This window comes from Homarus americanus, unplaced genomic scaffold, assembly GCF_018991925.1.
Source record: "Homarus americanus isolate GMGI-L3 unplaced genomic scaffold, GMGI_Hamer_2.0 scaffold45698, whole genome shotgun sequence".
In the NCBI taxonomy this organism is placed as follows: Eukaryota; Metazoa; Arthropoda; class Malacostraca; order Decapoda; family Nephropidae; genus Homarus; species Homarus americanus.
This window is the reverse complement of record NW_024735554.1, coordinates 6,145,561-6,398,249: the sequence shown is the minus strand read 5'-3', so window position 1 is coordinate 6,398,249 and position 252,689 is coordinate 6,145,561. Positions and strand designations below refer to the sequence as shown.

The 252,689-nt window shown below is 42.5% G+C and overlaps 1 protein-coding gene across 5 annotated transcripts; it reads right to left on the bottom strand.

The window, feature by feature from the left end:
- Window positions 1-9,829: 9,829 nt before the first annotated feature.
- Window positions 9,830-231,923, bottom strand: LOC121871466 (flocculation protein FLO11-like). Of its 5 annotated transcripts, XM_042373806.1 has the most exons (11): window positions 231,785-231,923; window positions 176,183-176,649; window positions 166,850-166,993; window positions 163,558-163,654; window positions 158,807-158,971; window positions 61,466-61,608; window positions 59,221-59,439; window positions 56,496-56,625; window positions 23,544-23,671; window positions 13,171-16,219; window positions 9,830-11,885 (listed from the first exon to the last, which is right to left on the bottom strand). In XM_042373806.1, exons 2-11 carry the CDS (start codon window positions 176,333-176,335, stop codon window positions 11,578-11,580), a joined length of 4,536 nt encoding a protein of 1,511 aa, XP_042229740.1. In that variant the 5' UTR covers window positions 176,336-176,649; window positions 231,785-231,923; the 3' UTR covers window positions 9,830-11,577. The 5 variants fall into 5 exon arrangements, with proteins under 5 accessions (XP_042229740.1, XP_042229741.1, XP_042229742.1 ...); XM_042373807.1 differs by lacking the exons at window positions 158,807-158,971; window positions 163,558-163,654; window positions 166,850-166,993; window positions 176,183-176,649; window positions 231,785-231,923 and adding exons at window positions 135,628-135,855; window positions 137,128-137,279; XM_042373808.1 differs by lacking the exons at window positions 158,807-158,971; window positions 163,558-163,654; window positions 166,850-166,993; window positions 176,183-176,649; window positions 231,785-231,923 and adding exons at window positions 135,628-135,855; window positions 136,668-136,685.
- Window positions 231,924-252,689: the final 20,766 nt, after the last annotated feature.

The following is a 252,689-nucleotide window of genomic DNA, read 5'->3' as shown; positions in this document are numbered from 1 at the left end:
CACACACACACACACACACACATATTCTTGAGTGTTTCCCGGCCATTGAATATCTCCAAACTTCCCAACTCTTCGTCTGTTTCTGATTGTTGGACTTTTTTTAGGCATTTTTTTTATCACGGGAGATCCAGTCAAAAACCTCCTTTGTTCTCTCACAATAATATCTGATACTGTAGCCTGGGATCTTACCCCTCGTGATTCTCTTCCTGCCTCTCCGTGCTGTGTTTTGTCTCCGTCTCTCCAGCCAGCTTCTTTGGGTAGCTAGGGGTTTCAGGTATCCTTTTTACGTTACTTCACAAAGTCTCACGTCCAAAGGTTATTACAGGTAACAGTGATCACATGGTACTAGAGGAGGATGAAAGATAACGTTTAATGGCACAGTTATTTATTTATACAAGCAAGAATGAGTAAAGGCTGTAGTGGTGCAGCAACAGGTCTGAGCAATATGGCGTCGTGACTAGTGGTATGGACCAGCCCGAGTGGTGAGGGTGAAGGGGAAAGCTGAGGGTGCCTCTCAAGAGCCACTTGATGCTTGAGGAGTCGAGAGTTTGGGCCCCGTATTCAGGAGCCTCGCAGGTGGCCGCCACCACCATACTTTTTTCTTTTTTTTTTTTTTGCTCCTCCAGTCCTCCAGCCGACACTCCGGCTACCCACGTAACCAAACACTTGTCAGCTTATTTATTTTCTATAATCGTTGATATTTTTTTCAACATCTTGAAACTCATGGACACACCTTAAGGAATTTTAGGGTAATATATGTTACAGCTACCAGGTTTAGAGAAGGAATAAATCAGCGAGGGTACAGGTGGGACCTGGTAACACTGAGGGCTCTCCTTCCCCTCCCGCTAAGTAGCTCACAAGAGCCGGGTCCTTTTTCTCCTTCTGTATGTCTGGGCCGCCGCCATTTGCATCACTTAAACTCACTTTGCCCTCCTGACTTTCATAGCAGTTAACACAAATTACGTCTACATACAATTATGACATCATAGTACATGTATGATTACTTACCCCATAATTCAATTAATTAATGCAACATCGTCAACACGACTCCTTCAATTTTCATTGCTCTAGGTACAATATGTGCCCTGAGTGACGTCACCAAAGGGTTTTACCATATACAGTAGATGATTCAAGATTTTGAAAAGTTAATTTAAAAAAAAATTGAAAAGAAACGATAAATTTTTTCGCTAACAGGTGTGTAAAAACATAGTACCTGGAGAAGGGTTTTATGAATTGTGTGAGGCGGTGTATACTGTGCATGTTTCCAAGATAGGAAATCAAGATGCCAAGGGACAATCACCGATCAAGCTTTGAAAAGCAACTGACGTTTTTTGCCAAATGTGGATAAATTTTCTTTTTATTGCTACAATTTAATGGAAATGAATTCGTATATGGTAAAATTTACTCTGTTTCATTTAAGACGTCGTTTACCATTTCGCAAATATCGGCATCATCTGTATAATAGATATAGGAAAAACGAAACTAAATTTTCGTGAAAATAATCTTCCCATCAGAGGTGGACGACCACGAATAAGGTCTCCAACGTAAATCCAGTTGGACAAAGCAGGAGGCACATTTTTTGGTGGAGGGGGTTCCCACGACTCCTGGCAGAGGGACGGCAAATGGACCCACCAAGTCATAAGACACTCTTGTCCGGGGCCTTTTATCCTGGCTTTACAGACTTCTTAGCCAGGAAACTTGATGCCTTAGGGGAGCAGCCTTGTATGCACTGCAGGTACAGGATACAGATGATAAAGTGAAGACGCGGGATGGGAGACGTCATATTGTTAGAGCGGAATTGATTTACTGCTGTTGTAATATATATATATATATATATATATATATATATATATATATATATATATATATATAAATATATATATATATATATATATATATATATATATATATATATATATATATATATATATATATATATATATATATATTCTATATATATATATATATATATATATATATATATATATATATATATATATATATATGTGTGGGTGCGGTGTCAGGTATATCGAACCACAAGTATATATATATATATATATATATAAGAACTGTGATTCACATAATATACGAGTCACCACCACGAAATGATCCACGAGCTTTCGTGACTGTTCACGACTTCAAGTTGTATAGAGCTCCGATTGTATTTCCTCAAGATTTAAATAATCACTATAGTACTTGGATCTTTTCTTGAGTCTGCTTCCAATTGGTTCCCTGCTCATGTGTGTATGTCTGTATACATGTACTTACACGCGACCTGTCATATAATGGTCAGCATGCTCGCCTCGCAAGTGACCTCATGTATATTGTTATCATTTAGGCAAAGAGCTTATGGCTTAAGTAATGTCACTTGCAAAGCCATGTTTATTCTTCAATTTAATCTTAACGGGAAATACAAGAAAAAGTAATTCATGGTTGACTCCCCAAACACACGCCTCATAAGAAAAACATGACACTCACGTAAGTGTAATAGGTGAGCAACATTGTATTACTGAGTGCTGAAGAAATGAATCCAAATGTGATTTGAAGACGTCTTCATGAGAGCAGTGGGTGGAATGATAATACGCCCTTCAGTAGCGCCCTCCTTTTGCTTGTGACCGGGGAGTATTTTCCCAGCAGCTTAACCCCCCAGCCTCACTTATCACCTCATCTTCACTTCCCTCCCTCACTTTATTTACAACACTTGCCTCTTTATCTTCTCAATGGACAAAAGTTTCCTCAAAGAGCGTGGTCGCCGACCGAGGTGGTTGAGCGGGAGGCTGGGCTTACCCAGGATTATCACCCAGCTTAACCCTGCCAATACGTGAAGGAGATCATTAGTCGTCGTCCTGCTCATCTTTACACCAAAAAGAATATTTAATATATTTGCATCAAACAGACAAGAATTATAACTACCCTAAAAAATTTTATCTGGTGTTTCTGAAATATTCAGAGAAATATACAGTCACTTTCACAAGAAATATAATATCTGGTCGGGAAACGGCGCTCATACAAGCTCCCGTGGTCCCCAGAGTGCGGCAGGCGATATGAGGGAGGGGTAGAAGGGATTAAGGCGCCGATATTAGAGTAATTACTCCTTTGAGACTGCCAAACACGCCGACACTAAGCCACGAGTTGTTCTCAAATCCCGGCTGCCTTCTGAACTTCGTCATCTCTCACGTATTGACCTCAAAATTAAGCCGCTATGGAGGAAGGATTCCAATGGACAAATTTTCCAGTGTGATCACAATCCAGAAGACTGATCTTCAGGTCACCATGGCCTTGTGACCTCGCTATCCAGGTCAACATTCTCGTGTACCTCACCAGTCACCATTCATCTAACCAAGACAACTACGGAAGTTTACCAATGTCTCACGTAACCGCTTAAATCACCAGAAAGTTATTTTCATCATCATGAGCCTTGCGGTTTCCATTAAAGAGTACTTGTTGAATAAAAACAACAGAACATTAGCAGAATAGATTGGATATTGATTTCTTAGAAAGCATTCAGAAAAAGGATAACGGAGTTAATCCAGAGCATTAAGAACCTTCCGTATAGAGACAGATTAAGAAAACTGAATTCACATTCTCTTGAGAGACGTAGAATGAGGGGCGATAGGATCCAAGTGTACAGTATAAATGGAAGGTAGAGTTATCTCGAACACATTAATTTAAACTCGCAAGGAATTTTCATATAAATTATGAAGATTGAACAGATATTAGAGATAATAAGGGTTAGGTGTAAAAAAGGACTGCCTAGCAAAGGCCAATAGGGTTGTTGTAGTTTCCATTATGCATATGTTCACAATTCTCAACATTTTCACTTGCGTACAAATCATACGCTTGGTGGGGGGGGGGGTTAAGTGCCGTAGTACGCTTTTGGAAATGCGAAAAATATCGAAGCCATTTTTTAGAACCGTAGTTTTTGTGATCGTAACTATGCGAACAGTTCTCAAAACATAATTCAGTGTTCCCAAATCTATCATATATGTTATGCTTTTAGCATAATTTCGACCCAATATTACAGTTTAGCGTATTTTTTTAGCATAATTCAACTTGTAGCATAAATCTGGCATAATTTTGATGAATCTGGAATAAATCTGGAATATTACAATGTAGTTAGCCATAGAAGTAACATAGATAGCTTCATTTGGATATCATCAATGCATTAGTGTATATTGTCATTACGTTTCCTTCATTTTAATAGCGCCAAATTCATTTTTGTATGTCTCTAGTTTCTCAATATTATACAATACATTGTTAAGAAATCCAATTCTGAAACAAAATTGTATTTGACTTTTTCAGAACACTTGAGCGTTTTACAGATTATATGCACAATTGTTTTAGTAATGATTAAAACATTTGAATTAAAGTGTTATTCCTTAACATTTCACTGCACTGTACGTACATTCAAAGTACCACTACTTCTTAATGTATTTTTTATATATTTATATGTATGCCTGGGGCGGGAATAAGCGAGGTAGTCAGTAGGCGTGCAAGAACTGATCGTCCAATTTTCTATCGAGTAAAATTAACTGAGTGGAACAATAAAGATTTTAATCAAACGGTAAACATATATGTATAAATGATTGTTATTTATATCTAAAAGTTAATAGTTACAAAACATAGGTGTTAGTCGTCACGGAAGCGAGGTGATGGTCAGGTTCCTGGATGGTGGTGTTTGTACCGCCACCAGTTGTGTAGTGGCAGCGTCCCGTGACTCCTGCTCTCAAGCCTCTTTCCGGAGCTTGAAGGAGTCTTTACCCCATCTCTGACCAGCACCAGGCACTGCTTATGTTTCCTTTGTTGTCCCGTGTATTTTCTCTTCGCAATCTAACTACAGGCGTTGCGCACAGTGGCAACCTTGTCTTCCTTGACAACCCACATGCAGGGTTGTCAAGAAGAGTCAATTTCGCTGTGCATAAGTTTTAAATCCCCTTTGTGTATATTTTCTTAAAAATATAGACTATCTTTACAATATAAATACGTTAGTTTTCAATTTCCCCCCAAAATATTGATTTACGTAAAAAATACGCCAGACATTAATTTTCGGCACGGGGTAAAAAAAATAGATTTTGTTTAAATTTCATACAAAGGTACTACAGTACTTTGCATGGTAATTAAGGATCCTTAAGTGTTCCTCATATCAATTAGCATAATTAATTATCAAAACTTCATAATCTGGGGTACCCTTAAAACAATTAATTATAAAAATTTCAACATTTCGACCACAGATCGTTAATCAACGTGTCGAGGACGACCGATACCGAGATTTTGAACAATGTTAATTTTTCGACCCACAAAAAATTCAAGGATTTCTAAAACTTGGGATAGAAAAGGTTAAATATGCTCAAAATCTCAGTACAGGCGTCCTCGACACGCTGATTAAGGATGGACGGGGAGATAGGGAGATGAAGTAAGAAGGGCGCCCTGGAGATGAGGATAAGTGTGAGTTGGACACCACTTAGCTGCCTTCCTGGGGTCTAGGATGTTATTGTCTGCCTGCTTCCTCTCTCGCACTGTTAAAAACACACTCCTTCACCATTATTATCAGTACTATATTATCATTTATTATTATTATTATTATTATTATTCAAGTTGTCCGTCCAGCCTCCTTTAGGTTCAGGCAAAATTCAGACAATTTTTGGGCAAAATTTTGAAAATTTTTAAGCACAATTTTGAGATGCGGCAGGTGTTTTTCTCGAGCACAAACGGTACAAAGGTCTCGGTGTTCGTAGTGCACTCGAATGGCCTGAAGCTTCATGGAATGGCTCCTACCTTGCTCTATGGTTATGGTGGCTTATTTTAGCATCTCCAGAGTCATATTCACAGATGTTTGAAGGTCTCATTGTTGTTCCAAACATCAGAGGTGGAGGGAGAGTGTTTACGTTGTAGCTGGAGGGAATGTATTTTATTCCTTGATATATATTACGACCATAATGGTGGCAGTATGGAACATGAATTCATCGTAATTGGTTTATATTTTTTCTTTGTAATTTGATTTTTAAATTAATAGGTATAGTAACTTTGTCTGTCTGTATTACTTATCCATGGGAACCAATTTTCTGATAGTTATGATATAAGAAAGTCACTCGCGAGACAATTTCTCAATATTTCACGGTCATTTAGAGACTTAGGTTAAGTTCCCATATTCATATTGTGTACAAGTGGCGAGGCTTAACTGGAATGTTGTTGATCCGCAAAAACAAACCAGGCAGCACAGGGTTACCCAGCTAGTAATTAATATTGTTCAATGTTCATGTTTTTTTCCAGACTTTAGGCCCATTTGACTTCACTACAGTGGAGGGAGGATATGGCAATTGTTATTTTGCAAACTCTTGTTGAATTTTGATCGATCTGCTCAACTGTATATTCACATAAGTGTTGTAATTCTTTAGCTCTTAAGTTACACATTCTTACTTTCTAGTGAGTATGGAGAGGCTTGGCATAATGCTGGACGGTTACTCAACAAGCAGAATGTATTTGATGATTTCCAAGCAGCAGCAGTTCTTAATCAGTGAGATACACATCCAGTAACGGACTCATCATTCAGGGTGGCTCAAACGGTGGACTGCTTGTGGGAGCCTGTATGAACCAACGGACAGAGTTGCTTGGAGCCGTCTTTGCTCAAGTTGGGTAAGTATTATGAAATGACTAAGCATCTTGTGTAGTTTCTCTGTAGAATCATATTATCTCAGAAGCAGCTTAATGCCTTCATTGAATTTTTATTTTAACCCAATAACTGCAACTGCATCATTTGGGAAATCATGGATACCACACAAGCATACACGCAAAAATCATGACATGAATTTTTTTTTCTTTATGAATTTCAATATATAAATTCTAGAAACCACTGAGGACAGGAGGTCTAAGGGGGGGCCAGGGTGATGAGGCATATATTTTTTATTTTATTTTATTTTTTACGGGGATTAACCCACCCGGGCACAGGTCACTGACCCACATCGGGGCCTGGTGGGGCGAAAATGTAATAATAATAATAATAATAATAATAATAATAATAATAATAATAGTAAATAATAGCCATAATAATTCATAATAAATAAAATTTATGATAAAACAAACAAAAATAAAATAATAAAATAATGATGATAATAATACAGTAACTGTAATAATAATATTAATAATAAAGAACTATAACTACAGAAATGAAGTAAAAGATCAAAAGTGAGAAACGATATATGTATGTTGTGTTGTCTATGGTAAGAGAAACAATTGAGACCCTGCAATTGCGTGCAAATGAAGCAGAAAGTCAGATCAGCAACCTGGGACTTGGTCACAATTTTTGTGATGCCATATGGCAGCAGGATCTACCGCTAGACAACACATTATGCTTCCAATATCTTCCCAGGCGGTAGTACCTCCCTGTTTGGTAGCTGCCTACTACCTACTACCTACTATCCAAAATGATAACAAATTTAATTGAGGATCCGCCAGCCTTGCCTCACTCTAAGAGTGTCTACCAATCATCGATTTTCCAATCTTGGTATCATTTTCGGTGCGCCGCTTTAAATTCGTGACAGAAAATGCCAATTGCCTTAGGACAACTATTGCGTGATTTCAGTAAATCAGCCGAAAACTATGATTTCAGTTAAAGGTAGTTGTTAAATCTTACCTTACCACAAAAAGACTTGAAACATATCAGATTACTAACATTGAATTTAACTCGTGATAGTATGTTGGATAGTTATACACCTCACATTTGCTGCACAATACTGAATTACTGCCAACACCATCTCACAGACAGAACATTACTATTGTCCACTTTTCACCAAGGGTCCTTCACCAATGTCATTAATCATCACTTTTGTTTTTGCTATGTTTACTCCCATACTATTTAGCACCATTCCACTTAGTAACTGTCTCCCTAAGTATCCCTCACTAAGGATACTGAGTTTCTGGGTTATGTCAGTTACACCTTGCAATATTTTTGACCAAAATATACTTTTTTCTCAAGAATTGAAATTTAAGGTGTTTAACTAATTAAGTACTTCAGAATAACACAAACCCTAAATCACACCTTGGAAACCCATAGTTGATGAGTAATTAGCATTGAAAAATGTCAGTAAAATCTTTCAAGGGTTATTTTGGCCATTAATTACACTGTGATTTTCAGCAAAATCTAATTTTTGGCCCAAAACCACCAAAAATGCAAGTCTTTACACCAGTGTTGTCAAACTCAAAAGCTTTCGAGGGCCAATTCGTATTTTAGTTACCCTCTTCATGGCCAACATAAGAGCTATATCACATATTTGCAGGATTGAAGTTTACAGCTTCACACATTGCCTTACCTGGCTTACCAGGTATACCTCATTTGGGTTTGTCTGATCTTAAGTATGTAAAATTCGTTTTACTAAATGAACATTTTTTTCACAATTTTACAGGATGATAAATTTTACAGTCATCCCGCATGCCACACCTGACCATCCTAAGGGCCACATTTGGCCCACGGGCCGTAAGTTTGACACCCCTGCTCTGGTACGGTAGGCCAGTGGAAGGCTTGCCCTTCCAATGCGTGTGGCTCTTCCTATGACGTCGATCACGCCATGGTGTGCAAGAAAGGGGGCTTCATAGGCATGATGAAGTAAGGGATCTCACAGCAAATATGCCGTGATGTCATGGTAGAACCAACCCTCCTTCCATTGGACGGCAAAATCTTCCAACATAGGACTTCACACACATCCAACGAATCCCGTGTTGACGTCAGTGCTCGAGGATTCTGGACGCAGGGACTGCAAGCCTTCTTCGACATCAGAATTTTTTATTCCATGGCCGCATGTCACCATAACTTAGCTTTCGATGCTGCACACAGGAGGAACGAGAACGACAAGATATGGGCATACGGGGAGAGAATTCAGAACGTTGATCAAGGCAGCTTCACTCCTCTAGTGTTTACAACCTCTGGTGGGATGGGACCAAGTGCAAGATGCTTCTACGCCAGACTCGCGGAGGTGCTATCCGAACAGTAGCAGCAGCCCAGAAGTTATGTTACAGCCTGGATGAGATGTCGACTGTCCTCTCTCTCTCTTTAGGTCTGCTTTACTCTGCCCCAGGGGAACGAGAGCATCGACCCCAAAGCCAACAACAGTTGCAGATATTGACGACGAGGCAAGTCACTGAATGCCGCATAGATCTGCGGCTCAACTAACTCAACACATCTAGGAGAGCTGCTTATGTATTAAGATATTTAATTTTAAGATAATAAAATGGCAGCAAAGGTGTGGCTGTTGAGGGAGGCTGAAGGCCACATTAAAAATGGAAAAAAGTAATAGGTGGCTGTAATATTAGTAGTAGGTGGTTGTAGTAGCAGTAGTAGGTAGTAGTTGTAGGTGGCAGTAATAATAGTAGTAGGTGGCAGTAATAATAATACAGTAGTAGTAGTAATTGGCTGTAGTAGCAGTATTAGGTGGTGGTAGTTTATTAGATGTGCTTCAGATGGAAATATTAATTTTGAGTACATATTGTAGTACTGTACTGTACAAATACAGGTATGGCATGAAAATATTGTAATACAAATGTGGGAATCGTTCAAGTGGGACAGCAAAAACTGCAAGAAAATACATTCATCCCGTTGGGAATCGTTGAACAAGGATGACAATAATGCAAGCCTGTTTGGGGAGCCGTGAGAGCACAGTTGAATCTGATACTGAAATTTCAAGGCCATGCAGTGTATTCAGTTTTACCAAAAGTTCTAAAGTAGAACTCGTTATTGTTGAAACAAAAACTTATCTATAAAAAAGATGAACAACACAACTGTCCCACATACCTATAAATGTCCAGAGGGATAAAAAAATAATAAAAATAAAAGGACTAATGGAGAGATTTGCCTTTATTTGAATACAATAATCAATACACTTTACAGAGGCTTGTGCGAAACCAATGACATCATTTAATATGACATGAAGCAAACCAACAAAATATACAATCCTCTTATTGGGCAATGCAGAGACTATACCTAATTAGAAACTTTTCATTTGAATCAGTTTTAATAAAAATATGTTTAAAAAAGTTTGAGAAAATTAAATAAATAAATAATGCCTGGGGTCGATAAATTCATGACTCAAGAAATTCCTGGTCATCTTCCAGCAATAATATGGAATGGAGAAGTTTTGGAAAAAGGCACTTTTTAATGTCTGCAGCAACGTTTTTGATGCCTTTTGTCCACACTGATCACATCCATTTTCCCAACCAGTCACAAAGCTTCACACTGGGTATTTAAGATTATATATATATAAATATATATATAAAATGGGTGCCTTTATAGGACTTGTAACTACAAGCCTGGGTGGGTGGGGGATCCAAGTACAAAAGTTCATAAGCAGTGGAAATACCGGAATGCAACACAGGAGAACTAGCACCTCGGGAATATTCTGCCAGCTATTTACAAATTTTATTACTTTCAACTTAAAGCTCTATTTCCTTCTGCAAAACTTTACCATACTATCCAGTTATAATCCTATACAATAATCTGAAAACTTGCTTAAATTGCATCTTACCTAAACACTGTATTAAGGACATCAATGCATATAGGCAGAATAAATCACTGAATCCTCTTTCTACCAACCAAATTAATTTTCGATAGTCTTTTGGCAACCTTTAGGGGAGGATTTGACAAAGTAATAAAATAAAATATATTTCACTCTTTTAACACCCTAAAGTTGATTTTGATGTGCAATTACATTTCACAAATCAGAACAAGAGGAAGATTATTAGTTAACTAATATTGCCTGATTAAGTAATGACCAAATTATACCCAGTAACTACCTGAGAAACGAGTACACAGTATTATCTAGATTGCATTAACAAAAACCCCATATCAATGATATCTGTATATATAGCTAGAGCAGATAAGCAATTAAAAGCTAAAAACCTTTTAACAGCATCATATCAAAACTAACAATTTCAAGTGGGTTGTTTATTGCACAAATTTAAATTGCATTTAAAACTTTGACCTAGAGTATTAAAATATATTTGATATGTGCAATATAAATTTTAAGAGTAAAATCTGAAGAAAGATTACACTGTACAGTGGTTCAGTGATTGCCAAATATCAACATTGCAGCAAATAAGCTCAAATATAATGTATATAAATCAGTTGCAAATAATTAGTGGTTGTAGTTTTAAATAAATTTCCTCTATTCTTTTATATTGTAATCCAATGACAATAATATTCACATAATAATAATAATAATAAAATAAAAAGAATCCTCCCCTTTACCAAGGTGAACATTAAAAACATATTAATGTTGCTCAGTCAGTTTATGAGACGATCCTTACCATCTTTTGTAATCAAGTTCTGTACAATTATTAGTTAAGCAAGATTATCAGTTCCTAATATTAGCAATAAGGTGACTATACACAAGCTAGGATCCAAATATATCCATGCTTTTCCACCGTGAGCCTGACTATTCATTGTCACTGGAAAAATCAGACTAGTACAACTTCAACTAGGTAAAATTGGACACTCTTGGACCCTAAGACTGAAAATGCAAATGTTAAAAGTAGTAACACAAAAAATAACATTTTAAGAGTCTATGCATTTTTTTTTTGGTAACCACCGACTCAGTGATCTCCATTGACTATCACTTCAGTTGTTTCTGTAGATGCAGTCGCCACCACCTGTTCAGATGAAGTCATGGTGAGTGAACTTTCTGTAAAGACCTTCTCTGTTGAGGCTTGCATTATGTCCTCTACCACACATTTTTCAATCACCTCTACACTGGTTTCCTCATCAGCAATCTTGTTTTCTCCATTGACTACAGGTTGAATGGTGTCTATCACTTCTGTTTTATCTGCTTTAACTGCACTTATCTTTCCTCCAGTGGTTGCAGTTTTAGTTTTGCTTACCATTGTCTTCTTTGCTGCAACGCCTGTAAAAATACAAGTTTTTGCTTAATTCCGATTTATGAAAATTAAAATACCATTTTAGGTGAAAAGTGGGTCTCAAACCTGACAGCTCATTTAGGAAAGTGCAAATACAGAACACTACTGTATATACCAGGCATGAGGCTGAAGTCAGCTTCAGCAAGCCATGCTTTTCAGACTGCTTTGGTTTCGTGACATTCCAATGGCTTTTAAGCCAGAGGCTTAGCCTTATTTCCATGCATGCTATATATGGAGCCTACAGTTCAGGGGTCACTGGAAACGTACAGTTGGGTTCAAAGGGTTTGCTCCTTCCCAAAATGAAGCAGCAGATAAAACAGCATAGCCATACCAGACGAAACACAAGGTATTTAAGTTAGGAGATGCGTTCCCATGATTCAAGTTCACCACTGGGAGAGAACTTTTATCCATGACTGTACACATGTATGAAAACCACTTGTTAATAGTGGAGCCCCAGCTCTTTCACTCACTCACTCACTCTCACACACACTAATTAGGTGAATTTTCCTACCCCAAATAGAATAACTTGTGTAACTTATGGGAAAATAGGGTTGTTTCACAATGACAAAAATATCCCCAAAACATGTAGTCAGTTTATATACACACACACACACACACCACAACAACAACAAAAATCACATCTACTGTACAGGACTAATTTACGGACATTAAAAAAAAATAAAAAATACTATCTTGAGTTTATGCAACTAAAATTATCAAGGAAGAGCTAAAACAAAGTTTAACACAGCCACCAGCAGTGCCAACTGCATACATGCTGGCTGCTTCAAGCAAGGCCACGCTTAAGCATCGCTATAGCAACAAGTCTGGCTCCCTCTCCCACTCAAAGAAATGTTTATTCCCTATGTTTTTAACATTGATAAGTATTTCTTTTACTTATTTTTTGCACATATGTAGGTAGGATTGTGTGCATGTAAATGAGTAAAAAAAAAAGTAGCTCGGTCATTTCTAATTTTTAACCCGTTCTGATCGAGGAGGATAATGTACATTAATGTAGAAGGTAACAGCACATCGATCACAGACTGACAACCAACTCCTCATTGCTACCCTTTTTTTCACAGGGCCATGGTCGAGTTGGAAGATACTTGGTTTTCAGGTTTTTACTGGATTTGTGGAATATGATCCATATCACAGCTTGCAGTTCTGGGAACCCTAGGGTGTCAACCTGCTGATGCAGTGCTCTCATCAATTTACCCACTACATTAGTTAAAAAACACCAATACTGAACAGCAATACATTATATAATTATCTTACCAGTAGTTTTAGCTGCAGCCGATTTGGTAGTTGTGGTTGTTCTAGCCTTCGTGGTGGTGGAAGTTCCATTAACTCTAGACTTGGCATCAGTAATTGAGCGTGCTGCTGAAGATGAAGTTTTGCTTACAGTGGACCGAGTTGTTCCTGATGCTGATTTAGTGGAGGTGGAAAGAATGCGGTTTGTGGTGTTTTTGGTCTCCTTCTCTGCAGCTGTCTTAGTTGCTGAAGTCGTTAACCTGCGTGATGTGGTAGATGTGGTTGTACGCGAGGTGGTCGAAGGCCGAGGCGCAGTTTTTCTGACAGTGCCATTAACTTCTTTGCTACTGTCAACTTTGTCTGTAGTTTTGGTAGGAGCAGTAACTGGCCTTCTTGTTGCAGCTGGAGTGGGACGTGCTGCTGCAGGCTTACTTGGAGCTGCACTTGGTTTGCTTAATGAAGCTCTTGGCACTGTCGAGGTTGCAGGTTTGGGAGAATTCTTTTCTGTGGTCTTTGTGGGTGTTGATGCCGAAGCCAAAGGCTTTGATGTGGTGGACCTCGGTGTAGGCTTTGCTGTGGGAGGTTTTGGTGCAGAAGGCTTTGTTGCAGCTGATTTTGGTGCAGATGGTTTTGTTGCAGTGGGTCTTGCTGTAGTAGTCTTTGCTGCAGTAGGTTTTGCTGTCAAAGACCTTGTTGCTGCAGGCTTAGGAGAAGCAGGTTTAGCAGTATTACTTTTCTCAATTGAAGTTCTGCCTGGTGCAGCTTTTGGAGTTAGTTTTGTGGTTGGAGATTTCTTTTCTGTAGCCTTAGTTGCTGGAGTCTTCGCAGATGGTGTCCTTGTTGGAGTAGATTTACCAGGTGTTGCTCGAGTAGGAGTGGACTTTCCAGGAGTAGCTTTAACAGAGGTCTTGCCTGGGGTACTTTTAACAGATTTTGTGTCAGTTTTTGTAGTGGATTTGGCCACCTCTGGCACTGTTGATATCTCTGAATCTACAGAAATCAGATCAGTAACTGCAGTGTTGATGACTTCTGTATCAACTGCAGATACTTTGGAGCCATTCATATTCTCATTAACCTGGGAAATTGACTCTTTTTCGACAGAAACAAGATCCCAAGATTTATTTTCTATATCCAAGTCAATGATGGCTGGCGTGAACTCGGGAGGAGCCTGGGCAAACTCTGAGGGAGATGGGGCAAACTCTGAGGGAGATGGGGCAAACTCCGAGGGAGACGGGGCAAACTCTGCAGGAGACTGGATGAACTCTGCAGGAGCTGAAGTTTGATCTGTAGCAGCAGAGACAGTATCTAACTTTGTGACTGATACTGCTGGTTCATGAATTTCATCCTTCATGGAAATCAATTCATCTGCCTTGGGTTTCACTGTCGAGTAATCGAAGTTAACCTCCATTTCAGTCTCGGAAACAGGGGTATTTCCCTCTATGTAAACAGGAACTGGCACCTCTGCTACAGGTTCAACAGCTGGTTCAGGAACAAATGTAATTTCTGAAGACTGAGTGTAATCTGTGTCCATCTGTGAAGTAGGTATATCCGAGATGTGGTCAGAAATGGTAAACTGCATCTCTGGTTCCTTGTTATCAATGGGAGATGGAGGTGCAACTACCTCAACTGTGGACTGTGCATGAACTATTTCTACTGGAGAGATATCCTCTGGCTGAGATACTTTAATTTCTTCTTCAAGCTGACCATTAGTCACTGCACCGGTTACATTAACAAGATCAATGGATGCCTGAAGAGATGGGTCCAAGCTAGCTGGCTCTGGGGAGGAGCTTACATACACACTAAATGGACCAGATGGCTGGTCCACTGGACCAGCAAGCAAGTCTTGTGTCTGATTAATAGCAAAGTTTGTGCCAAAGTTTTCTTCGGGGGTATTTAGTTCCACAGATGTGACAAAACCTTCCACAGACCTGGGACTGCCAGGAACACGTGGACTAACAGAACCATGGGGACTGGAAGGATCCATGTTCATCATATCAGGAAATTTGTCCATCGAGGTTTCCATCATATTTAGCATTTTCTCTGAACCAATCTCAAAACCTTGAGGTCTCTCCATACTTTTCTGAAGGATATCTGGGGTACTATCCATGACAGGTGGCTGATCAGCCTCCATTGGTGAAGACTGTTCCATGGGTTGGAACTGGAAATTATCAACCAATTGACTGTGACTCAACTCTTCTAGATAACTGCTGTCAAGTTCTTTCAGCTGGTCTTCAGGTTGATCCTTAATGAAGTCTTCAGGCTGATCCTTAATGAAGTCTTCAGGCTGATCCTTAATGAAGTCTTCAGGCTGATCCTTAATTAAGTCTTCAGGCTGATCCTTAATCAAGTCTTCAGGCTGATCCTTAATCAAGTCTTCTGGCTGATCCTTAATCAAGTCTTCTGGCTGATCCTTAATCAAGTCTTCTGGCTGATCCTTAATCAAGTCTTCTGACTGATCCTTAATCAAGTCTTCTGACTGATCCTTAATCAAGTCTTCTGACTGATCCTTAATCAAGTCTTCAGGCTGATCCTTAATTATGTCTTCAGGCTGATCCTTAATTTTGTCTTCAGGCTGATCCTTAATTTTGTCTTCAGGCTGATCCTGAATTATGTCTTCAGGCTGATCCTGAATTATGTCGTCAGGTTGATCCTGAATTATGTCGTCAGGCTGATCCTGAATTATGTCTTCAGGTTGATCCTGAATTATGTCTTTGGGCTGATCCTGAATTATGTCTTCAGGCTGATCCTTAATGATGTCATCAGGCTGATCCTTAATTAAGTCTCCAAATTGATCCGTAGGGAAGTCTTCAAGTTGATCCGAAGGGAAGTCTTCAGGTTGATCTGTAGGGAAGTCTTCAAGTTGACCCTTAAGGAACTCCTCAAAATGTTTCGGAGACTGATCCTCTAAATCCTTAAACTGCTCTTGAGGTTGTTCAATATGGTCCTTGTGAAGGTCTTCTGGTATACACACAATATCGGAGTCTTGCACCACACCAACTGCTTCAGGGGTGATTTCACTCTGCTCCAGAGAGGTAGCAGCTGCAGGTGCACCAGGTACCAATACGTCTTCACTCTGAAATAAACCAGCAAATAGTAATCTAAGCAAAGCAAAACATACAGATATGGGAATAAGATGTGACAATGGAAAGAAAAGCAACATATCAAATAAGAAAAAACAATCTTGTGAATAGAAGCACATACAGTACTTAAGTAATGTAGGTTATCTGGTTATGCACTTTCAAACAGTCAAGAAAAAGAACTATGAACAAGAACAACTAGCCTATTGTGCTAAGAAATGCAAATGTATGAATAAACAAATTTGAGGTTTGGGAATAATGTTAAATAAAAATGGTTATTATCGATGTTTTTAAATAATTAGCTCGGAAGACACTATGAAAGTTGTAACTACTATATATGCAATATTCACAACAAGAACGGTCACTGAAAAGATGAAGAAGTGATACTGGGACGATTTAAACAATTATGTACGGAACAGTAAGACCCTATCCCCATGTTGGACTTCCAATAAGTCAAACTCCCATTAGTCTGACTAGGGTCTGTGGGTCTGACATCACTTGCCCCACACCAAGTCAGAATTGGTGGTAACCCCCGATCTGCCACCTCGCATCCTCGATTCAGATAGTGATTAAACCAAAAATAAATGCTAGATATAAGTGTACAGATTAACTTATCCCCCCGTATTCGCGAAGGTTATGTTCTTGGAAATCATCGCAAATCGGGAATTCAATATCTTATGGGAAAAGTAGGGTATGGGCCCACAGCTACCAGATTACCAGTCATAATATTTTAGGTTAGAAATGATAAACGTTTCAGAGATGGTGTTGATATTTATATAGAGTAGGTTTCTAGCAATAAAAACTAATAAATTTTAATAAATAATTGCTTTCTCTAAGTATAATTCAATTCTGAGTATGTCAATAAGCATGTAAATAAGTACTTCCCATGGGACAAATCAGTCAGGATATTATAGCCTACCCTAGTAAAACCATTAGCAAAAGAGTAAAAATTACAATACAGTAAACCCTTGCAACTCGCAGGTTTGAGATTCGTGATTTTGATTATTTGCGGTAAGCAAATGATGACTAGCTTATGAGCCTCTCCCAAAGCGCAACGAGTCGCCCCCACACTCCCGCAGCGTCTCTCTCCCTTGTTTGCGCTTAACCACTGATGCGACAGAGCATCTCTTGTGGTATACTCAAAACTATAGTGTTTGTGTGAAATGGCCCCTAAAAGACTGCCTAATGTTAGTACTAGTGATACTAGTGGAGGACTCCAGTAGTTGACAAAAACATAACACCATCCAGCCTGAATAAGGACCAACTCCCAAGGACTTTCGAGAACATTTGTGGACTCCCAGAAGAAAATAACATGTCTCACACACGGCAACTGCCCTGCAAAACCATCCCAATAATACCTGTATGCAGGAAACAAAGAGGAATGATAATGAGGCAGTCATGTTGCTAACCACACATGACTTCACAACAGGCAGAAACAGGCATTAACCTGAAGTACAAGCTCAGATGAACTTTAGTAATTTAGCCACTTCAAGGACCTCAATTAAATTAAGGTGTTATCCTTATGCCTGAGATTGGAGACAGTAGCCCCTCTCCCCCCCCCCCACAAACAAATTGTAGCTATTTTTACCAAACCACCTAGATTTTGCACATCAGGACCAAACTTGCAATTTTCTTCATTCCCAGTCTAAAAAAAAAATTAAGAACTACTTTTACTGCTCTAGCTAATCTTGCTACTGAATTTCATTTATCTTTAATACTCTCTAATAACAACTTTCCTTGCAATACAACAGGACTGACCATTAAACTAATCAATATATCTTATCATCATACATGAGGTTTTTATACAATTTAGACGAGCTGATTTCAGAGGCTATTAAAAAAGTTCATCACTTCAGGTTGCCTTATGACAACTCAACGCCATCACTTCCTGCGGCACTTAAAGGACAGTATAATATGAAGTTGATATTAAATGCCATCAAGTACAATACAATGTACAGTGGTCCCTCGGTTAACGAGCGCCTCGGTTAACGAGATTTTGGTTAACGATTTACCTTCCATAAGATTCTTATCTTCGGTTAACGAGCAATCCCTCGATTAACGAGTTTTTTACGAGCCGACTTCAACATGTTTTCGCTTGCATTTGGCAGTCCACCAGCTGTAGTATTAGTCCGCCAATACAGTAATCGGTTTTAGGGCTTAAATTCCTTACTATTTTAGTAAATATCAAGAAGTTTATACTGTTCAATAATTTTAAAAGTTTAATATTAACTTTTTTAGTCATTATAACAATTATTGAATATAATTGAAGGTAAAGAAACTAGTTTCTGGCATGCCATCCAGCCTGTTAACACACCAGACAGGCGTTAGTCTCTCTGTTTTCAGTGGAGGGAACATCTTGCGTGAGACTCTCTTCAACTAAACGCTTTTTATTCTGTGTTTCCAAGCAAATTATTGGTCATTTTGAAATATATTTTACATATTGACAATATATAGTGCAGTGTTGATTTAAAGAAAATAATCTTGAAATACACCAAGAGAACTAAAATTTTATGGGTGAAATGGTGCCATGGGGTGACTTCTCTTCCACCCTAATGCCTTCTCCTCTTCCTTCTCCTCCACCCCCAGTCTAATTCCCATCATCATCATCATCATCCAGGAGCCTTCTACAGGCACACCTCAAAGTAAGTGTACTTTTCTACCTTTTTTGTTGAATTTAGGCAATTTTCGGTGAGCTGGAACCAATTACCCAAAAACCCATTGAAACAATGGTTTCGGTTAACGAGCAACCTCCTGGAACGAATTGTGCTTGTTAACCGAGAGACCATTGTATACAGCTGGACAATTTTTGGGAACCTAAAGGTCATAGGAATGCTTTTGGAAATGCAAAGTGGGTTAATCAAATACTGCTTTTCTGTGCTTGTGGGACAGTAGGACTATAAAAGATCACTATGAAGTTAAAAACAGGTCACTAAGAGAAGTAAATTACAGAGTATACCTAACCTAGGGAAAAAAATGTTTGGAATAAACTATTGGTGAACCCAGACAATGTACTTCTTCCACCATTGCACATAAACCTTAAATTGACAAAGAGCTTTGTTAAAGCTCTCAATAAAAAGAGAAGCATTTCAGCATTTGAATTTTTTTTGCTCATATGAATGATTCAAAAGTGAAGATATATTTATTGGTCCTCAAAATCTGGAGTGTTTTCTGATGAAGCTGTACAAAAACCATCCATTGTTGAGCTCGCTGCTTGAAGTCATTTAAAGAGCGAATGGATTTCTTGGCATGAATAAATAAAAAAGCTACGACGAATTAGTTAGCAATCTACTTGATACCTACAAAGCAATGGGAAGTTGCACGCTCACTTCAAATTTTTCCAAGACAATTTGGGTGCTGTGAGCTTATATGCTCACAGCACCCAAATATAGCAAGGTAAGCATTTTCACTAGGACTTTTCGGTGATGGAATGCAAGTACGCGGGCAAATACAATTCTGGGATGAGTAATTGCTGCTAATTTCTTCCGAGAGACCTAGCGTCATAAAATAAGTCATGTTCCAAGCATTAATTTCCATCTAAAAATAACTATCCTTATTCTTTTGTAGTTATTGTGAGTGGGTATGAATAACCTGCATACATTGCTTAATATATTCATTTTCCTTTACCTATTAAATATACCCATAAAAAATTACTCAAGTTATGCAATAAACACATGCATAACATTAAATGCTGATGAAATTTTTTTAAAGACTTTTTGGAATCGGTCTGATTTAGTAAGAAAAACATTATCTATCTATCTATCTATCTTATATATATATATATATATATATATATATATATATATATATATATATATATATATATATATATATATATATATATATATATATATATATATATATATATATATATATATATATATATATATATATATATATATATATATATATATATATATACACGTACTGTATTTATTGGGGATAAGACTAAAAACAAAACTTTGTGGCAGTGTTATCAGTCACCTTTTCTCAACTGAAGTTAATGCTCCCCTTTCAAACATTCATGTGATTTTTACTCAACTTATTCTTGTTTTAAGTTATTTGGCACATTAACCTTAACAAATGAAAATTTTTCCCCAAATAAAACACATTCCTTCTGCTAAAGTTCTGTTGCCTACCGTAACTTTGTAAATGAGGATTTATTTTTAATTTCATATAAATTACCATTGTTACTATTGCAATGTTAACTCTTAAGCCCATATTCTAGAGCAATATTTACTAATCTGACAATATACCATGAACTTTTATTCCATAGGTGTATACAGTAAAGGGTAATGTTAGGAGAATGCACACAGCCTTGTTAAAGACCCCCAATAAACATCTGCCCTAACAACTTGAACACAAGTGTTGGTTAAAGATAAGGAAGACCAATAGGCTCGAAGGGAAAATTAGACTTCTCTACTGTATTTGAAAGTATCAGGATTCAGGAAAAAACAGCAGTACTACACTGTATGCAAATTGCAAAGCCATGCTAAAACATATGACCAAAACATATGACCATAAGGAAGGGGATATACTGTACTGTACTCCCTTCTGGGAAACAAACCCATAACAGTTGGTAGGTGTTTCCACAAAGTGAAAGTCACAGCCAAAAAAGAAATGGCAAAGTCCCAGAATTGTTCACTTCAGAGGAAAAAGAGAAATTTTCCACAATATAGCATCTTCCCATACTAAGGAATACCTCAGTGTCAAGGGGGGTGAGGAAGACCTACAAAATGATCTTCCCACGCTGGCGTGGAAATTGACTGAAAACGATGCGGATGCTAAGGAGATCAAAGAACTGATCAGGCTTAATCTACACAACATACACAATTCAAACAATGAAAAACTCAGTAATAAATTCAATATTCAAACATAACATTGGTAATAGAAAACAAGCCATAGATTACCAAATCACTGGACAGTCGTAACAGTAAATAATTGCCTGAACAAGACACCATTATATATATATATATATGCAAGTAAATCACTGTAGGTGCGCATTCAGAGGTGTATATATACAGAGGAGGGTGAGACCAGGTCCAATGGTCAGGTATTAGGTAATGACCATTGTGGACCTGGTCTCACCCTCCTCTCTATATATACACCTTGATTTGTATTTCTCTCTCTAGTCTGTACTCACCCCTGAAGATGCGAATTACACGAAAGCGCTTGGGAACTTCGTGTTTTCTTCTTTCCTTGTGGTTATCAGCATATATATATATATATATATATATATATATATATATATATATATATATATATATATATATATATATATATATATATATATATATATATATATATATATATATATATATAAGAGAACTAAAAGAAATTAATACTGTAATATAATTGGCCACAAAGATTCACTGGTTCAGTATAACCAGCATTCAGATCCTGAAGGTATCCAAGATGTCCCAAGTAGAGCACCAAGCTCGCTCACTCAATACATTCGGTACAATACAGGTAAACCTCGAGATACAACATCCCGAGAAGCAATATTCCACTTAACGATGGTCACTAAATCAAGACCATCTCGCTATATACTATCAAAATAATTTGCTTTAATGATATCCAACATTATCCATTGGTTGGAAATTTTTTATCTCGTGAAAATTAATGGTTGTAAAATATTATACTCGATCGCAGTCTTGCAACGATTCCAGCAATGCAAATTATATTTGTCTATGTCAAGGAAACAATATTTAACCTTATGCATGATGCATTTCTACCTCCATATGTAAGCCTACCCACACGCCGCCACACAGTCAATCCACGCACTACAGATGTGTATGGTTCTTTGTCGTAAAACCGCCATCACATGGCTCCTTTGTACTTAATCCATTTTTTCCCTTATACTGTATAGTGAAAAGAGAGCACTAACATTTAGACTGAAGTATGTAATGGTGACTATGGTTATAATTTGGGTTTTTGTGATTCTAAAGTGTGTTATTTAAAAAATACGAGTAGTGTCGGCCATAATCATTGTTTTCTTATCATCGTTTGCGGTTTTTGTGACAAGTCCTTTTGCTGTTTTTGTAAACGAAGTGAGCAGTTTAACTTTGAAAATGTCTGGGAAGGCCAAGGCATCCTAGACAACTGTGTCTGAGGTGAAGCTTGACATTGTTAAGCAGCACGACTCCCCCAGAGACTAGCTGTGTGGGAGTCGGTGACATCTCCACTCAAGTCCCCTTAGATTCGAAGGGGACAGGAGACAATGATATGTGGCGTTTAATTATTTTGTACTGGTAGTAGTATTGTAGGAATTGTTTTGTCGGTGATATATGTGTGTTTGGGGACTGGCTGGGAATGTACCCGATTGAACCGGATAACTCAAATGAAATCGAGTATGATTATTATCAATTCATCACCAATGCAATGAACAAGCTTATTATTGTGAAGTCTTGCTCAGCACTCACCAGTTTTATATTTTAGAAAAAACAAGACACTGAATCCAAAATGAAAATTAGTTACTTCCCACTCCAATATTTCCACATTCACAGATTTACTCACGTATTAAGATATTGGCTTGCAAACAGTGTACTGCTGTACAGTATTAGCCTTTCTCCACATACTTCATTAAAATAACTTACTTGAAAATACAGAACAGTACACTGTATACCATTTCTTATACCACATTTTACTTTCTGAAAGAAAAACTAGAATTTACTGTACAGTTGCAGAAATTTGTTCCTACACCCCGTGGTAACCTGTATCTCCAAATGGCAATGTCGCAGTAGTAGTACCACTATTTATAAATTAACAAGTATTGGTCGTGTAACGACGGACGTGATCGGTGAATAGGATCGTTACTGTAGAACTAGGTCATACAGGTTGGCCATTTGGAGACATGGGTTACCGCAGGGGGTGTAGGAACATTTCTGCAACTGCACACTTTAAAAAAAAATTACATTTAAAATGCATCTTGAGACGCATGCAACAATTTCCAATACTGGGCCTGTTATTGTACAAAAGAACAGTACATCTTGACATGCACTAAGGCTTAAGTCCAAGAAGTTGCGGGTGGGGGAGCATGGCGAGCACAGCAAATCCATTAGATTTTTTGTTTAAATCTGGCCAATTATCATAGGCATTTTGAAGCCATTGAGCACTTGATATTAGGAGATATTCTGAGATCAATAGTAATTATTTTTTACTACCGGGTATACAAAAATGCCTGAGTACAATACTCATGAAAAGGGGGAATCTGGAATCCCCCCCACTCCCAGATCTGCCAATGATCTAAACATGCAACAATTTCCACTGCTGGCTCTACTATAGTATAACACCTTAATTGTTATTCACTTATTTGTACCATACCTGTGGCTGAGTCTGTGGTTCCATACGATAATAAGACCACTCCTCTTCTTCTTCTTCCTCCTCCTCTACCTCTCCTGATTCACAAACTCCGTCTGGAATGCTGTCAAGTTCGGCCAATGCTGCATCAACTGAAATGATGATAAAATTTAGTTACATGGAATAAGCAGTAGTATATTAATTACATGGGTTGAGCACTTAGAAAAAGCACAATCCTTATTTTTGAGGTTCACCTCTTTCAGAAACAACCAACATCAAAACTTAAAACCTGGTGGATAACTGTGGCAATAAGATAATGCAGTTCTTTTTCAACATATGAAAACTAAAAACCTATCTACAATCAATGTATATACAGCATTTTCAGAACTTTAGGTAGTTAAAAACAAACTGGTGGAAGGTTTACAAGAAACTTTTAACAGATAGTGAAAAATGGACTAAAATATACAGTACATGGGGTCCCCGACTAACGAATGCCCACCGAAATGAACAAGGTTAAACATTAAATTTACAGTAATTTATTTTTTACTTCCATTGACTTTTTTCATTCAATTTCTTATTTTCTATTAAATTAAGTGATTTTAAATGTACATTACATAATCAATTAGGCTATGATAATGGAATTTTAAACGTTGCTCTGCAAATATGCCATGCACATAGCATGAGTTAACTTGCTTACATTTCCGACTTAAGAAAGTCCTCAGGAACGGAACCCGTTCATAACCCGGGGACTCCCTGTATACAGAATTGGTATAATTTGCACTTTAACTGTACTAAGTACTTAATAATAATAATAATAATAATAATAATAATAATTAACGGTAATGGGTTTCAATTTACAAATATACAAATAACATAAGTGATACAAATAAGATATATAATAACTAGATGGGGAAAAGTAGTTACTGGTACAATATTTTGTTTTATGAAACACTCCCCTTTTGTTTATTTGTATCTACAGTACTGTATACAGAATACAAGTACTGTACTACACAATACCTGCATGTACAGCATTCAGTTATTCTGAATTTTTACATACTGTACCATATAACACCAAAGATTTTAATTCTGCCGCATGAGTGGGTTGTAGATCAAACTCATGCTATAGAAACTAAGCACCCACACTCCTTTAACCTACAGAAAAATAATCCTGGCCCAATAGCTGGAATTAAAATTGATGGGATGGTTTCTACAAAAGTATATATACCTAAAAATAGTGTACTATATAATTACCAGAGCGGTTTAATTTTAAGAGCCATTCACCTAAATATGCTAATGTAAAAGGCAAGGTATTCGTCTATAAACAAAATTTAGATTCACAAAGTAGGTTCAAGCCAAGGTAAAAGAACCAGGCGAATGGAAATAACACTCAGTCAGTAGTTTGGCGAGGCATGAGGACAGTGGGGGCTCACATACCAGCACCTCAAACACTCACTAGGGTAAAACACGTGAACAGTTATGAAACTTTTTTTTACAGGGTATGGAATGTTGGTAGGAATATATTTATTATTATGACTTAAAGACAGCACAAAACAGTGTATGTCCATTCGCCTGGCCTTTCTTCAACCTTGGCTTCACCTTCCTTCCAGTGAAGGGGTAAAGACACTTTGGATTATGACTACAGGACAGCCTACTGTACACAACAATCTAGCGAAGAAAGTTTATGTCGATGTGTAGTTATTGCTGGTACACCGATTATTATTTTCATAATGGAGACCAGTGGTCATTGTTACCAGTACTGAAACTCAAAATGAGATGTCAAATGCCAGATTAATGAACTACCATAATTATGATAAACTTCACTAGCCCTGGATGTATGATTACTGGGATCATTACAATATTACCAATATACCCGGTATACTGTACATCAAAATACAGTATAGTGATGTGCATTACACACTGAATAGCAGATGAGCTATATATGGGGAACCATATTGGGTAAAATCTAGTGTATACTGTACAAAATAGATAGGTCTTTCTGTATTCAGTTTTTCCACGTGGTCTGACAGGTTCCAATGTATTAATACATTATTTGTTCAATATCTGCTAATGGGAACCATCAGGTAAGGGCAGTATCCACTAACTGGGATTAACATCTCTGGTGCCTAAGAACACTTCCGAACTTAGCAGAAGCAATATGTGCTAATGAGGCATGTTATGTTACACAGCACCTGTACTGAATGCAGGAAGGAAGAATACACCAGTAACCCCTGGTAGGATATTATGCCGTTAACACAGCCTGGGCAGTAAATCTATGAAGTTCTCACCGCTCCTCATATGTTGCCATGCCCCAACTTTTCTGTGCCTGGTGCCAGGTTCCAAGCAAGCACGAACATGCCTGCCCCATAATCCCCTCTCCAAACTTTCACATCACTCATTAAGACACTAAAAACTTTAATTTTTTTCTTGTCGCAAATTTACCACGATAATCTATTTAACAGATTTTGGCATCAGTGACTGTGCTGTATATAATACTGTATTATCAGTATATCGCTCAAGTGACGGCTATGATGTTGACAATTGACACCTGTTTTTCATTAATTATTTTCCAAATATCTAACTTAATGCACAGTTTAGGAAGCTCTGCCAGAGGCTCAATAACCAAACAGTTGTTGCACCAGACATCTTCAATAGGCTTGCATACCTGACCAACCTTCTGCACGCATACACTAACTAAATATACACTCCAAAAGACAAGCTTGGGGAAAGCGAAGACCCACCTCAGGAACGTTAATAAGACAATACTGTACAAGGTCATACAAAACCCAACCCGACACGACCGACGGTCCCAAACGCCTGTTGCCTTAGACAAATCTTCTGCTGTGGATTACTGTTAACACTAGTTTTTGACAAATGAAATAGCTTTGTATAAAAACTGAATGAAGGTAAACCTACTTGCTCTAAATTGGTAAATATTATGAATTAACTATGAAAACTGTACTGTAAGAACCTACATTTTGGTAAAATCCCATGACAATACCGCCAGACAAGTATCAAAGCTGTTTATTAGAAGTTTAATACTTAATTCGCCATTCAGTAATATATTACCAGCTGTATCTTTCACGGAGAATAAATACAGGAAGAATGACAAGCACTTTTTGGCACGTTTACATGCATCACTGCCACCCATTATCTAACAAAGTACAGTATTTGAAAGGGATGAAGCGAGAACAAATCCGGTAGGGGTCCGACTAATTACCCAAATGTTGCCGCAATGAAGTCAAATAATGGTCCTACATGAATAAATCGGGTTACCAATCACTTCTCGACTAGTAATTGGTGTCAAAGTAAAAAAAAAATGGAAAACGTAATTTAATTTGAGTTAATAGATCGAGTGCATGTACCTAACCTAACCTAACAACACAACTCATTAAATTAATTTTACCAATTTTTTGTGACTAGGATACCAAATAATAATCGAGAAGTGATTCACAGCCCGATTTACGCTTGTACGACCATCATTTGACTTCATTGCGGCTACATTTGGGTAATTAGTCGGACCGTCCGGTAGTGGGACTTGCAGCTCACCAGTACACGTTTGCACCACCCGCGGAAAAAAATTTACCGCCACACGAGCTGACAAAGATGGGTTCCAGCTCCACCGGTCTCCCCTGCCTGGCGACCATACACCTGCCACTATGATATACTCACCATAAAATTTTCTTCGGGTTTCTGAAAATAACTAAATTATTACACTAACTTCCTGCGGTATGCAACAGTCTAACCCACAGAAGAAAATGTCCCCTATAACCTACCTACCCACTTGCCTTACCTTGGTATGAAAGGATATTCAAAGTATTAAAATTTGAATTTTTCAAATATCCCATTAACTAGTACATAACTGCTTAACAAACAGGACCAGTAATTATTAAATTCCATTTTCACGATGATTTCTCAATGTTATTGCAACTTAGGGTGACAAACGCCGTTAAGTAATGAATTTAAAAAAAATATTCACCTCTAAATAGACTATAATGTTTATAAGACAAAATCAAGATAAACTCGTTTTCCCCCACACCGTTACTAGAATGGAAAGCATGGCAATAGGTCGCCAGATACCTTGTGAGGGTGACGGTTTAATCTTCTCGTTACTCCACGACTTCACTCACCGTTTTCACTATTCCATTTAAACACATTTTCCAATTGCTAAAAATATAATTTCAATAGTTGCCATGAACATATAAAAAATTATTTACTCTTACTTAAAGAATGCGCATCACCAACACCCACAAAATTCAGACTGGCCCGGCTGGTCTTCACCTGAACACTGCTATACCCAGTCCACGGTACGACAACCAACCCTAACTGGAGGGGGATCTTCACCTTGTTTACAGTGTTGCCAAACGAACGATGTCAACTCGTCTTTTAATCAAAATTTCTGTAAAAACCACATTTTGGTAAGGATTTGCATTGTATTGTAGAATATCATATGGAATGGTGTAATTGCATGGATAAATTCATTTAGTAAGTTACATAATAAAGAGTTGTTAGCCCCCAAATTGTACAAACAGTCAATTATCATACGTAATTGGCCATTGTGCAGCAATAGTCGTTTCTCGCTTATCAAACTGGCGATTTTTATTCAGTTTCAATAGACAACCAAGACGTCACTTTCTTTGTTACTGCTTAAAACAATATCAATAGAAGCATTAAACATATATTGTCTGTAAACCTGTACAATGCGAATTTCTAAAGTACATCACGTGAGCATAAATACATAACTTTGATGATACCGATACCGAGAATTCATTAAAATAGCCTCTCTAATAATATATGCTGTGACAATGAGCTTTTTTTATGGTTGTCAAGGTGTGTGTATACACCCCAAACATGTGGCGTGTGGCCAGCTGGCGGCCACCCCCAAGTCCCCTAAACCCCGAGGTTGCCCCCGCCCGCTCCCTCACCTCCAACAGTCTTAACCGTCTCCTTCACTATGTATCACCTTCATCACAGTAACAACCCTCTTAACACCTAGCCAGTCGTCAGTGGCAATGGATGACTTTATTCTTTTGATCTTCAGTGGCAACAAAACACGATAAAGTGTTAGGGAGGGGGGGGGATATATATATATACACATAGTATATCCACACAGGCTAAAGGTTAAAGGTGCAATCCTATAAACTCAAATTTCCTGTACCTGGGATTTACTAGAATAGAATGGATACAAAAAATAAATAAATGTACACACTGCCCCTCCCTCACCTGTGACGCGCAAATTCTACAAATACCTCACGGCCACTCTCTCCCAGCACCAAGTCAGGATCTGTTGTTCATTAGAAATAGGAAAATAATCAGTATGTGAAGAACACTCTGAGAGAGACGCCCAAGAAAGTTCCTTTCATTAATAAGCGCATGAAATCTACCTGGTAACCCTGCCAGTTTGACCCACCCCCCCTCCAAAAAAAAATAAAAGTTTTCGTGGATTTATTTAAGTGGACATGGCTACATTACCTTACATCAGGTAGGTTAGGAAAACTGACCCTAGCTGAGGGTCACAGGGTGGCCCGCGATCCTACTGGGTTCAATGGGGTTTATTTTCTCTTTTAAAGGAAGATTCGGGGAGTATAGAGTTCATCGACAGATATAAATGAAATTAACGGGATATACACACAAATATAAGCCGCGGGACTGCATTGAGATAATGGTTCATGGTAGAATTCATAACTATTAAATCTACAAAGATTATCATTGAAAATAACAGGTGCCCCTAAAGAACCCTTATGATGTCGATTTGGCCCACGACCTAAAAAGTTTCCCTACACACTGCCTGAAAGTATAGTGTCGTGCTTCAAGATAAATAGAAAACAACAAATAATGGCAGGTGTAAAGTGAAGTATGACAACCAAGCGTCAACTTTCACTTAAGTCATCCATCTCCAGAAACACTAAACAGGAAAAACAGACGTGATACAATGTCGACAAATTAACTCAACCGGTTTTATATCATACACAGTTGCTAAGTTAGTGAGCGCGGCAGTGAGCACAACACCATCCTCACTGTTACTAACTTGACTAACATTCTCACTCAGTCCTCCAGCATTCTTGTCCACACTAATCAGATTTTTGTTTACTGAATAATGAAACAATACAACTAGTCAGTAAAGGCAACTCGTGCCTTGTGAGTCATCCAATGTGCACAACCACACAACACGCGCGCGCACACACACACACAGGGGCAGCGTGGGCGTTATGACTCACACTGTAGACACCAATAAGGCCATGGACGCGTGGGCGGCTTCACGCGTGGCTGGCCCCCTATTAAGCACAGTCTCGTTATGTGCAAGAAACAAAGGTCCTACACCGGAGGCGTCCATCTAACATCATAAATGTGACAAACCCAAGAGTTATTATGTTACTGTCCTGAACACCTGCTGATCAACTGTCAATATGTGACATGTGCTTGGTAAACATAACTAATGAAGTCGATAAGCGTGAGTTGAACAAGCAAAACCTCCACAGGAATATCAGAGGGCTGAGGATGCCAGACTGGCCACAAACACATCCTGGGTTGCCGCAAGCATTACGTCACAGGGGTCGAGTGTCTGGGAGGTGATCAAATCTTCCACCCACACTCCGTAACCTGCCACCACCATCACTACCTCATTGCATTCACTCGTCGACATCCTCCAAAGCCAATAATTCTTATACAGTATGATCTTCTGAATCACAGCAGCAACAGTTACTATAGATAAAGCGGTATCAGATAACGAGACAAAAGGCAGAATACCCTGACACGAGAGTTTGTTAGCACTGAACACTCTTACATAAGACTGATGCATCCACGACTCGCCAAACTAAATAGATTTTATTTATCATTTCAGGAAAAGGTTATGAGAAGCTGCCATAGCCGACCTTTGTTTTATAGCTAGTGTTGTTACAAAACTTACACCTTCAAGTTTTACTAACATCAATACGTTCAAAACTGTCAAAAACAACTGCCCTTTTAAATGATTATCACAAGACCAACGAATTATATTTTATGTGAGAGAAGAAGTCGACAACACTGTGTTCCAGAAGTGCGCACACAGTCACACAGGAAGGAATAAGAGCATCTGGTATACATAAGAATCAGTAGAGCCCTACAAGATTCACGTCCTGGCAGACTGCAGCAAGGTAATGCTCACGTAATTCCTTCATTACTCGGAGTGCAGCTCGTTCAGTCTTAGGCTACTGCTGTACAAAATACAACGCTTCTCTAGATGTTTTCAATCAATTCACTTTGCCTTCTGTGAGAGTCTCTTACCTAGTTTCATTTAGCAGTTCCTTACCCAGGCCTATATACGTAGGTCTACTGTGCATGTTAGAACTGAGTGTCTTTAACTTTTAAATACCGAGTACGTCTCTCTCTCTATGACCTACTACTGCGTGTGACTGTTGTGTCATTAGTGTGTGAAAGACTGAACAGGTCGTGTTAAGAAGTAAGCTGTGCAAGCTCACTAGGGAGGATGAGCGCCACAGTGCATTACGGCCTCGCATCATGCTGTGGTCAGTGTCTCCCAACGCCGCTCACACGCGTCTGCACTGAGACAGTATAACACCACTGATGCAAAATGACCCAAGAAGGTCGTGTGATGGGGAGGGGGAGCGAGAGAGGATGTCCAGTAATTACAGTGGTGAGGCAAAAGGTATAGCGACATACCTGTATAATCAACATAACGGTAGTGAAGACTTTGTCCTAATATGGGCACCTGATCACTGTTAACTTACGGGGCAATAAAACAAGCGGAAAAGTCTTGCCAAAATGGCCGACCAACCTCAACCAGACTACAAGTACAGTTACACCTAGTGGTACCTGCTGTAATATCTGGTAACAGTAACCAAACTTGTCAACCAACGACCCAACAAGACCCACAAACCAGCAACTTAAATTATCCTCGAATAGATTGAGTTACTGCAAATATTAGATGGTTTTTTTTTTCCTCCACAACCGAATTTCTAGTTAAGTGAGACGAAATTCACGACCAAGAGAAAATGGGCAAGAGGAAAGAGTGAAACAGGATAAAGGTGAATGAGGAATTCAATAATAAACATACAGATAAAAGAAATGGACCAAGCGACTGACAGCTGAACCAATGATTAATAGTTAAATAGCCCCCCCCCCCACACACACGTAATCAACTGTTAATATGGAATAGCAAATTGGTTAATTATTAAGAAAAAATAAATAAAAAGGATCACCCCAAGATTATCCTCCCCGCTTATTTCATCATAAGATTAACCTAACCTAACCTAACATAAGGGTTACCGAATTTAACCTTACTTAACTCTCGCAGGAGGCATTGGGGGGGGGGAGGGGGTTTAATAATCAGGCAAATTGGAGCTGGAGGGCTAATCTTCAGGTGGTCCAAATAATATAGTGACTGTGGAGGATTGGGCTGGACAGGTGAAGGTGGTGGCCAAGTTAAGGTGGCGCCCAGGTTAAGGTGGTGGCCAGGTGAAGGTGGTGGACAGGTTAAGGTGGTGGACAGGTGAAGGTGGCGGCCAGGTAAAGGTGGCGGCCAGGTTAAGGTGGTGGACAGGTGAAGGTGGTGGACAGGTGGGGTAACTATGTGCGGGTCACTGGATATCTCAGGGTTGTAAAGTGTCCACATTCAATACTTTTCCTCGTCATCTGACCTTAAGAAAACACCAGCTTCAACCACATACTGTTCTGAGTGATGGTGGTGGTGAGTGAGGCAGTAGGTACAGAGGGTAAGTGGAACCCATAGGACATGTTCTGCCTTGGTAGGGTGCCCAAGCGCAGCAGTGTGAGCAGCCTGAGCCCCTAGTTATTTCACAAGGACAGCCACAGGTTACTTCACGCATACTATCACCTGCCTCTGCTGGTCTAAGTACCTGCTCACTACAGTGGCAGTCACTTAACAGTTAATATAATGTTGTTTGACTCGTGTTGTTGAGAGTGTACTGGGTCGATTTCTTTTTCATCGGATCACCTCAAGATTAGCAACACCCAAACTAATTTCACCTGATGACTAAACAGTCTTATCGCTACCTTAGGGTAAGGTAGGGTAAGATTAGGTTAGGTTAGGTTCGGTTAAGTGTTAGTTTTGCAAAGCTAGACTTATGGTGACATTAGCTGCGGGGATAATTTTCAGGAACTTCAGGTGTTCTTTTTTTTCATATGCAAATAACCAAAGACATAATGAATTTGTCAGCTGGTAGAGGATAGCGACTATGGGATCTCTGATGAGGTCAACAGGTGGGTGGAGGCAGTGGGCGGCAGCGTAGGGAGTGCGTGGCTGTGTGCAACACGAGAGGATCCACCTGTCTACCACACGCTAATATAATCAATAATTAATTTCGTCGTGCCCATGTCGCCATGACGCGCATCTACACCGAAGACAAGAGGGGGTGAAAAGAAGCGAAGGGGGAGACACGACAACATCCGAGAGAGGTAACCAGGCCAACACTACCCGAGGCCGCCACAACTCTCCCCTTATCCTCTTTAATCTGTGTATCACCCGTGGCCACCGCAAAATCAAGGTTCATGGGACGTTTAAAGCCGCTGAAGTCCGAGGGAGAGGAGAGAGCGAGCATCAGGGAGGGTGACTGGTTCACTACCTTATATCATGGTCAACACAGTGTCTGGCACCGGTGGGCAGCCAGATCACGTTCCTTACACACTACCTGTCACACTCACTCGCCTGTCTGCCACTCTACATTCTTCCGTCTGTCTCTCCCGCCACACTATAGTCTTCCGTCCGTCCGTCCCTCTCCTGCCACTATACTACCCAAGATCACTACTATGTCCATCCCCCACAAGTCCTCCAGCCAGTGAGTTATGTCCTGTTTGACCTCTCCCTCATGTGCCGGGGACGTGGTGGACATTATAACAACCCTCTACGACTTCCACCCCTCACAACACACGTCTTGGTAGGCCCTCCATCATCTTCCTTCTGCCATCTAACACAGGTCTAACCATACAGTCCTCCCCGCACTAACGAAGCCTCCCGACGTAACGATACAATAATAATGACAAACCACCATTAATACGCTTCAATTACCAGAGTCAAGTTCACACGACACTGCAATCAGTATCATACCATAAGTTAATAGTACTGAATAGAACCGTCATACCACCAGGTAAAGAACCACGCTTCTGTCTCACTCTTGGTCAGTTACCCAGGTAATGACGGGTTGCAACACATACTTCCAGGACAGAAGTCTGTTCGAATAACTCTCATTATCAGAGAAAATATCGTGTTCTAAGAGCCTCGTTTCATACCAGGTTAGGGTTCACTTTCTTAATTTCTGTTTTTTTTTAATAAATTCTCATATTTTGACATTTATTATATAGACGCGCAAGACCTTCATGATTCCAGGTAAATTATATTTATTTATGCTTGTGGTACAAACCCTGAAGCTGCTGTAGTAAAAGATACAAAAATCAGGTCAATACACCCCACATCACCTTCCTTCCTTCTGGAGCCGCGAAGAACTCTAGACACGAGGGCCACGAGGCACACCACTCCGCTCCTTCCAACACCTAGACACTCATGTTCTCTCCTACAAAATTTAAGGCAAATTGCACTTGGGTAAGAACACACTGCTGGCTGCCTCCCTTGATGACCCGCTCCCTTTACATGTATCCCCTTTACTAATATAACACACTGGCCACTTATACAACTCTACTTACCGCGCGCCGCCTCATCCATATGATATAGTCATTCTGTTTCTACGAATAAAGTAATTAAACCGTAGAAACACTCGATTATACATCATAAACTCACTATTTCATACTTCCAAATTAAATAACTTATTTTGCTTACATTTTAAATTATAGGTTAATTAAATTAATATCTGCCCCCAGGTAATTAAATAATAAAACACTTATCAGTGTCGCAAGAAAACAAGGCCCCACCACCACACAGGTAAGGACCATCAGGCCAAGCTGGAATTAACAATGACTCAGCCAGCCAGGTCAAGGAACGTCTGGTGGCTAAGCCGACGCCATTATCACTCACACACACACTGTCCACAACAACGCACACCATATCCAAAACAACCACGGCTCACACATGTTTGGCACAACACACTGTGTACTATAAGGTGTTAAAGCACTGGAGTTAGGTCACACGACTGGGTGGAACACAAGGCACCTGCGGGATCCTGAGTGAGTCAGAGAGGAGGGCTGGTGGTGGTGGGAGGGACGCCACACGCACACTGGACGCGACAACAGCCGTGTGTCCCGGGTTACTATGAGAGTAAGGTTGGGCGGTTCCTGCATACACAAACCAACTTATATAAGACCTAACGCGTAGGCAGCGTGAAGGAGGAGGAGCACACCTGATGCCCAAGATATGCCACAATACCGCCCACACCTGACCATAAGTGGCAGGGCAAATCACCAACTTTCTCGCCTCTCTTTAAACTGCTGAAGATCTACGTCACTTTAATTGTAGTTTAATTTTTACTGTACCCATTGATCGTAAACATTATCTACTAACACAATGGAACTGGTGTTTCAGAATGCTGCACGCTGGGGCCGGGACGCTGTTAAGTACAGTATCCAACATCAAACACCAGTAAAGCCAAGTGAACGGGAATTCAGTTATACAGGGCAATGTTTTATACTGACCGCCAGCAATGAGAATGAACGGTACTGTAGTATTATAAAATGTGAACCACTTTATTAAAACGGGATCAAATTCTACAGTGGAGGGAGCAATAAAAACATTAGAGAACGAGCTGATGTTTTAAGAGTAAGGTGGACCCCAGAGCCTGGACTTGGTGACAAGATGATTTATGAGGATACATCATACACCTGTGTTGTATTATAAACTGAATGACTTATACATCAGATGAAGACTATTCATCGTTGTATTTCAAAGGTTCTAACATGGTAAAGAAAACTTAGCGAAGACGACATTGTGTGTAAATTACTCGTAGGAATCCTGGACAAGACAATGGCACAAAAGCAAAATGAAGTTGGAGGTTAGTGAAGACGGCAATGACTGATACGATGCCCCACCTGACCACCACAGTCATTATATATTGACGATTCTCGCCTAAGCCATTGTGTGTTTTAAGTGACTTTTGCCAGGTTAGGTTAGGTTAAGTTAGGGGAGGTTAAATACTGTACGAACCTGCGAACATACACACATGAATATAAACGGTAGGAAATGACTCACAAATAAATACTATATATGTAAATAAGCCCACGGTTTTACGCACACACACACACATACCAGAAGGAACTTAATTTAGATGTGTGTGTAAAACATGTATGACCCGGTAACCCTTTACAGCCACCTGACAGGATCCACATTATAACACCAAACACACCCAACGGTTCCATGACAAAACCCCAACGGGGTTGTCATTTGTCAACACTAACCTAACCTAAGCTTAAAAGTGTTTTATTTTATATTTTATATATGGGACTGGGGTTTTGTCCGTTGGGGTTTTATCCGGTCACCCACCCAACTGTCCCTTCCAGAATGTTTGTGTCAAGCTTCAGAAACTTTCATGACACAAAATAAACAAAACATCGTCGGACGGTCACACAGAAGAAACACATTCGATGGTGAGGCCATAAAAATACTATAGGTGAGCAAACACACAGACTAGGCATACCAGACACAAATGGTGGGGAGGGAAGGTGGGGAGGGAGGGAGGGAGGTATGCGGTGTGGTGGTGCGACTGAGGTCACAGGACGCCTCACTTGGGCTTCACCCACGTCATCCACGCCTCCTCCTGCTGCTGCTACTGCTTAACATCTTACACACAAAAGAAATAAAGAATACTATTGATATGCCTCATCTTAAATATAAAAACCCTTTCCCATTGACGAGGGTAATGGGGATGGAGGAGCAACATCTGTGGGTTAGGTGCAGGTGTGTGCCTTCAGGATGGTATGTGGACCTTGCAAGGCAGAGGATAGCAATGCTCATCTGCCCTACCCTGCCCACCCTTAGATGCCCACACCCTCCTTTACGGTCATCCTTAAACTGAGCTATATTAACTCCCTACTTTACCACCACCCATTATATGACCTACATCACTCTATCTAGTACAGTACTCCCACCACTTTCAACATAAGGAGTAACAGCGGCGTTTATTACCGGGGCCACAAGATTCACTCTCGCCATACGTCCAGTCAAGGCCACCAGCACCCGGCGCCTGCTGTACCACAATAAATTAAAAAATATTTTGGAAACACTCTGTATCAGAATAACTGTGGCTGTACCCAAAGTACACTACATTATATAATTCTCAACCCCCCTGAGAAGGCGCACGTCCCTCTTGAAGCAGAGGCGTATTATGTAAGACCCGAGTGTTTGAAGGAGTAGTAGCAGGTCCTAATTTGTAAGGAGTTCGTGGGAAGCAGTATCGACCCACTTCACGGAGATTGTGGGAAGGGTCCTGGTGGAAAGTGTGACCTATTCCAGTCAGAAATGGTGACCTGACATCTCACAACACGTAGAAAATAGCTTTACAAAATATGTCTTAGTGTTGAAATCAGATTTTTCAAGAGCAGGTGACTGTTATAGCATTACACAATTTACCTACACAATAACCAGACTGAGAGAAGCAGAAACACCGGTAAGGAACATAAAGCATAATGACAAGGTAGCGTATTCCTTCAGGACAGTTTTCATTATGGAGTGACACGCACTGTCCTGTCGCCTCCACTGGCAACTTGCACATTATCAAGAGTCACCAAGACGCACGCGCTTGTCATTCTTCTCCTCACCGCCATCCTCTAAATGTCTATATACTTTACTTGGGTACGTCTTGTCCCTCACCACACACTCCCGTACAAAAATTATTAAAAGAGATCTAAATTGGTGTCAGGTTGTGGAGGAAAGCGATTGTCATACGACTCCTGGAAGCACCTACCCACCTCAAGAGTTAAAATATCCTACATCAAAAAGTTATCTGGTGGAAACAGGAACCAAGCAACACTACATTAACTAAATCAGTAACTGTATTACTGTGCATCCAGTGCTACAACAGGGGGCTCCACTGACACCGATATGACAAGTGGAAAAAATGCACAATCAACAAACTTGTCGTGATATAAGGACAAAGATCGATAATGATTCGAGAGTGGGTTTGTCTACTATAAACAACAATGTGCTGTTTAAATTACGAGTGTTCTTATCAACTACTTTGAGCTCAGAGATCTTGCCTCCGTTAACTTTCGTAGAGAGAGTGAGGACCCCTTGGAGACTCCCCTAGCTTTCCCTTGTCACTGCTTCTTGCATTACATTACCATAATGCTACGCTATCCTTCATAATCACCATAACTAGCTGTACCATAGATAACATTAATCACATAAACATTAATATGGCCAAATAAATGTGTGTGGACCACGGCAGACTCCTGGGAGCTACCTTGCATAACGACAGAACACACTAGACGGCCCGCCCGCTGCACCGCACCTCCACACTACCTCACCTCCCTCACCACTACTTCATAAACTTTTTGTTTTCATTAACACCCTAAAAAATCAATAGGGGTGTCCCCAGGTGTTGGCTATCTCACTATTTTTTTCTTTCGTGTCATTGCAGGTGTCAGTATCGTGACATCAGACCCAACAGTTGCTGAACAGGGTCACAGACAAATCAACAGGACAGTATCCTGGTGACAGACCCAACAGTTGCGTCCGTCACAAGGTCACAGACAAATACAAAATCAGTACCAGGTAAGAGAAGCAGGTGCAGCAGCAGCAGGGTGGGGAGCCGCAAGAGACAGCCACAACTCCAGCCGGCACTGGGGAGGACTGCTGGTCGGGGTCGGACGGGACACGACAATGGCTGGAGAGCTTGGGAAGGAGGGGACGAGAGGGAGGCAGCGACGAGCACCACTGCAGGAGGCTGCGCATGGATCATACCATTTTCACATTTTCTTCATATCATGGCAACAATAAATGTTTTCGTGAGGATAAACAAGCCGCAAATAATTAATATATGAAACATTAAGTCTAAGTCAGCCACTAATTTTTTTTTTCCGATTATACTGAATAATCTCGACATCTTGTGATTAGCGAGATTTGACAAGTGAGCCGGGCGATGGACCATCAGAATGCTGTCACGCTGTGGCAACACTTGGCAGTGGCAGCAGTCAATAACGGCAGCGGCAGACGGATGAGGGGAACCCCAGTAGGTCCCCTAGTTATGTAACCCCTGTTGCCGGGTGGGCCACACTATCTACAACTCGTCTAACACTGTTTTGTCAAGGTCACTATTTCCCACCCTAGAGATAATATTTATGTGCAACACCATTTTATTCAATTATAGATTTATGCTATGTTAGAATGTTAATGGTGAACGTGTATATGTGGGTGCGTGTGTGGGCCAGGGGTGGGGAGGTGCTCACTGTCCCAGTAAAGGCACACCACTGCCGCCAGGATCGATATCCCTCATGACCACGCACCACACCGCTAGTGGGGGAAGGGGGGGGGGGATCATGATCAATTCCCGCCTCTACAACACAATCATCCATAACCATGCAGTAGTAATGTGTACGGAGACTACTGTGTACTAATGAGCCTGGAAACAGATGAACATACCTCGTATTTTGTGATCTTTTTTTTAAGTAATATTTATTTTTATTCTCAGGCTCTTGACTTCGTAGTGTTTCGAGCGATAGTGAATTCTCTAGAAGAACTGGTACTTCTGAGAAACAAAGGTCAGCTATTGTTATTAGTATCATTATTACGTATGTGTGACCAATATGCTTTTTATTCAGGGGGGCGGGGGGGGGGGGGTTGAACCTGTTGAAGACATTAACGCTCTTGATTAAACTCCCGGCACGAATACATTTAAATACTCCAGGTAGATATATATTCTAAGTACATAAAGATAAAATTCTCCTGGAATCTTTCTCCATGTAATACTTGAGTACCTGCGCAGGTGAGGTGACGCACGTCTGGCCACATTCATCACATACCCCTAAAGGCCCTCTGACAAGTATATCGTAATTAATGGTGTAGATCTAAAACACACGTCAAATATATTCGTTGACATGATGATGGTGACAGATGGTGGGGAAGAGGTAAGAGTGTGTCACCTGGCCGTCTCCGCCTGCACCCAACACCACAACCTCGCAACAGTCAAGCGACACATCAACACATGCCTTAAAATCACATTGAGGTTAGGTGTGAGCTCGTCAACATGAGGCGTAGGTGGATAGTATGGTGGAGTGGGGTGGGTGATGGTTCGGGAGAGGGAATGGTCTACCTGGTATGAAGGAGAAGGGGTGCCGGGGGGTCCTGGAAGGGGGTATTATGAAAGGAACGGGGAAAGGTGTGACTCGATAGGGAGGGAGGGAGGGAGACAATGTATGTGTGTGTGTGTGTGTGTGTGTGTGTATGTATGTATGTATGTATGTATGTATGTATGTGTGTGTGTGTGTGTGTGTGAAACAGGTTCCTTTAGTGCAGGGGGGCAAAGTACCGGACGGTGACTGTATCATACTACACCTCAACCATAACCTGCTCGCTCTCGCTCTCTCTCTTTAACAGAAACGATCTACTAGCAGAGTCTACCATATAATGACCTTTCAGTGTTCCTATGTACTGTAGTGTTCCTATGGAGTAATACTGATGCTCCTCCTATAGTGATACTGAGGAACACTGATACTCCTCCTATAGTGATATTGAGGAACACTGATGCTCCTCCTAGTGATACTGAGGAACACTGATACTCCTCCTATAGTGATACTGAGGAACACTTATGCTCCTCCTATAGTGATACTGAGGAACACTGATGCTCCTCCTACAGTGATACTGAGGAACACTGATGCTCCTCCTATAGTGATACTGAGGAACACTGATGCTCCTCCTATAGTGATACTGAGGAACACTGATACCCCTCCCACACAGCATTACTGTCAAGGTGGCCAAGTCGAGCAGCAGCCGCCTCGTGACCACCACCTTAGTCCTCAGATCTACGTCACCTGTGTCCCATAATCACACAGACACACACATCCCATTTTACACCGTTTACAATCTCTCTTTTTTACACCGTTTGCAATGTCTCTTTTTTACACCGTTTACAATCTCTTTTTTACACCGTTTACTATCTCTCTTTTTTACACCGTTTGCAATGTATCTCTTTACGAGGGAGAGAAACGAGACCGCCTTCCATACAGCATTAGCTCTTCTCAAGGATCTTAACTGTCCTAATTCCAACATGTAAAAACTGTGTATATATAATACTTTTTTTTTATCCCACTAATTTGCATACATAGAGAAAAATCGTTCGCCAGAAGACTTTAAAAGACTGGGACAATTAAGTGCAGGTCAGTTTATATGTCCAATGATTATACACCTTATAGACACAACGATTCACCAAGATGGCGTAAAGTAAACTCAAAACAAATTCCAAGAGACACCAACTCACAACACAACCTCAACAAAGTAACTTTACACAATATCAATAAAGATCTTGGTCTATTCCACACCTGTACTTAAGCAAGGATATAAATTCTCCTTTCCTTATGTTCACCAGTTAATAACCCACACTTACATCAACATTAGGAGTGAGAACATAAGTGTAGAGTAATACTAGTGGGGGGGAGATTGTACTCAGATCCCCTCAAAGATTAGTGTAAGGCAGCCATCAAGCCCCTGACTGTAACTAGACCAATGAGCTTAGTAATGCTGCTTTCTACTTCACCAGTGCAACACATATTTAATACAGTAAACAAAGGCCTGGATCAGTTATTTACTTGAATTTTTTGGATAAAAACAATCTCATTTTAATTTCATGATAAGAAAATGTACGAAATTCTGATAAAAAAAAAGTAATTTGGTTAGGTTAGGTTATTGTGGTGGATTGTGTACAAGGTGGCAAGCCAGGACAAACCTCCCACCGCCCACCACCGGAGGAGAGACGCCCGAAACTGTAGTGACATCTTGCTACCTGGGTTGTGTCCGCACCTCGGATAATTATCTCTTCCGCCAGGTGATACAGCTCTCAACGATGACACTATATCCAAACGCCCAGAGCTAATCTTTTTATCTTCTCTATCTCTTTAACCCGGTGAGTAATTTTGAACTAGGGAGGCGGTTGGGGAGTTCCTTTGAGATACCAGCACTAGGAAGAATGACTCACGGCACCGGGAGACGGAGGACGACTGACCCACCCACCCACCCCACACCCTTCCTTGCTCACACGACATACCAGCATAATACCTTAAGTACCCTTACCAACCCCTCCCGCCCGCCCACTGCTTCTCACACACCGCCAATTGCTCTTCATTTTCTGGGTGTAAAGGCTCATCCTCCACGACTACAACTGCAAGATCACCGAACACAAGCTGACCTTGGTGTGGTCCATGTGTTGGTAGTAAAATCCTCCAACTCCTCTTCAAAAACATCACTTCAATTGACATACTTGTTACTGATGCAGATTCATTCTATATTAAGTGATGTATGAATTTTAGTTTCATTTCATTAGACTGCAAATAAGTTAAATTAGGTTAGAATGACTTACACTGTGTACTGATAATAAACTGAACTTTTATGGTAAAATAACGTCTGGGGCAGGTAGCGGTGAAGATCAAATGTCTCTTATGCCTCTCCCCCCAACACACACACAGGGTTGAGGCTACGAGGCTGTGGACACAAGAATGCTGTAACGTTAACCTCGACTTTGTCCTGTGAATGATTTTGACCAGATGTTTCGGTGCCTATACATCACCTACCTTGATCAACTGTTAAAATTTTCGTAAAATATCGGTTCTTATTGGTCGATGCTAGAGTGTTAAAGTGAAAAAGACCAAAAAAAAGGTAAGTGTGACACAATTTAAGAAACTTTAAGCTGCGAGAGGTTACCGGCAGCCCCGCGTGAGACACCTCCGGTCTACCCACCCAACCCTTCTGGCTGACTCCTGACCTTGGTGTTGCCGGCAAAATGTACACAAAGGTTTTTCTACCTTACCCACTGTTATTTACCTAGCCTCCTACTGTACTGCATACCAACATGAATAACACATGAAATTGGCAACTATCAATTAAACTATGGAGATCACCTGTTGATTATCCCCAACTTATTTCACCTTAAATTTATCTTAAAGTAACCTAATCTAAGATCACCTGAAGAATCTGCACCCTAATCTTATTTCACCTAATTAGCCACCTTAATGCTCACCTAACCTCACCCCCCCAAATAACGTTAGGGTGGTTAATCTTTAGGTGAAATAAGCCGAGATGGAGATTCTTCATGTGATCTGTAATCAATAACTTAACCTAATCCTCTCAGGTATAATTACGGCATCTAATCAAGTGAAAAGCTGGGGACTAATATTCAGGTGATCCAAACTAGGGAAAATGAGACGCTATGCTGTCCAGAACATGTTTGTGTACCTGATCTGACCAAATATATTATAATAACCCAGGTATCAGTATTGTTTACACGACGGCTGGTCTACTGTACCACCCAATACCCGAGAAACCTAACTGGTGCACTGTCTAGGAGCCGCCGGTGGAGAGGACGGTAGGTAGCGAGCAACCCAAACCTCCTCCGCCCGTCCCTCACTCTCGGGATGGTTCTTGGGCCCGTCCTCGTGGTGGTCGCTTTCTCCCTCCCGCCCAGCCCCGCTCCGCCCAACACCCATACAAAAACATCTGCTAACTTGCGCGATCACATGTAACTTTGTATCCTATAATATTGTATGTAAATTTTAGTTGCGTCCACCAATTCTTGAGCCCCAATCCTGACTGACTTACTCATTGTGGGATTTTTTTGTTTTGTTCAACACTGCCGACCAGGCTGTACTGTTTACTCATCCATGTTTATTGAGGCTTTCCTAACCAACCCGATAAACTTTGGGTCACAAATATTCACCGTGCAGCCAGGAGAGTTGACAAACCAGAGCGAACCAGTTGTGGACCACATGGGTATCTCGGGAGAGCGAGCGCGGGAATGCTGGAGACCTGCGTATCAACTCCTTCCACTGCTTCCCTCACACAGTGACCTTGGCGCCCCCAGCACTACACGCGGTTACTGACTGACACACACATACACGTCTTCGTTATCACCACAACTACAACAGCCAACAGAGCGTATTATCTCACAAGCTTCCAACAGCTTTGTCTTCACTATCACCACCACCATTAACACCACTGTCATTAAGGTGAGGTCCCAGTGTTGCCAGCCTCACTGCCACCACGTAAATACCAACCTTGTTCCGGTTTCTTTCACGAAGGAAAATTCTCAGGTTTGATTGCTTTCCCACACATGATGCACGGGTCTTTGTGAGGAAGTACTGTACATGTGCCCCCTTGCCCCCTCCCCTCTCCCGCCCAATCACCTCCTACCACCATCACACCACCACCGCCTATCACTACTACCACTGCCAGCGTCCATTACCACTACCACCACCAGCAGCACCCATCATCACCACTACTACCACCTCCTCCCATTACCAGCTCCTATCACCTCCACCGGCCCATTAACCTCACACTACCACTCTTTTCCCTCACGGCCACACATTCTTCTTGACACATTCACACACCCCCACCCAACATTCTCACCATACTCTTCTTTCTTCACACATCTACCTAACATTCTCTTCATATCTTATCTTAGGATTACCTGAAGATTAAACACCCCTACAGTATTTCACCTTAGATTAACCATCCTAACTTTAACCTAACCATCCTAACATTAACCTAACCTAACCATCCAATCATTAACCTAAGCACCCTAACGAAGTAGCCTAACCACCCAAACAGCGTTACCTAATATAACCTCCTATCTTCCACATTCCAATTTGTTATCTAATGGACACACACACATGTCAGGGTATGGGGTTGGGCAACGGGTGCAGGTAAGGAAGACTGGAAGGCGGGTTATGTGTGTTAGTAGGTCGGTGATGAGCAGGTATGTGGGTGGGCACGCCATGTTGGGTGTGTAAAGTGGACGGCGAGAGGCAGACGGAAACTCAGGTGGGTCAACGGAAGAAAGAATGTGTGAGTGGATGGGTGGAAGGTGGATAAGTGGATAGGAGAAGGTAGGAGTGTAATTAATAGGTACAAGATGGGTAGGTGGCAAGTGAGGGGCTGAGTTAGTGTTTACGGATTTCCCCCTCCGCCCTTCCTATTGCTCAAGTCATCCATATAATGTCTAAATCAAGTCATATTTACTTTACGTTCGATGTTACGAGTAATCTACAAATACAACTTATGATTTTATATCTACCAAACAAATCCGAGAGAATTGTAAACATATTAAACTCAACAAACTTTAAAGACAATAAAGACAAAGCCGCGTCCATATGGTAAAGTTACACTGAATAATTATCGTAAGTTCATCTTTGTGTTCGGGCAGGACTTGCAGTTGGCTAAAGACGTCTTTTCTCGAGCAGTGTTGCCTTTACTGGCTTGAGTGCTGCTTGCCCGGGACGTGACTACTTACCAACAATGGAGGATTACTGGGAACAGCCCGTAAGAGGTCCCTAGACGTTATTGGCTATACTACTTTACCCTAACGCACGGAAGCTTGAGCCCCTCGAGATTAGGCGCGTCACGCACAATACTCAGCTGCCCAGTATTATTAGCTCCCACACAAGAGCTTCGGGCGGAAAAAAGTGAAAACATCGCTCACTTCCATTAGCGCGGGAGGGAACACCTGGTCATCCAATTAAAAGAAAGTACGTACAAAACTTGGCAAAGGTTTTAAAAGCGTATATTAAGGTGATGGTGGTGAAGGCAGCAACATGTGGAATAATACAAGATCCTGTTTGAGATGTAGTTTATCTTATATAATTATCTAGAAATACGATTATGTAAAATATGTTATGCAGCCTACACGCTACCCTGACCCCGGAAATTACTTAAAATGACACGTTCGGACACCCAACAAGGGTTACGTGACACTCTCCCCCCGGCCATCGGATAACACTGAGCCCAGGTACCTGACTCAACCTACCTGCTCCTTCATCAACCACCATATCATACCATACCTTACACAACACACCTCAGGAACTGTAACTTACACACTGCAGTACACCACACTATACAGATACACCATAACTCCCCCCCCCTCACTTACACGCTAGCTTGAAACAACAGATAAATATATAATAATGTCACTTGCTGCCTAGAAAAAATAAAGTTACAAACATATTAAGAATTACATGAGCGAAACATAAAATTATTATTCTTATATTTATATGACGTTAGAAGACCCTAGGGAGTGTTTGGCTGGAAGCAGTATCGTGGCCCTAGAAACCGCGGGTGTGGCGGGTGAGGCAGGTCCGGGTGAACGAACAAAGACATCCACTAAAAAATAATGAGTCGAGACATGACGGCCTATTGTATATCCGGTCACATGGCTCCTCGGCCCCATTTTGTTCCTATCCCTGAGCTCTTGTGTCCATTATTTTACACGAGTTAAACATTTACTATTAAAACCTACGAAATATTTTTTGTTTCTTCCCAATTAAATGTATAACTGTTTCTATAACGGGGTGTTTGTGATGAGTGTGGCGTGGTGGGCGTGGCACTATAATAACCGAACCACGCCCACCACCTTGCCACACCCACCTAAAACATCATCAAATATATTTCAAGTTTCGTGCACTTTACATGACCAAATAATTACCACTTTGTTTATACGGGATGTGCCCACGTGTGTGCACTTTATTCACTGTACACGAGTTAAAATAAACAGCTTGTAATCCATGTTTCTGTTCTGTCATTAAAACTAACACGAAAAAATTTGGGAGTTCCTTAAAATGTCCCCCCCCCCCCAAGTTTATTTCACATAATAAATAAACACACTTTACATTGTCTGTGCAAGTTGGGTTAGGTTAGGGTGAATTAAGCTGCCCCCTTCCCTAATCTACAGTTAATCCCAATTTTAAACTCAGAGAAAGATTAAAGGTAAGTAAATAATAAGTAAAGTAAAATCCTGATTATCATTCCAACTAATAAATGTTCCACCATTAACTATAGCCTTCCCTCAGACACATACAGTATGGTAACAAACACTACACACAGACCCAACCTTCACCCAGCACCAGAGAATGATAGTTTCTTCACAATACCAGACTATAGAGAAGCGGCTATTACCTCTCTCTCTCATTAATTCTCAAATCTTTTCCCATGATTCTGACAACTGGATAAATGGCAATGTTAAGACGCATAATGCTACTTAATATTAACTGTTAAATGAAGGGTGGAGAACAGGTCCTGAGCGCTGTAGACATTAAGCATTCCACTAGCTCACGCAATACCGCCCGACCCACGCGCGTGTGTCCCTCCTTGGCGAGGTAAGACACTGGTCCGTAAATAAGTAAAAAAGCGAGTCATCCACATTCCACTAATACATACCAAAATCTACTCCCCCGCCCTCCACCTGCTGACCGTCCACATACACACACATCCACCCTTCTCCTAAATTATATACTGTAAGTCCCATCAAACCCTCCACCGCTAACTATACGGTGAGGTGATCAGCAGTAATCCCTATAGACTCGCCTCCCTCCTCATGAGTTCCCAGTCTTGGCACAGCCCTGTACACAACCCCTGTATCACCACTGTGTCTTCCCCCTCCCTTGTCACGTCTCACAACCATACACCTCACCGCGCTCCTCCTCACGCCTCACCGCTCTCCTCCTCACGCCTCATAACCAAACACCTCACCGCTTTCCTTGTCACTTGCCTACCTCCTACATATCCATAAAGTAATATATATATATATATATATATATATATATATATATATATATATATATATATATATATATATATACATAGAGAGATTCTCCTTGCCACGTCACACAAGCAGTGGTTTCCTCAGCATCCCACGGCAATTCCTCCACCACACACCACTACCCCTCCTACATTCTTCACCACAGACCACTACACCCTACATCACACACCACTACCCCTCCATCCTCCACCACACACCCCTACTTCCTCCACGATGTACAAATAAATGTTCTCCGCAGCCTCGAACACCTCCCCTCCCTCCCCTTTGAAAAAAAAAAACAGTTTGGCGAGTTTGAAACACTTTCCCCCGCGTGGCGTGAACAATACCTCTGCACTTGGCCTGGCCTCCCTCCTAAGTTACTGATAGATATAGCCGTCCAACTGTTCCTCGTGATATTAACTTGTTTTTTGCTGTGGAAAACGTTGAGAGGTTGAAGACGGGATGAACAACGAGCAGTGTGGGAGCGAGGCGGTGGGGAGTGCACCGTTTGTCTGGTAAAGCCTCACTCGACTCCTCCATTACCCCCGCAGTCAATCTCACCATCAGATTTTATATCAGAATATCACGAGGGAATTTGGCCTAAAAATTAATATATCTTTCAGTAATAACAAGTCTGAGCTCAGTACAGAGTTTGATTAAGATTCATCCACTAGACGTAGATGCTGCCCAGTTTAACAAGTGACCTTAACCTCTGCCCTACTGACTGACAATTAACAGGTATCAATCTTGAATAATTATAAACCTGGTAACATCCTTGAATTACCCGTATCAAGACCCGCGTTATCCTCAATAAACTGTAAAGCATAACAAAAAAAAATCTTGACAACGGATTCGGCAGTAACCACTCACCTGTTTTTCCAGCAGCGACAACGTTAGCCTTCACAGTATCCGCAACTTCCCCACCCTCCTCCTCCTCCATCAGTACGTCGTTGCCATCACCTTCAGTAGTCACGTCTACCCCTTCATCATCATCTTCGCTCGTCGTCAAGGCACCATCAACACAATTAGTATCAGTAAATGTCATGTTTTCCCTGGCTTCTTCACTATCATCTACGGCCTCTAAGACGTCACTAATTTCTTCCTCTCTTATATTCGTTAACCTCGTATCTTCATCCTTTACCTCCAAGATATATATATCGCCTTGACTTGTATGTTCCGCCTCCAAAACACCCACTATTTCGAGTCTCTCCGCGGGGTGTAAAGTGTCCAGGAATGAGACCTCGATGTCTCCTCCTCCACCCCCCTCTAGGTCTCCTGCACCTTCACCGGTTTGTTGGTCGTACAGCTCAAGTTCAATCTCTTCACTCTCACTATCACCAGTACCGTCAGAAGTATCTGTTTCACCATTATCGTCGGAAGTATCTACCTCACCAGTACCTTCACCGTTAACGGCACCTAATGAGTCTTCGTTATCCTCAACTTCGAGTATGACCAAGTTCTCCTCGCCTTCTTTAGTAGCCTCCATGTGGTCAACCATCTTCACAGAATCGAAAGTGTTCAACATTTCCAAATTATCGTTGATGATGGTGGTGGACGTCGCCTGCAACCTTCCGTTCTTGGTGGCCGTGGACGCACTTGTGGCCGTGCACTTGATAACTTCTTCGTCTTCCCCGAGGTTCATGTTGCCGCCCTGTTTATGGTTCACCGCAACATCTCTGTGGTCCTCAGTAACATATCCCTCGCTGTGGATATCATCGCCATCTTCCTCTTTCTGTCTTTCTCTATATTTCTCTTCTTCTTTTCCTTCTGAATAGTCTTCCTCTTTTTTGTGGCTCTCCTCACTGCCTTCCTGTTTTGTGTGGCTCTCCTCACTGTCCTCTCTTGTGTGGCTCTCCTCACTGCCTTCCTGTTTTGTGTGGCTCTCCTCACTGTCCTCTCTTGTGTGGCTTTCCTCACTTTCCTTCTTTTGTGTGGCTCTCCTCACTGTGTGTGGCTCTCACTGTGTGTGGCTCTCCCTCACTGTCCTCTTTGTGTGGCTCTCCTCACTGTCCCTCTCTCTCCTGGCTCTCCTCACTGTCCCTCTTTGTGTGGCTCTCCTCACTGTCCTCTTTTGTGTGGCTCCCTCACTGTCCTCCTCTTTGTGTGGCTCTCCTCACTGTCCTCTTTTGTGTGGCTCTCCTCACTGTCCTCTTTTGTGTGGCTCTCCTCACTGTCCTCTTTTGTGTGGCTCTCCTCACTGTCCTCCTCTTTGTGGTCATTATCTTTATCTTCTTTTTTGCAGTCGTCTCCGTCATCATCTTTTCTGTGGCCATCTGAACCACCATCCTCTCTGTGGCCATCAGAACCACCTTCCTCTCTGTGGCCATCAGAACCACCTTCCTCTTTGTGGCCATCAGAACCACCTTCCTCTCTGTGGCCATCAGAACCACCTTCCTCTTTGTGGCCATCAGAACCACCTTCCTCTTTGTGGCCATCAGAACCACCTTCCTCTTTGTTGCCATCAGAACCACCTTCCTCTTTGTGGCCATCAGAACCACCTTCCTTTTTGTGGCCATAAGAACCACCTTCCTCTTTGTGACCCTCTCCACCATCTTCCTCTTTGTGGTTCTTAAGAATGTTTCCCTCTTTTAAATCCTCAACATCTGAGGAAACTAACATGGAGTGGTTGGCCAATAGCTGATGAAGAAGACCACTATGTTGGCTGGTGATAACGTGGTGTCCTTCTGCAGGTCGTCCCCGCCCCTTACTTTCTTGTTCATCTTCTTCAAAGCTGACATTCATTACCTTATCATTCATTTCATCTCCGTCATCTACCCCAAGAACGTCTCTGTCTCTCCCTGAAGGTCTGAAAATGTCTTGTTTACTGCTGTTCTCCTCCGTGTTATAAGCATCACTTTCAATGTACTTACTAGTTATGATGTTCATCCTAGACTTGAGAGCTTCAGTCAACCCACTTACATCTTTATTCATCAAGTCAATATTCTTGCTGTTGTTGAGCTCGAAACTGTCACCTTCGTATCGTAATTCACCTTCAATTTCTATGCTGATCACATTCACAGCCACCTTATTCACCGTAGCCTCACCACTACCTGAGCCCTGAGTGTCCTTCACTTCACCCATCCCCTGGAAGCTCTGACCATCTGTTCCCAGGCTCATCTTGTGCTCCAACTGAACATCAGATTCTTTCCTGATCCGTAAAATTTTATCGTCACCCTTCGAGTTTCTATATTTTTCTCCATTCTTCTCGAAAATTCCTTCGTCAGGTATTTCTGGCGATATATCCACTTCATTACTGCTCCTTGGTGGTCCACTTTCGTCATCAGTTGTGTGGCAGCTTTGTTTTTGTGTTAATATTTTGGTATTTTTAACTGGTTGTGTATTTTCAGGTTTGTGAATGGTCTCCTTACAACTGTCTGTCATATTGACCACCCCTTCACCTCGTTCTGGTTCTCCAGCCTCTGCCTTACTCTGAACCTCGACGACGTCAACACTAGAATCTTTAGCAGCCAATCCCGCATTACGCTCTGCCATCTTCTGCTCTTCTCTCATCTTTAACTTCTTGTTTTTTCTATTGCGCCGTCTCCTCTTGGTCTTGGAGCTGGCGCGACTGTCATCTGAGGAGTCGACACTTAAGGAGGTGGCCAGGAGGAGGGGAGGCCTGGCCCTGCCTTCCTCACACGATATCGGGGTCACACACGTGGAAGAGTCTAAGGAGGGAATATCGAATGAAGAATTGTCCATCGAGTAAATGCTTAAAGATGGTGTCTTCATGGAAGGAGTTTTAACAGAAGGAGTTCTAATCAAGGGACTTTCTTCCCTAGGGACACTCTCCGGTGAGCACGGTCCTTGATAAGGCGTGAGGGAGGATGGGGAGGTACAAGATGAGGTCAAGTCGCTGCTGGATATGGAAAAATCATCTATGGATGACGAGTCACTGGTGAAGGGAGTGAGGCAGAGTTTTTTGAGTGGCGATAACCTGAAGGAGGGCGAGCCACCATGACATTTGCCCTTCCCCTTTACCAAGGGCGTCAGGGACTCTGAACCGGCCTGCTGTTTCTTGCTCCAACTTCCGGTCTCCCTGTCCCCTGCGGCTTGGTTGCTCAAGGTGAAATTTGTTTGACTCTCACACACAGTAAATGTCTTGTCTTCAGTCCGGGTCACGTGACTTTTGATCTTAGACTTGGTCTTACTTGCCAGGTGGGAGCGCTTGCGGGGCTGGCGACGACCGCGCTTAGCCATGACCACCCCTTAAACTTTGTCACTTTCACACACAACAATATACAATTACTGACGTACAGTACTCCGATATCCAGACACTTCCACGAAAAAGTTCACATCTCAACAGAATATCAATTATTTTTTATAAATAATTTTGACTTATCAACAAACACCGCCTTGACACCTACAGGCTGCCAGGTCAATTGTTCATATGATACACAACACACTGTGATGTTCCTTCACATCGTCCAGTCCACTTGTCACTTATCGTCAACAATATCTAGAAGACAATGAGGTGGGGGCAGACGCCAATGATGGGGAGGGGAGCGGACACAGACGGGAACTTAGGTAACTAGTGTCAACTGTTGATGCCGGACATACACAGTACTGTATTAGTTACAATCTTGAGCCAAAGATTGAGGCAATTCCAGCGGCGGCGGCAGGGAAGAGACAGTGCTCCTGCGTCAGGTAGTTCTTCAGCAAGGGCGGCAGAAGCACAGACGAAGGCGTGAGCTGCGTGAGCGTGGAGTGTGACCAGTGACGGGTGACGAGTATGTGAGGCGGGGCAGCTGCGGTTCCTCACTCACCTGGCGGGCGTCACGTCATGGATCCAATAATGGCATTACTTAAGACGTCTTAACTGCACTCCTACAGCCTCAACCTTGGGTGGCGTGTGCTCTTATTCCCCTGAACCTATATATACGATCTTCCACTAGGACAAAACTGTCACAGGTGAAGTCTTACATAGTCTTGCCTACTTAACAACTTTCAACAACACTGGTATAATTTAATGTGCTAAAACACGTAAGCAAACTATTCTTCTCAGTTCAGATATTCTTCACTAATAATATTTCACCACACAACACTTGCGCCTGATGCCTCCCTGTACTTCACACAACGCTGGTAACCGACACAGGCGAGTCCATGATGTTCATGGCGGCACAAACACAAGTTGGCAGACACACACGTCGGGGGAAGTATGAGCCACTACAGGAGCAACAGAGAGACACGTCAGGGAAGCAGGAGCACCAATGACGCACAAAAGAGAAGCTAGTGTCGGTGCACTCCTGACCATTAGTGCTGCGGAGTCAACAACACCCGGAGAAGTGGCGACGGTCTGGTCGGGGGAGGAAGGTGAGGGCGGCTCCAAACACACTGAGAGAAGGAGGAGGTGGGGGAGCGGAAGGGAAACACTGGGGGGTGGGGGGTGAGAGACAGCTGAGACACGCGGTTACTGGGGACGCGCTGGGGGAGGGTGACGGTCACGGGTCAAGAAGGAGGGGTGGGGTAACAGCTGGAGGGTAATCATACAGCGGAGGAGAGTAACCTCTTAAGTAAAATGTTACGAATTTCTTAAGGAGTCAAGGTGTCAAGGTGACGTTGGGGGAAGGTGTGCTGCGGCTGCCCAGGGTCGCCCTCACGCTACCATAACCATAGGCCAATGTGCAGAGATGGTGGCAGTGGGTGTGGAGGGTGTGAAGGCGATAGCGAGGGTGACAGGCGAGGGATTATGTGAACACATGGCAGTGAACACAACACAGGACAACGTCTGGGGAGGCAGGCAGGATGACGGTGATGAACGGAGAAAGGGTCGTGGGGTCGGGTGAGTTGGGCGTCGAGCTCTGTCTGGTCGGGCGGTAGGCTTATGCTGGCTCCCTCCCTACCTTCTACATTCTCAGACATCCCACCATTTCTTATCTCCATTTTCCTTTATTCTCTTCAACTAATTTGTTCATCTTCCCACCCCTCTTGAAGGCCACCTAACTCCAAACGACAGGGTGTTCCACTTAATGGTTTGATGGCTGCATTTCCGGTTGCATTCTTCGCCGGCAGCCTACGGCAGCCAACCACAACACATCTATCATAGTTTCTGGTCCCCAGACACAGTGACTGACGAGTGACGAAAGCCAGCCCTGGCAACCACCCCTCAAGTCACACACCTCACAACTCTTAACGCAAGCACGAGAGAATCCTGCGTAGTGAAGTGAAAGTTAGTAGTGAGGCAGGAGGAAGTAATTACCGGCCGTCCGCTCCTGTTTATGACAGTTGGTGACCAGCCGCCCTGACAACACCAGCAGCTGATGGCCCGCCTAACCCACCACCTCTCACGCCTCCACAATTATTCACGTCATACACTATTTATACAATATACCCACGTGTCTCACTCACCATCTTGGTCTCCCAGCAACTAATCCTCTCTTTTATATAATCATAACTTTTTGTCTAAATTTGCTTTATTGGTCGAAACCACTTTACAACTTTTAAGAAGGTTCAGTTATATGTAAAACTATAGTATACTGTTGTACCCCGTATTTATTAGTTAGTAATATGTTTGATATGAAATTACCATCGTCAAACTGGTGAAGAGGCTGGGAGAAGAGGGATGTGGGGGGTGTGGTGGAGGAGGGGGTGGGGGCAGGGAGAAGTGGGTTGGGGAGGAATGAGGGTGTGGAGGAGGGAGAAGGCGGGAGTCTTCTCAGAGTACCAGCCACGTGGTCCATAGTCTCAGGGATCAATATCTTCTACCCCACATGTTCCCTCCACTTACTGTACCCTAACACAGTCACCAAGATTCACACACCTTTAGTGACGACATCAAACAAACAATGAAATGGTCTTTGGTACACTTGCGAAATATCAGCTGAATATCAAGGGAACACCAGACACCTATTAAACTCAAGTAGTGATCAATTAACTGCCAGTGACGAGTATAGAACAAAGTGAGAGCCGCTATAACACAGAGTCAACATACGACACGCATTTCCCCAAACACCTAGTTCTTCATGACACCGTTTCATAGATAATTTCAAAGGTTAACAAATACAGTCCATCTATAAACATAAGACTCAATGACGTGGTGGACAGGTAGTAGGAGTAATAAGGCAGGATCTACTAAGTCTTCCACAGGTAAGAATCAAGTCTAAAAAAAAAAAAATAACCTTGTAAGATCAACACACGGACCCCACCTGTCACTAGCTCCCTCCCTCCTGCCGCCTCTTGGTCACTCGCTCCCTCCCTCCCTCCTGCCGCCTCTTGGTCACTCGCTCCCTCCCTCCCTCCTGCCGCCTCTTGGTCACTCACTCCCTCACGTCGTCCATCCCATCCCCTCCCCTCTCTCTCCACACACACACACACACACACACATACATATCATTAATCAAATTTTCCTAAGCGTAATTGAATTGAATTGAAACAATTTATTTAGCCAGAAAAACACAGATACAGAGTGGCTAATAATAACAATATTAACATGGCTGAGCCAGTCGAGAACCTGAGCTCTCTTTTAGGCACCTGATATATCCTATACATTTATCTCAAGGAAGTATTATGTAACAATTAGTATCATCTGCAATAGTACAATAGCATGGTGGTAATAAGAACATCTCATAATGTTACCTCGGTTATCACTTCAATGAAATACAGTGTGTAAGGGAAGGGGAGAAAAACATACCACCAATACAATGTCACGGGGTACAAATATCGGGGGAGGGGGAGGGAGGAAGGGAGGGGAGGAAGGGGGGCGGAGGGCTGTAATCCAGTAAGAGACCATAGCTGACCTTGTAACTCAACCATGTGAGGCGGGGGAGGTACTGGGAGAGAGGGCAGGGGAAGGTACTGGGGAGAGGCAGGTACTGGGGAGAGGGGCAGGGAAGGTACTGGGGAGGGGGCGGGGAAGGTACTGGGGAGAGAGGCAGGGGAAGGTACTGGGGGAGAGGGGCAGGGGAAGGTACTGGGGAGAGAGGCAGGGGAAGGTACTGGGGGAGAGGGGCAGGGGAAGGTACTGGGGAGAGAGGCAGGGGAGAGGGACGGAGAAGCCAACTGTCTACTGGTGCTTGTCCTCTCGTTAAGAACATAAGAATGGAGGAAATTGCCAGCAACACTATACCATACGCTAGTAGTGATTTAGACCATTCAATAAGGGTAATCACGGTATAAACACGTAGTTAATCATATCAATCATGACGTATTAAGCCATTAGCAAATAAAACTACGTAGAGGTCAGCAGAAGCAACTACATCACCACGTACTCAACACAGCCATGCACTACAGCAAATAAACAATGTTGTCTATATCTCCCCAGTAACAAGATATTTCGAAGCCGTAATTCAGCATCAAAATCCCTGTTATTTACATTAGTAGTTCTTCCCCACAACTCTAAGTCTTCGTTAGTATTATTCTCCTGAAGTAAAACACCTGACGACGAGGAATCACACTAGTGTTTATTTCTGGGAGACCTTCATAACGTTATACTGCCAGGTAAACATAACCCTGCAGAATGGTTACCTATCCTAAGCATTCCTATATGTACTTACATCTAAATTACCGGATGTGGACTTAAAAGACTTCAAAAGTACGCACCTCGAGTGTGTGGGATGTAACCCCTGTCAACCTTTTTTGCTATACCAATGGCTTCTCCTGTAGCAACCCCAGCTGACGACAAACCCTCGCTTCACCTTCCCACCCACATCACCCAGACACAAATTGATGCTAAAAAAAAAAGTACTGTGCTGTCTACCTCCACTATGACCCAGATTCGAAATAAACTTGAGTCGGACGTTGGCCAGTGAGACTCTTAACGAATATCGAGGATTTGTTTTTTCTCCCGCTACAGTACTGTGGTTTCCTCCTGTACACTCACTGGACCTTATGGAGGAAGGAGGGGGGGGAGGGGGGATAACTGAAGGTAGTGAAGTTTAAATGGAAGGTCATAAACCACTGTCTCCCTTATCCCACACACACACACCTAAGACTCACCTCGACCGTTCACCACCGGAATTAAAACTTGTATCATAATGTTCTTGCTATAATTTCACTTCCCATGAGACATATTATCACGGGGGCAATTATTACACAGTGAACGTCATCATCTACCTTTGACGTTACCGTAGCTTATATGACATCAGAGTAAAATAAAAAAAAAAAATTGCTTTGACGCCATCACAGAGTTTACCTGCCCCTGAACCTTCACCACACAAAATACTTACCTCCAACAATCACCATCACCCCATCAAAACTCAGTCTGGTGATCTACGAACTCCGCCAGGACACACAGGTAAAAACTAAAGATCCTCAAACACGCAGCAGACAAGAGCGAAGTTGAGAAAAATAAGAATACTCCTGTACTCACCCTCTTCGGCGGTGGGTGTAGGGGCGTCGTGGGGGTTGAAAGCCTGAGCTCCAACACCAGCAGTTTCATCAGAGTCAGAATCGTGAGTAGCCATCTCTGGGGCCTCGGTACCTTCCATTGGCTCGTCGTGCTGCAAGATAAACAACAACAACTTCATTTATTTCACCAACACAAAAGCGGAGATCAATAATAACCTACAACTCATAACTGACAAGCGGAGATCAATAAACTACAATACCTACAACCGCATTATAACCCTGATTTATATTTTAAGGGTGTCTCGGGGTTAGTGTGTACAGTTATCGCAAAAAATCAGAAGAGTATGTATGGTGAAGTGCCTCCGCTATTCCTAAGTGTATAATGTATGAAATAGTAATATACTTTGGGAGTAAAAATCTCTGAACCGCGACCTAATTGCTCATCACGTCTGGGAGGATGAGTCTACAATTCAAATACGATGACAAACCGGACACGCATCGGTTGGGGAGATAATGATCGGAAACCACTGATGTTAACGAAAGAACGAACGAACGGACGGGCGCACGCACGGACGGACACGCCAAGAATATTCTGCCTTCACAACAACACAGCCTTTAAAACCATTGTACTGGACGGATACTGTGTGTGTGTGTGTGTGTGTGGATATTTTGTTGTGTGGGTATCTTGTGGTGTGGGTATTTTGTTGTGTGGATATCGTGTGGTGTGGGTATTTGGTTGTCTGGATGTCTTGTGGTGTGGGTATCTAGTTGTCTGGATGTCTTGTGGTGTGGGTATTTTGTTGTTTGGATATCTTGTGGTGTGTGTATTTTACTGTGTGGATATCTCTCCTGCTTTGCGTATTTTGAAACCAATATCATCGCTGGGGTTAAGTGAACATGACTACAAAACAAAAACAAAAATCCTTTAACGATCCGTGGTTCAGTTTTCACGCTAACAAGAATTTTTACCAGTGGAAAAACATGCAAATTATGTGGCTAATTTGCATATCTTGACACCAATCGCGCTGCAGCCCTACAAGGTCGACCAAAATAAGTTAATCGATGTTTTTTTTTTATTTTTCCTGACAATACTGTAAATATCTATTCAACGTGAACAGGAAAAAATATGCAAATCATGTAATTAATTTGCATATTATCACACCAAAAACAATAGGGTCTCTAAGATGGCGGTGTTATGGGGTTAAACTATTAAGACACAAACACGGGTATTTATTGCTATCAGCTATCGTCGGGTGGCCCAGGTTGGATGTTCTCAGGTCTAAAGTTCTGGTCACGCAACAGACCTAGTTACTAAGGAGACTGTTGACTGTTCACACTACCAGGAGAGTTAGACCAATCAATGGTTATAACTCACATCAATACAGGCGCTGAGGTTACCAAGTACTACATCAATTACACAAAAATCCCTCACTGTATAGATCAGAAAATTCAATCTAGTCTGTGTAGGGGACCAAGTATTAATTATACTGTACAAATTATAAATGAATGGTTATTACTTATATCCCTATCCAATCTGATATGTTTAAGATATTCGCTGAACATCAAGAACCAAACCAATACAGTATATCTTCTCTAATACCCTCAGAGGGGCCCCCGTACATTAGTGGTAAATAACACTGGATCAAGTATTCCTATGTGCACTTTTTTTTACCCCAATAGCTATATCATTATAACTGAAAACTTCATAATTTACAGTAAAATTTAATATCCCAGCATAATTTAATGAATATAAATCAAAACTCAGAGCCATTATAAAACTTTAATGCAGAATTTTCGGTAAATGTTAACGATAGATGGCACCGACCTCAACGCCAACCCTCGACTACTCGGGCGGGAAAAATAAAATTATAGCCGCGGTAAAACCAGCCAAAAATCATGACAGGCTAAATATTGACGTACTGTACATTAAAGCTTATAGGGTTTTAATAGGTAAGTGTGGTACGTGCGGTATTAGGCTTCTATTTCACTATCCGCATTGCCTCCTTAACTATAACGGTACAGAGAAAAATCATAATATATCAATCTGGCCAAGACCAATGTAGCCGCCATCAACTAACTGACAGTCTCTCTTCACGTACTGAGTAACACTACACTCCTGCGTCCCTCCTACACTACACACCATCATATTTTCTGAAAACTTTGGTGTCAGAAAATCCGCCTCATTGCATATTGGGGTAATAACGCATTTAGGAGCGGACGTGACGGAAGAGCATCATTACAAAACACTGCAATAACAAGATCCAGCCATCGTCGAGGCGGAACATCATCATCATTCTGTGGGGCTGCCACAAGTTACCGTCACTGTACCGCAAGTTACCGTCACTGTACCACAAGTTATCGTCACTGTACTACAACCTACCGTCATACTGTATTAAAAACTGACCGTCAATTGGTGCCATTCACAACCTTTACCTAGCATTATAGTAGTGCCTCTCTTGTACGCACTCATGAGGCTTTGCATGCACTTGAATCATACTTGCACTGACTTCGACACCCATCAACTACTTACATATATTATACAACAAAGGTATAGTTAACCTGTTATATTTATAAACTTACTTGTTATAATTATGTGATGCATGACATTTACATTCTATTATTTTAAGTTCGGCATCAGTATGAATATTAACACACCTGGTATAGACGTCAGTATGAACATCCACACACCTGGTATAGACGTCAGCATGAACATCCACACACCTGGTGAACACACATCTAAGGCTTACCGTGGGGTTGAAGCAGAAGGGAGTGGTTGCCTCTTCCGTTTCCATTTTCTCCTGGTAGATGTAAGATCCTCCAGCAGGACTCTCGCCCTCGAAGGGGTTGTATGTGGGGATGGTGGGCGAGATGGTGTCAAACTGGTTGGAGGGCGGGGAGAAAATGGCGTTGATGGAGGACGGTGTGGAGTCCTTGCACAAGACAGCAGCCGGTACAGGTTCCGGCACCTGCAGGAGGAAGACAGACAGTGGTGGTGTCAACAAGGTCTTACTGACTTATCCCCCCCCCCCCAAAGACATGATCGTACTAAACCTGTCTGTCCTACAGTAACACTAGAGACACACCGGTAGACATCACCAGAGACAGACATAAGGCTAGACGACTGGTATATGACCACTAAAGCTGGTTTTATTTCAGAGGTTCTCACATCTTGAACCACATCACCACTACCAAGAGTCCACACGCAGCTCCCCCCAGGTCGTAAGGCAGCTATATTAATACTAACTCTGTTTACCATATTAGGAGAAATAATTACTACACTCGCCATACATTGTACATTTTTGTCTGTCTTGTTTGTTTAGAGTTAACTTCACATCATGACATTCGCCACTGAGTACACACTATAGCGCTGGTACAAATTCATGCGAAGTTTTAATCTCTGGCCTTTCACATAAACTCGAATCTGGTGACGTGCAGCAGTAAGTTTAGTTATGATACATAGTCAAGTGAAGCCTCATCATAACACATGTATCGGTGCAGAAGTTATCCTCAACACAAGAACACAGTTAGACACAGACAGCTATGTCACTAGGCACAAGGAAACTTCTTTTAACGTGACAACTGGACAAGGCAACAAGAGAGCCGTGAGTTATAGGCCTACAAGTATTCTGGGGATGATGACTGAGATAAATTACTTTTTTTTATGGGGTAACTAACTGAATATCCAAAACAATCGATATGTGATGGATCTTAAATATATAAAAAATATACCAATAGAGGGAGGAAAATTTTGCAATTTTTCTAGACTACACTATAGTCAAATACGTGAGAAGTGGAGAAGAACCAAGATGCTACGGGACTACATAACAGTAATAATTTGGGGGGGAGCACAGGAGGTGGGGGGGGCACACACTGAAGACTTCACAACATGGGGCGGGGGGGATGCAGGTATTTATGTGCCATCCAGAGGGAGTGTTTTAAGACACAAGCTGCACAAGTGTACCAACGAGTGTACCTGCTCAACCAAGCTGCAGTCACTACGCAGGAATGCACGCCGCGAATAGCCAAAGTTTGGTGGATCATGAGTCATATCGGGAGCCCGGAATTGTGCCCGCACCTCACGTCAGAAGTAACACCCTGGAACACAGCCCAGTTACACGCCGAGGGTTTAGACCAGGATACTGTGAGGTGAGGGGCTGTGAGGTGAGGGGCTGTGAGGTGAGGGGCTGTGAGGTGAGGGGCTGTGAGGTGGTGGGGGGCTGTGGAGGTGGGGGCTGTGAGGTGGGGGACTGTGAGGTGACGTGAGAAGGTTGTGAGGTGTGAGGGCTGTGAGGTGACAGAATGTGAGGGAGTATAAGGGGGTAGCAGGGAAAGGGGGACGGTGAGGTAGGAACAGTGTAAGGCGAGGTATAATGGTACACTCGCTACACAAAGCACAATGATCTATTACGGAAGACTGATGCACCTATTACAAAATTACGGGTACAGCAATGTAATATGCAACCGAGGCAACTCAGGCAACTTATAGAGAGAAGTATATGGCTAATACCCATACCCAGGGTAAGGTCACGTACCCATCCAAAGGTCACGTACCCACCCGCAATAAGGTCAATCAATTACCCAGAAGACGGTCCAATAACTACCCATATTAAAGGTCTTATACCGACCTTGTGTAAGTAAATATACAAGATCACAGAAACATACTACTACAGTACCTAGTGTTAGTTGATACTTATATACAGCATAACTACCCAGTTTAAGGTCATACTCCACACACCTTCCCAATACAAGGTCATACTCGCACATATCTACCTTAGGTCAGGTCAGGTCATGCACCTAGCCAATAAGGGTCACAAAATAAGCATCAGACAAGACTATGCGTCACACAAACGGACAGAGACAAGGTTTCACCCGTCTGGCATTGTGACCTGAAATGACCTAACACTACGATATGACTTGATCCCAACCTCGTCCTGGAACTTGGCTTCTTTGACCTGATTCAGTGATACGGAATCAACCTGAGGTGGCACTGACCTGGCCTTGGGCGATGCGCTGTGCCTCCTCCTCCATGAGTGTGGCTACGGGTCGCAGGAAGACCACAACAGCAGTGATGTTGTCCTCAGAGCCGGTGCTGCGTGCTGCTTCTACCAGACACCGACCTACACCATCAGTGTCACCTGTAAATACAACGAATAGCCGTCATTAAACCGACTCACAACACAACACATAGTTACATGACTACCACACACACACACACACACACACACACACACACACGCACACACACACACACACACACGCACACACACACACACACACAGAAAAAATAAACAAATAAGTAAATAAATAAATACAAAATCAATAGCCTGATATCAAAACAAAATCAATGTCTATTTTTTAGCAACCCTTTAACATTAATATTACGCTAACCATTTCTTCATGAACAGTATTTTGGCTAATGCTCTGCTCTATACATAAAAGTTAAACCTTAAAATAAACAGACAAAAATACCACAGAAAAGTGCGTTAAGGGCAAGCAGACCAGAGACTAACAATGCCATGGGGGAAAAAAAAAGCTCACCTAACTCCACCATATATTTTGGGAAGAGCGACAAGTATTACCCGCCTCTACCTGCACGCAGGAACATGACTACCACCACCAACCAACCAACCAACAACCACCTCATTAACCAACAGTCTCAAAATAAGAGTTGTGGTAGCTATAAAAATCTTGTTTTCAATAATCTTCCTTCGGTTTTTCTTTCGTTTTTTTCCCCAGAGTCAATAAGGAGGAAATGTAAGGGGAGTAAAGGTGAGGAGTGAGAGAGAGGACAGGAGGAGATAGAACGTCAGCCAGTCCACCACAATGATTGAAACCACCTTCACCACCACCACCGCCTCGGCGCCCCCTCACACAGGTGTATCTTAGGTTAATTCTGGGGCTTAAGTCTGCAAATACAATAGGTAAGCCTTCCGGATGACCTGGCTTGTCTAGTTCTATGATGAGAGAGAAAGAGAGAGATTAACGTGGAAGGATAGTTGAGGCAGCAAGAGGCACGCAGAGGAGTCACCGTGAGGCATGCGGTAATGTCAGTGTGGAGCTTCAGCTTGAGGGGAAGTTTGGCAGAGCTAGCGATGACAGCCACCTCAGGAAAACACGTGCCACTGCCTGTCGCCTCCAGAACACACCGCTCACCACCTCACATCACAGATACAAATGATAAGCGTAGCAGCCTCTCTGCACACTGCCCCGCCCCTCCTCTAACAGTCAATCACCTACTACAAATGTCAAGGTACAACCGAAGTAGCTACAGTTTCGTTTATTATTTTTCTACAGATTACCGCACCCAAGCAGGCCAAAAATTACCTGGATGTCTATGCAAGAGTAGTAACAGGTGTTAACATATGTTTCTAACTCGGGGACCAAGGGGGAAAAAATCAAGAACCACAACACCATATTGCCCAAACCATACACACTGTACAGTACACATCTGACATTATACCTCTGAAGTATCTTCTATATAAAATTTTAAATAATTTCCAATATAAATATGAAATGTATATTGTAAATTCTTCCTGCAATACGATAGTGCCAAGATGTGGGGGGGTAAGGTAAAAGGCTTACCTGCACTGGCACACGTGCGCCACCCGGTGCTTCTCAACGAGGAAGTTTAACATTAAATACTCTCTAGTCAGACCTAATCGCATATTGCCCCAGTGGTTTTAAAGAAACGGAGTTAATGCTCGGGAATCATGTGCTTATGATTAAATGAATAAAAATATCAGTTTCCTCCATGATTCATACAATTATTGGAATGATCATCACGGGACAGCGACGTCTTGGCCAGCTATCACCGTAGACAGCTAAAGGCCTTGGGTGTATATTCAGATTTACTTCCAATTAACCTGTTATTATAATATCTAGTGCCTGCGTCTCATTTGTTATGGTAAGTATGATGAGACAGATAGTTAGTGTACTTTGCATTTGTCAACGAACCTCTCAAGGCCTTATATAAACTAACATATATCGACCAGTATTTCCACTTAGGCACTAATGGCTTCATTTTATCACACCCAATTTTTTTTAGTTGCCCTTTGTATTGAATCCTAGATTGCTGGTTTGCATCCCTAAGTTCTCTGCACCCTACCAACCCACCCCACTAGCCAGAGAGAGGAAGCCTTGAAGACACTGTTTTACACACACACACACACACACACACACACACACACTTCCGATCAGTGTGATAAAGATGGTGTCAGAGGTAGACGGGCATCACCAGACACATACATGGTAATCTGTCAAGCCAAGTGGTATTCACGAGGCAGGCCAGCGGTGTGCGGACACCCTGAGATAATTAAATTAATGAACATTACTTAAAACTTATTAGTGTCAATGAACGAGGTTAGTAAAACGACGGTAACCTCACATTATATACATTAAAAGCAATAAAAATTTACGACGCAATTTAACAGCTAAAAATGTCAGTTTCTTGGTAATTACAGATGGTTCTGACTGTATTGATATACTTAAGGTTGGGTACAGCTACTCAACCATATGTAGTCGAGAGTACTAAGGCCGAGAGAGAGAAAAAGTTTGAGTATCTGTACTATAAATTTAAATAAACCTTTCGTTACATAAGAACAGGAGTAAGGCAAACTTTATACACATTCATTATATAAAGTAATTACTATTCAAAGTGATTAACTGATTACACCTATGACCTAAAAATACGTCATAATTATACGTACATAAATATTTTTTTGGCCTGTCTTTCCATAAGCAATACCAAGCTGTACACTATAAATCGATTATGGGTCGTGTTCCAGGGTAAATGGTCTTCTCGGATCATTCCTTTTGCGACACACCACTCATTAACTCAGGGTGTGGTTGTTGTGTTGGCGACAGCTTCTACGCCTTTAGCAAATTCACACCAAGGTAGCCCTATTGGTCGGCCATCATCGAACAAGAGACCACCATTATTATATTAAGGATGGCGTAGAAGAAACTTTTAAAACAACCAATAACGTCGATTCAAAATAAAATGTCAAAGGAAACTAATGACAACATTCACTAACTTGTTTCACTTGTTTGTATCGGAAAGTTGTGTTCTTATCATAACCCTTAAATAAGTAAGTCGTTCTTATCATAACCCTTAAATAACTAAGTTGTTATCAGCCACGTGACAGTGTTGTGCTCCTCAGACAGACAGACAGACAGACAGAACAACAAGAAGCCCCACAAGACGCACTCAAAAACGTACACCATGTAATTATGTACAACTTTGTCCAGTCACTCATGTGTACTCTCCCTCACTCTCCCCCTTCCATACTCTCACTCTACACCTCCCTCTCTCCCCCACAACCATTATTTTTTTTTCTTCAACATGGAATTTCTTTTAAAACTCTCTCCCCCAGTCCCTACTTCACACTACTGCCGGCTGAATTGGACTTTATATGACCGTCCACTTACCTCACTACTGCTGGTGAGGCGGACCACAGTATCAACCATGTGCGCCAATAACACATAGGTCAGGTCAGGTCAGGTCAGGTATAATGTATCACAGTCCTAGTAAAGTTGAGAGCGGTGGTGTAGTAGATAGTGAGCATCTCCTGTGTCCACCACCGAGTGCCTGGACCACCTGGAGCTATCATGGCCAACACCAACCTGGCCAGATGACCACTACCTCCAGGCTCCCCTTACCGTTGTTCATAACTACACCTACTACCACCCACCCACTCTCCACCACACAGACAGACACACAGTAACTGTCACTATAATCTACAGAAAACCGGAAATGAACTTGTGTTGTTGGGTAACCCTGATGACCTGCCTCAACCCAGATTACTGTACCATAACCTTAGCAAACCTACTTAGTCTAGTCAAGACAGTTTCGTAAATACCAACCCTGGCTGACTAGACGACTGTGTGAGTGACCTAGCTGACTCACTGAGATAATTTCCTGACTAGACCGCAGCTTAATTAATGGCCATGTCTTGGTCACTCCCGTCTGTTTATCATCTGCTTCCTTCTTAAGTCTAGGAGTGAGAGTAAAGCCGTAGTGGTGCATCAGCTGGGGAGGGAGTCAATGTGTAACGGGGGTGAGGGGAATGACATTAACGCCTGTTGACATACCCACTCCACTTTCCCTTCCCCCTCCCTCCTGCACGCACACGCACACACACACACCCCTCTCCTCTACAACCTCCTCTTACAGTCACCCCTCCACCACCTGACACATACCCCTCCACCACTTGACACATACCCCTCCACCAACTGACGCATACCCCTCCACCACCTGACACATACCCCTCCACCACCACCTGACACATACCACTCCTCCACCTGACCCATACCCCTCCACCAACCATACCTGACATACCACTCCTCCTCCACCTGACACATACCCCTCCACCAACTTCATACCTCCACCACCTGACACATACCCCTCCTCCTCCACCAGACATCACTGATCTTACTCTACAGCATGTGAGTAGACGCCTCCTCCACCCTCACCAAGCCTCATAGAATCCTGACTTACATGACTGTGAGACACATCAAGTGGTAGCCCCCCCCCCCTTTCCTCGAAGCAACTTGTTATTAAAGATCCGAGCCAAGTCAAGGACACGTCAGGCGACACAGTTTCGTATTAAATCCTGGATAAACTTCAATGTTTCCTCGCTTGAACAGAACCCAAACTACAATTCTCTTCACACGCATTGGTCAGTAACTATGATCAGCGTATCTCCTTCAGAGCGTCTGTTGACAAGGGAGGAGTATATTTAGCGGTGAGTGGTGTTGGGGCGGAGGGTGCATGGGGTGTGGCGCAACAGGCAGGCCGGCCGGCGCCCCCCTTCCTCACACTCCCACAACCACCTGCACTAACATCACCACACAATATTCCTGCTTCACTGTCTACAACATCCACACACACACAACATTCTTGCTTCAATGTCTACAACATCCACACACACACAAACAACATATTTGCTTCACTGTAGACAGTGTGTATGTGTGGATGCTGTAGAGTACACACACACACACACACACTTCACTATCTACAACACACACACAACGCCAGTCTCCACCTCAACCTACCGGTACATCACACCAGCACCACAACTGTCATTCTACTTGAGCCATACAGTACGTAGCACTCTCCATCACGTCTTCCTCCCCCATCACAGTCTCTAACACTGTAAATTCGACACGACTGAAAACAGAACAATGTACAGTACACAACAAAGAGTGAATTCCAGGCTGTAGTTTTGATGACTTAATACACAAGTACAACACTACCAGCTTCCAAATCTCCACTATCATGTAACTGTCCAAGACGAGTGTGGCGGGGACGACAACTGCCAGAATCACCTTCAGGAGCTGTGGCAGAGCTTAAGCAGCACCCACGACGAGACTCACAACACGCCACCAACGACACACAAAACAGAAACGCACGTTGGGGAGGCTGGAGAGAGGAGGAGCGCCGGCGTCTTCACTTGCAGGGTGCAAGCCACGAATGCACAGCTCCCCCTTGGATACCACCCCCGGTTGCTTGCAGCCAACCCCCACCGCCTGTGCTTTCTCTCCCCGCCCGCCGCCTCGACACACCTCCAACTCTTTAAGTCGTTTTCCTAATCTTTCGGCTTGGTTCATTAGTGCCAAACATCTCGACTACCCACAGCCTTCATACATCCTGTAAATAACACATCTCTGCACAATCTATGGCGGATTACAACACCAGGACATATGGTACTCTGTCTCTATCGTGTGGAGGAGATAAAAGGCGAAGGTGTACATGTGTGTGTGTGTGTGGCTGCCGTGAGCGGGTCATCTGGTCGAGACATCCGGCCTGGGGCTACGGTGGGAGCTGCCGGCGTCTCCACAACCAATCCACTCTCTCCCGTTACTTCCAACACCTTTATACACAACCACTACAACCCCACCGCACAATATACACATGTGTCCTTGCTTTTCACCCTTATAACTGTCAGGAGAGAAGAGTGACAAAGAGTGAGAGCGGCGGGAGAGGGCGTTGTTAGCGTGGCAAGTAACGTGTGGTAAGAGGCGATGACTCACCCTGTATGACGGTGGCAGGAGCTGCACCACCACCACTCTTTCCCTCCCTACCTACCTACCTACCTACCTGCTTGTTCCCTCCCTACCTACCTACCTACCTGCCTGCTTGTTCCCTCTCTACCTCACTTCGCTGTATGTTTGTTATCTATTTACCTGCCGAATTTTTCCTGTCTACCTGTTGTCTCTACTCTGTCTGTCTGTCTGCTCATTTCCTGTCTTTTTGCTTGCCTGTTTATTTTTACGTGTCCTCCCGTTTTTTATTGTTTTGTTTTTTTACCTCTCTACTTACATTTGTTTTCTACCCCATTTTCTCTGCTGTCAGCCTCCCCCTGTACCAGCCAGCATGCCTGCCTTAGTTATTTCCTGTTAGACTGTCTGCCTGGGTATGGTTGCCTATTTTTATTTATGGTTGTCTTGTTTCTTTGCTATAAACCTGTCTAGCTTCTTGATTGTTATCGCATTCCCTTGTAATTGATTGTCTGCCTGTAACACTGTTTACTTCCAGTCTGGAATACTGTTTACTGTCTGCCCTTAATATATTGTTTTGCTTGTCTGATATTTTGTTTATTTCCTGTTGACTTCTTTACCTTTTTTACCGATTAGTTTATCTGTACATCCTGCCGGGTTGTTTTAGTTTGCTTATTATTTTCCTGCCGATTTATCTGTTTATTTGTTTGCGTTTGTTGACTGCCGGTTTGCTTGCATTTCAGTCAACTCTCTCCCCACACAACCTTACCACCCAACATAACCTACAACCGCATCTTCCCCTTCTGCAGGTATGAAATCGCTCAGGAACCTATTCCCGTGTATCCAATTGGCTGTTAGACGGGCTTGTTGTGGCCAATCAGTTGTTGCATGAGGTTAGTGTGAGTGGTTAATCAGCTGTTTAGAGAGATCTTCTGACACCGATGCTACAAACTAATTTCTCAACGGGGTGAAAATTCCATCTCATGTCTCTTGATGGCAAATGATTTCCTGTTCCTCTGCTATGTTCACCTCTCCCTCCTCCCTCTCACACACACATCCCTCTCACTCCCTCTTCCTCTACAGTCCTACCACTCAACTCTCATCTCATCGTCTTCTCCCCTCTCCTTGATCATCCTGCCCCCCACCCCCACTCTCTTTCTCTCCCTCTCAACACCCCGATTGCATAACACTGCCCTCTCCACCTCTACACACACTCAAGTGATATCCTCGAGGTCTTCTTCTCTCTCTTGTTCTCTAGCTTTAGGTCTCTTGCACTCTTAAGTCAGAAACAACCTCTAAAATAAACAATATCCTTCATGTAGTACAATAATCATTAGTAACTTCCACAGGTGATCACAGGTGAGTCAATGCATATTACGTCCGGCGGCCATACAAGTTTCATGGGATGGGGAGGGTAGGGTGGGAGGGGTGGGTGGGGTGGGGAGGGATGGGTGGGGAGGGTGGGGAGGGATGGGTGGGGAATGGGTTGTTATCTTATCAGTGTCAACCCTCAGGTCGTCTCCACTCCTCGTGTTCAGTCACCTCACCCCCCACCCCGCTGTGTTTACCGCCTCACCTGGCCCCACCTACACCCATACACACCTCTCGTCTCACCGGTCGCACCTCCAACTACCGCTACACACACACGTCCACGTCCACAAATCTACTACATCCACACCCAAGCATAGTGCAGATAAAAAAAGTAGTCATGCTAACGTACACACTCACATCTGCACATAAAACAGACATACATATATACACAAACAAACAAACAAACAGACAAACATTGAAGCAGTCGTGGCTAATGGAATAACATGGTGTGTGTGCGCGACCAATCCGTGATGACGTAACATCGTCCTAGTGTGGCAGTCATAACAGTCAACACGCCACGCCCCTCACCTCACTGCCCAGGATGGTGCGTCTTGGACTACCACCAACTTGTCTAGGTTACCTGCACCTCCACATACTTCCTCCCTGGTAATGAAACAACGACACCGTCCCTGTAGCTCTTACATACACACAAAAACTGAAAGTGGTAGTAAGCTGTGAGACAATTATATGGTCCAATGGTTTCCAGCAATGAAAGGCGGAATAAAGCCTGTTAGTAACCCTCAATGGGAGAACACACACTCCAGTTGAGTCCCCTCCTTTTCAAGCACTAGTTCCACCAATGACGTGATAGGGAGAGAATATTCCTGCACACCCCCCCCTTCTCTTTTTATCTCTCTTAAACACATGTGCGCGCGCGCACACACACAAATTGCAAGTTAAGGTTTTAGTAAGACATTGTACGTTAATTGACAGGTGACACTCTTAAGTGTTGCACTTCACCAATGAAGACGGCTGTGGGTGGGTGAGGCTGTGGGTGGGTGAGAGTGATAGGATGAAGAAGTGCCTGTCGCCAGGGACACCCGCCTGAGCACCACCTGTTCCATTCCCTCAAATTTACATACACGCTGGGGGGAATGGGGAGGTGTCCAGCCTACACTACCAGCAATATACTGCAGGACACCCACACACCACCACCCACGGCTACAAAACTCCGTCGTGGTGTGCCTAACAAGGCATTGTTTGGCAAGCTCTGGGGGGTTGTCACACCTGGTGAAGGGAGGTGAGGGAGGACTCTTAAGGCACACTCACAACTGGTGCTGCTGGCGAGTGTCAAGGTCTCAACAATCTAAGTGCCAGTGTCAGGTGTAATTCATCCGAGTGATACCGATAGCAACATATTAAACCTGTCAGCGGGAGGACAGATGGATTAAGAAGCCTTGGTAACATACTAAGCCAGGCATTAGTGGAAGAATTACAAGCAGTAAGCCAGAGGACATCTATATACAGCAGCAGTAAGTACATGATGTCGGCGGCACTAACATCTCTCAACAAGACGACCTGTAATCACTAAACCAGAAAAAAGCCGTTAGAGACTTCCGCCAAAACACGATTAATACGTACGGTCACTGGCACGAGTAAGCGGTGTCAGGCGTTAAGAGGAATGAGTCTCCAGTTATGAGGAGAAAGCTGTGTGTGTGTGTGTGTGTGTGTGTGTGTGTGTGTGTGTGTGTGTGTGCGTGTGTGTGTGAGAGAACTAAAATTCTACAATCAGAGGAGTCAATACCAAGAGAATTGCCATCAACAGCATCCAATCTTCTTCATCTCCAGGACTGGGAGCACAGCAGTGGTGAAGTGTGTCAGTAACTATGTGTGAGAACTGTAGTAGAGTATTATGGGATGATCATTGGTTGCGGGGTGGGGGGTGGGGGGTGAGGTGGGGGCAACAGTGTTACGGATGGTTGAGAACTGACGACGATGACCAGGGTCAGGTATGACTCACCACCCGTCCAGCCACTACTGCTCATCCCATATCCCCCCTCCCCACCTCCATCAGAAACACCCCTCTTTAATCCTCCCCCTCTCTCACGCCGTAGGAAACTCATCTCTCGAGTCACACTATCAGTGGCTCCATGCTCTGGCCACTCCTACACTACACCCCACCAACACTTCTACCTGTACACCCCACCAACACTCTTCCTACACCCCACCAACGCCTCACCAACACTCTTCCCACACTCCACCAACGCTCGGGTAAACATGAGCGAGGGTCACAAGGGCCACGGATGATATACAAATAACAAGAGAAACTGACGCTAGATTCCACGGCCTGACCTTGAGCAGTCACGGTGATTACGTCTCTCTCTCTCTCTCTCTCTGTAGGTGTAACTATCAGTCATCTGTGCGAATAACGATCTGTACCAAAGCTTATTTCTTTAGTATCCGTAAAGTTGGCGGAATGAAGGTTAGGTAAGGTAAGGTTAGGTTAGCCATCTAAATTATTACCGAGGGCTGTGTTCATCGTGAGGTCCCCCCTAAAGACCTAGGCCCAAATAGAGTTAATACCCCCCACCCCCCATCTCCTCAGACGGTCCATATCAAGTTAAGCCTCAACCTTCCAGTGGGACATAGCCCGGTAAGACCTGATGCTTATATACACGTTTATCACTAGACGAAAGCGACCGTTCAATACAGTTATGAAGAGTTGCTTTAACGAGGCAGGGAGACTTATAAAGTTCTTCTCAGGTAAGGGCGTTGTATCTTGTACCTCGTGTAAGGAAACTCGTACGTCCATACCTGGCGTGTCGCTCAGAGTGGTGTATTGCGGGACACACACACACACACACACACACACACACACACACACACACACACACACGCTGCCCTGAGCCACTGTGTTACCTCATCTCCCTCTCCATCCTAATTAGGCGCTGTGTTTACTTCCTCCATCAAGAAGGTCACTTAATCTCAACGAACGTGGTAAAGGACTAAGAAGTGTTGAGGGCCTTGGGTGTATTGAGGGCCCTAGGCGTGGTAAGGGCCCTGGGGCGTGGTAAGGGCTCTGGGTGTGGTGAGGGGCCTGGGTATGAGGAGGACCCGGTGTATGTTGAGGGACCCTGGGTGTGGTGAGGTACAGTGGGTGTGGTGAGGGGTCCCAGGTGTGGTGAGGACCCGGGGTATATCGAGAGCCCTATGTATGGTCAGGGCCCTGAAGGTGAGAGGTGAGGTGCAGCACCACGTGAGGGCTGGGCACCACTTATTTGCAAAAAAAAAATAATAATAAAAAATAAAAAATACAATGATTTCCTCACTGCCACGACCACTCACTTCTAACATGCGAATCCCCAAGTGTTAGGCCAATCAAGACGTTCGCGTTCTGATGTGGTGAATCATATCCTCTGCGTCATATTACACCCTTCGTTCCTATACCGTAAAACACAGCTCCGTGAAGAAGAGGTTCTGGCAACACAAGCATCGACTCCACCGCCAGGTCGTCGTCACTGCCACCACTCAATTCTGTTTATATGGTTCATAATAAAGCTACAATGTTGATCCTCAGATACACTTGAGCTTGAAGTCCGTCCAGCAGGAGCATCTGAGGTCATGAGAGGAAGACACCAGGGAGGGAGGCGGTGTTATAGGGAGCGGGGAAGGCGGGGTAAGAAAGGTGGGGTTAGGAATGTTGTGGTGCATCTGTTGCTGATGTTAGCGCAGCACACATGTTCCTTTGCAACTGTATACCAAACACTTCTGGCAATACGACAGTCTATATTTGGTTCGTACGATATTGCTTACACGTAAATATACCCAAGTCTGCACTTAATTAAAAGTTAATGTGATTATACCATTACGAAAACACATCAAACTAATCGATCACTTTTGATAACATGTATTGACAAAAACAGCTATTTTATGCCTCAAAATATTTAATCAGAACTTATAAAAATTAGAAAAGTTTTACATACAGAGAAAGTAGAGAGACAAGGTAGAAGTTGGCAGGTTGTGAGAGTGGGTGAGTCACCGGCTATGGACAATCGAGTAGAACCTTTCTTTATCTCGGCCAGCCAGGGGCTAAGCCACATTGTATACTTTCTAATCCACCACCACAAAGACAACTAGTAAGCCTACGTGGCCCCAACCCTCGGTAGAAACGGGGTATTGTGGTATTCTGAGGAGGACTGTTCACGTGATGTCTGGTGATGTTAGTGTGTGCAGGAGAGGCAAGCTAGGGATGCTATTACCCCTGTGAGATTCTTACTTTCACTTACCCGCTAAACACTCGCACATCTTCACACTCACGTTCTAGGTCAATCTACACTAACAAGCCTCAACGATTTAAATAAAGTGATTCAAACTGATAATAATCGGAAGAAAATATCACAGCTTTAGTGGAGATAGTTTATTAACCCTTTGGACGTTACCCAAATAAAACAATAAAGTGACCTCCAGTAATGAACCTTTTAGTTACTTTAAATGTTTTGTAATCATATATATCTTAAAGACTGACTTGATTTTAATAGAGTTGATGTACACTACTGATAATGCTGCTAATAAGGCAAAAATGAGCAAAGATTCGAGAAAAAATATGAAACTTGATGCTGCTGCTCTCTACATCCTCTTGTCTTCTGGCACCAGTTGTACAGATTAAGGACATCAAAGGATACATCAGCATGATTATCAAATACTTCAGGAATCGTCATATCCTGTGTAGTTTTCAGCTGGGACGCGAATCACTGTGTTGGAATGAGAACTTTCCTATTTTAAGGATAAAAAACATAATATTTATCGGTCATTGGGATGGTGAGAAACTTTATGGCGTAAATATTTTGTTCTTCGCTGGACACGTTGAGCCAATCAAGGTTGTGTAGTTTTAGGTGCAAGTCGTTTTTTGTATCGACGAGCCGGTGCACTTACAGGTAAGTGTATGTAAAGTGTTTATAACTAACGCCCTTCATCACCCTCCGCCTTCAGCTGTGTAACTTATGACCAGCCTGTACCTTCTTCCTCAAACCCCCCCAGCACTACCACTCACCCTACCGCCTTACCGCACTTACCACCTCACTCACCCTTTCCACCTTCCTCCCCCTTACCGCCTCACTCACCCTTACTACCACACTCTCATTACTCACCAATAAGCTTGTAAATCCAAATTCTTCACATCCAGTAAAATACACCACAAGCTTGTTTGATACAACGTTGCGGTGACAAGTTAAACACACAAACTATTTTCACGTAAGCGGTATTCTTGGAGGACTAAATTATATCATTCAGAGAAGACAGATATTCCACAGAAAAATTATGTTTAAATTGTTACTGAAGAAAGAAACTATTTTTGCTCATCATAAAAGTGAAAGTGGACCCCTTAAGTCTGACGACCTGTTAGGGCATCATAAAACGCTCTTAATAATCACGTGTTTAGCTGTTATGTGGAGCAAACCATTTCCTGGGATGACGTTCCTTCCTCACTGGTGATGTTGTTACGGACAAGTTTGACGACATGTATCGGGCAGCCAAGGTGTGGTACTGCACACAAGCATACGCTGTACATATGCTGTTAACAGTGAGTGAAGGATGGGGGAGGGTGGCAAGGGGCAGGGTAGTGGATGCTGGGTGGGTCGGTGAGTGCGTCTTGCCTCGCCCTGCCGGGTGACTCACACCCTACTGGGCCGCTCAACCCCGCAACCTCCTCCCTTACCTGCCACCCCGCTTTGGTGTGTGACTGTAAACACTTCATGGTCACCCTTAGGTTATTTCATTCCTCACACCTTCTATTACTTTCTACATAAAACCTAATGGTTATAACTTGTAATAATTTGCTTTTAAAGTCTCACTCGCTCCTCAACCACAGGTATTTGTTTACTCTGTAGCAACTCGTATTGTTCCGAATCATATGAACCGGTGTACCCCCCAACAAAATTAAATATTCAAATGTCACCATAAATGAGTCACATCTCCATAACATACAACACAACGCACAGCCCTAACTCTGCCATAATGAAGGATCATCTATGTTCGCAAGCCATTAATTGAAGGGCAGATTGAGGGGCAGTAGATCGAACTGACACCATCATAAACTAGACATCATCAACAGACGTAAACGCTTACCTAACAAACAAAGGTTTCTGGGCTTATATCAAAATAGAAATAAATAAATAAATAAATCCTAATAATAACGAAGGCGAAGACTACACCAGTGTTAGAGATGTCGATAGGTCTGTGTGATCTTCTAGAACAGACGAGTTAAAAACCGCTTGGATAAGATGCCATGTTAAGGGTGCGATGACAGACAGGCAAGGCCGAATTTGCTTCAGACGGCTCAGCTCCCCGAGAGAAGGTTACCACTAAACATGGTCATCCGAGGTGCCTTTCACCCCAGTGTTATCATAACACACCACCATGAGTCGGGGTGTGAAGCAGCAACACACCACCATGAGTCGGGGTGTGAAGCAGCAACACACCACCATGAGTCGTAGTGTGAGGCAGTAACACACCACCATGAGTCGGGGTGTGAAGCAGCAACACACCACCGTGAGTCGGGGTGAGAGGCAGTAACACACCACCATGAGTCGTAGTGTGAGGCAGTAACACACCACCATGAGTCGTAGTGTGAGGCAGTAACACACCACCATGAGTCGGGGTGTGTACACACCACCATGAGTCGTAGTGTGAGGCAGTAACACACCACCATGACTCGTAGTGAGAGGCAGTAACACACCACCATGAGTCGGGGTGAGAGGCAGTAACATGGTCGGTGATCCTCAGTGTCAGCTAGTGTCAATGTCCCACATCTGGAAGGCTGTTGTACTGATGCTGCTATAGTCGTTGTTACTCTGTTTCTGTTGTAACCTTCTGCTGTTTAAGTTGTCATGTTTGCTTCACGAACTCTCAACCGAACCCTTTGTCCCTCCCCCCTACACAAAACGAGTTAAATATCATCAAGCGACCCCAGTAACCTTCACAAAAACCCATCGTTCAACACACTTTAAACTTTCTCTCGTCTTGTTGCCATCAAGACGAAAAGTCATCATACAACTCGGAATTATAGTTAAAACAATGGGAGTTCTGTCTTCCGCTCGATTTTCACAATACTAATTCGTGTAATTATCATCAACTCCTTCTACCAGTTATCGTTCTACTGGCCATGTCTCCTTAACCAAGCACACTCAGCGCGACCCACACACCTCGCGGTCCACATTGACTGCAGTTGACCACAGCACCATTGCCCCACAGTTCAGCAGTAGGTAGGCCTGGCAAGTTACCCGTACAGCCACGTTGTTCCTTGTACAAATACTGAGACCAATCTTCTTTAAACATCAAACTCAGACCACAAAAGGAAAAAAACAGTTTCATATTTCCCTATGTCCCAAATGAACCCGATAAGACCAACTGTAATTTCGACCTAAGTTCACAATATACTAAGGGTGTTTAAGGGTGACTGACTACACAAACCCGTTCAACATGGTTCTTCTTGGTGATCAATTTACTGTATACCAAAACACACATACACACACACTCTCCATGAACGGCGGCCCCTTCCCACTTCACGTCCATTAAGGGTTTTTCACGAGCCTCTTTGGTTTGCTTAATCTTGAGGATGCAGCAAGTGTGTGTGTGTGTGAGAGATACAAACATTATACCATTAATTATCCAATGACAAATATGGTATCTCTCTCCGCCCAAGCTCCTTACCGCCCGCCCTATCTTGCCCTTTAATCTCTGTCCGAGCGCGCATGCACGCACGCACGCACACACGCAAAATAAATTAAAATTGTCAAGTCAAAAATAATTTGATAAAAATATGAATACTCCAAGAAATTTATTTTTTATTTATATTTATTTTTTTTTAAAGCAGGAAAGTCGAATAATAAAACTGTGGGTCTAAAAGTTGTATTTCTTTAGGCAAGGTTTTGACATTTAACCTTTACCTGTGACCTTGACCTTTGAGCGAAAGTCTTGAACGTGATAACGGCTAATATGGTAAATGCTCAAAATGACTCAAGTGATAGAAGTCATGCTCCAGGCAAGGTTGTTTAAGTCATGCTCCAGGCAAGGTGTTTTAGTCATGCTCCAAACAAGGTTTTGACCTCTTATCCTTGATACACACCTGAATCTGTGTTCTGCATGTACAGTACGTTTAACAATTTAGATGCATTAACGCATAAAATTTCATTGGAACAGTTAAATGATTTCATAGGTATAATCCTGGGAAAATTTGATGATGATAATAGTAATAATAATAACACAGGAGTTAAAACAAGTTACCCTCAACAAATTTGGGCAAAGGAAACCTCAGTGAAAACAGGACGCGTTGATATTACAATCACTTTATAAGGCGGAGAAAGTTGTAACATAAACGAGACGAAGACTACAGGTTAACACGGCGCTTATTGTGGTGATTATTTCTCAGGAGGCAGCGTTTCTCACCTCCACACACCGGGAACTGCAGCAGGGTGTCCTTCACTTACCGCCCGGGTTTTACTTTCCTCGAAAATACGACTTGAGTAAAACGTTAGGTTCCAGGGAAAGGTGTCTCACAAAAGTTATTCTATATATGTTTTAATTAAATGGTATTCTATACATTTAAAGGTTTAAGAAGCTTAAACCAAAAACCTTATACTTTCGAATTATGAAAATAATAAACTTTCCATCTGTTATTCACGACCACTGGAGGACAGGTGAAGGACCAGGTGTTGTTGCTATCATCACTCTTTCTGTCTTCCATGATTAGTTTTAAAGAATTTTGAGATTTATTTTAAACAATGTTGAAATATTTGGTTGAGAATTGTAATTTGATTAAAAAAAAAGAAACAACCAACAACTAATGTTTAATCATGTGTAAGGTTGGCCATAAGGAAAAGTGTTCAACCCAGTTTTAATATGCTTGAAAAAATCATCCAGCATCAGAAATCACATTAGATCATAATAAGTTATGGCAAAGATCGACGTTGTAACGGAACATCACACGACTTTATACGGATATGGAACTAATTCATCAGCAACGCCAATAGAAGTAATTTTACACAAGGATATCCTGTACCTCCCAATATGTACAGTCACAGAAAGAAGTCCTGTCAATCTTCAGATCCCTTCATGAACCTGTGAATCCGAGACTTCACACAGTGCGCCATCTATGGACCCAACAGTGTGTGGTCTCGGATTCACAAGTTCACGAATCTCAGGGAATGAATGAATGAGTCTCCGGGTTCATGGATGGGACCAAAGAGTGACAGGACTTTTTCCCTGACTGTGTACATCATTTAATAACAGTCTTGACACCTTGTCCGAGTAGTAGAACAGAGAGCTACAGTTTGGGTTCTGTTTAAAGACATAAATACTGACACAGTTATGTTAATATGTAAATGAGGAGTGACTTGATATGTTGCATGTTTTAGTTCTTATTAGTTACATTACCATCAATATTGGTATTATTACTATAATTAGTTTCATAATAATAATAATAATAATAATAATGATAATAGTAATTACCGTAATTTGTATTATTACTACTATTAATACCATTATCATTAGGACTTTAGTAGTATTTTCTAAACCAATCACCACTAGTATGTGCGAGTGTGGCGAGATGACATATTCTGCAGCAGGTTTCATCCTAATGTGATTCTTTCCTAATTGGTGTTTGACCATAAGCGTCTGAGAACACTTGATGGCTCAACCTGATATTACGAGTATTTCTGGACTTAAGGTTTGACCAAATATGTACAAGAGGTCTTATGTGATACCGGCACTGTTTTTTTTTCTGTTGCGCCGATCTTAAACAATTAACTTTCTTAGTCGCCGTAATAAGAAGTTCTCATCAATGTGGTTCAGGTGTCATAACTCAGAAGAGTAAAATCGGAAAATAATAATTACTGAAACGGTTTAACCTTGTCATATATATAATTACTACATCTGGATAACTTGTACTACTATTTGCTCGAATTATCGTGTTCACAACTCCAAGACATACTAACTAATACACGCACGCACGCACGGACGACGCGAATGCATTCCTGAATCCCCCTCCCGGAACGGTGGGGGTACAAGAATGCAGCGCCTGAGTCCACTTGCCAGCAGCCACAAGGAGTGCGGGACTATTGCCGCCCATCAACAAATACCAAAGAAATGCGCAGATCCACGAGACACCACATTTTACCGACACTGACAACTTTACGTCAAAAACTCGGCAGCTACGTGTACTCGTGAGGACAAAATAACCGTGTACCGTGAGATGCATTTTTCCTTCCAGTCAATTACTTAACAGTTTGCTCGGTATTGTACATTCCTTGCCAAAGAAGACTTCGAATCAATACATCAAGGTGTCATTCTCATATCTGAGGGCTGACGGCCATGGTCCTTCATCCCAAAAGTGTTCTCGGACTGTCTCTCCATATCTCAGATTCGACTTCACTCCAACGACACACCTTTTATTTTCACTCATCCACCCAAGGTCTCTGCCTTCCCCTGACCACCTGCCCTAAATTTTGACCTTTAATATTTGACCATGATACCCTCACAGCCTCACACAGTTATATCATCAAACTATCTAAAGTGTCTGATTCCGTTAACATCAGTATTAATATTAGTATTTCTTCACTTGTTGTCCTGTCAAGTATAACTGATGTTGAGAGAGCTACGGTAGGTAAAGTTAATACAGAATGAATGAGTACGGATAAATATCACCTAAGATGGCCACTCAATGGTTCACGGGTGATCGTCGTCTCTCCCTCACACACCTTTTGATATAAATTTGGTTGGTTTTGGGGACCTGATAATGACACCCTTGTTATTCCGAATTTATCTCTTAGGTCGAGGGACACATCTGAATCATTATTTCCCTCCGTAGGGCCGCGGTGCACCACAAATGATATAGGCGGTGGTGGGGGTTGGCAGCAGTGGGACTGTGGAGGGAGGCCACGGTCGAGCTGCTGAGAGTCGCCATGTGGGCAAAACACTCCTGAGGATTCTTCAGCTGCCTCACACCTGCTCCGATCACGTGATCACTGTAACCCCGTCAACTATACACACATATTGCAATGTGAACACGATTAGTAAAACATACGTATGAGTGTGTACACGCATATACACAAGCGCGCGAGTCAGTTTAACAAGTAAATGCGAAAGAATGTCAGATCTCACATGTTGTAGCAGGTAAATAATTACAGCGTTAATGTGACCGTGTACTACCGGGAAACACGTGTGAAACGTCCCATGTTGCCTCGTTTGCAGTCATTCTGGAGCTCTGTAAAAAAAACTGCTCTCGCTACCATCAACCTCAACCTTTTCTCACAATAATTACGTGATATGTCAGTAGCGGCAGCCAGCGGCTCACCGACGTTTATAATCAGTGCTGGAGAGGCGGGAGGGAGAGAGAGAGAGAGAGCCTTAACTGTGATGCCATGCCTAGCGACTCGACCCTTCATGCACTGCCGTCATTATAAGGAAAAAAGACGGACATCAGGTGTGTGTGTAACAAAGTGGGCGATTCTTCACAGTGTGAATCACGTTGCCTGCACCTGCACCCCCCATTACACTACCGGTACCCACTCATCCAGCACTCTTCACTCCACTGTCTTCATCATATATCGTATAACATGTGAACTTTAAAAACCCAAATATCATTCTAAAATACTTACTTTAAGATTTTACTTAAATCCTATTTCCCGTGAATGATCTTATTTAGTCTTTACTCAATTAAAGTTTTATACGGTGTTCCAAAATTGTATTAAATCATGTAAATTCTTCCACTACGAAGTCTTTTGATTTATTGTCGTTACGGTAAAATGTGACGCAGGGAGGCACAGAACACACGGACACGTAAGGTATTTTTGCTGAAATTGTGCCGGCTTTTCTGGCTAACTAGTGGAGTGTATCAGAGCGGTAAGTTGAACTGCTGCAAGGTTGACGTCCCCGGCCTGACCTCCACTGTTAACCTCAGCCCTCAACTTCCACTCAGCGGGATCTGCGCGCCTGCCTCCATCCTCTCTCTCTCTCTCTCTCTCTCTCTCTCTCTCTCTCTCTCTCCATACATATTTTACCAATTTAGAACACTTTCATTGTTTTGGCTCTCACTCGTGTGTACATTTTGTAGACCTGAGTTTTGCTGTTACATTATGTAGGACACACACACACACACACACACACACACACACACACACACACACACACACACACACACACACACGAAATCTTGTTCCAGTTTAAAAAATAAAAAATAAAACCGGAACAAGACTTTGTGGAGTATCTCTATTAAACTATGACTATGGCTATTCTGAGGCAACAACAGAGAACTGATAAGAATAAAACTTAAGTCACAAATCGAGCAGGTGGGTAGGTGAAGCCCGAGGAAGTAAGGGTCAGGTTGGGCACCGGTACAAAACAATAAACACCTTTGCTTTTTCTCACTACCACGACCCTGTGTAACTTGTGTACAAAAACCTACACAGCTGTTGAAGGCATAAAACCTCAACCAAATCAGATCGTGTGTGAACGTTACGGATGAAGAACGCTGGAGTGACGGACGTGTTTGTGGTTACTGAAGGATGGAGGTTGCCGGTGCATCATTCTCCCCGTCTTCAGAAAATTACCTGTGAAGACGCCACCTGACTGTCTTCTTACCTCTCTCTAATTACTCACGGGGCACTACAACACCGCATGGAACACACATACCATGACCTATATTTAATGCATCTTACCACACAGGACTAACAGGTTAACCCAACTCCAGCCACCATAATCCCTCGTGTGTAAATAACAGCTGGCTGCTTATTCCATGAATCCAATCACCGCTTGTATAAGATTCACAAATATATTCATGGCCAACAGACTTCAAAGACTGAGTGAGTTCTTGGTTGAGGGAGAGTTATGTTTACATATTAATGAGTGTCTGTGACTGTAGCAATCTAGAGCGTCTTATTGGCCTCCCGCCTCAGTGGTAAGAGCCCAGAGCACATCTACCCCAGCTTACGACCGGTGTGTGTGTGTGTGTGTGTGCTTGCTTACGTGCGTGTAAGCTAAATCCCCCTATAAACCCCGCCAGGCACGTCCTACAGCGTTAATATTGAATATTTATTCTAGTTTATTCTGTGAGCTAACAAAGGACAGTCATGGTAAGGCCTCCTGCCGCACTACCACGTGAATCATATTTCTCGGGGTCCACACACACACACACGACGAGCTACTGCCACGCCCTCCTCACCTCCCCATAGTCTCACCCCTCCCTCACTCCCATGTGTACAACTCTCTCTCTCTCTCTCTCTCTCTCTCTCTCTCTCTCTCTCTCTCTCTCTCAGATAACCATACTCCCAACTCACACAAATTATCAAGCCACACAAACTCTCTCTCCGACCCATTCGGGTAGTCAAACTCCAGGTATTCTCACTATCCACATGTCTACCGGAGTCTCCCTCACCCACAAGGGTTAACACGAAAAGTAGTAAAAGTGGGCCGTGAAAATGGCCAACACGGTGAAGGGTGGGACAAACACATGATGAACGACACTCCCATGACCAGACACCAACTAGGTAAAAAAAAATGGCTATGAATGCAGGTGAACAATGTGTGTGTGTGTGTGTGTGTGGATCACCTGTAGATTATCCCCACCAAGCTTATTTCTCCTTAAGATTAACCACCCTAACGCTAACCTAACTCTCCCCCAGGTAGTGTTTGTTAGGGGAGTTAACTATCAGGTGTAATAAGCAGGAGAGGTTAATCTTCAAGTGATCCAGGCGTACCAGCCAGTTAGATGATCAAATCACAATAAGGACAGGGCAGATAACGTCCCGGGTGTGTCACTGTAGAAACACACAGAGGCGAACGAAGGTATTGTAGACTGATTCTTGCCCACCATTCCCACCCGCTACGTCACCTGTGTTAAAACCCCTGTACCAGACACCTGCCTTACGAAATTTACGTTAGACACAGGGTGGAGCAGAACAAGATACAGGATGAAGAACAAGACACAGGGTGGAGCAGAACAAGACACAGGGTGAAAAACAAGACACAGGGAGGAGCAGAACAAGACACAGGAAGGAGCAGAACAAGACACAGGGAGGAGCAGAACAAGACACAGGGTGGAGCAGAACAAGCACCAAGATACAGATCCCAACATGAGTCACACGAACGATCCTTCAAGTGAGACGATAAGCTGCCACCCTCCACCCCCCCCACTCCTCATCCATCTCCCCCCCCCCCTTCCCCCTCTACCTCCTACGTCTGGCAGGGTGGTAGTGGGGGTAAAAGACGTATGGCATTGCCCCTGCCTGATAGAGGAAAGCGCCACAGTGAATGCTAAGGAGGAGGTGGGGGAGCGGGAAGAGCCCAGTTATGGTGTTCCAAGAAGAACCTATTACCCCTCTCACCCTCTCACCTCCCCAAGAACCTTTTAAACACACATCTTAAGACTCAACCACCAACACCCGTGATGACGTTGATATTTAATCCAAGCAGTTAGGATGTTTGTTTATTTTTTGGATCACATGAAAAAAAAAATCGAGCTTATTTCACCTGATGATTAAACACCCAGACGTTATCTGTTAGGGGTGAGGTTAGGTTAGTGGTAGGGTAGTTAATCTCCAGGTAAAATAAGCTGGGGAGCCTAATATTCAGGTGAAATAAGTTAGGGTGCCTAATCTTCAGATGATTTAAGACTTTTTTCCAGGAATTAACAGTAGTTAATTTTTATCTCCTAGGATAAGTAAGATCTGGTGTAAACTACATAATGATGGATGACATTGATAAGCTGACCACTATGATATAACTTATGTCACCAAGGCTCTGTTTACGTCGCCAAGGCTCTGTTTACGTCACCAAGGCTCTGTTTACGTCACCAAGGCTCTGTTTACGTCGCCAAGGCTCTGTTTACGTCGCCAAGGCTCTGTTTACGTCGCCAAGGTTCTGTTTACGTCGCCAAGGCTCTGTTTACGTCACCAAGGCTCTGATTAGTCTCATGATTGATCAGGGAGTCGTGGGTGATCAGGGTGTCGTAGGTGCTGGTGTCAATAATAATAAAAAAAACGCCAACAAAGGTGCCGATGTTAACAAGGGTGTGTCAGGCCGCCCACCGCTGCCGTGACACCGTCTAGGGGCGTCAACCTCCCTCCCATTATGTAAACCAACCACATTAAACTTGGTTAAAGGAGGCAGCGGCGGATATAAACATGGCAATGGTAACACACACACACACACACACACACACACACACACACCTACTCTCTCTCTTACGTTTTTCCGTGCAGCAACAGTCGACGTTTACCGAGGTAAGTGAGGCAGAACCCACAAATTAGGACTCCAGAGGACGTAGGAGGTACAGCACAGGCCAGGTAAGAGGCAACACCTGATAGAAGCAACAACACGCCTGGGACACACAAACGCCATTTTTTTAACACTCGCCAGTAGAACATGGAATCGTTTCAACCCATCGGTCAAAAAAGTGGATTATAATTTGTTTTTTGAATGACCTAACTTCATGGGGAGAAAATATTTGCATTGGATGGAGGAAGAACTGTGTTAGCAAGATGTTGGTTGATGAAGGAGAACCAATATATGTGTGTTTGTGTGACGGGCACCTGTGTCAACCTCCTCATGTCCACCAAGGGATCAAGATGGTTTTAACACCTCCCATGTGTGTGTGTGTGTGTGTGTTGAGTAAGACACTAAACAAGAGTAACAACCACCACCTTGTGTCTAACTCAGTATCTAGGAGGTCACGGAGACACACTTGGCACACCCCATGGCAATATTTACACCAAACGTAAATATAGCTGTTCTATTTTATTACTCTGCACAACACAGGCCAAAAACATTCATTGTCCACCCCCCCACCCCCCCCACCCCACCCCACCCCCCCAAAAAAAACAGGAAAAAAAAGAAAGAAAAAAATCATTACTTTTGTGAAAGATATATTCGTTTATTATAATTATTTTTCCACAATTGTTATTACATGGTTACTTAGCTTACACTTGATGCTCTTTTTCCTACATAAATACTAAAACAAATATTCGAGTGTTGGTAAATCAAAACACGGATTATAATATTAAACCTGAAAGTATAATCATAGCTATTGGGATATATTGTTTTATAATAATTGTATAAACAAACTTGTGTAGGAATATTCAGACATCACATAAACACGACAGACAGCTCCAGCAGACAAGAGAACGTGGGTGCAGACGATGCTACCAGGAATGACGTCACCACAGCTTTTAAACCACTACCCTCACCACCATCACCACCAGACCACAAAACACAGGCGTCGTGTTTTGATGCTTCACCTAATTCATACATCTTAATATATAATTATGATCTCTGGTTTAAAGCACCGAGGGAGGACAGAACACGTGGGGGGTGGGGGAGGAGGACACGGCTAGGTGAGGTCATTGACAACTAAGGACATAACATCAGTCACCAACTCGTCATAAATCAGCCCCGAGCTCTGGCCCCTTGCTTGTGCCTCCACTAGTCTCTCCCAACACCCCCCCTTCCCTCCCCTCGTCTCTCACCAGCATCTCACACACTCCCTTCCCTCCCCACACCTGATGTAAACACCAACACACCAACAGTTTAGGGTCTGGTGTAGCCAAGAAATTAACCCACAGTGATGAGAAAACAATTGTGAGGATGATGATGATGATAATGATGATGATGATGATTGTTGTTGTTGTTATCCTGGGTCGATTACCTTTGGTGATGAGGTGTGACAGGGCAGCAGAAAGGGGTGTGGGGCAGCAGGAAGGGGGTGTGACAGGAGGTAGCAGGAAGGGGTGTGGCAGAAGTAGCAGAAAGGTATGGCAGGGTAGCAGAAAGGGGGTGTGGCAGAGTAGCAGAAAGGGGTATGGCAGGGTAGCAGGAAGGGGGTGTGGCAGGGTAGCAGGGAGGGAGAAAAAAGACCTTGGGAGGGAGGTGGAGCGCGGGTATGAACTTGTGATGACTGGATCAGCGTCTCGTAAACACATCATTTCCCTCACCACCACAAGCGTCTCTCGTTCCCGCCCCTGATAAAACTTATCTTCCTTCAGCTCAGATTATCCATTAATAACTTTTTTCTTCACTGTACATCTCTTTATGGTGCTTCTTGCCACCATACATATTATGCCTCGCCATAAGAGTTCTACACTGACGTAAAAATCAACATATATATATATATATATATATATATATATATATATATATATATATATATATATATATATATATATATATATATATATGTGTGGTCACCCATAAATGGATACTTGAATCAATACAAGAGTGTTGTAACGAACAACTCATCAGCGTGACCCATGACGGCGAACATCCCCAATTATAGCTTAAATCATACCAGAAGACGCGAGAGTAACTAGCCAGAGCTAACACATCCCACCTGATATATATATATATATATATATATATATATATATATATATATATATATATATATATATATATATATATATATATATAATGTGTGGTCACCCATAAATGGATACTTGAATCAATACAAGAGTGTTGTAACGAACAACTCATCAGCGTGACCCATGACGGCGAACATCCCCAATTATAGCTTAAATCATACCAGAAGACGCGAGAGTAACTAGCCAGAGCTAACACATCCCACCTGGTCCTTCAGCCCCTGGCAACTGCGCATGAGACGGCGTACACAAGGCTCCTAAAGGCTACAGTATGGCACACGACCTTGCGTGGGCCTCGCGATTGTTGTGAAGTTTGGGTGTTTCCCATTTTCTGTCAGCAAGGGGCAGCCCACACACTCCGCTCCTCAGCCTTATACACTATACAGTGTAAGCATCACGGTCTGGTGGCTTCTCTCAGCTTTACTACCACACCTGTAGTATTTTTCTTGTCTTGGTTCTGCTCCTCCGTGATACTCGATCGAGTTAAACAAACAAGGCCACTACATCACCCCGACACGAGAAAGGACCAAGAGGTGGCAACACCCTTGACGGATGAAGTGCCAAAGAAAAGAAACTTTTTTTTCCAACAGAATGAGGAAAAAATAATGTCGCTCTTATACTTTACCAACAGATGAGTAAACCCCGTCACGAGGCACGTACCTGAAAGAAACAAAATAAATTAATATCTAACAATGAAACAAAATAAATATCTAACAATGAAACAAAATAAATATCTAACAATGAATAAAACAACAATGGAAATAACCTTTAACCTTTAGTCCACAAAAGAGCACAAGCACACCTCTGTATGTTAATGATGAGATCTGTCAGGGTTCAATCGATCCACCAAAAATTGTAATACTATATACGTTGTCGAGTTTCACACACACACACACACACGTCACAAGACCTTAACAGCAATGATCCAGTGGTTATATCATAATCAACAACACTAACCACTACAGATACTTTGTGGCGTAGTAGAAGGCAGAGTTAAAAGTCATATTACACAACAAGCACAGCAGGTGTTATAGGGAGAAGACTGTACAGTATTACACAATGCACGTGGTGGCTCGGGTTGTGTTGCATGACTGATACACCTGAGGGACAAAGTCAATAATAGGTGTTCCTAATGAAGAAATAACACAGGTGAATCATACAGTTGCGCAGTCTTCATACTGAGGCAAAGGGCTGAGTGTATGGTTAATGTCTCAAAGTATACAATCTAAAGATATTGGTCATGAGAAGTCTAGACGTATGTGCCTTAGAGAGCCTCAACCAGGTTTTATAATCAATTCATGAACATAAAGCCATAAAACAGAGACATGAAGTACCCTGACCCCAACCTGCGATATTAAACTAGAAATCCGGTACACCTTACACCTCTCAAATAGAATCGCAGGAAGATTAGGCACACCAGCTTGCTTCACCTCATCATTAAACCTAACCTAACGCTAAAACCTAACCTAACCTAACGCTAAAACCTAATCTAACCTAAAGCTAAAACCTAATCTAACGCTAAAACCTAACCTAACGCTAAAACCTAACCTAATCTAACGCTAAAACCTAACCTAACCTAACGCTAAAACCTAACCTAACCTAACGCTAAAACCAAACCTAACCTTACTCCTCCAGGTAATGTTAGGGCGTTTAATCAACAGGTTGAAATAAATTGGGATGTATGATATTCAGGTGATCCCTTATATTATGTACTAGCAATTTTTTTACCAAATACTCGAAGGCAAAATCACAAAGAATAAATACATCACATAGAATAAATAAAGTTTCTTCGACAATGTTAGGTGGCAGAGGAGAGACTTACCACAACACTGGGGGATCGTGTGTGATGGAGGAGCTACAGTGACAGGTGCCGGGGTCATACATAAAGGCACTTTCTCCAACATAATGGCACCTTGTCTACACCAGTGAAAGGGATGACCCCATCACCCCTCTCCTGCAGTTATACTCATGGTGGTTATTATAATGGAGCAACCATGACTACCACCACCAGCTGCAGATGGTGAAGCAGGTGGTGGTGATGGTTGTGAAGCAAGTGATGGTGGTGGTAGCGAAGCAAGTGATGGTGGTAGTGAAACAAGTAGTAATGAGGGAAGAAGAGGGACACCATGATTTGAAAGGGGGAGGTGAACAAACAGACAGACAGACAGACATACATAATGGGCGAGACATCAAATAAGAATGTATCTGAGGAAAGCTAAAAAAAATAAAAAATACGAGGAAATAAGTCTAAAAAGTGTCGTTCAATCTTTCTTATTTATTTTTATTTCATTTCAATATTTATCAACTAAACAAATTCCTAGAAGGTATAAACATTTCTTGATATTCCCCATCAACTCAATAATTTACCCATATGATAATTATTACACAAGGTCAATGAGTTACTTCCATGATAAACGCGAGAAGGATTTATAGACAGCGTGAGTGAACTGGCAGCAATGGGGTTCACACTTATATTAGTTGGTCCTTAATTGTGTAATTCTTCGTTTTCTGTGAACAATAACATTTTCACTGTGATGTCTGGCTGGTGTATTACAGGACAAACCCATTTCATTGTTGATAGTCTCTTGTTTGTATATATAGACAACAATAAAATACAAAATTCTACAATGGTTGAATTTTTTCGTATGAGTTAACTTTCAATTTCTAGTCTATTCTGGGGAAAAAATCTATGAATTAAACTCAAACTTGTAAATAATTCTGCGGGACTGGATAACACAATTTCCGTTCATAGCAATGTTACCAACGCTACTTGTCCCAGAATATTTATTTTTATCTTTTACTGTAGATATTAAGATATAGTGAACGGTACGTCATAACAGTGGCAGTTAAAGTACCTACAACAAAGACATGATAAATGATGGGGGTTAAATTTTATTCTATCATGCTCAGCTCACACGTGATATTTGCATAACTATCGACTAAATTATTCTAACACCAGGTGAACTTCTTTCTGTATTCACTCAATATCTTGCCCACGTTAATTCCCAAGCAGTGATAATCCCCCCCTAAAATGTTCTGTAATGTTTTAAAGATTAAGAATATAATTGTAGGACTTGTATAAAAGAACTGTGGACCCATACCCGTAGGTTGCTTCACTGCCGATTGGTGTTTTGTTAATAATAGACAAAAACATTTACTCGTCATAAACAAAAACAATTATGCACAATAAATCCGGTTACCAACATGAACGGAAATCAAGAGGGTGACTGACCTGCCGTTTTTACCTTCGTTACGTCACACAATACTTGGAATATCATTAAGCTGAACATTGTGAACTGACACGTTTAAGTAAGGCGCTAAATATGGAAGAACTATTGCACCTATAGTTGTTGCACATATCCATTTGAGTTGTACCCAAACGAGGCTCTGTCAACACAACATTTACCTGCATAAGTTATCAAGCAAGACTGTCAACACAACTCTACCTGTATAAATTATCAAGCAAGACTGTCAACACACCTTTAAGTTACCTACTATATCTTCCTGATTAAAATAAAAGCCGTAACTAGAATTCCTTGGTGTACACCCCCCCCCTCCCCCCAGTATAATATCTCGTTGACACAAAGTAGGTGTTAGAATGATAAGAACATCGTGGCAAGACACCGTCGAGCACTAGACGTAACAATGCCCTCTGTTGCTGTGTCTCGGGTATCTGAAAGCTCCTCTACCCGTCTACGGCTAATGTTTAATATCAACAGAGGACCGAGGAGTGTAATCGCCATATTGTTGTACGTGAGGGAAGCTTGCGATGTTTACTTTGTGGATTATGTCAGTTATTAATGAATCATTCTTCCGTGTGTTTTACGTACCGATCAATCTCATCCTTAAGCACAGTGAGGATCCTAGTATTTATCTTCACGGGTAACGAGTTGTTGGCTATGTGAGATTTACAGTACATTTAACTCTTTAGATCAATAGTTATCTCTATGTTACTCACAAACATTAACTATCGGTGAACAGCAATTTTTAACACTAATTAATTGTTGTGGTAGTACTTAGCTCATAGTAAACAACGGCATCAAGGTGGTTCATTAGGAGAGTGTCAGTCAGGATGAGAAAAACATGTGTAATGGAGCATAACTTGTGATATATGACATCCACCCCCAATAAGTTCTGCCTCCCGCCGCTGACCCACAACTCCACTACACATCCTTTCCTCATTAATCATCTCTTAAGGGTCTGCTCCAGTTTCCAATCAGGCGAGAGGCTATTAGACTTGCCTTTCACAGTCTCAACATCAATATACCCCAGCATATGTTCTTCATAGTGATGGCTATATTATACTGTAGTGTTCTTATGCCCTAGGTGTACCAGGGTGAATGTTTAAGATGGTTGATACTGTCAGTCTAGGAATATAAGGAACAGCTTCTCAATAATCAGACCATAAAACTCACTCAGTTACCATCTGTGTTTACGTATCACTTGAGGATTAGGCACCGCAGTTTTATTTCACGTGATATTTAAGCACCCTAATATTAACCTAACCCCCCCCCCCCTCCCCTAAGGTAGCGTTACGGTGTTTAATCAACAGGTGAAATAAACTGATGGGTGTGTAAACTGCAGGTGATCTTACAGGAGAATACCTGATACAGTATATTACAGGTACTTGTAAACACTCATGGTTACGGTCCAGTGTCATGTGAATGTTACATATACTGTAATTCATAGATAACAAGTATATCTTCAACGTCTTCTTAACCCCGAGCCTTGAGTAACTGTACTACACCAGACATTCATACGCTATCAGTTCACGAGTACAGTAGGATCGTTGTCTTAACCAATCAGCGGCCCAACACAGATGCCGCCATAAAAATTATATGTACACTCATGATCAAGGCCAAGAGGTTCACCAGGAAGACTCTACCACTATCCTCAGCGTGTCAAAAATTATACTTATAAAATACTACTATAACTGTGGGTGACAGGCAACACCACGGAAACTACTACCACAATAGTTAGTACACCCCGCGTTCTTTACTACTGATCACGCACAGACAACCATTCATACCACACTGGGCGAGGTGATAAACCCTACGATGGAGGAACGTGAAGACATAACGAACACAGTATAAGTGAGTCAGCAGCGGATAGTACTCGCCTGCCTGGACAGTGAACACCGGACGTCACCACAAGGAAACACTTCGGTAAACTTATAGAAAACTTCTCCAGCCGCCACAATGCCTGGAGTACTACTGGGAAGTGGCGCCAGTCACGCTACGGTACTGTCTACGGCACCACGGCTGACAACACCACCCAGCCACCACCGCCGCCACTGCACCAAAACTTACGCATCGCGTCTGGCGCCTAAGACAAGGGTAACTTCCGACACGGCGATAGGCTGGTGAGTGGGGCCAGCAGTACACCCCGTCCCCCTCCCACAGAGCTGATGTAACCAACCACCGTCCCCTCGTTGTCGCAGCCACAAGTTCTCCATCGCCTACTGCTCCACGCTCACCTCTTACAACACCTACTAATACACTTAAATGATTTAAGACTTAAGAAAACTGATATTCCAGTACAAAGAGAAGCGGTAAACATACACACAACGTCTCAGCTTACCACTAAATACTTGGTGTATGTCACAGGTGTTTCCTACCACACGTTATGGCGCTGTTTTGCGTCACGTTACAGGGAAAACTTCTGCAGGTGTGGTAGTGAGGTGTGTAGCTGCTGGCTTGTGTACAACAGACCTGGGATAGCGTTTTGCCCAACAAGTTATCCTACCCTTACCAACCCTACCCTAACCTAACTAATCCTACCTTAACCTATCCATACCTTACCTTCATCTAACCTAGTCAACTTTTACCCTAACCAATAATAAGCAAACCAGGAAAAAATGTACGGCCAGCCACAACGAATGGGGACCTAGACGTTCACACACACACATCTGCTCGCGTTAACATCAAATCTTCCCTTCCATGAAAGTGAAGATGATAAGATTGGAGGAATACGTCAAATTAGTCTCGGTTACGGTAAGGTACGTCACTAGCCCAGCCTTACAAGCTTAACCTAACCCAAGTTAACCCATTCTAACTTAACCTAAATCCCCCATGTAGCGTTAAGGAGAAATAAGCTAGGGGAGGGGGGTGCTAATCTTCATGTGTTCCATTTGAGTTAATCAGAGGGTTAATATAATTTAAGTAGCAACAGCTTTTTGTACTCGGATAGAAATAAGTCGACATTTATCTGAAAAAACTAACACGAATCAAAATATACAGAGTTGTGGTGAAATACCAAGCTGAGGTGGAGACTCCTGAACACCAAGACGAAACTGGCCCCTGCAGGTATGGGGAGTTAAGTTAAACTGCATGATCGACTATATCTATCTATCTATATATCAGAGAAAGAGAGAGAGAGATTCATGACAACATTCTTTCAGTCCTCGTGACTGAGGGGTAAAAAGTTGCATTAGACCTTTAACCTCTACCTGTGCCTCTGACCTGCGATCCAGGGACCTGGTTCTTCTTCACCACACACTGTCTGGTGATGATACACACATTAACAACTTCCATCACATTATCTTGAACAGTTCAACAGTTATGAACCTGACGTAAAAAAAAAAGACTCAAGGTGAACTTCGTGACCTTAACCTTTGATGTGCGGATGTGGTTGTTTGCCACAGTGTCTAGACACTAGACACAGAAGTGCCAACTAGGGGATTCCATAATAAGTTTACCTCCAAGAAACACAGAGGCAGCAGTAATATGGGTCCCATAGAGGCAGTGTTGATAAAGCATCCTGTATACTAAACCTTCAGTACTGAGGGAGGCAGCGTGGCCGGCACTACACTCCACTGTCTTCACTTCCTGGAACATCAAGTTAGGTATACATTCACACCTGAATGAATTTGAGGTATCTTACGAGAGAACCAGTGACCCTAGGGCCAGGAAGTGAACAATGTATCCACTCAGCCGCCACAATTCTTAGGCATCATGGCAATCCACAACATGTGAGGTTTCTTGGGTACCAGTAACTATCGTCGCTTGGGAGGGATCACACACACACACACACACACACACACACACACACACGGGATATAATGTTGGCACTCAGGAAACAACAAAGTTGGCACATCTAAGTTTAGACAGCCGACAGGAGGGATATACGTATGGCAATACATGTACAGTATGTCCAGTGACGTACAAGCTGGAAAACACTGGATATAAAAACAGTTCAACTAATATCCCTCCCAAGAGGTGTTGTTGACCAGTGTGACCGTCCCCTCGTCTGGTAAACAGTAAACCTACAGATGTTGTATTACTGTCGGGAGAGGCCCTCGTCGTCCACTGTGGTGCAGAATAATATACAGTACATCCCAGCAGGAACTGGGACCCACCCGCGGAAAGGATAATTCTGAGGTAAAAATCTCCCCCACAAAATTTACGATATTTGTCGTTGTACACAACAATGGTATACACCTGTACAGCACAACCAAATAATGAGTATCAACGTACAAGACCAAAGGTACACTTTCTGAGATGTACACAAGGAGGAGACTTGCCCATAAAAGGGTATGTAATGGTTATCTTTACAGAGACTAAGATAATTTGGTTTGTGGCCTCACTTTAAAAAATCATTTAATATTCTTCACGGAAACATTAAATTTCCCCTTTCATAAAATCATATAATTATGCCAGAACAAGTTTATCGCGACACTTGTTATACCTAGAAGACAAAACGAAAATATTGTATTATACTTTATTTACTTTACTATTTGGAGATTCCAGATAAGAGCTACATAACACGAGCAGTGAGGAGCTGGGTCAGGGCAGGAGCACTAGTGAGCCACATCTGCCGTCACCCAAACGCCGCGCTCTGCCATCACCACCATAGCCAGGCAGCGAAGGGGACAGAAGAGAGGCGCCACGGAAGAATGTCAGTGTGGACACACCCTCTTCGCTTTTATAATGCCATTGTGCGCTGGACAAAGAAACGTGAGAATTTTCAACTCAAGAACAGGAGGAGCTTGAGCCAGAGGGCAAGTTTTAGCTCCCCTTTACCCCCTGGGGAAGTCGTTCAAAGACCCCCGTAACAACTCTGGTCTTGTCTGGCTCCTATACTTTACATAACAAAAATATCATGAGTGAGGCCTCGCACGACAGTTCTCAAACACACCAGTGTTACCGAGGAGCCCGGTACTGGATATTGTGACCGTCACCCACTGACTCACGTACAATAAAAACAACGTATATTTGGTCGCCCTATAATTCTTGAGTGCCCAGGGCCCATTACATATTCACGAATCGTGCAGCTTAAAAACTCAAGAAGCTCATCAGGTTCTCACTTTTTCATAGTTCATATTATGTCACACAATAAAACAACACGGCGGAGAAACTTACAGAATGTTTTAATTTTATTCCTCGTGCAGGCAAGTGGCCACCTCACTCCCTGATGATGATGCCATAGTTGACGCGCCTCCACAACAGATCAAGAAGACCTGTCCCAAACCCCGGGGCGGTGACCAATATGGTACCAGATTAACCGAGTCTGTTATGACATGGTGACAATTCGTGTAAAAATAACATCAATCATAAGGCCATATTTATTTATGTATGTATGCATGTACCTGTCGATATATTGTAACCATGGTGGCTGGAACACTTTATCTCAACACTGTTTACAATCAGCTATAAAGGCTAAACCAGATTTTACTCTACTGTAATATAGAGAACACGAGCCCTCACCTCCAGTACGAGTGAAAATACCAAGACTGAAAAAAGTTTCGTTTTTTTTTTGTATTTAACTATAATTATTTAGGATGTGACGTATTTGTATTTTCAGGACGGAAATGCGTCTTAAAACTCTGAGATGTACAGTCGGCCACAAGAATGTATACACCTATGGTTTGTGTTTGAGACAAAATATCTGGTAACACTGTCCTGACCAGAACAGACAAAATTACAAAATGACCTGTAATTTATGTTTTATTGCTACATATATGTTATAAATATTTTTGTGAATGTTTACTAGAGTCTTGTGTTTATATTACAAGTACATGTAATATATTGTATCCAATAGTAGTAAACTTGTTGCCGAATGGGATTGCAGTTATCGTACAGCTCCCTCCTCCTCCCCCACTTTTTCTCTTACCCCACTTTTTTTTACTGATGTTTGGATTAGTAAAGGAAGGAAGAGAAGTAAATAGAAGACTAAAGAAGGGGAAACAGAAAATAGTTAGAGAGAACAAGTGGGGGGAGCTGAGTTTTATCATGCGTCTGGATGCACAGTTTCAACGTTACCAGACCATTTTCGGACCTTACAGTTACAGTGTGTATACTCATTCCTGTGGCCAACTGTACCTTTATATGACGCCACAACAGCATTTGCTAAACGAGATTATAAACTGTTTAATGTTTATTTTATGGCATCTCTGGTTGTTTAGGATACAATAAGTAAAAAAAAAACATGTTGCGATGTGTAGGGAGGCTGAGCAATGTACTGAGCTGAGTTTGAACCCCGGGAAATGTTTCTACATATTTCAGCAACAATGAATGTCGCCTGTGTGTTGCCTGTATACTGTATAGAACCACTAGTCTTACCGCTGTGACAATTCTGTGTAAACAAGGGTCGACTCGACTAGGTCCAGCCACGAGGAAACCACAACGGCGAGAATTGTTTTGAAATTAATTACAAGTGGCATGGAGCTTTGTTGTGTGAACCAAAACTAAGAGGGATTGAGTTAGTATTGTGTGTGTGTGTGTGTGTGTGTGTGTGAAACTCAGCCTCGTCAGTCATGTATACTTCATCAAGCACCGATCAAACACTAACGTTACTTGGGAGGTGAGGTGGGGTGAGGTTGGGTTGGGTTGGGTCGGGTCGGGTCGGGTGCTACTTAGTTTCATATCCTCCACTTATCCCATTCTCATGTGTACCTCCTCGTGTGACCTTTCTCCCACTCCGTCCACCCGCTTCCTCCCTTGCCCTAGTGTAGACACCCCCCCTGTTCCTCACCCGTCCCCCGCCATCCTCCTATCCCTCGTGACGTCACCTTGTTCCTCCTTCTGGTGTTGTTTAATTACAAGAAATATTTTTGGTCTCCCTTTACAGGCTGTCAATGAAGATATCTTGGTCACTCATTTTTTTCAAGTATATTTGAGGAATCTGGACATGAAAACATCACACACACACACACACACACACACGCGCGCGCGCAAAAAGGTAACCTTAGTCAGTCCAGCATACACTTGGCTTTGTTTAGGCAAATGATGGTAATTTGGTGTGCTTGGGGATGTTCCAATTCTGCCTGGGAAGATATCCGAGACCAAGTAGCAGGATAATGAGACCGTGAGAGCCGCGTCAGGATGTCTCCATGCACGTATAATAACACTTCCAGGGGAGGGATGTCTCACAGCCTCACCGCTCTGATATAAATATCGAGCAATTTGTACTTTACTGAATAAAATTTATGTGGAGTGTGGCAGACGAGTGGATACAACGCTCGACTTGTATCCTTAAAGTCGCTGGTTCGCACCTAGATGAACCCAGCTGTGAATGGACACCTAACTTTACAGCTGCAGAAGTGAAGGCGGTCGAGTGCAGTACCGGCAACATTGCCTTCTTGTGTGTATATACACACACTCTGTATATATAGAGCTTAGTCTACAGTGTGTTGTGTACGTGCTGCCTCTAACGGGTCGACATGCCTACGGGACCCATTTTAACTTCAACTATGTTAGTTTAGGCAACAGGTGTGAGAGAGAAAAACTAACACCGACCATCTTACGGGGCATTCTCCCTCCATACACTCATCCTCCTTTTACAATATGTAACTTGCTAATTCAACTAATGGCCGATACTCAGGCACTCAAAGTATCAAACCTGAAATTAGTATTATGTCAATAAGTCAAGCATGAACTCCTTATGCTTCCCATTTGGGCGCTCCAACGCTTCCGCATTACACGCGTTGTGAGAGAGTGCCCAATAAACTAGCCCACGCGCTGTGGAGGCAATTCTGAAATCTGCAAATCGCCCCGCTTATAACAAGAGGATGGCGTAAATCCAGGGCTGCCACACTTCATTTTTTTTATTATAACCTACAGCAAAAACCCAAAGAAAGTTAAATATTTTGAAAAGACCTGCAAGTGTCAGACAGAAATGTTCATACAACCTAAAAATCCCGATAACGTTCTAGATTATTGTCAATTCTTACAAATTTCAAGTTTAATTCCCGACGGAAAATAACAAAACTCAAATTCCCGGCAGCGAGATAACCCTGGGAACTGCTGAGGCAGGAACGACCTCAAGCTGAGATTGGCTCCATGTGAGAGGACATTACATAGGTTTATGCTCGACATATGGAAATGCAATAGAAGCGTTGGGCAAGTAACAGATTCTGTCCTCGGTAAGACCAAGAAGCGAATGGGGCTGTCTCTCTGAACACACCAAACTTAACACTACACTACACTACACGATCCTATTCCATATTACACATTATTACCGACAATTATTAGTCATTGATTCTATATCTTGACTCGTGCACCATTTTTGTTTTGATGCGACACGTCCACTAATCGTTAGCAAATAGGCAAAATCCATTGTAGTTCGCTAATACCTGCTTGGTGTTACTGTAAAACACAATAGTTTAATATATATCCAGATGAGAAACATTCCTTAGTGTCAGCCACGAGAAATATATAGCGTGGAAAAATGGCCGTAAAGCGTTGATGATGATGATAAGCCGAGTGACAACAACATAAGGTGAACTCTAATAACCTGCCACTAATTATTACACCTTTCATTAATCCCTTCACTTGCAATATTTTAAGTGGCTAAAGCAAGACTATTTTGTTGAGCTGAGAGGGGAAGCCCGTACACAAGGGGTTAATAGATTATCTCCACTAAGAAAGTTGGTGTGTATGTGGCGTGGACAATATTAAGATTAAATGATAAAAAAAAGCATAGTGTTGAAATGTTAATGACTACTATGAAGAGTTGGAGTTGTTATCTTACTTTAAATGTTTTGATCCGTAATGATTTTGCTTCCTGAGACACGTTAATAATTCACTCATTCCTGTACCTTATCTGCTGTAGTTTGAACAATAGATTAATCAGTACGACTCAGACTGTACTGATTGCTATATATTGAAAACATCATAACTATGTTCATGTTAGTTTATCTGGTGAGGAGTTAAGTGATACTCAGTGTGTGATAAGAGTGTGTTACTTAATACATATACAGAATACAACCACTGGAACACACTCTGTCATCCATCATCTATTATCACCATCCACAAGTACAAATAAGGCATTGTTACTCTTATCATGATATCCTTCACAAGTACACACTATGTGCACTGTGTACACTACGCCCCGACTGTGACATGAACAGTTATTGTTCTTATACTTGCCAACACTACAGTTACAAGCGGCCACTTCCAGTTTTTCACCTGAGTCACTCTCTGTGTGGCGCTAGAACCAGGAAAGAGAGGTAACAGACTCGTGGTTGAGAGCAAGAGCTATCAGTAGTGTAATGATGAATACCTGGTACCTAGACACCTGTGTTGAGATTATAATCCGCTTCATCAGTTGTGTACAAGGTAGATGGTTTCCCTCTCAACTGATTCCCTACACTGACCTGACCATATGTATCAAACAGAACACTCGTCTCTTCCTTGGTAAAACTTTATCTTATTCATAACAAATCACAGCAGCTTTACGATTCAACAATTCTATCTACGTCCTTTTTATTTAACTGCTCAACGTGTGATGTGGCCGCCAGAATAAACCGATCCTTCTAAATCTTGTATCATGTTATTGTAGCCAAGCCCTCCTCCTGTTGAGCGATGTGGGATGTTTTGTTCACAGGCGCTGGCAAGTGAGGTCTTTACAAATTTATAGAAGAAAGAATCTATTGAGGCAGATCTGATGAGATTTACAAGCCATATTAAATAACCCTCATCCAATTAGTTGCCCAGGTTTAAAGTTCAGTAATATACAGACTTTCTCGATTTTACTCTTTCACTTTCATTAAAGACAAAAACTGGTGATCCAAGAAAAAGTGGCACCAAAACAGTGTCAGAAATTTAATATATATGTAAAAGAATCTGTAATCCATATATAAACCCAGGATTCATAAGGCGAGCCGTTAATATAACAAATGTGTGTATATTAACGTCACTAGACGGTATAAATCTTGTTTATCACATTAAACTAAAGATGCTCATGATGTTGGCCAATATAAACTACTACAAAGTTTCTTCACAATATCAACACACACACATAGTTGACACATTCCTAGATCAAAACATACAGCGGATATTCTCGTGCCAACAAAGAAGGATTTGTTCAGTACACAAGCCACACACAACAAAGGCAAACACGGACGGCACAGGCTAACAGGTTCAGTCCACGTTGTCAGCTGCCGGTACAACTTCTAAACATGCTAAATACACACCACATTTGTCTGCTTTTATGTAATGGGTCGTTTAGACATCGTGAAAGTTCCCATTTAGAAACTACAAAACGACCAACAAACAAAAGAAGGTGATGGGAGGCTGAAGAAGCGTGGAGTGGAGGGCCAACTCAATGGTGGATTGTTCTACACTTCCCACCCCGTCCCCCTCTCTCCCTCCCACCCACACAAAACTCGTTCACAAACACACCACCCTCCAGTATTTCATCCCAACAAGTATGTTCACAATTGTCACCGCCACAGACACTCCCTCAACTCTTCTGCTCCGTTTCTTTACCTTACATAACTATCCGTAACAACAACCACTACTACTATTTTCCGTACATCCATCTACTGATAGCGATGCCCACAGTGTACATTAACGTCTTGTCTACTACCATCACCTACACACCTCAAGAGATAATGAGAGAGAGATATAACGAGTCCAAATTTGTCGAGCCCTAGAGACACACGAGTTTCCCTATCTCTGGGTGTCTCATTATGTCCCATACACAGACTCGCAGAATATGATTAGTTCTTTACATGTGGTGGTCTGCAAGCATCTTATAAGACACACTATAAGAATCACTATAGAGTTTGAGGTAAATAATGAGTAAATCTACATAAACTTAACTTAAATTACTATGTGACTAGTGAGTAGTGTAAGATCTGTGTTGAGATAAATGTTACGTGTTCTCAGGTGTGTTTGATGTCTGTTGTAATGTTTATTTTATTATTATTATTACTACTATGATTCTTTTTTTTGGGGGGGGGTGGGGGTGTTGCCTTCCTCGGGGGTATAAAGAACCAATTTAATGGTGAAGTAGACTATCACACTGACTATCCTAAACTACTCAGCACTACTACTACTACTACAATACCATTACACCTACCATTAATATTAACAATGTGACTCAAACAGGTACAATCTACCCACAATGTTTAATGAGCAGACATGAAGCTTGACAGTTTTTACCTGTTTAACCTTGGAGTTCTTTAGTGGGTGATAATGATATACTGCAGTGCTGGGAGTGTGTTAGCTAGACTACCCACACTACCCAGACCTACATTCCTGCTTCATCAATACGGTACCAATTTAATCTGATGCTTACTCCGTCTGCTTTACCTGGTCCTATGCATCTCATATCTTCCTCACTACTAACATCATCTTTCTCACTCTGTATTTACTATTTGGTGAGACATGAACCTTTCAGTAAGAAGAGTAAACCCGTAGAAAGCTGTGCCAATAGTATTTTTTCCTTTGTCAGTTATTAGTAAAATTTTGTCTAAGTGAATGAACCCTTAAGTGAGGTATAGAGCTGCTGACGCAATTAAATAGTCAAAAAAATTCACCATAAACGAGAACTATACCTAGTGTCACTATACAATCGATATTATAGTGATGTTCTCTTCCTGCAGTAACAGTTAACAAGTACAGTGGTGACTCATGGTGAGGCGCCAGTCTACAGTCTCCTCACACACACACACACACACACACACAAAACCTGACTAATCTTTAGGCTACAGGACATGGCATTACCCAAGGCCGGGTTACTAAACGTAGGCTGAAAAGAAAGGATAATGATAGGTCAACAGGTAAAGCATCAAGCGGTGGTGAACAAGACACCATAAAACAGGTTAAGACTAATCAAGGATAAACTACTAAACACAATGAGATCCATAAGGTCTGGGCCGGGCGACAGACAGAGAGGGGCGTAGGCTGGTCTGGGCAAGGTGAGATACTTCAGGTGGGATGTCGCACACCTGGTCATGATGATTTGTTTTATTTGGTCCACCACTGAGGGAGACTCGTGTGGCTTGAGACTGGTGACGTTAAGGAGAGGTGCGGCCTACAATATGAAGCTCACACACACACTTCCTCCCAGGTCTTCATCATTCACCTGTGCATGGTTTAGCTATACGGTTACTGCTATATACTCCTACACCTTTTACTGTACAACCCCACCCAACGCTACTTTACAACACCCACCGTTAGCTTACAACACCCAACGCTAGATTCAACACCACCACCTCCACCTCACAACAACCACCAAGGGCTTACAACAACACCCAACACTAGTTCACAACAACAACCATAGCTCAATCATAACTACTAGCTACTACTTATTTGAATTTGAGCTTTGACGTGAACAACAGCTAGTTCATTGTACACCCCATATTCATCCTGTGAGCGGTCGTATATTAAAGGATCACAGAGTATCAACCGGTGCTGGGTGTTGTATATCTAGAAACCAAACAATCGCGTCAAACATCACAAACAACTGAAACCAAACACTAAACTACTAAACAGAATGTCTCTTTGTTTGTAAATGGAGAGTGTGAGAGTGTGAGCTTGAATCCAGGAAAGAAATCACAGGAAAAAGTCACAGAAAAAAGTCAGGACCTAATCTAAACTAACCTAATTTATCCTAACCTAACTTAACCGTGATGTTAAGGTTTATGTCTTCTTATTGAGAGGTTAGGTTAGGTTACTGAGTCCAGCCATCACAAGTCTTCTCACCAGCTGTTCCCACCCTGGCACCGCTGTGTCGACTGATGCCCCAGTCAGTGCTCACCCCCAGGCACCATCCTGCAAGAGGGAGGACCTGCCCACTGACTGACCCCCCCCCCCCCAAACCCTTTTCCCCGTCGGATCCTGACACCGTACTGGACCTTCCCGTCGGCGACATAACCTTCGCCCTTACCTAGATGACTCCGCTGTTGACGTCCTGCACTTAGAGGTAAGTCCCTTAATATTATGATTGTCTACACACACACACACACTTAAAATATCTCATCATTATCCACCGCCACCACATGCCAACTCAGTCAATATCCCCACCTATCCCCCCCCCTGTCAATCCCACCCCACATTTCTCCCACTTTTCCTCCACATAACATCACATGAAATAGGACATGGAAAATATGCTATCATCTTACACATCACTTATATTTTAAAAAATTTCAGAAGTTTTTGCAGTTTGACTTTCTCGGCCTGTAACTGCATTTTGCTTATCATCCTCTGAACTTTGCTCCCCCGCCTGGTGTACAGTGTTCTTGGTACATGTTTCAATACACCTCGGTCGGCAGCCTCACGCTCTTCTCCACCTAAAGGAGTACTGCTTCCTTGAATGGTTACTGGTGTTATGGTATTATATGAGGCGCTCCGGGCGAGAAGTTGAAAAAAAAAAACAGTAGATAAAGTTTAACAATTATGAGCTAAGTAATAAACACATTTCAAGTCCCGTGTGGCCACATTCTCTAATGATCAAAGGTCCTGGGTAAAATTCTCCCCCGGGCAGTGTAGACCAGAGATAACCCGCCAACAAGCAGACATTATCAGCTGGTACACAGTCCAGGTTAACTTCCTGTTTACATGGCCAAACACTCCAGACCAGGTGAGCGACGAGTGTTGTGTTGACGGCCGGGTGTGGCTGACCACCTGCCTTCTCTCCCAACCACTGCCAACACCATCTCACCATCAAGGGTTTAGTCTTTAGCTATTACAGTGTCAATGTAAAATTAAACTTAAGGTTGAATAATTTAATACGACAAAGGACAAAAAATATTATCACCTAAGACCAAACACTTCCCAGACTCGCCATATACAGTACACACTAACCTACGCCACTTCACTGCCCATTTTCGATTATATATCAGGTGGAATCCTCACCTAGTAAGACCTAAGATGCGAGTCGACGCTAACAACAGTGCCCATCATATTGTAATACTCAAAAAGTGAACAAAACAGTTAAGGTATATAATGTATTTCTACGGAGATAACGTAATAAAACTGACAGCTTGGAGATGACGTAATAAAACTGACAGCTTGGAGATGACGTAATAAAACTGACAGCTTGGAGATGACGTAATAAAACTGACAGCTTGGAGATGACGTAATAAAACTGACAGCTTAAAACACAAGTCTTTCATCTAACTCCCCTTGCGCCAGGTGGTCACTAAACGTACTATCTGACAGGGTGCTCAGGGGGGGGGGGGAGGCAGGCAGGTAGGTGGAGGCGTGACTGCACCCTACACACGGCCTGCTTACCCTCATACATCCTCTTCTACAGATATCAGCCGCCATAACCTGGAGGTGCGCCCCGTTATACCTGTCACAACACAGCCTCCCACACCCCTAACCTGACTTTTACGATGGAGGTAATATTGCTGGCAGGACTTACAACTTCCTCCATCCCACAAGTTTCTTTTATTGACGTGAATGTTAAGTAGTGTGAAAATCGAGGAGGGGTGGAGTGAGGATGCGAAGTCAGAGTTGTTAATAATGATGATGATGATGATGATAATAATTAAACACACACACACACACAATGAGATCCGAGTAAAGAAAGTCATGAGTTTTATCCAAATACACGAGCGACCCCAGACAAGCACTCAATGGCCTCCACCCGTGTTGACTCACCGTTCACAACTCTCTCTCTCTCTCTCTCTCTCCACACTGCGACTCCGGGCGACGATTCACTTAAAGGGGTTTTGAATTGAATTGAAAGTTTATTTAGCCCAAAAAAACACAGATACAGAGTGGATAATAATAACAATATTAACATGGCTGAGCCAGTTGAGAACCTGAGCTTTCTTTGAGGCACCTGATATATACTATACATTTATCTCAAGGAAGTATTATGTGACATTTAGTATCATCTGGAATAGTACAACAGCATGGTGGTAATAAGAACATCTCATAATGTTGCCACGGTTATCACTTCAATATTTATTTATTTTACTCTGGGAGGTTCAAAGTTTGGCAAGATCCTGCCTCCGTAACCAGTGTGTATGATCAAGGTGTCTCAATAGTTATTTTCCCAGAATTTATGTCTCAGTTAGGTAACTTTTGAGACACTCTGTAGTTAGGTAAGGTAAGGTTAAGTTAGGTTGACGTTTTTACAGTGGGTTTGCAGGACTAGAAATTAATGGCACGGTAACATTGATTCCCTGATTATGAAAGGATCTTTAAATTTGGTGTAAATAGTTACCATGGTGATACAGTACCCTCATGGTGTACGGGAGGGGGGGGGGAATAATGCTAGTAGTCAAGACGAGGACCTCAATAGTCATGACCCGTGATGACCTAACATAAGATGACTGCCACAGCAATAAACATGAAGCTGTGTCAACAAAATAATTTCCACCATGAAAAAATAAAAACAATATAAACTCGAAAGCATCATACCGTTAACACATACTATTTAACATTCACAGTTGCAGGAGGCGAGTGCTTGTAATCCCTACAGTGTGCCCTTTGTACTGGCCAAACCTCGCCACCATGCATACAAATACGGTGGTCATAATTCCTAATGCATCCACCAACCTGAAGGTCACACAGACAGACAAACACACACTAGAGCAGGCCTTACCATGACGTTCACACTGCTAGGTCAATTACTGCACCACTCAACCAAAAAGATGCAAAGTCAGTCTCTCTTTCTCTCAGAATGGTTCCCGACATCAAGAGCTGTTTTTCCCATCATCCAGTAAATCCATCAGCAAGGTTCAGGACACCAGCTGCCCATCACCACACCAAACCGTAACACACTCTCAGATAAACGCCAGTCTCTCTCTCTCTCTCTGGTACACACACACACCTTGACGTGACTACTGTTATGAAGGTCCCCACACAAGGCTCAACAACTAACACAGACATATATATATATATATATATATATATATATATAATAATCATTCCATTGCTTGGGAAAAAAGCTTAGAAGCATTTAAATCATCTTGTGTCACAGAAAGACTTCTGGTTGAAGCTAGTTTGATTAAGGAATTAAAATCAATAAACCTTAGTGATGGTCAGTTCAAAACTGATATGTTACATAAATTTATTTGTCAGTGGCCCAAGGTTAAAAATGCTTTGAAAACCTTTGATCTTGATGTATGATAGTTATTTAGTGGGTCCCTTATTTTTGACCTGACCTGACTAGTCACGTCACCCCCTTCTCTTAAGCTCCTCTACGTGTGTGTTGGTGTGGGGATTAGTGGATGACATATGACCTGACCTCATGTTTTATAAGGTCACCCTGTATATTTAAGCCTCTCTCTGTCCATGTAATCCAGTTGCCTCTGAAGATGTCTTGAATAAAGACGAAAGCTAAGGTGCTCCGTTGTTTCCTTTTTCCCCGAGTGATTTTATCAAGATTTATCTTGTCCACGTTTTCATTGTGGATCTACGATGTGAGCTTTACAATGGCAGTAAGATCTATACAGTGGCTTAATAAATTATATAGTATCTACAAGTTAGGTTAGGTTAGGTCAGGTCAGGTAATGAGACAAGTGCTTTTATTTACAGTGCAAGAGGTGGACGGCGGACCCCATCACACGCGCCATGGCACAGACGAACCAATTTTAAAATACACAACTTTCTGACTGAACTCGGCAGCTATAGGTGGTTATAAAAGTGTGAAATGTAGATAAGATTAGTTAGTTCTGGTTTATTTATAGAGACGTGACTCGTTATAAAACACCAGCGTACAGAGACGACTCCCCTCACCACCCAGTAACCCCCCCAGCTGGTGTAACCCGGATATATACACAACATATTTCACCACAACCCAAGTTTTTTTTTATGGGACAAACAAGGAAAGAATAAATTCTGGTGTGTGTGTGTGTAAAAATACTTTATGGCACAATATATAAATGACGTCTCGCTACTCTCAGCCTCCGATTTACGAGCATATAATTAAGGTAATAATATACGACCTTCATAACTCGTCGTTCAATTTGTCAACAGTATCTATATAAATAACGTAAAGAAACGCCAACGTGTAAAAAATGACTCAGATGGTGTAAAAAATGACGCCGGTGGCTTCAGGGTAAAAATAATTCACACTTCCTGTTTATTTTCCAAGAATATCCCCCTGCGACATTGTTGACTTCAGCTACAATGTATAGTTGTCTGTTTCAGCCGAGCCAGAAACACCAAAGAGACGGACATTTATATAACACAATATCCATCATGCATATTATTGTTTATTTCTTAACACCAAGAAAATATTTCCTATGGTATTTAATCCCTTGGCTATGGGGACGCTAGTTTTAATCATCTATTTGGCTAATGGGACGATTTATTCAGCAGATATAGGACTCCATACACAGATGGTACAAAAATGTGGATAAGATAGAGCACTTTAGCCCTAATAAAAGGATTGTTATTTCGTTATTTACATTCGTTATTTACCGCTAAATAAATAATAAAGCCTTGTTGATTCGGGATGACATGATCTTAAATTAATAATCCCGACTTAAAACAGAATAAAGAGCAACAATTTAATGACCAGCAAACCAACACGACAGACCTGCCTGCCTGCCCACTCTCTCTCTCTCTCTCTCTCTCTCTCTCTCTCTCTCCCACACAACTTTCACGATTAAACTGTTACTAATGTTTGTATTCTGTTTAATTATTCATTTATTGTATACTTCTTATAACATTTGCAGATTGATCAAGTGATGCCAATACACACTGGGGATCATAGTCTAGTGTAAAGAAATATTTAAGGGTGTAAGACTAATGAACAGGTTGGCAACACTTGCTCTTGATCCTGTACTGATAAAGAACAGGTTTGTTTTCACTAAATTGTCAATAACACACAACATCCTGATATGTTTAGTCTCAATAAACTGAAGTAACTGTACGCTACATTAATACTTAAGTTTATTAAACCAGTTAAAAGCTAAACTTTATAATTATTGACTTCACGCAAAGAAAAAAATATACTGTTTATTTAGTGTTTTTTTTCTTTACCCTGACATGACCTGAGTCTTCAACCAAACACCCTAGCATAATGTACTAAGGCTGAGGAACTATACCCATTATCGCCCGCCACCGAGAATTTGTTGCTGTTCAATGCCACAGTTTTCCCTGAATCCTGTTGTTGTTCGTACACCCAGCCTCAACTCTCCCTTCCCCAAAACGAGGAAGAAAAATATATTAATTACTGAACTCGTCAAATTAGCCCAGCAAGTGAGGCAGCGGCGTGAGGAACAAGAAGTAAATTGCACTGGATAATTTCACCACCGTCCCTTGCCTACCGACACTTAAGTTAAAAATTATGATAATGGAATTGTCTCATACTATGGTCCACTCACTTAACGAATATCCTTTTGTGCCTAGCAAGATTAAGCAAATTAATAAGAGTTTCGACAGTGTCCCCATTATGCTACATTGGTCCATCCATTACAAATTAAGACCTCCTACATACAGTGTTAAGGTTAAGGTATTCCCACACCATCACGAGGCAGGCAGGCAGGCAGGCAGACTCGTGTGTGGGCGGAGGTATACAATATAAGAGGTTTGTCTATATAACGTACACACGACCAAAAAAAAATAAGTATCTTTACAATTGTGTGTGAGACAATATGACACAACGGACGAAGGATTGTGACAACTACAGAAACAACGGGAGTCGCAGTGTTCATTTTTGAAATTCATGGGACTGAAATGACTTACCCTGACTGTCATCTGGTGCTGGTGTTTTGTTTCTGCTTCAGTTTGGGAGGGTGAGAACTTTTTTTTCACAACAACTGTACATGGTTAGAATACATTTACAGTTTCAAGGACAAAGAAATAATAATAATACTTCACCTGTGATGTTTCAGCTCGTCACCAGGGTCATACACTTACCTGAGGGAGAGAGAAGATATTGGTTAGAAATGTATTAAGTATTAAAACTGATGTATAGTTAGATCTTAAATCCAATGACAAAAAAATATTAAAATCTAAAGTATAAGTTGATCCCTCCTCCCCGTCCCACATTATCTGGGACATAATCAAAGATCTAGTGTTCATATCGGAGGTCATAATCGGCAGCGTTTAGTTGTTAAAATAAGAACAACTACCTTGTACCTCCCAATATTGGATCAAGATAAAAAAATATCTGGAGAAGAGAAAAATAATCCTTCACAGACTAACACAAAAACCGGAAATAAAATGTAATATTAAAGAAAACTGATCTAAAACAAAGTACAGTCTCTACTGGATGACGAATGAACGGGTGCAACACAACTGTGCCTGGCCCTTGGTGATTACGTTAGTCCGCTACCGCTGGCTCTACACAGTCACGTCTTCCCTGTTCTCACGAAACCTACCACAAAACTGTAATGCCAACAACTGGCCTTCACTGTAACCTTAATTCAACAGATGTGTAAATACCATGTTATAATTCAAGGTGTGCAGGTGCGTCCCAGAGGGGGTAGGGCGGGCACCCATGACTGGTTGGGCCGTTACTCAGGCCGGCCAGGGAGGCGGCAGGCACGGAGGGTGAAAGAGGCTTGGCAAAGCGGCCACACACCGAGGAGGACTGCGGTGGAGGTGTGTCCCTCCCCTCCCAAGATCCTTTTTCTGATAACATATCTTATTATCTTACATTCCTCATCTCCATGAAGCCTTAAGTTCCCCTCCAGCATACAGAGAAGAAAGATCTAGAGAACTACTCTACATCAATCAACGCCTGGCTGATTATAAAAAAATATACTCCGATAGGTCTCTTTCTTGTGAGCAATTCGTTAAGTGTGAATAAGTTCCTTCTGAAATGAACTAATCTGACAAATGTAGCCGTTGAGGGCCACACACCCACCCACCAGGACACCCGCAGAGCAGCGTGCCTGTTACATTTGTGTCGGTCAGGACAGCTCTCACAAAAACTCCAGAAAAGGTCATTTTGGTTCAAATATCAGCCACATTCAGAATAGGAGTCTACACATTGCTCGCCTTATGCTGGGGGACGACATTTATAATTAAAAGGATAAAGGAAGTAATGGTGACGAGGGAGGGAGTGGTGGTGGTGGCTGGGGAGAGGGAGGAGGTGAAGGGAAAAAGTGTTGGTGAGGGAGGAAGTGTTGGAGAGAGAAGGTGGTGATTGGGGAAAATGACGGTGATGGGGTGACGGTAATGAAGGAAGGAGGAAGGGCGGATGGTAGTAGTGGTGAGGAAGAGAGACTGGGAGGGAGGGAGGTGAGGTAGTGGAGCAGGAGAAAGCTAGGGCGGTGAGGTTCAGTTACAAGGTAGTAACGCAGGCTGAACAGCGCTGAGTGTGTGTGTGACCCTCACAAGGTTAACACTTCCTTGATTCCCACCCGCACCAAACACCGCTACCTCTATCTCCAACCCCTTCCTCCTGTGCCACTAAAACACACAAATACACAGTAAAAACACCATATAACATCACCTCTATGTCACACACACTCACAGTTAAATCTTTAGTATATTCTACAACAAAACACGGAGCGCCCCCCCCCCCCCAAAAGTGTGTTTCCTCGGATACATCAAACACTTAATGTATGAAATTCGTGACGCAAATTTCCACTAAAATGAGAGGCGAGGCCAGACACCGTTGACTATGGAGTTATAACTGTCACGTCAACTTGATGCCTGGAGAGTAAACTGGTTCTCACCTGTACCACACCACAACAACAACGAGTAAAACACTACAAATAGACCCGATGAACTGTTAAGGTTTTTTTTATGGTGTGTGTGTGTGTGCTTGAGGGCGTGGATAACAGTGCCTGAGGCGGTTGTGGCCCACCGCTGGGTCTTACCTCACGCCTTGTGTCTGCCTCTAGGCTTCTACAGCCGCTATAAAACTAACATTTCTAAGGAGGAGGTTTTCTTGGTCCAGTTCCGCCATGTTCTGGGGGTATCATAAAGGCTAAAACTCAGGTAAGTATATTAACACAATTCAATAGAAGGATAATAAAAACCAAGCACTGTGCTGGTTACCTCTATCCCCTTGAGCACATGACTTAACCCCCTTGAGTAAGATGTCCGAACTCTCTGAAAACGATAATTTATTCCCTGGAGTACAAAGATATTTAACTCAAGGTGTCGTCATCATACCGAAGGGTTTAAATCACCGTACTGAAGGGGGTTATCACCGTACCGAAGGGGTTAAGTGATCGTACTGAAGGGGTTAAGTAATCGTACTGAAGGGGTTATCCTCGTACTGAAGGGACTAAGTGATCGTACTGAAGGGGTTAAGTAATCGTACTGAAGGGGTTATCCTCGTACTGAAGGGACTAAGTGATCGTACTGAAGAGATTATCATCGTACTGAAGGGGCTAAGTGATCGTACTGAAGGGGTTAAGTAATCGTACTGAAGGGGTTATCCTTGTACTGAAGGGACTAAGTGATCGTACTGAAGGGGTTAAGTAATCGTACTGAAGGGGTTATCCTCGTACTCAAAGGGTTAAATAATCGTAATAAAGGAGTTAAAGATGGGGCCAGCGTAATAAAAGGCCAGGGGGTCAATTCTCACACATAAGATAAAAAACAAGACGACGTATGAAACTCTTGGAGAGAACCTCATCGTCAAGAGAAGAGAAGAGAATTCACCACAAAACAATCTTCCTCTCTCCTAAGATTTGTCGACCGGTTAACCACCACATCAATCTGGGAGTTCGTGTCTGTAGCCCGGAAGCACGCATGCATCCTCGCCAAACACCGGAAGACTAATGGAAAATTGCTCTTGCATGGATTTAAGTGTAAGCTGCCGAGGGTTGTTTAACAGGCATGTGTAATAATTGAAAATGGTACCCGGTGATAATAATAATAACACCAATAATAATGAAAATAATAATATAGATGGAGATGCTACTGACGATTATAGAAAACTGTGATACAATGACTGAAAAAAATGAGACGAGCTTAATATAATGAGAAAGGATCAACAAAACCCAGATGTTCGATTCATTGTTGGGAAATATTATTGCATTAGGCATAGTTGACCTCTGCTATATTCAGTCCAGCACTTAGATGGTGACGTAAAGTTGTGAGTGGCGTTGAATTACAGCGTTGGTTAAGTGACTGGGAGTTCAAAGTCCAAAGGTGCATTGTGGGAACCTGTATAACAATTCCCTAGTAAAATTAGCTTTAAATATTTATGTGCCATTTTAAATACTGTATAATGTTGTTTGAAGGAACAGTGCGCGTAATACAGACTGTGTGCCACGCTACATGATACTGTATGACATCACAGCACTAAATGTTTACAACAATGGATGACGAACAACGTCTGGCTATCTTGTTAGCTATATTTAACATGATTAGTCCAATCAAGTGTTGAGTTTATAAGCACGAGGGAGAAATGAGAGAAAAAGATATATATGTCGCGTGTGTGTGTGTAGGTGGTGGGGAGGAAGCAGGTATGCGCTGCATCATGCAAGGATCAAGGGTGTGTGGGTCGAGGCTCCTACAGGCTGCTGAACCAACCCCTGGGGTCATGCTGGCCCACCTAGGTAACCCTTCACTCTTCATCATTATCACACCTTCACATATATTACCTTCCTTCTGCTGGATGTATGACTCATTCAACACGTGCAAAAATCCTCCAACCACCTTTTCACTTCCAACCACACACACACACACACACACACACATGCAGTGGGTGAGGTGGTGCTTGTATCTTGGGTGTAGAAACTAGCGAGGTCAGGGAGGCTGTGCGGGGGACTGTTACCATGAGAACTCCATGACTCACACCATGTTGGAGTCCTCCACCCGCCGCCTCGTACACCTCGCGATAGTCGCCTCCACCCCTTGACGACTGTGTCACCACCCATGACAACACCCATGATGTCTACACCTTGACGACTGTGTTACCACCCACAACACCCATGATGTCTACACCTTGACGACTGTGTCACCACCCATGAAGGCAGTGACTATACCCTGACAACCAACTCGCCATCAAGACGCAGACCTACACACCGGCACACAATAACAGCCACCAATAAACATCACCTGACATCACCCGACCATAAACCAGAGAGAGGCTTGACTGCCAGACCCAGGCCGCGTTATAATACCCTCCACACCCAGGCCGCGTTATAAAACCCTCCACACCCAGAACGCGTTATAACACCCTCCACACTCAATACATCACATAGGGTCTCACGAGTGAACCGCTAACACAATATAACACGACCGCCCAAGTAAGAAAGCACATATTTATTTTAATTCAAGTGACAATGACCAATCGACCTAGACGTCCTTTAGCGGTGTTCAGAACCCGGTGGGTGATCTATCCGCCATGAGATGATGATGGAGACTGTAACACAAAAGATATACAGAAACTTATTTCACTGTCTGAGTCACAAGAAACCTTGACTTCTGACCTTTTAACCCCCAAATCAACAGGTGTGTGTGTGTGTGTGTGTGTGTGAACAACTTCCTGGTAAACAGAATGTGTGGAAGCTATCAAGTTCGATGTCGAGACAGACAGCACCAACACTCTTCTGCTCATAACCGGCTGAGGAACAAATACGGCTCACACTTAACCCCGATGGTCAGATATACAAAAATGATTCACGCATGACCAAATGGTTCTTATATCAACACGAGAACTCCTTACGTTTCCCTATAGGGCACTTTAACCTTACACAGGATACAAGTGGATGGCCAAAAAACTCGCCCCTGCGTGGAGTAATCTGATATCTGAGCACCTCTTTAGGAGTACGGGACCAAATAGCCATACCACAGAAGGGATTATTTACACCCAGTCACCACCAATTAATGATCTAGCTGTACCAAAAAACAATCAAGTGTAACTAACGCGTACTATCGAACTTCTGAACACTTGACAAACATACAGACTTGTGAGGGAACTACACCGGGTAAATTTAAGATTATTTTATAGACCTTCACGGGGGCTGATATTAATTGAGGTACTAAAATAACACAGGAGTGACATTGGGTCTACTTAAACTCAACATGATCCTTTGGTCACTAGAGTTAAGGTATTATTATAAGTCTGAGGAACATTTAAGACATCATCTTAACACGACACAGCTGAGCATTCTAAAAAAAAATATACTGTACTGAATATTGCTCCTGGGTAATGTCTTTGGGTGAAAATAAGATGACAGAAAAGTTAACTCTCAGAGGGATGGATAAACAGACACATACATCCAACAAGGTTCATGACACTAAACTTTCAGTCTTGGTTGCTGTGGGTTACGTATAAAAAAAAAATCTAAAAAAATTTAACTTTAATGAAGGACATATTTTGTGGGGATGATGCACCACTACAGACTAAGACGTGTAAATGATATCCTTAAATATTGGAAGCAAAGAATATTTCCCTATTCCAAAATTCCTCAATATAGACTCCACGCAATATTCATCAGGTACAGTACATATTATACCAACATGGTGCAGTAGTGAGTGCTGCAATTACGACATAAGAACTTGTTTATTTCTTCAGCTTTGGCGTGAATCCAACGTCGCAGAGACATTGTTCAGGTAAAACTCCTGTTGTCATCACCCAGGATAAGGCTCCTTACCCCGACACTGTCCTCAGATAATACCAGTACTTCTGGCCCCTGATGCAGTGATGGGGAGAGGGGAAAGTAAACACAGTTAATCAGCTGTGCACAAGTGTAAATTTTGGGCAAAGTCCAGCCAATCGTTTTACTCACTAGTATTTCACCACACCTACCATCCAGTGTACTGTAGGTCACTAAGTACTGTATACTGTATATAATGGAGGTGTATTGATACCTGAGATATGACAAAGATTCACCCAAAAGAGTTGTCAATGTAACAAATGGTGTAGAGTGAAGCTGCCTTATAAAGTTTACTGGTGTGGAAGGAGGAAAGTTAGCTGGATCCGTTATGGAAGGAAAGTCTAGAGAAAAGATAAAGACGGGATAATACTGCAATTACTTATGGGAGAAATGTGTCCAGGCAGAGAGCGGGGTGTTTATGATGATGACCTGGCGTCCTCTAGTGAGCCGCTGTGTCACGCTCACCTCACTCCTATTAACATCGTCTATCTCATCATATCACCAGTCATCACTAACATCACCAATTGCCTTCCTCAAACCTCCAGAGTATCATCATCTTCACACTTGTCACACCTCACAAGTCTACATTATCATAATTTTCTCACATTCACTCCTAATCGTCACACTTCTACACCTCATCATTCATCACCACCATCATCATCATCTTTTACTTCCTCTAACCATCACCACACACCAGGTGCATCTTCATTCGTAATCATCACTCACCTCTCCACACCTACAAGTGACTCAGAAAGGTGAGGCCTTTGAGCCACACACTTCCTAAAACACAGATGACATTAACCACAGTCTGTGATCTCTCAGGAACTCTCAAAGCCATCTAGTGTAGTTAATGGTCTCCAGAAGGCGGCACATTTCTTACCTGTGACACTCGATTTATTATTTATCATTTTTATACCTGCACTGGTTTTTTTTATATACTGAATCAATGTGAACTTGCATGGTGAATTTACTGAATATCTATCAATCTATCTATCTGTCTAACTTTCATCTATCGAATATACACGACAATCTTACACACAGTCGAGTCACCACAACATAAACCTCAACACCATCCACTATTTGTAGGCCTAGTGAAAGGTAGTCTAGCAAGGTTAACACCACAAGTGACTCAGGTGGTGGTAGTCATCTGTCAACATGTCGTACAAACAGCGAAAATAACATGTGAACTTATTTAACGTGTCCCAAACTGACAAACATACAAGAATAAATGATAAACCCCCATTTGACCCATGAGGCGGAGAGTCATAAGACCAAAACACAACACAGATAATGACATAACAGGAAAGGGAAGGGAGGAGGAGGTAGGGAAGACGAATAGAAGATAAAAATACAATAATTAGACAAGGACCAGTAACAGCAATGATGAGGAGACACAGGCAGAGGCGTGTCGGGCACAGAAGCAAAGAAAATATAGTAATAACAACAATTAGTGAAGCCTTGGAGGATGACACAGCACACGGTATAAACAATGAACCGCCAGACAATACACCATCAACATACACGAGACGCCACAAACATACACGAGACGCCACAAACGTACAAAACTCTATTCTCAGACCACTATAAACACCAGTGTTGTCTCAAGGCTGCGACGCGACGGCCGAGCTGACTAACAGGAATAAATATGACCAGCGGGTGAAGCGTTAAGCAGCAGCACACGATGACGCAAGTGTGATGACTGGCAGTGTTGAGGGAGGTGCATGTGTGCCTCCTACTGCTGCCATGCGTTAAGTATACACCCTAGCACTGATACACATGCACGCCTACTGCATGCACGCAAAGCTCCTGTTGTATGCATGCATGCACATATACAAGCCTCCTATTTAAGTCATGCATAAATATACCTTTTAGCACTCATACTGCATATCCTCCTACTGAAGTCACGCATAAATATACAATCTAGCACTCATATATGCACGCCTCCCGCTTATGTCATGCATTCATACATCAAGACTTCTGTTGGAAGCCATCCATACATGCACGCCTCCTACTGAACATACATAAATATATACACTAAAACTCACACATGCACATTCGTGTATGAATATACAGCATACACACCTACACAGTATACACATGAAATGTTAGGTGTCGGGAAATATCGTGTCAGATCTAGTAAAAACATACTGGTACTGGTGCCCAATATCTCACACATACCCGTATCAATAAGCGATAGAACGTAGAGCAGTTACGATCTGAAATATATAATCCCTCTTAAATTCTACAGAACACCGAGACCTTTAACTTTTTTTTATGGTTTCAGTGACAGATCTCGTACTATTTTTAACACTATGCCACAATGATTCGTCTCATCACTCCATAAGTTTCACTACGCTAAATAAGTGTTTAAAGTTAAGAGGTGTTGTGTGAGGGAAACATTCTGCTACACACACACACACACACACACACACACACACACTGCTCTTTGTTATGTCAGTAACGGGAGAAAGTGAACAGCCGAGCTCCTGTGGTTTAATGCTCGCGGCTACTGGAGTGCTTCAGGGGCCGAGTGAGTACATTCACACAGAGAGCCTCACCTGCACCTCCTTTAAATCTGTTTTGATTACAGTGCCGTAGGTTTAGAGGATAGGTGATCCTGTGGTCACTTCCCAGAGCCAAGTCCTCTCTCCTCGAATTGGAGCTCACAAAGAAGACTTGGAGGAAGTGACGCAACAACCAGGATATGGAGAAGAGAAACCCCGGAGTGGTAACTAAGACGAGTCATACTCGTGTCTCGTCCCTAGATGGCGTTGCTCGTGGTGCTGGGTAGGTAGATCAAGACAATAGATGGCGTGGTTCGTAGTGCTGGGTGGAGGGGTTCGTAACAACACGTACTGAATTAAAATGAGATAAAATACCAGACCTCAATATTGTAACTCTGTGTTTGGGAATTTGTAACACATTAAGTAAATATGAAGTAAGAAAGGGGAATTAATACAGAAATAAATAGACAAGTATAAATAAGACTAATCTGTTATAAAATAAGATAAATTTACAAGTAGGTGACCTCTGACCTCCCTTTTGACCCGGAGTAAGTTCTAATTTAGTTAAACAGGGTGACTCAATTAACCTTTTAAGCACCTGTGTTGCCCCCCCCCCCTCCCCTCAATTGAGCCAATTTGTGCACCCGACACCCACCCACCCACTCACTCATTGTCCTCAACTGAAAAGCCACATTGGAAACTATTGAGAGAGAGAGAGAGAGAGAGAGAGAGAGAGAGAGAGAGAGAGAGAGAGAGAGAGAGTGTGTGTGTGTGTGTGTGTGTGTGTGTGTGTGTGTGTGTGTGTGTGTGTGTGTGTACGTGCAAGATAGCGAGTGAAATGGAAAAGTGCAAAGATGAGTCGAAGAAAAGAGAAGAGAAGACGACCTTGAGGAGAATGACAATGATGTATGACAAGGGAGAGGAAGGGGGGGAGGCAGAAGCAGAGGCCATCTTGTGTGGGTTATAGAGAAGTAAGGGACATTAAGATACGAAGTAAAACATGCTCGGAGCTGATCCAATCACCACCATAACCACATCAAGCTTCAAAACGGCAGTCCTCCTCAACATATCGGAAACCAATTAACCTGATATAAACAAGAAGAATAAAAACGGCGATTCTTCAACAGGGAGTAGTGTATTTACCCATCATGCTTCAATATTATCAAAATATCAATACTTTTCAACATACTTTTCAACGTTAATATTATTTTCCTGAAACAGTCGGGTTTCAAAAGCTATCAAACCAAAAACTGATAAATTCCAACACGGTGACGGCGAGACGAGCAACAGCATATTCCCATTATACCTGTACAGGCGTCGATACACCACCTCCCCGTGCGCCTTTATATTGTGATAGACTTGGCGAGATACATTTGATAGTCTCTGTGGTTAGGTTAGGTTTTACGTTGGTGTGAGAGATGAGTTTTCTGCAGTTGTGAAGTAAGGAGTAATAAAATGGGGGGAGGGGGGGTAAATAATGATTAAACTAAGCTAAACATAACCTGTTTGTGTAAGACGTGTGTGTGTTGTGGTCGGGTTTGTAAACAGAGTGGACGATGCATTGGATTACAAACGCATACTGACTGTGAAAATAAGGGGAAAAGAGAGAAAAAGATCATCTGATAAGGAAGGAAGATATGTAACAAAGGAAGGAGCCGAGACGAATAAGTTATTGTTTTGCCTAATAATGATAAGCAAAACAAGGAAGCGACACTCCCCACGTCTGAGCAAGATTCCAGGTAAGAGTGACATAATTACCTGTTGGAAAGAGCAAGATTTGTGTACAGGTAACATATGGAAGAACCCGAGAGAGGAAGCATGATTTTTTTTTATCTATTTTGTACCAGTTTGGAAATACGGTAGTACTAGGAGGCTTTACTAGTTAAAAACCAACGATACTAACACAGGTGGTGGTACGCTGGTAATAATCTGGTTTGCGAGGGTCATCAGTAAAAGTTTGTGTCCTCTTGAAACTGAATGTAAAAGGTTATTGGTGTTGCACTGTTTTTAATGTGTTATAGAGTCGTGATATGTGCTCAAGGAAGATTTAGTATTGAGGTGATCTACTGGTATATTTGATTAGGTAGATCAGTAAGTGTCATCCGTCAAGGAATATTTAAATTGTTTTAATATCATGACTGGCAATTAAAAAACCACCTGTATAAAAATCGCCCTATTTTTGGGGGGGCCGAGATGTGCCTTGATTCGTTCTTTTTTTTATTAACAAATTGCAGTATTCATCACACACTGTTTCCATCATTCCCCACTAAGTCTACTTCATTCCACTAAGGAGACTTATTTCTTCCACTTCAAGATGGCATTTCTCAAAACTTTAATCTGTGAAGTGCTTAATTGCTTAGTGCTTACCTCCCTCCTCCATTCCTCGTCCTCAGCTCCACAGGCAGATAGTCTGACACTGAGTCACTATGACACCCCACGGCCCAGCCACACGTACGGTCACGACTTGGCCGCGTTTCATTCCTGTTAATTTCACGTCCGTGTTCTCCAGAGGGACAAAGCATGAGACCACAGTTGCCAATTGATAACAACTCCCAAGTTCCATACTATGATACCAGTATTGTAACTAGTAATGTGTCATTGCCATACCACTTACCAAAGTTGCAAGAGTTTTGTAGTGCACATAGTCCCAATCTGTTGTGTGCGCATAACATTCTGGAGAATAGTTGCTATCAGGTATTTTTAGGGGTAAATAAGAAGAGGGTAGGGGAAATAACTGAGCCTTCAGGTAGTCCAGCACGGATAGAAGTCAAAATATCAGTAGTCTACTCCACAACTGCACGGCTAGTGGTATGTACGCCCTTCATGTCTATCTGTGAGAAGGGCGTCCTCAAAACGGTTTTCATGTAATCTAAACATTTTAATAAGACACTTGTTCAATGCACGGTCGAATAAAACAACAAAATGCACTTAATTTCACTTTATGTAAGATTCTTATTGTCAACAAAATTCATTAAGGCCTTGAAAGTTAAATGAGATAATACATTGACTTACACCCTGGTGCAACTAAATGTTTCAGGTTGTTTCTCGGTGACCAGTGTAGGACGAGAACTCTGACGTGCGTGACTCCCGGCACACACCCAACGTGGACCCCCCCATAAAACCTTCACCTTCCATAAATCGCACCATTACCTGGGTGATAAAAGCCCCTATGGTGTCCTGACAGCCGCGGTGTCTGGTCGCTGTCTCCCTACAGCTGCATCCGGGCAAGACAGCTCCTGTTTACACGCTCCTTAACCAAATCAAACACAACAGCCCTTGAAAACCATTGCACTGAAGTGTTAACCTGAGCCACAGGGATGATAGTGTCTAGTATAAACTCGAGGTAGATTCTTCGGTCTGCCCCTGTGATGCAGTAACTGGTATAATAACTACACCATTACAACTTGACTTAGTTACATAAATGTGCCTTTGACTAGTTACCCACACTCACACATCCATGGTTGCGTGTCCAATTTATGCTAAATACAGTATTCCTATAACAAACAAATTCATCTAATGGCAATATCACGCAATGAAAATGTCTATACATACAGCCAACACAAAAACTATCGATACCCCGGTGTCCTGTAGAATACAAAATGAGCGATAACTTCAGACGCCTTTATGTATCGAATGGGTTGGTCTTCGCCTGATGTTTCATATTCTTTCGGACGCCTGGAGTCTCAATGTTTTTGGGATTGGCTGTAGAGGTACAAGAAATACATCACACTATACAACTCTCGCAAGTGGTGGAAGGAACACCAGACACCAACATAATAAGGTGCACGGTATAAATATCTCCCACAATCGACGTCTGTTTATGCCTACTTGTTCCCCTGCTGGCAAAGGAACTGTTATATAATTGTATGATACTTATGATGATATTTAAGTTATATCCAAGAGAAGATTCCTTTTACTGAACCATTCTGAAAAACAACAAGAACGACAATGAGACTCTGAACGTAACAGCTTAGTAACGTTCATCTGTAATAATCTACTTTTGTATCCCCTGTTGTCTCTCCCTCACGCGTCTCCTCCCCCTTTTCTCTCCCCCACACAAGTCTCCCACTGTTGTCTCTCCCCCACGCGTCTCCTCCCCCTGTTCTCTCTCCTCCCCATAATCACTGTGTTCTATCACCACCCACATCACGCACTACCAGTACCACTCCTGCAGCTGGGGCCAATATGTACCGTACACACAACCTCCTCCACCAACACTACTACAAACTCACAACAATAAAACACCTCTCTTAGACTCCCATGAGGAAAGAATCATTTTGATAATATGTAAATAATCAACCTAATTGAACAAGACCACGTTTAGTGACACATTCTCGCAGTAGCCGTCACCTGGAGGAGCAAAACATGACAGTATCAAAGCTTTGGCCTCAAGGAACGACTTGGCACCGCTCCCGCACGCACGCGCGCACGTGACGACATCACATGCCATTCCTGTAAATTAATTTTTCCACAATTAAGTAAGTTTAGTTTTTCACCGGTGACTAAAATATTGTAATATCTGGTTTATTTTCGTTGTAACTGCGCCGAAAATTCAAGTAACATTTTAATGGTTATGACAATCTTTGGTAGAGAGATGAAACACTAATTATCAACAAGTTATCATATAGCCCAGTCATCATCATTAGTTATCACATAGTCATCACCATATGCTATAACAGTTATCAAAAGTTATCACATTCATCATCACAAGTTTTTAGTCATCATCATAAAAGTTATCGCACCGTCATATTTAGTTTCCACAGTCTACAATCATCACAAGTTATCAGTCACCACACAGTCATCACCAGACCACGATAGAGCTGTACAGTCACTCCTCGGGTAAACAAAGAGACACACACGTTACTCAGTATTCCTCTGAGACACGAGCGGCTATCTCTCCCATCCGCCTTGTCCCACACCCTCCTCTGACTTCCCCTGCTACCTCTCCCTTCCTACACACTCATGGCTGCTAGCTTTACTTAACGCTTATAAACATTACTTTCCTCTCTCCACCGACTTAAAATGCCTGGTTACGAATTCCAAACATCAACGATATATTAAAAGTAATTAGGTATGAAGAGTCAAAACTATCTGCTGCTTTCTTAACGCCATGGCAGTTAATTTATATATTATGACTTAGGCTATCATGACCTGACCTGTGTTCCCTCTCGTGCGTTACTCTACATTCTCTTTGGGTACAATATTGAAAGAATTTGGTTCCGTGCCCAGAATGTTTAGGGAGAAGGAAGGTCTCGGTCGTGGCGTGGTTGTGGTGGTTTTCCTGTGAGATGTGGCGTGGTTGTGGTAGTCTGTCTGCCTGGCATGCCTGCTTGCCAGTTAGGTTGTAGCTGATGCGTTTGTGTATCAAGAAGGGCGTGGCTGAGGTGCTTGTCTACCAGGAGGGGCGTGGCTGATGTGCTTGTCTACCAGGAGGGGCGTGGCTGATGTGCTTGTCTACCAGGAGGGGCGTGGCTGATGTGCTTGTCTACCATGAAGAGCGTGGCTGAAGTGTTTAACTACTATGAGGGGCGTGGCTGATGCGCTTGTCTACCAGGGCGGGCGTAGCAGAGGCTGCTTGTTTACCAGGAGGGGCGTGGCGGCAGAGACTACTTGTTTACCAGACAGGGCGAGGTTATGATAGTTAGTGTAAGTGTAATGGTGTAATTAAGGTAATTTAAGCATCAGGTAGGGCGTGGATGCGGTATTTGGCCTACCAGGTGTGGGAGAGCCCTTGGCATTCTTCCTCCACCCCCAACGCGTGCGGCACGTCGCCTCACCCAGCCAAATGCCTGTCCAACTCCCCACCAACCAAGCTAATTTTACCGTGTTAAATAAACCAGCGGGCAGGAAGGGGGTATCCCGGACGCCCCCATCGTACACTACTCATCACTAAAAGGAACACTGACTTCATCCCAAACTCCTGACACACCCAACTAACACCTAACAAACTGGATGATTAACACACAAACACACACACACACACATACACACACACACACACACACACACACATACACATAGTAGATCGTAAGACAAGAGTGACAAGATGATCAAAGAAGCGTAAGTAATGTAAACACAGCCACACTCCGTCTCAAATAAGCAGATGTTAAGGAGTAATACCCAGCAAGACCAGCTGGGATCGCCTATGACCCATCAATGACCTCGGCTATGAAACTAATCTTCCACAATCTGGTTTAAATTAATTCAGGATTTGACGCTTTGGGGAACCTAATTCATTTAGTACAGGTATTAATGGCATTTAACAGATTCAAATGTCTGTGATGAGTTTATTAACATTTATTACCATAGCTGTGAGTTAGGGATGAAGTACACTCTGGGCCCAAGCATACGGGGCCGTCGTCTTGGGGCCCGGAAAGCTTAAGGGCCCAATACTATAGTGGAATTATTGTCTTTGAAGTTGGTAAAGAATGAGGCAGTTGTTTGAGAAATGGGGAGGGGGGCTGATGTAGGTATGATGGGGCTCTGTACACATACATACATACATACATACATACACACATACATACATACACACATACATACACACATACACCCGTAGACTCAGTGTTTATGTTGATATGCCACTACTTGTTCTCCATTAGACAGAAGCAGAGATGTAACTTATTAAAACTCACTCTACTGTAGCTCACACTTGATGCCTCCTCACACTCCAATACCAGAAGTTTCATGATAGATAAACAACACGCTGCTACACACTTACTGGGGTTTTAAGCGTTCATTCATACCCATTACCAACTTCCTGCAGATGTCTGTCTCGAGCCCTCACTCACTCACCTCACTCACTCACTCACTCACTCACTCACTCACTGTAATGTAGGTCATCTTAGACTCAGTTTTATGCCCACTCAATTATCCCTCTCCCCTGCTGCCGCCGACGCCACCAGGAAAAAAAAATTGGAACCGACCCATAAATCATCTTCGTAAGCCTTCAGTGTTATAAATAGTCTAAAGGAATTAATTATATGCTGAGCGCAACTAACAGCATCAGTCCGTGTGGCTATGGTAAGCTAGTGCAGGTTGAGAGGATGGTACAGGTTGAGAGGCTGGTACAGGTTGAGAGGCTGGTGCAGGTTGAGAGGCTGGTACAGGTTGAGAGGCTGGTGCAGGTTGAGAGGAAGGTACAGGTTAAGAGGATGGTACAGGTTGAGAGGCTGGTGCAGGTTGAGAGGCTGGTACAGGTTAAGACGCTGGTACAGGTTGAGAGGCTGGTGCAGGTTGAGATGCTGGTGCAGGTTGAGAGGCCAGTACAGGTTGCGAAAGGCCGGCCTCAGTTTTACCTACTGGTAAACATAGTTGGTCACGGTACATACATTTATTTACCTCACCACCACCCTTACCTCCCTCATCTGGCCTCACCCCATCACCTCAGGGCCATTTCTTCATCACGTGAGAACAAAAATCCAACTATGAAGGTCACGCATTACAACAATACCTGTACACATCACGGGTCACTTGAAGATTATCCACAACAGCATATCTCACCATAAAGATTAACCACCACAACGCTAACCTAACCAACCCATCCCCTATTTAGTACTGTATTAGTTTTTTTTTTTAATTAGGTGAAATAAACTGAGGTGGTTAATCTTCAGGTAACCACATCTCACCTGTCAGGAGAATTAAGGCAATCGATGGTGGAAGTGGGATTACTTTCTCCCACCGCGACCAGCATTGTTGACTGACATTATTGCAACTGTGGGAGTGTAATTATCAAGGTGGTGAGGAATACGGTGGCTCAACACAACCACTGACTGACCACAACACTCGCTTCTTAATTACTCACACAGTACCTCTGATTATACGATTAATTTCATATTTTACTCGAAATTAAAAGTAGAACGATCGTGTAGAGTTGTTGATCATCATATAGTTTTTTTAACCGTAGAGCAACAAAAACGAGAATTAATGTTTGCTGTGTTTCAAAGCATTGTAGTACGGTAATTTACTATCTAGCAAAACACACAAACACAAACACACACACACACACACACACACACACACACAGTAATGACTCAATTTAATTTCTGGGTCGACAAAGTAATTGCTGTATGACCAACTTCTCTTATGTGTCATCACCCTGGTACTAGCTAGCATCAAGACGAGTAAAGTAAACTGACACAAAACTGCCTTCCTGAAATCCCTGATAGTTTAAACTGGCGCACCAAACCTTAACACTGAGCCTTAACACCGAGCCTTAACACTGAGCCTTAACATCGAGCCTTAACACTGAGCCTTAACACTGAGCCTTAACACTGAGCCTTAACACCGAGCCCTAACACCGAGCCTTAACACTGAGCCTTAACACTGAGCCTTACCACCGAGCCTTACCACTCACAACCCTGCCTGCCCTCTTAACACACTGTGAGTCATCTACTTCACCCAATTCTTTCGACTTTACTCCGTTAGGTTTGATTAGGTTTAATTAGGTTAGGTTAGGTTAGGTTTATAATGTTTTCTAACTGGACCTAACCTAACTCTCATGTCGCAAATTATTCAGTGAGTTTTCCTACATTCAGAAGTAAAGCAGCAAAGGAGCGGCGTTGTTCATATGTTGACTAATATATTTCTCAGAATGTATTAGACGGAAAGTATGAGCTCATAAGATGCCTATGAAAGAGACGACCTCTTCCCACACACGTACACATGTAGAGAAAAAAAGTAACTGGACTTTTCCTATATAAGTTCTCACTAAAACAGCTTCAATATTATTTCCGCCTAGATTTACCAGTAACGCCGTGTGTAAGTGGGAGAGTTTGGGTGGCGGGCGAGAAACGTTGAATGAATATCGCGTTAAATGAACCGCTAATTACTTGTATTGCGTCCATGCGTGTGGCCAGAGGTGTTAGTGATACCTGCTGTTAAAACATCCTACCATTTACACTCGCCGCCCACACCGTACATGGTAAATACTGTATCTTAGGAGGCGCTGTAGTGAAGTTGCCGCTGGCGGAGGAGGAACAAACACAGCCACACGTCTCATCTCAACGTTATACTGAGTGTAGAGTTTGTGGCAGCTCTCAATACAAACACAGAGTCGCACAAACTCGTTCAAACATGGCTAAACATTTTATTTGCATCCACTGATAACTCGTGAAAGTCAGAACAATAATATAAAATAGTGTAAACATCTGAGACCCAAGACTTTTCAACGTGTTATATACGTGATCTTAAGAAGGAAACTTATGTCAGTCTTATGATGAAACTAATCAGCCTGTCAATACTGGCTACTCATACAGTCTATGGACGTAACAGCCGTATAGGTCAAAGTTATGAAATCATGAAAATAAAACACAAACCCCGAAAACAAAATTCCATGTAAGCCTTAACGCCCATTCTGCCCATACGGAGTGGACGGAACACTACAGTACCTTCGGCTCCCACCTGCGCTTTAGCTACGTACGATTCCATTTCTTTATGCCGAGTTCCAATACCTTATATTCAACTACATCGTTTGATTTTAATATCTAGACTCTAGAGCAATGAAAGTGTAATAAAATTTCTCATATCATGATCTCTAGGATTTTTCCCAGAGAATCCTAATTATTTTCAATCCAAACTCACTCTCCTTCAATGAACAGAACCTGAGTTAGGAGTATTTGTACGTTCCAGGGTCATGGCTCAAAAGAACATCGTCTCAAGTTCATATCTCCCCAACTAATTCACCGTGAAAAAAAATATTGGGGGAGTCAACAAACACACCAGCACAGTTTGAACAATACCCGAGAGGCTGATGTTAGGTAGGTAGTGACAACAAGATACATGCCACCTCAACACTGCGTCTGGTCAACAGTGTATTTTTCCTAACTACACCTAACACGTAGCTCCACCTTCTATCGTACTATATTAAACGTGTTTTCTTTTACCTCCTACTGTGTGCAGGGGAAACTCTCCTCCAAATTGCTAGCTATAACTCTTGCAATTTTTACGAGGTTGCTCCCCGGTTCATTACCCCTGGTTACTTTTGAAGCTCCTCGCCAACCCACCAAAAAAACCTTTACTCCACTATTTTTCTTACTATATCTTATTTCTTACCCATTTATGTATTTTTTTCCAAATAATTCCAAATTTCAATGTTTCCCTTCTATTCTTGAAATGTTTGTTATTTCCGCGATAGTTACAACTGTGCTACACAAACAAGCCATTTTCTCTGCACTAACAAAAACAACTCTTCCGTCAGATCTTGATAGCGTGAGTCAACGGTGGGTGTTGCGCACGTGCAGATGTGGGGGACGATACCTAACCCAGGTGCTTCAATGTCATCCTGCTGCGTCACACTGCTCTCAACATTCGACGAGCAAAGTCAATTTCATGTCTCTGTGATTACTGTCTTTCAAGGCCAGAGTCCTCTAGGAGAGACAAACTTACGGTGACAGGTAAATGGGAGGGAGTGAAGGGAAGAAGCGATGGAAGAGGGAGGGAGAGACCAGAAGCGGAAGGCCATGGTCAGCGTCTGGTGGGTAATTTCAGATTTCCTGTGCGTGTTTAATACAGTGTGATGGCGAGTGTAGCGGGGGATTGTAACACCGCTCCCGCCACTCTCAGCCACACCTCTCTCTCACACCTTTACTATTTATCATTTTTAACTTTTTATTCCTATTTCTACTATCTCAAGGGCTATCTAAACCATTATTGCCAATGATCTAACTAGCAAAACTGTATATACCAGATAAAAGTTAGAGTTTATCCTCTCCTTCCACCTCAAATTTACGTCCAAGATCACGTCACCCAGTCACCTACTTCAGCTGGACCCACACAAGACGACTGCCACATGATCAACTGTACTTCTAGGCGAAAACTTCTCTACTATACATCCATCACTACGTAACACAGGTGTACACAGGAAACACACACACACACACACACACACACACACACAAATTATAATTAACTAGGTAATAATCGCGTCCTACCACCCTCACCCCCGACGATCAAGAAACTGAGGTTACATCGTCATGACAAAAACTTCCACCACAGTTAAAGGATGTAAGCGATGATACCTGTTGTGGCATCATTTGAGCACCAAGATGAGCCGCCGGCAACACGAGTGAACCACATCACATCGAGAGGTCCTTCACCGCACGTTCGACCTTTTTGTTTCTTTAACCCTCTGAGGACGATGGATTAACTCTGTAGGGATGTCACCGTCAAAGTGTGGAAGCTTATATACACCATCGTCGTCAAAGGGATATATAATGTACTTTAGCTGTAACCAACGTTCTCCCCCACCTTTTAAGTGCTGAAATACGTCGGGTGGAACACAAGTTTAATTCACCAGACATAAAAAGACTTGACTAGACTTCCCCACCGGTAGGAACGACATTCTAAAGAACCGGCCTTGACATAATTGGCCCAGAACTCAACCATCCCTACCTGACACCATCACTACCACCCCCACCAATAACATCTCCAACTGACACCATCACCATCTCCACCTGACACCATCACCTCCACCATCTCCACCTAACAACCACCACCATTTCTTGTTAAGTAGAATTACTAGATGAGGGATGCACGACACACTAGCATGCTACCACCATGAAAATCAATAATACTATTCAACCTCCAAGAAAAATGAATGAAAAGTAAAATCCTTAAACAAGAGAAGATAATTATAGAGAGAGAGAACATGAGGAGACTCAGGGAAGGGTGTGGCCACTACCACTACCTGGGAACAACCTGACCATGACCACCACACCGCTCCCTCCCGCCACCACCGCTCCCCCCTCACCACCACCGCTCCCCCCTCACCACCACACCGCTCCCCTTCAACTACCGAGTGGCCATCACAGAGCTGACACCACCACGTGGCCACCACAGGGCTAACACTACCTCGTGGTCATCATAGGGCTGACACTACCTCGTGGTCATCATAGGGCTGACACTATCACGTGGTCAGCACACCATCGAGTGGGCCATTACCAGTAAAAAAAAAAAGTTTGGGGGAGATGTTGTCTAAATTTCCCCACACCGCTCCCCAACGTTTATCCTCCCGACACGTGTGAGGTAAAGTGGGTGACAATCTTGTGTAGATTATCTTGGAGGACATGAGCTACTCACACTTTCATAGTTAAGAACATAAGAATGGAGGAAACTGCAGCGGGCCTATTGGCCCATACTGGGCAGTCCCGTTTACACCCAACCCCTATTGCTCATATAAGCATCCAACCTATGTTTGAAACTATTCAGCGTATTCGAGTTAATGATGATATTTGGTAACTTGTTCCATTCATCCACTACTCTGTTTCCAAACCAGTGTTTACCTATTTCACGCCTAAATCTAAATTTGTCTAATTTTAAAACCATTGTTACGAGTTCGCTCCTGGTTGGATAGTTTGAGTACCTTTGTAATGTCCCCTTTGTTTAGCCCTGACTTCCACTTATACACCTCTATCAGGTCGCCCCTCGCTCTACGTCTCTCGAGGGGGTGCAAATTAAGATGCTTTAACCTGTCTCTATACTCAAGGTTCCTAATGCCCGGGATTAGTCTTGTCATTCTCCTCGGAATTCTTTCCAAGGATTCTATATCCATTCTGTAATACGGTGACCAGAACTGAACTGCGTAATCCAGGTGTGGTCTCACAAGAGCAAGATACAGTTTTAGGATGACCTCGCTAGTCTTGTAACTAACACTCCTTTGTATGAACCCAAGTACTTTATTAGCCTTGTTACGAGCAAAAATACATTGTTTACTTGGCTTAAGGTTCCTACTTATCATTACTCCTAAATCTCTCTCGCAGTCGGATTTCTCTATGGCATCGTTGTTCATCTGGTATCTGGTTTCCCTGTTTACATCTCCTATACTGGTACTTTACATTTGTCCACGTTGAATTTCATCTGCCATTTTTCAGACCATTCGAAAAATTTGTTTAGATCTTCCTGTAGTTTTGCAGAGTCCTCGTCAGATTTAATAACACGTCCTATTTTAGTGTCATCAGCAAATTTGCTTATGTTGCTGTCTGTGCCGATATCTATGTCGTTTATGTATATAATAAATAATAATGGTCCAAGTACTGAGCCTTGGGGAACTCCACTTGTGACGTTGCTCCAATGGGACTTAAGTGCCGTTAATGCTCACGCGCTGTTTCCTATCCTGTAACCACGCCCTTATCCATTTAAGGATATTACCTTTGATGCCATGTGCTTCTACCTTTCTAATTAGTCTTTCGTGGGGGATTCTGTCGAAGGCTTTGCTAAAGTCGAGATATACCACATCATAATTGTGCCCCTCGTCCACCGACTTGTGAAGTCAACAAGTATGGTTGGTAGATAAAACATATATTGCATTAAAACATATATGACGGAAATTTACGGCTGAAGCAGATACCTGATAATGCTTAGTTTTCATGTACAAATCAACGTTTAGTAGGCCCATTATAATGTGTATGTGTCAGTCATATATTTCTCAGAACTAATGTATTATCATAACAACGACTTGCCGGGTTCAGGTGGAGATACATCAGCACGAGAAGAATAACAGACTCACTAGTACAAGGTAACAAAAAATGAAAACAAAATACCAAAAGTTATACAGAATCTCCTTTTTTTCAAATTATCGATTACTTAAAATATTTCCAGTTTGATGAAGGAGGGATGACCACTTAAGCTGGAATGAAGACGACCAAAAAAATCGTTTTGGTGGTAACAAAGGAGGAGGTGGACTGTGTCGCGGGGCCATAATGACCTTGATATTACTGGAGATTAAAGGAAAGTGAAGCTTATGTTTACTTTGAGATTATAATGTTACTTAGAGGAGGACATAATGTTACCTAAATATTATGTTAATTAAAGGATATAATGTTACTTTAAGATTATAATGTTACTTAGAGGATATAATGTTACTTTAAGAATATATATTTTATCATTTGTAAACAGTAACTACCGCGTTAATTCTCAACTTTACAATGTTAAAAGTTTTAAATGGTGTTTTTTATCCAGGTCCCAGGGAGAGTTTTAATAAACTTTGGTGGACTAAATTTCCTTAATGGTTGGTAATCTCGCCCCGTTTGCTTTTGTTGTTTGTGGATTTAAGTTTATAATTTCGTAATCTTTCTGTTTCCAGTGATTACACCAGGCTATATAATAATACTTTCATAGTATCCGTGTCAACATAAGTGTCATTCATCTGGCACTCAAATGGGACCCATATCGTAAGGTTGAGCACATGTCTAGAACAGTATTGTACTATAGTCTACTTCTAACGTAATAAAAAAAATCAAAACCCTTGTCCAGCTTCAACGCGACAGTACACAGAGGACCTAAATCAGCATTATGTAAGAGCGTGAAGTATACGAGAGTGAATTCTTACCCTTATGCACCCGGTTAGTCTTGAGGAAGGTTGGAATACAAGATATAATTCATTTGATCTGTTATGGTTACTGTATTTAGAGTTTTGACGTGTTGAGAAATGTACAAAATACTTAAAGAAGGCCAGGGTGATATTTCCCATTTATCTTGTAGGGGCAATAGAATGTTTAACAAGTCCGAGGTGATATTCCCTTGTACCTTGTGGGGGCAATAGAAGGTTATGAGCTGAATTCAATAAATGCAGATACATTAAGTTAGGTTAGCTCACTTACTGATGGACAATATCACCTTGAATGCCCTACAGTACGTGAGCTAACCTAACCTTTTGTGCTCCTTGTGATTCAGTCTCTCCTCGTCTATCCCAAACACGAAATAAACACGATGGCATCAGGTAATACGCCTGCATTATAAACACACCCGAATAGTTATACCAATGTCAACAGGCAGCTGATAATCTCCAATACACAATAGACCTTATCGTTCGTTATCCTCCCGTCTCCTTTAACTTATCCTATAAAACTCGGGGGGGAGGGGGGGAGGGTTGTATGGTTCATAGTAACTGATGTGAATAATAAAAAAATACAAAAGAACAGACTAATTCTGCCAAGTGTGTGAAGCCAAGAGCGTTGTGCTATACCATAACCACAGACAGTCATTATTACGCCTTGTATTGTGGCGACGGCGTCTGGGGGGGAAACCACCACACAGCCTCACCGGCTTCCACACTACTGCGCTCCCCCGCTCAATAATCCACAGGGGAGGAATTCCCCCGCCACACAATAAGCAGGGGAGAAATTCCCTACCGGCTTATACAAACCCTCGGCCACAACTAGCAATGTCACTGTCCAGTGCACCTGACCACAACTTCAACAAATGGCGTTACATGCACACACACACACACACACACACACACACACACACACACACACACGAGGAAACTTAGTACTTATGTTAAATTAATATTTCAAAATATATCTTTCCATTAGTAACCCAAAAGTTGTTCAAGATCACTACCTGCGCATATTTTATGATGTTTTCCCCTTGATGAGCAACATAATTTTTTTTTAGGTGAAGACAATAACAACTTCCTCAATAAAGATGGAAGAAACTTGTTCTGAGCGAGTATCATCATGGGGGAGGAGAAACGGGGAGAGAGGCGGCCAGGAGGAAGGAAGAGAAAGCCACAGATATGCCTCCAAGGAGCAGCGTTCTCTTTATCCTAGGGCGTGGAGCGTGCAAATACCGCCACCACCCGCTCCTGGTGCACGCACGCGCGCGCGCACACACACACACACACACACACACTTTGTATAGTACTGAGGCAATGACGACGATGATGATGGCGGCGGTGGAGTTACTTATGACGAAATGGTGGTGGTACAGATGGCGCCAACGTGAGGTTCTACAAAGGGTGTATACTGTATGTGTGTAGGTTAACTAGAAGGCATCACAGTACATGCTTCAACCTCATGGTATAATTCACATGCTCAGTGGTCACCAAGTGAGTCTGGCCAGGGTGACAACATCACTACTCATTTACTGGAACAAACATGACCTTTCGTCTTCCCGGTAGAGTGTGTGTGTGTGTGCGTGTGTGTGTGTGTGTGTGTGTGTGTGTGTGTTGCCCTCATGTGTCACCACCACCACCTCCTGTCTCATACACCATGACTTCATCTCCTCATCCAGTCATCTGTACAAATGACTCCCTCCACACACCCTGATATGGGGCGTTGTGTAGTTTAAAGTACAGTGACTTAATAATGTGTATACAATCAGTCTGGTGGGGTGGAATTGTTTTAAACTGGAGGTCATTTCGGTTCGGTAGAAGAAGTCTCACAATGCCTGACTTCATTAACCTCTTAGGATCTGCTTTTAAATCCTCAATATCACCCGGGCTTCATTAGTCTAGCTCATTTACAGTACATAAAACACTAAACAGTCACTTGATTTGCCGCATCTACAGTAAAAAATCAAAGACAATGATTATCTAAATAAATTCCTGTAGTGACCAGACCCTACACTTTGCAAGGTGTTGTATGTGTCGAACTCGTGATGGAACAGTTTCAGGATTAGTATCTGTTATATGGTAAAATTTATATAATAATTTCTGATAATGTTGTTTGCTGCTGAAGTAGTGTTCTGTTATTCGAAAAAGTGTAGGTAATTAAAATAAGACTTTCTATGGTGGAGATAATGTTAAAATATGAAACCAATCCACTGAAGAGACCAGTTAGACCATTTACCGTAACACTATAATGATAAATAATAAAAAATGAAGAGACAAAAGCTGCCAAAATGAACGATGACCTCAACTGCATTATCAAGCCATTCAAAGTGAGTAAATTTTGCCAACCCTCTCACATGTGTTTATGAAATATACTGTTATCATGGGTTACAACACTCGCTCCCCGTCCCAAAGGTCGTTGGTTCACGCTTGGACACCCCCAGTTCACCCAACTTTCCCCTAAAAGGACAAAATAAGCTCAGGATCACACTGCACGTCCTTCAACACCTTATTTGGGCTTCTCGACATTTCCAAGTTTCAAACTAACGACACTGCTACTGATCCCTGGATGATCCCGTGTGAAAAGGAAAAGGTCATACGAGTTTACTTAAATAATACAATATATTTTATCTGGCGTGTCTGTCTCTTCCTCTTCAGTGAGTCATAGAATTACCTGGCTGATCTAATGGTCCAATTTTCGATTATTAGTAAAATTTAAAGAAAGACAATAAAAGTGTTGGGGCCATTAACTGTTTAACACATTGAAGAATAATTCATCCTAAGTGTTTGGAGGTTAAAAGAGAGAAGGGGTTGGAGGGGGTTGGAGGGGGGGTGGAGACAATTTTCATACCGAGACAACTGGAGACTTCCGCGAGTTTCGTCTTTGACCTGGAGGTGAAACACAGGTTAACCTCCTAATAAGTAGTGATTCACCTGACTGTTACTGCTGGCAGCCGTCACGTTTGCCACAATACGAACAAGTTTGTGTACTTCAAACACGAACCGCGGTAGACGACACAAGTGGCCCAAGTTTGGTCTACGGTAGTGATTCAAGGCAACACAAGTCCATCACCACCACTACCATGCAACACTGTACACTGACTCCAACATTCTCTCGGGTTTGGAATTTGAGTTAACCTGAAGATTATTAACCCGTTCACAGCTTATTCACCTGATTAAACACCCAAACACTATCTGGCAGGGTTAGGTTAAGTTAGGGTTTTTTAATGAGGTGAATTAAACTAGCAAGTGTAATCTTCACGTAATTCGGAGTTTCATTAATTCTTCTTCTCTATGAACTACAAACACATCTGAACATGAAAGCACACCTGAATAAACTATGTCCATACTCTATCAAACCGAAGTTACGACAAAAGCGTTTGCCTGTGGTGTAGTATACAGACTGCTGCACAATAGGTGTGTGTGTGTGTGTGTGTGTGAGGGGAGCAGGTGGTGCGAAAGCTGCAGACAGTTAGGGACAATGACGCCCATCCACGGGGGTTGAGGGGGCACACACACAGACACATACATATGCACGCACGCACGCACACACACCTACCGAGTCATTACACACTGAAACAAGCACAACCTTTAGAGCTGAAACAAACATGTTACGTGGACACAAGATCACGTTGAGTAATACATGATATACAATGACTTTCCAAACGTAAGTCATGATATAGAAGAGGACAGTATAGTATATCCACACATGCATACTGTTGTTTCTATATGATTCTTGGTTGTCTCAATGATATATATATATATATATATATATATATATATATATATATATATATATATATATATATATATATATATATATTATATATATATATATATATATATATATATATATATATATTTATATATATAGAATGGCCAGACCTCTGCTATAAACCATTTAGGTATATGCACATCACTCACCCATATTCACCATTTATAACATGTGGTGTAAAAATATCCTGAAAACGAGCGAATTAATTAATTTAACAAAATTTAAATTACAGACAAACGCTATTGTTACGCCCCCTCCGGAATAGTGAGCCTGGAAGGGGAATAAAAATTACAAAGCACTATTAAAAAAAACTATCTACCGGCATATAACTAAAAAATAAAATATTTCATAATGGGAATTGTATTGTGTACTCAGAACTCGAGAATGGCCAACTATATTGTACACAGCTGTGATAACTGGTGAAGGGGGAGGACGGCATCATTATGGTGGAAATATCACAAGTTTTATCCCCATTAATCATAAGAGTGGAAATAAAGTTTTCTGTAGCTTACTTTACGTGTAATTTACCCAAATCACTCAACCAGGAAACATTGCGGCAAAATCACTCAACCTCCAGCCCTCTGTAGCTTGAAGTTAAGGTAACTTGCATCTTCTGAGTGACACTGGATTAACTTTCAGTCCGAAAATTATGCAAAGGGTGACCGTCCTAAACCTGCAGACAGTTATCATTTATTCATCATACGGTGCTTACGAAACACTCGACGTGACAGACCAAGATATGGGACAAATGATTTCAGTAAGTAGTAAAAGACACCTTGATACAGTCGACGAAATAGGAGGGTGATCAAGGGTGACAGGTCACACCATGACGTCTGTGACGGAGGAGTTGAGTTGATCCTGATGCTGCTGCTGCTGCTAGTGGAGCAGGCCCCGTTAGCCCCGACCACAGGAGACCTTCCCATTTCACATACAAAATTAGTATTAAAAAGCACGACAATCGTGGTACCAAGTATTATCACTATTTACCTGCGGCCACAAGCGTCTATACTCACCTCACTTATCTCGATATTACGAAAAAGATTGACAGCTTGATAAATACAGACATTAAAAAATTACACTACTTTCACGTATATAATAACAAATAATATGAAGTTCCTAATAAACTCACCAGACTAAAGTCGTGAATGTGTTGAGGAGTGGAGGTCAGGGCGAGCACAGGAGTCCCACACAAGGTCGACGTTGTGACCCCACAACTAAAAATTATATTTCCACGTATTTTCTCTTTTCCGTTTCTTTATTACAGTTTATGTGTTCACACTAGCAGTCTACAGCACATACAAGTCTTTGGTGTCAATATTATCAGAAATTCAAACACGTTATCCGCTTTTACAAATCCCTGAAAAAGTAAACATTCTTCTTAATGTCGCTGGTGATATCAACGACTCTTAAAAATCAACAGTCAAGTCAATTTTGTAAACAGTAATGAACCTGGCCATGGAAAAAGGTACCCGACTAGTCCCCACCGGCAATAACTGAGCGCGGGACGACCTCGGGTAATTACAAGAGCATCTGTCCATAAGGGGCGAGGCGAGGCTGACTCCCCCGCCCGCCCCCTCTCCTCCTACCACACCCACCAACACACATACACGTGACACCACGCACTACTCCACCGATACACACACTATATGAATGTAACACCACCCCCACACACTAATCCACACTTACACACACTGTAATAGCTAACACCACACCTACACACTGTGAATGTACCACCACCCCCACACACTACCCAATAGTTAAACATACCACGTGCAGTCACACTACCCCCACACTACATCCTCCTCTCCTTCACTCAGTCCATAACTTTATAGAACGCTGGCAGACAGATCACCCACCACACTATACTCCCTGCCTCAGTCAGCAGCGGCCGCGTGGACGCACCCACCCAAGACGTGAAAACACAAGAGCACGCACTGGGCCACCCAACTTTTCCCACAGCACATCATCCCATTTCTAAGTAACTCACTAAATCGGGTGTGTTACGAAAGCGTTTCCTCACAAATTTCTCTGGGTAACTTTCATGAATTGTTTAATAAAATCTGAATAAATCATTGGTTATAATATACATTTGAATCTATGCTATGCTTGAATGTCCGAACTAAAACTTTCACTAATTTAGACACTCGACGGATATGGTGGTGCACACACCTATACCAGGACTGGTGTATGTGTGTGACCTTTACTAACGGCCACAACATTTCCTCTCCTGCGTCTCACTAATAACACAGCACTGCACTCAGAGGGGAGAGTGAATGAGTGATGACTCAGAGTCTGGGTGGACTACAGGAGTCACGTCGCCTGAGTCACCATCCATCCCCTCCCTCCCTATCCCCACCCACCCCTGACCTCCCCTCTCCCACCGGTCACCAGCAGTAGCACACCCATAATGTTAAAATGTACTGTTAACATGACGTCAGTCATCACTTCACACATTTTACTAAAAAATGTAAGTATTTGCAGGTTAATCTTTTCCACTGTGAATATTGTACACATCTGCTTGCGAACTGTCACTTGTAACGCACTTGGTGAGGGTGTCAATAGGCGTATGGAATTCAAAACAAGTTGCAGCCAAGGAAAATAACACAACAGCGTGGCTTCGGCGACTAACCAGCAAGTTGAGACCAAGCTGAGAGACCCTGTCATGGGCGTGTTGAGGCGGCGAGCAGTGTGGGCTGTGTGAGTGTGGAGGAGGAGCGAGACGGGTAACGCATACGTGAGCGCCACGCAACTGACTGACGAGCCGCAGGCCCGCAGACCCGCGGGCGGCGTCGCCGCTTCGCATAGAGGAACAGCCCGTGGCGGTGGTAGAGGTGTCCAATCTTCCTTTTGTAAGGTGGGGAAACCATCACTAAACAAAATAACACCAACACACACCACAACACCTCCTTCACCCAACTCTACCTTACACTAACAAGCCCCTAACCTAATCCATTCATAACCACCAACCATTATGAACAAACTTAACCCAACTGAATTCAGTTAAGATTAAACACAATCCTTGGGAATCAGTAGCGCATCTGACTCGAGCTGAGAGTAGGTGGACACCTACAAATAACCGACATAATGAAAAAATAAAGTAAACATGATGCTAAGGGGTAGTTTGAGGCTGGCGACCCACCAATAGTCCCTGCCACACCTTCACCTACAGTACCTGATAACTACACTTTACATCATTAATCATACTAATATATTCTCCAGAAAACTTCCTGTTCGTCTTTCATCTTCCCACCGTCAACGTACTCACCTCACTAACTGTACTCCCATTACAATAACCGCAAACCAACAGTAGTAACTTTGTCATCCTGCGCTCAGGTTCACTCCCCCTCTTCTGTCTACCTATTTTTAAGTTTTCTTCCAAAATATTTTTTTATCCTTCCGACATCTACCCCGGTAACTCTAGTCAGCCGGCAGGGCTCTACACCTCCAGGGTGTTCTGCTCTCCCACACCTGCCCTCTGAGGCCGTTCCCCTTTGATCTATCCAATTTGTCATCTCGCTCCCCACACAACCGCGGGGCTTCAATATAGTCGTAATTTCAGTTATTTAACATTTAATGATATTTATTTGGTTGTTTCAGCACATTGTACCATACTCAGTGACATTCCATGAGAGACTGACAGAAGACTCTGCCACTCGCCTTCCTAGCAGAGCGAGCAGACGGTTCACATGTGGGGGCCTTACCGGGTGTGCCGAGACCGAGTCAGTCACGTGCTTCTTCATCACAACATAGCCGTCATCTTTGTCACAGTGAATTCATTCTATGAATCAATGCCTGACGTTAAATAATAACTAACAACATTACAGTACAAACAACAGACTGGCGGGAAGCAGAGCCGCCGCCCCATCCGCGCGCGCACATGCCGGCTTGGTCGTTACACATGAGTTTTCCCGCGCATTGCATCACGGGAGCCCTCGGAGGGGAGAGGGGCACCGAGGTCGCTGGTACGGGCGGGAATCACACTGCTTCAAATAGTATTTTCCCCCATGTGTGCCCGGCGCTCCACACCGGTTGCCAGGGAGGACGACACTCACGTTGCATGCCATAATCCCATCACTTTGTGGATTCTAACTAATTACACGAGTTATTAAAACGTTTCATTATTGCGTCTTAAATGGAAAATAACTGAAAACCATCAATCAGCCCTTAGTAAAAAAAAAATATATTGCTTCCAACAAAATGTGCGTGAGGCAACTGGGGCCGGTGACTAAGAGAGGGAACCCAACACTAGCGAGCAGGATGAAGGATGGGGGGAGGAGGAGAGCTCTGCTTTTATCCTGATGAACCCCGCTCTCCATCACCAACATTTACGTCCTACATCTCTATTATGACCCCTCGCTGCACCGCTATCATCTTCAGTGGATTTTGAATGACTGACACAAGCGGAGTCACCGAGAAAAGCGGGCGAGACTACCAGCCTGTGGAGGACAAAGCAAACATTCTGCCAGCTGAATGAATAAACACCAACTTTTATCGACGTCTTAAGTCAGCAGAGGCTCTTAAGGGGGTTAGCAAGCCACCAGCCAGCAGTTTGAACACCAAGACACACGTGGCCACACTTAGTACACCTCGAGCAACAAGTGTCAACCATGGTACACCTTCCCCCAACACCTAAGTGACCCAACTACTACTGGACTGGGCAAGAGTGTAACCCCCCCCCCCCCACACACACACACACAATATGCATAAACGTTGAGATGGCGCTATTTCATCAGCCACCACCAAATATAATCTTCTGACATTGGAATTTTCTTTTTTATATTATTTGAAATCTGAAATTCATGACTGATATCTCCATGCTGCCAAGATCAAAGTGGTGTGTGAGTCATTACTCAGCCCTCAAAAGCCACAGCTTCAGCCACATTTTCATATAAGCGAAACCTTATATGTAGAAGATTACCCATGACAGTCGCCCTCTAGCGTGCACCAGAGAGCCAGAGTAAAACCTAATAATATAAATCGCGAGAAAATTATGTGAAGAGCAAAACACGAAACATCATGACAGATGGAAGGACTTCAGGCTGGCGATAACGTCACGAGAACCTTGGGTGTGTCAGGAACACTGTATGTCAACTATTAATAGTGGCCTCTGTATGTACAATTTGTGAAACAACTCGGCTTTGCATGTCAAGTCATTCCGGGTCAAACTCTAGAAAACGAGAGAGCATTTCAACGTCCAGGTAATGTCTCATGCAACAGTCTCCTCGGCACGCAGCAAGGTGAAGCTCACTGAGAAACAAGCGACAACTTCCATAATACTGAATAATGTTTTACCTTATGAACACTACAGCCGTGACGTGTATGTACTATGTGGGTGGAGGCAGAGGAGGGGGATAAAACGATGCTGAAACAAGATTGGCTCACAGACGGACGGCACCCTGAAGCTCGCCGGAGACGGACAATGGTCTATGAACTGAAATACGGCTAACAAGAATATGTGATTTAAGTAATTAACATTTATTAATGCTAACGATGACAATTACGAAGCCGGAAGTATAGTATAACCTCTCCTTAGTGCAGTCGAGCTAAACAACACACAATTCAAATTACCACAAAACATGTACTGTACTGTATGGGAGTAATTGTAGACAATATCTTAATTGTGTAAATAAACTTTAATGAGAATGTAAATATTAACATTCGCTTACTATTATTACTCAACTCCCAAGATAAAGGCTTTGGTGCCAGTACTCTGAGGAGACTCGATGGGGGACTAGCGTGACCCAGGAAGCAGGAGACTGAGGACAGGCACTAGAGCCACCACGGTGAAGAAGGGGAGACGGGGGGAGACGGGGGGTGAAACTTGAGATTTACTATCCCACGCTATGTGAGTGCGCGCGTGTGTGTATGTGTGTGTGTGTGTGTGTGTGTGTGTGTGTCAGAGTAGTAGTATAGCAGTGGCTAGACAGGTGACGGAGTAAAGCACAAGAGTGAATAGTAGACAGGTGACGGTGGTGGCGAGCACAGCAGACAGTGTAATGGTCCATCAGCTTTAGGTCAATATTATCTGTTCCCTCACTATCACTACTATATCTTAATACCCTGCACTGATTACCACCCATACACAAGACTGTTGGAATTAAACAACCACCCACACTTTGTACAAGAGGCAATCATCGTTCATTATATACAATACGTCCGTCAGTTCCAAGTGTACATATTACAAACGAATCGGTCTTCATAATCCTACAAGAACAATACTTTGCTTAATAGAAATAAATCTGACACCATCTATGATCAAGGTAACTCGTTTTACTTAAACCATCCAAAACACAAGTCAGTGAGACAGCTGTAGGTTTATTTTGTACACAACACATAATATCAGTTTCCAAAATAAGGTAAGACATGGTGCGTATCAAAGCCAAGCACCTTGAATCGACTCCGTAGATAAGCGAGCCAAGAGGCACCTCCTCCTCTGGGGCATAACTTAAGGTCAGTGTGTCTGGCGCCGCCCAAACATAAACTCTCACTCAACCTCCTCACACAGGCCCACTGTCCTGTTGCCACCGAGGACCTCCATCCCTGTCTGGCTGGCCTCCTCCTCCCTCCTCCTCCTCCACCACCACACCACCCTCTCCCTGGGCTCTTCCCTCTCACCACCCTCTCCCTGGCCTCCACCACCTCACCACCATTTCCCTGCAGGCCTCCACCAACCTCACCACCCTCTCCCTGGCCTCCAACATCTCACCACCCTCTCCCTGGCCTCCTGCTTTGTCCGCACCACTCACAACCTCAACGCTCACCAACACAACTCCAAAGATAATCACATCACTGTTCGATGAGGTCTCAACCCAGCAGCTGCCCCTGACAACACACCTGCCATAGTGCCCGTGATGTACACCTGTTAACATGTTATACCACTGTTAACATGTTATCTCCATGTCCTTGCTATCACGCCTTCACTCCCTTAATTAAAAGTTTTTGTTTCCTCATTATTATTCCTTGCACTTAAAAAAACTTTCTTAACTTTCCTCTCATCTCTTCCTCCCCGCAACATCATCATCATCATCCTCTTCTATTCTCTATCTCCTTTCTCTTTCTTAATTATTACTATCCCTCCTTCTTCCTTCTTTAATTCCTTCTCACTCATTAAAATCCCCACGATCATCAATTATCATCATTATTACAGTCATTATCATTACACATCATTACCATCATCATTTTACCATGATCCAAAAATTACCCATTAGTACTACCACCATAAATCGTTACCAATATAACCATTATTACCATTGTATTAGCCTCTGTCAAGTATAGAAACAGTAATATTATATAAAGTGAGGGTTAATAACATATACTAATTTATATTCCATCACCCCGAGTAATAGGCGATAATATACACTTAAATATAACTCCTTATTGGTTTGACATTCACTTAACCTCCACACCAGCACTGTTTACAAATAGTCTGGTACAGTTTGATAGCCTGAGACGATACTCTCTCTCTCTCTCTCTCTCTCTCTCTCTCTCTCTCTCTCTCTCTCTCTCTCCACCAGCTGGTTCAAAGGACTCAGTAGTGGGATTACCTGATATTCCACAGCTGGTTCATATGGTACTAGCTGGTGGGAATTTAACTCCTTACGCTAGTACACCATTACCACTACTACCACTACTATCATTATTATTATTTTCACCATCCTCATTATCACTACCAATACACCATCCACAGGTGATAAGTGTTTGTAGTGAGGATAAACTGATGTGCGGGAAACAAATATGAAGTGTTGCAACAGTTTCATCATCCACACACACACACACACACACAAAACGTCAGCAAGTAGATGTATGACGCACAGGTGTATCGTGTGTTCCGGGCTGGGCAACCACAAGCACAGTCAACCGTCAGGTGTAAACGGTGTGCGAGGCCAGTAATGAGGAAACACACACACACACACACACACACACACACACACACACACACACACACACACACACACACACACACACACACACACACACACACACACACACACACACACACACAGCAGGTAACAGGATCACACTAACTTGCTTAACCTAACTAACCTAATCTAACTTAACCTAATCCTAACCTAACATTAACCAAGCATTAACCTACCCTACCCTAACCACCAATACATCCGCCATAGGAAACTCACTTTATTTTATACCAGATCATTTTCATGTTGGACAATTATACAAACACTCCGATGATTCGTAAATAAATCCAAATCCTAAGACAAACTCCACATCTCCCAAATACACCTGGTTATTTAGTTATGCATAGAGAACAATGAGGAAGAGAACAGAACTGCCGGTTCAGTAGTCACGACACACCACCACCATTATACAATCACAACAACCACCACCACTACTGTATCACCATCATCACAACCATCACTACCATCATCACCACCACTACCATTACAATCACCACCATTACAACCACCACCATCACAACCACCCCCACCACCATTACAACCACCAGCCAACAACGATACATCCATAAACATTCGAATATTTCACATCCTTACATAAAAATTACTTATACCAGGATGATCACTGATGTCTCGTCAGCCATTGCCTGAGAGTTTATGACCTGATCACCAAAACACTTCAGGTTAGGTTAGGTTACTTATTGAAATTCGCAGAAAGTACAGACAACCTAAAGTAGACATCAACAGTGCCATCCAACATCATATGCCACAGCCAAACACACCTTGTACTGGATGATCTACACAGGCAAGATGAGGTGTCACAATCCACAACTCATCAATATCATAAATATCGCTGCTTTATCCGTCGTCAATAAGCAGGTAGTGTAATATCCGCCTACCGTATACCAAAGCTGTGGCCACGTCTGTCATTTACTACACTGTACAAATGAGACAATCTGTGAAAAAATAAAACGTATCACAACCAAGGGCAAAATATTCAATTAGAAAAACAAACGAACACAGAAGAGCAGCGAGTATGGTAATGCGTGTTGGTGTTCCCTAGGAGAGCCCCCCCATAGTAATATCCTGGTGGATTAATTAGCTTGTCGAGGGTGACTAAGCCCAGGGGTCTACCATAACACAGGTAGGAACACACACACACACACACACACACACACACACACACACACACACACACACACACACACACACACACACACACACACACACACACACACACCTCCCCCCCCTCTTCCTGCCTGTCATCAGAGCTCACTCCACTCTTACCCTCCCTCCCTATAGGTTTCCCCTCTTCCTCCTCCTCTTCACCACACCAACAGTCTTCACCATCCCTCTCCATTCACACTCAACCTTCCCCCATCCCACTTCCTCCTCTTCCATCTTTGTTTTTAAATCCCACCCCCCACATTCCCGACCACTCCCCAAATTCCCGACCTCTCCCCAAACTTCCGACCACTCCCCCAAACTCCCGACCACTCCCTACATTCCGGCCCACCCTCAGTTGTCAGGGTCGCTATCCTCTGGTGGCCTCGCCTGGTTATATACTGGACCTGCCAACACCCTGAACGTGGACACTCACCCACACGCCGAGGATCACCACCTGATTTGACTCAATAAACAAAGCCTTATCAAACAGGAAACCATGAATCACATCAAGGCTTAAGTGGTAAAGACAATTCTAGTTTTAAAAAGAATAAAACATAAATATTTACGATACAGGACAGACAAGCTATATATAAACAGTTTTTAGCCCACCGACTGATAATACTGCCTGGTCTGCCCTCACTAATGTAGTTTATGATCCATTCTTGGTCCGTGTTCACTGATGAGTGCCAGAGTGCCACAGTGGGTAGTGTTGGGTGTTTCCGGTGTAGGTGATGGCCAGTGTCGTCCGGCATGTCCGACCGTACAAACACAGAACGTACACATTGTGGGTGGAAATAGTGTCCGCATGGCGTCACTGCCCATCCTGTTCCACACTTGGTTTCCCCGAGTATTATTACATCAATACGACCTTCCCTTTCATATTATATAATTCTAAAACAATAATAAACGCAAATAAAGTTAATGACAACTATTCTTTCATGTTGTTTGAAACGGCAACAACTAGGGTGTTAGTCACGACACGGTATTGTACAGTGAGAGGCTGAACAATACTAGCGCCGATGACTCCAACGCTGTGAACATGGTCCTGACACGCCTCACGCATGAACCTAAATTACTGCTGTGATAAATAAGTTTACTGAACTCACGAGATTATATACAGTGGCATGACCTGGTGACCTGGCAGGGAGGTGACCCAAAAACGGCTGTGGTAGAGGTGAGAACATTACAACAACAGGGGAGGGGGTATAACATAGCCCTGTACGACCCCACTGCTGCGTAACGTTATCCGCACAGCGTCATCTGCTCCTCACCCACACTCACCTTACCAGCACCCTCCATACCACTAACACCTACCCAATATAAAACAAGTACCATATATGGATATTATACATAAATAATGAAAGAATAAAATTAAGTGAGATATATAACAATTTATAAGGTATTGAACATGTATGAACCTAGAATGAAACTAAGCAATGGTGGCCTCCGGACAGTGTTGGGCTGCCTGGGTACAACTAAACTCACCCTCCCAACAACTGACATGACCCATCCCCTCTACCTCACCTCAAAGCAGACATCCCATACCAACCCGTGAGCTCTTCATCACTACCACATATTGCTTAAAGTAAACATACCCATCACTCATTGTCACACCCTGCGCGACAGCCCAAGGACACACACTCACTAACATTCACCAGCTGCTGTCAGTCGTCTATGCCAATGTCGCTGCTGCTGCACTGATACAGCCGGCGAGTCGTGACACACATCAAGCCCCACACTACGGCTTCCTTCACCTACTCTATAACTTAACCTTGTAATTTAATACATGTATGGGAATCTGCTTGCCAGATATTTACACTCCTTCTCCCTGAGCTAAAATAATCCACCACCAGATGAACTGGAATCATGAAACAGTCACATACCTTAATGGCTGTGAAAGGTATCAGGCTTTGTCGTCCTAACTGACACAGCCAGTCAACTACACATATGAACCTGAACTGTCATGAATTCAACCAGATGGGGCGGATGTAGAGGATAACGCTCCATTCTCGCAACTGTATGGGCTCCCGGGGGTAATCATCGGTGATACACGAATATTTTTAAGCTGAGAAACCGGTTCTCCACCCCCAACCTCTCTCTCTCTCTCTCTCCCCTACTACGATCTATATCAGACCTCCAACCATGATTCATCGTATTGTCCCAAGTCACGTCTCCAATTAATTACTCTCTCCCTGTGTCTTCATTACGTTTCCCGTCACCTACAGACTATATAACTCCCTACCCAACCACGGCCCATACTATGCTCTCCCAACCACAACCTTTTCTATGCTCTCCCAAACGCAGCCCTTACCATGCTCCCTTAACCACAGTATCCTCAGAAGTCCCTAATCATCGCCTTGTCCTATTCGCCACACACAGCCTCCACCTCGCACCTCTCCCATCCATTACTGATAATATCTTAGTGCTGGATACGAGACAACTCAAGTACTCACAAATATCAGTGACAGTAAGTATGATCACTCTACGTACACAGTTGGGACAGGGATTCGAGATGTCACCACACGACTCTTCTACTCAATACAAGACACATTTCCATCCAATCATGATCATCTATGTCTTTACTGATAAAATTAAAAGGAAAATGTGATCCAGACAATATCCATCAAGGGAGAATTGTTGAAATGAAGTTAAAAGGACGGCAGACAGTAAGCCCGCCTCCCTGGCTCAGTACCTTGCCCGTCGTTTATCAATGTCACCCATCACAGTGGGATACATAGTGACATTAGCGCCCCAGCAGCGTCCTCCTTCCCGTATACAGGCCGAGTCCGCTGCCCACACCTGCGCTGCTCATTTTAAAATATTTCAGATTTGCTTCAACGCAGACGTAGAGAACATTTCACTGGGTGTAGAGATCGTACCCTTGTCCTAACCTAAACTTGATACAAAAATCAACAGATTTTTACCTACAAATCCTTAAAAATAAAAAAAAAATAAATCACATTATGACATGATTGTGTGTGGCCTAGACTAAAGACCTTACTCATGTAGACATCCCATTTTACTACTCACGGGCAAAAAATTATCCTGTACATTAATCTATCAATAATGTTCCTTAGTACTTTGGCGGTAAGACTCTGGAACACTTCAGAGTATTGCCTCTATCCTCCCATTAGTTCCATTCGATCAAGGTAACAGTCACGGGGTCATTGGTTACTCAACAATGGCTTTCACCTCCAGATGAGATTGTGATAGACCACTAATAATGTCAAGTGCCAGGGCTGTCTGTAGAAGGGGTGTTAGGTCATGACATTCGACATTAAATATTCTGGATTATAATATCGACCCGGGGAGTATCTTTTTACCGTGCTCAGTTTTATTCTATGTTAAGTTTCGACGACCATAACACACAAGCATTATATACATGGGAGTCTCACTAAAGGTAACTGTGACACATATTAAGGTTACTTACCAATAGCCTCAGCACTGTACACTCCAGTATAACACTTACCTGTAATAAGAGAAAAAAAAACATGTAAATTACAATAACAAATCATACCTTTCTATATATAAAAATAAATCCATCAGAAAATGTTATCAATCTTGACTGAACAAATTAATTAATACAACACTAAGTTAAAGATGTATTTTCGACTATAAAAGCGACACAAAGAAGCAGTAGAGTACTATAACTTAACACTAAATATGGCTATCATCAAATGGTCCAGCACCAGGGGCGGCCCTCGGTAAGGATAAGCTGATATGCCAGTGACGGTCAAGCCTAATTTTTCACTCGTAATAATGACAATATTTTATGCTGGTATGAGTAAACTGACAGCGCATATTACCAGATAATCAATGTTCTTGCTTAAACAGACAAAACCTATGACGAATTTAACGGGACACAACGACATTATGCTATACAGTGCCCCCCCCACCCCCCCCAGCAACCCACACCCAGGAAAAACAAATATTTTCACAGATCATCAAAAAATATACTTAAACAATGTTAATTAGTTGTTTACATGACTGAGGTGAGGGGCGTATGGGCCTAACCTGACACACCAGCTGTTGTGGCCATGAGGGAACATCTGTCCTCCCCACTAACAAGCTGGGGGGGAGAGACCAAGGGTAGTTAATCCGTTTGCGGGGCTCGTCAACCACCCCCACTCTCATGACGCTAACATCCCCTCCTTCTTTGTCTCCCCACCAACACTCCCCCCCCTCCACCCCCACTCAGAGAACCTCCCCCACCTACACCCCCACAACTCACTCACCCCCTACTGATCATCATACACTCACATCCCCCCCATAACTACACACTACCAAGCCCTCCCCCCCCACTTCCCCTCACCTCACCCTCCCAGATAAACACTCCCCAGCCATACACAAACACCCTTCTCACCAACCCACACTTGTTCTTACTTACGCATCCACATACTACAACTCTCTCTCTTTCTCTCTCTCATTTACCCACACAAGCTCTCCTTATCCACCCTTACCCACATTACCCCCATCAGCTAGAACTCCCCCATACGAACGAACGAACGAACGAACGAACACAACACACACTCACTCACTCTCTCTTACACAAACACCTTTCACACTCATTCACACACCCTCCCATGAATTCTATAACCTACCACGCCCCCCTCCCCACGACCCCACTGTGATCCACTTCTCCACCCCTCTCACTTCCTCACCGTGTACATCTCTCACCGTGAAGCTGCTAACTAGATCTATAAATATTGCCAGCCTTAACATATTGCTTATTCACATTCCACTGTGTGTGTAATATAATCAGAGAGATACATAGATACTTGATGGATGTATGTATATATATATATATATATATATATATATATATATAAACCGAGATATATTTAATGCTTGTTTCGTATTCATGACGACTAAAATACATTAAAATTCAACATTCGTAGCTTTTTGTAAATTTTAACTTGAAGACAACGTACACAGTCTTTCAACACCTCTCTCGCACATCCGTTCCCTAGCAACTGCCACGCCCTTCATCCCTTTACGATTTATCACCCGAAAACAATGAACCTCTCCTCTTCCTCACCCTTCTGACCCCTCAATCCTATCCCACCACATCCCATTCCATCCCCCTTGACCTTACCCACTCACCTTCACTATACCTCATGTCCTCATCACCCTCATTCCACAGCCCTCCCTTCGAGAACAACGAGGCGGAACCCGATAAACAATGCCGCCAACCTCCTGCTAATGAACCTCACCCCCCTTCCCCACTACTGCTCCTCCATCCGTTTAATTTAATTCCTCCATGATGGCAGAAGTCAGGAAGGAGGGTAGAAGGGGGTCACAACAACGGGTAGAATGTGACGAGTCTACGGGTAACGAGGGGTAGAATGTGACCTATAGGCCTCTAGAGTCTAGAGGTAACGAGGGGTAGAATGCGACCTATAGGCCTCTCGAGTCTACGGGTAACGAGGGGTAGAATGCGGCCTACAGGCTTCTAGAGTCTACAGGTAACGACGGGTAGAATGTGACCTATAGGCCTCTGGAGTGTCCGGATAACGACGGGTAGAATGTGACCTATAGGCCTCTGGAGAGTCCGGATAACGACGGGTAGAATGTGACCTATAGGCCTCTGGAGTGTCCGGATAACGACGGGTAGAATGTGACCTATAGGCCTCTGGAGTGTCCGGATAACGACGGGTAGAATGTGACCTATAGGCCTCTGGAGTGTCCGGATAACGACGGGTAGAATGTGACCTATAGGCCTCTGGAGTGTCCGGATAACGACGGGTAGAATGTGACCTATAGGCCTCTGGAGTGTCCGGATTACGAGTTGATTAATAAATGCCAGATCAATACCAACCAGATTATCAACCAGATAGGAGAACATCTGTCGTCGTTACCACTCACCCTAACAAGGTAATTACCAACACGACTGATGATGGTCACACTAAAACCTCCCAAAGCCAATACTATTTAGTGAACACGTGAGAATCATCTGAGTTTTGTTCTAATTTCACCACAATATAAAATTAGTATCACCAATGTTCACCACACTATAATGTTCACCATACAATAATGTTCACCACACTGCAATATTTACCACTACAATGTTCAACATCACAACAATATTCACCACACATCAATGTTCACCACAAAAATGTAACAAAAAAAAGTGTCATGCTTTAGGCTTCAGTCAACAGCCACATGAAGCCCTGAATTTCACTCAACCGTAGATACAAAACACGAGATTAGGTTAGGTTAGGTTAGGTTATGTTAGGTTAGGTGTCAATCACTCACATCTAAATCATCAAAAAATAATTGGGGAAATTCCTCGGGTAAAATCACCAGACGATCAGACATTCCATCTTATTTAAACTGGTGATTAAACAACGTAACGCTACCTGGTGGAGTAAGGTAAGGTAAGGTAAGGTAAGGTAAGGTAAGGTAAGGTAAGGTAAGGTAAGGTAAGGTAAGGTAAGGTAAGGTAAGGTAAGGTAAGGTAAGGTAAGGTAAGGTACGGTAAGGTAAGGTAAGGTAAGGTAAGGTAAGGTAAGGTACGGGTACTTAATTTGGCTTATCGTGTGAAATAACCTTGGGTGTCTAATCTTCACGTGATCCAAACAACAACAAAAAACTATACAAGAGAACACGGACAGGTGTTGTGGTGTGGTGTGCCGTGTGTCGGGGTAGAGGTGAGGGGCGTGGGAGAGGGTGAGAGGGGATGACAAGGGTGGGGTGAGAGGGTGAGGAGAGAGGGGTGGGGGTAAAGTGAGGTTTTTATGAGAGAGAAGGGGTGGGGGTGAGTTGGCTGAGGGAGGGTGAGCCGAGGAGGGGGGATACAGGCAGACACGTATAAACGGGGTGAGGGGTGTATAAGAGTGAGTCACACATCCAGGATTCTCACAACACACACACACACCTGCTCTCTCTCTCTCTCTCACATACTGTACACACACCTGCTCTATCCCATCAACCTCTCCTCCCTATACACTCAAATACTCAGTCACACTCCATGCACAAACACGCAGTCATGCAAACGCACACTCAGTTGCTGTCTCACTCTCTTCCTTTCTCTCTCTCCACACACACACACACACACACACACACACACACACACACACACACACACACACACACACACACACACACACACTTTTTCCTACTCTTCCTCCCTCCTCACGCACAAACTCAGGGACAAGGTAAATCTCTGGGCATCATCTGAGGCGCCAGAGGGTCGGTGAAGTTTCCATTCCTCGTCCACAAAAGGGATCCCCGCCAGACACCCTAGAGGAGGAGGGGGGGTGAGAAGGAGGGGGGGGGTTAAGGAGGAGGATGAGGGGGATGAGGAGGAGGAGGGGGTGAGGGTGAGGAGGTGGTGGTGGGGAAGGCCAACCCGGAGTTTGCATCACCTACACCTCCACACCGTGCCTCACTTACACCCCATCCCCTCCTTTACCCCTCCCCAACACACCTTGCCTCACTTACACCCCTCCCCAACACTCCTCCCCTCCCTTACTCACTCCTAAACCACTTCCTTCACCCTCCACGTTCCGTTTCTTACCAAATTGAGGAAGCAGTTGCCAAGCCGCCTCCTTACACTCATAATAAACAGGTGGTGTTTTTTCCTCTCCCTAATACTTGAATAAATCTCGTTTGTCTTTAATCTTCCAACTAACGACCACAAGAACCAGGAAGATGATGTTAATGGAGACTTCTTCGTTCATGTAAGTCGTCACTGCGGATGGAAGAATCGTTCCAAGTCCCTCAGAACAAGAGAGTCACTTATCTATACATGGCTGTGTATAAACAATCACTCCCCCCAAAAAATATCTTCACAGTGGGGACCGATGTATTTCACAATGAACACTACGACTCCTGTTCTCTCGGTAGGGTTGTCAAAATCCTTCGTCCGTTGTGTCATATTGTCTCACATAAAATCGTGAAGATACTTGTTGGGGTGAGTGTACTTCTAATTTAAATCCTGTTAAATTTGTAGATTACCTGAAGGTTAGACACCCCAGCTTATCCACCCTATTATCCTAATTTAACCCACCATAACCTAACCCATAATCAACCTAAATCTTATCTAACTTAATCTAACCTCCTCCCCGATAGCGTTAAGGTAGTTAATTTACAGGTGAAATAAACTGGGCTGTATAATCTTCATGAAATTATTAATTTTTCAGGAATAATTATAGTACTGGTTATATAATCTAGTCATATTGTGACTAAGACTTTACCTCTATATTCTAATTCAGATTTTTCCACTCACTACCAGAAAATATTATAGGATTTTTATATCTATATCCCAAGTTAATGAGATAATAGAAGCTTCGGTTGTGTATATATCGACACACTGAAGAGACACGGAGTTTAATAAGGTGTTGTAGTTCCTCTGACCTAACCACAACAATAACATACAAGGTTGTAATGGCAGGAAGGGAAACATGGGGTCAGGGAGACAACTTAAGTGCTGGTGTTTCGTTGTGAAAGATTTGAGACAGTGCACACAACCTCACAACAACTAAATAGGGGGGAACAAGTGCACACAACAACTAAACAGGACGGAACAGGTGCACACAACAACTAAACAGGTGGAAACAAGTGCACACAACAACTAAACAGGTGGAAACACGTGCACACACCCTCACAAGAGACAAGATTAAATCCGATATAGAAATAAAATCATCCTCCCTTTTACCCCAAGTTAACTAAATCACGCCTCACTTCCCTTCCTTTCTCACAGCCACCACAACAACTTTACCGGCGCCACAACCGAGTTCATCACCCTCACACAGGTAGGGAGTGCTGACCCAGGCGTGTCTGTCAGCTGCGGCTACAGATTATACCTGATATTTGTTAGAGTCTGACACCTTACCAATCACGGGCCTCAAACAGTCATCACAGCTAAAGAAAACATACAGAATACTTAACTACACAATTGGTGATGTGTAACTTTTGAAAACATTTATTTTTAAAGATTTGTAGCAGCAACGTCACTTAGTTAATTAAACTCAATTTTAACTAATGATTTTAACAATGATTCGTGTGACTTGGATTTTTTTTTCATTAAACATCAAGAGCAGACTGACTTAAAACGACTTATATATGATGATGATGATGATGACCTGCGTGGTGATCGAGGTCGCAGGAAGCAGTAGGCGTGTCACTGAGTCACCCACAAGGGACTCGCTCACTCAGTCGATAGGTAATTGCTCGCCAGATTAACTTTCCCCGCCAACCACCGCTGAACACATGTCTTATAAGGAGTTGTGTGATGATGCTGCTGCTACACTCTCTCCACTACTATCCTTCTCTACCTACATACATACATACATACATACATACATACATACATACACATATACATACATACATCTAAGATAATTATGTCTGCAATAACTACTTCAACGTATGACCCATAGAATAAAAGTTTAAGAAAAAAATTAAATCATAACACATCATCTCAACACTATCTAGTTAAGTTCAAGGGCAAAGGCATGGTATCCATATATTGGTTGGTTGGTCATATGATCTGTCCAGTATCACCTGCCCTTACTGCACCTCCACTACACTAGTCTTAGCGGGTTAGGCGATAAAGACTTAGCTGGTTAAGCGATAAAGAGTGTCTATTGAAGAATGACGATGACAAAGTTTCCTGTGGTTAGAAGAACGACAAAGTTTCCTGTAGTGTTAAAAGAACGATAAAGTTTCCTGTAGTGTTAAAAGAACGACAAAGTTTCCTATAGTGTTAGAAAAACGACAAAGTTTCCTGTAGTGTTAAGAGGACCACATAAAGTTTCCTATGAGTCATGGAGGGTCCCGTGTAGTGCGTATGATATCACGTCTTTAATGTGAGAATTAAAAGTTGCCGTGGTGCAAGAGGGGACAAGTAGTGGTGGGGAGCTGGCTGGGTCCGTCCGGTGTATGGTGGGTCGATAATGTCTGGCGGGGGATGTGTCTGCTTGCTCCCGCCACACCCTTATACCACCATCACTCCTGCCTCACGCACGCGCACACACACAAACAGATAGATAAACACACACACACACACACACACACCTGGTCCACGTGTATCATAATACCTATTCATATGTCAGCAACATCTACACCGGCTACCCAAAGTACAGTCTCACACACTAAACCAACATCACTAAAATCAATTAAATAACTCAGTATGTTAAGGTTATAGAATTTAGTCCACAAAGATACACTGGACAGGGTGTTTGTTTTGTTATTAAAGGGTCGCCATCTTAACTATTTCCTGTTCTTTGGACGGGATGTTCACCCAAATCCTCCTCCATTATAAACGACCTACTGTACTAGATATATATTTTCATTTTTATATAAGAAATGTGTGTTAATTTCATCGTCTTACTTTCAGAGATAAAAAATAATAATTACTAAGTGTTTTGTGTTGAGAGCTCGAAGCGAGGAACGTGGCAGGTGGTGGCAGCGATTTCCTGGTCTACCAGAAGACATAAACAACGGAGCTGGATTTCACAATACAGTTTATTTAATCTGCGTCACCAGTTTGTCTTTGATGATGTTAGATTAAAATCTAGAAAACTAATTCGTTTGATTAACGATGTTTGTATTGTGTGATGACACTTCCTTCTGAGAAGTGAATAATTAATCTCTCAGGAGGTACAACAATAATGTACACAAACATCAACTGTGTACGTCTTCCGTGTCGAGACTCGCTCATCGTTTTCTTTGAAATTTGATGACTGTCTTTACTGTATAAAAGAAAACGACACCGCCCAACTAACCTTTCGAGGAGAACTTCGCTATAACATTGGTGCCTCATTAGGTAATTTTCTCTACAAATTACAAAGGGAAATTATTCCATTATGAATACCACGATGAAATATATGGAATAGTGGCAATACATTTTTTTTTTGGATTTAACTTTAATTCGAAGACTAATGAGAGAGAGAGAGAGAGAGAGAGAGAGAGAGAGAGAGAGAGAGAGAGAGAGATATTAACATGACTAAGGCTGCCGTCTGTGGTTACATAATTTTAAGCATCAGTGGTTAAATGTCAAAAACCTGCGTCACACAACACAAACTTACCATTAATGTACGCATCTATATTACAAGTTATGGCATTATTAGGTATTAAAAGAGTTCTCATTGTCGGAGTAAGTAGTAATAGCATTATTATTCAAGGTTATTACACTCAACTGCTCACACAGAATCATAATATACAAACACTCATGTGGCAGGACTCACTCTACGTCTAACCAAACCTGACAAAATATAAACCATTCCTCAAAGCCCTAAATCATCACACACAGAGTAGTCGAGTCATGCCATATATAGTGTAATGTCACCTAACCTCTTGAAAGGCTTTTTTTTTAATATTTCCATAACTTGAGAACTAAAGACCCCAGTTGTTATTATTATCTATCAGCGCCTTACAGAAGTTATCCTCAGGTGAATCGACTATATTGTTTGTATATCTGCAGTGTCTGTGTATAGGCTGAACCAATATGAATTTATATGGTGATTTAACTGAATAAATATGTATTTCTCTTTTCAAATACATGGGAGTCTAGTTTCGCTTTGTTTCCCACTACAGGAGTATGTACTTAAAGGAAAGGATCAAGACAACAATGTTACAACTACCAAAACAATTAACAGTAGAGGTTTTGCTAGAACGTCTCCAGCACTGCACATTCACTGGAATATCTCATCTATTTCCCTATTTTTTTCCAGTTTTCTGACGAATTACACTCAATAGCGCCACCACCACCACCACGCTCCCTCAATCGGGCATACGAGCGCTTCTGAGGGGGGGGTAAATGTCTTTTCTGATGAATTCTATTGTCTACCAAAAACCAATTTATACCCTCGACTAGCACTCTGTGAAACTCCCTGCATCATTGTGTTTTCCTTATGTCATATAATCTCCATCAGTTCAGATCATCATGTTTCAAATATCTTCAATCACTAATGGCAAACGGGACGCCTCGGTAAGTAGATTTGATAATGATTTCTCCCTGCACTTTGTATTTGTTATATATCTCAGTTTTGCCCAATGACTACAATGAATACATGTTTTAAAAAGTATAGATTACTTTATTGGACTCTTTGTTAAGTCTGTTTTGAAACACTGTCACTACTCGAGGAATATTTCCCCATCTGAACACTCTTTATGCAGGTTTCAATACGCCCAAGAGCTCTACCCTCCCAAGGCGACGCCGTGTGAGCTCAGTGATTGTCGCCTCGTCTGGCTACATTCCAGTGTGAATACGTGAAAACAAAAGCTATACCACGCACCTGGACGAACCCTAAATAGAGTTGACCTTTTACGTTGGGTGTTTTGCCATCTAAAAATAGACTATTCCTTGAAGACTTGAGAGTAAACAGTAAAAATAATAAAAGTTGGTGGAGTAATAGACGAATGAATAAAATTAAAATTAAATAAAACGTAAACATAAGTAAAAAATTTAATTTATAAAACTCCAACATGTGAGTAAAGATGATATTTATAAAGTAACTGAGGCACTAAATAATAATAAATAATAATAATAATAATAATAATAATAATAATAATAATAATAATAAATAGTAATAATCTGATACTATAAATAGAAAGGACAATAAAAACTAAGAGTAATTAAAACCTTTTCATTCTTTCATTACTAAGACTTAACAAGAATCACTGTCAGGGTGTGTGTGAAGGTCTTTGTTGGATGTGTAAATCTGAATCATAATTTCTTAGCCTCGCTTCTTCAATTAAATAAATATTCCAACAGTTTCTGCCATAAACTGTCACGTGTGTCGTCGTTGTTAGTACCAGGTAAAATTTGTTTTGTCCTAAGTCAGCGGGATAAGAATGTGTTAAAAATCTTAATAAGTTTCTTTATCTATTTCCAAAAACAAAGGCAGACAAAACCAACTGTATATGAGGAATGGTGTATTATACAGTAAATGATAATTATGTATTATCTATGTGAAAATGCCGCTTGATAAATACTGATTCTGAGTTTATTTGTTTTAGAGCGCATTTTACAAGAAACTATGAATCAAAATCATTTAAAATCCCCCATTTTTTTTAAGATTTACACTTGATAATGCAGTATTTCATATTAAACCTCTTCTGCAACTGTAATCAACGTATATCATTCAGCAACATGTACTGTACAGGATCACAGAACTCTCCCGGCAAAGGTGACCTCTGTGTTGTGCCTCACAATGTACCACATGAACCACCCCGTCACGGCTATCCCGACACTCAGCCAGTTGGCAGGTGATACAATAACACGGTTGTTTACTGACATCGTAACGAGGTGACAATTTACATTCATGAACGTCATTTTCATAATTACTTGGGGTGGGGTGAGGGGGGATGGAGTGAGGGGGGGTGGAGTGAGGAGGGGGTGGTGTGAGGAGGGGGAGGGGTGGGAAGCTTCACGGTCGTCTCGGTTACCGTCCCTCCGCCCTTCCTCCCCTGTAGATTCGCCAGATATAATCTCATCTATTCCCTCCAAGGGTGGCAGGTGAACCGGTACCCAAAAAATTAAGAAAACTGGTGAAGTGGAAACCGCGGAAAAATATAAATTAATTTTGCTCACGACTACTGAAACTCACCCCCTGTGATGCCCCAGGAGAGGACAGACCAAAAGAATAAACAAACAAACTTTACATTCTTAAAACATTATGGAATATTTCCTAACAAATCTACGAAAATAAGAGAATATTTTTTTTTCATAATCAGCAACATTTACCTAACCTAACCAAACCCAATCAGTGTATCCAGATCTTCCCTTGGTTATATTACTTGTACACTCACGATAGTACATAATAAAATGTGAGGCTTAATGACACAGTTATAGACAGTACTAAGTAAACAAAATTTTCCTCACCCATAAAAAGCCTTTTCCCGCTTCAACGTTGGGTGACCTGAATCAAGAGCGAACACAACACCTTCCCTTCATACCCTATATCAATTCATCATTCATTCATTCATTCTTCCTGATGCGGTATTCCCCTTCACACAAGCCAGCCATCATTAACACCTCCTTCCTCAAAGCCACTCGACACTATGGTCTATAAGCTTTCATGCTGGGGGGTGGGGGGGGGGTCATTCTTAAGCTTACACACTCTTCTATCTCCCCCTCATTATTTGTTCATTCCCCTTCACTTTGTCTGACACCATACAGTCCATCACGTTATAGACAAAGTACCCCTAACTCTCTCTTCTGTTATACTTCCCATTTACGCTATTCTCTTCATCTTCCTTTTGTTTTATTTCTCTTTTCTCTCATATTATCACCTCTTTCGTTCCTGCTGTAGCTACTGGTTCTCTCACCCTGTTTAATTCTCTCCCCTTAACAGCTTCATGTTCTCTTTAAAACAACGTAACAGCCTTTCTCTTCACATTTCCTCTGCAATTATTCTCCTATCTCTTTACCTTCTTACGAGTAATTAATTTTCACCACTATGTCTAGACAAATGGAATACAGCTGATGTGGCCGGAGGAGGAGGTTTCTGCCTTGGTCAACACTCACCTCCGCTACTGTGTGTGATAAACCATGGTAAGGTCATTGCCGACTATTGTACAGTCAGTTAAAAAAAAACTATCTCCACTTAGGGTAATCGATGAATTTCGGAATGAACACTAGACTCCTGTTGTCTCGGTCGGGTTGCCAAAATCCTTCGTCCATTGTGTCATTTTTTTCAACACAATTTTGTATCGATCGTTCATTATTTACTGACTGTACATGGAAGACACTGAAACAGCTAAGTACCTGTATCACCTTTTTTTCTGATGAGACTACAAGAAAGGCTAAAATATAATGGAATCACTTTAGTTCTATGCTGAGACGAGCAGAGACCCCAAGACCAGCATATCCTTGTTAAAATACCATAGCATTGTGATCCAGTGAGAGAATTTTATATATATATAATCCCATAATCTTTAAATTTCATAAATTTGAAAATAAATGTAAAACTAAAAAAAAATATTGGAGGAAAGAAAATATGAACATGCCAATGCAGACTGGGAAACACACCATTCATTCTTTGTATTACCTTGTCTACATACATACAGCTGGCACTTCAGGCTGTTCCAATATCGACAATCGCATCCAATACTGCACTCACTTATTGGAGGGCGTACAAGGAGAGAACTCGGTTTTCCACTCAGTCGGATATCGAATCCAGGAGCCTTGGGTTGAATGGTGCGATAGAAGGAAAAAAAAAAGAGAGAAGGTAAAGTGAAAGCACATGGAGAGAGAGAGAGAGAGAGAGAGAGACTTACCGTCGTTGTGGGTGAGGTAGGCGTAGACCACGTTGACGGCGGCCTCCGGACTGAGGGTGTCCCACAGTCCGTCACACGCCAGAATCAGGAAGTCCTCGTCGCCTTCGATCTCCAGGGACTTGATGTCGCATTCAGACGACACGTACGGTTTGTATTCCCGGTCACCTGTCGGCCAAAAGACATTAACATTAATATGGTACTAAACTAACCTAACCTAACCTAACCTAACCTAACCTAACCTTAAACTGAAGAAAATCACCACTTTAATTATTACATGAACTGTATTAAGGCTCATTTATACCTTTAACCATAATAGCGACTTACTGATGGACTCTACATGAAAAACTACTCACACAACCACGCTACAGCCATTAACCAGCTACAGGAGCCACAGGCAGCCCTTCCCCCCCATACACAGCTCTTTATTAATGACATTATATTAATCACCAAAATTATGACTTAAACACAGATTAGAATAAAGATCGTAACTCAACTCCTAAACTGTGACTGTTAGTAAATTATCTGTAAATTATATATAAAAACTCTTTTATATCTACAAGTATGTATAAGGCACAACTTCAGCTCCACTAGAGGAAAATCCCGTCCCAACTTCCAGAAAATTATATTGATGTTTTTTACTGTCCTCCTTCCCCTTCACTCATACTAACATTGAACGAAGTGTCAGTGTGAGCAGTAACAACAAACAGGAAAAATTCGAAGGAAAAAAAGTGCCGGTAAAAGAGGATTTGTTTAACATTTTAAGTGTCCACCAACTGGCTCCTGTGTACAAAAGAGTGGAGGGAGCACATGACTGTAATAATAACAAGCAGGAAACATGAAGCAACAGACCTGTGTATACTGACTGCCCTTGCTCTGTATTTCTTCATTAGGGTGATGTAAACATAAAGAGTGTAGGGTAGAAATAACACTGACACATCACCAGTCACTCTCCCCTCACAGTTTTACTCAGCGGACTTACATCAATCACAAAAGCCAATATCGGTCTAATATCAGCGAGAAACTCGGATTATTTGAAAATTCCTGATGGTGATGACAATAAAGTATTAAAAGTTCTATTAAATACTATTGGGCAACTTATTTCGATAGATTTATAATATTATGTAACGTTTAACAAAAAGCAGAGGCGCCCTAACACCCAGTGACCAGGGCCTCTATTGGTAAAACTTGTGACCCAAGTTAAAGAAAGGCTCTCACTCTACAGTACTATCAGTCATGCTCCAAATTTTACCGAGAATGGAGCATTGTTCAAGAGCCGATCAATCACCCGACCCCCCAATAAGTACATTGTGTTTGAAGACCCCGCTTTCTAAACTGCGTGTTAACAATAAATGGGCGAACCGCGATACTGGATACTCTGAGAGCTGAATCCTACACTTTCTCACCTAACGACCGTGTGTACCCGAACCTGCAACGTCTAATTTACAAGGCTAACACTCGTCTGTGCAGTATTGATCTTGACTCTCCTCTGAATTACATAAGAAAAGCGTCACACTGTTCTGTTGAAGGTAAACACCTATTACGAAGTTCATATTGCTACAGTAAACATTATCCTAACACCCTTCAAAAATGGTGAAAACATATAATTTCTAACTTTCTTAATTTCTCTTCTTACTTCCTCTCTTTGACTCCAGGGAACCGTTACTACCAGTCACGTAGCTGTTAATGTTCCCATTGGGCAAAGAATAGTGGGCTTGTAAGTCGTGGGCAATTTGCAGATTATGTATCTCTTAGGCGAGGTCAGGGTGTCCCTTGAATGGGCGTTAAGACAGTTATTTCTTGTATACTTTACCGGCGTGAGGAGTTACTAGTCACGAAATGCCAGCCCTTCAAGCCTGAGCCGATCACGAGAGGAGAGTGAGAAGAATATAAGGTAAACATACACATGAGCTTCATAATTCAAATATCCCATGACGTGATTATCATAATTATATAAAAAAAACTCCTCACCGCCACGCACAGCATCCTGGTGAATCTTAAGCTCGGGGCAATAACGTTCCGAGACATATGGGACAAGATAATAGACAAAAAATTAACTACTTGATGAACAAACTCACAGGTAAAATATCGCATATAAAACAAACGCAGGATACGAAATATTTACTTTAGCTAAAAAGATGTTTGTTGACAGCGGCCTCACCCAAATGGTAAAACGGGGAATTCTAATAGTCTTTGAATTTTACTGTACAGTATTGTCATTCAGCTTTACACCTGCATAATTCGCAAAGGTTAATTTTAATTCCCTGAGTGAGAAAAAAAAATAACGCACATTGACTTACACACTGAATTATAAGAACATAAGGTCTTAGTCGAATGAGAGGATTAGCAACACTATACTGTGCATGGGAAAAACATATAAATACAAGAACATAATGAACGTGAACTATGGGGCTAAAAAAAATTCAAATAACTCATCCTGAATATTATTGTTTGGATACTGGTCACAAAGAGGTAGTTAATGTTAGATGGCGGATATTTGCAGCAGTCAAACTCCCAATCATTATTTTGATTGAACAATACTGCCGACGTATATCTCACATGTTCATAATATATTCAATTAAAGTGAAGGGAAAAATCTATTAAATCCCAATGAACGACTCGAGTCTCCAAATTTATGATGGCAGAATGCTCCCCTCCCCCTTACCCCACCAGACAAGGCCCGAGACATGAAAAACACAAACAAAAAGTTTACACCTCTACAAACTATTGCTACTAAACCCACCACCAAATCACACCCAAAAGATACGTACACGACTTAACCTGTAACACAACCGTGAATGTTCAGGCAGTTACCCAGTCCGTCTGAGACTACTATCATAAAATTGGTCCTGACGTTAATAGAGGAGAAATAGACCCGACACCTGATCACTTGTTTTTTTTTCTTGTAACCCCCAGGAAGTATATTACTCACACACAGATGGTGATAAAAAAGGATTGAGATGTTCCAAAAAATAGTGTGATGAAGGATGGCAGGTGGACACTACGACTGGGGGAGGAAGACTGATAGCTACATATACTGTACTGTGAAGAGTTCCCAGGAGTTGGGGAGAGTAACGGCCAGCCAGAAGTTTGCTGAACTGGGGAAGCACTGAAGCTAAAACTGTTGTCGTAATTTTCCAAAGCACAGGAGGTTTGTTGGGAGGTGGGGGGGGGGAGAGACAAGGAATTCACTAGGCTCAGGATGTTGGGGGTAACATAAAAGTAGAATTATTGTTTGTTGGTTTGTTTGTGTGTGTGTGTGTGTGTGTGTGTGTGTGTGTGTGTGTGTGTGTGTACACCTCAATCCTTTTGTATAAAGCTAATTGTCAAATATATCATGTCCGAAAAAGAAAGTGAAAATAATTAAAGAAAACACGAGCCCAAAAAGTCAAAAAGCAAGAAGAAATAATGTCTTCTGACCACCAAAACAAACTGAGGGTCATTTATCAAAGATGCCTCCAACACGTGACATGAAACTCCTCACTCAGCCATCTAGCCATGACCTGAATTAACTGGGAGGGAAGATGAGGTTGAAGTGTTATGTCACAAGGAGGACCTAAACCCCGGTTGAGGAAGACACTTAATGCGTGTCCTGTTGTTGTCGTCTAAATTACTAAGTCAATTAATGTTCCTCCTCTCCGAAATCTTTACAGAAAACGAATTGCTCTTAGAGAAAACGTGAGGGGGAGGAGGAGGAGGAGGAGTAACTGTCTTAAATTCGTCTTATGTGCTTGGCTTGGAGAAAACAGTGGCAGATTTTATTCGAGTACTCTACTATATTTCATTAATCTTACAAAAAATGGTGGACTAACATAGCGTTTTAAACTCCGAGTAAAATAATAACTTGAATTCATATTAAATCCAGCCATATTGTTTTTTATATTAAATAGTGACAAAAAAGTTTCAGGTGAAAATAATTATAACCTCATAAGTCAACAAACACATCACCTTGACACTAATTAAAACATCAATTGCAGGTATACAGACTTTCACCTGTTCATGGATGGTTGCTTGAACGTGTTGCCGTGTTCAACTCTCTTTCCACTGACGCACCTGCCGAATGACTCCCCGTGTGAGGAACCAAGCTTTCTTCATGACGCATCATAATATATCCATGACGCACCATAATATACCCATGACGCACCATAACTTCCCCCATAACGCACCATAACTTCCCCCATAACGCACCATAACTTCCCCCATAACGCACCATAACTTCCCCTATGAACGCGCCCCCCCCCCCACATAATTCTCAGTAAAACACATGGACCCCACAACGACGCAACAAAACTCTTAAAAGGCATAATGACTCCTTGTTGATGCTCCTGTGGCCCACCCAAACACCCCACCAGCCCCAACACACAGTATAAGTGCTCTTAGTTTATACAGGTAGGCAGGATACACAAATAATAATGGAGAACGGAGGGGGAAGGGGGTGGGGACGAGTAGGGACAGAGAGAATGGGAGGTAGTAAAGGATAGAGGAAAGAAGGAGAGGGAAGGGGAGGGGAGAAAGGAGGGGGGAGAGGGAAGAGGGGAGGGAAGGGAAGAGAGGGAAGAGGGAGAGGGGAAGGGAAGGAAGAGGAAGGGAAGAAGAAAGGGAGAGGGGAATGGGAAGTGGAATAATGAGAAGACAAGGAGAGGGAAAATAGGAAGAAAATGAAAGGTGGGATGTTAAGAAAAGGAGAGGAGGAATGGTAGGAAGAGGTGAGGAAATGTGAGGTAGCAAGCAAGGAAAGATGTGAGGGTACTGACCTATCGCCCTGGAGACGGCGAGCTGGCCCAGGACCCGCCAGGTGCCTTGGATGTTGATGACACAACCACCCAGCTCCTCCACACGCTCACGTTCCACCTGTGAACAAACACAACACTAATGAACAGTTTCCTGACAGGTAACTGACAACACAGTAAACAATAAACAAAAACACTTGTAATAGGCACTGGAGTGGTTAATTGTTACTAATACTTAAAAAAATATCAAGCAAGTTCAAAATACTAGAATATTACAGACACATTACTGGTGATTATTGGCCATGTTGGCTGGCGAGTGTTAGTGGCCACACCATCATTAACGAGAGTAATATGTAGAGGGTTTTATGGAGTTTACTATTCCAAAAAGTTAAACTGTATTCATACTATACAACGCAGATATTACGAGCTCATTTCATTAATAAAACTTAAAGAATTTCTTACATAAATATTACCTGTTATGATGGAATCAAAATTTATTTTGCCTAATCTGTTCAACAACATTTTTGCCATCTTTTCAGGTATATTCTTGCTAGAGACTACTTCTGATATAAACACAGTAAATATTAGCCTTGGTACATTAGCCATTAAAATATGAGCCTATGAACCTGTTGAACAGGTCCAGCGCCAAGAGTTTATCAGGACAGGTTCTGGAAAACAGGGAAGGAACACAGTACTGGTTCCCTTACTCCCCCTTCCTCACCCAGCACTTTGATATAAGAGTATAAGAGAGAGAATAAAATAAACAGCAGTATATTTCAAGACAGTACGTAACCATACCATTAACGCACAGTGGCGACCCTCTCCGAGGAGCCAGGACGACCAAAAACTATTACACATGATCGACCAATTAGGGAAATTGCCCAGGAAGAAGGCAGCTTTTACCGCATATCGTACATTTCTGGTAAAAGTGTTTATATATAAGGCTATAATAGTATCCCTATGTGAATATATTTTCATAACGTGCTCATAAACTGTATTTTATGTGGACACAAATGTTGGGCCTGAGGGTGAATTGAACCTTTATTTCTCTATATGCCGTAGTGTGTGTGGTCACCCTAGTTGAGGCTCTCAGCTGCAGGTAGTCCCGTCACGGTGCCCCGCTGCACCTACTGTGTGCGTAGCTTCAATGATTAGCCTTTAGGTAGCTACGTGATAATTAAATAAGAATATGGAGGGCACTGGGGATAGAGGTAGTGAGATAAAGAGTTCTTACGTTCACTAACAACAGATGGGGGAGGGAGGCTTGTGCACCATCCCCGGCAAAGTGGAGAGCATTATTTTCACTGTAGTTTATTTTATCGCCCCATAGCAAGTAGGCTGAGGAGCGAAGGTTTGGGATATAGAAAACGAAGACAATTCAGAGTCTACTCATAAATGGGGAGACTTTAGTAAATCTTTGTTATGGAATTCGTCCCACAAGTAACTGGTCACAGGTTCGACTCCCTACTACTGGGTTCACTGCTTGTACACTAGCCCTTCTCCACGCTGCAATAACCGAGTTCATTATTGTTTGAGCTTGTCAATGGTGAAACATCCCCACATTTACATTACCTACATGCAACATATACTCTTAAGCTATTTTTCAGCCTCCCATTCAATCTGCACGTATGGCCTGCACGTATGGCCACCACCCCTTCATTCTACATGCATGGTCACATTAATTCTGCACGCATGGCCACACATTAATTCTGCACACATGGCCACCCCTTCATTCTGCACGCATGGCCACCCCTTCATTCTGCACGCATGGCCACCCCTTCATTCTGCACGCATGGCCACCCCTTCATTCTGCACGCATGGCCACCCCTTCATTCTGCACGCACGGCACCCCTTCATCTGCACACATGGCCACCCCTTCATTCCGTATACATGGCCACATTCATTCTGTACACATGGCTACACATTCACTCTCTGAGCTGGTTATGTTGATGAAGTTTAAACATTCACTAATTCACTCTACCAAAACGTTAAGTCGACGGTCATTCCCGAAACAAGACACTGGGTCCCTTCACTCTAAATACCAGACTCACTCTACAAATATCTCACACTCACTCTACTCGAGGGTGTATCTGGTCGTGGTGAGTGAGAGGCAGGTACATAGGATGAATAAGAGACGACTAGAGACCGAGTGCCAGAGACAGCTTGTGTGACTCAGCTAGGAACACTTGAGAAGTAGCTACACCAAATAATATTACAACGTGAACGTTATTCTCCTCCAGGTTTCGTGTTATGTGTTTATACGATAGGAATTACATTTAATACCCGTACTTAATAATTGTGATTTCAGTCATATAGGTTTGTAATGTTTATGTACCAAATTTGAATACACGTCGTGATCACCAAGAGCATTTAACATAAACACGCCGACCACAGTACTGGGCCTGGCGTGTGGTGTGGCGTTCTTCACACTCTCATCCCCCGAGGTAACCTTCAGTCACCCTCAAAATCAAATCAACCAGAGAAAACGGAATTACTGCTCCGTTTTCTCCACGACCGCTCCTCCAGCCTCGCCAATTCCGGGCCATGTAATCCTATGAATAATAATAAGCAAACAATGAATGTTAATTGGAGGTTCATAAATATGTGGATTAACTGACCCTAAATTACCATACGACAAAGTTAATAATTATCATTCCTGGAAAAGGCAATTCTGGGGTAAGCGCCACGAGGCCCAGCTTACTGTGAGAAGGGGGGAGGCAGGCAGATGTGTGATCAATTCTTCGACGGATGTGATGGCTAGCTGAGCACACCTGCATCCCTAACTACCGCTACGTTCCTACAGTACACCTCTCTGACCTACCAACCACTGCCATCCATCCATTTACCTCCTCAAATTAGTCCATTTCTGAAACCCTCGTCACCACAACACAAACACTGGTTCATTACACAGTTAGTAACGCACTTAAGTATATAACATTTTGCTATCATCTACTAATTAATGTCGCCTCTCATTCATGATAAAACAACCGCATAGTACTTATACACTTAGGGTAGGCTTCTCAAACGTTCGCCAGACTTATGTTCGTCGCAATTGTCTAAATAAAAACGCGCCTGGCAGAAAATTTCTCAGTGTATTTTTATTTATTAGTCAAGTATTCATTACGTAGAACATAAACAATGCTGAAACCTTTAGGAATCAGACCCTTGAATAACAAAGGTTTAAAATTATACAGTACGATAATTTACACACAGATTGTATCGAGTTGCTGAGAGAGCTTAAAGGAAAAGTTACTTGGTAGAATCAGCTGAACCAAGTAAACAGACTTAATGGCAGAGAAGCTGTGATGTAACGTACCGGGAGCTCGGGCTTGTGAGGCTCCACCATCCTGACGGGGTTGCGGCGCCGGACAAGGAGCGCCTGAGAGTCGCCCAACCAGGCCACCACCAGCCGCTTCTCCCGCACCAGCGCCACCACTGCTGTTGTCCCTCCCTTCAGTTTCTGTAACACATGAAAAAACACGTTATAGCTATATACAGTTGTGAAGTTTTTATTAACAAACATAATGAAACATACACCAAACAGTTTCTCTAACACACAAGAACATGTACTCTTAATACACACGAGTACATAGACCACGTATCTGTTACACATACAATGAGAGAGCTTGATATGTGTTACGTAAAATATCCGTGTAACAAAAATGTACAGTCAAAGAAAAAAAGTCGTGTTACACTCCTCCCTCGAGCGTTATGTTCCGAAAACCGTGACGAAGAATGTGGGTAAAGTGGCAGTGAAGCTTCCAGGTTCGATTCTGAAAGAGGAACTTACCAAAATTCTTTATCATGAGTTTCAGAACATAAGACACGGTAAGTGTAACGCGACTGTTTCCTTTGACTGTATATAATGTTAACACGAAGTGAAGTGGTAACCGCTTTACAAATATAAACATACACACTATATATTATATCATATTAACTACAACCACCAGTGGAATAAATTGTCCAACGACCTTAACATCTGACTTAAGTGAAGCAACAAATGCTAAAGATTTCTTCCTCTACTTCCCATGGTCCCGTGTAAGAAGTTTTATAGAAATGGCCAAAGTAGAAATCAACTTAGTGTGGGATAATGTCGTGTACAAGACTTATGATCGCAGAACACACACAATGCCTCAACTGACGCAGTGTCGTAAAGTTATAACTCCAGATATTATAAAAAAAAGTACGACAGAAAACAACTGCGACCTCATTAACACCTGTGAGACACCTGGTGTACTAATGGCCACCTGTGATTCGCTTGGTATTATTGTGAACACGTGTGAGTTACTTGGTGTTGTTATGGGAACCTGTAACACATGTGGAATCACAAGAGTACTGACGAGGAATCTGGCCGCCTTTTGCGTGCGGTCCAGAACTATTCAAGCTCATGAAATTCAATCCTACTCTGTTGGTGCAGACAGCGAAGGAAGGATATGAAAACTAGGCCCATTTTCGCCAGTTTGTCCCTGGCCTCCTGAATATCTTCCTCGCCAAATGGAATTCTTTCATGACAAAAGCAAAAGTCGAGTCATCCTCAATTACCTGAAGGACAGTACAGATCACCCTGGAGCTAAAGGAACTGTAACAATACAGACCAAGATGCTGAGGCAAGGATTCCCCCCCCCCCCCATTTTACGAGACTTTGTGATGATACACTTTACTAAACCTGCTTAAGGACAACATCTCTGTAAAAGTTTAATCACCGCCGTTGTTGGTCGACCCAAAGTTGGTGTTAATTATTTAGTTTTCCGATCACACACTGTTATCTGTAAGACCACGTAATAGCCAGTAACGGTGTAAAAAATACGTTATTAACGGACTCTAGCCCTTTTATTGTTCTCAAAGACCACTGACATTTGCCACACTATATTATAGTGTACTGTACACCCTGACGGCGGCACACAATACACTGCCCCGCCAGCAGCTGGGTCTCTTACCTTTCCGTGTATTGTCAACTCTGGATTTGGACACCTGCGATAAGGTCACAAAACCTCTGTGGAAACTCATTACTGATGAATCAATATATTCTCTACACAGTTCACAGGAACCTGGACCTGAACAGCAACAGAAAGTTTTGTGGCCTGAATTTCTGATCATTCCTAATTACAAAATTACCTTCTTCCGTTAATCAGAAGACTCAACTGGGGAAGTGCACGAGGGAGAAAGATCAAGGTTATGACGTGTTGTGGAACGCAAACAGCTGCAGCAACACTTGCCATCTGAAACCAACTTTACCTGGTTGTAGAAACACCCGTCACTTACTTTACCTTGCTGTAGTAACACCTACCACCCACCTCTTATTTAACTGTAGTAACACCTGCCACCCACCTCTTATTTAACTGTAGTAACACCTGTGATCCACTTTCTCTGCCTGTAGCAACACCTGTGACCCACCTTACCCGACTGTAGCAACACCTGTGGCCCACTTTATCTGACTATAACAACACCTGTTACCCGTGACCCACTTTACTTAGCAGTAGTAACACTTATTTCCCACTTCACGGCAGAGCACTAAACTTCGCTTACCTCGTCACGTTTCTTTCTCTACCATCACCCAGGAAGACATCATACACACACTACTCCCGTACTTCGTCAATGGGTGCACACACATATAACACAAATGGTTGAGTAAATCGTCCATAATCATGAGTTAAGCAAAAACATGATACTGTTAGACGGTTTATCCTCTCCGTGTTTTAATCGCTAAAGATCTAAAGTTTATTCTAAAGCTCTTGGTGGTAACTAGAAAAAGAAACACTAGTACTAAGTAATGGTCGGGTAGTGGATGAGGTAACCAGGGAAGGTATGAGTTAAGTGGTCGGGTAAAAGGAAGGACTGACTCTCCACACAGTCGTCACCTGGCTGAACACCGTGATGCAACAAGTATCACGGGCGGCAAGCATGGCGTGTAGGTGTTCACTCTTACACACACACACACACACACACGTCACAACCCTGCCTCAAAACACTATCACTATTTATCCACACAAAGTGACTGCCTAACGTTTTAATAGTAAAGATGTGAGCGAGGTATAGTAATTTTTGCTGACATTCCGTGAAAATGTCAGGGACGGAGACCATTGACTTCACGACCCCCTACCCTCCACGACCCCCCCTACCCTCCACGACCCCCCCTACCCTCCGACCCCTACCCCGACCCTACCCTCACCCCCACCTCCCGACCCCCTACCCTCCACCTCCACCCCCCCACCTCCAGACCCCTACCCCCCTCCACCTCCCCCCCCTACCCTCCACGACCCCTACCTACCACCTCCGACGACCCCTACCCTCCACGACCCCCCTACCCCTCCCGACCCCCTACCCCCACCCCCCCTACCTCCACGACCCCTACCCTCCACGACCCCCCTACCCCCCGACCCCCTGTACCCCCAATGCTGTATAATACTTGGCCATGACACATAAGAACAAAAGGATGGAGGAAATTGTAGTGGACCTATTGGCCCATACTGGCCTACTACTACACCCAGACTATACTACTACACCCACCACCCACACTATACTACTGCTACACCCACACTATACTACTACACCCACCACCCACACTATACTACTACTACAACATCATTACTACACCCACACAATTAATTTCTTACATCACCTAACCTTCCTTTTATTCTTTCCTATGTACCGTTAATCCACCCGACCGTCTAGAGTCCACTGTCTAAAACAACTTAGTATGACTGACCAAGCTACAGCCTACCCCCAGCTGTGAGGGCACCGCTGGTCTGAGAATAAACATAACTATAGTCTCATCAAAATTCAGGTTGAAGGAAAAGATGAAAATGGTGGGAAATGTATTTAACGTAATATCCCAAGAGGAGTATTTGTTTAACCTCAGGTGGACGCTTGTGTTAGCAGTGTACTTGTCTGAGAGGCTCCTGGGGCGTAAAATCCTGTAGAGTGATAGTGAGGAGCCTTGGAAGTATACGCAGGTAATATGAGACTCAGGTGAACCATGACTTAAGGTGTACAAAGTAGCGAAGTATGTCAGGTGTGAGGTGGTGGGTCGGTGAGTGGCCAGACTTACCACGTGATCTGCCTGGAGGAGTCTTTCTAAAATAAACCCCAAAGGTGAAGGTAAAGTGGTGGTGGTGAAACATTACCACCATTCATCCTCGTGTGATGACTACAGTCCTCACTCACACACTGCTGTGACTATCCATACCGCTTGCTAATTTAGTTTGATACGGTTGAAACTTTGTGTTGATGGAGTAACTCCCCATAATCTCATCTGACCTTGAAACTATAATAATCTGACCATTCTAAGGCTCCTTTCTTATACAACTAAACTTTTAATGTTTGCTGTCTGGTTTACATAGTGGATATCAATTAATGTAGCCACTGTTGCTCATCGTGCAGCTTCTTCTATAACTCGTCACCGACCCAGGCAGCTAATCACTATAATCAAACACAATTCATCCACGAGACCAAAAAAAAACGGCTACGAAACTTAATTATACCTAATACGAGATCATCGTCGTCACAGTCAACCTGAATTTAGCAATTGACATTTAGATTTCGAGGTCAGGCGCAGTAAAGGTTTACTACCCGAGTAAAAAGTTGACACAACGGGATGTGTGAGAGCAACATTACCAGCGACAGTGTCTCGCACGCCGCAGGCTACGACCACAGACCAGCGAGAGAGAGAGGGGGGAGCGAAAGAGAGAGAAAAAGGAAAGGGGGAAGAAAGAGAGAAAGCAAGGAAGGGGAGAGAAAGCAGGGAAGGGGAGAGAAGGGAGCGAAAGAGAACAAGGAGAGAGAGAGAGAGAGAGAGAGAGAGAGAGAGAGAGAGAGAGTCGTACAAGTAACCAACAGCCTAAGGATCATCTTCAACATAACCAGACAGCAAAAGGTGTAGGAGGTACAGGTTCCCTCACGCCCACAGTATGCACCACTTTCCCGGATGGCCTGTCGCCCCCACCTCATCTTCGACGATCACTGGACGAGATACAGAGGAACAGGCAAGGCAACTCTCTCAAGCCTCGATATAAACAGGTAGACCCTAAATATACCAACCTACACGTACCCCCTTACTTTCACGTTCAAGGTAAATGTACTTCAGGTTCCCCTCCCGACCCCACCACCAGGATGAACTTGACGTAAGATATGTCCTCTTAATAACAAAAGCTATAGACAGGTTTAATTTATTTGACTTTCATCGACCTTCCGACTCGTGTCATATTTCACACTCTATTGTGAAACTGATCGCATCGCCGCTCACTGACCAAGAAAAAAGAAATCCCCGGTCAAAATTCTACTGTCTTTTAAAAACTTCATATCATTTCATAGAATTAGAATTACAATAAAATGATCATTGTGGCTCTTGACGAAATACACACGTCATGGTGGCACAATTATGATGTTCAGAGGCATTTTTATATTCAGCAACAACTTACAAATATACTGGTATCATTGTTTACCATTCATCACATGGAAAGGAAATACATTTTTTTTTCTTCTTCAGGAGAACCATAATGAGCAACGAATATTGAAAATCTTTTATCTCAGCTGTTGCGGGTAACTGTGGATGAATCGGTGTTCACTCATGCCTAGAGCCCGGATGTTCAAGCACTTAAGGACCAAAGGCCGAGAGATAAATGTAGGCAACTTAAAAAAAAAAAAAAAAAAATTCATCATTTTACTTTAAAATTAATATTACAATACTATTAGTCCAATCAATTATAGTTGACCAGTCAATTTGTTGGGAAAAATAGTTTTATTAATTTTCTCAGTTGGAACTTTGCTGCTTCTTAGAGACAACACGTGGACAATAAATATTGCTTTTACAGGTGACCTAATATTTCATCCAATAACGTCGCCGACCGGAAGCTGTAGTGTAAGAAGCAAGAAGGTATGCACTGTATTCTGTTGGCCAGTTTTGTGAGCAGCGGTAAATGTAGAGAAACAAAGTACTTCCTCTCGTAGTTCACTGATTTTTTCGCACATTCAACAAAGTAATAGCGCCCCATCTGTAGACAATACATTTTGCTGTCAAAATCTTTAAATAAATTGTTAAGTTTTGAAGGAGTACTGAATTTTTAAGCATTATAAAGTGAAATGTGTCCAGCAGTGTTGAAAAGAGAGCAGACTTACTCCAACAATACGGTCCACAGTACCGTACCTGGGGATATTCTCGCGTACTGTACCCGTCATACACACGTGTTCAGTACCCGTCAGTCAGAACGGTGCCAAAGGAAATAATCGATTTTAACATTAAGTAATCTGCTTCGTGGAACACAATTATTTTTTTTTAAGAACAGCCAAATAGTAATTAACAACACTTGGGAGTTTCTCTTATAAAAGAATGATATAAAAATAATTGACGATAGACAAGATTGGCATATTAAGACTACATAAGCAGTTTTATATTGAAATAGCAAAAAAATGGGCCTATGGTCTATGGAAAAGCAGCGGTAAAGCAGGACACAGAACACGGCCTATGAAAGGTGGTAGGGCCAGAGATCACTACTCCCCAACCTATTGAAATCTCCAGCACCATAACCTCCCACCCCCCTCCTCCTCCCATACCACGCTCCTCCATATACCAGGACTCAACTAGCAGGCTACACACACAGCGTATGTAATGATTTAAAAGTGATCACACACACACACACACACACACACACACACACACACACACACACACACACACACACACACACACACACACACACACACACACACACACACACACACACACACACACACACACACACACACACACACACACACACACACACACACACACACACACACACACACACACACACACACACACACACACACACACACACACACACACACACACACACACACACACACACACACACACACACACACACACACACACACACACACACACACACACACACACACACACACACACACACACTAACCACATGCTGACGCTAAATTGAACCCCCCTATGCGGTTAATGTTCGTAGGTGCGTTAACCATAAAGTGTTTAGGGGAAGAAAAACCTGAGGGCATCTGGTTTATAAGTTACAATGTATTTTGGTGAGTCAGTAACAGTGTTGAGGAAGTAAACTGATCATCTCATTTATCCTTCAGCTTCCTACTCTCTTGATAGTCTTATATTTTTACCTTTATAGAAGATCTCTCAGTTTGAACATCTCTGTGTCTTAATATATTATTCTCAGTTAAATATTACTTTCGTCTTCATTGTGAGAATTAATATTTCCTCTTAAGTTTCAGATATAAGAAAATCGTAGAATTTTCATGTTACTTTTAATATTGGGTTCTGAAGCGTCAACAAAGTATGGTCTGGAAACATGGAAAATAACAACGACAACTAACGTGAAATATCTTAAATTTTGCTGTGTCATAGTGTGGACGGACGGACGTGATGCTGCGTTTAATAAATATTTATATATACGAGTATTAAGCTTCATCAAAATACCTCTACCAGCTCAACATCCAATTACAAAAAAAATAAACGTATGACCTTCAGCCGTGACCTCGACCCCAGTGAAATTTCGTCGACATATCTCAAATCAATTCAGTAGTTATGAACGCTACATTATCATTATATAAATCTTATTTTTGACCTTGAACTCTGACATAGACTTGGTGTTGTGCACATGTCTGGTGGTGACATAAATTCAGTTAATCTTCCGTCAAATTACATGTATTAACACGCGATTTATCCTAGACACTAGGGGAAGTTTACGAACACCAAGACGAACGAACAGACCTACACCATGATATGTTCGCTGTTTTCTTTCCTTAAAACAGGCATGTATGTACACACCAGCCTGACATTATAATGTTATCGTTGTTGGCCACACTGGGCGTGACCGGTGATGGTGGGTTGAGGATGGACACGTCTTGTCCGCCCACTCATCACATTACCTGGATAAAAACGTGTATCTGTTTGGTCGAAGACACTGCATGATTACCATTACTGTATTTGTCATGGCTTAAACAACATACTAGCCAGGTTTACTCTATCACTGGGTGGACAGAGGCTCGGTATTTTACTAAGAGAAATTTTCCACATACTGCCACAGCTTCTTACAAGAAAAGTTATAAAAAATATTAACATATCACGGTTTGAGATACGTTAATGGTAAATCAAACACTGATGACTTACAGCTGCCACACCCCCCTTTTAAGTCTTACAAGTAAGAAATGTTAAGATGAAACTCCCAGTTCAGAAGTAAGGTTGACCTCCCATCACAGCCTCAACCTTTAATGGTGAGTTAAGAAGACTCGGCAGTTAACTTGAGTCCTGGTCAAGAAGACGTTCTACTGGTCATGGACTGGTAGGACAACATAAGAGTGTGATAACATTTTAATTCAACATGAAGACTCTTTGTAATATTTACGGGGAGGACAGCAAAATCCCAATATCACCAAGGCAGACACAGGTAATGGTGTGATCAAGTGTGAGGCGTTCCTTCATGTACAAATGTTTGAGGTGGCCCTCAAGTAAAGATGCATCAAAGCGGTATTTAAATTCATTATTGTTGTTGTTTGATTTTATTTTTTGTGTGTGGGGGGGGCAACTTTAAAGTTTGGGAAATGAAGGCGGTCGAGTGCAGTGTTGACCCTGGCAACATTTTTAGGTAGCTGATCACTATATACCGTCAAGCAGGAAGTTCCACCAGCATGGCTCGTGGCCCTCCCTGGTGATACAATCTCATAATGCTGTACCTTCCTCAGTCTTCAAGATTAATGGAACTAAAACTTATAGTTCAAGACCATGGAGGATTTACATTCTACTTAGCAGTCTAAACGATGATCAGTTAAATTATCATATTAATCCTCACACCCACGTCCTTCACCCTCTAAGACTTCTACATAAAATCTCCTCAGTTTGATGATCTTCCTTAAGAGTGTAAAGGAAAGGAAGAATTAAGCCTTTGATTAGTGACTTTTGTGTAATCATTGTTTATCACTTCCCTGTGGTTGGGCAAGGCAAGGCAGGAGTGATCTGTCTATGGTCAGTTTTCTCAATCCTTCCCTCGACATCCCTTCTGCTTTCTATTCATTCCCCGAAGAAGAGAAAGCGTAACGCAGTCAAACTTATTTGTTTTTTCTCTAATTTTTCAGTTTTTCCCTGTTTTTAACCTTACCTTACGTCCTACTGTTCTCTATTTTCCTGTTTTTTTCCTTCATTTCTTCCCTTGTTACCTTTCTTTATCACTATTACGTCCATTACTACTGTCAATAAACACACTGAGCACCATGCAAGGCGTACTTACAGTAAGAGTCACACTAGGGATCACGGACGTACACAATCAACATACCTGAAACAAACAAAAAATAAACTGTTAATCCCAACTACAACATAACTACAGTAATATATTAATAGTCTGTAGTCGTGTGCCGATCCAGTAATACTACTACTAACTACTACAGGGCGGCAGGATAAGTCTCTCCACCACAACACACACCGTATCTCTCTACAAAATACCGTCATCTAATACTACATTATGTTCCTAATCTCATTACCTACCCTGAGATATACTTACACTAATATAATAACTTTTTAGACTAATAATTAATTGAACTTAACCACAAAGAAGTTTTCATGTGGGTAGAGAACAACGTACACGAACATGCTGGCTACTATTATTATTATTATATAGGGGAGTGAAATTACCTCGACCAACTGAGCAGAGGAGATGTATTCCGTCTTGTTGTTGTTGGTGTGTTGGAGGACCACTTCCTCCACCACTCTGTCATCCTCATCGTCGTCTATCACCTTGCGACGACAGCACAGCAGCTTGTCGAACATGTCACTCTTAATGAACATGGTGCCACACTACTGTCACTCAACACACTTCACAATACTAGTTACTATTTCTTATCCAAGTTTTTGTTTTTTCTTGTATTATCACTTTATTAACGTTTTTTTTTTTTAAAGATTATTTCACGAGCATAGTTCCTGTTAGGTGAGGTGTGAGGGAGATACCGAGCGAGGAAGTGTTAAGTGAGTGCGGTGTGGCCTTCAGACCATACTGTACTGTTCAACACTTAACTTTCACTCAAGCTACATGTTACCACCTTCAACCTTCCTGCCATCAGCAAGGTAAACCAACACTAAAATATCTGTTATCATTACGCTTCCTGAAATACAACAACAGTGTCAAGATGGATCACTTATAAGAAAACATTAAACACAACTTTATCTGACAAACTTAGTACACAACAGCAGATTGTGTATGGAGTACGAGGTGAAGTTGGGTATTATTTGGATACTGTACAAGGATAACGATAACACCGACATGTAAAGATAAGACACAACGCGTTAACCAAAGAATACATCCCACTAAACACAAGCTGACAATAAACCCAAACACTAGTAGAACCATTTCCCCGCGCTCTCCTAGAAAATTAACCCTAACTTTCCCTATCAATCATACACGGGTTCAACACACACACACAAGAGGACATGTCGAACGCTTCCACACGCTGGTACACACAATGACAATCTCCCTCCTTATCATACAACAGCATCAGCTAGAGACCCAGGTGAAAACTGCTGCCAGGTGTTCTTATGCATTACATCAAGGACTACCAATGCTTTCATCAACATGTTTAGCATTTAGTTAGTACCGTTATATACTGAGTGCAGGAGAACGTACACGGGGTGACTGGAGGGTTAAATCTTGCCTACAGGAGAGGAATAGTGAGCGCCTCTCCACTACAGCCACCCTAGCCCCTCATCTCCCCAGGCACCAAGGGGGGGGGGGGGTAGGAGGGGGTTAGTAGTAGGCTTACTTCTACCCCACCCTACTAGGCCTTTCTCTCCCTGGGTGGGCTAAATCATAATGAAACTTGTCGCTTATTCCTGCCGTCACCTCACCACACACAGAGTTAACGCCTCAGTGTGTGTGTGTGTGTGTGTGTGTGTGTGTGTGTGTGTGTGTGTGTGTGTGTGTGTGTGTGTGTGTGTGTGTGGCAGCAGTACCTATACCTTCACCATTTACAAACGGCGTAACATCCCTAACCCTTACTGATAGAGGAATGTAAAATATCGTATTGAATGATCCTCATTTGACCATAACTTCTCAGCTCTAACAGTACAGGAGGCAAGGCCGAGGGAGAACTTCAGTCTAAATCAAGAGTTTATTGAATTTCTAGGTCTCTTATCGTGTCTCTACGTCTTGGTGTAAAGCTTCACCTCCGCCTTGAACCTCCACCTTTGTGCTTCGTGGCCTGGCTGTGTTTGTGGTACAGTTAACTCTTAGCTCCCTTTTAAAACCTGAAATGATCAAACTCCATATAAAATCGACCTCATATACTACACCAAACAGAGGCTCTCATTACCATAAATAATGCCAGTGAATGATGATCCCCCACTTCTCTCATTCAAAATTCTCTAAATTATCACTTTAGAATTATAGCGGCTTCAAAAAGAATTAGGTTTGCTCTGTGAGAATTTTCATAAATACCCCACGAGTACACAGCTGACTTAACCCCACCACCGTAATGAAGTGGAAATTCTCTGGCAAAATTTCAGAAAACACAGCAAATCTGGTGTTAGGAGAAAGCCAGAAATTAGATGTGCGTGAGGTAGAAAGTTGGTTTACAGGTGGAGCGAGCCCCTCAGCCACCCAGCTTGGCCTAGTGAAGGACCAGCTTGTTCTCAGCCTCTCACCACTTCAATATGTTTCCAACCACCACCGCCTCCACACTGCCCATGGATATTGTCATCTCTCACCACAACAACAAGCTACAAGTTATTAACCATCATCACTACGACTACTACAACCACCATCGCCAATTGTTAATGTTCTAGTTATTTACATAGGTGATTATTTACCTTAATTGTTTAAATGTTAAGTCAATCACAGGTGATAAATGTAACGCACTGTGGTAGGGTTCTTTTTGTCTGAGACGCCTTGGGTCCCAATGTTTATTTTGTACAAAGCCTCCGGTTTAAAATTACCTAAATTAACAAAACAACAAATAAAAGCTAACATTGTACTTTCTCAATACCTAATTCTAAAAGTCGTACTTTTGGTTATTTTCGTCAGACATCTCAGAACAATTATTGATAAAGTATTTAATTTATATTACACGAACAGAGATTAAACAACTTCTTAATGGCTGTTTTTATCCAATTCAAATGCCAACGGAAGCATCCAGACTGACAACTTGGGCCCAGATTAATATCAGCATTGTGTATTATAAAGTAAATGTCCTTGTGACCTCTCTATTACTGTATTAAACATTGTCTACCATATAACAAAATCCTGAAGATGGTCAACTCCTCAAACGGTGATCAATTTTTTCAAGGGTAATAAACTCGACCTAAACAACAGTCTAGCGAGTCACTGTGGGAAGATGAATTCTGAGACGCCACGAACACGGAATATTACATGAATAATATATCAAAACCAGGTAACACTAGCTTCTGTTTTTCCTATCCTGTATACCATCCAAGTTTCTTCAATAAACGGTGAAATTAAGAAGAATTTTCCTCCCGTTATGGCGTAATGTTTGGCTGAGTAAATCGTTTGTCAAAAGATCTCAAAACTAAACCACATTTGTAAGTTTTCTACAGTGAACTACATCCATATCGATACATCTTTCTAAAGGAAATACAACTGGATTATTTCTTATACTACAAGTCTACAACACTATAATCTCCCTATCTGTCTGAGAGGAAAATACTCACATTATATCTCCTTTACTTAAGTCTCTATAACTAAAGCTTAAATACATGCAGGTAATTGTGATCAAGTTAGACAGTAATCCCCGACCTGCCAGCCATCACCACACACCTGTCTGGCCGCGGATAAAGTCAATTCGAAGATCTTAGTTACGCTGAGAGAAGTATTTTCAAACGCGAGGAGCAATACTATAACAAACACTATCATTTTACCAAACACACGGCGAGGGGGGAGAGCAAGAAGAACCGGTTTGTAATGGAGGGCAGGAAATATACTTTAAAATGTTCATAACAATCACCAGTCAACACACTAACCCCCGCCTGGCATCCACACAAACAATGTCACTCACATCAGTCCATAGTGGTTCTTTCTTCCTCAGTTACGACGCAATAATCGCCCATACCACCTCACTGTGTTGTGTCCGTCCTACCCTGGGTGTTGGCCTCAGGTCGTCATGTCGGTACAATTACGTGACACAGCCAGTCTTTACACAAATAGAGGCCAACAGTTATCACCCCTCGCATCTCTCTGAACCGTCACTCAACACAAATGAAAATACATAACCTACAGACGAGAAGTGACTAATTCTTCCCATGTGAAAAGAATAATAGGTACAGTCACCCAAAAAAGTCCTGTCGCGAACCATGAACCCCGAGATTCAGACTCTTGAATCCGAAGCATTTATGGACAGAATAATGTATCAGTGTCTACTGCTTCGGGTTCACGAGTCTGAATCAAGGTTCGCGACAGGACTTTTTTGGGTGACTGTACATTAGTATTACCACCACACAACTACAGGACGGTGATGTATCTCTTATCTCACCACACCATGAGTCGTCACTACTATAATTACTAGCAATGTAATAACTGCTTCTATTACGTCTCCATCATCTGTTCTCACGATCAGTAAATGCTTGAGCAACATCATCCGGGGCTAACTCGGTCAATCAACTGCGTATAAATAACTCCAGCAGCCATAACAAAAACAAACACGATATTTAATAGACGAAACTAAAATTAACTCGCATACTGGAGCACAAAGCGTAAAATGACGTCATCTTCAAAAACAGCTAAACGTTCAGTCCTTAACATAGGGATGGTTAGTGACCAAACTCCTACATTCCTCAATAATGTAGCTATGAACAACCCCTCGCTAAACTACTAAGGGTAAGCAGACTGACTGCCCTCATGAAAGTCTGTGGGGCGTAAGAAGGTTAGTAATACATTAGTTCAACAGCAATAAAAAAAAATGAGATAGAGCTCTCTGTGTCGACGTGATGCAATGAAAGTCGAGCGAAATGTGTCAGTACATGTACCAGTGTTTCTATGATGAGTCTGGCAACTTAACACACCCTGGCCCTTTGTTGACTAAATAGCAACAACTTAACTCAAACTTGTCATTATGAACTAAGTTTTACCTAACCTAATCCTCCACACTTATTATTTTCAACATCCGAGGCAGTAATTCCGAAGAGGAATCCCGAACATAGTGTCACTATTAAGTAACCTGACAGATAGATTCGTCAAAGCTGCTATTCGATTTTGACGAATCAATTTGTCGGGTTCATGCTCAGGATTCCTCTTCGGCGACCGTCTACACCTCTCCCCCAACTACCCACCTCCAGGGTCAACCACTTTTTGAGACACTGAAGTAAACCTAGTGAATACAATAACATGCACAATATAACTAAAAAAAAATAAAAATAAAAAAATAAAAAAAATAATAATCCACGAACTACAGAATGTGACTGCTACCCTTACCTGACCACACCAGACATACAGTACCACACTCTTAACTTTGGGAATAAGAAAAATAAAATAGAAATAAAAATATCTAACAAAAGTAGGAACCAGCAACATCTACTAATTGAAAGTTGAGTAAACAAGAGAACGGAAGAGGTTTAATTAACACAAGAGAAACTGGACCATAGAGGTGATGGGTGGGTGAAAAAAAAACTGCTAACAAGATCTGGGCCGTGAGTGTGAGGGGGCAAAAAGTGAATGTGGCACAACAACCGTGACCACAACACACACACACACACACACACACACGAGTAGAGTACTAACACATCAGGTCTAAGAAACATTATGTATAAGACGATGGCCAAGAACTGTTTCCTATATACAACAGGACATAAACCTCATCAACCAATACAAATGATGATATAGCCACGAGAGAGAGAGAGAGAGAGAGAGAGAGAGAGAGAGAGAGAGAGAGAGAGAGAGAGAGAGAGAGAGATGACTGACAAACACCAAAGGTCGAGATAAGTTTTAGTATAATAATCTGAGGTAAACTTTGGGCCGCTAATACTACACGTTGGAGAGAAGCAAATAATGAACCACCAACACTACTCCACCAACCCACCAACACTACTCCACCACTGACACCAACACGCCCATCGCTCACCAACACCACTCCACCTACACGTCCACCACCACCACAATATTCTACACGGTCGTTACATCTGGTTCTGTTTTATAATTAGTTACTTTAATGAAATAACTAATTAACTAAAGCCTTATGATAATGATACTTAAAAAAATAACCTTAATTACATACTTACAGATATAGTCTCTCAAGGGGAAAATATCCTGAATATATTGAAAAAATTTACATTAGGTTACAAGGATTCCCAAGTGATGTACTGTACTAGCCAGGGGGATGAAATGATGAGCAGTTCACTTCCTTGCCATTAGTACAACAAGGACCGGCACCCAGCGGCCACCATCACAACACTCTACTTCTACTGTGTCTACCCGGAGTCGTGATCCTCGACCTGTTTAACTATTTATCTACATCTACAGCTATTAAATACAACAAAGTGAATAGCATTATCTCGTTCAAGTGCCTCGTAATGTGGGGTTGTTATTTTAGTTTTCCTCTTCCCCTGTAGGGTCCTGACCAATGGCCCCTGACTAATGGCCCCTGACCAGGTACGTAGGTAATCAAGGCTGATGATGGGAGTCACCGTTATAGGGTCACGCCGGGTCACGCCTATTACAGCTCTGATGACAGGATGCTAATAACAGTTGCCACATGAATGACCTCCTGCCGTGTTTACTCCTAAATAATGTGATTATGTCTTCGTGAGAGAATATCAGTTAAAGAAGCAAAAACTGGTGGAAAAAGTGAAACTGAAAATCGACAAGAGTTCTGACGTGGTAAAGAAAGAATAATTTGGTTAAGGGTTGTTAGTTCTTTGGTAAGATAAGAACAAGAGATATTTCGTAGCAATAACACACAAGGTGCCTTTACATCCAGCAAAAACACTGTTTAGTTCAGCGAGGCAAGCACTCTGGTGGGCCACAAGCGACCTTAAGAACCCATGCTGGACGGCAGGTGGGGCAGGAGGTAAAAACAAGCCACAGGAACCGCAGGAATGAACCCACGTGGCTGACGGTGAGGGTGTAAAGGACCTGCCTGAAGGAACTAAGCTAAGATATACGTGAACACCAAAACGACGAAACCAAAATAACTGAGAACAAAATAAAGTCGTTGATGGTGACCAGCACGAGAGGCAGGATGTGTGGGGACGATGACCCAACCTTTGCCTCAACAAATGTTTACTTCCTTTTAACAGTTGTCAGAACTATTTTCCTTATTTTCCTCTACTTTCATCCGGAATTGTATGAATTATATTGATGTCTGCTTATAAGGTCCGTGTGGGCAGAGGAAACCGGTGTTTTTGTTGGTGGCAGCAAAGTGGTGGGAAGCACCCCAGGGCGATGACCTCGTGCACCATCCTCACGGCACTATACCAACACTATATCAAGTATACTGAATGGCTAAGAAAAAGTGAGGTACAGCCTTGATATATGTTAGGTTAAGTGGTTTTAAATTTTGTTCATCGTTGTATATTGGCTTGAAATTTGTTTAAGACAGTTATATTTTCAAAATAAAAACGCTTGAGAAGAAATTAATAATGTTTCAGAATATCGCGAGCCTTAACCTGTGAGCACACCGAGGCCACCACGTGAAGTTAAAACGACGAAACACAAGTACTGGAGTGAGGACGAGTCTGAATGGCAGACCCGTACACGTGAAGATGAGTTGCTGCTTACTACACCTCCAGAAGCCCGGGTATTAGTCGAAGAATGACACAACATAAACTTAGTTTTGGTTATAACAAATATTTGGCATTCACAGAATCTCACCAAATCCCAAATATCAACTCGGCAATTCACTAGCAGCAGAAGCAGCAGCGCCTCCTCTTGGGGAACCCGTAGCCATGACAGGAAGTGACCTCAGGCGTGACCATCAGCGATAGACAAGACTATGTGGAGTTTCACTTGTATCCTGGCACCCAGCCCACGACTTTCACGTGTACAGACACCGACACCAACAACCCCATAGGGGGAGTCAACAAGTTTCACCCATGTGCACCATCTATACCTTCTGTATGAGCGCCCAATACATGTCCATTTCTTACCGTTATCTGGACGTCCACTACACTGGACACCACCGACTATACCAGTAACATTTTAAGTGGTTAACAACCTCATCTTTATATTTTATTAATTACGGAAAAAGTATTAGCTAGGTGAGGCTAACAGTTATACAGAGCGCCGGCGACATTACCATCACTATACCGTACAGGAAGGCAACAGAACATCAATGGGTATATCGGATTAGGCGAGTGTACAAAAAAAAACGAGAATGACGCAGCTGGGAGCTGGAGCATTCTCGACGGTGATGCTGGCTGCGGTGATTAGCATTCCGCCAGCGTTTTTTAGCTTGACCCATAAACACAGATCCCAGAGTGCCCGCCCAGCCCTCCAGCCCCAGGGTACGCTCACCAAAACTCCGGAGGTACGCTCACCAACACTCCCGGGTTACATTCACCAACACTCCCAGTGGCACCAACACTCGGGGGCACCAACACTACCGAGCTAGTGGTACCAACACTCGGGGGTACCAACACTTCCTGACGTACACTGGTGTAGGTCAGGGAGGAAATACAACAGAGGAATATAAAGTGAATTAACCCAGCTGGTGTTGGTGAATGGAGGAGCTCAAGTTCTTTCAGGTATTATTACTACTAGTTAGACCTACCTAGGTGGCGGTGAATCGTGACAACACCATCCTACGCCTCTGCTTTTGGAGAATGTGATGCAAAATATTTTAAACAATAATTCTGACAATGCATCGAGTGAAGTCATCCGGACATGCCCACATTATCCATATCAACATGCATCGACTGTACGACATCTCGTTAAAAATTCCATTACACAGTATGGAGGAAGCCAGCCACACGAGACGCACTTCCCGCCACCAGGACCCTACACGGGGAGTATACATCTGAGGGCCAAGGTGGTCAACAGTACGTAAATGGCAGTAGAGGTGTTGATGGATGTGACAGCTGATGGGGTTGATAGGTGAGGATGAGGATATTGTGACAGGTGGTGGGTGTGACAGGTGACAATCCCATCTTGTAGGCCTGTAAGAGTGGCGCTAATGTAGTAGGTTTACCACTGTCAACAGGAGCTTCAAGAGCGTGGATCACCCTACATAGTGGTGTACTCGTATATATCTAATTCCCAGCAGACGACAGCTGTAAGGCAGGCAACTTGCTCGCGGGTGCACCTGTTCCACCAAGTGCTTTCTCTGTCATCGAGTTAATCGTTTACAAGAAGTGTGGTGAGTGTTTAGTGTCTGGCATTATTGTTAAACCACACTTGGACGTAAGACATAACACGACTTAAAACAGTAGGTCCGAGATGCTTAGTTCAAATAAATATGACTAAGCAACATTTAGTGCTTATGACCACAAAGTTAGATCAATGTAATATGCTTGACGCGAGTGTTAAACCTTAAAAAAGCAGATCACAGTGACAGTGACCTTGTGATTTTAGTAGACTGATGATTGTTTCTCAAAGGCAGGGTAGTGACCAATTTTTTTTTACAATAAACATATCCTAAATAAAGATTACCTGATGACTAGTGTAAGGTATGAATCTTACGTTTTTACTTCAGTATGAAACAAACATTAGAAAAAATGTGAATTACACGAAAGCGCTTGGGAACTTCGTGTTTTCTTCTTTCCTTGTGGTTATCAGCATATACCTAGATCACGCGCACCTACAGTGATTTACTTGCATATATATATATATATATATGCTTTAATTAATAGTGTTGGTACAGCACATCCATCCACTACACAACATCAAGCAGGGACTGAACTTGGGTTCACGGTGTGGTGAGGGAGGCAGGAAGGCCACCAGTGCGGTATTCAGTGCCTAAAACCACAAGCCTAGTCGACCATGAATCAAATATCTATTATGTCATTAAGTATCGTGGATCTGGGGTCAGTCTTACACCAGGTAACGCTACACTAACTTCTTCCCACACTACAGGGTGGAGGTGTATGTGTAGGGTGAAAAGGAGTCAAAGGCGTAGGTGAATGAACAAGAGACATTTAGGTTTACAATGTGTCCGAGTCATCAACCACTAGAGCTTGACCACTCACAAGGTGTTACCACCATTACACCCTGGTCCTAGGCCTACACTCTACACCACCACCACTACACCCAGGACAGTCATCTATACTTTCCCTACACCAACACCCAACCCTCTTCCCAGCTTTGATCAGACTTGTTAGCTGGACGTCTTCGATTCATTTCGGTATTCCAGTGTTGGAGAAGAAGACCTATTGTGTGACTATCACTGTCTCTCGTTACATTCCCCGATTATACAGACAGCCGCAAAACCCGGCCTCTGATCACCCACGTCCACTACATTAACCACCAAGCTCAGTAGCCATCATCTATTGTACTCTCGCTTGCTGCATATTAACCAACATTCTTCTACATTCTTCCGAGGAAACATTCTGCTGTGTAAACATGTCCAGACTCTTATCGTGTGATTCTGTTTGCTGACAGTTACATTCCGCTCCGTCCTACTCTCTCACAACCTCCCCCCCCCTTGAGGAGTAGCTGAGTGAAGGCCTCCCGTGTACTCCAGGTATTATTCTCATCACACAGCTGGACACTATGTACTGTGGCTCTTATTTGTCATCGTTGCAACCAGCTGGAGTCTTCCTGTATATCGTAGCTTTGAAATTAAAAAAAAAATATCCCCAAGTAAGTAACAGGTTAAAGGTGTCACACTAATTGCCCCCCCCCCCTGTTGTTTTAAGTGGTGATTAAAAGGTCGGTAAAAGACCCCAACCTCTACGAAATTATTATCTTACGCATTTAATTAAAGCTAGCGATAACATTATACCACCTTCCATCAACACAGAGGCAGTAAACACAATTATCAACACCAACTACACCTAAAAAAAAAATTGAACAAAACTCCTGAGCATTTATCATCGTTATACATACAAGTGGAGAGAAAGTACACTTGCCGAGATACACTGGTCTTCTAAACACCCAGAAACACCCAGTGGGGCTTTCATATCATCCTCCTCATTACTCAATCTCATCCATACCTGTCATCCACATTTATTACTGCCATCCATCGCCTACAAACAGAATGACTTACCACTTATTTCCAATGTACCATAAACTACCATAAAAAAGAGTACCTATACCAGCACGCACTACCGCATACCTGTCATATACTGTCACATACCTGTCCAATATTACCACAATACCTAGGTGATGTTTACGATCAGAAAGAAGACTTAAGGATCACCCATATCTGACAGCAGACGACGACGAACTACCCAAACCTGTCCCGCAAGTAACCTAACTTAACCTCACCTCACCTAACCCAATCTAACCTAATCTAACACTTTAAGAATGAATCACATATCAATAAAGAAGGAGACAGGCGAGACACTGGTGTTAAATTCAACAGGTATACCTGTCTGCCTGCAAGCCGATCCGCCTGCCTCCCTGGAAGTCGAACCGCGTGTCTGTCTCAAGTTCCATTAAAGCTTAACGTTAACCCAGGAGGCTCTCCCCCCCCCCTTCTACCTCTCCGGCAGTCACTTGAGGTCACTCACACAGTCGTACAAGAACAATCATTTTATTAATGTTTCGGAATTTGTAGCGGCCTTGATGTCGTAACGTTGAAACTTTTTATTATCCACTAACACTGATGTACTGTACAGCCACCACCTACACCACCCACTAACACTGATGTACTGTACAGCCACCACCTACACCACCCACTAACACTGATGTACTGTAGAGCCACCACCTACACCACCCACTAACACTGATGTACTGTACAGCCACCACCTACACCACCCACTAACACTGATGTACTGTACAGCCACCACCTACACCACCCACTAACACTGATGTACTGTACAGCCACCACCTACTAACACTGATGTACTGTACAGCCACCACCTACACCACCCACTACACATTGTAACACTGATGTACTGTACAGCCACCACCTGCTGTACAACACACTGACACAGATGCACATCACATCCGGCTGTCACACCACGTATACGTCAGTCTACACACACACACACACACACACACTCACTGGCGTGTTTGTTTTGATCTAAGCAGAAGCAATTTCACTCATAGAAGAGAGTGAGGGACCTGATGACTGTGTGGACGCTACTCTTTTAAATCTTTATCATCTGTTGTTACCTTTAATACCAAGTGATAAAAACAAACACACACACACACACACACACTACAGATTAATCTACATATGACAATTTTCCTGTGTGAATTTCAATATTAAAATCTACGCATCTGGTATACGGCATTAGTTGCTTGTGAGAAAAACACCTTGTTTGTTTGTTTTACTTGAAAATTGTTAGAGGAATGATTTACTGTGTGTGTGTGTGATGAGAACGAGACCCCAATGACCACATACAACATGATACTTAGCGAGTAAAGGTACGGAATGATGGGTGAAAAGTTATAATGACTTATTGCCTACAGCAGCACACTGTAAAAATAACAATGACTGAGCAGATGGCACTATCATTTTACACACACACACACACACACACACACACACACACACACACACACAGACACACACACACACTGAGAAAGCTGAGGGGTACAATGAAAGCTTTCCTCAGCGTTTAATCAGCCTAGAAGAAACAGCGAGCAAGCAACACTTTCTATTGACAGAGGAGGCAGCGTGGGGGGAATTCTCGTCTCATTGTTTACATTCTCGCAGCTGCAACACACGACACCTACTGTTTCCCTACTCTCTCTCTCTCTCTCGCTCTCTCTCTCTCTCTCTCTCTCTCTTTATTCCCCTAATTAGTTTCTTCCCTCAACAATCATAATTTCCCCGACTGAGTAATCTTAATGGCAGGAAAGAGGAAAGACGGATGTTAAAGAGAGCAGTTTGGAATAATAGACGTAGAAGATAATGGAAATAAATACATACAAACCGGAAACGATAAGTTAAGGGAAGATAAACGAATGGAGAATAGCTGTAAGAACACTATTTAAATAACTAGTTGAAGTTGAGTAATAATAGGAGAGGGGAAAAAATAACATGGAAAGAGGGAAATTATGGTAAGTACAGAACTACATCCACCACAGTCGTTTCCACCACAGTAGTCCCTTACACAGCTGGCTCCACCACAGTAGCCCTTTACACAGCTGGCTCCACCATAGTAGTCCCTCACACAGCTGGAGAGGGAGGGTGGAGGGAGGGAGGGACGAGAGTGGGGGTGGGAGGAGAGTGGGGAGGGAGGAGTTGGGACGAGGGTGGGGAGGGAGGGGAGTGGGGGAGGGAGGAGAGTGGGGGGGAATGGTTGGGAGGAGGGTGGGAGGAATCTTCAGGTGCTCTACATTCGTTAAATAAAAGATAAATAAAGAAGAGTGCGACCAAAGAACAATGACTCACTTAATATATCACAGTCACCTTGTTACTAGCAACCGCAGCAGCCACACGAAAACAATGGAAAGGAAACTGCTTAAGTAAACTGACCACAATACTACGGCATTTATTTACCTGCCACAATTGAGGTGAAACTCCCAACAGCCTGGATTAAGGGCATTTGTGAGTGGATAATGTGAGGTATGAGGGCAGGGTGTAGCCAGGTGTTGTGGTGAGGTTGCCAGACTGACAGCCATGGTTGAGCTTAAACAACAGCTACCATCCAGTACCAACCAAACTCCACCACCACACTTAAGTTAACATAACCCATTATTTACAAACATTTCACTTTTAAAGTCTTAAGATTACGAAAAATTCACCGCACTGTTGTTCAGCGTGAATAAGTAACACACACACGTATCTCGTATGAATAAGAGGCTGTCTCAGGTGGGTTTTTTTACTAAGCCACCATGAGGTGCATCAGTTCTACTCCATCTACCAAGAATATAAGTCTAGGTAGCAGAAGTAATTTCACAGTTTTATAATAAAGCTTAATAAAACAGACTAAATTTTCAAGCACAGACGAACCGGGCAGTTTTTGTGACGGGGCCTGATTCACCGCATGTTATACCTGTACCCTCATACTCAAAGGCCCAATAAGACACAAGCACCGAGGCAGCTTAGTACCAAATTCTCATCTAAGAATAAAGCGTGTGTTGCCCTTATGCCGCGTGTGAGTGTGCGTGTTAGAGCAATGTCTGGGAACACATCCACTGGCTCAAAAGGGAAGCAGGAAGAGAGTGACCTTCGACTCGGACGGTGCGGGCAGGTCTTGAGGCCAGGCCAGGATGTGGGTCAGTAGACTGCTCGTGTACTGCCTTCCCCCTACCACTCATCCTTATTACCACTCCTCTTGGTTGGTGACCTATCTCATTTCTCACATAAGCATAAACTTAGTATACAAAATAATAATTGTTAAATAAAAAAATTAAAAAAAATAATATATACCCCGACACAAAAACATGATCAAAAAAGTCAATCAAAACAAACCAACAAGCACAGGTAGCCGGTGTTACTGTCAGAGAGGCAACAAGTGTATTGCTCGACACCAGCCGTACATCTGTGTCACCACGGCCATATACGCGGATGTAGTCGACACAGATTCCTTTCAACGTTCTACCGGTGATGAAGATGAGACCTAACGCAGTGCAGCCTCAGAGCCTCGTCACCCAACGGATATGTACAACTTTTTTCAGACGGGCATCATCACCATATTTCCTGCAGCTCAGTCTTCCGCCCTTCCTCGTCACCGCCAACCACAACACACCTCGTACCAAGCCAGAAACGTTTGCTAACTTGCCTGACGCTGCTTTACCCCGTCTGCCCTGTGTGTCTACCTACCATGGCTTGTCCTCCCCCGTGGTGTAAGGGACGCACACGCTGGGACAAAGAATGGATGTGGGATAAGAGTGGGTGGTAGGAAAGAGATGGGCGGGATGAATAAAGAAATAGGTAGAAGGAAGGAGTGGGCGTAAGGAAAAATGGAAAAGGAACAAGTGGGAGGAAATGGAGGATGGGAGGATATGGCGGGTGGGAGGAAGGAGAGGGCAGAAGAAAGGAGGGGAGCGGGAGGAAGGGGTGAATTATGAGGTACCTGGCGGAGGATAATTATCATGAGAAAAGAGTCGTGGTCACTGTAGCAGGTAGATGCGTTCAGCGGTGGTAGGTAACTTGCCCAGGTGAAGGTCTGGTCGCATACACCGCCCCCCCCTCCCCTCATCATTACTACGTGTATTTCTTGTATAATACTCCAGAATACAATACCCTTCCACCCGCCTCACTACTGTAACTCACCCTAACCTAACCTAACCCTCTTTACTTCCAACCAAGAGATTTTACCTTTCCTTAATTACCACCAGCTCTACTGTATGGATGACCATAAAGGAAAACTAACGACAGAGAACTTTCCCACACTGCCCCTCATAACTTCCTGTGAAGCTCAGAGGGTTACGACAAACAACTCTAATTATAATACTTTCCTCGTCGTCTCCACAGATCACTTCCGGTCCATCTGCCTTCTACACATCTCCAATTATAAAGTCGTAACATTGGTAGTGTCTCTCTTTTCATCCTTACTGACTAACGTATGATTCTAAGTGGCCCAAAACTTGATGTACTGAGGGTTTTTTTTTTCACGGAGAGTATTTTCACTGGAACAGGTATACAATGACGATACAAATATTATAATAAAGACGATCTACTGAAAGCTTCACACAAATGACAAAAACTTTTAACACAAATGAGAGAAACTTTGGGGTAAAATCAGCCAAAACACGTCCATTACAAGGTCAGAGAAAGAACCTGCTATATACCTGTCACACATCAACCCTGACCTTCAACATTCACACTCAGGTAATTCTATGACCGGCCACCTCGTTATCATTCTAAAATCTCGTTCACCTGTACCTACCAGCCGGACTACAACCTCTACAACTAAAACCCTCACCATCTGACAAAACAACACTATTAATAATCATTTTCTTTTACGAATAGAGTCACATAAAATAAAATATCTGATCACTTCCAAGTTTCTGCCATCTTAGAAACATACATATACCTGAGCCTGTAAAGAATGACAATCACTAAAAATTACATTGACGACAATATCCCCCTTTTTCTGTCTATTCAATAAAATCATTGCAATATCTATGCCATTCGCCACCAAGTCATAATATCCAACAAACAAATACCAAAACCCAACGTAACAACAGACAAACAAGCAATAACAAAAGACGTAACGTAAACTTTAAAGTATATATATAAGTAGAATGCAAATTGAAAGTCACTGAGGCGTATAAGCTGGTAAAGATTATCACTAAGTCTATTTCAAATAATGGAAATCCACCTAAATCCCAAGACGTTCCCTTTACGCTGGTTATTTATGATTAACGGAATGATAAATAAACAAACTAGATAAGTCATTCAGGTTTACTTATTTGTAAACAATCAAAGTATATGTTTGATTGTTTATGTACACACGCTTCAATAAGTATCTTTACGATTTTGTGAGACAATATTACACAAGGGACGAAGGATTTTGACAACCCTACCGAGACAACAGGAGCCGCAGTGTTCATTGTGAAATTTATCAAACACTCCGTAAAGATACTTTTTGGTGTGTGTGTGTGTGTGTGTGTGTGTGTGTGTGTGTGTGTGTGTGTGTACCTGTTTTTTTCCTCGGGGTCTTTTTCATGAGGACTAAGACCTCAATAAACTCACCTGTACTATTTTAATTTCTATATTTTTCCAGCTAAATAAAGATTCAATTTTAACAGTAATAACCAACACTTATCGCTGACCTAGCTGGCGGCAAGTGTGGTGTGACCTGGCTGGTGGCAAGTGTGGTGACCTGGCTGGCGAGTGTGGTGATCTGGCTGGCGAGTGTGGTGATCTGGCTGGTGGTGAATGTGGTGTGACCTGGCTGGTGGTGGGAGTGGTGACCTGGCTGGTGATGAGTGTGGTGTGACCTGGCTGGTGAGCAGACTACCCTCATGCAGTAGAAGTTGCGGGAAGTTTTTGCTCCTGAAAATATTATATAATCTGGTGTGGAGCTCGGCGGCATACACAGCCACTAACTGGTAAATAATGAGTGGGTATGGCTAGGTGGGTAAGGCAACGTTCGGGCAGAAACCTGGTAGTCATGGAGGTACCCTGGCAGTGCAGGGGTGGGCATTGTGGTACCCTGGTAGTGCTGGGGTGGGCATTGTGGTACCCTGGTAGTGACGGGGTGGGTATTGTGGTACCCTGGTAGTGGTGGGGTGGGTATTGTGGTACCCTGGTAGTGTTGGAGTGGGTATTGTGACACCCAAGTAGTGCTGAGATGGGCATGGCAATAATCCGATTATACTAGCTTAGACATTGTGGTGCTTAAGTAGTACTGGGGTGGGCACGGTGCCCTGACAGAGCTGGGGTGGGCATGGAGGCAGCCATTGACACACATCTGGGGTGGTGAAAGTTAGGGTGGCGGCAGCGTGGTAGCGGTAGCAACATTATACACACATCCCCTTGGCCTCTCACACTCTCAACAACAATACCTACTCCTAATATTATTGTCATTACTTATCTAAAAATAAAATTATCTGATATATTCAAGTTACACTACAGATGTTCCCAAATTAATAAAAGATGTCATTCACAGATCATGTTTTCTACACACTACACACACACTCACTACAACACGATAGTTAGGTATACGAAATACACAGAACTCCAACAGTGTACTCAAAGAGGTTTCCAAATTTTACTGCCTTCCTGTTCATAAACCTGGGTGGGACGGACGGACGGACGGGCGGATGTCAATAAGTTACAACGCGCGCGCGCGCACGCACACACACACACACACACACACACACACGCGCACACGCACACACACACACACTCTTTGGCGGTAATAAAAACAACTTTTCCCACTAACTGCCTCAAACACACGCCATGGTTCCAGTGTGTGACTCTAAGCCTCATTAGAGTCTCACACACAGACACACACGCATGTACTTTACTCGTCTTTCAATGTTTATATTAAATAGGACAACTAAACACTATACTCTCCCTTACTTCAATGTTTCAACAACTTTTGAACCACAAAATAATATTTCAAAAAAATTATATCTTGCCATCAGCTGTGACCTGGTCATTTGAGATAGATCTGTCTCTTCCGCAAATAAACATACAGATATCTTGTGGTATTTACCAGGAAAACTTTACGAGCAACCAGGAAAGAGACAGACAGACACACACACACACGATAGACCTATTACGACGAGTGACACTGACTGCTTCACCCCCCCACCCCCCTCGACCCCCTTAATTATTTTCAAATTTATTGGCGAGATAACTTTGGATTATCGAATTTGCGTAATGTTGAAATATTATGGTACAATATTATATATTTCAGTCAGTTGCCTCCAGTATAAATATTTCTTGTCTCTCATACAACAACTGTAACATGTTCGGTCATCATACAGGATCCAGCTCTGACACACATACACAGTTACCTGCCATTAATTTCTTACGTTCTATCTCTAAATTTTTACTTCATAACCTTAGGATCCATTTAATAATCCAGTACACGAACAAACCAATTCAACTTTTACATAAAATTACATATTTGTCTGGGATAGGTTATATAACGTTTGATTCTACAACAAACCTCACCACCAGTCGTTAAAATATACATCCAATTTATCTTGTTGGTTGATATCATTAGCTATTCAACCTCAGTATTTTCCTGGACTTAAGGCACATACTGATAATGCCAGACCTGCCTCTTCTTCACCACCAACACCACCAGGTCATACAAGTTAACAACACATATTACCATGACTGTCACATATTATTGTTATGTGAGACCACCACACATGTACACGTGTTATGAGACAAACTAAATGTAAAAAAATCCACATATAATCCTTCATTGTTAATATTTCACTCCCACAGATACGAGTGAATCAGAATTATTAACACTAATGATATTAAACACAGGTGACCCAACCCTTTCACGTCTCTTTTAAGGTTATCGTTGCAAAATAATAATAATAATAATAATAATAATAATAATAATAATAATAATAATAATAATAATAAGTAAATAATTCAATACTATTACAAAGTTGGTCTACGGCATATACAAAAAAAGGTCTTATTTTTAAAGATGTTATTGTTATTACTTAAAAAAAATTATACAGGGCAAGAGTAGAATGGGTCAGTTGTCTCCAGCTTCACCTTGTCCACTAGTTTAAGAGTTACACGCCAACATCCCACCACGAGTCACCAACCTCTCCCTTCACCTTATCACTATCACACGACACCATTAACATACAGTGCACACACATATATACACCATTATAAAACATACACACTCATTATCACATACAAACTCCAGTGTCAATCTTCACCACCAACATCTCAAGTAACTACCACACATGTATACAATCTTAACTAACTCCAACAATATTTCCTACAGATTACAAACTACATATTGTGATAAAGAGCTGCCACAGGAGAAAACCTTTAAACACTTCGTAACACTGTGTCCAAGTTGGTGACCACAGTGACAACCATAGCAGCAGGTGGTGATTGTACGGCGGACGATGGTGACAAGGAATGTCTACCCTCCTCTAACCAACAAAAATCATCTAAATAAGGATCAACTTTTAACCCACCTTTCGATACACAACAGGAATATAAACCAATTATCAAATATGTGGTATGTTGGAATTTTTTTTTTAGGAAACAATAACAATATCACCAAGATGCATAATTATGCAGTAATTCTAAACTCAACGTAATAATTATAGATGCACATGACACCACCTACTGTACACGTACACACACGACCTATAATTAACACACACACATCTCCTTCCTATACACACCTTTGTATCAAGTTCTGTGATGCAATGTGACTCGAAGATGAGCTGATTTTACTAACAAACAAACACATACCTATATTAAGTTCCTGAAAATATTACCACACATCAAAACAAATCCATTAAAATTAAAATAAAATATCAAGTCATAACTGATACAAAACTCTTTCATCAGTCACAATTTATAATCATTTAACACCCATTTAAAAAAAACGAAACCTGATCAAAATTTAGTCCACTTGAATATATGTTGAGTGTGAGACAACATTGAGAGCTCCTCCCTAGCTAAAACACCCCCACTCCCCCCTCCCTATACCTCAGAAAACCGGTCCCAGCTACCGTGTTCACTTGACTTCGTTCTCCCAAGGTTTTCTCTTTTACAGGGTTACCATGAATGCCCACCTGCTGCACTACCACACTCCACAACACAACTTCTCTCACATTACTTAACCATTACCGTCCAAGAGGGTCACAGTTTATAAGTCAATATTTTTTTTATTTTCTTCTGTGTAATATAAAGTAGGTCAGAGAAAACGGTGACCTGGGGGTATTTTTCTTTCAGGTCTCTACCTACCCCAGGACTCACGAGCGACCAGATAACGATTGAGGTTGTTCTACTTCACCAACACGCCAGAGCTGTGGGATATTGCTAAGAGGAAAGCCCACACGAGACGCCTACTATTGTCAAACACCTGTGCACATCGTCACACCTCCCTCATACACCCGTCACATCCCCCTCATACACCCGTCACATCCTCTCCCTCACTCCCCAACAGTCGGACTCACTCACTCACACACACATACAAGTGATTAAAAACATTGCTGTAAGAAACACCTGACAAGATAATGTTTATCCCCCCGGTATGGAAGAACTAGTGTGCCGAGTCTGACGGGCGGGACACTGACACCACAATCATGGTGAAGGAACATAACACATAGGAGATTAAAAACACTTGTATCCATACACTTGTATCCATACCAGAAGCTTCGTTGAGTAAGTAACCTCCTGTGTTGTTAAGAGCGGGTATGGGTGGGTTAGTTACCTTGACGATCCCCTAGAAGTTACTGGCGCAACTTAACCTTTATGTTAATTCGGCGACATATGACCTAAGCTGTTGCGTCGCCATGGATGTAATTACCACAATCAATCAATCAATCAATCAATCTTAGTATCTAAACTGAATAACCCGCAATTTCTCTGGCCTCTGGAACAATCTGATAAAGGACCATGGTATTTCTTGTTACAAAATGAACGTATGTTATGACCCGCATACTGCATGGTGAGCGTGAAGACAAGAGAGTGTACCCAACTATTAATATAAAACTACCACTCTTGGTGACCAGGACGGACAATAACAAAACACAACTCGGGAGACCAAACACCAAGGGTCACATACACAAACAGCGGCCATACACACTAAGTCACTTCATTACGGATACAAACATCACCTACAATAAACAGGTAAAATAGAATGTTAAAAAAAATGACCAGGTGCGTAAATACGTCACAATGTTGGAGGAACGGAAACATGTGGAGGAGCGGGAGGCAAGGCGCGGAGGGAGGGAGGGAGGGAGGGAGGGGAAGATGCCCTGCCGCCCCTGAACTTGAACTTGTTGGCACTACCACCGCCGTCTTCCTCATTCCTGGCGTGGCACTCACACTATAACACAGTTCTCTGCCTTCCTCACCACAGTCCTCCAGTTTTTAATACACTATTATTACAACAGTTTTCATCCACTATGTGCATCATCCACGTAATGTTCCACACTTTGTCTAGTTTAAAAACAACCATTTTCTTCACAAATTTCAAGTTTACCAACACTTTATATATAATTTTTTTTACCACCACTGATGTTACAAACTTTTCATTTCTCCCAATCACAGTTTTCTTTTAACATAAATTACCTTCAAGAAAGTTTTCAGTCACAGCATAGGGAGGTAAAACGTTACTTTATATCCCAGCACTATGTTAGGATTCAAAGACTGGTCACAATACATGGCCAGCCAGCGCAGGGGTAGGGAGGGCGCACAGTCTACCTTAAATATGGGTAGTGTGGGAGCGTGAGTTAGCTAGATGCGCGTGCTCCGGGCAGGGGTTGTGGGGAGACTGAGTAGATCTAGCCCCACGACCTGCCGCCCCACACACACACACACACACGTTCGGTGAGAGTCGCTCCCTCACCCTCCTCCTCCCCGGGACGCAACCCTCATTCACGAGAGTTTCCCATGTACCCGCCAGCCTCGCCCGTCACCACCCACTCATACGCCGCACCTCTTCCCCACAACTACCCAGTACCACACAAGCATCAACTGAGATAACTTGCTCCAAACATTACAGACCCACATGATGTTTTATAGGACGGCAGATCGAACCGCTTATTACAACTATCAGCATGATAATCTTTTCCTCAAAATACTGATCATGATATTTCACCGATGTGGTATTGGAAGTCCAGTGTATATCAATTTAATGTTACCTAAGAAATAACATTTAGAGACGCGACAGACATACAAAATAATCCAAGATGCTAGACTTTGACTGTTCTGACAAGTCTACATAAGGCTAATTTATCAATACGGTAGCTTACTCACGCCATAAACAAAGCTACAATCATTTATTCTTTACACATCAACATCCATTATGATGAAAGGGAGATCATTGATACAGTGAAACAATCACCTACAGTATTTTCTTCATACAATTACGTGACTTATCAATGTCAACGTTTACACAATCATTCAAGTTATGTGGAGAGTTACGACGTGTTATACGGGGCTGTAACAGTACCATTTTTTCCCAGGAATTTTTATAAGCCTAACATGACAGCGGACCCCACCGTAATATTGAACTCCCCCCCCCCCACCTACCATCGTACCCGTCACAGAATGATTTTTAGGTTTTCGTACTTATTTCTAGTTTTTTTTTCTTTCGGTCATTCGCTGGGTGGTAGGGGAGGGGTACAAGCGTCTCCCCTTTATTAAGCTGCCTGCCTCCTTGATTTACCTGTTAAACCTCATAATGTGTGAGGAAAAGTCGGAATTCAAAGTTAGTGGAACATAAACAGCTTCGTCTGGAGAGAGAGAGAGAGAGAGAGAGAGAGACCTTCGAACCGGTCACTCTAAATGTCCAATCTAAGTGTTTGTTGCAGTTGTTTTATTTTTTTAATCGAGAGTTAATTTCCTCGGTATAACAGATTACAGGGCCAACTATCATGTCCAAGAAGCATGCCGTGACCCACAGTAATAAGATCAATTACGTGTTACATTCTTGATTCGACTCGTCCCAACACTAACGTTTCTCTGACCTGAATTGAGTAATCAAGTCACCTGTCAAAAGTTAATTCTGCACTTAAATATCTAACGCACACGCACACACACACACACACACACACACACACACACACACACACACACACACACACACACACCGGGACTCTTTCTAACATCTGTAATCTATAACACATCCCGGTAATAATACAACATACAATACAATACACGGAGGGCAACAGTGACCACTCGCTCATATGAATACAAATTTCTTCATCACAGGAAGATCGAAGCTAACGGAGCGACACAGTGTTATGCAATACAAGAACTCGGGTTAATGCTCTACTAATATTCCAACAGTTTCTGCCTTCAGTAATATTGTATCGGAAATATTTTGCTCCCACGAACACAAAGATGAAAATAATTGTATACTGGAGATGTTGTGGGTGGTGGTGGTGGGGATGGTTGTGTGGTGGGGGATGTTGTAGGTGGTGGTGGGGATGTTGTGGGTGATGGTGGGGATGTTGTGGGTGGTGGTGGGGATGTTGGTGGTGGTGGTGGGATGTTGGTGGGTGGTGGTGGGGATGTTGTGGGTGGTGGTGGGGATGTTGGTGGGTGGTGGTGGGATGTTGTGGGTGGTGGTGGGGATGTTGGTGGGTTGTGGTCGTAGTAGGGATGTTATGGTGGTGGGGATGTTGTGGGAGGTAGGGGTGCTGGGGGAAGTATGGATGTTGTGGGAGGTGAGGTGTTGTGGGAGATAGGGCTGCTGTGGAGACCGTCACCATTACTGGCTGCCACACTGTCCTACTGACAAATATGTAGTGAAACCCACATGGCGCGTGGGTCTTGCCTGCCTGGGTCAGCCACTGGATATAGAGAAACCAGCATTCCACCCCACACTGCTCTACACGCCCTCCCACGACACCCATGCCAAGTGCTCTACACGCCCTCCCACGACACCCACGCCAAGTGCTCTACACGCCCTCCCACGACACCCACGCCAAGTGCTCTACACGCCCTCCCACGACACCCATGCCAAGTGCTCTACACGCCCTCCCACGACACCCACGCCAAGTGCTCTACACGCCCACCCACGACACCACAGGGTCACCTCCACACAACACTTGATGGGACACTTAAACTCGTTATAAGAGCAGACACAATTGACACGAGGTATGACACAAGCGCTTGACACGAGACTCTTACATTTGGTGTAAGATATGACAAACTTGATAATATATATGACACTTGACATAAGACGCTAACACTCGACTAAAGATATGACACTTACACCTCACATAAGACATGACACACTTGAAATAAAACCTGACACCTACGCTAAAGATATGACATAAGGCGCCTTACACTACAAGCTACAAAATGTGTATATAATGGGAACGAACCCTTTACTGATTTAACCTTCAAAGGGGACATTTAGGTATCATGGAGACTCAATAATCATGTGGTTTTCGTTTAGGAGGACTCGAGGAGACCAACACAGGGACTGATGAAAACACGAATTAAAAAAATTAGACACCCATAAATTACCTCGCATATGAAGGGTACAGATAGGGACCCTGGGGGAATACAGAAAATATATGGTTTTCTGGACAAATTATAGAAATTGGAAGAAATTAACCTGAGAGTATCATAAAAGACTGATGCCAGATGTCAGAAACGACACATTGTGAAAATTAAGGAAAACTGGAGATCTCTACTGATTCTACCTGCAAAAACACACCCAGGGATCATGTGGGTTACTAAACACGATTTTCGTAGCTTATCAATCTTCGTTTGTGAGGAATCAAGATGGCAAGAGTTAAAATATGGAATCCACACACACAATAAATTACCAAAAAATATATAAATCATGAATATTTTGGCGACTCCCAACAGCATTTATATTCAATGGACGTATCTAGGTATTAAAGATATAAACAGCTCTAGGTTACCTCTCTTACTTCATGGGAAATTAAACAGATAAAATGTTAATAGTTTGTGAAAGAAAAGACTCACAGACAGCGTAACTCGTGACAACACTCTTCCGTGAGAATACAGAGAGAAGTAAAGTAAGTCTACTCAAGTCACCCAACACAAGGATTCACATACCATGAACCCATATATTAAAGCACAAAATAAATACCTCCAAGAAACTCCTATCCTATCCTATCCTAACCTAACCTAACCTAACCTACTCTAAACTAAACTCACCTATCCTACCCTAACCTGACCTAACCACCTAAATAAATTAAGTATAAAACAGTTTAATTCAAGGTAGCATCAGTTATCAACCAGTTTGAGCACGAAGAACAATTATAGCCTGCCAGGATGTAATATGAGAAGGAGTATAACTTTCTAAAGAATAAAAGAATGAACGTTCAATTGATTTAGAAAGTCGAAGAGGGAATTCAACCCAGTTAAGACCTACCTGAAGTGAACGCAACTCCACCTGCAGAAGGGATCGAATCAAACTTCTACTTGAATGTGAGGTGGAGTATTTAGCCACAACATGACGGGTATATATTTTAACTCGCCACACTTACCACCACAGCAACCACCAGTATCACACACCACCACTCTACCACACACACTCAACAGACGTTCCCCCCCAATAACCAGTACCACACACCCCAGGGCGAGCGAGGGAGTTTCCGGAGCTCAGGGGAAAGAAGTCAAATAAGCCACTCCCCGTCCCAAGTCGATATTTTATTTATTGCCAACAAAAATAATATTAAGGACAATGACTATTTTTTTCATGTGTCAGTACAGAATAAAAATAAAAATAAAATTGACTCATTAAATGCCGTAAAAAATATCAATAATTCGAATATCGTTTTGAATTATATTTTTTTTTATTACATTATAAATATGTGAGCAATTTGTCGAAGATCATCACGAGGGGACTTCTTCATCTTGCCTGTCTGGTACACCTAAAGCCTCGGAGCCCAGGACACACTACCCCCCACACCCCTCCGCCTACACTACCCTATCCCTCCAACACACACACACATACCTGAACACAGCACCTCACATAAACTGCACTAGAACATATTACTACACATATACTGGACATCCATACACCCTATCACACATATAACCACTAAGTACCACATATAGCGTATTACCACAACAAACACCTTATGTGCACCAGGTATGTCTAAAGTGTCTAATAAGAAAGAGGTGAACATTAAGACGGCCATATATACAACTGTGGAGACGCGGGTTGACAGACGGGACATTAAGGAAGAGTCCCGCGGTGGCTGGAGGGGACACCGCCGGCAGGGTCATTTTTGTAGCCGGCTGCTGCTGCTGCTGTTGCTGCTGCTGCTTGCCGCGACGGCCTCGTAATTATACACTGCAGCAGCACTGGGTCGCCCTGCCCAAAGCCAAAACGTGCCGCACTCCACCTCGCACTCCCCGACACATATATACACTGGGCGACACATAGATTGAGGCAGTGTCCGCCTCCTGAGCTATATTACTACTTCACTCAGGTAGTATTCACCTTCATCGCATTTCAGGTACACTCTCGCTCTTGTCCAATACGTCTTCCTACCTCTTACAGTACACAACAACCGCACGGAGGGACTAGCGGAGGGTAGTACTAAGTGCAGCCACACCAGCAGGGAGGCAGAGCTGACATGTACTCGACACAACATAATTACCGAGTCCGAAATTCTAAATCTAAAATCGATAAAACCAATTATATGAATTATAAGTATTATCAACCTCATATCAGATGTTTTGATATACAATACCCACATAACAATTCTGGTATTGGTTATCTTATGTTCAGGTTATCGTGTTGACAAGGATCCAACGACCAGCATGCATTCCTAAGTGTCCCTTCAAGGACGTCGAAGAACGGTCGGGTACTACAGTAATCTTATTCCACCGCCGGAAGCAACGAAACAAAAAACCAAACAAAAACACGCCACAAATAAAGAACATAATAAGATAAAGATGGAGACTCCTCGAGTAATATAAACAAAAAATTCATGGCTATTAATACACAAGTAACTGTTCAATACACAATACGACGCACTCATTATACCCCTCTACCTCACGCACTCTACAGTAACAACAAACCCAAATTAATCAGTGAACTTATATAAATACTCCGTTTACCTTCACACACACCATATATATAGATAAAAAAAAAATACTAGCGTTGTTAAGGACTAAAGGTCTGAGAGAGTGGAATACATAGCACATCACAACAAAGACTTGCATTTCCAGGTTGGTAAGGTGACCGGCATGTGTACAAGAGACAGCCGCCAGACGTAACATCACCCCTATACCCACCCCCTACACAGCTCACACTCTGCATCATTACCCCACACGGAAATATCAAATGCAAAATGACAAAAAAAAGTTAAATTGTACACAGTAAATATTAATTATAAAGGAAATGTACTGGTAAGTTTTGTTCAACATAAAACTTAAAATAAGTCAATATATGGAAGAAATAGTGATGTTTTGGTCAATATATTAAAAGTCTGTAAAAACGAGGAGACTTAAACGAACCAAAAAGAACCAATCCTGGCTCTCTCGAAACCTACAGTATACTACCAGAGTCTCGCCATACACTTAGTAACATAATTTTGGTTAGAAAGTATTGTCAGTATTAATTAACAAACTCAGGATAATTCTCTTTAGGTGTTAACAATAGAAAAGTTTATTCGTAACACTGGCCTTACGTAAATTAATATTCTGCAGAACTTTTAATATTGGAGCTGATAAATGAACTTTTTTTTAAGAATTGTAAATAAAATGAAGGTTTGTCAGTTTCCTACTTAAAAAAGAAGCTCTAACTGCCTCTGACACACTTACACTTCATTTCACTATTAATATTGCAGTTAATTAACCCTGACACCTTTTGTAATGGTTCAAGACACAAGAATTAAAAAAGATTTCACATAATTCTCTAAAGTACAAAAGTAATCACAACCCTGATATTCCCACACCTTTACCTGCTGATGATCATGGCGGCCAAGTTTGGTGCGAAGTTGTTTAAGTTTCTGAAGGGTTAAAAACTTAAGAAAAAAACATAATGACGGTTGGTAGGAGTATTGTACAGCGCCTACCACATGAAAATTCGTCAGATACAGAAGGTTAAAAACAGTGGTCACCTAAATTCAGGGGTTGATCGTGGAGTATATATCGTTAGCTCAAACTACAGTATATCTTTCGTATCCAACATGTCACACAGGCTCACAAATCTTACTATGTTGAAATGAAAAACGAAATTCGGATCACACACACATTTTCACCTTCCTCATTTATACAGTATTTCATTACCACGTTACAGGAGTTCAACGTCCCAACGCAGGCAGTGAAGGCGTATAGCGCAAAGACGTGCGCTGTATGACCTTACGCACGGAATAGAGAAATCTAGGGGACAGCGGAGTGTAGCGGCGGCCTCACCTTACCAACACTATCAACTTCAGCAGGTAGTTTGGTGCAGCAGTCTCGCCCCCACCACACAATATCCACTAAAATTTCAATCCTATACAATATACAGGTAGGTAGGTAGGTGTGTGTGTGTGTGTGTGTGTGTGTGTGTGTGTGTGTGTGTGTGTGTGTGCATAAAAACACTGTAGCACAAGGGGGGTGTTAATTAAGTAGAGCCAAGACAGGTCACACAGCAAACTGGTTGGGAGGCAAAAAACTATCGTCCACATTAAACAGACAGGTTTAAGGAACAAGTACACTCAGATACGAAAAACCGATTGGCGACAGATGATATCAGTGTTGAAGGAAGCGACACCAGTATTTTCCCCGGCGACCCATATACTGAAGGGCGAGTGGATCTGTCAAGGTGTGGCGAGTGAGGGATGTCCTTCGCCCCTTCACACGCTGCTTGATGCTATAGCCAACGCCACCCTAAACTGAAGCTACACTCTCTCACCATCCACACTTGGTTCACAGACACTACAGTGACTACACAATACATGGACTTTTACGGCAGACAACATAACTATTATTTACTTATACATCCAGCAACTCTCTAGGGCAGACTACATAGGAATTACAACTACAGAAAGGAGATATTGAGTGCAATCTTTCCTTCTCAATGTTTAGGGTAAAGATGGAAGGTACTAGAGAAGGACAACAGCTGATGAAGATAGAAGAAAACGAAAAGTTAAAAAATTGGAAGAAAAGTTGGAGTGCGAGAAGAGCAAGTGATCGATTACAACAGGTTCTCCCACACAAGTTATTATCAACAGGTGTGAAGGAGTGTGTCCAAGACTGAGGCCACAACAACACGCACAGGAAGCATCAACACCTCACCACGAGTCACGAGTAAAAAAAGGAAATAAATAAATAAATATATAAAGATAAATAAAGATAGATAGAAAGATAGATAGATAGATAGATAGATAGATAGATAGATAGATAGATAGAAAGATAAAGAAATAAATCTTCTCATTGTATTACGGTAAAATTACTATACCAGGATACAAGATATAAAAAATAATAATTAAAAATAACTTCACATCCTCTAAGAATAAAGGAACTCTAAGTGCGTTACAAGAAGCTCTCCACAGCAGTCACGTGTTACTACACAACAAGGGGGGTCATAACAGCTCTACTAACCAAAATATAGATTTTCCTTGACTTTAACATTAAATTCTAAGTTACTATTACCAAGATTCACTAACGCCTAGAGGTTTCTCCTGGGATAGTAGAGGTGGGGGGTTGCTGGGGCAGTAGTGACGTGGGGAGTATTGGCAGTAGACGGGGGGTTGTTGGGGGGTTGGGGGGTTGTTGGAGGGGGGTTGGGGGTTGTTGGGGGGGGGTATGTTGGGGCAGTACAGGAGTAACTTCCACTTACACATATAAGCAAACTTTACTCAGTTATTGTGCAGAAACTAATAACGTGAGATAACGGATGTTGCTGGACACACGTAACGATCCCTGAAGCGGTTGTTGTCACGCTTAACATGTCTTAAGACCACAAACTGGCAACATCACACTCCAAGGAAAAGGAAGTGGAGATTCGTTTGTGTCTAATAATACCAGTAAAATTATATTATCATCACCATCATCATCATCATCATCATTATTATTATTATTATTATTATTATTATTATTATTATTATTATTATTATTACCGTGCTACGTATGGTACTGTTGTCAGTTGTCGGTCTGTACCGTAATTAACTCGCGAAAGGGTTTGCGAATTTGCACCAAACTTTAAAGCTTTTATTAGCATGTAACAAGGAGTCCACGAGACAAACCTTTGTTGATAATCGCACCCAAATTGACTACGCATTGTCATGGTAACGATTCGAGCATGAGAGAAACTCCATCGGTAACTATTATACTACAGACGGAAGTAAGAGCTGGCTGAACTGAGTGATTATTACAAAAGACGATAGTGTTACTGGGATGAGGTAACCAATACCGTGTCCCCGCCTCCCTGATAAACGTAAGTGGCAGCGACCATCCCCCGCCTCACCACCACACAAATACTAAGGTTACCCAAGTCCATATTTTCCTATCTTAATATGTTTTACTTAGAAATATATGATATAAAGGGAGTATTTTGTTTACATGAAGACATTATTTACATCCAGGACCAATATGGATGGTAGCCAGGTAATAGTGCCTTACCTTCCCCTGTGACAATTGTGTATAAGATTTATTCAGACAAAATATAAGTATCATAGCTGGTTGTACATGTTGAGGGCATGACTGTGGAACTCGTCAACTTATACACAAGAAGATGCGACAAAAGTTCAAACAAGCAGCAGGTCATCATGGTGAGGGGGATTACTGAAAACCGTGAACCAAGAAAGGCTTTCCTCTATCTATATCCATTACATACACCCAGTCTTTAAGAAATGGTTTCCAACTGGCTATATGCTATGTGGGAGTTAAAATGTATCTAAACACATACTCTTGATAATCATTATTTTGTCCAAGACTTACAACATCTAGCTTCAGTTGTTGAGAAATCATACGAATCCAATTTTCAGTTCTGGTCACATCACACCTACCCTGCCTGTCTCTCTCTACAAAAAACTACTGTGAACACTTCCTGGTAGTACTGACAAGGTGCAGCTGTCGACCACTAGCCCTCCGGACACCTTGAGGCGCCACAGTACCCCGTCAGTTCCAGAGCCGTGGGATGAAGACCCTTCACCTACGAACGGGATTAAAGTATCTAACGAAAATCTGACAAGACTGACGCTGTGATACAAAGTCTGGAAATGTGACAACCCCCCCTCCCCCAATGTACCTGGAGTCCTGGACAAAGAAAGAACTAACAAGGCCAGACGAGGAGCACAGAGTCTGAAGGATACACAAATGTATACAAATGTGTTCCCAATTGAAAAGAAACACAGTTAGCACGCATTACAATCTCAAAGGCCTAAATATTGTGAGGTAACTACTATAAACACTCGGTACTGCCATGCACAGGCCAACCAGCCTATTACAGACTCCTTATTTTCTTATGTTCTTATGTACTTACGCCTACTATGGGCTGTTCTGGGGTGTTTGGTGTTGTAGGCCTAACACAGGCACTGCTGCAAACACATCGACACAGAGGACCGGGCAGGACCACATCTCGAACCACGTGACCTACATTATCACTTCCAAGACTGCAGCACCTCCTAGCACAGTCCTCCCAGGTGTAGAAGTAAACACATTGTACGTGAATAACTCTCACGAAGATCTGAATATCAGTGTGTGGCCAGGCATATTGCCTCACACTGCTGTAGTCACGCAGTTGTGAATAAGTCAACCTCTATGTACAGAAATAAACAAACAATGTACAGTACTCTTATTTGAAATACATCGTAACATTCAATACCATAATATTCTGACCACTGGGGCCTGTTATTACATACCCTTTGTGACCTCTACTCTGTAATCATGTTGCGCTACCGCTCACAGGATGAGTATGGGGTGCACAATAAATTAGCTGCTGTAAGTGGCAAAAATTCAATTCTTATCATCTCTACGTGTGTGTGTGTGTGTGTGTGTATGTGTGTGTGTGTCTCCGGATGCAGACTCTACACCTCCCGCCATCACGGCTCGGCACAACATCCTTTGCGTGTTTACTTCGTCACCTCAACAAGTCCCCACGGAAAATATATTACCTTAGAGGTCTTCCTGAAGCCGGAACCACCAACTAACAAACACCATTAACCACCCCAGCACGGCACACATTTCCTGTTCTTTACATGAACTTGAGAATAAAAGAATAGCTCACGTAACTTCCGTGACATTTAGTCTTCAGGTGGAAATCCTCACGATCACAAATCCGGCCACTGGCAACATTTAACCCTTTGAGGAGGAGCGTAGCTTTTAGGTATTTTATTAAGCTGAAAGAAACCCCTGCCACTCCTTACCTATTGTCTTCTTCACTGGTATTATAAGTACTATTTATGACGAACAAAATAATAACAATAATAATAATAATAATAATAATAATAATAATAATAATAATAATAATAACGCAATAATTGGGCCCCAGAAGCGGACTCCGGCGTGATGTCACACTGTATCTCTGACGACATGGAAGACTTGGGGAGTTAACCTTCATTTAAGATGACAAACACTGATGTCGGAAATGTGAAAAGTTTATGGACTAACAAAAGGGTGAAAACGACCCCTTGAACCTGACAATCAAGATATTAACATAATCCGCCACTTAATTTTGTAAAACGAAGATAAAATTGTTGAAACAGGTCTATTTGTCCTTTGTAATTTATTTTAACATCAATTAGTCACTTTAAAGACATTTTTATAACCTGTGCCCAAGTTAATTATCAATAAAGTCAGTGTTTCATTATCGAACAAGTTTTTACACGTAAACAGCATCATAGCTAATTTTACATAATAGTTACAAGACCAATGTTCCATCACTCTTAATATTATCCAAGTTTAATTTGTCACCTCACCATCCCGTTGCCCTCACCATCACCTCACCATCCTGCTGCCCTCACCATCACCTCACCATCCTGATGCTGCCCTAACCAACACCCCACCGTCACTGTTACATTACACAGCCAGGACCGTCACTATCTGATCACCTTCAGCGGCACACACAACCTGAAGCAGCAGATCGTCAACAGCAGCCACTTATGGGGAGAATACTTCTGTTCACCGTCACTCAAGCCTCTGAACGCAAGCCTTCACACACACACACACACACACACACACACACACACACACACACACACACACACACACACTAGCCTACTGTATAAGGTGTTGACTATCAGACACCCGCTGTGAGAGGTCTGGGGTACATGAATAACATGGAATTAATGTGAACACAAAACAAAAGGTATACTGAGAAAAGAATAAAAACTCTAAACGTAGATTTTGTTATTATTTGAGTAATTTATATTATCTTCACTTCGACTTAATTTGCTGAGAACTTAATTAAAAAAAATAATATTACAATATTTTTAGTCTGCATAACCGTCTCGCCATCATGGTCACAGCCAGTCATCAACGGAAATCCTCTTGGGAGGAAAATCCCCTGCTGGAAATTTACGCAGGTGAGATCCAGGCAGTGTGTCAGCCACTGCTCAGGCGGACCTCGTCTAGGATTCCTTAATGGCCACCACAGCTCAGCTAGGAGGGCCACCTCACAACACAAACTTTCCCTTGCACTAACCCTGCCAAACAGGACAACATCCCCCCCCCCCCCCTAGCTACTTGCACCACTATTCTCGGCGCTTCGGGACCGACTCCGTAACAGTCATTCTTGCCTCACACGAAACACAATCACAAACGAGACTGGCAAGTCTCGGCAGCAGAGACCCCCCCAACATTTACTCGGTAAACCAAGCGGCAGCAGCAAGGTAACCCAGGTAAGCAGGAGGCGGTGGGCATCGCGGTCACCACCGGCAGCGGGGCTAAGTTGGGCTGGGTTTCACTGTGGTCCCCGCCAGCCTTCTCCTGACGTGCGGTAGACAACACCATCGGGAGATACGACACTCAACAGCACCGTGCTTCACCACTTCTTTGTGACAACACCGTTTCTCTTGGGAGTAAGAACTTGATGAACTTCCTACAATGTGCATTAGATCACCCTGGCAGTAATGGATACACAGGCCTGCGGGCTGACAAGACATGCACCCCGGGCCGGGTCATTATAAGACGAGGAAAACAACTTGGTGGAATATCAAACAGGGAGGTTTACAACTCAGGAGATGTCGTCATGAGTATAAAGCTACTGTAGCCGTTATCGAGTTACGCTAACCACATTACACGGTAACATAGCTACATACTGTAGTTAGACAAAAGACCACATTAACCACTCTACTCGTGTGGCACGGACCACCTGAGTAATAATGTGTTATATAATATTCAAACTCAAATTCTCAAGGCTGGATCTCTCAGAATAAGGACCAATGATAACGTTACTTCACTAATACTACAAACTGAGTTAAGAACAAATACATTCCGAGTCTCCAGGTACCAGTGACAGATCATTAACCTAACCTTACCGCAGCAAGTGACTGAAGGCCCGTGTTGCCTTAACCCATGAAGGAAATATTAGAGTACGGCCGCTGGATAACAAACAGTATTATATGACGTGGAAAGTTACAAGACGACTGACGAGTACAAGTAGACTTTGGGGGGAGGGTGAGGGAGGGTCTGGGGGGGTGAGGAGGGTGGGGGTGTGTGAGAGGTGTGTGAGGGAGAGGGGGTGTGTGTGAAAGAGGGGGTGTGAGGAGGTGTGTGAGGGAGCGGTGTGTGAGAGGTGTGTGGGGAGAGGTGTGTGAGGAGGGGGTGTGAGGGAGGGGGTGAGAGGAAGGGGGTGAGGAAAGGGGTGAGAGGGAAGGGGGTGAGAGGAAGGGGTGAGGGGAAGGTGTGTGTGGGGAGGGGTGAGAGAGTGGGGTGGAGGGAAGGGGTGTGTGAGAGAGGGGGGGTGTGTGAGGAAGGGGGTGTGAGAGAGAGGGGTGTGTGAATGGGGTGAGAGGGAGGTGTGAGAATGGGGTGAGGGGTGTGTGAGAGAGAGGGGGTGTGAGGGAAGGGGTGTGTGAGAGAGAGGGGGTGTGAGGGGGTTAGGTGACCATCAGATAAAAGTACATCTTGGCGTCTTGTTCCATGCTTCTTCTTAACACTACAAACACCTTCATTTCCCATCACCATCCTGGACAGCCCTATATCCTTCCCCACGACGAGGGAACAAGAAAATATTATTGAGTAGCACACACTCCCCCATAACTAGTGTTGACCTACTGTATACCCCACACTGCCCCATAACTAATATTAACCTACTGTATACCCCCACACTCCCCCATAACTAGTGCTGACCTACTGTATACCTCACACTTCCCCATCCACACACACTCCCCCATAGGTAATACTGACCTACTGTACTCAAAAGACAACAATATTTCGGTAGTCGTGAGCTGCAACATTACAGAACAGTGATCAAGGTGCAGTAACATCACCCCGGGAGTCCCTTGATGTGGAGTGAGCAGCGAGCGAATCCAGCTGACGTTGCGGAGATGAAAAAGGGGGTCAAATGGGCTCGGTGGAGGAGAGAAGGGGGGGCTTCACTCTCACCACCTGATTTACGCTTTTCGCCCTAATTTGTTGCACACACACACACACACACACACACACACACACACACACACACACACACCAGACCTCAACTCCCACGCTACAAGTACAAGAAAGTCGAAGAGAAGAGAAGCCATCACAAGGAGCATGGTGAACACTATAGTAAAACATGTATGGTGCGGATTATATTGGCCTCATCACTATCACAACACTATACCCTCACCTGGTGCTGGTTGTAAGATGAACACCAAACACTATACTTCTAAATCCCCACAATAGCTACATCGTCGTATTTTAAAGTAGAGATTATTTATGTTTACAAAAAAAATTAAATGCACACAGTTTAATAAGACAAATACACTTCCTATATTCAGGTTGTTTATAAAGATGTGACGGAGTGCGGGAAGTGTCTGGGCGGCAGTGAGCGAGGATGACACTGCCGATAATGGCCAGATCACACCGTATCATACATGGCATCACGACTCATGTACCGGGCGGCTGACCCTCTTACTGCCCGCTGTCTTCACTTAACTTGTAACTTTAAATAGAGACGTTGTGGGGTTATGTATATATATATATATAATTCCAGGTTGGAAGTGTTGTAAGGAAAGTCAAAGTTTACGGAAAACCTCGAAGCCACAACAACGGCCCCAGGTTTATGGCTCTCACCTAAAAACTGAGGGAGGAGAGGTTGTAGTGAGAGCCTGTCTCCTCTGCCTACTTCCTGGCTAGCCCTCCCCCTCTCCCTCCTCCCGCGGGGTTCCCAGGTGGGCAGCACACATGCCATCGGAGAAAGTCTCCCAGCCTGGTCAGGGATCCATCATCACACAGTTCATTCTCCTTTTGAAAACTTTCCAGGAATTTCACAACTGCTAATCAAATGCATGAGAACTTGCCGGCATATACATAACAAGATGCGGGTGTGGTGGAGGTATGTGAGGTGGGGTGGTGGGGAAGGCGTGGAACCAGTGCCTGAGTCGCAACTCACCCTCACCCACAAGGGCACCAACCCGGCACTTGATCGGACATTAACCTCCCTAGGCACCCAATTCAATACATCTCACCAAATTCACTCAAAACTAACCACCCTAACACACCGCCACCAACAAGTCTCCTTCCCTCTAATAACAAGTAAGACACACACACATCAATGGACCTGATACTAAATACCTTCAAATTACAATACCACTCAACACCATTACCCTCGTGATTCACAAACTACTGTCCTCATCACACGTATAATGCGCTACAGTTTAACTGCCACCTCACTCCCTTATCAGCATCTCAACACAAACCTAACAAGATAATAAAAAAATAAAAAAATACCAACACAGCAGAAATATTCTCACAAATTCTAGATAAGATAAAACAGGGAGTTGGTGAGACGACAGCGTGGTAGGATAAATGCCGATATATCTCGCCTATAAACATTCCGGCCGCCACATTCCACACAAGAAAGTTGGTGGAAAACGAGCGCTCGCCCCTCCCTCCCTCATCCCCCAAGCCCCCATAGTTAAAGGATTAAGGCCTAACACTAACCCACACACCACCCGCCTTCTGCATTACACAGCCCCACTCCTAGTTAAACCACGCCTCCCTCCTTCACTTACACACAACGACCATCTCCAACCACTTAATTAGCAATCCCTTCTACTAAAATGACCCAAAAAAAACGTCCGTATTCAACCATATTATAGCTAAACAACGCCCGTATTCAACCACCACACAACGCCCACAAGGATATAGTAACCCATATATTTAAAGTGGTCTCTCTCATCCATCCCACAACCTCTACGTCTCCCCTTCATTCCCCAACAAAGCAATGCGGTTTCTCTTCAATCGTCTCGCTATGCCACTTCCTATCCCATGACTCAAAACCCAGTCACACCCCTACACCTCGGGTCTTTCAGTAACCTCTAACCTCATAAATAACCCAAAAACCCCTTCCTCTTCAATCCCCCCCAAAAAAAATGAAAATCCTAATCCCATTCATTCAGATACTCACTCCCCGTCAACCACTTCAAACCCCTCACCACATCAACACCACCTCAAACTCCTCACCACATCAATCACTCCTCTCCCTCTCACAGCCATTCTCCCCCAGGTAACCTCCAGGTAACATGTATTATAAGCCTTGTACAGGTGTATTGGGTTTTCCAGATAGTTATAGATTGGATCACAAGGTACAGGGCAGACACTCACGTTTTTCTTTGTGCTAATAGAAAATTGACAGCCGTGCCCTAGAGGAAACTTGTTATCGATGTCCAAACACACTAACTATTCCTTAGTCCTAATGGCTGGTATAGACTTCTACCAATCCCCCCCCCCCATCCTCCCACCCCCTCTAAAAAAAATTACCATGGGTTAAGCCACACTACACCTTCGGACAGTTGGGCAGCCATTCATCTCCAAGAAAGATCCTTCCCCTGATCCAGCCGTCAACCCCTACCGACCACAACCACTACTAGCGACAAGCACACCAGGATTCTCGAGTCGCTCATTAACCCACCATCGTTACTGTCAGTTTTAAGACTCTAACAACTACGCTAAGGTCCCCTAAAAGTCCACTCTCACTGCTACACATTACTCACCAAGAACAACATCCTTATCTAGTAGCAACACCGGTACACCCATACCTCCACCCTCTACACCAGCCCACTAAACCCTGCACCATCATATGTAAGTCAACACAACACATAACACAGCAGAGCCTTATATATATATATGACTCCGTAACACATGACTCCGTAACACATGACTCCGTAACACATTATATCTAACACCATGACTTAACACATTATATCTCACCATGTTAAGTCAACCCCAACACACTCGAACCTAAAATTGTAAACCTGGTCAATAAACTTATATAAAACCGGGACACAGTAGAACATGAAGCACAGTTCCGTTTTAACAGTAATATGTAATTTATCATGCAGCTCATACCAATAACCCTTGCCCTGCCCCTTGCCCCGCCCATTTCTCCTCCTCCATCAAACTGTGTCCCTGTGTCACTCCCAATCTAAATGTCGACAGCATACTGTACTGTGCTTTCCCTTCCTATATAACATTACCTCAGATCACCTGAAGATTACCCCCAGCATATTTCACTTTAAGATTAACCATCCTAACCCAAACCTAACCCCTCATATACTGTTTGGGTGTTTAATGATCACTAACTAACCTAACCTGGCGCAGGGGAGGTTGATCTTCAGGTGATCCATTAACTCTCACTTGATAATCCTGCACATGATAACATAACATACATGATAACACTTCAAAATCATTATCCTATGGTGAGATACGATAAAGTGACACACACACACACACACACACACACACACAATGAGTTCATAGAAGGTAGGGAATGTATGGATAAGAAGTGGAATGAAACTAAAGAAAGGCATCTGGAAATACTGTAAAGTAAAGAGAAATTGTGAGGTGTTATGGGATAAATGGAAAAATTTCATATCAGTTAGTTGGTACCAATGCCACACAAGTAAGAGGTACTGGGGGGCAATAGTACCGGTAGTAGTGGTGGTGGTGGTAGTGGTAGTAATGGTAGTGTGTATCCCACGAAGTGCAGTTGTGAAGTGGGCTGAGGTGTCAATTACAACAAGCAATGATGTCGAGTGGAAGGTGACGGTGCAGGTTCCACAACGCTGCCCCATTGTTGATGCAATTACCTGCCCATGCATATGCCTCCGCACCCTCACAACGCCTCTCACCCGACACAATACTTGACGCACCACCACGACCATCCGTGAAGCGTACCTATTAAACCGTTCACAGTTCCGCTTTAAAAATTAGAAAGCTTCTTTTATTAGCAAATTAATTCTCCTTTGACTCATTATTATTCAGGGTTTTCATACACGATTACCTTCAGACACAAATAAAGCTTAAAAGCGTAATTTCATACTAGTGCAGAATACTAAAGAACCAATGAGAGATCTAGTCAACTTATTTTACCCACCAGGAGTGTACTAAATTAACACAGTTCTTATACATAAGGTTAACACAAGTCATGCTTTGAGAGGGAGCAAAAGCACTTCACCTTGAAATTCTAGCTACGTGACCTCCGTGGATATGACAGGCGATGGTATAATGCTTTCTAGCCAGAGTAATGAGAGGCTACAGCAGCAGCAGCAGCAGTTCTCATGGCCGCACGCTACACCAAGCTGAGGTCGTCCCCCACCCCAACAAAACCCCATCCCATCCCACCCTACCGCACCCCACCTCCCCCTCTACATCCTCGACGTTAAGGTTCTACTACACTTCCTCTCCCATCGCTACCTACACTCAAGCCAGACTCTTCTAATATACATACCGTCAAGCTTATCTCCTACACCTACACTCACAGTAGTTCCTCAAAAATACACCCCGTCAAAGTTGTCCCTCACTAACACTCCAATAGCTACCTACAAGACTCACTCACTCACTATGACGTTATGAGTCACTGTCATGGTCACGGTGAGGCTTGACACGCGACCAGAATGACGAATTATTAACAATTTCCGTCACCTCCTTACCTGCCTCACTGAGACGTGACCACTTGAGTACCATGATATAACCCCAAGAGTACCATGATTTAAGCCTTTGAGTGCCATGACAAAAACCCTTGAGTATGATGACTTAAACCCTTGAGTACCATGATATAACCCCCTGAATACTATATAACTCATTGAGTACCATGATATAACCCTTAAAAAGTCAACAAGTAATCGTACTCCAGGGGTTAAATCATCGTACTCGAGGTGTTGTCAACGTACTCAAGGGGTTAACACACTATGCGTATTGTATAAACTACAAGGGATGTAGGGAGAGTGCGTGAGCTATCTGTTGTACATGGGCCATACACAGTGCTACGTGAGTCACACTGTAGTGGGTGAGCAACACATGAGTCACACTGTATTATAAGTGCAACACACGAGTCACACACTGATATATGACCAACATACGAATCAAACCATAACAACACAAGTGCAGTGCAGTGGTAGAATGTGACTTTAGACTTCATGTTGTGATGACATAGAATCCTAACAGGTCTCATAACAACAGTATGGGGGGGGGGGGGCATCCTTTAACACAAACATGATTTTAACGTGTAACTTCAGCCCATGACCTCGAATAGTGAATCAGATCAATGGTAAAGTTAGATCCAGAGGCATTCATCCTGTATTAATGTCTTGTACACAGATCGGTGAGGGCAGGAGGGAGGCCTTATATCTCTGCATCAGACTAGAGGTAAAAATACTAGAGGAAGAATTTTTTAAGCGAGTGATGACGCCCAGTTACGACGTTAATGTAAAACTCCCTGAGAACAGATTTATTTGGAACCGGATTTATGATTTGAATAACCAGGCACCTTGCCAAGTGCGCTGACACAAACGTGAAAATAAACTTGAGTTAAATTTGTCGTGTGTGTGTGTGTAAACAACTATATCATCGAAAGATTCTCTCAATAGAAAACAAGAAACCCCAGGGACTTGTAGCCGTAAGAGAGGAGGGAGCATCACCCAGGAGACGCCCGGTAGAGCAACAGGAACGTCTTCACACACTGCCTCCCAACACCACTGTAATTTACACTCAAGGTCATCCACAACCTTCATCAGAGATAATCGAATAGTGTTTTGCCTCCCACCTAACCCCACACTGGTCTGTCCTGAGGGGAAAGGGGGAGTAAGGGGGTGAGGGCCCAGTGTGGCTGACTACACTCTAAAGGTGGTGGCAGGATGGTGGTAGTGGTGACTGGGTAATGCGCTGATAGTGATGGCAGGAGACGAGAGAAAAAAGGTGGACGAGGTGGTGAGGAAACAGTTGGTGGAGAGGGAAGTGAGAAGGTTGGTTGGTGTTGAGGCAAGACAGGAAGCACCTGTTGGAGGAGACACGCTGAAGGGGGACATCTTCACACATCTACAATTCTACGTAATAATTAAGAATTGAGTCGCACTGTGAGTCATCCACACTACTGGTACGGAGTCTCACACAACAGTACCACACTCGACACCAACCTCACAACAGTGCCACAGTCAACACAAACCTCTCAACAGTGCCACAAACCTCACAACAGTGCCACAGTCAACACAATCCTCTCAACAGTGCCACTGTCAACAAAAAACCTCACAACAGTGCCACAGTCAACACAAACCTCTCAACAGTGCCACAGTCAGCACAATCCTCTCAACAGTGCCAAAGTCAACAAAAAACCTCACAACAGTGCCACAAACCTCTCAACAGTGCCACAGTCAACACAAACCTAACAGTGCCACAAACCTCTCAACAGTGCCACAGTCAACACAAACCTCTCAACAGTGCCACAGTCAACACAAACATAACAACAGTGTCACAAACCTCTCAACAGTGCCACAGTCAACACAAATCCTCACAAATTATTTTACAGACTGCCAGCCATGTTAACTTTTTCTGCCCAGTACATGATCCTAATCTCTAAAGTAATTCAAGACTACACGTGACTCGGCTTGTATATTCTAAAGCTTTCTCAATGTTGTATTTACTGTGTGCACTCAGTGAAACCTTCCTAGACCCGTCACACTGCTGGCGGTACCTGGCGTCCACAACGAGAGCAGTCAGCCAGTCCCCAAGCCAGGTGTCACAACGCTCAAGGAACCTTAACTCCGGATGCTTCTGATTACAGGAAATGCTGATTACTGATCTTCTTGTGTTATATTAACCTAACCTAACTAATCCACGGTTCATTGTTGGGTTATGGTGGTAACATCTAGGGACGGATGTAATACACACACATTCCTACTTCATCCTCTCAGCATGGCAGTAAGAAAAATGGTTACGTCATAATAGGAATACTTTCCCAATGCTCGTTGATATGATTCTTACACATACTGTAATTACATACAGCCTAAGTCTACCGTCGTGAATGTAAAGACTCCAGTCACTCATAAGGACGATATCGTTATTCAGTAATTTTCTCAATACTCGAACTAATAAAACATAAACACTTACAAAAATCTACGATAGTCACCAACTCATTCAAATAACTAAAATAAAACTATCGAATTTTAAGTCAATCTTCACACAATTCAGGAGCCAACGTGCCTGGTACCGACACAAAACAATAGGTGGCGCCACAACTGAGGTCATACCGCGAGACATGAGGTACTGGGTGAGGGTGTGACTCGGGCAGTACCTGACACTGTTTATCGTATCCTCCGTAGTCATTATCTCACCTACCCCCCCAGTTAATAACGACGCCCTCCACAACACACCGCATGACTCTCTGCTCCAGTTTTTTTCTATGAATCAACAAATGAACTGCCCCTTTAAAAGTTCAGTATCAACATGTCGCCAATAATCTACAAGAACAAAACTTATGGGGTCGTGTACCCATTCTACACAAAGAGCTACAATTACACAATTAGTTATGTCCCGTAAGTGTGATTTAATCCTAGGTACTTTAATATGAAGCGAGCGAGAGAGAGAGAGAGAGAGAGAGAGAGAGAGAGCGTCGACGAGGAAAATAAGAACAACTATTTAGGAATATACCAACATGAGAATATTTTTTTTTCCTTACATTTCTCACACAGGACGGACAAGAACAGCTGAGAAGGGGGAGGGAGAGATGGAGAGGCTGACTATTCACTCCACTGCTCCTCCTCCTCCCTAACTTCATTACCAACTTCCACAACACATATCAATTTATCCATCTGGCCACAGCGCTCCAAAGCTGTCTTGTTTAATACCACCAACTGCACCGTCATCCAACTGTTCCTTTGCGTGTTTTCAGTAGCGTATTACGACATGTTGAACACCTACACTGATCCTTTACCTTGAACTCATTCCAATTCCCAGTGTACAGCATGTTGTGAGGAGCCCCCACCCCCCCATGCAGGCTATGACTGTGGTGGGTGGGTGGGTGGAGGTAGGTGGTAGGGGTGGTAGGTAGGTGGGTGGGAGGGAGGGAGGGAGGGAGGGAGGGAGGGAGGAGGGAGGGAGAGTAGGTAGGTAGGTGGGAGGGAGGTGGAGGTACGCACATGGTTCACGCATCACTACAAGAGGAAAAAATCACCAAACAATAAATATATTCACAATGTCAAAATATCTCAAGGAAAACCATCAGTCATGACCTTCACGCCTCACGTGTATAACAGTGTGAGAGATAGACACACTTAACCAGGGGTCCCACGTTAACGCCACACACACACACACACACACACACCTGCTACCTCACTAAACTTACCAGAGGTTCCCAGACAGATTATAACCCCACGTACTATCTGTTACTATCTGTCTCATCTCTACCTCAAACACTCACTGCCAACTATTATAATCATCACATCTATTACGATAAAAGTTTAATTTATAAATATACGAGACAAAATTACTCATTCAAAAAAATACAAAATTACTCATTCCACATTTATTTCAGGAGACGGGTGGACTTGACTTTTTTTTTTTTTACATATTTTACACTTAAATAATAAAATATAATCATACAGTATTATGTGGTGCGACACAAAGCCCAGGTACGTGACATCTACCTGACATTGAACAATAAGAGGAAGGTGTTCATGGTCACAATATATAGAGCACCTGGGACCCTCTATTGTCCCGGGTCCCACTCATCAGCCCCTTTCACACTCCACATAATTCATGCCCAATTGTAGTGAGGACGCCTCAACTGTATTGTCTGAGGGAACGACACTGCCTGCCTGACTGCCTCACCCATCCGTCACAGCGCGTTCCGACAACCACTTAACACAGCGGCTTCCTCTCATCATCCACCTGGCCCGTACAGTCACCCATCATCCACCTGGCCCGTACAGTCACCCATCATCCACCTGGCCCGTACAGTCACCCACCTACATCTAACACAACATCCCACAATCTAGTATAATAATAAAAATTATATACGCTTCCTTACCTCATTTATTTACACCACTCTATAGATCACAATAAACGGCTGAAATTTAAGTTTAATGAACGGCATGTGACAAATTTGATAAGAGAATCTCAAATGTAGCTCCACGCTCCACCTTTTAAACATATACAGCGCCTCCGATACTGCAAGCTATCCCCCCCCCCCACCTCCGGTGTAAGCAGGTGAGAGTCGGGGCGAGACGAGCGTCCCCTGAGGTACCTGACTGCAGGCTGCCGGAAGATCATCACAACAATACTCTCCGCCCGAGGCAAAACACACACACACACACACACACACACACACACACACACACACACACACGTACGTCGTAGCGCCACACTCAACCTTTCTCAAACACACAAACACTAACGCCTGAATTATAGCTACGTTAAAAACGCATTTCCTATAACTTCTAAACACATTCTTTCACACAAGGTTATAAATATCCCACAAAACAAAGGATCTCGGAATAACATCTTAAATTCCAGGTTCAGATGGCGCAAGGAGTGAGGGGGAGACTTGGGGGCGCCTCCACTGGCCAAAGCTCTCGTTCATGTCCAACACTTGGCCGTTCACGCAGCCCTCCAGGAAAACATGACTGAGAACTTTACATAAGGTAACCGGAGGCGGAGGAAAGGTCACGACTGGCAATAGAAGTTAAATAAAAAAATAATAACAACAACAAAATCCAGGAATGAGGAAAATAAAACACCGAGGATAACTTCTAAATGTTAGTAAATAATCCTAATAACCTGAACGATCACATATCAATAATAACAACGAATACAATACTACTTCCTTGGTTCGTGTAATCAGTGTATACAGCCGGCCAGTGTCTAGAGCTCAACACAATCCTGGAATCTATATTCAACAATAATAATCGTCTGTACGAATCATAGTCCACAAACTTTCTTCTAAAAATTGGAAAGTTTTCACCTAAGTACATAAATACATGGACGTCATCAAAGCTCATCACCAGACAAAAGGAAAAGTTTGAAACATCACCAATTTAAAAAAAAGGGGGGGGGGGAGGGAGGGATACTGGTCTGTCCTTATAAAATGTTTACACAAGACACTGATCTACAAACCTTCAGTGAACAGGTAAGAGTGACCTATGATGTAGCCTTCGGTGGTGTGGACTAACGGCCCAGAGTATTACGGTTATAAGGATCATGTTGGCACGGAATCGTTGTTTTTAATACGGTTACTTTTGCGAGTTCATCAAGTGTACGGTCATAAGTGAACAGACCAACAGCCGTAATGTGATAAATATTGGACATAAGATGGCGACTCAAGGTTAGCCGTTTCCGAAATAAAGACGGAGAGACGCACGCACAACTGCCTGGTTTTTTTCATCTCGGTCGTAATAAAAAAACAAACCTCGTGTTCATCTGTGTAAAATAACTCGACGAGGATATAACGGGTGATATATTTAAACGTCTGCCAATGAGTGGATAATATCAGGTACCGAATTGTTCCATTATTAGGCCGTTGTCACCCCCCCCCCCTCTATACTGTAAGGCTGTGACACCGTTAGTAGGTTCTTGTAGTGTTTCCACCGTCAACCACTGTAAGGTATTCTAAACCATTCAATAGGAAGAACATGGGGCGACTGACAGTGCCTTCCGGGGCGACTGACAGTGCCTTCCGGGACGACTGACAGTGCCTTCCGGGGCGACTGACAGTGCCTTCCAAGAGGTAAACCACACGTACCCCCCCCCCCACACACTCCTATTTACAAGGTCATGAGGTTCAATCAGGTCCGGAGGATATGTTGGGAACAGTTTGTCACACAAGCTGCACTACAACACCCATACCCTAATGGTCACAGTTGTCACCTACCAGCCTATATCAGCCCTGAGACAGAGTGTAGTGAAGCACATCCATCATCTTCTACACTCATAAAATATAAAATAAAATCATGTTTTTTTCCCCAGATAATAATAACTAAATAAACCTGTAACATCAGATATTCAATGCTTAAATTATCAGTTATACGCTTTACAAACTCTCTAATAGAAAGTTGTTGTTTTAGAAAGGTTTCACCGTCATTTAATTTTCATCTGGTTGTAAATCTCACACGCGCCAATAATCCCGGGAATGAACCACTCAGTACCAAGGCGTGTTAACATGTACTTCCACCGCTGTCGAGCTAATGAACGTCACGCAGTCAGGCAGGGGACCCAACCTACTATAATAAACGCCAAGTGAAAATATACTGACAAGTGTATGTAATAATAATAATAATAATAATAATAATAATAATAATAATAATAATAATAATAATAATAATAATAATAATAGTATACATTGGCCATATTTTGTTATTTTTAAAACAAATAAAAAGTGATATAAACTTAAGTGTACACACACACAAACAGGTCAGGGTTTATCACCGTGACGAAACAGAAAAACAAACAATAAACAATCAGGTTACATTTAGAGGTCGTGTGGCAGATGACAAAATATTTATATGCGTGTGCGTGTGTGTGTGTGTGCGTGTGTGTGTGTGGAAGTAAATCTACCAAAACCCATCGAACAGAAATGATCTTGAAAAATACGCAAATGCTATCACAAATGTCGTGAATTATACAGATGAATTATATGCAAAAACAAAATAAAAAGCAAAAATACAATGAATGACGAAGTTCCCAAACCGGACTACAAAATAACACACAAACAACGCGCCTGAGAAGAACACCAACAAATTGATATTGCTTAAGAACAGAGGAAACCCCCACAGACCACAGCCCAAGGTCTGGATCACCGTGAGATTTGACGCTGCAATAAACATTATACACACCATCACCCACCTACCAGTACTACCACCACTACTACCTGCATCTACCACACCATAACCACCAACACAACTCACTGAAACAACACCAACGCAACACAATAACACCACCAACACAACACAACATCAAAACAACAGTGCGACATCTGGTTTAATGAATGAGAGAGAGAGCGAGAGTAATTCAGTTTACATAGTGACCTTTTATCCGAGAGGCCGGAGAATGGGGACAAGCCTCTGTAAATCAAACCCAGTACTGTATATTCGAGGTACACTGAACACGGTACACCCCTCTGTTGGTTACTGGCAGGTGCAATACATACAAATTTATTTATACGAGAGGAAGTAAGTTACAAAAACCCGCCCATATCAATAATATATCAATACAGTCCATTGACCTGACCACTATAGTATTATCTCAATATATACCAATGGAATTTGAACGGTAATTTTACTATCCGATACAGGTGTGAATAGTTATGGTAGGGATTGAAATGGGAGGGGATTGTTGGAGGGGGGATTGTTGGAGGGGGGATTGTGGAGGGGGTCGGGGGGGGGAGGGGTTGTGGAGGAGAGGGATGAGGTAAGTGAGGAAGGTTCCCTCCCCTAGAAGATCTCGATAATGACGAAGCAGCAGCAGACAGAGGCAAGGGTGTAGTTCCGCTTCCCGTGACACACCCTCCTCACCCGGTCTCCCTAACCCACTTAAAACCACGCACCCACCAGCCTCTCAACGCCTCACACTCGACGCTCCCTCCACCACCACACTTCTCCTCATCACTGCTTCAGGCTTGATCAACACCGAGAATCATGACACTTCATCAGATGATTCTCGCTTCATCAGATGATTCTCGTGAGGATGATCCCTACTGCGACTTCAATCTCCTAGCTATTACTGCTTCAAGGAGCATGGAGATAGGAGCATAATGGTGGGTAATTGTGGGCATTGTGTATCGGTCATGTCCCGTGGTGGGGAGACAATGGTGGTCGCTCCTCCCCGCCCCACCCCCCTCCAGCTTCCTGTCCACGCTCCCACTAGGAACGTTTTTTACGATCCTGTTGAAGTCCCCCCTGTTCGTCTGTCTGTCCGCAGTTTCTGATGTAAAAGAAAACTCCAGGCTTTATGAGTTGACCTTCCACATCTGCCACATAAAGATTGAGTCTATAACGTGACAAAGTTATTGACTCACTCCCCACTACTCCTGGTACCTGCCCCCACACCACCGGATATTGCTATTGTAACCACAGTATATATTTACACATACCTACCTAACGTATTTTGTGTGTGTTCAGAGCCACCAACAGCCTCACCTACACCCTGAGAACATAACAAACACAACCAGATGAACAACATGAGGACCACACCTGTCTCCCCCACACACACACCTTTCACCCCAGGCGATGGTCGTCTCCAGGCACCCCAGCCACGCTACAATAAGCCTAAGCGAGCGCGTGTACCATCAAGGAACACGGATATTTCCAAACACAGTTTTAAGAAATACAAGACCCACGATGACGGACCAGTGTTTGCCGTCATGCATTAATTCTCTCTTCCCATCTCGAGTAATGGCTTCGTGACTGTGGCTAATAATAAATGCAGAAAAATAATTAGGCGTCCCACTGAGTGTAAGAAGGGGTGAGGGGGCGCGTGAAGGTTTCGTGTTAAGAGGCAGCAGGAATTTTTACCGTCCACCCCACCCAGACGTCACGTGAAATATGGTAATGATCACAAGACTCCTCTTCACAGCACTCGGGGCCACACGGGGTAGAGGGAGGCCCAGCCCGGTAACAACCCCCACACAACCTACCCCGCGGGTTGGTTACCGCGTCTGGACCCTGTTTACCACTGTTGCTCATAAATTACTCACCTTCATAAATTTTTAGTAACATGGTCTTGGGTCGGGAGAGCAGCCTCACTCCAGCCTACACACACGACACGCTCGCTCATCACTCTCCCCACCGTAGTAATAGCGAGCGTCTCCCACACAAGACGTGCCTTACACAAACCCTGTCATTACAATATAAAACCTACCCAGCAACCACTCAATGTGGCAACAGCAACAAGTGAACGCTCACCAGGACAGTTTCTCTTGACTTGTGTTTACCTCAGGACCACAGGTAGTAGTGGCCTTGAGAGAGGAAGCCCCTCCACCATCACTAATTTTGATCAACTTATTCAAAACAACAGAAAGATTCTGTGAAAGATAGTCTGAGACTTAATAAGCAGCCTTTTATAACTAACAGCTGAAAAACAACGGAATGTGAATTCATCAACACTAGACTAGAACAATACTTGGAAATGTTTTGATACATTAAACCCCGAAGCAGTAATCTTAACACTAAAACTCTCTACCATGCGATACAACCTTAGTACCTACGGCGGCAGAGGACATGTGGTCTCTTCCTAACCTTTTCCCCTCATAGTCCATTTCAAAAGCAAGATACTATTAAGGTCCAGTAAGACCAGGACGGACTATTCTGTTCGAGGAGTCCCAGCATACAACGGCCCCTCACACTCGAGACCTTGTTATCATCACCAGCAACGACGTGGAAAACAACGTAAACATCCAAGCATTACAACACTGTGCCGCAACGTCCAACTCAAGGTTACTTTACTCCCCTCGCCACACCCATACTACTTAACAACTAACTACGGTTATAGTAAGAACCAGATTATTCACTCCTCTGTAGGACTCCCAGGAAAGTTTAGAAGGTCCCCCCCCCCCCGGGCCAAACAGGAGCCTATAGCCACCACAACACCGGAAAGCCCTATGGTTCAAGGAGATTATGGACAATACACCCAGTAACGGAGAAAAAACCCAACCTAACCTAACCCACCCAATATGGTTGTTTGGTAGTCTCACAACTTATAAGACAAACCAAATACTACTACTACTATTACTACTACTACTACTATTACTACTCCTACTACTACTAATAATAATAGGGAACATTTATAATTAACACAGTACAGAAAGTAATTATCTTTTGGAGGGTTAAGTTATCGTCCGTGCAAAACTGACATCACTGCTCCTGCGCCTCATGTGGACCAGACCAGAGCTAAGCGTTCAACCAGATCTAGTGCTCATAACCCCCCTATTAAAACAAATATGATTTACTTTGTAGTTATATAACATAAGATCCACAGATTATATATTGTCTTATGGCATAATTTAGTTACGTAAGGCTGTACAAGTTGAACTGTAACCAAACACATGACTGGATTGATGAAGGGAAATTAACACTGAAAAAAAAAACACAACTTACATACACATACAAATCACCAAACAACATAATTAAAGATGTATTAGACCGATAATTACCAACGCTCCATTTAAACAGTAATAGGGACGCTCTGAGGACCTACAATAAATCAACTAAATAAATAAATAAACGCTTCAGTAATACGAGGATACATTTTCTTATAACCAGATGTACAATTCAAGATTTCAAAATGTCTTATCTTTTATCTTTCATTATACAGTATCTTAAAATCACTCTGGTTGTAATAAAGTTCTAATCTTCTGCTTGGGTGATCACGTATTTTTATTTATTTATTTATTTTTTTTGGGCATTGTTTTTATTATAAGTTTTCTCGATCTTTCTGCGTCACATAAGAGTATTAGATTCATCATACAACAAATGTGAATGGCATACACTGAGCTATCTACCGGCATACTTCATTATACAACTACAGTAAATCGGTAGTTATTAGACAGAACGAGTAATCTCTTCCACCACCACCAATAGGATTCTGCATCATAATTCATAATATACTGACTTAGTTTCACCTTTCTTACTTACCAAACCACGATCATGGAGCGTTTAACAAGTGCATTAGGAGTGTTTGTCTTGGCTGCTGTGTATAATGTTGACAGTAAATAAACCAAGGCAGCATCTTTTTTGTGTGTGTACAGTCTGTGACATCATTAAAACTGTGCCTCACTATTTGCACTCTTTCCTTCTTACATAAAAAAAAATCAACCAATCAGCACTTGGATGACAATGACGACACGATGACGACACGATGACGACATCACGCTATATATAATCAATATTTAACTACAGTATATTGAAGATGACGGACACGTGGGGTTGATAGAAGCAAACTGGCCTAAGTATTATCATCATTATTATTGTTACATAACGATATGGGTTTTTTTTTTAGAGAAATTTTATCTTGTGTCGATTAACGTGGCCTCGGGTTATACAGTCAAGCATCACCCTGAGGCACCACAACACACTTCACCTACCACAGTCAATTGGACCTGAACACCACTACATACCACAACAACAACCATCATCATCTACCACAATCAACATCCATGGTTACTCTTAAAGTCCCCTCCCCCCAACACACACACACACACACACACACACACACACACGTCAAATAACAACGTGAATTCCTTTTATGTCTCACTCACAGACTCCAGCCACCGTAACTGCTGGTAAGGAGAACAGGGACAACAGCTCAACATTACCAACACAGCAAACTTTTCGCCGGCCTCACCCAGCCCCTTAAATCCTCCAACGCTACGATGGCCAGATAATATCCTAACCTAACCTAACATAACCTAACCTAATCTAACCTAACCTAACCTAATCTAATCTAACCTAACCTAACCTAATCTAATCTAACCTAATCTAATCTAATCTAATCTAACCTAACCTAATCTAGAGACACACGCCACTTGATGAAGATGCGGGAGTTCGGTGTGTCCATCATATGTCAGTGAGAGGAAGACATGTCAACAGGACACTAACTGCGGACAGAAGCATCAAGTGATAACAACCCCCTCCAGTGAGAGATGATATGGGGGAGAGGGGAGAGGGAGAGGGGAGAGGGAGAAGGGGGGAAGGAGGAGAGGGACGACATAAAAGGTGAGGCGAGGTAGGCAGGGTCGGTGGCAGGTAAGGGTCCTCACCTACTAACCATAACACATCAGACCAAATTTATCCTTAAAAAACACCTATAACAAGTCTCTATATCAAACGAGTTTTTAAATGAACTTAAAAAAAAAATTACGAAATAAAAAGTCAAACATCTTCCGCAACATCCTTGAAGGTATCGAGTATTTAAAAATAAAACGGTAATACAACGACATTCAAACACCACAAAAGAACGCACATGTGTAGTCTAATAACTCTTCAGTGTGACAAACTTTTTTTCGGTGTCATAACTCACAGCCTTGTTAACGAATGGAAAAAATCTTCCGAGTCAATGTAAGCTCTCTGAAAGACCAACGGGGGTTTATCAAGAGAGAATTTGATAAAAGAGTCATCAAATGTTTTCAGGTCAAGGAGGCTGTACTTGGTTGTGGTTATCAGGCTGTCAGCTGGGATGTTTGGTTGCACAATTCCGGGAACAGAAGGAGCCGCCCCTCAACGCCTGGTAAGTGTCGGCACAAATAAGGTACAACTGCGATATAATTACATCTCCACAGACCCCGCGGTGAACCTTCACTTGTTCCTTTACTCACCAAGACATGTTCACTCAACGCTGGCACATACCACTACAAACCCAATCCAGTATATTCAAAAAGCACTAACACAGTACTAAGTATTAATAAGAACAGTACAGATACATGTTCACGACAACACTATCACTACATGTTCACTACAACACTATCACTACATGTTCACTACAACACTATCACTACATGTTCACTACAACACTATCATTACATGTTCACTACAACACCAGCACTATATGACCTTAATATTGTAACCCAGTGACCCCAAAATCGATAGGAATCTTCCCCTTTATAGCTCCTTGACCTGTGACCTTCAGGCTCCACAGCTAAGGGGGGAGACTTTCCCCTTTCTGGAGCGTTGTTTTTGTTTACTTTCGTGTCTGAAAAAAACCCATATTATTATTATTTATGGCGACAACAGACAAAATGATCGCTGGATGTCGTTTGTTTATCAGGCTACGACACAGCAGGTTATCGCAACATATGTTTTCTTTTAACTAAGTTCAACTCTCTCATTTCTAATTATATCGCCAGCCACAGATGGTCGACCATAACTCGTGAACTGCTGCCACTCTTTACTAAACAATAAGATGTGTTTAGTCTTGTTTACCGGAATAATAAGTACACAAAAACAACGACTTGACTTATTTCTTATTTAGTCAATGGACGGTTTCCTCCTCCACAGCAGCTGACTCGGCCACAGTGCCAAGTTTCTCTCATTACAGCTATTCATTAAGTCTTTGAGTACGAGAGGAACTTGTGCCGTACTTGGTTTTATAACCGGTTAGTGCGACACCTACAGGAGTGGAGGCTGCCTGCTTTAATGCACAGAACAGTTCAGGACTAAACCTCCTCGACACTTTTGCCAGCTGAGATTTTAAAATTTATTCATATTGATTTTCTTCGTATTTTAGAGGGTCCCCCCTCCCCCCATGCTGTTAATCAGAGATAATTATTGACGATAAGAAGTGTTCAACAATAAACTAATCACAACTCACAAGAAAGACCCGAGATATTTCACCGCCACATGGTTTGGTCGTCAGGAGCTTCATGTTGGACAATAAACTACATTAATTCCAGTCACAACATCTTGCCATTATACGGAAATTGTATTGTTTTTAAATAACCACAGCGTCGATGTCAATAACGCATATAAATAAAATTCAAGTGAAATAAAGAGTAAAATGCAAGACACTAAACACACACGTGAAGCAAGGCAGGTCCGTCAGACAAAGACAAGCAGTGCATTGCCTGGGTTAGTTGCCCTCGAGGCTCGCCGAGCACAAAATCTGCTCTTTCCTGGGTGAAACTGTAGCTTACTTCCTCTCGGGCAAAAATATATCATTTTCACGCACTCCATTCCATGCCTTGAGTTTTAGACCGTTCCTTTCCGAGCGGGTACTATTATTACCGCCATAAACAGTGCAGAGTACAATGGGTGTGTGATTCTCTTCCCTGCAATTAATGTACAAGATTGCATTAGAAAATGAATGTAATCGTTGTACATAAGATACCAGGGAGTGTCAGGACCCGATTCAGCTCTTAAAACCTGTTAACGTGTAACTACATCATATAAGCATTATAAAATTATCATAATTATTGTCTAAATCTCACTCACAGTGCAACTTGAACAACTCACTGTAAACCTTCAGTATATATTTAACAATTTACTGAATTCCTTATATGATTACACATAATACGAACACATAACAACAACAATATATTAATGATAACTGCCGCTCATGTTTAGAACTATATGAAAACATTGGTCAGCCCAGAGTAGAACTGAAGGACAGGGTGAGGGTGACACACTGTGCACGGAATGGTGGTACAAAATAAAAGCCCGGATGGGATGCTGGCTATTGATTTTGAATCGGAAAAGCTGATGTGTTGGAACACCCGGGAGGAGATGCAGTCATCCCGCAGGTCGGTCACGGCCCCTGGACTGTCACTCTTCCCTCCCTCAACACCACTACACCGAGAGCTCCTCCTCCTCATTATTGTTTCTTGTTGGCTCGCTCATGGCTGCAACCATTCGTTAAGATGCATCAAATTAATCATTTCCAGGAAAACGCTGCGTAATTTTGACAAGCAGGAATGAGTCACACCGAGTCACTGTTTCCATGCCATTACTGATGAAGGTTCAGCCCGGTATGTCAACTCGTGGGCCAACACTGTAAAACTTCCTCGGGGACACTGACACGTAACTCACTAAACACACTATACTACAACACGGCAGTAAGAATACCTCGACTGTGACGCCCCCCCAGTCCAACAGTCTCCATACAGCTCATCCACTCGTTGTCTATTCCTCAGCATCAACATAAACCTACAACGTGATTTTCCTTCCATAAACTCATCACCTCCCAGCTGCCTCCTCAACGCATCATACAAGAGAGCAAAGTTATACACAGACCAGTTTAATTACCTCAGTAACCAATCCCAAATAAGGTGTGAAATCCATTAATTTTAAACTGGCAATCAAAATGGTTAAATAATTCCACTGTAAAAAATTCTGAATAATCGCTGTATAATTTAAGCACAAACTATGCCTCCACGGATGACTGAACGTTACGTCGGTCCACCACTGTATACACTACGCAATAGTCTCCAGTTTACGGGACAAGGTTGGCTCCTCAACTGTTCGCCTTTTTATCCTTTCAGACGATACATCAAATGACTCTTAATCATGGTTTTCCTGTAAACTAATTACTTTCACCAAAAAATTATCTTCTTTGTATTAAATGACAGTGCACATGTACGTAAGGTGTAAATTAAGGTATTCAACGCAATACTTTTCATAACTCATTCTTGAGATTAACATTCTAATGCAATTTACGAACAAATGCAGTGAGTTCAAATTGTGTTAATACTGAAAACACGACGACACATACAACTGCAGCAGAGGCCAGTTATAATGTCCCTTTCTCTACGTATACGGGTCGACAAGAACCTCCCTGAACACAGTTAGGGCCCATCACGTACAGCTAATTCATCAATAAACAATCAACTCCAGAATTACGTTGGAAATTTTCATAACGACAAAAAAGTACAATTTCTACTGTGAGACACTGGTTTAAAGACTTAATAGTATCTATAAATGGACTAATCTATTACAGCGTGAGGCCATTCATAACAGTAAACATACAGGAAAATCATCCATTGTCTCATGAAAACAAAATAATTGACTCCAGTATTTCCACTGTATGATTAAGTGAGGGATCCTTCATCCCCAGGTAAGGCGCACACCTCACAGTGTCACCTCCGTCATCAGTAAACACACTACTACGCCCCATTTGTTACATCCTTTCTCGTGTTGTAACAAAACACATTTTCTTTCTTTAATGTATTAATCAACAACAAATGCAGTACACCAAAACTGTAGTATGCGCTGTAGAGGGGAGGAGTGTCAACCTGCTGTCCACTTAAGAGAAGGTTGTCTTCCCAGCAGGACAGCGGCTGGACTGAGAAAGAGTTGGAACGGGATATTGACAGTGTCGACCACTGGACTTGTGGAGGGTGCGCGGGGCCCTACTACCAGCTGGCGGGAACCAGACTGAGCTCGGGCGGCAGCCTCCTGACGCAGCAGCCCTGCCACCCGCACCACACACCCAGACCTAGGCCAGGATCAATGTTCAACACTACCACCCACCTGCACCATGCAGGTAAACTCCCTCCTCCACACTCCCGCCCACTCAAACTCCCATCACACCTGCCCTTCCCCACCGCCATCTGGCCATATATTCTACTGACCTACTCACCTTTCCCCCGCAACATAACAATTTTCTCCGAAAACATTCCCATCACCTTCATCCACTGTACATAAGAAATCCAATCACCTCCCCTACACAGCAACATACTGCCTAATTACCCATTACACTGTCTCCACTCTGGTAGACCACCACTACTTCCCGTTGTTCGCATTACTCGTGCTTCCACTTGTTCACCTCTGCTCTACACACACACACACACACCATCCACCCAACATCAGTCGCTTTTCTGGGGTGCAAAGACCACTATGACCACACACCAGACAGCACGCGGCTAAGTCATATTCACTTCACAAAAATTCGGCAGCCATTGTAGTGAGGCTGCAGTGCCCCTCTTACACCAGACCCCAGAAAACTGCCGCCCCGCAGTTGTATATTGTTGCTGTAATTCATGTGCATCCTTCTTCCTTAATAAGAGATGCATGCTTCCTCTCCCTCCGCAGCACACATCAAGTCTCAACTATAAACATCATCTTAATCCTCATAACACTGAAAATTCACACCAATAGCACGTGATACTACATCATGTTGCAGGACCAATACACACACCCAAAAAAAAAGGTTTACATAAAGAATATCAGAATATATTCACGACCTTACGAAATAGTCGAGGCAGCTGCATAACTAAGCCCGAGATAATAATTTCTGGTGACAAATGTAGAGGTTTAGAATCGAGTGAACCTTATAAAAGAGAGAGAACCATTGTAATAGATGCATCAAGGGAAACTTTGGTGCAGTAGAATAAAGTCTGCGCCGCAATCTTATCTCACTTGTGCAGCAGTAACCTGATTTAGAAGTTAAGAAAAGCAAATTTATTAAATTATCCATGAATGTTTATCTCTCCACAGATGGGGTGGAGGATATAAAATATATATAAATTCCGTTTTAAGGCCGTGGGGAGGGAACAAACGACCTACGAGACCGACCCACCAGCAGCGCCCCGGGGAGGAGAGCCTGTCTGGTGTACACAGTATCATCTATATTACTGAGGCAGGAACACTGTCAAGAGGGATCAGTGTAAAAGCTTTACAAATGGACCTTCCCCAGACGGACCATATTTTATAAAGTTATCAGGAGCAACAGAACAAACCAGCAACTAGTTCACTTGAATCCCTCAGTCATAAACTTGGATTACAAACATCAGTGTTTAATTTTACTGCTGATAAGTTAACATATCTAGGGAGATGCTAAAGGAATTCCTGGCATCTTGCTCTTCCCCTCGCCATTAAAATGAGGTCTCGCTATTCAACCCTTCGTTTAATAACCTATCAAGAGATCAAAAGATATAAATATCCTGAAGAAAGGGACGAAAATTCACGAATTCCCTTTAAGGCATTGAGGTATGAAAAAAAAATGTCTTCAAGTTGTGGATGGAGGTCCAGGGGCTCTCTTTAAGGCAGAGACCACGAGGACCAAGAATCCTCCATCATACGAGTCACAATTGATGTAAAGAAAAACTGAACAGTGAAAGTCAAGTACTGAATAACTCAAGTAATTCAAATGTGCGAGAAAAAAAAATCGTAAATAAGAAAGACAGATCCAAAGTTACCTAATACCAAGTACAGTAGGAGAATAATGCATGGCAGTTAATACACCACCAGATAGTGGAGATATAACAAAAGATCACTGTATGTGGAATAAAAAGTACACAATAAAATTACAAGTTTGAACAAGGAGATCGTAAAAAGACAAACGAGAGAGTATGGTTAATCACACCAATCGGTATCCGTCCTGGAAAAAAAAAAAGACTCACTCCTCAAGCCTGCAAGAAGGTAAACTCCTCCCCTGAGACTATAACACAACCAGCCAAAAACAGAATAAGCTGGGATGGAGATTCTTTAGGTGAAATAAGCTGGGGTGGATATTCTTCAGGTGAACTAAGCCGGGGTGGGGATTCTTCAGGTGAACTAAGCCGGGTGGGGATTCTTCAGGTGAACTAAGCCCGGGTGGGGATTCTTCAGGTGAACTAAGCCCGGGTGGGGATTCTTCAGGTGAACTAAGCCCGGGTGGGGATTCTTCAGGTGAACTAAGCCGGGTGGGGATTCTTCAGGTGAACTAAGCCGGGGTGGGGATTCTTCAGGTGATCCCATTCATCTCCTCATGTGCACCTAACCCAAGCGTCTACATCACATCCCCAAAGGACTAGAATTGATGTTTTGTCTCACGAGATTCAATACCGAGAAAGATAAGAACAGTGACGCCTAAAACGACAAGACTGGAAGGGGGAAGGGAAGGGGGAAGGGAGGGGGAAGGAAGGGGAAGGAAGGGAGGGGAGGAAGGAAGGCGGAGGGAGAGGGAAGGGAGGGGAGAGCGAACCACTTAACCTTCACCCAACTTCATAACTCCAAACACCGCCGGACGATACAAAGGGAAAGTTCCATGTAATTTTCTCGCGCACAGCAGCTAAGTGACGAGTAACTCACCCCGAGGATCCACTACAGAAATTCTTGAGACAGAGGAAGAACGCGTCTAAATAGAGATGACAGGCACGACGTCTCTAAAATTGGACAGTAAGGTGTGAAGAGAGTTATGCTGGAACAATTAACACCGCTGGAAGTATGAGCTATAAGGAGAATTAGGCTGGAACAAGTAACACCACTGGAAGTATGAGCTATAAGGAGAGTTAGGCTGGAACAAGTAACACCACTGGAAGTATGAGCTAAAAGGAGAATTAGGCTGGAACAAGTAACACCACTGGAAGTATGAGCTATAAGGAGAGGCTGGAACAAGTAACACCACTGGAAGTATGCTACTATTAACACTGGAAGTATGAGCTATAAGGAGAATTAGGCTGGAACAAGTAACACCACTGGAAGTATAAGCTATAAGGAGAGTTAGGCTGGAACAAGTAACACCACTGGAAGTATGAGCTATAAGGAGAGTTAGGCTGGAACAAGTAACACCACTGGAAGTATAAGCTATAAGGAGAGTTAGGCTGGAACAAGTAACACCACTGGAAGTATCAACAACACACAGAAGAAAGCAAAGATTTTATCCCCCAAACCCACATCTCGGCTGACTCCTAAAAGACAACTCATCAAGATGTAAATGGACAGGTAAAGGATAACTAACCTAATATATGCAATGGGAGCCAGGCTATATAAAGTTACAAACTATATACAATAAAAACAGAATAAACTTCGGAATGTAATAAAAAAAAAACAATTCACGAATACAACCTAAGTGTCGTTGATCAAAATTTAATATGAAATTCCTTAAGACGGTATAATCGGCGACTCAAAGTAGAACGCTAGGATAGGAGGATCATTATGCCGGTACTGTCTGTATATTCCAAAATGTCATGAGTCACCAAACACTATCTAGAGGAGGCGTGTAATTGAATCATACCCATATTTAGGTTTGTAATTCCTCCAGGGGTACAAGAAAGGACCTTGGGGAACAACACCACGGTAAGTTCCACAGTCAAGAGTAACTAAGTGTTTGGATTACCATTATACAGTGTTTAAACCTATTACCACAGGCTTTTCAATACCCCTAACGATACTGTGGTGAAAGTTGGTGAAGGTTTCTCTTAAAGATTTCTTATGTTTTGTCCACACGAATATCTCTAAAAAAAGGGGGGAGGGGGGAAAAAAATTACTAGTCAATAATATGTGTCCCGAGTACATAACTTACACCAAACTCTCTTGTACTCTACAGGTCCAAAGTGTACCGGAAACCATGTCCAATTAGCTAAAACTTCCAATAAAACAGAAAGCCCAGATGACGAGTATATGACACCCATCAGACATATTATACAATACTGTAGTCATTAGTAAATACAACATTAATACATCAGCCACGAGACACTACTACTCACCTTAAACAATGAAGAGTATGGCGAAAACTTTGGTTGTCAATTAATGAAAAAAGTGTAAAATAAAAAAATTACTCAACTCACAAGGTGGTCATCACTAAGGAGTTAAAGTCGAGCCAAATAGGTCAGGTCAGGTCAGGTTAAGATTGGCGTGGTATGACGAGTTTATAATGCAGTCTTTGAAATCATTTTAATAACATAGACATTCATATTTTTACATTCCAAACATGGATTTATTTCTCAAGTAAAGTTATTATTATTATTATTATTATTATTATTATTATTATTATTTTTCGTCGTCGTCGTCGGGGAAAGGCTGGACACCTTCACTATGTACAGTAGATTCACTCACTGATGAATAATTAGTGTGGGAGGTAAATGTTCCTGCGGTGGCCTGCGGTTGACCCCACCACCACGCCTATACACACCCCCTCACCACGCCCTTACATGTCAGTCCTCACCACGCCCTCAAACACTACCCCTCACCACGCCACCAGAACGTGTGTGGGGAGGGTGGAGTATGGGGCGTGTTCAGCAGGATGAGGGGAGGGAGAGAAGGAAGGAAGGGAGGGAGGGAGGGAGGGAGGGAGGGATGCTGGTGGTAGGAGGCGGAGCAAGGAGGCTGTAGAAAGGCCTGGACGGGACCACTTGGAGGACCACAGGATCAATACAAACCTCTCCCGCCTTCCTGCACGCACCAATGCATTTTCCTGCCTGTGTTATGACGCGCGCACAGACAGACACGCACACACACACACACACACACACGCACGCACGCACGCACACGGGTCCGGGGACAGTGCATGACTACCATGCGCTAGCCTGCCCCCACACACACACACACACACTACTACCTACATAACTAACCACTACGAGGGGCTTAACTGCAAGCCAATACACAAGTCCTAGGAGGGGAGAAAAAGCACTCCACTTTCTGCGGGGAAACGAAAGACTAAACTTTGGGGAAGGAAACATGTTAACAAGGTTTCTTACGCTCAACTTCAGGGGAGGGGTGGGGATGGGGGGTGGGATGGGGGTGGGGAGGGGTGGGGAGGGGTGGGGAGGGGGTGGGGAGGGGGTGGGGTGGGGAGGGGGGAATATTGCCACGAATAACCACGATGGTGTTTCAAATAATAAGAGGTACTACAGACAGTCGACCAATACAAAGTACGTAACAGTAGCGTAACGAGAGCAGTGTTACACCCGACAGACTCTATACCATCTTTTTCTCACACCACTCAATGCTCTCTCTACTTACTGCCACCATCACTAGCACCACCGAAGCCGCCGCAAACTATTTAATGATACTTGATCTTGATACTTCATCTGTAATGTGATAATATTACCCTCAACCCCGTCACCACAAGACACATCCAACATCTACCTTTCTGAGAACACCACAGAGGATGTCCATACAGTTGGTGAGTGTTGAGTCAGATTTCAAAGTATAGGAAAACGACGAGACGGAATACCATGGTAAAAGCTCACTCAAATGACCTAAAAATGGTAAGGTAGTATCCAGGAACGAGTCGTGTAATGTTAGGGCACAACACAGGTGAACCAATTACACCCATCAATGACTCACTCAATACACCTGATTTACACCTAAACTCATGAAGCGGTTTATTGAATATTATGATCTTCAGTAAATGTGAAGTTGGGCTGTAATGTGTTGAACGAGCATTCAGTTATCATGGGGAAATTATTTACATACAGACAGACACTACCAAGGCTATATCCCTCTCATCAGCCTTCTTGGTCGAGGGATAAATATTATTAAATTGACAAATCCTTAACCTCTGACCCAGCGTTCCCACAATTACTAAGGAACTGCCTCTATCGGGGATTGGTAACGTGTTCGTCCTTGCACGAAATGAAACTAAATTATATTCGGACACCATTTCTCAACACACGTACAGTTGCGGACAAAGTTCTCTGGACACCCGGCAGATAATTAGGTGAGGGAGATTGGAATTTGAACGTATTTCCTTTTATTTCATTTATTTTTTATATTTTTTTGTGGTTCAGACGTAATAAGTGAAGTGGGTGGTAGATATTGCCAAGTGTTTAGGGATTTGTTTTCCACAACTTTACATACGTAGCGATAAACAGACGGACGGACGGACACTATTACTGATACATCCTGATAAACCTTTTCGTCCAAATTTTTAAAAACAAAAACTACAACTTATATCGAAGAGATCATGATATCGCGGGAAAAAGTTTAACTACTTGAAATAAAAAGGTAAATTCTGTCTTTACACTGACACGAAACTCACAAAGAAATGTGGAGTAATAAAACTTGTAATCAATAATTTGTACTCATAACTTTGGTCGTCAACGCTCTAGTAAGCACCCTGAGTCATCCACGTTATCACCTGTGACCACACAAGAGACGGACGACCACATGCAATCTTGAGTCTTCCATTCTTTACGAGACGCAGGTAAGTGAGCGTACTCTGTGTGTGTGTGTGTGTGTGTGTGTACCGGACAACCTAGGGAATATTTTACAATAGCAAAGCCCTTCATAGCTTCCATTTGTTTAATAACTGTTTCACATGTCTTAATGGTTGCGTTAGCGGGAGAAAGGAAGATAGTGGGAGGTGACATGAACCATGAACTAGAGTCAATATTACAGCACAAGAAAATGGTTCATGAAGACAAGTTCTATATTGTGCTGTTGACTCATACTTCATAGTAAAATCTTAAGCAGGTGATGTAAAAAAATAAATATTATACCGAGACACGCATAAAAAAACCCTGATCACACTTGTTCTTAAGCCACCTTGTAAACTTTCCATTGAGAGCAACATAATGATAATGAAAGGGAAATATAAAATAGATTCCAGGTCAATTAGTGAATGGCAGTGTAGGCGACCTTGTGTGAGAGCGACATGCCTGAGCACGTTCTCCTTACGGCATCTTAATACACACTGCTACACCCCCAGAGAATAAAAAACTTATCTCCTTGTGCAGGCGCGTGACTGTCTGTACACACTTCAGTCATCGCCCTCAAGGATGTAACGCACTTCATGTAGCATATCCGGGATATTGCTGTAGTCTACAAAAACTACCATCGTTTGAATTTACTGCTTCTGTTCGCTAAAGATATTCTCTAGAGGTGGACGACATGAAGGGAACTGATGCTCTCGTTCACAACACAAATGTTTCCACTCATCATCATTTCCACCAGAAGAGAAAATATATAAGAAGCATCAGAACCGTCGCACCGTTTCACACTCCTGTCATGACCCACAGTTAACCTTCACGTGTTCTACAAAAAAAAAAAAAAAGTAACCTTCCTTTAATGTCTTCCTCGTCATAAAATAAAAATACTATTGACTAATTCCTAATATTAAGAGCATATATGATTACAATCTTTTCTTGTTGTATCTATTGTTCTGTGTAATAAAAGTACTACTCTTAACTATTGTGTTTGACCTCCAGAGAAAAAAAAAAGAGAGGTGACAAAGACATAATAGTGAAGGTATAACCTACTTCCAAATATACCCGGTAGCACCAGAAAGAATCCTTGAGAGGAGATAAGGTGATATAATTTCAGCTTCCTTCATCACCCAAGATAAAAATTTACTTTAGGTCTCTACAATATAACAGGGTTGTGGTTTGGTTACTAATCCTGAGGTTTCACAATATAACTAGAATGTGGGTGGTGATGACGGGCTGGTAATTAGAAGAAAAAAAAGTTGATACCAGGAAATAACCACAAGACCTGCCAGCTAGTCGTAAAGGTATACCTACTGAACCACTACCCTAGCCCAGAGGAAGTCACCAATCTTTACTCAGCGCCTGTTACTCGTGACTACACTCCGCCTCGCTGACTCATATGAATTTCTTCCAAGCGGGCGAGAAAACTCAGAAGCCCAACAGGGTGTGTGTGACGCGGCAATACAATTTATACCTGTCGTACTCTTTATTCATATTAATCTAGTTGTAAATCTTCCCTTTTCATAAATATTATTAGCTTAGATAATAATATTGTTTTATTATTACAGACCAACAGATAAGAGATAAAAATAATAATATTTCCCCAATTCCTCGATATAATCAACAGAAATAGAAATGTTCCTGTTATTGTCTTTGTGTCCATTGTGTGGCTCCAAGAATGTCCACCAGTAACATCATTAAATTTCTTTGGACACAAGCGACACACCTGCTGCGTCAATATTTTTTCTAACACCTGGGAAGTGAGAGGACAGATCGACAATGACACTGACAACGATAAAATGACGCAGCAGCCACCGAGATGAAAACAACATGAGACGGTCCAACAGATCTCCCTGCCACTCATATACTGTAAACCAATACTAAAAGAACATGAGAGAAAAAGATCTCCCATACAGCCAACAACTACACAACTGGCAGTAAAAAGACATCAAACATCATCAGGGAGGGTGAAAACTTTGCACCCGAACCGTTGCCATGACCGAGTAATGACGAACTAGTGACGCTGTTGCCGTATATTATGTAGTTACCGCTGGACACTGTCTCATGTCTACGTTTTCTTTAACCCCCGAGAAACCCTGTGTCAACATAGCGTAACCCGTTACTATGACAACACCTTGTTCAATTTTCAACAAAAGTTTATCATGTGAATCTTGTCACATGTTGAACAAACCAACAAAGTCTAGTGCAAATCGGCAAAACCTTTTTCGAGTTATTTTGGGGACACAGGACAGGACCCTCGCACTCACAGCTGAAGGCAGGGTAACGGAGTACAGTACAGGGAAGGTGATAAGTGAGCGAGACTAAGGTACCAGTGGTGTGTGCGGGGAGGGTGGCGGAGGCTGGAGGGAATCAGATCAATAAGGAGACTTCTTCAGAGTTTATTCTGGGAAGTAAGTCTTAGGGAACTTTGAAAGACCTCTTCACCTCCAGCCATCCTTCACGTGAGACAAGTGTTTTCTACTATGAGAGAGAAACTGGATCCATTACTAAAATAAAGTTTGTTTGTATAGTATTATGCCTGGAAATTCCAAACAAGCACGAATTCCCAACTATACTGATGGATACAGCCAGTCCGAGAATATGTCCGAGAGTGCAAACTAACCGGCAGGGGGGCGCCAGCTGAGGCAGTATCGAGTATGGTTTACTGCGGTGAGGGAGGAGAGAGCAGCCCCTAAACCCCCTGTGAACAACACTGTCCCCCAATACGTTCCATAAATGATCTGGGATTTAAGGCACTACCACCCGATGAAGATAATTGAATTCCTGTTTGACCCCAAAATAAAAAAAAATTACGCTCAAAAAAAGAAGAAAAGAAAAGTAACCTTTTTTTTTATTTGACTCGTAATGATCCACGAAAAATAAGGACGATCGCCGACCCTAATTAAAATGGACGCCTACATTTCACAGCAATATTTGGATCTACAGTTAATGAAGCTATAGTAGAGAATGATATTAATCTATTATACCAGTTATCGAGAGAGAGAGAGAGAGAGAGAGAGAGAGAGAGAGAGAGAGCTACGTTACTGAGAGAGAGAGAGAGAGAGAGAGAGAGAGAGAGAGAGAGAGAGAGAGAGCTACGTTACTGAGAGAGAGAGAGAGAGAGAGAGAGAGAGATTCGCCCTTGGTTGGAAAGAGTGGTTGGTCGGTCACCTTTAAGAAGGTCGGGCTGCCAAGTGATATAAACAAGTGCTGGTGGGGAACAACAACACATGGGTATAGATGGGTGCCGCAGAAGGTGGGGTTTATTTATTTATTTATTTATTATTTATTTATATATTTATTTATTTAGCTATTTATTTTTGTTTTATTTATTTTCGGGGGGAGGGGGAGGAGGGTTAGGGGAGATGGAGGTGTGTGTAAGTAGGTAATGGTTCTTCCACACACACACACACACACTTTGGACAACCTTAGCTCGCACTAATAATATACAAGTTCACCGAGTTGTAAATAACCAAAGAAATAGGAAGACAACGCACTGCAAGACCCAAGTTCCTCCACCAACAGGTTTAGACCAACTATCAGAGTGCTTCGTAACAACAACTCCCGAACAGCGAAAAGATTCCATCACAACTAACTATGGAAGTGAAGATGTGAAGAGAAAAATTCATGGAGAAGAGAGAGAGATAACAATAATTTTATATCAAGAGAAGAGAAAATGTGTTGCGTCAGACAAAAAAATAAAATAAATAAATAAAAGTGAAATCATTGCAAGACACGAATTTCTCTTTATAAAATTCTATCATGCCAACCCTGTCCACGTGGAGGATATAAAATAACCTCACCCATCATGTTCTCTCCATCCTGGCAGTCATCCATCCGTCAAAACATGATCGTTTGGGTCTTTCTCCGTTTTATAAGTGGGAATATCCAGTGTTTTACTATCCTAATTTATATTATTAAAAACATATTATTGTGACTTTTTTGGGGGGGGGGGGGGGGGGTATCAGAGAGGAAGACTGCCACCAAAACACCCTGGGAGGAAGATACAATCCCCTTCACTTGTGCGTTTACAGGGGCTCATCATATAAACACTCCACAAATCATTAACTTTGAGCTATTTGTCTTAATATTTTTTCCCCCATAGTATGTTTAATATTGCGAGTATCCTCCTGTCGAATGTAAACAAACACAGGGCTGCCACACTGGACTAAACCCAACGAGACCCTGTAAACGTACAAGTGAAGGCGACTGTACATACTGAACTACCTCACACACACACACACACACAAGAGGATGCGGAGTGACACATGGAGCTCTTGATGAATAATTATGTCTCGAGTAGTTTAGACAGTGTAATGGTCGTAATTTAAGTAAAGGGGTGGTGTTGTTCCGAGAGAGAAAGTGGTGCTGGTGGTGGGTTGAGTGGCAGGTGGAACATGTGGGGAAGACAGACATAGACACACACACACATATCCTCCACCAACGGTACAGCATCACACATACATCCTCCACCAACAGAGACACATCCTCCACCATCAGACACACACATCCTCCACCATCAGACACACACATCCTCCACCATCAGACACATACATCCTCCACCATCAGACACATACATCCTCCACCATCAGACACACACATCCTCCACCATCAGACACACACATCCTCCACCATCAGACACACACATCCTCCACCATCAGACACATACATCCTCCACCATCAGACACATACATCCCCCACCATCAGACACACACATCCTCCACCATCAGACACATCCTCCACCATCACCAACATAAACACATCACGGGTATTCATCTCGGTGTGGTCTGTAACATGTCTCTATAAACTCTTACGTCTTGGTCACAACAGCATCACTCAGTCACGGCGCAAAAATTACTGTCATTGAACCAAGAAGATGAATCACCTTTCGACACACTATCAACATACGTCTTCGCTGATATACTTCACCCGTAAATCCTAAGAATTCAGACACAGTAAAACATATGTTATAAAACACATACAGTATATTTTCAACACTCAAAAATGCTATTAGACCAACTTGTGGATGAAATAGGAGCCAGGTAGAGTGTGACGCCTGTTGTTGTTCAGTAACTATAATACCACCAACTCTCCAGAACATTGCATCTTGTTCCATGACTGTCAATTATATCACTATCAGTCACTTGCACCACTATATGTTAGGTTATGGCGCGTCATAAAATTATTTTCATCACTGTACGTTTCAAAATGTGTGTTTTACGTAAGACTTGTACCAGGCACTGTAGCAAAAATATGAACACATAAGAGAGCCACACACAGGGTAACACTGCGACCCACCACGTGTAGTAGGGAGGTAGCGGGAGGCGCGTGCGTGGGTGTGCTCGTGGTGAGTGCACGCGACAGACTGGACCACCACCTGTCGCATATCACGTGTACTAGTCACAAAAACCTGACCGCACCGCTGCTACAGCCACGCAACATCCACACACACAAATCATGTTTAACACTTCAGAGGTTTTAGCTCACACACACAGCCTCTAATAGTCCCTGGTTGCATATTACATTCCCGAGGAACAGGTACTGGGCGTGACCACAGTAGTTCAACACTATAACGCCCGCTGGCAAGGTTGATTCAGCCTGGACATCATATTGACTCACTAGAGGCACACTGCATTATGCCGGTGGTTCTATAATTACTAATGTTGTTCATACATACCTTGTGGACAACAGGAAACAAACAAGAGAAGTGCAAAGATACACTGTAGGTCCTGTGAAACTTGTCATCAACGTCCAGTGTAAAAAGTGAATAACAAGTCAATACACAAGTAGAGTCAGAGCTTCAGTTTAGTCAATGGCTCTGTAGTTCTCAGTAACCATCCACATATTGACACAACATTAATCATCCCTTCACATGCAGGATTTGAATACCAATGGTCTTCATCCCTGGAAAATTACTGAAAAATATACAACTACAGATATTGGGTCTTCAAAAAGTTAAAAAATTTCCCCAAAATGCAACAAGAGTAACACAAATGCCTTCAAAGACGCCAGAAAAGGAGGAAGGTACTGATGTAATATGTTCATTGGTACAAGGAAACAGTAATTACATTTTACAAATCATAGTCCCAATGACCCCGAGGTTACAATCTTGGCAACAGTGACTACAATCCAACTGTACAACAACTGAAGTTCCCTTACTTCTCTTTGGCAAGTGAAAAAATGACTTAACTTTTACGGGAGTTTCCGCAGTTTAATGTCACAAAAGCACGAACTATCTGGACATGATGGCGCCTGAGTTACCGCCGCTCCATGGATGTCCTCACGAGCGAAATCTATTACCCTAGAAATTCCTTGCTAGCACTAAGACCACACCCCTGTAGTCCCTCTGAGACGAAGGACATACCCTACACGCATCCCAATCAAGGGTTCCAGACGTTATGCCGCCTCCTGTTCACCAAGACTTAAGCTATTACTAGATTCAAACTGAGTAAAACTGTCTGAACAACAAACTAATCTAAATATCACAGCAGAGAACTTTTCTACTGGGTTACATATTATTTCGGATATAACCCAAGAATAGACATCTTCGACAGACACCCTAACACACAGAAAACTAACAATACATAAAAAAAATAAATAAAACAAGCTACCCAAAAATATGAATCGTCACCCAGTGTAAGAATGAGTGAAATTTTTCGTCGCTGGAGCAAAATTGATCATTGAAATAAAATCATTAGAGTAAGGTTACAGGGCGTCGGAATAATGGGACGAATAAAGGTTAAGTGGTCATTAAAGTGAGATGGTTGTTAGAAAATGGTCAGGGTAAACTTAATATCGTTAAAGTAGGATGGTCGCAGAAGAAGACGAAAGAAAAGTCAAACCAAAGTATAGCCCACGAGACACACACACACACAACGCACAGGAGAGACAACGCCTCACTGGGTTGAGCGGATACATAAAGTTATAACACGTGAAAAAGTGTTCTCTAGCCTGAGTCACCCTGGGCCCTGACACACCCACGGCTCCTTCCCTGCCAACTGGGTCACATGGCAGAGGAAACTAATAATAATAATACAAAATAAAAATAAAAACTAAAATAAATTAATTAAAATAAAATAAAATAAAATAATCCTACACCAATTTTCACTGCCAGAGGAAACTAACGTGGGACTTGTAATCAATTCACTGGAAAACTCGGTCTTCCATAAAACAATAATGATTACGAGGCACGAAATGTTACGGGTTGAATATAAACCCAACACAAAATTTAATGAAAGATCTGTGTTAAAAGTTCCCAGGAAAAAGTTTGCATTTGCCACCACCACGATGCTCTCTCTCTCTCTCTCTCTCTTTTTGTGCGCTTTTGTGTAACCTCCCTCCCCAGACAACCTCCCTCACCCCTCCCCAGACAATCTTCCTCACCCCTCCCCAGCCAACCTCCCTCACCCCTCCCCAGACAACCTCCCTCACCCCTCCCCAGACAATCTTCCTCACCCCTCCCCAGCCAACCTCCCTCACCCCTCCCCAGACAACCTCCCTCACCCCTCCCCAGTAATCTCCCACTCCCCCACGAGCCAGCGAGGCGTATGTGGGTTCCTCCCAGACTGTCAGTCACGTGTTGAGGTTTCATTGGCGTGTGTGTAGCCACGCCCGCACACCGCGGCCTCCCCACATGCCTGCACGCCACGCCCTCATTACTGCCTTACTCTAAACATAATACACTCCACACTGACATGCCCCGGGCTACACCTTCACTACCATACAGTAAATACACCCTGCATAAACACCCCGATCACGCGCTTCTCACTACCTCACTCACTCCTAACTAAAATGTTTCACTCAATGAGTCACTCCTTCCTCTCCTTTCGTTAACTACCATTTAGTAACAACATAACTATCATCAACAGCAGCCAGCTACCTGTGTGGGAAAGCGTGGCTGTTCCCATCATACATCATCATAGCGGCCGTCGCTCACTCGGGTCTCACGCACACAAAACCTTTATAAAACCTAATCCACTTATCCCTAAAAACATCAGGTGGAGGGAGGGCGCCATGATAGTTTCTGAAGGACTGTAACGCTATATCAGTTCCTGTCTTCACGATGGCGTAATGATGTTCCTCCCTTACACTGCACCATCAACCATCAAGTGTGTAGGTCAGACAGGTCCCATTGCCTTGGTTTTCGGTTCTAGCCTAAGTATTGTTTGCGTTTTGTACATCATTGCTTCACGTAAATAGGAACACAATTACCAAGGGGCCTTTTAAAATCTCCGCGGACCAATTTAGAACCTGTTGCAAAAAATGAGAAACAGCACTAACCATTAAAGATAATATTCCTCAACGAACTACTATACACCTCCTAATCCCACCATTCCACAATTACACCTGACCCCCGATAAACAGGTCAACAAGCTTATTTACCCTTTGTTTAATTTTCGAGGAGTCAACGTTCCGTCTTGTCACCTAACTGGCTCTCCTGCGAAATCATTTACATTGAATAAACATCTAAACGACAAAAGAAGGAAAAGTCTCACTCCTTGACGAACCTCCTGGGTAAAATCCCGTGTAGGTCTTGATAGGCAAAAACTTCCACGTCGCAGCTCTTGTTTACCAACGACTTCTTCAGCAGGTTTTCATTGTATAAAACCTGAAGGTAAGGGTGTAGAGAGCGATGTAGGCAGGGCAGCGTGACACTTCTTATAGGCTGCGTTACCAACTGGTCGAATTTTTATAGTCCTGTACATTGAATGTTTACTATAAAAAAGTCAAATGGATACAGCGCTTTCTTTGATAGGATCTTTAAAAATGTGTTGGTTAGATTAAGGTTAATAAGATGAACATTATTTATTCACACTACAATACTGATGGAGTTTAAAGCTATGTTTGTTAGGTTATGTTAAGGAGTCATTATGCTTCATTTGCTGTACAGGTAAAGTATTAAGCCGGGGAGCCACAGTATAATGTGGAGTTAAAACCAAACCAAACCAAACCAAACCAAACCAAACCAAACCAAACCTAACCTAACCTAACCTAACCTAACCTAACCTAACCTAACCTAACCTAACCTAACCTAACCTAACCTAACCTAACCTCACCCAACCTTCCCTATTACTTTATCCTACCGAGAACAGAGAGCTGAACTTGGGTTAATTTACACGACTGGAGACTATGTTTATCGAGTCGCCATTGAAATCTTAGTATTTTGAAGGAATCATTACAGATATGTTTGAAAAGGATTGAGAAGGTCGCCATCTTCTTACTTCCTGGTATTGAATGATGGCGGCATCTTGACAAGTTATATATATATATTTTTAGTGTATTTAAATTTTTGTAGGAGAGAACGAGGAAATAATTATAACTTCAGGTAAATGATGATGGTATTGTTGCGGTCTTGTCGACAAGGATACTTTAGTGAGGTTGCAAGGCTGACCGACCTACACTGACTAATAAATACTATAAGATAATGAGGTTTAGGCTAGGTTTAGGTTAGGTTAGGTTCGTGTTATCTGCTTAGTTAACAAGACCATGATTCCTCTGAGGTAAACTACATCATTAGTCATATAAGTTCCCACGTGTTTTCATTTTTATTTTCCCCAGCTGGATTTTTGTGTTATGCATTTAACAAACATACGGTAAATATCCTGGGTAAAAAAAATATCAAGGACTATAGTAGAAGTCTTCCCCTTAACCAGCAAGAGATTTTTACCTACATCGGCACATCTACAAGACATTGGTGAAGGGGCGTGTTTATATGACCGCCACTCATGGGATCACATCATGTTTTTCACTGTAATGGCCTTATAAATAAAAAAAATTGACTGAATAGTACTCGACTTGTGATGTACAGTAGCTAAAACAACTATCTGTGCAGGTCGGGGTGGATATGATCCGAAATTTTACGTGACTAGTGACAGCCCTCATATACCCAAAAAATTATCGTCCATGTTCTCAATGTTTCCCACAAAGTATGCACAGATAGTTGTTTTAGCTACTGTATTGTATATATTGGTACTGTAGCAAATTATTATACAATGGTGATGAAGCATTTTTGTGTGTACGTGTACTTTACCACCTAAAACATGAACCGGTAAGACACTAGTAAAAAAGAACTAATTTCGTTCGCGCACATTTTCTGTACAAGTTGTCAAATGGCCATAATATGAACAAAACAAAAACAAACAAAAAACAATTGTGCCGCAGCCACCATGAGTGCATACACCAGCAGGCGCCAACTCTTGCTTCCTTGGCTAGGCGGGCGGCATGGAACAGGAATTGGCCAATTAGAGGATTTTATCACAAACTGTTACTAAAAAAAAGAGACTTTACACTAAAATTGTACGACGAAAAGGTGTGTTCTACCTTAACGAATTCTCCGTTTGACAAATACATTTCACCGCTAGTTACAATTTCAGTGTATAAAGAAGTCGGCTTATGGTATTCATTATTCTTCCTGGTTTAAACTTTTAACCCAAACTGGGATTATCACAACAGTAAAAATATTACGTCTGGTGGACACCTACACATGGTGCCGGTAAACGCTGAGCTAGAAAAACTAAACCATTTCTCATTCAGTGGATGATTAGAGTGAAACTGTCGGTCAATCTTTCAGTCAGAACTGGTATTCATTAAACTGGATGACGCAACTAAGAGCAGTATAACATCAGAAACAAGAGTGTCGCTTAACGCTGTACGTAACTTAGAAGAATAGTTTGTAAAAGGGGGGGGGGGGAGCTTCTACTGCCGGCATCACATTATACACATTAACAAGCACACAGAGGAACTACCACCAGGCTCTGTTATCCTGTGTTCAAAGGTAAGTACTATCACCAGGCACTACCATTCTGTGCAGGTTTCGTATCGCCAGACACAGTTACTAAGTGCTGCGTGACGCCCCAACATTCCGTGTGTGTATGCATGCTGTGATTTTAGGGGTACAGTGTCAACACAATATACACTCACCGTAAACACAGATGATTGTCACGACCTAAAATTTCAATAAATTCCTAATGATGGAGGAGAGAGTAGTGTCCCACAGACCGGCCTAAGAGAATAAAAGTGTGTTGTAAATCTATGGGTACGGGAAAGAGACTTTATAAATGTTGGTGTAAAGCGGTGTTCAGTAATGACCAATTCCCCAGGTGTATTATTCCCTAGGTAACTCACTCAACCACACCTGTACTCTAGGCGTTTTTTTTTCAGTGACATAGTTATTCAATTCCATAAAATCGATAACTTTAGAAAGTTTTTTTTTTTCACGGAATACCTTTATCATAAAACTCCTTTAAAATACATAACTTTTTTTTTTGCGCCTTTCATGAGGCGTAACGTCATCAGAGGTACTCGTCAACTGTAACGAGGCTCCACACTCCTCAACAAGGAGTAAAGTTTACTTCAGTTACTGGTTAAAGTCGTTTCAACAATATATATATATATATATATATATATATATATATATATATATATATATATATATATATATATATATATATATATATATATATATATATATATAATGCGAATAATATAAAAATACAGGAATAAATTATAACAAAAATATTGTCATTATAAGTGTCCCACATTCATCGGCTGTGATAGCTGGGCCTCTAGGGGTGCAACATGTTATAATTTTCTTTACCAATTGGAGCTTTTAATTATGAAATACTAATACGAATACTGAAGAAGGAAAAAAAGGTGCAAACAATCAAGCTGTGTGACACAAGTGGTGGTGAGCAGTGGCATATTAAAGCCCTCCACCCTCCCGGTACACAACAGCGCTCGTATTACTATTATTATTCAGTTAAGAAGAATTCGATAATTTCTTTCCTGGAGACGAGACCTTCATCACTCCCTCATGCACAGGTAGACATCCACCAGGTGTAATTACCCGTCAAGGACTAAATTCATGACTTGTATCCGGCTTCAGTCCTGGCCTCACGTATACCGGCTTCAGTCCTAGCTTCACGTAACCGACTTCAGTCCTGGCTTCACTCTCACCACCTTAACTTCAACTCGAATGTAACTCAAGATTTCAGAATGTAGTCAAGTGTACCAATTTAGAACTGTGATTCCAAGGTGTGGAAACATAAGCAACGAGAGAATGGATGAACTTACTTACACTACAACTTAAACTTACCTGGAATAACAACTTGCTTAAGACTCATCACACTTACTTACTTACTTGTACTCAGCAGCTGTACTCCCACAACCACATGTACTCACCTTTAATCAACAATAGCTCATAACTCCAAGAATTCACACGTTCTTACCTGAGGACAATAACAAAAGGGAAGAGTTTAACAAAAATAAAAGTAAGCTGTTAATAAAAGACACTAAATTAAATAAAAACATAAAATGAGATACATCTTTGAACAAGGCTAAAATGCACCAATGTTTTTTCTTTCTTTTTTTTACTGTTCATTTTTTCACTAAATACAATATGACGTCAACAAAAACAATAACTTCTCCACTACTGAAGACAAAAGTTTGGAAATGTGGACAATCTTAAAATATAAATATATATATAGAGCATCTCCACCTACACCGAACACCACCAATGAACACACACACACACACACACAAAACTAGGGAGTTCCGCCACGGTGAGCCAACTACCGCAATGACTACATATTTTACGAGCAATAACCATGACGTCACCGGAAATACATAGCAACCTATTCATCACTACTCGTTAAAGTCACCAGGAAACAAACATTTAACTCAACATTTATCTATGACAAATACAAGAATACTGAAATATTTCCGGTTTGTATGTAGATCTGAAGTTCAGGTTTCAAAATGTTTGTCTCACATAACGAGGGACCGACCTAAGTGTACAATTGACCTCCCTCCTTGACCTCTACACCCTGTATAATCAGCACTAAATGTATACACTATCAGCACGAGTGTGCTTGTTGGTTGTGGAACAGCCCTTGGGTGTACTAGTATCCCGCATGGTAGTGTAACAACCCACGAGTTGTTCCCTACTGAATCAGGTGATCAGATCAGTCACATGATTTGTTACAGTACTAACAAATGGCTGGATACATAAGGTTGGTTTGATGCAGAAGGATAACTCACAGCAAATTGAAGGTGCTGCAGAGAATGATGGACAACACATAGTGGGAAAGAGAGTGTGTGTGTGTGTGTGTGTGAGTGAGAGTGTGTGTGTGAGTGTGTGTGTGTGTGTGTGTTGGCAGTGCAGACAAACACAAAGAAACGGACAGACAGTAAGACACCACCTATGAGAGGTGTGGGACGGGGAAACATTGCACTATGATTTATGACCAATAAAGTATCGTAAATCCAGCTAGTGTCACCGACCACTGCTGGCCATCTGCTACCCTCCCCCTATCCCATCACTAGCCTTACACCGCCTTCCACCCAGCCCGTTCGCCAACCTACCCGACCTCTACCCTACCACCCTATCCGCCTACAAGCCAACCAACTCATCAACCTACAAACTACTTTATATACCAGCCTACACGGTAAACTACTTCATACAGGCCAGCCTATCTGCATACTCAAAACCTTCCAATGGATAAAAAAAAGTTTATGATAGTAACAGAGCCATGTTCATCACTAGACGTACAGATTTCAAGAGCATGGTCCCAGAGTTGCATAAAAAGACAAATTATATTATCGTCTTGAGTTTAAGCCTCGCCTCTAGTTTCCTAAAGCTAAAAAAAATACTAATAATTAACCAACAAAAGTGTTAAAAAAAAGCGGAAATCAAAGATGACTGCCAAAGGTGCTGAAGTATCATGTATGCATTACTAAACTCACTTTATATTTGGATACAATGAAAATGTCACGTAAACAAAAGACTTTCTGGGTAAACTGAAGTAAACGGCAGACATGTAAAGCTAGCATCAAAACATTCCTCACTTCTCGTTACCCCCAAGAAGCGGGTATTTAACTCAAGGGTCTTTTGTATGAATAATAAGACATTAATAAAGTAACTGGGAAATATTTACAAGGTACATCAAGTTATAAACGTGATAAATATTGCTTTAAGCAGCAGGATCGACGCGTCATCACCCAAAACCGGTATAGAGGCACTTGAATTTGTACAGACCAACACGTCCAGCTACTTAAAATCCTTCACATATCGGATTGAAATCACAAAACCAGTCTTGATGTACAAAAGAACTGTCCCCGCAACTCTGAAGAATACGACATATTGCCTCCACAGGTGTTCCTACAGGAGAAAAGGTGATGTTGTGACAGTGTATGGGTGTCGGCTGAGGTTCTTATGTGTGTCTAGACCATAATATGAACAGACACCCAAACACCACTGATAATGATGGACGTTTCGGTCGTTTGTACT

What these genes read in the sequence shown, in the direction of transcription:
- LOC121871466 (XM_042373806.1), bottom strand. Translation starts at nt 176,335, where the DNA reads ATGTTCATTAAGAGTGACATGTTCGACAAGCTGCTGTGCTGTCGTCGC. An exon ending in CCTCTGCTCAGTTGGTCGAG is followed by an intron (nt 166,994 to 176,182) that starts GTAATTTCACTC and finishes CATGTGTTACAG; the next exon opens with AAACTGAAGGGAGGGACAAC. An exon ending in TACACCCACCGCCGAAGAGG is followed by an intron (nt 23,672 to 56,495) that starts GTGAGTACAGGA and finishes TCATCATTTCAG; the next exon opens with TTGATGCAGCATTGGCCGAA.